The following is a 288,358-nucleotide window of genomic DNA, read 5'->3' on the forward strand; positions in this document are numbered from 1 at the left end:
CCAACACAGAGCACGTTATGTCCTACTCCTTGGCTGTCCGTCTTCCTACTCCTTCAACCTTTCAACCCTGGCACAATTTACAGTTCAAAGCCAACTGCATTTGCAGCACTGACAGCAAACGCATAAAGAATTAACTATATTCCTGATGCTCTGGGTGGGGGAGAGAAGGAGATTTCCCTGCAGATTTCCGGCTCCTCCTTCCAGGTGCCTTCTGAGATGTTTTCAGAAGCAGATCGTCGATCGGTTATTCGTCTTGTGCAGCATGCCACCACGGTCTGCGGAGCTGGCAGTGCACGTGAATACAGCGTGGGAGACATCCATTGATCAGCTTTTCTAAGCCAGCAAAAAGCAGAGCCACTCAGCATGTGAGAGTCAACTGCTTTCACACATGAAGACGAGAAATTAAAAAAGCCTTACGTAGAAAATTCAGAATTTGGAGTGCGTGAGACTGAAGGACCTTTCCCCTATGCCTGAGCAGCGACATACTGAGCAGAGGAAAGCAGCAACCGCAGGATGTGAATGGAGCGGCTAGGGAAGGCGACAGAGCAGAGATTAAAAAGTCTTTTGGTGCCCACTGAGATTACTCCGGGACCAAGACAAAACAAGGCTGATACACTGAACTGGAGTTTCCCTTGCAATGCCTTGAGCACCCAGACGTACTTTAGCACCAATGCAAAGAACATCAGATTAACTCTCCCTCCCCAAGGAATCTAACAAAATTATAGGCCCGGCACTCCTGATTTAGTTATACCCAGTACTCTTAAATTTCAGCTAAATTAAGCCATTTCAACATTGTATTATTAGTTGTGGATAGGAGACAGCTTTAGAAAACCTGTGGAAACTGTGTCCTTAGGTGGGTCATCAGTTTCAAGAGGAATGCCCGCAAACACAAAAATTAACATCTATACCCCTGTTCCTAATGAATAAATCTTTAGGATATTTGTGTTTAATGTAACTAAAAGCCTGACTAAAACCTCTTCAAATCCGGTGGTTGTATTTTCCCTGGAAGTTCCAATCATACAATTTCAGCACGCCTCTCAGGACATCAGAGGGCAAAGTGAATGTTAAGACTGATGCATCAAAAAGCAAAATCTTTACGTGTTATGGAAAGCTTAAACCCTCCGAACAGGATCACTCCTGCCAGAGAATCAGAATCAATAACAGCAGCCATTGTCAGCGCTCCACAAATAAAGCTTGTAAACGGCATGTTTTCAAATTGTAAGAGTGACAAAAAACTGGTGTGAGCAGTAGACTGAGCCTGGGATTCACAATTCATACAGGCTAAAATCTCAGCAGTTACTACAAGTTGGTTGTCTGATCCCCTTCCCTTGAGTTGGTCATGCAACTTGCAATAGCCACTGCTCCAGAGGAACTTATAACTCCCTTTAAAAAAAAAAACCACCACAAAAACAACTTGAAAATTTCTTTCTTTTTTTAAAACAGATTCTGAAGTACCTATGACAAAAGAAGTATTTTTAGTGATTTTTTTTTTTCCTGGGTCTTATTACAGCGGTGTAAAAAGACCACCAGTCTCTATGAGACTGAGGCTGTTGCTGCAGAACATAAATTATAGGAAGCTACTACGTGACAGCTCAGGAAATGATCAGTGTTAAGCAATTTTATGTATACACAAAAGGGACTGTGCAACGGTCAGCCTTGCACAGGTGGAGTTGTACAGGTAAAATTCTCACCCTTCTTGTAGATTAAACTTTTACCAGCTTACTCGAGATCTTCTTAAGGTTACAGCATAATTGATATAAAAAACTGCTTCCCTAGTAGGTAAGTTTAAAATCTGGAGAGTCACGAGAAAGAACATGGGAGTGTAAAAGCTGTCATTTACTGCCGAAGGAAAGCTCCCAGAGCTGACAGACTTGGGTGTCTCTGTTGGGAATGAGGCTGAGGATGCAAGTTCCTCCCAGACGATGTGGGTGAAAAGCTTTTCACATCAGCCCCTCCTTGCAGCAGGAAGGACGTTGTCTATTGCTGTGTAATCGTGAATATTTTATTGTTTGAACATTGGACAGTTTAACTGCTATAAAACCCAGTATGTCATGGACACTGCACATGCCTGGAGCTGTCTTTTGTGGTTTTTCTAAAAGAAACTGTTGACTCTGACAAGGCATTTTAAAGATACTCCGTGTTCCAGTGCAGGCACAGGAACTCCTGCCAAGTACTTGTTCACCCCTAGGAGCAGAAAGCCATACCTTCTGCTCATACAGCTCCCATGCTGAGGAATTCAAAAGCATTTAGCAAATATTATCTGCCTAGAAGTTAGTACACGATGTGCAAAAGTACAGCCACATTTAGATAAAATATAGCAGACACAGCTCGTTGCAGCAGTTGCAAAAGGTGCCTGCTGGGCTTGAGCCACAGAGAAATCGCACGGACAGATGCAGACCTCACGTCCTTTTGTGCGACGGGTCCTTGTTCTGGCGCAAATAGGAGGCATGACCTTTGACCTGCTAGCAAAGCCGAGGTTCACGAAGGAGCTCTGGGTTATGGACTCCGTTCCAGGCTGAGACTCCTCAAAGCTCAGGTGCTGGGCTCAGGTGGAAGTCCTAGGGGCAGGCAGGAGTTTTTCGCGTCCTCTGTTTCTGCTGGGACATGCTTTCATCAAGGCACACTCCGGAGCCCAGGGTCCCCTCTTGAGCTCAAGTGCCAGCACCGTTTCTTCCACAGAACTGCACAGGACATGCTTTTATTTTTTCGTGACAGACAGACTTTTACCAGGTCTGACCAAACATCCATCTGGTCCAGTACCCTCTGACAGTATCTGATAGCCAGTATTCCCTTTTCCCCTCTCCTGGACAAGACGGACATGGGATAATTCCTCTGCTCTGCTCTCCCACTTCTGACACCGCTTCAAAGCTTTCTGTTTGAGGAATTCCCACTGGGGTGCTATCACCCCATCTTTGTGTTAATAGCTCTCCATGGACTTTTCTCACCAGAGTTTGCCTAATAGTTTTCAAGCCCCATCAACAGCACTGAGATACCTAGCATGATGTTTAATGCACTTCGAAGGGAAGGTGGCTCCCTCAGTTGAGTTTCCCTCGTGCCGGAGGGGACTCAGACCTACAGCTCTGTCGGGAGAGTTACCCCAGGCTGCGAATCTCCCCGTCTATTGGATGGGCAGGTTTCTCTAACTACCTCATAAAGCAAGGCATCTTTATCCCCAGGCATATTTTTAATAGCCTCTGGGCAGATTCAGAGCGAAGATTAACAGCACAGAGTAACAGCAGCTGTTCAAAGCAGAAAGCAATTAGCTGGCCTAATGAGCAAGCACCACAAGCAAGACTGATCAGAATGGCACAGCGATGTACATTTCCATCAGCGTAAAACGGGACTCGGTGTGCCTTTCTCAAACCAGTCACGTGAGCGACAAGTCTGCGCATTTCCTACCGGCGGGGGTTCCGACCCGTTAGCAAGCATAAGGAGCTCAGGTTCAGGGTCAGAGCATGCACCGCTGCCTGCGGGGGTGAGCGGGCTCTTCAATCAGCGCCCTGTGGCCAGCCGAATCTTCAGCTAAAATCCTGCAGCTCCCATTCACAAGACTTTAATGGGCGCATTGATGAACAGATATGGACCTGAGACAGGGGGATCCCTCCCCAGAAATTCAGCTTTATTTTATCATGTAAAAATGGCTTCTCTCCAAGTCCTTTCTTTAGACAAGCCTTCAGTGCACCGCACCCCTTCTCCAATCTGTCAAACGTACCCCAATGATATTACCACACTATTTAAAGGCAGATGAAAGCAGGTGGGGTAGCTGTCACAGCAATTGGCAGCGGCAACCCAGCTCTCCCAAGCCAAAGCACAATCGATTTGGCAAAGAAGATTAATTAAGATATGCTCCTCCAGGATCCCTGTGGCATTAACTCCTCCCGCAGTAGTTTTTCCTGCCCATTTTGCTGGCTGAGCAAGCCCTGAATCCTCTTGAGGGACTACCAAAGCGCTTTAAGAGAGGTGTGGTAGACTCGGCGCCTTCTCAGGTGCAGTGCTACTGAGGGGTCCCACAGGGTGTGCAGGGATGCTCCAGCCAGTGCTACAATCCCCAAGCAAGATGGCAAGTACATTTTTAAATGATTCCTGCGTGTAATAGCCTGTGTCGATCCGCACAGGTCCACGCCTAAATGCGAAACCTTCACACAGACTGGCAGGCAGCATCTTACGTGCAGATGCCAAAGCCGGGGTGTCACATACATCCTGAAAGTACCCCATTTGCTAGCATACGCTGGGCATTCGCATGCATAAGTTACCAATCCCATGAAATCCAGTTTATACTGCCATTTTTGCCTCTCCCCAAATATCAGACCCTTCTTGGTATCACTTCTAGAAACCGTTATAGAGCATGCAAACGCCATAAAGGACCAGCAAAGCCTTTGCAAGTGACTTTTCCCAAACCCTGGGAACAAGCTGAGCATCTTTATGGTGACAGTTCCAACCCAAAAATGAGTTAAAAACGTATTGCTGGTTCCTGCTCAGGATTGCAGGGTTTGGCAAGGTGTCATATGACTGCTGCTTGACATGGGCATTTGTGGAAGGAAACATTTTTAAAAAGAGCTTGAATAGCTCTTAATTAAATGGGTTTGTATCGTGGTGGGTGAGGGTATGCCCCATCCTGGCTGGCAGAGGGAAACAGGTAAAATCCAAAGCAGTAACTAACACCAAAACAGAGGGAGGGATGGGGGGCTCCGCACACCTCAGGACTTAAAACTACCTTCAACCTTTGGTCTTGTTCTCGACGCCGACAAAAAGCGCAAGAGGAGATTTCATTGAGATTGATAAAGAAGCTGTTTAGCAGTAAAAGCTGATCTACAGGCAGGGGACAAAAGGACAATGGCTCTGCCGAAACGCTACACGGGACTGAGCTGAAACCATCTCACCGAAAGGTTCTGTAAGGAGTAATTTCGAGTCAAGACTGGAAAAGATCAAATAGCAGCTGGAAAGCAAGAATATACTGGGGAGGAGGGGAGAAAGGAGCTACACTGTTTCAGCACAAACAGCTGAAAATACAGAGTAAAAAATACATGTGTTATTGGGCTGCTCTTTTGCCCTGTTAACTCTGTTTGCCTTGGTAAACAAACCAGACATTTACCTTTTTAACCTCCTCATCTTAGTACAATTTTGATGGCTTGCTGTAACTATGCTCTCTCTTCTAAGAGGTTTTACTGAAGGTACTGAGACACCATTGAAGCAAGTGGAATCAGACACCTCAGTGCCCCCAAAATACACACAAAAGGGTATATGACCCTTTGACCACAATGGAAATCTGCATCTGCACGAGCGGAGACACAATCACACAACCACGCTAGTTGAAATACACAGTTAAAGTTAAAGTTAAAGTGCTGTTAAAACTCCCACATATCCAAAGGTTCATCTCAGGGATATAAAACTTTAGAAAGCCCATTTGAACCTTTTGATATCACTTATTCCAGCTTGGTTTTCTTAGGCAGTTTCGGCATAGCCTGATTTCTGGTCTCAGACTAGATGCATCGTTCTGTTCAGGTACTTACACACTTTACTTTAGCCCTAGATCTTGAATTTCCTTTCTTTAAAGTTGGGATGATGCATGCTTTTTTTTTTCAGGAAGATGAAAGGATCAGTCTACAGCAGTGAGCTCACTTGTCCAGAGCTCTCCACAACTACAAGGTATTTGTTACTAATTTGAGTTTAGGTTTAGTCATAGGTCATAGGAATATCTTCAAATTTTGTGGAAATGTTTTTCGAGGTACAAACCCAGCCAAATTTCTGTTCCAGCACAAAAAAAAAAAAAAAAAAAAAAAGAAAAGCAGTAAGTAAAACTAGAGGTAATACATAGTGAGTAAGATTACTCGTTAAAAAGGTAACTATAGTAAATCATTACAGCAGGAAAACAAAACCATATGAATCAAGAAAGAATAGCTGTTTGTAACAAAAACAGATAATACTTTAAGTGCTTCAACTGATCATTTAAAAGAGGGCCTCAGCTTTCCAAAGCTTATGCGATTTCAATCATGGTCAGGAACATTTGCTTTTCTAACATGATTCCTCCCTTTCTCACCGTTTTGCACTTCAGATGCAATTCAGCACATGTTAATTACCCTGCGATAGCTAACATTACCTAGAAACATTTTCATATCTACTGTTAGGCAGTTGAGAACTGAGCCAGGAACAAACCATAGCTTCCCAGCCCTGCAGGAAGACTTGAACTACCTTTAAACGCCCAGTGTAACGTCTACTCATTGGTTTGTCTCTTCCTCAAGAGAATGGCACTGCAAAATGCTGTCCTTGCATATTCTGTACGCCTGCCTATTTCATAAATTCTACTTCTCTAGCTGCTTTAGAGTCCAGCAAGGAGACTGCTATAGCATCGGTATGCCAAGAAAAGAACCCAAAATAGAGAAGCCAGAAAATAAGGTTTTTCTCCACCTCCTCCTCACAGAGGTCTGGGCGGCAGCGTTTCTAGGAAGTATTGTTGGCAGGGTTCCCCTTTGAAGTTTACACCGTGCTCCCCGTCCCAAACCCAATGATGTTAAACAGGACAGGTAAACCAACTCTGATTTTCACAACCCTCGGTCACTGGAAGGGCATGCCAAGACAAACACAACCAAGGATGTGCAGACTACGAGGCTCCTTCTGTTTCCCACGTAGTCGTATTCCCAGAATCAAGACTAAGGCTCAGTTCTGCTCCCATTCATAACATTGAGCAGGAATATGCCCAGAAGCACACGCAGAAACGGATCTATTTTAATTTTGCCTTTTCCTTTGGCCACTGAACTGCTGCCCACTCTCCTGTCACTGAGAAGTTCTTGTGAGATCAGTGGACATTTTATCTGCTCAAACATTTACAGGCTGAGGATGAAACAAAGACCCGGAAAACAAATGTATCTTCAGTCAGCAATGAAAAAAAAAAAAAAAAAGAAAAGTGACCCACCAACGTTCAGGTGCACAGTACCTCTTAATTTTTCATTTCAGCAGACATTCATAGGTATGGTTCTTATTTTCAGTAATGCAGAGAGAGGGAGGATCGTGGGTTTTACCTCTGTAGTGTAAGAGGAGCCGCCACCATGAACAGTAACTTTGGCTCAGGGGAGAGACCTGCGAACAGGCAGCAGGAGACTCACAGCACAGGCAGGCTCACGCCTCTGAACCAAGCCTACTTCACACATCCCAAAGCATCTGATAGCCCTGTAATACCCTGAAAAAAACAACATTGTCACTAATTTTTATTCACATGAAACATGACGTTTAGATCTGATGAGGATTACTCGCCGGAGTAAATTTTTCATTTAAAATCATGCCTTACAGCTATCGCGGAAAGCTGTTTGCTATCCCCCAAACACATATTATCTGACGTTATATTGCTTTATCTAGATGAAATGGGCAGTCAATCAAATTCGCAAGCTGCAGTGCTAATCAATATGCTTGTTGAAGACTACGTCCAAATATTGTTTTTCGAGCTATTTGTGAATTTCAGGTATCTCATAAAGGATAACGTGATAAACTACTTCATTACTTCTGGTGTCTCGTTATCCCTTTTGTTTTATTCTGAAATAAAATATCAGAGCCAGCAGGTTTCCCATCTTATTTACAACAAATTAGTGATGAAGGGGAAAGGTTTTTCAGAATGGTGTAATTATATGGTCTCAAATATCATTCAATAACCAAGCCTCTCTCGCGCCAGCTTTAAAAAATGTCTTAGAAAATACCAGGTTTGGGTTTCTTTCTATTGCCCCAACAGATAGGGTCCCAAATGGCAGCACAATAAGCTTCCAGTTTGTACCTGCACTTGAAACAGCTTTTCTTCCAATTAGCTATCAGATGTTTGAATCAGCTAAATTAAATATGGGCTTTATCGTGAAGCATCCAGCTGTGCTGGCCAGGCCAAGGCTGGGAGTTCTGTCCTTCAGATTTTAGCCCTCATACGAGGTTATCTCGTTAATGGACAAAAGTCTTGATATTCCAAACATACAATTTTCATTGGTCGCACTACAGTGAAGACAGAACTTTAAGAAAAAAACACCAACAAAACAACCGAAAACCAGTCCCCTCTCCGTTCTTTCAGTTCAGTTCCAAGTCATACCCTGACATAACATCTGAGGTTAAACATCTTGAGGATTTCAAGGCATTTATTCCAGCGTTTCCAATTTAGGATCATTTTCTGCAGGTGCTCTCTATAATCTTTCTTGAGGTCCAGACTGACTAGCCTACAATAGCAGGGAATGATTCACCAGGCATCTACTCAGAGATTTATTTTTAGTTTTGGCAAGAGAAGTAATAAGCAGACATATACTTTGCAAGTTTATTTCAAAAGTTCACTCTGTTTACTAAAATTTTTTTTGCCCCAAACTTGCAAGCCTTAGTAGTATCTGGAATAATATTAAGAAAATTGCACTAAAATTGACTTAGTTGAGGTTGAACCTCATTGCTTACTTCCATTCATTTTGTTAGTATGTCGCTTCTTGCTGTTAAAAACTAACAGTAACTACTTTCTCAGCTGCCCTATTTCCTACCCTTACTTTCTGATGCATGCTCTTTATAAAAGAGAGGAGGAAAATATCTATATTAAGAACGCTGACACCCTTTTAATAATTCAAGGCACAGAAATGCACTATTGTTACAACTGAGCAAGTACTCTCCAACACAAAAGAAAGGTGAAACTTTCCCCACTTCAAGGGTTAAAAAAAAATAATTCAGACGCTCCGTGAAGTGCTGTCTTTTTCTGTATCAGCTTAATTCATTTACACACGTATAGATCACTTCAAGCTTTACCTGGATGCTCAGACCAGAAACAAGAGGACTGTTTCTGTGCTGCAAGTTGGTTATGGCCAAGGGGGCTTCTCACTCCTCGCTGTGGTACCCAGGTCAGCACTACCCGAAGGATATTGCTGCCTGGCCCTGGCACAGAGGGCGGGGAAAGTGAGACGAGGCAGGCAGCCTGTTTTCTCATGGATCTAGTTTTTCAGTGGCTGCTATCAAATTCATTGAAGCAAGGATTTAACTGAGCAGGAAGATAGAATTACGTCTCCTTCCCACAGCTCAAGGTCAGGATAAAGATGGAGGGTGGCTGCAAGTAATGGTGCGTGCATTTATTGACTTGGTAGTCTGACCGAATTTCCAAGCTGAAAGTAACATACACAAGGAGTAAGACATGACTAATATTTCATCACATATTAACCAGTATCGATATAGAGTCTTAACAGCAGCCATCTGAACAGCATACCAGACTTCTTCTCAAATAAAACCCAAATTGGTAGATACTTTGTGACTAGGTAAAGACCTGAGACATTTCCAAAGAGCAAACAGAGGCTCACCGTAGAAACGGGCGGCTTGGAGGTACAGAAGAGAAGAAACTGTATTTTGACAACAGTGTAAGTATTAAAAATACAGAAATGCATCTGCGTGAGATGTATAAAACACTAGTGTGCATACTTGGGCCTCTGGATAGTTCTGAGGCTCTGACCCTCACAGAGCTCATACTAAACCAGATGTGGGAGTAGGAAGCACAGCAGTGCAGCATCTGCCTACTTGTTCTTCCTTTTTAGACGCACACACAGAGAAAAGGTTCTTTGGACCCTAGAATACATAAATACAGGCGGATTTATTTTGCCTGTAATGAATACAAACATGTTGCCTTCCAAAGGTAGTATGACAACTCTGGCAGCAAAGCCACCCCTTTCTGCCTCTTTTCCCCCCTGCCCCGGGGTTAGCTGTAGCTGAAGCACGGTTCTTCTTCATCCGTTCCCAGGTTTTAAACTTTCTTCCTTCTCTCTCGTGCCCCTTTGTCTGAGGCTGCGTTTGCTTCAATGGCTTCTTCTCAACACGAGGCTTTCAGGTGTTCCTTGACTTAAAATGCTCCACATAAGAAAAGCATCTCTGAGCAGAAACTTTTAAAAGCTCCCCCCACAACTCCCCAGCTCTTTGCTTGCTCAGCGTGTAGTCAAGAACATGAAAAGGCAGTCCAGTACCTTTGTAGTTTTACTAAATGAAATTAAAAGAGGGTACCTCTGCACATGGGCTGGAAAAAAAGCTTTTACAGAGATAGAGTTGATGCTACGGTCCCTTTGTCCTCGGGTTTCAGAGTCTGAAGGAGTAAGCTGAGTGAAGGACCGGTACATACCTTAGCCAGTGAGTTTATCGCACAGGAGCTTTCAAACTTCATTATATATTACTACACACACTGAACCAAGGGGCACTTGCCCAGCACTTACTGTATTATTTCAGTGATTGTCAGTGAGTGGTTTTATCTATATTTCCACCTGGAACTCAGCTCTCAGCTCTTATTTCCTTTCAGTTCACTTTTTTATTTTTAATTGACCTTAAATCTTTAGTTACAACCAAACAAAATTATAACTGCATAATACTTGAATGCTGGGAAATAAATTTCAGTCCCTGCCACTACGTAATAGCTCATCTCACATTCAGAAAAAGCCTAAAATAATTTTAACAATATAAAGTATATTGCGAATGCATTTAATATAAATAAATCAGTTGTTGCTACATCACCTGCTATCAAGAAATGTGTAATTGCCGACTGCTTTTAGCCGAGTTTGCTCTGTAAGGCACATCATCAATACAAATCTGGCTTCTAGTTTACTTTGTCCAAAAATCCAGGAGCTGTTAAGAGGAGCAGAGAGCTGCCCAAGTTAAAGCACATTATGTCACTATCAAAAGAAATCCTGGGAATCTTCAACCTTGCTTCACAAACCTCAGACACCGTAAACAGCGAAGAACATTTCCAGTTGTGCCCAAGCCTATTTCCCCATTAGGAGTACAACCCTGCCCCTGCTCTCACAGGGCTGGTCTCCTCTCCCAAGACATATTTACATTTTATCACCCAGCTTCTTCACCCCGAGCTCCATTGTGCCAGCTATCACCCGTTATGCAAAAATCACACCTTCCCTGGGTAAACAGCGTGAACTGCTAGACAACAACCGGCCTCCCTCTGTAACAGCACTATGGGAGACCAGCCTCCGAAACACCTGCTTATCATCACGCAGTAAGAAGAGGGAGAAAACCAGCATGGTCCTGCCTTTTGCATATTTAAATGCGATGGGGCACGGGTGAATGCAAGTGCCTGCCCCTCGCGAGCCCTCTATTTTGACCCCTGCAGGGGAAGGGGGTCGCGTTGACGGCGTACCTGCACACGGCAGGGCAGAGCCGGAGGTCCTTGTCCCTGAAACTAGATAAGAGCACTTCGTTCCCCCTTTCCTTTGATAAGGCAGCTCATGAGACGAGAACGACGAAGCGCCTCCTCAGCGGGAGAGCTGCGAAGGGCTGGGTCCCGGGCCTGGGAAGTCAGCAAGGGCTGGCAAGGGCTGGAGACCCCAGCACCGGCCCTGGGATAGCACCTGTGAGTCCGCTCACCACAGCGCAGGCAGTGGGGTGTTTATTGGTGTTATTTCGTTAAGACAATCACATCGTCCCACCAGCCGGGGGTTCGGTCTTGGCGGCGTTCGTGTAAGACAGCACGCGATCCACTTGTCCGGTGGAGGTGCCGGGCTCCCCGCGGTGTCCCGCTGGGGCCGGGGAGGCCGGGCCCTGCCACACGCCTCCGTGTCGCCCGTGCAGGGGGCCCAGCGCAGCCCCCCCCAGCAGCGGGGCTGCCGCAGGCTCCGGCCGCCCGTCCCGTCGGGGCTCCGGCCGCCCGTCGCGTCGGGGCTCCTCACGGCGCTGCGGCCCCGGGGGCGAAGCCCTCCTGGGCTACTCGCCCCCCTGGGTGGCCTGGCCCGGGGCCCCGCCGCCGTCGAAGACCTCGGGGCTGTCGGCCAGCAGCGACGTGCGCACCTTCCGCCGCTCCTTGAAGCGGCCCGAGTGCGAGATGCGAAGGCTCCGGCGGTTGCCGCCGCCCGCCCCCGGGGCCTCGCCCGAGTGCGGCGGCTGCTCCTCCCGGCCGCCGGGGCTGGCGGGGGCGGCGGGGGCCTCGCCGGCGGCGGCGGGGGGCGGCGGGGCGGCCGCCGCTTCCTTGTGCTTCTTCTTGCCGGTTAGCGACTTCCACCAGGGCCCGGCCGGCCGCCCTTGACGCCGCGCGGGGCGGCGGTGGCCGCGGTGCTGTCCGCCATCTCGGGCGCCTGCGGGGGAGAAAGGCAGCGAGGGCGCTGGCAGCCGGGCACCCGCCCCCGCCGGGCGCAGCTGAGGGCGGCGGGGCCCGCTCTCCCCGGCAGCGCTCCGGGGGCAGGTCCGCCCTTGGCCGCGGGAGCCGCCGCGCCGCGCCGCGCCGGGCCGGGCCGGGCAGGTCTGGCGGCGGCGGCCGGCGGGAGGGCTCCGTGCCCCGCCGCCGGCCGAGCCCCGGTGAGGGCCCCGAAGCGCCGCCCCGCGCGGCCGGCACAGGTGACGGTAAATACAGCCCCGGCGCTGAGCCGCGGGACCCGACCCCTGCGCTCGCCGCTCGCCGCCCCCCGCCCCGCAAGCGGGCGCCGAGGCCCCGCACCGGGGGGGCCGCTGCCTCCCGCGGGACGGGGCCGGGACCCCGCGCACCTCCCCGGGCTCCCGCGATGGGGCGCCGCTCCCCCCCCCCCCCCCGCGCCGGCTGCCGGCGCAACAGGTACGGGCGGCGACACTGACCTGCGCCCGCCCGCTGCGGGAGCGCTCTGCTCGCCTCCCCCGCCGCGCCCCTACGGCCCCGCGGCCGAGGAGGAGGAGGGGAGAGGCCGCCGGGCGGCGGGAGCGGCGGCAGGTGGCGGCCGGCCCCGTGGGCGGAGCGGCGGCCCCGCGTCCCGGGCGGCTCCCGCTCACCTGCCCGGCTCCTGCGGCGCGGGGCGGGCGAGCGGCCGCGGGAGGAGGGGCTGCGCCGGGGCGCGGTGGGTTCCGTGGGCTGGAAGGGACGGGGCTGTCCCCCATCCTGTCTGTGACACAGGAGAGGCGGTGCTGGGGCTTGCCGTTGCCGTGCGGTGGTGGGTATGTGGCCCTACCGGTGGCTTTACCGGCCCTACCAGTGGCTTTACCGTTTTTTTTTATTCATCCAGAAAGGAGAAAAAAAGATTCGCTTGTACCGCGCTGTGTGTTCAAAACGGTGATCTGTTCTTCGGGCAGCAATGCCGTGCAACGCACGTTTGATCCCTAACGGCGCTCCCATCTGCTGCGCAGTCGGTTCCTCAAGGATGCCATGAGCGTTCGGAGGGGTTTGTGACAGCAGTGGTATTTCAGCCTCATCTTCTTTTACAGGTCAACTTCTGCTAACTTGCAGCTTCCCTGAATAGCCCATAAAGATAAGAGGTACAGCAGCTGGTGAATGCGGGTTACTGAGGGAGAGGAGCCCAGGGTGTGCACCTGTGTTATGCTGTAGATTGCTCTCTTCGAACCCAACAGCTTTTGGACAGGGAGGCGTGCGTGCACACCTGGAAGCACTCTGCACTGTCTGGCATACTTACTAATAGCAGCAGCAAAAAATCTGTCCTATGCAATAGAACATACCTTCCAGTGAGAAAAGATGGCCTTTACGCTCCCTCCTAACAAGTAAGCAACTAACGTTTTCTGAGATGTGTACCACCAGGGCGTCAGGCTCTGTTGGGCCAAGGACCACAACAGGCCATAAGGTCAAGTTTCCTCCAGTGAATATGATCTACGGCTTTGCTACTCATTTGTATCTACAGAGAAAGAGAACACCAGCTCCTCTCATCTTGTGTCCCAGGGAAGTGCCTGGGAAGAAGGAAGTTTATGAAGAAGTAAAGGTAATTACTACTTTGAAAAGTAAAATTACTACTTTGAAAAATAAAAAAAATATTACTGGTCGACATTTATAGCTTCCATTCTAGTTATAAGCTTATACAAAACATTTGCCACTTGCTTATTTTTTTGATTACCGTAGACCTGACCTCTTAGCTCACTTATTGCCAAATGTACGTCACCTCAGTGCATTTTTTTTCAGTTAAGCCTGTTTTGGAGAATCTCACAATCAAAGAGGTTTGGCCTTTCTGACACTGTACTGGAAGCAGGGTCTGCTGACCCGAGACCAGCAGGTTTGGGAAGCTTTGTAAGAGACGTGCGACTGGGAGGGTGCTGCCTGCATGCATGTGTGGTGGCGCGGGAGGACGGTAAAACCTGCTGTGCGTTTGAAAGTCACGGCTACGAATCAGTCGCAACACACTGTTCCACAAGACTGTCGGTAAAGTTAGCGTTTATATGGAAACAACTCTGACAGTGAAAATGTGTGTTCTGCATGTTTCTTACGCAACAGTCCTTGTTCCTTCGGTATGCGTACATTTACAGCGTTGATATAACAAGGGAAGTAAAGTAACCCATTGACTCTTGCAATGCATGCAAGTTAGATCCTATATTCATTTATTAAGACTGTTGCAGTTAAATTCTGTCCTGTCTTTGCAGGAGGAGAGGATAAAAATCAGTCCCAGCAAGGGTGAATGTGCAGGATTCTAGCAGATGCCCAGTACGCTGCAAAATAAAACCGCAGGACTTTTTCTCCTACATTGTAACATGCTCCTTTTGTGTAGGGTTGGACCATATTGACATCAGGTCTCTTCATAATTCTGCAGGCTCCCCAAAATTCAGAAACACGCTGGTATTCGGAAGATTTCGATTCCCAAAGAGTAACTTTAATGTCAGCTCTCAAACTAGTCGTACTTACAACACGTAAACTGTTCTTGCAGTGAAAAGAAAGAAAGAGAAAAAAAAAAGGCGTTTGTTGCACTTCTGGCTGTCCTTTTTCCAAACTTTGCAGACCCTACATGCGTTCAAGTTGAAACTGGGCTCTGGAAACCTTAGATTACCAAACCACACCCTCACCTAATGGTGTCGAGGGGATGCATCTCTACCCGCAGGAGAGGAGAGGCACCATCCACTGCAGGCATCCGCCTCCCCTACACCACAGACGACACAGTGCCCAGCTGCGCTCTTGGAACCTTTCGGTTTCCAAAACATAACAGCAACTTTAACCCCGATACTAAATGCAGTTGTAATTATACCGAGGGGACCCAAAGACGTCCTCAGAAGCATAAAGGGCACTAGTGAATATTGTTATCAGACCTTTTATTTATGCTGAAGGCCCAGATCATCCAGCAAATACACTGGACTTTCAAAACTTGGGGTTCTCAAATGCTAACCTTAAGGCGAAGGACACGTTTGAGCCTACTGTAGAAAAGAACATATGGCACTAGCACCTGTAAAGAGCAGAGCTCTTCTTAGGTCCATATTCCCAGCGGTATTCAACGGCACGTTTGATTCTTTCAATTCTTAAACTCTGACCCTGACCTGGAATACAACCTTAGAAAGAAAATTGCAACAGTGATACCCTCTGGCGCAAGTGGGCATTTTAGCATTCAGCATTAAAATCAGTTCTTGCAACTCCTAGATCTCAAAGCCTAAATGTCACCTTAATTAAAACTAAGAGACCCTTTGCGTACAGGAAAAGACCACATGAAGAATTGGCTCCTATCCGCATCAAGCTGTCTACCCAGAAGAAGCCAGCAGTAACTTCAGTTCTCCTGCCTTTAGATTTCTGAGCGCTAGCAGCACCTCAAACCTTAGCCTGTGCCGTAACCACAGGAAGGACTCCAACCGTTTTATAAAGGGGAGGAATATTTTCCCTGTGGACACCAGGCTGCTGCTTAAGGCTGTGGGACTGCAGCATCCACACCCAGGCTGTGTGTGTGCTGCCAAACAAAACGGAGCTGGGGAGGGAGTCTGAACCCTCTGCCTGGTGGGTTGGCCCCCCAGGTTGTTAGTGGTGAATCCCTGGCACGAGTTTGGCCTATGTCGGCGAATACCTGCTGGTCAGGGATACTTTTCGAGGCAGCAAGAGCGAAGGATTATTCCTCTTAGGCAGAACGGATAAAAGTACACCAGTTTGTCCCCCTCCATAGTCCTCCAGCTTTATTGCAACGTGTTTTGCACCCTCAAACGCTTCGGTACACAACCACTCCTCGTGTAACAGTCTAGGACATGCACTGCACTATCTCAGCCTTGGAATATGAAAACACCATTTTGATGGGCTGCAACACTGCCTTTGCACTGTTACAGGTGCGAAATGACAGTTTTTGATTCAGTGCCTCTAGAGAAAAAAAAGGTCCTCTTCCTATCGCAGAACAGAAGATGACAGATATTTGTGACTGTTGACACCAGTACCCTTCCTAGCTCTATACAGGCCTTGCAAGAAAATCGGTTCATCCAGTCTCCATACTCCCAACCAGAGAACCTACACACTGAATAGCAGGATGGAGTTGATGATACTGATACCGCCACACTGCAGTTTTTGCAACTTCAGGAATAACTCGGTTCTTTAGGCTTTAGATTTCCAAAGTCTGTCTCGTAAGTCCTACCTTAATTATAACTGTAAGGCTCACGTCTTCAACAACAAAAAGCCCACCGTAAGTACCTGCCCCTTACTGACAGCAGCCTGTTCCTAATACGGAGGGCTGTGCCGCATGCAGTAACAATACCGGTTCGTCAATATTTGGGTTCTTAGCCTAACCCTGTTACCTTGTTACGAATACCTGTGGACTCTGGTCCTCTCACCTTCTTGGGCAGCAGAATGTGGGAACTAATATGGATCTTCATGCATGTTGGTCATATCCATACCTGCCCTATAGTGGAACAGAAAATAATGTATCGTCAAATACTGCCAGCAGCAATTTATGTTCTTCAAGACCTGAAGTTCCAAACCCTACTCTTCGCTCTAACCTTCATCTCAGCAGTAGCAAATGGCTCATACTTAAAAGAAAAGAGAGAACAATTTGACCCCCACCTTGTCAGGCCCTGCAACGAGGGCAGCTTCCAGTGGTGAGCTTGGTTCCTGCCACCCCCAACTCTACTGTAAGCTGAACCCTGACAGTTTCTCTGCTTATAACCGGCTGCTCCTGTATATTGTAGCCTATAAAGCTCTGGCTTCAACTGACACAAGCTTTCCTCCTAACGGCAGTCCTTGCAGCATGCTGCAATAATCCAGGTCCTTCAGGCTCTGAACTCCCAGTCCTGGCTCTAGCTGTAGCACCAGCACGGTTATATCCAGAATGCCGTGCCTTCAGAGAAAGGGAATGTAAAGTATGGCCCCCAGTAAGATCCACCGATGTCCTAAATGTGCAAGCCCTAGAGCATTCAGCAATAATTGTAGTCCCCTAGGGTTCAGATTTCTGAATCTTAACCACGATCTTTAATCAAGGAATTAATCTCTACAGCTGAAGAACGTAAAATGTATTGACGCTCTCACTCTTATCTCCAGGAGCCCTATAGTCCCTTCATTCCCTTTAGATAGCTGTAGGGGATATGGCAATATAATTCTGCTTTGAAGATCCAGTTAGATGGCATTCTTCTCCTCGCGTTAAGCCTTTGCGAATTACCTTCCTACTCAGAGCTTTCATCAGTTCCCGGTTATTGGCAGGGGGGTCTGTTGGCACCCAAATCTTCTTCCTTCTTTTCTGCAGACCTTGACTCTACTTGTCAATACAGAAACAAGAAGGTGGCTGGATGGGCTCTCGTGGCTTGTGCCCTTTGAGCGAGGTCTGGGGAAAGTGCCACATCGAGGGAAAATGTAACCTCCAGCTGCTGCCACTCTGGGGAGCTTGAACAGCTGGAGAAGCGCCCACCCACTTGTGGACCCTTCCTCCAGCCCCAGCCCCAGCCCCTTTTCTACCCTCTCTGGCTTCTTCTCAGGCAGCAGGGCAGCACCTACCCAGCTGTTCGCAGGACCAGGGGAGCTGGCTGCTTTTCCGCTCTCTGCTGTGTGTGGGAGTGTGATGCCGGCAGCAGCTGGAGGTAGAGCACAAGAGGCTGTTGGCTGCTTCCATCTCCAGGTGGGAGGGAGGGGGGGAGAGCAGCAGCCTGGCTGGGTTAGGAGAGCGCACTTGATAGAGTGAAAAAACCCTAAAACTCTGCTGCAGACAGAAACTGCATAGAAAACAGAAACATTAACAAACAATAATATCGTTATTAACGATAACAGAAAGAAGGAAGGGCGGGAGCTTAGCACTCAGTACTTCCAGAAGGGACCATACAATGTAGATGAGCTCAACAAGAATGTAAATAAGGAGCCTTCTGACAAGGACGTGCTAACTGCTCAAAGAGAACAAACTAGGGTAAAGTAATTGTGGTAGTAACAGATCAGCGACTTTCCTACTGAAATGGCCCCCACCCCAAAGAAGGTGGATCCCCTGTCCAGGGAGCGTCCTGGTAGAAATTAAAACCAGCCCAGTGGGCAGCTACCAGCTTGACGTGTTTAGAGTGGACAATAAGGAAGGACTAATCGTTAAAAACTTACGTTAAAACATAGCAGATGTTTTAAGATAACAGAAACTAAATAACAAAGACTGCTAATGTATGCAAAAATAAACAAGAACTTCAGGTAACTGCCCAAGAAGATGAAAAGTACATCTTGAAGAGGCACCGGAGGGAGCAGATTCGGAATGTTCGGAAACCTGATGTATATGCATGACTCTGTATAATAAATATCGGACTGCTTCTTGAAACGGTGTGTAAGTTAGGAGGAGCGATCCCCCTTGCACCCGGCGCTGCAATAAACATACCTGTTTTGTAACTCTCCTCGAGTTGTAGAGTTCGATTCTGCATGTCACTCTCCCTCTGCACCTGCGAGTCCAGGCAGGGCCCTGTGCAAACAGTTCCATCATCTCACAGCGTGTCATTTGTACAGGGCTGCACTGTGCAGTGTTTGAACTTACCATGAAAGACTCAGCTGCTCCGTGGGCTCTGCAGACTGCTGTCAGTACCTACCTTCGCTTTCACCTCCTTGCAATGTGACTTTAAGCCTTCCTTCAGCCCAGCTGTTTATCACCCCAGGCACTCTGGGCACCTCTCTGAGGTCTAAGACCAGGATTGTGCCCAATACTACACCCACCGTCCCTCCTCCCTCCTAAAGTTGACAGTAACGCACAGCTCAGCTCTTTCAAGCACCTTGTTTCAGAAGGGATCCCGAACCAGATCCATTCTTGTCCAGGCTCTTAGGCCAAGCGCCCCTGCAGCCCTGTCTCCTTCATTAAGCTCAAATGCTGTGTGAGCTTTGAGACTGTTAACGTATAGGAAAGTGTAGTCTTACCTCTTGCTTAGAAATCAAACAGACGTGGTACCAATTCACCCAGGTTTGTGCTCTGTTAGACCTGTTCTGTAGCTTAAACTGACATCAGCTCACAGAGCGGCGGGTTGAGAGCAGAGCTCTGACTCCTTTGTAACTTTGTTTTAAAAAAAGTTTTCCCAAGGATGCAATATCTGCACTTGCGCTCTTTGTTTCTCTGTCTTTTTTTTTTTTCCCCCCAAATTCTTCTCCTTCCTCTGTAACTTCTACATCCTTTCTTGGATTCCAATAGTATTTGACAGCAGGAGAGATATCATTTAAGTTTCACAACAACTGGTCTCTGGGTAGAGGAGCCCCAGATTGGTGTTCTAGTTGAGGAAACCCTTCGACGGTTCCCCGTTTGGTCCTGCTGGCCAGCTGTCTTTCCAGTACGCACGTCCCTGGGAGGCCGACACAGCACATGCTGCCTCGCCAACCGCGTGGTGTTTGCGGGAAATGATGCCTTCGCTCAGTTGCCCCGGCAAGCTCGGGATATTTAAATCTGACAGCAAAGACAGAGTTATAAAGAAGAGATTGCAGCTGTTCCACAGCCCTTCGGAAAGTTACTGCCTTACCAACCGTTAACTTAATGTAATGTTTTACTAATCGTGGCTATGGCACATCTGCTTTATGGGAGGCGAGTTGTCTCAGCTCCAAGGACCGGCTTTGAGAGGGTGCAGAGTCGGACCCGTCACACCAGAAGACGGGGCTAGCTGGATGGCGGATGGGAGTCACGGTGGGTGCCCGCAGCACCCCACCAAAGGCCTTCTCCAGGGGTGGGAGCGGAACGTGGTTCCTGCTGCACAGCTGCAGACGGGCTGCAATGCAGGCAGCCACCGGTGTCCCCCAGGCAGGCAGAGCTGTGTTCTGCCAGACATGAAATGACCTGGCAGGGAAGTTCCATCAGTTCAAACCCAGCCTCCTGTGGCACCTTTCAGATGACTTCCTATTCTCTAGCAGTGCCTCATGTGAGGTAAGTCATCAAACTCTGGCTGAACGCTTTGAAGCAAAGGGAGGGATTTGGTGTCATCCAGTCAGACCTATTTTTTTCCTGCGTACTGGAGTATAGGCTTCCATTAAAGACAAATGTGCTTTTTCTTCTGTTCTAGCAGTCAGAGGAAAGGCTGACTTGACTTTCAAGGGAAGTTTCCTTGAATGGTGAACCTGGAACAAAGATCATGGGGTCTCAGAGGTGCTGCTTAGCCCCAGATGCAGTGGCGATGGCCACATAAGTCTGACCTGAGAGACAAGCGTGCGCAGCACAAGGTGGCACTAATGTATGGAGGGGGCAGGGTCCTGCTACCTCTGTGCTCAGTATGCCCCTGAGGATGCTGGACATCAGTTAATCAGCTAAGACGAACGTGAACAGTTGATTAAATATTTGTGTTTTAAACTGCAGAATCATACTTTTCCTTCGGTCCAACAGATTAGAAAGTTCTGCTCTCCAAAGATACTACATTTGGATCTTTGGAGATATTAATTAGGGTATTTCTAAATGCACTGCTTTGTACTATCATCAAATCCTTCGGATGGGACATGTGTTGAAGACCCCAGACGGCGAGGCATGTCCAAGCTACCAGTATGCTTATGGTAGAGTGAAAGGGAGAAGCAGAAGCAGAAAGGTTTGATTGTCTTCCTAAAAAAATAATAATAAAAAAAATGGTACTGAAATACTGTTCCTGCCTTTAAAAAAACCAACCAACTTATTACTGAACTGACCAGAAAAAATAAAATAAATCATTGTTAGTCAAATGTCTGTGTTCAAAGGAATGGAAGAGTGCTCTGATGGCATCGATTCTTGGATATTGATTGGACTGATACTGTGATTTGTTGCTTGCTTGAAGTTTTACACAGAGGTGGTTCAGAGTGGTCGCAGAAAATAAATGTGTGCATAGGCTTGGCTGTGGTAGTACAAGCATCCCAGTGCCAGTCTGAAACTGCTGACATTCAGTAAAACTGTTCTAAGTTTTCCAAGTAGGAAAGTTTCCAGCAATGTCAGGATGGTAATTAGCGATTGATTTTCATTTGGCAGCTTGCCACGTGGTCAGTGACAGACACCAGAACTCTTTAACACATTTAATGGGATTTTTTCTTCCATTTACACTATCATAAATTACAAAGCATATTTCACTTCACAAAATAAAACAATTTCCAGATCATTTTTGTGACAGTATTAAGTAGTACGTAACCTACAACAAATAGTCCTGTACAAGGCAGGAGGATCTATGGAAGTATTGGGAACTCAGACTATTTAGCATTTGCTCTGCAATCTGGGTTAATCTATCTAGCCCTTAGTCATTTCTCTAGAAGATGACAAATTTACAGTCATACCTCCCTTCATTATCATAGTTACACATATTTTTCAATTTGAATAGAAACATGTGCTCCCTGAAATAATTCAGGAAACCACATCACTGAGTTACCAAGCATATGATACAAACGATCAAGTTGAGGGATTATTAGAATTTTTTTTGTATTGAAAATTGAGTTTGGTAGTAAAGTATGTTGATTTTCTATGCTTGCAGAAACATCTCATGCTGAGAAACAGTTTTTAACATTAGGAATAAGTTTCAGTTAGACTATGAACTCTGTAGGTCAATGTTTGTGAGGGGAGAAAAATATTAAAAATTTGTAATAATTAAATTTACCAACTCCCACATTTCCTACACATTCTTTTTTTTTTTTTTTTAACAAACCATCAGGAAACACATTCAAGATAAATACCTACATTTTTAGCAGATTTACTGTACATTTATAAATACAGAAACATGACAAAACATAACTTGATTTTTACAGAAAAACCAAATCCTTCATCATTAACCCAAAAAAGTGCTGACTTTTCAACAAGGCCAGAAAATATCCAGTGTCCCAGCATCACTTAACTTACATATTACTGTAATCCAAGAAAAATCTGGCATGTGAAACTGATACTACCTCCAGGACTTCTGAAAAATTCTCAATACCATATTTTACATGGGAGTAAAAAACAAACAAACTGAGAGAAAATACTATATGTTTGGGGAAATAGGAAATGGGTAAAAGTGTACAATCTTAGGATGCTAGTGCTTAAATGCAAGGAAACTAAGGAAAGCTGGAATACACACAAGAAAATAATTCTCCTTTAGAACGCTTGCCATGAAAGAGGTATGTCAGGATAATGCTGCATTAGTGGTAATTGTTTTCAATATATCATAGCAAAAATGCAGGAAAGAATTACGTGGAAAATAATCAATGCCCTGCACTGATTTATATTTTGCTAAAATAAAATGCCATTCTTTCAGCTAGGTAAAGTAAAAATATCTTTACAATATAGGTTCTGTTTCACAATTGACATATATAATTATGTCTCATGGAGAGGGAAATGTATAGGTGTATACAGGTAACACTGATTAAGTACCTTTTTGCTTCTCTAGCCATATTAAAATACGTTTTGTGTTTCTTAATAAGTTAACAATAAAATTGTTTGCAACAATTTGTTCTCAAAACAAATATACATCTGAGCAAGGCAAAAGATACAAGGTAAGAGGATTTTTTCTGACCTTCTCATTCCCTTCTACAAAGAGGCATATGTCTATGAGACACAGGCTTTCCCTAAACGTTTTGGCATCCATCTGCAACTTTGCAGAAATTGAAGTGCAGTCAAGGAACTTTTCTTTATGTTTAAAAAAAATTAAAGAAATGTTGGTTTTCCTTCAAACTAATTATTTTAAAACAAATGGCTTTGAAGAGATGCCCCTCTGTCTAAAAGAGAACATCTTCATTTTCTATTAAAATCTGCACAATTAATTTCTGGTACCGCATGTCATTCAGTGTAGCAAGGGTACTGTCCTCTGGAGGTCTCATTAAAGTAGGCCCAAACACTATTCCCAGGTTTTCAGCATTCATAAAATTCTCCTTTTCATGCAAGGTAACCCTAAAGTAGAAGAAAAAAGAAAAAAATTAAAAAAAAAGTAAAGAAAAAAAGTAAGTAGTTGTTTACTTCCCAGAAGAAATGAATATATGCATCCTAATCTTTAGTCCTGCTTCACATTAAGCATTGATAATGACATTTTTCAGTAACAATTTTTACTTTCGTTCAGTGCAGCTATGGTGAGGCTGTGATTTCCAGCGCCTTTAAACACTCCCCATGCGACTCTTAAGTGTTTTTCTTCATGTGGCTTTCCATTAGGGTAGAAGAATTAGCGGCAATTGCTTTTTTTTAGAAAAGCATAATCATGATTTAAACGATGATGTATGGAGCAGTCCCCCACGCTACAGTAACTGCAGTTCTCTGGCACATGGGGCTCGGTGTGCATCACACCTGAGGTGTGGGTGAGGGTCCTGAATACGAACCTAGATTTTCCTTTGTTTACCAAGGACTGCCATGGTGCCAGACATGCTTTCAGGCTGGGGGAACCCATCCCTTCATACTTTTCGTGCCCTACTTGTTCTACTTCAGGAGGAGGCTGAATCCTGGGGCAGCCTGGGGAGGTGGCTGTTTAAAGCCAGGCTGCTACAAATGCCGTCTATCCTTGACAAGAGAACAGAGGCACTTCTAGGAAGGAACCTCGGCTGTTTTGTTCCCTGCCACGGGTCATATAATGTAAATGCAAGAATAGGTAGATTATGTACGGCTGGAGCAAACAAAGAACATCAAGGATGGACCAAGCTGCAAGAGAAGTCAGCCCTGACTGGAAAATCATTCAGGCCTGTTGGAAAGTGCAAGGTGTGCTCAAGGTTTTCCTCCAGGTAGCAGAACTGGAGCACTTCAGTGTTATCCCAGCAAGCCTTTGGCATTTCAGTTTGGTCCTGGGTGCTCTTGCACTGCGGTGTAGAGACAGCCGTGGTCCCTTGTTCAGTCATGATCCCTCATGGACCAGACACTTGCTGTTTCGAAGTACAGCAAGGGGGAAGTTTCACATCTCCTCCACACCACTGCTTTGACAGAGTGGAGCACATCTGGCTTTGAAACCAGCTCTCCTGGCAACAGGTGAGACCAGCCCGGCCATGGCAATTCTCTGCTGGGTAGCAGTGGATTCACTCATGCCATTGAGGGGGCACAAAGAGGCTGCAACCAGCAGTAGCCTGGTCTCCTGTTATTTGCAAGGTCCTTACGTGACTACATTTTGCTTCTACTACTGGCTCTCTGCAGAGTGTCATGGTCACAGAAAAAACAGTTCCTCTGCTTTCAGGAGAGAAGTTCGTTAGTGCCCCTACTCACAGCTACATCCTCATCTTCTAGCACAGATACATCAGCTGTGCTTTGCAAGGAGAAAAGACAAGCCAAGGCTGCCTGGCCCAAGCTACCTCTACGCAAGTGTGAGTGTAACACTGCTTTTCCATCTGGGGATGTATGCAGCGCAGCTACGCAATGCCACATACACCTTACTAGCACCTCTGTGCAAGAGTGTGGGGCTTGCTCCATGGTCTGGGGTGAACACAGAGAAGATTCACAGCTTCACTGTAACGGCAGCATGGATGGAGTTGTATGTATTTCACCACAGGGAGGACTGTTTGTGGTATTGTGTTTCCTCCAGTTTTGAGCAAAAAGGAAGATAACTCAAGAAAATACTTCATTAGCTGACGAACACACTCATTCTTCATTGCTGACATTGTTCTCTGCTGGATTTTCCTATGATTTTTAACAACAACTCAGTGCAGTTTCTTTTCTGGTGAGAAATGGCACTCACTGGTGTAAACGCTGTGATCCTGCAGTCTTTACACAGCCTCCTCGACAGCAGTGCATGTTTCCTCTGTGCAGGAAGAGCCCTGTGGGGCTGGAGTTGGGATTCTGTGTTTAATCTACAGAACAGCATAGTTTGAACTTAAAGGATCCTTCCCTCTTTCACATTCAGATCTCTCCAACAGATTCTCCATAGGAGCTGACATGCACTCGGCTTCTGTGCAGACACTGAAAAGTCACGATTTGGGAAAGGGGAGGAAATTCATTGCGTGACTTGGGACAGAAAGCTTAATCAGCTGTTTGGACTATTTTTGTCTCATCAGTAGTTCAGCTCAACAGCTGAACCAAAGCCTGTACAAAGGAAGGCAGGCAAGTCAATACTTGTCTATTAAAAATTCGCTGCCAGGACGTGAAAGTACTGATTCTGTATGCTAGTCGCTTGTCTGCAGCCTCCACTGGCCTTCTTAAAAGCCAACACGGTTCATCCTGAGTTGTCCATGCATATGTGCTGACAAGGGTGGATATTTGCACCTCTCATTTCTGCAGTCTGCAGAAGCTCCTGCATACCCAGATAATGTCTCAGCAAAAGGAAAAAACCTGCTCCCTTGTAATGCCCTGAGCCGGATTCAAAATGAGGAGAAGTCTCTGCATAATGAGAACCTGATTGAGCATGAAATGCACTTCAAACAAGCTCTCTGATGCAATTTTATGTGAGCTGAGGTCTTTTTTCTTTTTAGGTTTGCGTTAATAGTGCAGAAAGTGCAGATCAAACCCAGAAAATACTCCAAATTTGCACCTGTATTGCAAGTAGTAGGACAACCAAGAAAAGATCAAGGATTTACTGTATAAAAGTGAGCAGTTTTATTCCTCCCTTATCCCCTCTTCTATTGTTTCCAAGTAGCACCATAAACTTTAACCAGAGACAAGGGACATCTTGGGCAATATATCCTTAAATGAAGGTCTGCTTTGGGATGATGGTTCCAGTCTTCACTCAGCTTCAGTTTTTAAAAGCAAAGAAGACTTCCCGAGGCATGTATATACTCGAAGTAGCAAAGTGGAGTTAGCATGGTTTTGAAAAAGTTTTGCTTCATGTTAGTGAACGTGAGGCATCCTCTTTGGAGCACTTCATAAATCTCATAGGTACCTAGCTGAAAACTTGGGAAGTACTGTCCCAAGTCACTTTAAAAAATGAAATTTAGGCACTTTTGAAAATGTTGTATGCCTTATGAAGCCTTATGTATGCCTAAAGAAGCTTTGGAAAGCAAATGAGGCAAAGTGTGTTTCAAACCAAAACAGAGATAACTGGTAAGGCCCTGTATGGCTTTTACTAGTTGTATAAAAATAGGCCCTGCTTGATTCTTGGCTTAACTGTTACGTGAGCAAACAAGTCATAAGAGACAGCTCTTTCCTTTTAGGGTTATGGTTCAAGATGACAAATCAGGAGGTAAGGGGAGGCAGAAGCGCAGCATGATCAAGATGTGCATGACTTACGGCCGCACATCTAGCACATCTCTGAAGTACCTACCATTCCAGTATTTTTCAGATACTGTCTGCGTCAGAGAAAGCGTGAAAAATCTCAATTAATTCTTCAAAGGTTTGCAATGATCTGCCAGCAAAGGCAGCTATGCTATATCTGTTATATGCAGTTATACAAACATAGCTTGTCTGCTTATTTGTGACATTATTGTTTTAGTGGCAGTACCCTAATGGAAGCTTTATTGGTACTTTCTGTAGTATCTCTTTTTCAAAGCAGAAGATTGTTAAGCTCTTCAAGAATTATCCTGCATGCCAATTAACTCACTTTTTGAGATGAATCATTAGGTATCTAAGTGTCTCGTAGTGAGCAGCAGGGAGTAACATCAACACTTCATGTATTGCTTCTAGTCGTTCATCAGGATTGGAGATTTCTGTAAAAACACCGAACAGGATTAATGTTAATAGGGCTTTCCATTTGTAAACAGCAATAATTCAGGAAGCTAACTTAATATTATGGAGTCATTTACAAGCCATTGACTGTGCTTGTAGGGATAAATATTAAACTCATAAACATGGAGCTTAGCAGCAACTTCTGCATCCTCAGAAAAAAAGAAAAGAAAAAAAAAAGCTTCACAAAGAAATCAGCAGCAAAGAGCACCCAATAGCTGTCTCCGTGGTCTGTAGCTCTACCTACAGGCCTGCACAGGTACAGTATCTGAGCTTTGTTAAACGCTTTGTAACACTCTGCCAAGAACCAACTCCTTAAAATGTTATGTAAGATTACTTCCACTAGCCTTCAAAACTAGATGGGAGCGTGGATATATGCTTTTAGAGACTATGCTTGAATATGTAAGTTTAGCTAGAAGTGGCATGGAATTACATAAAGATTTCAGAACGTGTTTAAATATGTAGGTATCAGTGATTGGAGAGCATCAGTGCTCATCGAAGACTGTTTGGCAATCTGTCAAAATCTGAGCAGGATTTACATGTATTTTACATGAGAAGTATAGATTCCTAAGCTGTGAACTGAGTCAGAGTTGTATTTGCTGCATGACTTTTCATACAAATGGCACCAGGAGCCCAAAACTTTAGAAGATTAAGAATCTCTCCATCCTGCTTTTAAGACATTGGTATATTGACATGATAGGAACTACTTCCTCTGGGCATGTTCTTTACAGGACAAGTAATGAGCAAGAATAATTTCTCTGCCAAGGAGGAATAAGAGAGTGCAGGAGAGAGGTATGTGTGGTTGCATGGGGAGTGCAAGAGGGAGTGAGCCAAAGGGGAAGGGAAGGCAGCAGATTCACACAGACCACTCCTCTTGCTGCTTATCAATATACTGGGTGCCATTCCAAAAATACTAAGGATATTTTTTTAAAGAAGAAAGCATGCTACTTCTTAGATACCTCAGGTCTTTGACATGTTTGTTAATAATTTGATTTTGATGCACTTCATCTGGTGAGTTTTCATTAGGGACTATCGCTACATGGGAGGCTGTGCCCTGGAGAGCAGAATTTGAGGCAAATCTCATCTCTCTCTGCCAACATTAGGGCAATGAACGCTGCCGTCCTCCTCCCTCCCTGACAGCGTGCACCCACAACCTGCCAGCTTTGGGCAGGGGGTAACTGCACGTGCCTCCCATCTGGGCACGGGTTAGATACTGCAGGACTTAATGAACAGTGGATGCACCTGGATTTTGGGGCAGATGTGCTTTGTGGGGTGTCTCATTGCTCTGATCCCTCACTGACTGAAGGAGGGGATGAGCTTGTCTGCAGTGCAGACTCGTCCTTGTTGCCAGAGGAGGCCAGGATATGGGAGATGGGGAAAATGGGACGCACCCTCAAGGCTCACATTTCCACTCAACCCTGACTCCTCACTGATCCCCCAGTCTTGCATGCACCTGGCAGCCAGTGCTGCGGCCGTGACACCAGCACGGGGATCTTCCCAGTGCCTGATGCAGGCCTTGCAATGCCATTGGACATTCCGCCTCTTAGCACAGAATTTGGGTTGTTTACAAGAAAAGAGCTACCAATTCCATTCAAAGCCCCATCCCAGGGCATGCCGTAGCTTTGTTGACTGACACTGAAACCACACTTTCTGAAACTGGTCAGTTATTTTGATATCCTACCTTTACTTTTATTTTTTTTAACCTGTGTGATGTCCCATCTGATTAACAATCAGGCAAAAGTTTCATGGGACAGGACATGGCAGAGAAGTAACGAACAGAACAATGCCCTTGCTTCCAATTTGTTGTCTGTCTTTTCCTTTTCTTTAACATGGACAGTTTTATGGATGGGAAATGTAATTAAAGATCAGTACAAATTACTATGCAATACTTACTGGCTGCTTCTATGAACTTGGAATAGGTGTCGTAGGTGATCACAGGAATTGGTAAGTCTCTGAAGTATAGCTTCAGTGCTCCAGCAATGATGTTTATGTCTGGATAAATACTGGCAGAAATATCAGCCTTATCACCATCTAGAAGAAGAGGAAGAAATCTTTTTGAAACCAGCCTAATTTTGACTGAAGCAAGGCTAGGCTTCTAATTCAGATTTATTGTGTCCAACCTGACAAGAAAAAACAACCTGAAAGCATTTGGAAGGCTTAAATGAGAACACATTGCTACCAACTTTACAGTGTATGAATAAGAAATAGTAGTTTCTTTACCTTTTAGTAAACAATTTATTTGCTTGCATCCTTTGGTGGGGCTGGTGATTACGTCAACAATATCTGCAGTGTACCATCTCACACATAATGTTTTGACATTGGATGAAAAATCATGTTAATAATATATTTATTGAATTTGGCTCATTTCTTCACTGAAAATAAGCTATTAATTACTTGTTCTGATGTTGTATTTTGTATCTGCAGATCAATGTGTAGGAGTATGAATGATTCTTTTTATTTTCATTTGGGGAAACAGAGGCACAGAGAAATAACATAAATTTCCAATGAACCTTGGAGCAGTAGGAAAAATCAGAGTAAACATCCAAATCTTGTAAGTTCTGCACCAATTTATCTATACTGATTAGCTAGTAACAAAGCTGCCTTATTTTCTGGATGTCCTCTAATGTCTTATTATTTGACTGACTTATTTATAGCAAAGATTTGAATTTAAATAGACATGCTATGGCATTTAGCTATACAATTTATTCCGAAATGTGGATCGCAATTTGTTAAATGAATATGGATACTTATAATGGATGAACAGCTAAATAGATTAATTATGCAACTGAAATGACATACATTTTGTTTGCCACATACTACAACGCAGTTAGTCAGAACTCCATTACAGAGCACTTTTAATCACATGAGCAAGTGTTGCTGCTAAGCCCTTGACTAATGCGTGGCTTGCAATGAGTGAAATTACAAGAACTAGCAGAGAGGCTGGATCACTATTATTCTTCAAGTTCAAATGACTATCTCTCTTCTGTACTACCCAGTGCCCTCATACTCACATTTTTCTCCAGACCGACAAATTCTGCTTCTCCAGTCTTCCAGTAGAAAGATGGGGTAGGACAATGGTCAAGCAAGGGCTGAGGCTGCCTGGATTTAACCCCCAGCTTCACCTCAGGCTTCTTTGAGATCAGTTACACCCTGTAGTCCTTACTCACCACCTTTCAAGTGAGGATAACGGTCACAATGCTTCTTTTGCAGGAGGTGGTGAAGATTGAGACCATATGGTGAGTGGGGTGATGTGAGGTTATGGTTGCTTGAACAACAGAGAGCGGTTTGCTTGTATCTGCCAGGAGGTGCAAGCGCAAGCTTGGGCTGTTACCACCGAGGCGCTGACAGGCTGTAAAGCCATTGCCTTCCTTGTCTTGCAGTAACTAGTGCTTGTAGAGATGCCCTGATACAGACAGATGAGTGGGTGTGCTTGATACATGGCATCTAAGATGGTGATAAAGGCTTTCACAGCAGACTAAAAGAGTTTATATTGATTGTAGACATTTTATACAAACCTTTGGCATTAATCTTGAAGGGATACGTCCTGTCCAATGTATGCACATAATTCTCATTAAGACTAATAGCACTACATGTTCTCATCAAGAGGAGATTATATGCTTAAGTGTTTAAAACAAGCAGCCTTTCTTGATGCAGCTGAGCAGTCTGAATACATCCATCAGCATTTAATTTAATACAGCATCAATAAGCCCTAGGAGGATGTTTACACTGCCCCAATCTTTTGTTTAATCCACACATTCCAGGCACGGTAGCATTAGTCTTGTAAAGCTTTGTGTGGAGAGCTCTATTTAATTGATGGACACCGAGCACTCAAAATGCCTCACTGAAAACAGCTACCTCCAAGGAGCCAGCAGCTGCATCAGAACAGATACAGCAAAGCAGAAGGCTGCATCTATTAGCCAGGTCACCAGTACACTAAATGGAAGTGTTATTTATTTAGTGCTTTTAAAAAGCAGCCCAGCAAGCTTCCGTGAAGAGCCACTTCAGCTACAGGTACTTCAAACTACAATGTACTTCAAACGTACCTCTTTATTTACATATTCTCTTACTGTAGGAAAAATACATTAGTTCCCAAGTCAAAGATTTTTCCTCTTCACTTCAGAGACAAATCACACCCATTGCAATGCAAAATGCAGTGAAGATTTTTTTTAAAGTGAGCATAACAATACATCTGTTACAGTATACCTACACATTTCTGCAGTGAGTATGTAGGGGGAGGTAGATTTTTGTTTTTCTTTGGTAGATTTTGGATTTTTTTTTTTTTTGCTTTCAGTTTCAGCAACTGAAGGCCCTTGGCAGGCTGCACTTGTTTCTTATCCTCACCGAATTCCTGGATTTGTATTTTTATTTAAACACACTTAAAATTCAGAGCACTAAGAAAGAAAAGTTAATTAATTGCCGGTAAAGTCATGACACAAATTTCACAGAGGATCCTCTGCAGTAGCATACTGTATGAACTATGCCTATTTTGTATGGTATCTTCTACATTACCACAATCATTTTTTTCACTCTTCAATACAGTAACTTTCCTCAGACTGTAATTAGTATTCTCAGTACCACTGCAGTGGCTATATGTTAATACAATCTTTTTTTAAAAAAAAATTTGGATTACAAACATATAGTTAGTTTCAGCTTTACAAACCTAATCCTACTCAAACCCCATCATTTCTCTTTCCTTGTTACTTTGACTCTCAACATATTTTGTTGCATTATGTTGTAGTTTGAATATCTCGAGACAAAGAAAATCTTTATTCTGTTCTTTAAAGGTTTCAGCTGACTTTGGGTGCCATAGAAATATCTCAATAGTTTATTAGAGAATGAAATGGAGTAAGTATTACATTCTTAAAGCCTCAGCTATGCCCTCTGAACACTGAATTACTTTTCTACTTAAGTTCATTTTTTCTTAATGCTTTGTTTTTATTGCACAACCTTTGCCATACTAACATGCTGCTTTGTTTTTTTTTCTTGGATCTGGCATTTGACAGGTTTTCTCCTACACTGGTGAAAGAGTGAATATGAGTCAGGATGCCTCTAAGTACTCATGTAATATTTAACAGCATAATATTTTTAGCAAGTGTATTGTACCAGCCAGTCATACAAACAAGTGGGGGGACAGAATGCACTGGTGACAATGGCAGCTTTGTGAATAAAGCGCACAATGAGGGTCTTCTGGATGCCACAACGCCACAGCTCAACAAAGCTGACAGAGAGCAACTGTCATTCTACAGCACCAACATTCACCAGATTAAATAAATCCACATTATTCCCCTCCTTCTCATTACAAAAATCACTAAAATGGAACATTGTTAGTGCCTCAGAGAGCCTAATGCTAATTTACAGTAGGAGTATTTACACTTCTTTGGCTTTGGAAGGGAGTCTTAGTTTAAATCAAACGAGGACCAACTTCTCCCTGTTCTAAACGCATCCATCACAGCTTCACTTGGCCCAAATAATATTATGTGGGATGCCATTCTCTTCCCAAGATGTTGACTTTCAAACCTGCCTTTGATTTTCTATTCTTGCTATAATTCTTTGTAAGCAACAAGTGAGTGTCCATTTGGCGAAGCAGAATTAGTCAGTGGGGGGGCTGGCTTCTCTTCATCGCACCCTTTCAGCTGCGCATGGAATCGGCAGAAGAGGTACCCTACAGCGCAGTCAGCCCCTGCTCCCCATCCCTGTATCATACTGTATTCCGGCTCCTGTGGCTTCGAAGAGCTTGGGAAACCAGAAAGCTTGATGGCATTACTTGAAGGATGTGTCCTGTGCATTAAAACAGGAGGACTCCTTGCTTGTTTATTTTCAAACTTATTTATTAAAAGCTGTATTTCCAGAGGTGCAAAAGCATACTGGCATTCTAGCCAAGTACCTGGGGACTGGCTCAGAAATGATGGGCAGGGAGGGACCTCTGTAATGCCAGAGCGCAGTGCTCTGCTACTGCAGGCACCATGCCATGTAACCCTTCTTGTAAACCCCTCAACTTCCATTGTGAAACTAGTTAAGGTTTTTATCCCTGCTCTTACTAGAAGGTTGTTTCAGAGCCTTGCTTTCATATGGTTAAAAAATTGCTCATTGAATTGTCAAACTAAATTTATTCCTGGCCAATATACATCCTCTAGTATTGTGCCAAGACTATCCATTAGATTAAAGAGTTCTCTCCTCTGGTTCATACCCGTACTTTCAGCTTCAACTTTAACAGCTAACTATTCCAAGCTCTTTTAAAACACATTTACCTTCTGCTATGCAGTGTGTTCCAGAGATGTCAGAGATGTCTGTGATATGGCCTGTTGTATGGCTGTTTCTGCTGCAACACCTATCTATTAACCAGAACTGATCAGGAATTTTCCATTTTATATTTAAGACACAAATTTTCCTTTTTTTTTTTTTTTAATATAATTTTGCAAAAAAAAAGTTAATTTCCTGTAGTGAATGTTGAAACAACAGTTCTGTAAAACTCCCACAAACTTCACTTTCTGGGCAGAAAATGAAATTTGAACAAAAGCCTTCCAGGTGTTACTGGAGGTGAGACCTGCCATCTGGCTCTCAGCTCCCTTCTTTCCCAGCTCTGTCACCTGGGACAGAGATTTGGGATTTTCCACGTCCTTGGAATATGGAGGAATATCCACTCCCTGCTGCTCTGGCTTCTAGGGCTAAGCAGGGGTAACTGGGCATCAGAAAAGTGATGTTCCTACCTGTGGGGTTGGGATGCAAAAGAGAAGGTGGGGTCCCTGTCTCTGTAAACAGATCTGACAGGGAAGCAAAGCCTGAGCTGTCAGGTTGGGGGCACCTTGCCAATTCAACATTTTGCCAGCTGACAACCACCTTCTAGTGGCACAGCCCACAAGTCAGAACAAAAAATCTATTTTGGTTTTCTTTAAATTGCTTCCTGCAAAACCCCCCCAACTCTCTTCTGCTTTTCTATCTCAGTTCAGGGAGAATACATTTTCAAAACTGGAAAGTTTTTGAAGTTTTCAGCTTCTGGTCTCAGCAATACTGGAGTCATGCAATTCTCATAACACGGTTTTGTTCACTGTTCCACTGCTTTTAGCATTATTCATGGCAACGCTTTTCCTTTCTTAGCCTTTTCCCTCCTGAGATTGTTAAAAGGAAATGAAGACGCAGCTTTTTATCAATTTATGCCCAATGGTTTTCCCACAGCCTTTGTATGCAAACTTGGTTCTTGGCTTTCTCTGCTTCCATATTTATCCATGCTTTTTTTTTCCTTTGGAAATCTGATATTGCTAGTGACCCTGCTCTTCCTGTTTCTAGGTGCTGCCTTCTTTGCCAGTAAATCACACTTTGTTCCTTGCTGTGGGTCTAATTCTAGTGTGTACTGCCACGAGATTATGCCATGAGTATAGGCAATAACAAAAGATACCCTGTTTGTAAACCTTAAGTGGCTCCAATGGTTCGAAGCATTTGCAAGGGAACTACAGCTGCAGCAGCGTTCAGGTCAGGCTCAGACACAAATTTTGATCTGCTTTCTTCAGACTCTTTCCTCTTCAACCTGTGGCTCTCTTTCTGGGTTTCATTTAGGTTGGTACACTTAGAGGAGAACTAACACACAGAACAAAAGGGTTTGCCAGGTCAGATCCACCTGCAGGGAGCAGAGTGGGACTTGGGGAGACTGGTGACCCTTTCAGTAGCACTGCTTCATGTGGCGCACCTGCAAATGTACCTTCCCATGATAGCAGTCTGTGCATCTCTTTCACCCAAATCACGGCTCACCTATGTGTGTCCATGCATATGTTCACAACTGCAGCATCCAACACATTTTAAAATATATTATTATTTTTTAAAGGGTGTTTTGGTATAGCATGAAAACAGTCACTTTGGAAATTCCTAGCAGGAATCGTCTGCAGGACAAACTATCTCCGAACAAAAAAGTATTCAGGCACAGTAAGCATTAAGATGTGCCACCCACAGACCTTGCTGGCCCTGCCCAGGCTCCTCTGGAGCCCTGGGACCTCCTGCCATGGGCCCCCAGGGCCCCCAGTTCCTGCCTGAGCAACATAGTAGCTGTCTGCAGCTGCATCACGGCCATGCACCCTTCTGGCCAGCACCCTGATCCACCGGTGGACTTCTGGCTTGATCTGGACCTGCCTTGTCCCTGTGGGCTTGTGATCACTGGGCTATGTCTGTCCCTATCCCCTAACATGGCAGAGGTAATACCTGAAAAAATTAAGTAGGAAGGAAAACACTGTTTATGGGAAAGGAGAAAAATATTTATGTAACTCCTTAAATGTTCCTGAAAATGTGTTTTCTGTTGATGAAGGCCCTACTCTGCACACACTTACATACGTACCTAAAATTAGTCCTGTGTGCAAAGACTATGTGCAGAACCAGAACCAACATAATAAGCTAAATGAATTCAAAAGGGCTACTAGGATGGTAATCAGGCAGTGTTTTAATTAAAAGTTTTTCAATATGCTGTACAACCAGTCTCCTCAATGCTCCTCTCATCTGTGTGCAAATGCAATCATGTGCACAGTAGTGCAGTGCTTTCTACAAGGCTACAGGCAGAATGACTTCCCAGTTGGAGGTCTGGTGCTTAAACTCATAAATAGACTATCGTATTGTAAAGCACTGAGTTTACTAAGGATAGGACTAAGAACTTTCCCCTGGTACTATCCAGGCTCATACTTGAACTGGGAGTCTAGGCTCTGCCACTAGATTGAGCAATCATCCAGTCCCGCAAGCACTTAGCCTTCTGTCTATCATTACCTACTGTTTAATTATTCCTTCCAACTATGAAATATAGTTTCTTCTTGTGAAAATAACTACAGATTAATTTAAGAACTCAGAAAAGACAGGTTGCTTTCTGTACTTCTGCTTATATGCCAGTTTTATTACCATGGTAACTATATAAACCCCAAAAGAACTGAGAAGTCCTAGAACTGAAAAATTAGATTAAAATCGTACAAGAAAGAAAAATGGTGTACCTCGATCAAAGGCCATTTTCACATCTTCAATGTGCTCAGTGAAGCCTGAGACTCTATAGAGGCCCTCGGACTTTAAACCTGAAACAAAAAGTTCTCAGTTAACTTTGCTTCAGTAACTCAACAAATATTCAGGCTTAAAAACAATAAAGCAACAACAACAGATCTAGTAAATGAAGAAAAATATTAATTGTAATGTGAAACTCTGGAGCACTTAAGGCAGGCTCAAGATAATTTAAAATTGGTTTTTAAAGGATTAGAGAATTTTAGAATTTATACTTTATTTTGTTAGGGACATAGTTGATTGTGTTAGAGGAAAACACTGCAAACTGCTAATGGTGGGGCATGTGATATTACCATGATTTATTCATTTTATGTGGGAGATTTTCCATTTGGCTATGATTAATAAAGCTTTAGAGGTCTCCTTTCCTTCTACCAGTTGCTTAATGATAAATAGCAATGCAAGTAAGAAACTGCCTTTCCCTGACAACATTTGTTCCCGGTTTTGCAGTCAGCTTTTACTTATACACAGCTGATAGATGTGATGGATACTCCTCTTCTTCACATCAGTACACGCCTTCTACAGTTCTTAAACCACAAGAGATCTGCTCACTTGCACAACTCTCCCCCCATTGCTCCACACCAACATGAAATGCAGGGCAGCCCAGCAGAGCAGGCAGAGCTAGCCAAGCAGTTACATACATGTTATTTATTTTAATCCCAGAATTATTTACTGTAATCCCAGAACTCCTTATTATGACTATGCACAGTGCTAACTGACTTATAAGATCCTGTACACTTTGTCTTCTTAAGAACAAAATCAGTATCTCACATAGTACTATGGCAGTTAAAGAAAGAAATTTAAAGATGTTGAAAAAACAGAACAGGCAGCAGTTTTTATCTTAATCAATAAATGTACAAGTAAGTGATTAGATCTCAAATGCAATGTAGCTTCCTGCTATATCATCAGGGTAAAGCTCTTCTGTCTTAGTCCAAACTATTCTTTCTATTTGTCCCTGCAATGATGATATAATCCTGGTGGAGCTTCATGGAGCAGTGCAGGGGATTTACTTGTAAATCTTTCATTCATTTCAGTAGATGACGTGTGGCTTTGAAACCCCTATGGCTAGTATCACTGTGTTGCCATGCAGATGACTGGGATGCCATGAATTCAACATTATGAGACTCCTGTGCTGAAGCTATAACTAACAGGGAAATTTGGCTTATTTGGCAGCATGACATACACTTTTGCTACCCAAAGCAAAAATACACGATCATTACTGTGTTGTGTTGGAGTGGATATGGTATTTCTTCAATCTGGCATGCATCTGCGTACCAAAAATGTGTCACAAGCTGGAGTGTTGGCTGTGACATGCTGCCCGAGCTACGGTATTCATCAGTCAGTAGCTGAGCACCATGCAAAACCTTGCGCAGTTTGTGACGTATCACAAAACACAGCCTGTGACCTCACTTGTCTGAGTCACTTCCAGTCACATATGTCCTTTTGCCCATAATGCCCAGAAAGGTTATTAATAAGGGGCTTGATTTAAACTGATTACTCTGAAATTGGAAGTGTCCCTAGGTATGTGAAAAGAAAATAATGAAAAAAGACACATAAACATGAACTTAAAGTTCACTTGAAAGTTCACCCCTTTCAGAAGTGTAACATAATACATGTTTTGACATGTTTTCAGAAAGCATTTCAGGAAATTGCATTATGAAATGCCATGATTTAATTTTACTAGCTAATGCAGAGCAATGTATCACCTACGCTAAAAACCCCCTTCTCTCATCCTGTCTTCAGCATGCATGAGCATACCACCCTGTCCTAGCTTAGCATGTAATTCAAGTCATCGTCATTTAATTTTTCCTGCTGCTTTCCTAAGCACACAAACCTCTTGCTTCGATCTCTCGAATGCATGAATCCACAACCATCGGTCTCTGGGTATTGTGGGCTTTCACTAGCGTGGTGAGATCGCAGCAGTAGACTCGCTTTATCCTCTTGAGGTCTGGTTGGCAGTCGTTGGGCACGTATTTGGAGCATTGCTTATGTACGTTCAACCCACAGTCTGTAAACAAGGTTAGCCAGGTTAATTAATTAATACTAATGCCAACAGGTCTTGTCTAACAATTTATTTCCTTGGGCCACATCAAGCATGTGGCAGAACCTCCCCGTCAGTCACCAAAGCTAGAATAAATAAGCTGGAGATCAGAAAGATGAGCATGGAAATCTGTAAAAATCTTATGGTGGGCAAAGTGGACTCCAGCAAAGCTGTTGAAAAGCTTTAAAAGCTCTGGATGTCCCTTGCACCCCTCTGAGCTGGAGGTGACCACTGGTGCAGACCACTTGGTCAGTTCACTGCTGAACACATAGCTCTGGGTGTTGCATTTGAACACATGGGACTTAGCTTCTGGGTGTTTTAGTTCTGCCTTTTATACAATTAACACAGTAATGACTGTTTTCTGTTGACCAGCTTGTGGCTTAGCACTGCTTATGGGTGAAGGACCTAGGATTCACCTGAGCACTCAAACTGGGACAGTGCTTTGAGCTAGCATGCCTCCCTTCTGCATTCCAGCCGTGTCGCATCTTGGCTCGCTTTGCCACACCAGCAGCCTCCCCATCCCTGTCTGACCACTTCACTGGTGACTAAAGTGTCCCCTGTGTTTAGTCTGTGGGTTGGTTTAGGCATTTAAATGCTGGGAAAGGCATGATGTAAAAAGTTACTCATTTTACAAGTGGTTCTTACTCCAAAGTCAAATCCTACTCTTGGTTGCACGGGTGGGTTTCTGTTAACTTAAACATCACTGCTTGATCTCCACAAATTGAATTTTTCTAATAGATTCAAATATTCAGCCAAATTAATTTATAAGCCTCAGTAAAGCAAACACCACCGTTGTGAGTTACATTATCTCACATAACTTTGATTCTTGTTTTAATGCCTTCCCAGTCATGCCCATCACTGACGGTACCCTTTGGGATAACATAACACATCTAATATCATCACTAGCAAGTTACTTACTGCTTTTTCATGTTGATTCACTGCCTAAGCTATTAAAAATGTAAACATGACTCTATTACTTGCAGCACATCTCAGTATTATTCTCTATAAAATATTAATCAAGCCAAATCATATAATCAGTACAAACACACCTACATATTTAGCGGAATTGGGTGGGTTTCTGTGTGTTTCTTCATACAGTTATTACTGCATAATACATTATTGTTCTGTGAAATCTAAACAAATGTGAGCAGCTGCAGTTAGGATCCTCCCTGTATTGTCTTCAGTGCTGTTCTACAAGCATGTGAAGTTAAATCCAAGTGCATCTGTCTACTTAGAGTTAAATGTTGGTAATTTAATGAGGGAGAGTATTATCTTTCATACTAAATAAATAAGCCTTTTCCTAAGTTTAATATTTTATATATGTGAACAAATACAGCGCTATGCATTAGCAAGGTCAGTTTTTGCACCCTTGAGTTTCAGATCAAATAGTCTGAAAAGCAAACTACTATTCATGTTCCTCTTTTTTAATGTCCTTCTCATATTCTTTGTGTTACCATTATTCATCTACAGGCAGATAAGATGCAGCAGTAATTGAGACTGCACTTATTAAAACTGTACATTTGTGAAAGGTACTTTGATCCTTCAAACTGTGGTCTAAATTTTAATAACCACCACCTCCTCTGCCCATGAAAAGTAGATGTCAGGGCTGGACATGTTCGGTGCCAGTCTGAGGTCAGGAATGCCTGGAGGTCAGCGCAGGGAGAGGTAAGACAGAAGCATATTCAGGTGAGACACTGATGGGATTGAAGGTCCGTAGCAAGGAGTTATGAAACCCCATTTACAATGCAGCAAATACTATTTCACTTGCTGAATACAAAACCTCACGATGTGATGATTATTGCATTTTCCCAAGATGATTATTTTTAACAAAAGAACAAACAAAATAATTAAAGCGCTATTAAAATGCTAATATAGTTACAAAGGCACCAGAAAACTAATCTTTCTAGGAAAATTAAGGTGGTATTTTTTGCTTTCCTTCGAGATGGGCTACTTTAGGCTTAAAGCAATGCATGGTATTTTATAAGAAACAGGTGACAGTCTTTTGGCAGACAAGGGCAATTCTCAGTAATTGGTGGCAAAAAAGATGAGTTATGAAGCCTAGCTGTTGGCTGGCTCTGCCATTTCCAAAGCTTGTTTCTTAAGACATAAAACCATCCAGGGATAACTTAACCACAAAGATTAATTCTTAATGTATACAGCAATGCACACCAAGGTACTACGGAAAGTATGGCACCCTCAGTGACCAAGAGCCGGTAGCTTAATTTCTAAACCAGCTAATGGGGAAAATGACAATGCCCTAACTTGCATGGGAGGATTTCTTGCCTTGTTCTGTAAAGTAATCCCTACCCCAGCTCCTGCAGGGACTGCAGGCTGGGAGTGGGAGAGATGTCAGAGCATTTCAAAAGAATGACAGAAAATGTGGAAGGGCTACCTGAACACCTCACTCCCTGAGCGATGAGACCCCACATGAAGTTGGCGCAGTATTCACACCAGTGCGGACCTCGAAACGTATGGACCTGTAATACAAATGGGGGGAAAAAAAAAAAGAAATGGGGTCATTGGAGGCAGATGGTCTGACAGATGGAACAACTGAAATGGATAAACAACAGAAGACTCAGTAGGAGTAAATCTTTAGCACACAGTGCCCACATCTTTCCAAAGTCTAGATGAAATAAACCATGGGAACAGAAATTTGCTTTGATCTTGAAGTTTATCTTTCAATAGGCTTAACATAACAGAAGGCTGAGCTGTGTATGACACTGAAAACAAATAATTTTTGCTAACTGACATTTTAGCTGTAGCAGAGGGGAGGAAACCAAGTTCACTAGTCAAAGGAAAAAAATATAAAACTAATAATCCAAAGAACTGTAGTCAGTGCTTTTATTTGACGAGTTCAAACAAAACAGGAATGTTTCTGAGATTCAAATGCTCTTCTTCAACAGATCACTTGAAAGTAGGGGAAATGCAGTGACTGAAAAGTCCCTTTGAATGCACCATGTTTTGGTTCCCTGTAACTGTGTGTGGCCACAGATCTGATGCAAGACCCATGTTTTAAGAGCACCACTCAGGTTTGAACACACTATAACTATGGTGTTACATGTGCATTTCTATGCGATGACACTGAACAAAACTCAAGGTGACTGCTGTAAATTTGTATCAGGGATGACTGATTTGTGCAGCCGTTCCAGGCAGCGGTTGGGTAATGATCTGATTTTGCACGCTGGAATCCATTAGTGATAAAAGCAAATGATACCCTTCCTTACTCCAGGAAGTAAACTGAACTCACATAGGGAAAAGATGTCAGTAGGCTTTTTTTCAGTAGACCAAACTTCATTTTGCTACAATCCACCCATGAGTAAATAAGGAGGAATAAAATGACCTGCATGCTAACAGAGCTCATGGTCCCCAGCCAGGTTTTGCACACCACCACTGCTTCCTCTGCTGCTCTTCCAAAGGTTACAGCAGCAGGCCTTTTTAAGGTGTATGTTCTGGTAAAGTAAGCATTTCATTTTCATTGAAAAGATGAATAAATAATGAGGTCTGGGCCTGTATGAATGGACATGGTATGAACTAGTTCTGGCCAGAGACTTAATTGAACTTAACAAAACATAAATCATGCACACTCTGGCTGCTAATGCTTCCTTTTCCTTCTCTCTGCTCATTTACCCGTTGGGCAGATGGCTGAAAGGCCACTTCCAACCCCAGGATGTAGAAAGCTGCTCTTTTCATATAGTAAAAAAAATGGTCATTGCCCTTTTCAGATAAACTTTGTGAAGTTTAAAGCCGAGCATGTGGGTTGCTAATGCTTTCACCCCATTTGTCTGCAGGATCACACCTACACAAGCCTGTACTCGAGTCCATTCCCCAGGAAGATGAAATATTGTGATTTTAATACAGACCTCTCTTTCTGATTTAGCAATAAAAATGTGAGCCTGACCACAAATGACTCCTGACCAACTACTCATAGCCAATACTTGCATAAATAAGCTTAAAGCAATAGTAATTCCTCCTCCTTTTTTATAGTAAAAGGTCAAAACTGGAATGTCTGACTAGTCATATTTATCTTTCAAAATGGTATTTTATCTCTCAGAAAAATGTGTATCTCTGGGAAACAACACTTTGCAATAGAGTTTGAGATAGACAGATTGAAAGATCTTATTTTGCAGGGTGGGTAGCATGAATTTCAGACATGGCTTTTAGTGGGGGCAAATGGCTGTATCTAACATCAGCTGGTGACCAGAGTTCCAGGCTTATGCTCTCTGTGACCTTCAGTAGATACAAAACTACAGCTACAACTAATTATGCCTGCATCTTTACCATTTTTAGACTGATAACCACATAATTAGTAGGTTTTCGCCTGTGTTTAATTGTGGGTGAAAATCATCTGCTGTGGGAAGGTAGCTAATGTGTCTTCTGCTTTGCAGCAGTTTACAAAACTAACCTTGTGGGAAGTGGCTGCAAAAGGTTATTCAGGATTTTTTTAAATGGTGGAATTTCATATTTAAAGCCCATTGCAGTTGCTAGGATATTTGTGGCCTACTTGTTCACTTTACATAAAGCTTATTGCAGTGGATCTTGCTGTGGCCTATTTAGAAAATGATAGCTAATTATTCCTTGATGTCTCCTGTCATTTAATGGGAAAGTCATCAACTCTGACCAAGGACGCCACCTGAGAAGTGCTGACTGTGCACCCGTCCCTTGTCCCCTTCAGCTTGGTGGCCCTCAAAGGTTAACTCTCTTCACTCATTCACTTCCATTTTTCACAGATCTGCATTTTAGCCCAAATGGCAAGTTCCCAGCTGAAATGCACTGTGGAAAGCTAGTCTTGGTGGTTTCTGGTGAAGTGGAAACAGGGAAATACTCGCTATCTCTAACTGGAAAAGGGAGATCTTCCAAAGTTTCTAGATGAAGGTGCAAAACATCTGTTAAGATGCAGTTTTGAACTAAGTCACTTATGGCCTGCCATTAATTTTAAAGAAGTAATGAAGGAAATCTGTTCTTATGAGCACAATGCCCGAATGCAGCCCGAAGCTTGCACATAACACTTTTGAATGGTAATTGGGAGTTTTGCCTCCAAGGTCTTAGGGTTTTGAGATGGGTTTTTAGGTTTTGGCCCATCCTTTGTAACTGCATCATTACAAATGGACTGGACTTAGATTTTATGGAAACGTGATCAAAATCTATTTATTACTGGTCCCTGCCCCATCCTGCAGTCTCAGGTGTTCTCTCTGTGTACACACAGCATAGGCTCAGGCTGCTTGGGCTACAGTTGACACATAATTCCGACTTTAAAAAAGAACTTACAGGAAAATATTTCCTCATATAAGCCAAACCCATGACATTTCAGACTATACACGGCACTTCTCTTGTTTTAGTGTTTCTTCTTCTTTTCACAATGTCTAACCCCTAGCATCTTAGCTTCTTCACTTCTTTTCTTTCCAGATCTTTCAATGAAAAGTTAATTCTTACAATCGTCCTCTCTTCTCTGCTGTACTGTCTCACCCAATACTGCACTGAGTGTCTCTTCTTATTGCCTTTCTGTGCTCTCACCTTTGCCTTTTGGCCTTCTGGAACCCTTGTTTTTAAACAGCAGAACTCCCTCCATGGGTGCTATCTCATTCAGGTTTAGTCTGTGTCTGAGCCGTTTTCACAGAGAGAGAAACTGAGACCGAAGTGAAGCAGTGCCCACACAGTGGCAAAACAATAAAATCCCTTAAGCAATATTGCAGAAACAAACTAAAAAATTGAATTGAAACGCATGTTTTTTTATTTGCATTATATAGTGCTGTTTCTGTGACAATTTTGTTATTTATGTGATTGGGTTTGAAGACTTTTCTATTTGCCTCCAAAGAAAACAAGTTTTTTTCAGACTTTCACCTGAATACATGTAAATTTGTACTCTCCTGCTGAACCTGAGCCGTTTGCAGGGAAGAAAAGCTGACTCTGCTGTTATTTTTATTTAAATACACATAATCTTCATGATGCCTGTTAAAAAATGCCTCCTGCAACCCCTTTGTCTCCCAGAAGCAGTGTTTATCTGCAGTGATTAACACAAAGAGAAATTTATCCCAGAGACTTTCTCCCAGTAGATCTCCTGACCTGTCCATAATCAGCTGCCTTTACTCCCCTAGCCTGCCTGCAAATGGGATTTGCCCGTGCTATAGCAGCAAACAGGCACAATAGTGTGGAAAATGCATATTATTCAACTGTATTCGCTCACTTAAAGCAGCGCAGAGGCCCTCTCATGAATTCCCAGCCTAGAACAAAATGCACGGAGCATCCCTAAACTCCATGCTGCTGCCCTCGGGCTTGAGGTTGACCTCACCGCTAGCTGGGACCCCACTGAAGCTGGCAGGTAAAGCACATCCCAGAGAGCCTGCTGGATCCTAACTGTAACAAGATGCAAGACTTTACAATCCTGTTAGGCTGACGCCCACATAGTTACAGAAATACCTCTGTCTTTCTAAACAGGGCTTCAGAGATTTATTCTCTTTCCTGAATTGTGGTATGTCTGCACTGGCTTATGCAAAGTTGTCCCACCAGATGCCAGCTCCAAACCTAAATCCATGTGACTGCGTTGTGTGCTCAGGATGCACCCAGCTTAACAAATCAGTCTGGATACTAAATCTTTTTTTGTTCATTTGCCTTCAGTGCCCTGAAATTCGGAACTGAGGCTAAATCAGAAAGCACAGATGCAGAGAAGGACATAACCTGGTGCCCTCATGCTCCAAACTCCAATGGTCCCTTTTAACTTTTATGTTAGCTTGGAAAGGATGGAGGGAGAGCCATCCTTGCCCTGAATCTGTGCCTTGAGTCTATTTTTGCCTTTAGTTCATTCTCTCTTCCAGTGGGTAAGATCTTCAGTGTAAGATCTACAAAAATCTCAGCAGCTTCGTGAAATATGTGTCCTTCATTTTTAAGATTCTTCATGGCTAAAGGACAAGAGCTAAAGAGTGCCTGTTTGTTCATGAAGAATTGCCTGTGACAAGATTATGAGGGACACTGTGACCTGTAACCTTTGTCCCTATGAACTCAGACGAATGATATAATACCCATCAATCTTCACCTAAAAAATGGGGAAGACAACTTTCTGAATGTCTGCAAAATAGTGTTTTCCATCAGATAAATCCCATATCATCATAGCCTGAGTGCTGTCAAAAGCCATTAAGAATTTTGCCCCAAGACCCATAAAGCCATTCTTTCTTTTAAATAACTTCTTACCCCTTTAATGTAGTGAATATGGAATATATTAAAGTTATAGACTTGAATTTAGCCATCTTTCAAATCTAAATATTCTACTCTAAGCATTCTATCCATGGTTTTTTACAACAACTAGACATGTTCTAATATATTCCTTTGGAAAATTAACTGTATTTGCATAGTGAACATACTTCTTTGTTAAGTAAATTTAACACTTCTGACTGGCCTTTCTGGACATTTTTTTTAAAATGTTTCTTCCCTAAGTATTTATTGCCTTTATTAGGATAAAACAATAATTTTTTGCTGTCATGTGTTTGAATACATATATATTTTAATCATGTGATTTTCCAGTTAAACTATGACTCTTTTGAAACAGAAAAGAACAGAGACTGTACAACAGCTAGATTGTGCAAACGCAAAGTTAACTGGGCACATGTCCAATTATAAATCAAAGCCAAAACAAGGGGAATTTTGAGGAGGAAAGAATGCACGGGTCAAAGTGGAAAAAAGTCTCAGTCATGAGAAAATATTTTCTAGTTAAACTAAAATAGTTTTCATATTAAAATGATAATGAGGGCAAAACCCAGAAAGAATGAAAGCTGTTTTAATCAAGCAAAAACCCACAAGAGTATTTTCCCTATTTCCTTCAGTGCCGATCAGTGAGATAAATATTGACTTTTCTGTAGACTGGGTCAAGGAGGGGGAATAAGAAAAGAGGTGCTATTATTTGCCTTGCTCACTAATATTAAATTATTGATTTACGAACTACAGTAGAGGTACTGCAGAGGAGAGCAATGTTTGCATGGCAGAATATGTAGAAAAATAAGAAATGAAGCTTTTTTGCTAAACCAGGAAATCAGTGAAATAATTTTAATCAGTGCTTCTCCTTTTTTGACAGGCCTGAGTTACAGAACACTCTCCTTCTGCTAACGAGCTGAACTATTCTGACAGTGACCCAGATCAGCATCCTCAAGGAGCATTAAGTAAACTGAGGTTTCAAAGCTGAGATGCATTCCTTTCTTGTCTTGTTACTGCCTCTTCTTCTCTCTGTATCCATTCCGATAAGCATCAAACCGCAATTTGACAGCATTAGATACAGTAACTGGCTGGCATACTCCAAAACCAGCACAGTCCTTTTGGCAAAACATTTTAGTACAAGCTGCCTGGAAGGTCCCTTTCCAAAGCTCCAAAGCTGAGTCACTTCCCTGCTGCAGCATGCCAGACACAGCACTTGGAGAAAAAATCCCTAAAAATCTGATTTTATATATGTAAGGCAGCAAAAAGATGATCCATTTAAACATCCCTGTGTTTGTCCAGCTATTTGGTTTAGTATGACAAGCAAACCTAAGCTTAGATCCTATAGTTCAGTGGGGCTCTGAGAGCATTTCCTTAGCATATGGTGGTGGAACAAAAGCTAGGGGACAATACCACCACTGTGGTCTGCTTTATTGTTAGGGAGTATTCAAGCTCCCTCAACTTCATCTGAAACAGAAATGGACCAAAATTTTTGCTGGTAAAATGCTACTGGCTTCTTTTGAAAAGAGGCCTTTTTTTCATTTAAAAACGGATACACTTTAGACAATCAACATGAAGTACTTTGAATAAAAAAGAAAAATTAATCTGTGCCAAAAGAGCTAAAATGCTAGTCAAGTAGTGTAGTGAGTAGCAAAACTGTTATTTGGATTAAGTGCCTATATAAAACCACATTAAGAATGCAGTCAAGGGAACTTAAAGTAGAAAAATACTTTTTTCAACACTTTTCTCGAAGTATCGGTGGGTGTGTGAAAACCCCAGCACATCAAAAAATAAAATGTGAGGCATCTAAACAGAACTTTTTAGCTGAAAATAATAGGAAGATGTGCTTACCTTAAAATTGTGTGCTTTTTCATAGTTGAAGTGGTTGTCATTTTGAGTTAAGGCTGCTCTTCTGACCAAGGAGGTGATCTGTGAATAGGCAAAGAGTTTCAGAGGTTGCCACAAAAGTGCCCCCTTGACTCCCACCTTCACCCCCAGGGCCACGGCCAGGAGCTCTTGGCGCTTCCTTCCTCGCTTCGACTTGTGAACAACAGCACAGTTTTTGTCATTTTCCAGCCACAGATCCTCCGAGAACATAGCGCTGGGATCCCAAATCTTTTCCCTGTCTTCCTCGGCACCCGGGAGCCTGACTGCAGTCAGTACAGTACAGTTTGTCCAACTGCTTCTGATGTTAGACAGCAGATTTGAAGCAGCTGCAGCCCATTCTGCTGAGACCTCTGGCATGTGACTTGAATGGGCCGTCTTGTGGGACGGAAGGAGCTTCTGCATCTGAATAAGTAACGGCCTGTGCCGTGTGATTTCTTAAGGCAGATGTGTGTCTTGAACAATAGCCCGAATTCATGCACTGAGCAACCCCCCCCACCACCCCCACCCTCCCTGAGCGGTGGTCTCCAGCTAGGTGCTGCCGAAATGCCGGCCGGCCGGCGAGGGAACAGTGTTACAGCTTCATGCCCAAAGGCATTTCCAGGAACAGATTGCTTCAACTCCGCAGTGTGTTAAAAATGAACAAACAAACAAAAAGCCCCAGGAAAGCCCACACAACTGAATCTGATGCTGCATCCAATTATACTCAGACTCAGAGACTTATCAGCCAGCAGCCTGCATGCCAGCAGATTAAGCCCTTAAACCCATGATGATTGTTTAATCTTACAGGGCTAAATATCTCCCCACTGACCACCCCCTACTCCCACCCCCCACCCCACCCCACCCCCTACCCTGATATCCTGTACAAGGGGAAAAATCCAGCCGCACTCCAAGCATTAATAGCACTTTTATGCCATCTATTAAACTAGAGCATTTTGTCAGTGTGCACGTGGTAGCATGGAACTAGCTCACTGTCGGGGGAAGTCGAAAGCCCAGCTAGGATGATGCAGGCTAGGAAGCCCCCCGAGCCCTGTGCCGCGCTCGAGTGAAGGCAGCAGGGGAGCTTCACACAGATGTAGGATGCCCATGCGCACAGCCCTGATTGCAGAACACGGTCTGCATGGTAGCATCAGCAGTCGTCTCTGCTCCGCTTACATGCCTCTATAGATTTAGGGGGAGGGGGGGAAGGGGCAGAAATTGATTTCTAAATAGAGCCCAGGGACAGGATGGATCTGCACCCTGACCAGTCTGTGCTACAGCTTGCAGTGCTACTTTGAGGACCTTGATTCACTTCTTCACAGGCCGGTAGTTCCCTGTCCCAGGCCACAGAAGATGTGTGACACTGAGCATCCCCTGGGAAGCACATTCAGCGCCCCCTTCCCACTGGCTTCCCTCCCTCCAGCTCCCCATTCCTGCTTCCTTAGTGAGTATGCCCATTCTCCACCCATAAGAAGAGGACAGGAGTTACCTGCTGAGCATGGCACTGTGAGATTTAATTCTCTAAGGTGTGGCTAATGCAACAGAGCAAACTGGGGGGCCATCAGCAATACTAGCAAAACTGCCTCTTTGAACTAGAGACACTAGAGACCACATCAGCCTTTTATAGTCTGCCTCTCTTCAACTTACCCAGAAAATTGGTGAAATTAAAGTATTTAATTCACTTATGCTAACTTGTGAAGTTGAACTTGCCTCTGTTTTTTTCAGTCTGCTTTTACGTCAGGCTGAAAAGTCAAAAAGGTTCATCTAATTCACTTGCTAAAACCCCCACCATATAGACTGCCTGCTCTTAGTAATAGCGATGCTCTCCTGATTTGAAAGCCCATGGGGACAGATGGTCAGCCATCAGTAACATCAGGCCATGCAATTTCAGATAGTGCCCTACTTAGGGTTTTCAAGAAGCTGTGCAACCTTCAAAATCAGCTTCTCAGTTATAAAATGATGCACTTACTTCTATGTATAGCATACCTAAATTTTTTCTTTTCCAGGTAACTCACAGCATCTCTTTATCCATGCTCCCACACTCAAAGCTTCTGCTCCCTGGTAGGGAAGACTTCCACACAACCCCATTGCTCCTCGAGCAGTTGCTGCCTGCCTGGCCTTTCCCCAGGGCTTGGCACTGTTACCTGACCGCTGTGACAACTGGCTGTAATGTATGTATGAACATTGCTCTGCCTGGAGGAAATCCCTGCTGCTTTTCCATATGTCCTCCCACTACTGAGTCCCAATTTCTGCTAGCTCAGGACCTTTATCTGCTTTCCAGCAGATAAAGACAAACTACAGTTCCCCAGCTCGCTCTTAATGTATTTCAAGAGATGAGGAGTACATGCCACTTCTGACCCCAGCAGTGGCAATGGCTTCAGTTTGGGGCCATCAGGAAGGAAACTCTGGAGCAGCTTGAAGTTCTTACCACACTCCAGTTTCTTTCCTCAGTACCATTTTAAATGTATTTACATTTATCTGGAACAAAACCACCAAACTAGGTCTAAGTCATTAGACACCTCTGAAGCTACAGCATCTAAATCCCCCTATATACATAAGCTACTTTCTCTTTGACTTCCAGCCTAACAGATCCAAAGTCAGAGAGAGGTCAGTTTCCTAATAATGCTCTAATATTTGTATTTGTCACTAGACTGATAAAAATCCCATTATATAACCAATATTTTTTTACATAACATGGCAGATTTGATACTCAAGCTACAGGCTTATGATGATACATCTTGGAATTTCTATTTATTAAGCTATTTTTGGAATATCAGAGTGTCATCCTGGGATCAGACATACAGTACTGTATTTGATGGAAACTCTGAGTGTTTGCACAGAAGCACTGAGCTTAATAGACTTGGAGGAGGACAACTCAGCCAGACCAGTTCATATGACTAAGACAGATCAGTACTTACTGTTTATCATATATGAAATTTTATTTATCCCCTAGGTTGCTTTTTTCTGCCTTGCTTGGGCCCTGTTTAGACAGTTGTTTAATGGGATCCCTTGCAAACACAGGATGTGTACAGAAGGCAACAGTGAGTGCATCCTTAAGAATCTTAATCATACAAAGCCCTACCAGGTTTGGTGTCTAAACGGTGCTGTAAAACAGATGAGCTGGACCACGTATATAACCCTTTCTCTCTCTAAATATAATGCAAACAGCAGCCGTAATAAATTCTCAGCAGCAACTAGTTCCAACACACTGATACCATAGGTCAATCCCAGTGCTCTTCTCTTTTACTTAATACAAAATTTACTGCATGTGGTATCAACACATTCAAAGAGCGTCTCTTGATCAAGTTAGCAAGTTAGCCTGCAGCTAAGGAGGAGAACGCTGGTGGTTAAAAGTATTATTGCTAGTTGTCACCAAACATCTAAGCTAGTGAAGGCTGAAAGACAAATACAGGTTGTCTGCATTTTCAGACCAAAGGATTTCTGCATAACATGTGATTCTAGTTCACTAGTCTTTCTGTAAAACACATGTGCTGTATATCAAACTGGGCATTCACAGCAAAATAAATGTAACTGAACAGGATAACAAATTTAAAAGTAGGGGGGGAAGAGAGGGTGACTCAGCTGTTGCACAATTTCCAGCATGCCTTTGCAAAGTGCGCTGAACCACACCATTGTCTCTCCCCTCAAAGACTGGCGTCTTGTTTGCTAACAAAGGCCTCAGGGCTAGGAAAGAACAAATTGTAGTATGAAAAGCTTTTGGTTTTGTACATGTGGCATGATTTCTGCTGTAGTCGTGTGGGCAGTGTTGAGTACTCACTGGATGCAAGCAGCAGGGGAACTTCACAGCGTGCCGCCCAGCTCCCCCATGCCAGCTCCAGTGTGGCAGGAGGGGACACTGCAGGAGTGATGGCTCTTGCCCTCCTGCCACCACCGTGCCCACCCCTGGCTGGCAGGGAGAGGGTACTGAGTGGCAGGCCTTTGGCTCCCGCTTTACCTGCTGACGGGCACTGCTACAGCAAGTGGAGGAGCCGCATGGGCACGTCTCCTTGGACGACACCACAAGTGAAAGGGAGATTGCTCCGTGATGAGGAATTGTGACAAATCCATGAGTGATCTTTAACTAAATATACTGAACTCTGCACATAGATACAGTCATAGGTCAAAGAGAGTCCTGTTTCCTCGCAGGCACGGCATACTCGGTAACATCAGACAGATTATGTTTATTCAATTGCAAACACGCCGTGGAGATGACACATGGTGCCGGAATCTTGCATCTATTGGTTTTTTTCTGGTTTTCTCCCACAGCGCTCTTCCCACGATGTGCTCAGGAGACAATGCCAAAGAAGCCAGCTCTTAGCAAAACACAGGGCATGGAGGGGAAGTGGTGGCAGAGGCTAGTCAGCCAACGGTCTGCCATACCACAGTGCTGCCAGCCTGTGCCTCCCACTGCCATGCCACCAGCAGCTGCCATTAAAAGGCTTCAGTGCTGCTGAAACAGTGGGAGGAAACAAGCTCCAAGCAGAAAACGTAGAACATGAAACAGAGCATGATGCCTGCAGAGTGGCACTTGCCAACCCAATCTTGCAAACCCCACTTTCCTAAGAAACTCTCCCTCTGGCAGGAAGTTTCTTTGACATCAATTAGGTGAACGGACACTGCAGAGGTGAGCTTGGCCAGAAAACTCCACAACAAAAAGCTTGGTGTTAGAAGGAAAGGAGTCAGACCACACAGAAACCGAGCTGCTGCTGCTCTCTGGTTTGCTTTTTGGGGGAACCCAATCTACTTGCTCCCGAAGAATCAAAAATAAACAAAAATACTTGTAGACCTCCTCTGATTAACAGCACTCCAGCTGCAATCGCTGAGAGTCTCCCCCAAACACAGGTCTGTCTGGACTTCTCAAGGGCGCTGCCTTGCCCTCTGAAAAACCAACGTATTCATAATAAAAAGTCTCTCATTTCCAGCACAAAACTTCCTTTCAGGTGAGCTGGAGCCCAGTAACCTGGACATTGTCATTAAAAAAAAAAAAAAAAAAGCAATGAGGTTTTTTTAAAGGATTCAGATATACCTATAGTTTTGCTTTTTACTCCTTAAGAGTTTCAGCTTTCTTGTTTTTAATAACCATCAGTTCCTCTGCAAATCATGAGCCTGAGGAGCTGTTAACAATAGGCATAAGTGTTTATGGCAGGAGATTACCTACACTGGGCTCCTATTCTGGAGAGCGTGGGTGCACTTCCATCACTGCCAACCACACCTCTCTTCTAAGGATAACCCATTTCAGGGCAAAAGGAACCACTCATTTAGGACTCCTCCTGCAATAAAGGCTCTGAAGTTAAAGTTTTTAAAATTTTAATCTTCAGAACTCTCCTAAGTTAGTGTGATTGCCTGTTTATTAGCATCGCAGTGACCCGTTGTCATTTTAGATGCACTGACACAGTATTTGGTCCCCTCCCCCACAGATAAAAGACATAATTTACCAACAGCAAATGGAAATACAATCCCCCTTAAACTTCAGATCCCCTTTCTAAATCCTTCTCAAAGAGATTTTTCTGTATGCATCATGATTATTTTTCTCAAAACAATGTAGTGAACCAAACAATACAACAGCCAAAGGTGAAATGCTGTAGAATCAGGAAGTCACAAGAGAGACTATTATGAAAATAATAGTTGTTGTAAGCCTCTTATAGAGTATTAATATAATAAACTAGTGTCTATTTTGGAACAACAACTGGAGGTTACATTAAGTGGTATGCAATTACATAGCCATCTCCAATTAAAAAATAAAAAAACCTTTTATACTGTCAGGCAATTGTATCAATGCATTAGGCTATCTATTTCACATCAACCATTCTATTTAATATGTCTGAAATAGTATTTTGATTTCTTATTTTTGTAAACCATAATAAATATGCATTGTGTTACAAATACCATGCCAGTATCAAGGAAGAAAGAGTCCAGAAATAAGGAAAGAATCTAGGTATAGTATGAACTAATTCAGCGATTCCCTCAAATAACCCTGTAGAGATTAACACGGTACCAGCAGGTCTAGCCTACTTACTGCCTCAACTTCCTTTCCTCCCACTCTCTCCTTTATCCTTCCCAATCCATCTCCATACTTGTCAAGGTTATTAATGATGTTTTCCTGGCCAAGTTTGTGATCCTCTCCTCTGTGCCTAATACTCATGACCCAAACGTTAGCAGAGGGATGAAAGAGTGGGGACATGAGGGCTAAGTGGGGCAGATGAGAGCAGAGCCAGACACTGCTGCCATTTCTGCTGCCATGAAGGAAGAAGAGCACCAGGTCCCCTGTGGTGGGGCGGTCAGGAGCCACTTCATCTTCAAGATAGGGCTTTCTTAGGGAAACTGCACTGAATTTATTTATGAATTACTTCTTTTTCTCTGTGTGGATGCAACACGTGATTAACTGAATTTGACTGTTTGACTGACTACAGTGTGTGTGAATGAATATTGTTATCACAGCTATCAATTAAGGCACATCTATGACAACAACTGATCTGTAGGCAAACAAAAATTCAGACATAATATTAATCCTGATATCTGTAAAAAATTTGCAATGATCCCATTATTCTGTCAATTATATTGTTTGTGTTGACAACAAAACTAACAGACTATTTTTCCAACAAATGGACATTTAAGGATAGAATGAATGGTTGGACGGATGGACAGACAGACGGACAGCAGGTGTCTAACCTAAAACAGTAAACTGATGTCTCTTTGTAGCCAAAGGAGAAAACCAGAAAACTTCCAGACAGTGATTCATCCTTTTCTAAGACAGATCAAGTTTAAAATGGGTGAGATTGAATTGCCTTCTTGCAGTTCATTTATGGATCATATAAGGAAGTTAGATGATTCAGGTAGAAACAGATTGCTTACTTTAAGATATTAAAAATTAGTTAAGATTACTATCTCCCTGAACTCTTTTCTATTTCTATTTTTCTACTATCTATTCGATTTTAGAATAAATGAAGTAAGGAATCAGCCTCAACCATACCTATCAGTAATCATTTAATAATAAGTGTACTTTGTTTTGGTTGTCAATACTTCCCATACTTTAGACCTGGCTAAGACTCATGCTCTGGAAACACGGAATACCCAGTTTACTGTATCATTTGTTATACAGCTGCATGTAACCTTTATAGGTTTCTCTGGGCTCACTGGATGAACTTTTTCAAGAAGTATAACTATGGAGGAATTAGTCTGTAATTAATACAAATTTCTGATGCTAACTATATAGGTTGCCAGTATGTTGACATTTCACCCACAGAGGAAATAGCCTAGCAACATAATGAACTTAATATGATATACAATGGCCTCTCCAAATTAAGAGGGAAGTGACTCATGCTGTCTGTAATATATGGGACTATTAGTCAAGAGACAGAGATTTTAAAAAATATCCTAAATATTAAAGTTTTTATCCAGACCCCCAGCAGATGCCACCTCAGCACCACGAGAGCTATACAAGTACATGACCTGTTCATCTTTCTACATTTTCACTATGAAGCTCTTGCTTTCTGAAGAAACAGCACTTTGTTTAGGAAGGCCAGCTTGCCATTGATTAAAACCATCATTGCCTTGCAAGGAGACTGCAGAGCTTGAACTAGAGCCAAACCTGCTGAGCCACCACAACGAAGTGGAGAAGTTAACATGCTTACTTCCCCAGCTGGGGAAAGAGAAGAAGGCAAGAATGTCCCTTCTGAGAAAGGAGAAGCCTGGGGTTGAGGCGCAGGGTCCTTGAAAGGATGGGAAAGGGGCTAGAGGCACCTAGAGTGCAGCAGTCCTGCCCTTGGGGCCTTTCGCCTTGCTAGTGTGGGGTTGGCATTAACCATAACTGCTTGTGCATTGAAGGAGCTGGTTGATTGCCATGCTCAATCACAGGGTTAAACTGAGGACCATGTTTAGTGAGACTGCATTAAGTCTGTTTAATCAAATGAATGAGCTTGATAATAAATCCCAGTGTTACACAGCTACTATGTTGTATAGCTGGTGGGCATAAGGCCTGGATGTTTGACGTATGCCTCATTACACACCCAAATGCATACATAGCACTGTACCCAAACACTTCCTCACTTTGGGGATAATTCTTATTTCTCTGTCTCAGATGCTACTACACCCTACAGCCATGTGTTATCTCAAAGCAGCACAGTAACTGGCCGTCTGCTCTCAACACAGTAAAACTTAACACAACAAAAATAAATGCAATACAAAAAAATAAACCACAGAAAGTTCTTCTGTTTCTCACTTTTGAGTTCTGATACTATATGCTGGTGGGAGTAAAAGTTTCTCAGAGTGAGACCAACTCAGCATTGCAACATATGCTCTAGGCTGAATCTTAGGGACCACAGTCAGAGATTCTGTTCATATAGAGAAGCAAAAATCCACCCCTCCTGGGATTATGACAAAACGTGGAGGAAAACAGGCTTCAGGAAAGTTTCCCAGAAACCACAGAGTCAGACAGCAACGGCATTTGTGTTTGGAGCCACTAACCTCTCAGCCGAGCCAGCTGATCTCTGGAGGGGCTGTAAAGCAACACCAGAGAGCTGCCAGAATGTAAAGTATGCTGTGGCAGTCTCGGGAACCAACAGCAGCGCCCTAAGTTTTGCCCCAGCTCAAGCCAGTTTAAAACAAGAGACTTTAATGTGGGTTAAAGAAGTAATTTCTGGAAGTGGAAGAGAACAAATAATTTGTGAACCAGTGACTCCTGAACCAGTAGTCATCTTGCCTAAAAGGTAATTTATAAAATTGTTCCTGGACAGTAACAGTTCAGGAGTGGATTCTCAATGGTGTAATGCTCTGTTCATTTAGCATGGAGATGGGGAGATAAGCAATTTGCAAGAAGGACTGTGCCAATATCAGTATCAAGCAGCAAACAGGATTTTTCTCTAGTTTTGGCAGTTTCTGGGTGTTGAGAACGAACTCTTTGAAGTTTCAGTCTCAAACTTACAAACAGCATGACTGAGTTACACTGCTGCTCAGCAGTCACAACATCTTCAGGTAAACTACACAATACAAGGACCTAGAAATGCAATCATGTGTTTTCCATCATTAGTAATATCTCTGTCCCCTTTTACTGCAGCATCTTGTGACTTCTTCCTGTAAAAACATATAAACTAGGTAGACAATCTAAGGTGAAAGGAGTTATTCATACCATTTAGGACAGGAAGTACCAATTAGCAAATAAGAATACAACAAGTTTTCAAGTTGAAAGAATACTTTTTAACAAGCCTAAGCCATTGCACTTCACCAAAAAAAAGGAGAAATGCAAGTTTTAGAAAGATGCTGTACTTTATGACTGTGAATTTCTATTTCAGAATCCCTAAAGAATTGCATGGGAAAAAAAAAAAGAAAAGAGGGCAATAAGGAACCATTTTCCATGTGCGTAAGTGGAGCTGTGGCATGGCAGGGATCACTGGTTTTGGTACTGGGCCAGCCATGGCTGTCTTACAGCTCGTCTGGGCTCAGCTGTACATCCATGAATAGCTCTGTGTCCCAGGATGTGTTCCCCTATGTTTACAGTGTTTACAGCTTACCCATTTGTGAAATATGTGCTTCTGTCCCATTAAGCTTCAAGGAATGTCACCCTGTTCATGAAAGACAGGGTCAAATCCTGGACTGTCATCCCAAAAGAAGTGGTAAGGCTGTGTGACCCCTGGTATACCTCTGACTAATGGCTTCAAAATGCATGTTTGCTTAGAAACAGAGCAGGAATTCATGCAGACAAAAGTGATGTGGGGTTAAAAAGACAGGAGGTTCTGTGATCACTTACCTATTTCATTATAAGCATGAACTTTACCCCATGTATTATGTTCCCCCTTAGCATATAAGAAGGTTTCCTATAGCTTAAACCTCTATCAGCTTCTCCTGTGTGGACCCAGCACACAAGAAAGAATAGTTGGGACAGGACTAGCATGACTTGCTGAAAGGTAGAAAGCCACCCGAAGGAATGGGCTATTTAACCCTGTGCAGTAGGTCCCCTCCTCCAGCTCCTTCCAGCTCACCCTGCAGAAAAAGCAGCTCAAAGCATAACCAACTTCTCCTGGATAAGGCTTCTGAGCAGCACTCGGCCCTCATTCAGCTTCCTTTTTCCCACAAAGCAGCAAGGGAACTACTGTGTGCTGCAGAATGCACATGAAAAGCATGGTTCAGTGCGCTTTTATAAGGACATGTTATAGGATACGCAAACCACTTGAGATCACAATCTTTGAACTTGTATAAAGTACCAGAATGTATCCAAGTTCGTTTATTTTCCCTTTGAAAGAATTGTTTTATGCTGTATTTGCTTGGCCTGCTGCTTGAAGCTGATTTTGTTACTCTACTACTCCATGGGTAAGTACCACCGCAGCTGTCCTTGAAAACACATATACATTCCCATGGCCACTAGAGAAAACCTCAAAGACTGACCCCACTTCTCTGCTACTGAATGAACACATAAAGGCTGTATGATCCTAGTTGTATTTTTCTGTACAGGTGTCATTTGACCCTGTTATCTTTATAATTCGCTGCAACCTGCAGCCCACTGCCCTCTGGTATGAAGCAATGGCTTTTGTTCCTGATGGCACACCATGCACAGCTGCTTCCGTCATTGTTTGGAGGGGGACAGATGGCTGCTCTCAGCACAAAAAGGAGATTAAAAAGGAACTGAGGGAATGACATCACTACTCAGCCTGGGATTTAATTCATGGGACCCACGGGGCTACTACCAGCATAAACTCAAACTGCAGTTGACTCTGCCCACAGAAAGGAAAATGTTTGTACTTTGCAGAATGAAAGAAATTTCTTTCAAAATATATAGTTGCCACCACTCTAATATTTATATTCTTTAACAGCAGTTTAGCTGATCTGAATAGATACTGTCCTGTCAGCAGCAGCACTTTTAAAGTACGCTAAAATCAAGACTGATGCTGTACCCTACCTCTATCCATGCCTGTTCAACTGCAGTACCTTGGTTTACAGCTTATTTATTTCATTTCACTTGTGGTGAGGAATGGCTGGGGATACACACAACAGAACAAGTTAGTTTCACCATCAGGACCAATTCAGCTAAGACATTTTGTAGGTAAAAGATTTCATCCATACCTTACAGCCCCACTTAAGTCAATGGAACTAAATATCACAAAACTTCGGTTCTGGAAATAGTTAGCTCTGTAGTCGCTTTTCTGCCTTGAATTCAGCTCCAAATCTATGAAATCACTCTGAATTCTCCCCTTTCTGATCACGACACACCAAAGGATGACAGTCACTGCAGCACTCCGGGATGAACTCTGGGAAAGTATGAATAACTTCAACTGACTCTGTATACAGCGATCCTGTCCAGCTAAAGTATTTTCTGCAGTCTACCTAGCTGGCTTTTATCTGAATTTATATATTATCTTAAGCACATTACCTGATTACTGTTTGGGACAGGGGAATGTGGCCTCTGTGTATATGTGGTACTTGGTGCCATCTGCACCAACGTTCTTCTGCAGAGCAGAGGTTTTTGCTTTGTGGCAGATGTCTCATTGAAAACACTGCTCAAAGAGGCCACGTAGCTGCTACCACCCTCTTTATGTTACTGACAGGCACTAGATGCACACGAATGCTGCCACATGAAGATGAAGCCGTTCCACAAATAGTAAAAAGAATAAAAAGCTCCTTCAAGCTGGGTTTTTTTTTCTTCCCCGAAAGGAAAAACAAGGAAGCAATTTCATCTTTCCTTAGGTGACTGGGAATAGCAGACATGCACTCCTCCATGCAGCCTCATCTGAGGCTGGGACCCACCACCCGACAGTGCCCCACTGCAGCTCCTGCCCCAGCCCCAGTGGCTGAACCAGGCTAAGACCCAAGAATGGTTTTACTCCTAAGTGCAGATCAGTGTCTGTGGGAGATGTCACTGTATATTTGTGGTTTTGCCCAAAAACCTCAGTCTCCTTCTCCTTGCATATAACCACACAGAGTGAGGTTCAGATTATCCCCTTGGACACAGCTGTACACACCAGCTCTATCTGGGAGACTTCTGGAGCAAGCTTGTGGCTTTCAGTGGGTTTGCACAGCTGCGGCCAGTGCATAGCAGCGCAGAAAATCAAGATGCTGATGAAACAAGAGACATAACAGCTCCTACCAAACGCACTCTGAGTTTTACTGTCTCAGCAGCACCAGCATATACTGGAAGAGCTTGAACTGACAACGTGCAGCACATCTTCCACTGCTACTAATTCAGACCTGAAGGCATTCAGCACACCACAGAGTTAGACCAGGGGTTATGATAAAAAAAGAGGGAGGATTCACTTGCTTCACAAAGTACCATTACTTTATACTTTGCTAATGTGAAGAGTAGAACAACATATAAGTCAGTATGTTTGAACTTGGGAGGTGGGATTTTTCAGGGAAATCTTTTTCTGTTGCAGTACACGTGACTTATCGGGCTAGGAACTTTGCAGAGGGAAGTTCTGACCAAGACCCAGATTCCATCTTTTAAAAAAAGCATTTAAGTTTGAAGCATTTTAAAAAAGCAATTTTCTGTTTCCAGTTTGAAACACTTTGTTAAAAACAGTTAATAAAACATGAAAAATAGTTGGAACAGTTTCAGTCAATCTAACTCAAATCTTTTTCTGCCTTTTATCTTGCTTCCTCAGTGCTCATTTATGAAAAGTTGAGTGTTTTACTTTTATCACAATTGAGAACAAAGTAAAAACAAAAGTGCAGTATTACTATTATAGCTCTCCACTACAGTGCTTTGATAAAATGTCAGTTTCAAAGGTGATCCTCTACCGACAACTGCCGAGCAAAGTTGTATTCCCCTGTACAAGCTCAATACAGAGACACAGGGGCTTTGCACTCATTTTCTTTCTGTTAATCAGTTGTTTCCCAGGGCTTTTTTAATCTGCAGTGACAGCCTCACCCCACCGAGAATGCCTTTTCTGCTACTAAAACAAGAAGCACATCTCTAAATGCTTTATAATTTCAAGCAGCAAAGAATCTTATTCTCCTGGTTGAAGAAAGAAGTAACAAAAGACTCATGTCTTAGCAGGCTGATGTGGATCAGGACCCTCTTCTGCTCTCATTTTTGCTCTCTCGGGGCTTCAACTGAAACGCAGACTTAATCTAGCCAGCATGGGAAGAAGGAGCCATGCCCCAGCCCTGCCCTTGCAAAGGCTTATCAACGAGAAGCACCCCTGAAGGAATGTCTTAGACAGACTCTCAGCTGTTGGTAAAGTATCGCACTTCAGCCCCAGTGGAGGGGACACACTTAATATAGAAGGTATTAATGAAGGATTTACTCAGCCATGAGCAGACAATGCAGCATTTTAAACCTCATGTTTACACAAACTAGTCGAAGACTTGCCAGAGCACAAGGCAACAACTAAAATCAGACTTCACTGCACTGAAAGAAAACCATAGCTCCACACATGTCTTTTTGGGTGGTATGTTTTCACACCACACTAATTGCTTCCATTTATCTTAAATCAATTTCCAAATTAGGCAAAACTTGTTTTCATTGCAACATTAAAAATAACAGCCTGTAGATTCTACATTTTGAAAAATAGGCTGAGCACTGGATTGTCCGTTCAGACAAAATAAGTTGATTTATCACTTAAATGCATTGTCACTTCATTTTAAAACCATCTAATTTGCTTTTAGAAGTTTAACAAGTTGGTTTACTATTCCTGTAATACAAGGAGATTTCATTAAATGACCTGCCATCTTCTATCAGCATCATTGTGATTGCATGCTGTCCTTGTTTTATTTAATTTATAGCAATTTTTTGCAACTTGCCAACATGGGGTTTTAGTAATTTAACAGAAGTACAAGATTAGCATAGAAAGCGAGCCAGTTGCTTCCATTTCCCCTGTGCTCCACATTTCGTTTGCAGCCCAGTTTCACAGCCTTCACTGCTCCATAGTACTTGCAGGGCACCAGACCTGGAGACTTTCCTGAGGTGTAGGAAGAGGTCTTCCCAGCTGGGGGCTTTTTGCTCTCTTACTAATCTTCTTCATTAACTTCAGCAGTGGCAAAACATTGCAAAGAGAAAGGTTATCCCCACAGGCAACAGTTCACAAATCACCTCAAGCTTTATAGGTCAAAACCTCAACATCCTAAATTTGTTTGCAAACTAACAGGCAAAACATGCCTTGCAACACATGTACCACTTGCTCTCCAATGCATGAGCCACTGAAGAGGCTGTTACTCTAACACTGATTCCTAGTTTGTTTTTTAGGAACGAGCAGCTGGTAGCAGCAGTGGGACAGATTGTGGCGGCAACGAATGTTTTCAAAGGAAACCACTGCAATCCCCAGGTAGGTGCAGGTTAAAAACCAAGGTGCCCTTACTAGATACTACTGCCTATAAATGGCAAAGAGCAGCAGAGGCTGTAGCAATATCCCCAGCTGCAGAGTCCAGTAACAAGCACCAGGCAAACACCGGGATTAAGGAGCAGCTGTAATCCCCAACAGACTTTCAGGTTGCTTCAGCACATCAACCAGATTCAGCTTCAGGTTACCCACAGCTTGACTGTGCCGCTGACTTCCACATTGTTGCCTCTCTCTGTGCAACGCAAATCAGCTGGGTGTTGGCGAGATAAAGCTCTACACCTCTGTATCACAGCTGCACAGACTCTGCAGGGCAGAGGTGAGGGGGAACATCTGTCCCGGGGAGCCCCTGGGACAAAGAGCCAACCCCTGGAAATGAACAAGTGGTTGCTCTCAGCTAACAACAAAGCCACTAAAAAAGCAATTCTAGCTGTTCCCCCAGCTGTTTACACTGACAGTCTGATCAATGATGGTCTCAGCAGTGTGAAAAACATACATGTTTACTAATAAGTGGAAGAGTTAGGAACCGTCCAGCAACCAACTCTCTACACCCAGCCATTAAGGGCCAGGTAGCAGGGTTTTGGCACATTGTGTGCAAAAGAAAGAGATGGGGGGGAGGCATCGCTTCTTAAAAATCACAGCAGTGCTAAGCACCAAATGAGATCAGAAGGGCCTTGGAGATCAGTTGGGGATAAGGAGATTAGTTCCTTGCTTTCGCACAGACCAATGTCATGGGAAGCTTAGGCTACAGGTGATTCCGGCAGATTTTTCCCTATCAGAAAAACGTCAGCTAGGCAATCAGAAAGTCATCGTGAGCAGCCAGAGCAAAATGTCTAAAATGCCCCTCCTCCAAAAGTACAACATCAAAGACAACTGCAGTACTTTTATTTCTGATTTCTGAATGATAAGAAGTCCCACCTCAAGGGAAGAAGAATTTAGCGAATCTTCAGCCCAGACTCTACTGTAGTTTGGCACCAGCTCTAAACAGGGGTCTCTGCCATCTCATAGTGACAGACTTTTACCCTGTGTATTTTTCACCTTCTGCTTCCTGCCCTTGTGTAATTGCCTGTTTCACATTAGAAGTGGGCCATCCATCCTGCTGAACACATTTAGGCCACTTTTTTTAATGCAGTTTTACATAGGCTATCCATACAATCAATATTCCCATCATTTCCTGCTCACATTCAGCTAAGATGACTCTGCTCCCATAACCGCATGGAGCATCAAATGAGAAAAATACTTACTGAGCTAATTCTGTTGGTAAAGTTTCATTTTTATTCTCTAAGCATCTGGAATCATTGACACACATTAACTCATTGCCTAGAGATACTTTGTTTTGTTTTGTTAGAAAAAATGAATTTTTTTTCATTTTTCATATGGTTAACTATATGGTAACTCATGTAGTGAACTGAACGATCAGACACTCTAGATTTACAGAATTGCTTTGCTGTATGCTTTAGCAATTCTGCAGTTCACAGTGATTTATATTTACAGAAGCCCTTTAGGATTCAAGGGCTTTTTAAATGGTAGGATCACAGAGTATGAATAATTTTCCTTTGTTTGGTAAATCTGTACAGTCTCACTATTTATTGTTAACAAGAAATGTCATCATATTTATCATCAGCAAATCTTCTAAAGTCTGCAAAGCATCAACTAGCTGCTCATTACTGGTTTAATCTGTTAGTATGTGCTAAACAACCCGTAATGGAGCGCATTGACTTTGACACCTAGTTCCCCTCTGTTCATACCTGGGTAAGACTCCAATTGACTGAACAGACTCTTTATTTTTCAGTAGTGTTTATTATTTGCATTGCAATAGTGCACAGGAACTTAAGCCTTCGACCAGGTCAAGGCAACAGTGATGCTGTACAAACATGGAATACGAGACCATTCCCTGCCCTGAAGAGCTTACAGTCTAGAAAGCTGCCCCACCTTCACAACAAGGCCTTTTTTTCACACAAGAAGAAAATATGAAATGGAACATAACCACAACAGAAAAAGACATTAAATTTTAAGCCTGTGAAGAAGAATTTGCAAATATCGGAGCAAGGACCAGAATATTTTAAAAGTGCACTATATAGAATACCCCAAGTAGTAAAGCTTTTGTTTCTCCTTCACTTAAGTGCTGAATTATTGATCAACATGCAAACGAAGAGGAGGAGGGAAGTAGAAATCCCATTTTAATGTGCAGGTTTTTCTCCTCGCTGTCCCTGTTTTGCCCAGAATAACCAGATCTCTTATTTCTTCAGAGAACACATCATCACAAGTTCAAAAAAGAAATGTGTACAACTACAACAAAAGTCAGTCAATTTATTCAATGTTTATAATAATCTAAAGCTCTCCTTGAATATTATCATGGGATGTAGATTATTTTACAACCCAATACTCTATTTTGTAATTCCTAACAAACCCCAATCTGCCTGAGGATCAACCCTTGCCATTGCAAAAGACTGCGGTGCACAACACATACACAACTAAAATATTTTTAGAACATCTACTGGAAAATCACAAGTATTTTAGTTCAAAATGAGCCTCTCTTAGACTTGCCATTAAAATACATCTTTAAAATAACTTCCTAAGTTTATAAATAGATGGCAACTAAAACATTTAGGAGCCAAGAAATACCAAAGCTAAGAACTATCTGAAGAATTCCAGTACTGCCTTTCTGGGCACAACACAAATCTACCTACTTACAGACAACATATTTTGTCTAATTTTTTTTTTGTGTGTGTATATATATAAAAATATGTATACACATGTATGTATTTATTCATAGAGCCTGTCATTCCATGGACATAATAGGTGGTGTGGATTAATATGATGATTTATCAAAGAGTGTGAGTGGACTAGACTTGGCTGAAAAGCAAGTTCTATGTAAAGTTTCTTGTCTTTCTTCCAAATTTTGAATCCCAGGGAAAATGGTGGGGCTTTGGTGGAAGGAGTTTTCTGGCAAAAAAGATACAGTTTCAGGTCTGCTGTGTCTGGGAAAGATCTGCCAGCCAGACTGCGGCTTGGGTTCTCAGCTTAATGGCAGACAGCCTAAGGCCCGGAGATCATTAATTTTCAACGTAATTAGCCAATCTATCAGGCAGATTACACCAAGGCTGAGAACACCTCAAGAAATCCAAGGAAGTAGTGAGGTGTGAGTGCTGAGGATGGAGGTGTGATGTGTGAATACATATGGCCACTTGGACTCAGTAAAATATTTTTTTCTTTTGAATGAAACATTTCAGGCTCAAACATACATTTTCTGAAAAATAAAAAAGAAAAAAAGTAGGTGTTGCTGGAAAACTTCCAAATACCTCTAACCTGGACTCCTGCTGAAGGAGATAGACTGTGCTTACTGGAAGAACCGGGACTAATTTAATGAGTAGTGGGTCTACTTTTTCAACAATGAAGATAAAAATAAATATTGAGCAGCTGCCTTCATTGTGCAGCAGCCACAGGCTTTAATCCATTTGATAGGTCATAAATCTGCACAGAAACCAAAGAACAGTGGGAATATTTTATATTTATGACTCTATTATACTCATGTAATATAAAATTACACTTTGTCTTTAGTACATCTGCATATGTATATATATTTTGATATGCTATGCATATACAATATATATGCATATAATATGTATATCAATATAGAAGCATCTCTATATCTAAATTTAATTAGTTGGCCATATTTGAAAAATGTATTAGAGGCAAAGGAAAGACTTGTGATATCAACTGGAGCAATGCACAGTAAACACCATCCTCATGAACCCAACTTCTGTCACTAAACCAGAGATTATTGTGCTAAATTGTGTACAGGTAAAATAAAATTATCAGGAAGTTTCATCAGAAATATGCAAATATTTAGACTTTTGGTATCACAATTTTAGATACTACGGTCTCACACAACTGTATTTTGTAGTAGTGGATATACAGGAAAAAATGTACAGCAAGTTACAAAGATCAAACACATTTTCATATGGATCTAAGTTGATAGCTAAATCGAAAGAAAGCTTATATTCTAAACAGAATGTGCCACCTGTTCTTCCTGCAAACTTTTCAAATGTTATTGTTGAAAAAAAGATTGTGCTAGGAAGTATATTATTAAAATAGCTTTCTATCTTGAGCAGCTGTGTACATTTACTGTCAGCAAGTGAGCTTGGTAAGTAAGAACCTGAGCTGTCTACTGAAGCAAGATAAATCATCTTTCCCTAAAATCATATCAGCAATTAGCAGAAATTATTAAAGCTAGTATCCTTTCTCAGCCATCAGGGATGAATAGTGCCTCACATAATTTAAAATGCCAATGAAGATGTGAATATTTTTTTTTTCATGTACACTTTGCAAGTGACTTCCTCGCCTTACCACCTTCAGGATGAAGGAACTTCCACACCATTTGTTTAGGATCAAACCTGGAGCACACGTCAGAGGCTCTGCATGATACAAGATGTAGCTGCCAGCCTCCTGGGAGGGGACAGGACGCTCAGAGCACCCAGCATCTGTACTGAGCTCCCTGTGCTTCACTTCACCCCAGTGGTTCTCCATCAGCGCCGGGAACTTTGCTTTTCCCAGTTTCTTCTAAGATACAAATTTGGCCGGCTACAGAAACATCTACTTGGCTGAGTTTCTGAGACGGCTAGATTTTGGAAGGTGAACAGGAAGAAAAAGAACCAGGCAAGATTGATCTGAGAATGTAATCTTTTTTATCTCACCCTGCCCCCCCCCCCCCCCCCCCCCCAAATATCATTCAAGCTAGCTGCAGGTCATGCTTAGATTCTGCTGTGGATCACCTACCGCGTTTTTAGTTTTTGTAAAACAAGAGCTGTCACAGCCAGGCATGCAAGATAAATTGTTACAAGTAAAGAGAGAAATAAATACAGCCCAAAGAGATTCATTTTACACTACTTCAGGCAAAGCCCAATTGATCACAAGTTTCTAGAAAAAATAACTTGCTTTCTTATTTGTCTGTAAAGTGCCTAGTACACATCGGTGCTATTATAGAAAACAGATATTGATAAGAAGAGAAAGTATTAATAGTAATCCTTATGATATCTGTGGGATGAGCAGATACTTCTGGGTGATGGAAAGCAAGTAACAACTGAGAGCATGATCTAGGGAGAAAGCCTCCAAAGCATTTTCTGATTAATTTTTCCTTTCTTTTTATTACAATATTGTGGCTAAAAATTTTGCTTATAACAACCACAAAGCTGGAAGACTCACTGGCTTACCCTTAGTGGTAAGAAATGCTCTATTCAGCCCCATTATGCTCTCAAAAAAATCAAACACTCCCTGTGTCATTTGTTTTACTTGTTTCTTCCCGTGACTGTATGGAACAAATGGGTGCCTATTTTTCCATCACACTGACTTGCTCTCAGTGAACAGCTGATTACTCACTGTCAGGCATGTAAATCTTTGAAGTGCAAAGCAAAGCAAAGAATGTCCCTATTTACTTCTAAAGTGAAATCCCAGCATCCGGCAGAACTTTAAAACTGATTTTTCTAGGGCAATACTTCTTTCATCCTGACAACACTAAGTATTAGAGAAGAGAGCTCTGTCTTATTTCAAGCGGAGCTCTGACCCTCGAAGTCTTACGGTGCTGGCTGTGTTTACATGAGCGCAGACTGTTTTTCTCCAAGCTAGTTCACATCATGCATGTTCCTCTCAAACTCTTCTGAATCCTGAATGTTAATGTACCTCCCTTGTCCCTTGGATCACTAGGGAATTGGGAAGCTGTGCAGTCTGGATGCAGCATGACAATTTTCATCTAAAGGCTGGTATTAGTCCCATTTCATTGACAAGAGGCTGACTCATTACATTAATCTTTTCTCCTTTTTGGCACCTAATTGGTGTTGCAGGTTGCATTTTTTTAAATAATATTTAATAGGGTATATTATTTTCTATAATTCAGATAACAGATCGCATTAAGTTTCACCTGCATTGACTCAATACTTCTGCAGAATCTAATCTTTGCACTCAGTAGCAGAAGTAGCCTCATTAGCCTCTGGACATGTTTGAGCTACTTGCCAACACAAAATGAGGGCTCTGGGCAGGGATGTAATCCAGCCCACTGTGCAACCAGTTTCATCACTGCAATAGACTTTTTTTTTTTCTCCTTTTCGTCACATGCCTTTCACTTCCATAAATAGCAAGGCAAAGCTGCTCGCCCACAGCCGCCCACTCACCCACAGCCATGACTTAACAGTCATCAAGAAGTGGGAACAGTAGAAACTGTAATCAGCTATAGCTATGGCATTCAGGGGAAGGCAAAATTTGGAAATTCTTCTTGGTTTTAAACCACTTGAATCCAGCCTGGGGACAACGGCATGTTTTACTACATAACCGTACTGCATTAGCTGAGCAAAGTTTCTCCAGTGCACCAAGACAGGAGCCCCACAGGAGAGAAATGAAATCCTCTTAACTAAACCCACTACCATCATGTAAATGTATAGCTGGGGTGACATGTATAGCCCCAGTGACCCTCTGTTTGGTATTACCTAACTGGGTTGCACCAGTGACCCTCTGTTTGGTATTACCTAACTTCCAAATGCTTTACTCTGCGCCTTCAAAGCTCATTTAATGCTGACTCTTTTCCCTAACTTTTTTGGACTCCTGCAGCAATGTGAACCCCTTTCCCAAGCTAAAAAATAATGCACTGGGAAACCCCAATGACCCCAACATAGTTAATTGCCCAGACTGGATCAAAGCTTAAAAACCCAAAGACAGACATCCTGTAGTATGAGCCAGCACAGCCACTGTCAGCAAGGAGTAGGAGTGTGGATGGGTCAGTCATGGGAAGAGTATGAAACATCAATGAACTTTCACAATTTCTTGCTGACAGCAGGGCAATAATGAGACTTCAGACCCAGAATTTTTAAGCTCTGTAAGGGAGAGGGTCGTGGGGTACAAACACCACCCTGTCAGGCACCAGCCTGAGCCTGACCTCTCCTACCCCAAGCTCCTTCAGGCTGTCTCCATTAAAGTAATTTGTTGGAACTGACCCTCCTCCACAAGGAGCTGGCATTTTTCCACAATGTTGTGTAGAAAAATTCCCAATGAACTGAATTAGCTGGAATCTTCTATGTGCTGTCAAAACCTTGTACTTCCCCTCAGCCTCATCTGAGCAGTTTTCTGCACAGAGAGGAAAAGCCAGCTTGACATGTGATGTGGAAACCTCCCAGACAAACGGCTGAGGCTGAGCAGAAGACATTTTTGGGGGCTTTCTTCAAATGGAGAAAATCAGGCATTTATCCCTCTGCACAAGACAGTAACTCACTGGGAACCATCTCATTAAAGAAGTGAAGGAAACTCAAACTCTCTTGGAATCAGAGCAGTCAGAAAAGTAAGAGAACATCATTTAGAAGATGCCTAAGTGGAGATTTAAACCAAATCAAACTAGAGACCACTTGATACACATTTTTGTGAGATTAATTTTTTGTATTGCTGAGTGAATGTAACTTTGAACACGATCAGGAGAAATGGGTATTGCAAACCAGTTCAAAACAGATTGTCCTGAATGATACAGTCTCTACTCAGGTACAAAGACAAGACCCACTCCGGAGGCCCTTCTTGCCATTGCAGTGAAGACACAGTGCGTGCCCCTCAGTCAGGGCCCTAGCTGCTTCACAGAAGGCCGATGCCCTTTGCCCACCACTCAGAGCGCCCATTTTGAGGGATGGAGGTATATATAAACGGGCAGTTTCTCAGGGATGTCTGCTAGGAGAGGACAAGGGAAGAGAGTCCCTCTATTTTATCCTCTGTAAGTAAAGGTAAGGGCACTTTGCCACTTAAAGATGCTATTCCCAGGTGCTAAAAGACAGCAGCAATTGCTCTCCTCCCTCAGTCCACCTGATAAGGGAGGAGAAGGCTGGGAGCCACAGGTTACTCGAGCATGAAGGACAGTTACAGTGAAACCTCTTTTTTCTCCACCCCATACAAGAACACCAGCCACTTTCTGGAGAGGCAAGAGTTGCCCCACAGTTTCAAATGAGCTGGTCTCAGATGCTGCCAGTGAGGTGCTCAGCTCACCCACAGCCGCATCTTCTTCCAGCAGCCATCAAGTAGTGGAAACTGCTACAGTTGTGGCATTCAGGGATAGGCAAAATTTGGTGGTGTTTTTTTTTTTTCTTTTTTAAGCCACCTGAAGCCAATCTGTGGGATATATTAAGTTGGCAAGTTGCAAGGTACCTGGCTAGCTTTCAGTAAAACACCCAGAAGCAGTCTGTATGGCACTGGTGGAAACCAGTGGAGCCTCTCCAGCCAGGTATTTTGCAGAAGAGGCTCGTTTACAAACAGAGGTGGGGGGAGAGGAAGAAGAGGTGGATCTTATCACTACATTTACACTTACAGGGAGGTAAAAAACATATCTGGAAACCATACCTATGGAGCTTAAAAGAAATTATTAAGAAGAAAAATTAGCCTGGTTGCCTATAGAAACATGATTGCAGTGTATGTTAATCTGTCTCAGTACTTGCCCTCACTATCTTTTGAACCAGCTGACTAATTCTAGCTGAAGTTGTCTGAATTTCGTAAAATTTGGTAGCTAGACCGAGGCAAGAGATGTGATCTGAGCACCTGTGCTCTTTCTCTCCTGGCTGATCTGGCAGCAGTGCCTTCTGCCTCCTTTGCAGGTAGTGAAAAGGAAATGTCGAGGGGAGAAGAGAGTAGGAGGAGGAATGGGAGTGAGGGAGGGATGTGTGAAAGGTCTGGAGGGATGTTTGGGCTTACTGAAGTGGGTGTAAGGTGTGCAGAAAGATAGAACACAAAGGAATAGGATACCAGGCATCACCAATTCCAGTGCTCACAGAAAAAAAATCCCCTGTATAACTGGCTCCAAGTGTTTTGTGTCAACCAGAAATACCTAGAATTGCAAAGATTTATTCTTTTATGTATTCATAGATTTTAGCACTTAAAATTTCAAGGCATTGCATATCTTTGCTATGGGACTCCCTTTAACCCCCTTGTTGGTGGTCCTTCTTGCATCTTCCATGCTGCGGCAGAACGTGACTGTTTTCCTTTGCTGTGCTGGTGCTCCATAGGTAGAAACCAGGGTATCTGTGTTGGGGTTTCTGAAGCATAAAGTGGGAAAAAGCCAAAAGAAAGACTTTTTCTTGTCCTGGGAAGGCAAGAGGGGAAATAATGAGGAAAAATAAAGGTGGCATAGGGGTTGAGAACTTAAAAGAAAAAAGATGATTAAAGGAAAAAAACACAGGGTGAGGGAGTTATATTCCAGTGCATCAGATTGGAGATGTCTGTTGGTTTCTCAATTGACATTTTTGCTGAGAAGATCCCTTTTTTTAAATTCTTCAAGAGTGTTAAGGCAAAATCCCTACTCCGGGGTGCTTTTGAGAGACAATAATTTTATTTAGCAACTGAATTTGCAATCTTTGCTGCACTTTCTCACAGCCAACTGGGGCAAAAGTTGTCTTCAATGTCATTTTCTCCAAGATTTCTCAGAGCAACACCTGAGAACTTTACAGGCAGAATCCTAGTGCAGGACCTTGCCTCTAAGACCTGAAATGTTGGGGCTCAACATCTTTGGTTACTGCCACTGAATGGGGATGGCTGAGGAGAAACTCGAAGCAGCCTGGGTTTCCAGTCATGCCAATCTTTTCAGCTCCCAGAGAACAGGTGCTTTTATTTTTCACAGAGAAGCTCTGAACTGCCTTTTTCCTGTCCGGATCCCTGCTGTCACCAGTCCTCTTCCTCTCCTTCCCATGCTCCTCTTCCAAAAAAGCCACACAAAGAAGAGCGTGGAGGCAGTCAGGCATCATGAGCTTCAGCTTCAGTGAAGCAGACTAAATAACGTACAGCAATGGGTGAACAGCCTTTCATATGCCTTCCCTGGGCATCCTTCTCTCCAGATTCTCAGGGCAGTCCCCATTTCTACTTTGACATCTGAAAAAAGGTAGCAAGGGCTGAGCAACCTTGTAGAGACTGCCTGTTCTGATGTTGGTCTGATTAATCCTGCTATGGCCAACACAGTGTGATGTCCATAGTTCCCCTGGCTAATAAGGGAAAAGCTGAGATTGCAACATACCTAATGTAAACTATTAAAATACTCCCCAATGAGGACTTTGCACAACCAGCCTGGATGACCTCTCTGGGGAAGTTAAAAAAGGACACAGAATAATGTCCATAAATTAAAAAAGTCCTTAAAATTTTTCCTTAAAAATTACTGTAAGAAGAAAAAAGAAAAAAAATTATATCTAACACGACCATGAAAATAATGCTTCCAATTCTGCAATGCCTGTTTTTGGCAGGATATTACAACAGCCTCAAAGCTCAGCCAAGCTGTTGGAGAATTAGGTCCAACAGTTTCTTAATCCCAGACTTCTTTTGCTTCATGTAATTTTCACATTCACCTATTAGTGATGTCCAATACTCACATAATAGTTATGTAATACATTTGGGGCCAAAAAAATGAGTTTTATTTCTTCATAACCTTGTTCCTTTAAATGTTGGTAAGCACAGCATTTACTACCATTCACAGATATTTTAAAATGGCTGTTCCTGAAAATTAACACTGTAGCTTAGTATTACGTATTAGCTGGATCCAGCCCTTTATTATATATTATGGATATATCTGTATGATATGGTTATTTTATTTTGAATTTAGTGGACTTCTTTCCATTCGTTGTCGTGCCTTCAATGTCACTTAAGGCTAAAGATGGATTACAAGGCATTTTCTATAAATACCTCAATAATTCACAACTTTGCTTGTTGATAGTTTGTTTAGAAATGTGTCTACATTGTTTAAATCAAAAGACAAGTCAAAAGAAGATCTCCTAATGGACAGTTCTTGATTTCATATTTTGATGTTTACTTCTTCCCTCATTGCTTCTCTGGAAGCGATGTCACTTGTCTGAAGAAATTATTAAATCTCTGGTCCTTAGTAGCAGCAATAGGAAGCCACATTTCTTCTCATGTTCTTCTCTTTGCAACAGAATCTGGATAAACCTCTGGTCCCATTCTTGCCAAAACTATTTGTTATTTCATCCTGTGTCATAAGGTTCCATGGTTCAAAAGAGGGATGGAGGCTGACCTTCTGCTCTTCAGGGTGGTAGCCAAATGGTGGGAAATATCCAACAGGAAGAGGTATAAATAGGGGCTGGTGTTACACCGTCTCCCTCTTCCTTCTCTGGGGTTAGGATAGACACCACAACACAGCTATGATTTTTATGAAGTTTGGTCACCCCATGGACAATCAAAGGATGGGAATGTAGGACAGAGCTTGTATTGCCTCTTCCCAAGGTCCAGGCATTTGAATTTCTTCTTCTAACTATCACCAATGGCCTGTTTCTGGAGTTTCTCCTCTGCTGAAGAGTGGCAATGGCAGTAACTTGATGTCTGTTACCCTGGGACAAACCGCTGGTGACTATTTCTAGCCACTAATATGTGGGGCTTTCTAAGCATCTGGTGGCTGCATATTCCTGCTGTTCACCAGCCCAGGAGCGTAGACAGGGTAGTTACAAATCACTGCCTCCCCTGTCCCTCTTGCCTGGTGGAAGAGGCTGAAGTGTAGCCAGAGGTGACTGCAGTACTGGAAGACAACATTAAATTTTATTGCTGCTCCCTTTTGAACAGAGCAGCAGAACCTCTCCTGAAGTGACAGCACAGCACCTGCATTTTTAGAAAGTTAGTGAAACAGGTTTAAAATGGAGAAAAAAATTGATTACTGAAGTGGGACAAATACTTTCTTATACAGATCATACAGTCAGATTCAGCAATACTTCCTTGTTTTGCAGTGCCTGCTTCAGAAGATGTGGAATCTAACCACGTTAATGTTTTTAATTTTTTTAGAGGCCGTATTTTTGAAACTCTCTCCTCAGCTTCTGGCTTGGACAGTCCCCTTTGCCAGAACAAGTTCCCTGGACTCCTTTATTACACCACCAAAAGTTCTCAAGCTTGATTTGGAGAGAAAAAGTAAAGCCCTGTAGAAGCAAATAATTTGACTGAATGGAAGGGCCGAAAGCTAAGCAAGGTAGAGCCTGAAGCACCATTACTGGAGATACACCCATGAAGCGTTAGCAAAGTCACAGATGAGAAAGCTGAAGTGTTTAAACTAGGAAAAGGACAACCTACTAAGTCCCTCCTAAGCACACACTGTGAAGTCTTACTCAGAGTTGTAAAGCTGAAGTAGTGGGACCTCTTGAACCAAAGGATAAGCTAAGAGCCAAAAGTGGCTACGTTCAAACCTGGGCTTTGCCCCTATCTCATTGTCCACAGTCAATTTACTTGATGGCTCACTGCATGCCTGTTGTTCCTGTGTTTACATGCAAATCATATTCTTATCTACTCATCTGAGTGACTATTTGTAGAAGTTAGGGGAATTGGAAAATTCAGGCTTTGAAGCCTAAATTTGATGAAATATCTAGCACTATAGTTTCTGTATTTGTTTTAATATTAGCAACATAGATGGATTAGAAAATCTGCAATTTTTAGATGCTGTCTCAACTATCAAGACATCTATAAAAGTCTGATTAAGGCAAAATGTTTTGTCTTTGATATTGTGCCACAGAGGCATGTTCAAGGAAAAAGGCTGATGATTGAGAACAGTAAGCAATTTTTAAAATGCTTTTAATGCCATTTCTGCTATTGTTTATGTCTCTCATGAGTCTGTAGTTTCTTCACAATAGCTGTCTTCTTTGCATTTGCTACTGAGCTCAATAAAGAGATGTTAATTAAAGGAAAATCTGCTGGAGGTTGTACTTCTTTGTTTGGGATTTATCCCAGGTCCTAGCTGCAACACCTCATGGCCTTGACTACAATAACACACTAGGCCTAGTCTTGTCTTGTCATGGACACATGCTCAGGTACAACCCTGACCTTCAGTGACAGTTCCACTAACACAAGTGTGCCTCCTTAACATCCTCCTACCAGACCCCCTCTTTTCTGAGGGCAGTTACATGTACAAAATACATTATGATCAGTATTACTATTCCAAATAAACCATCATGAGAACGTATTTACAAAACAACCCTTATTACCACAGCCACCCCACTCGACATGTCATTCTCAAATGAGGCAGATCTGCATTTCTGTCCTAAACTCACTGTTTGTGCATCTTTGCCTTTCTATCTGTGAATCAGAGGAAGAAAGTGTGTGTAAAGCCATCTGTGCGATGGCAGCAGAGATAAGGACTTGGTGGAAGCCAGGAGAAGGGATTTTCACCAACTGCTGAGATACAAACATTAATTCAGCTGGGTATAGCGTTTAACCCTACAGTGCTGAAGGGCAGATAGAGAAGAATTTCATTATTTTGGCTAGCAAATGCTGAATGCAACAACACAACAGGTTTTCAGAGCACCAGGCAACATGACCACTGATGGACCAACTGCTCTGTATAAAAATGATGAGGCAGACAACTAGCTCAACAACATGGATTCAAGTTCAACAGAATATGTGCTGCTAATGGAAGGAAACCTGAGAAGGACAAAGAGCAATGACATGCTTTCTAGGAGCAAAAAAGGCATCCTCTGATGCTCTGTGTGACAACTATTTTCATTAGGTTCAGTGAAAGCAAGCCAAAAAAAAAAAAAAAGGCATCCTGCTGAAAATAAAACAGACTGTTTGAGGCTCATTATTGTGCATTTTGCTTGCACCTATGTGTGGGCTAAGAATTCTTTCAACTAGGTTTCTTGCTTTTTAAATATATCACAAACACACGCACAGACAAATCATAAGGCATAGACCTGTCAGGCAGCAGACTAATGTCAGCACTTCAGCCTCCTGGCTGTCAGGTCTGATTCCAAATAACCTTTTGTCCTCTTGTTCCAGCTACTAAATTACAGATCAAGTGAAAAATGTAATTATACCCCAAAAGGCCATGGATAGCATCTTAAAATGCATTGAACAGAACAACAATAATAAAAAGATAAACTAGGATTACCCGTGGTGCACAGCTAATCCAAAGTGCTCCACAGTCCCACATGGGTTATTAGAGAAGTATGTCCTATTTGCTGATTTCTGTTTTGCAGGGACAAGCACACATACACACTAGCCCCTCCCCATTTTTAGTACAATTTTGATATTTGAAGGCTTGTGAAAAATACATCTCCCCTTTTGCAATAAATACTCTGTTATGCTGTTACTGAATTCTATTGTAATTGGGTTTTTTTTCTGAAGATGATGTAGAACTTGAGCACAAGATTTATTTTCTATGCACAAATTTAGCTGCTAAATTTTTACAGAATGAAAAAATATCAAAACACTACAGGAATATATTCTCTTCTCAGCTCTGCGTATGCTACGTTGGATTGGAAGTGCTATCAAATACTGAATTAACTTGGTTTTTCATCTGATTATTGGAATATTAAACATTCAAGGACTTTTCCTGCATTCTTGCACACATCTATAAAAATATAACTACTCAAATACTAAATTATTCTTAGCAACACCTGGCAAGGTAAAAAGAGGTGGTGGTGTTAGTGCAAACCTCTACAACTGTTAGCCCAATTGACATACAATCAGAAAGGCTGCTGATGGATGAAATTTTTAATCTCCTCCTTCTTATTAATGTCATGATTCTTATCTTTATTCAAGAATTTGAGCTCATGTTTTGAAAGGAAAATAGACAGGCAATAAAATGGGAAAGCAATAACATTTCAGCCACTGTCCCTTTATTTGCAGTCTTCTACCTCAAATATAATTTGCAGAAGAATCAAATTCACCATCACCATCTGTTTGTACCAAAGACAGTTCTTCTGAGTTAGAGAAGATAGAGTATTTATTACTCCATAGATAGCTCAGGCACTACCTGATACAGCACTCCCTTCCAAGTCCAATCTTGAATTGTGCTGCAAGTGAGATGTTCTGCCTGTGTAGCAGAAACTCTAGATACTAAATTGAACTAATGGGACTGATTTATTCCCATTACAAAATTCTACTTAGAAGACAATGAGTGGGTAGATGTCTGAACTCCACCTGTGTTCTAACGTGCTGTGCTTTCATCTCCCCATTACTGTCACGCAGTAAGATGCATGCACCAAGATCTCCAGGTAACCTGGTCAGAACACTAGCCCATGCACTCTGTGAACTGCACTTGAGCTGATGTACTGAAAAAGCCGCTTGAAATGGCTGTACGAGCTGTCTGTGCTGTACTTGTTCAGTAGGCTGGTTCACCACAGTCCCAAGGCACTGGACTCTGTGGATGTATATCACAATATACTGGTCCACATTTCTAGTTCTGGGCAGCTCTAATGGGACACCTGTGTGCCTTGACCCATGCCTGTGCAGGCTCACTCTCATTTCAACTGGGGCAGTACCACACCTTTGTTGTAAAGCATACACTGTGACATGTAAAGGAGGAAAATGCTACATGTACCCTAACTACTGACTTTTTTTTTTTTTCATTTGCAACATAAAATTTAGTGAGAAATAGAACAAAGGAAATTACAGAAGGTTTTGTATTTTCTCATGAAATTCAATGTCTATAGCTGGACGATACAGAGCTTGTACACAGCTCACATGTGGAGAAGGAAAATTAAGGTACTGAACTGAGAGCTTATTAAAAAACCACACGTGGAAATATTCCTTACAAAGCATCATGTGGAAGTTATATGAATCCTGCATTGCACGCAGTGTCTCATAAGAAGCAAGTTATATCAAATGATGGCTTGACTTTATTCAATTGGGATTCTGCCAGCCCACAAAGAAACCACAAACCAACCTTTTCCCTTAATTCCTAGTACTTTGGGGTCTACAAGAAACAAAATTATGTGAACAATGTCCTTGAAAATACACTCTCTTTAGTCCAATCTCTGCCAGTATACTTCATTTTCAGCTATTCTGGAAGTGCCTTAAGCTTTGTCTGCAAATTCACTTGGCCTGACATTCGGCAATGCATTATAGACCAGATGGATTTAGGAAACTGCACTGATTAAATTAATCAAATCAAAGGGAAGGGAAGAGTGAAATAAAAGGAAATTCTTTTTCCCTCTACTTCCTAAAATATATAAATAAGTAGAATTAATTTATTTGAATGAGTTGCCCAGGTGTCTCGCTATGTACTTGTATTATAAAACACAGTTTTGTGAATGCAGCCCACCAGCAGTTGGGGATCCAGCCACTCTGTGCAGGGCAGCAGGTCTCAGTTCACTGTCTGAATTACATGCTGGTCTACTAGTATTTTCCTCAGAGCCGGGAAAATAACAGATATAAAAAACCTTATGGACTATGGGCATGAAAAGATACTACTGAAAATGAAAAGAGGCATAAATTCATCTCTGTGGTCCAAACCCAATCAGGTTCTCCTGATGCCAGAGCACAGCTGCTTTGGATGCATTTTTGATGTCCTAAGGCAAGCTGTAAATTGTTCTGCTTTTGCCCCACCACATCCACTGGCATCAGACAATAGCTACAGCCTGCTTCTTGTGGTTGAGGAGAGGACAGAAAAGGCAAGGGGAACGGAACTTTCTTTTCCCCTTGGAGAGCACAGGCATGTCTGGGGCGCCGTCAGTGTCAGGCAAGCAAAAGATTTATCCCTAGAATCCTGTTCTCATAAAAAGGTCTATTCTCCATACTCCTCGGCACTGGCATAATGAGCACACCCCAGTTCAGACCTACACATTTAGCTCCCTTTTTATACAGCCTGCTTTGTTTGTAAGAGCTCACACCAAACAGCTACAACCAGTTCTGTTGACTCAGGAGGTCCATACATGAGTTACAGCAAAGTAGACTGATGGACGACAGGATTTGCCACAGAAATCCAGCTGGTGGTGGATTTTCAATACATCAGCAACCTACAATTCCCTTCCAAGGAGAGCTGCAACAACCTGTGCAGCCAGCACTATTGATATCTCCCGCACTAAAGAAGTTTCTCTTCATGGTATCTGCAGTTAGTCCGAAGTAGTTATTTGTCTTCTTAAAATATCCACAGGAACAACTCAGAAGTTTTAGAGCAGCCATGCTAATCATGGTATTCTTTTGGTAAAGGATAAATGCTATGCCCTGGTGATGGCTGTGGCACTGGGTTTTCTTAAGGATGAATTGTGTGAAAAGGCATTTCTGTAACATGTATTTATTCTTTCACTGATGGAGAAGCAGCAGCATACAGAAAACTGCAGCCTGGCTAACTTAACAGGTGTCACACAGACACAGAATAAAGGCCTATTTTTTGCCTTTGAGGATTTTGCCCTCTCCATGGGATGCTATTACCTTAAAATACCAGCTCTGAAATCAAAAGCTGTGCTCTGCATTCACATAAGGAGAAATGTTAGGTTTCCTTAATTTGACTTTTAAAATGCATTATATGTTACTACATTCAGCCTTTCAGACAAGTAAAACAAGTAAACCACACTATGTCTTTGCATATTAACCCTTCTCGCTACTTACACAAACCCTGTGAGACTGGACCCTTCTGTAGGACCATTGCCACGTACACCTATTCTTTGCTGCACTGCTTTTAATAATCTGTGTATTAACACAGAAATGACTTTGAACCTAAAGACTAACTTACATTTAAGTAAGCAATGATGTCTTTGCATCAAGTTTTTTTAAGAACAGGATTAATGCTTCTTGTTAAAAAAAGGCATCTGGTGGTCACGTTCCCATGAAACTACACTCACTGCACAAGCACAAATGGGTGTCAGCAGTGGAAGATAACCCTAATGCAATCCCTGGGAACTCTTAAGTAAATGTGCCACCTAGTGTTTCATTGGGACAACTTCATTCGTAAATCATCATCGATGCCTGCCAAGTTGTTCCCTGGAAGTCTAGGAGGTATATAGAGTCTGGCAGAGATCCTTGGATATGCCTTCTCCACCTTTGCCCCCTGCCTCCCCACCAAAAAACCACCACCCTACAACATTCTCATTGAAGCAGTACTTTCCCCCTCAGGGACTGTTTTGCTCCTGATGGACTCTGCCAAACGGCTAAGCTACATTCCCAGTCCATCTTCCTTGTTTGAGGAGCCCACACCTCAGACTGTGAGCAATGCAGAAGGCACCACAAACTGACCCGGGAGGGTCACCCCTTCTGACGAGATCTCAAACAAGCCTGATGGACTTCAGAAAAGCTGCCTCGTACCACCAGCCAAATAGCACCTGGATCAGCACACAGGCAGAGAGTGAAGGAAGCAGGGCTTTCCACATTTCTCTGCTTACAGGTACTGGGCACAATCCTTCTGAGAAGTAGCAGCACTATTCACAGAATCACAGAATAGTCAGGGTTGGAAGGCACCTCTGGAGATCATCTAGTCCAAACCCCTCCTAAAGCAGTTTCACCTAGAGCAGGTTGCACAGAATTGCGTCCAGTCAGGTTTTGAATGTCTCCAGAGAAGGAGACATTCCTGGCTTACAGCTTGCCAAAAGGGGACGACAAGTTACCACAGCAATAGATGTTGTTTTGATTGATGGATGAACCAGCAGAAAATCAGGGAAAAGGCTTTCAAAGTGTAACATCTCCAGTCTTGACAAGCAATGAAGACAATTTCTCCTGAGGCTATGGCAATGTTCCCCTTCTTCATCACTAGCCCCTGCTTGACAGTGGCACACCTGGCTTAAATGAAAACAATCTCCTTGCTCTCGACAGAAGAGATACTCCAGCTAAGTGGCTTGGCCCCTTTTCATGTGCTTAAAACATGCCCAATTGCCGCCTTATATTTTCTAATTGAGATTCTCTTGATGTTTCTGTCATGGACACTCATCACGTTTCCAGGGATTAATGTCTGGACTCAAAGATCTTAAAGGTCTTTTCCAACCTAAATGATTCTACGATTCTGTGAGTCACATCACAGCACAAACCATCCTGAGTTTTAGCTAATGTCTTGTTTGCACTTTTTCCAGATCAATAAAATTCTTAAATGAAACTCCTGTCCCTGCAGTACTTCATCAGCCACCCTTCCCCAGCTTATTAAGTTGCTGCCTATCTTTATTCTTTGCTTGAAATTCCGCTACCTATTTTTGGTCCATGTGACCACATTCACGCGCCAACCAATTTGAATTAATGTCAAGAGTATGATTTCATGAGACATTGTACTACTTTGCTAAAAATCCAATTATTCTGCATCTGCTGCACTCTTTTCATTCAGTACCTTTGTAAATCTATCAAAAAGGCAATCAAGTCTAACTGGCAGTATTCATTCTTTATAACCCATGCTGACAACTGTGAGCAATCCCACTGTTCTCCAGGGCTGAGAATACATTACAAGAAAGAGCCCATTGTTACTTTTCACACTATAGCATCCAGCGTCCTTTTTTCCAAACATGAGCAGTTTTAAAAACTACTACTTCCTGACCTTTGTAGTCAAGACTCAGTCAAGAATGCTGTCAACAGCATGTGCTTCGCTGTGGCCATGACTAGCTGTCATCCCGCCCTGGCTGCTGCCTTTTCCTGTCTGGCAGCTCCAGTGAGCCCAGGGGCTGAGACCGGCTGATAGCTGCTAACCCAGCCCAGGGGTGACTGGGGAGATCCCCGCACCTGGATTCCCAGTATCCCAGCTGCGGGATGAGGGTGCAGGCTGCTAGGCTGGCTCTCTGTCTCAAGAGCCCAGCTCAAACAGGACATTTGCTTGGGCTCTGCACCTGACTTCACTCGAGTGCCGGCATGCCTCAGGGGTGAGATCTACTGCACCCTGTATGGAAGAAAACACTCAGTGGCTCTGACATGTACATTTTATGCTCAGAAAGGATAATACCTAGAGTGTGATGGGACAAATGCCAGTCAGTGTGTAGGGACATAGGAAGCCAGGCAGGAAGACATTCCTTGGCAGGTCTGCAGAGGACACAGAAGAGGAATAATTTAGTGTACCTTGGCTAGCATTAAGCATTTCGTGGTAGCCTTAGACATTAGGATTGTGGCTGTAGTTAATTCCTCACTAGTGAAGTGGTGATTCTGAATTGAAGGTTGAACGTACCCTCTTTCCATGGGGAGGAATCAAATAACTGCTCCTTAGCTACATTAGTAAGATGTCTTCATCTAGACGAGATGAATCAGAGCCTAAATATTTTTTCAGGCACAGAAAACCATGGGGAAGTAGGACTAGAAGGTACTTTAGGAGGTTTTTCTCCTGCCTGCCTCAGGTATCAGTGCTACCTGCGCCTTTTCTCCCTGATGTATTCTAATATGTTTCTGTGCCTTATGATGAAGGAGATTTCGTCACCCCCTTGGGCAATCCATCCCAGTGTTTCATTGTTCTTTTTTTTCCCTCTCTTAATACTAACCTGCAATGTTCATCACTGTATTTCAGGCCTATCATTTCTTGTCATGTCCAACATAAACACTGAAGATGGGTTATTTTTTCCTTATAATTACCCAAGCAATTATATGACCTAAACAAGCACATCACTAGAAAACTTTATTTTCTAGACAAAATATTCTAAATAAAAAAGGATGAATATTAGTCACTGTTTAAACACTTTCCTTTTGACACTAATTCCAAGTCCTTCGCTAACAGAAATTAGTATTTCTCTTAAGACTTTGAACACTTGTCTTCCAAGATCAAAACATGGCAGTTTAGAGGTGACTGTAAAAGTTTAGTGCCTATTCTAACACAGCGTCTCCAGATTTATGCAAGATAATGAAGTATAGATTTTTACTTAAAAAATGGCTTTTCATTTTCCAGGGACTAGACAAATGAAATGTTTATGCTCTTATGGCTCCATTCCAACCTCTATGGAAGTTTGTTTATACTAATTTAGTACCATCAAACTAGACAAAGAATATAAAAGCCAAAACAAAAAACCTCAACATAAGGCTTTTACTTTTATTACATGAAACTAAACATGTTTTTTCTGCAACAAACATTTAGCTTTATTAGCATTATTAATATGCTCATAACAGGAAAATACCCAAGAGAAAAATACTAATTTATGTTTTCAGCAGAGCCTAGCTGCAGAGACAGTACTGTACTTGAAGAGCCAAGTAGCGTTTGCCTTAGGACTACTATAAGCACTTTAAGTGTATCTAATCACTTTTAGTACTAATCTGACATTCTCATTTGAGAAAATTTCAGTCTACAGTTGTGCTATTCAGATACAAAGTTTTTGCATTGCTTCCATTTAGCTACCTTTTTAAAGTGCTGGATTGGGAAACGCTGTGGTGGTAACAGATTTCATATTCACCTTTGCAACATAGACTTAGCAGTGCCCTGAAATGTTCCATGGCCCAGAGAAATCTTTGAGAGTCTTCCCATTAATTTTAGTAGCATTTGGATCAGATCATATCCATCACATCACGCCATCTGTGTAAATCAGTGTTGTCTCCAACTTACAAGCTCTCTTTAGGCATAATCATATCACTTATTCTGCTTAAGGCAAAAGTCATGAATCCTAAGCTGACGGTAATAACATAAACCAGGAACCTGGAGAGATGTAAACAGCTCAGGGAAGCAGTGTAAGCAAATACTTTGCAATGGAATCTCTCTTTCTCTGGATTACCTCAGTTTTCATTACTGCTGAAATGAATCCAGATTATTCCTCTCAAAAATCCTTGCCTGATCTGGAAAATATTAGGTATTAGGAATACCACAGTGTCCCCTTTCCTGTGCATAAACATGGACAGCCAGAGGGAAGGAACTGAAAAAGCTAACTTTCCATGATTTTACTTTGGTAGTTTTCTTATTTTTATTTCTTATATATTGCCTATTTCATATTTATGATGCTTTAAACAAAAAAAGACACATAAGGAGACACAGCTGGCAAATCCAGAAGAATGCCAACACTGAAAGGCAAAAGAAAATAATCAGCCAGCTATATTTTAGTAATATAGTATCTATCACTCAAAATATAAAACTGCTCACTAAATTACATATACTGATAGATCTACTGTATTCATATAAACTCCTCCTCATTATGGTATAATACCAAAGACTATTCTGGATAAAATCACTGCTGAATTGCTAACAGTTATTTAAAGGAGACAGTCGGGTATGTAGTTAAGTACTCATGTCAGGGCACATTACAATTAAGTACATACATGTGATAACCTGTGTGTAGAATGCTACTCTTGCAGGAAAAGTGTGAGTGACTGATGAAAGGAATTAATTACTCCCAGAATCATTTTTATGTGTAAGTTTGTTGCTTCTAACAGCAAAAATGCCACACACCTTTTATCACTGCATGTATTACTGAAATCTGCAGATAAAGGCCACCTTTGCGTATAGGCTTTATGTTGCTGCTTATCAGTGTTGTGTCTGTGCATCTTCCAGGCAAAATCAGTACTGACAAGGAGAAGTCCCTTATGAATTATGTGGCTATGCACATAGGAGCGAGACTGTAACCCCTAATAAAAGAAGGTAGTGCGTTGTTAATGTCCCTGTAGAAATGAGCATTTTAATTTGTTCTGACCAAGCATGCTGCAAAAACCAGGTAGTTGAAGGCAATGTAAAACACACCATGTCAAATTACCGGTGCGGTTCCAGCCCCGGAGTCTGCAGGAACAGATGTTTCTGCTAACTACCTTAACCCCATGATCTGCTGCTGGGACAGTGCAGTACCCTGCAACCCTCATGTGGAAGGAAATGCTCAACATCTGGGTAGACATCCCAGCAGAGAATTATAAACACTAGCTACAACCTGTACTAGGATCATTAGAAGTTTAGAGGAGCTGCAGAATGGGAAGAATAGTGAATAAATGAAAGACTGAAAAGAGTCCTTTATCATTGGGTAACAGCAGTACCTGTAGAAAATTCGATGAAGAGACAAAAATGAAGTGGTAAGATGAGGCTAAAATGCCTTCAGAAAGGGATGTGGTATGAATAACAATGTAGAAGTGTAAATACTTACAAAAATTGAACCAAACCAGGGGTTCTCTTAAAATCCTCTGTCTCTTGTGCAGTTTTGATGTAAGGAAAACTTCAGTGCCCTTAAAAAATTTAGTTCCATAACCAGATTACATCTACAATTAGAGGATTTTAGAAAACAGTCTTTCCTGGAAGTCCTGCATTTTCTGCTGTGGGAAACTGTGTGTGAGCAGGACGACTAATGAGGATAGTAATAGCAACTACTACTTCTAGCAAAGTTATTCTTCCTTTTCTGTCACCTTTGCCTCAATAGGAATAGCTTTCTTATCTGTCTATTATTTGGTGTGTGTGTGTGTGTGTTCTGCCAAGGAAATCTACAACTTTCCAGACTCCATAATATGCTTATCATTTCAGCTCTTTAGTTCTAGCTGCAGTATTAACTGTGGGCTCTGTCATTTGCACTTCAATGCCCGGTAATGAGTTCCAGCAAAACAGATAGAGAGGTTACCATGTCAAGCAGCAACACAATTTTCTGCACTGTACTGCTGTCAAGTGAAGACTCCACATACAGCTCACTCCTGGTTTAGCTCAAACTGCTACATTATTCTTTACAGACCATTATTGTTAAATGTCTCTTGCTGCTGCTGGCATGTACTTGCAACCAAAGAGCAGAACATACACTGCAGCCTAGGCTCCAAGCAAACTCGTATTTCATGTACAACCGGTATGTTTGAACTGATTGAGCCAGATCCTACTTGGAGAGAAGTTGATGGGACCTTTGCCAGGATCCAAGTAAGTGGAGACCTGGCACTGACAAAACCTTCCTTAATCTTTACTGCATTTACCAACTATTTGTCCTCTGTCAGATAAGGTAAGATCATTTTTGCAAATACTTTACGCTCAACAGCTGCCAAAGGTTCTTCCTTAACTCCAGCTGGTTACATGGTTGCTCCATGCTAACATGAATACTTGAGAAGCTATAAAGCAACCTAAACCAAGGAACTGCTTCTGCGTAAGACCAGCATATCAAAGAAACAAGGTGTGGGACAGCCTTTGCCTGGCACAGGGCACTGTGTCACACATCCAGGTCCCACTCAAGACATGAGGGGGCTGCAGTAGTGCACATACAGGGCAGGTCACAGCAGTGGGAATGAAAGTGCAAGAGCAGGACACTGGGATGGTTTCTCATCAGCAACCATGTCAGCTTTTATCTGATCAGAGAATTCATGAAACTCCAGCTTGAATTTACTTCCAACATTTCAATTCTTTGAATATATTTTCCCAAATTACATTTGCTGGGGTAGGGTTAGAAAGGAAGATTTTTCTTCTTCTTGCCTGGGACACAGACTGCTGATGCAGTAAGGGCAGCAGCTGCAGGATAATGTGATATGTAATAGCAATAAACATTTCAGAACGGCGTATTTTACTGACAGACTACTGCAATTTTTTCTCTCCTACATGTGGCAATTGTTTGCTTACAGGAAGTTACACTTCTCCTACATTCACCAGCAGCATGAACTACTGGTAATTAATTACAGTACGTACCAGTACTAGGTACTTATCTGCCCTACATCTTCTAGTATATGTTCATTTGCCCCAAGTACAGCATTCCATAAGCAGAGCAAACATTAGGCAGGTGATCACAACTTGTCCAAGCTTAAATTACAACCCTAAGCAGACAACATACAATCTTAAAATGTTCTTAGCACAAAAAACTATTTTTCGATTCAAAATTCTTTTTAAGCTGGATCCCGTTAAAATGACAATTGTCTACACTGCTAAGAAAGTATTTGCAGTATGCTGTTCTATACCACTTGATTCCTTAAAAATCATTGCGGCTCCTTTCAGATTAGAGATCTGTTAAACTATGTGGACTAAAATTTGGAATTTGTGTCAACAAATCTAGCACCTCTTTAAAGTTAGGCTGAAATAACTTTTGGATGAAACATTGGCATTAACCATCTTAAAGCATAAATATTTTCTTAGGCCTGTTACAAAAAATGTTGGATAAAAAAGCATGAACAACAACAGCTTAATCCAGCCCATGTATCACACCCCTTTTCTGGAATGGGCATGACTCCATTAATTACAGCCTCGCAGAAATTATCACTATGGGAACAGACAGGTACCCCAGGCAGTACCAAGACATTTCGTCTTAGTGCTGGCTCCTCCCGTCAGACCGTGCCTTGGTGGTCCCCTTCCACTGACCTACCCCTAGGGGAGTGACTGAGACATTGAATAATCTCTGCTGTCAACGTAGGAGGTGACAGAATGAGCAGACTCCCCGGATGCTGTTAACAAACCCGCTAAGGAGACGAATGCCTTCAGCTGCACTTTCACACTCTGGAATTGGTTTCAGTATAAAACAAAATCTCCCTTGTAAAAAGCCTAATCTGTAAGAGGAGTACTGATGCTTAACCTTGAGCACTGAATTCTCGCCTTCCTCTTGAGAAATAATGGAAGTTTCTGTCCTGCACGTATGGCTTTCCTCCCATCACCTCTGAAATATTCAAAACACTCCAGGCAGCGCTTTCAAATAAACCATCTCAGTTATCAAAAAATGACATTTTACCTCTTCAATTGGTCAGAGAAAACGCACCTTACAAAAAACTCAATGGTTTTTCACACATGCAGCAATGAATTTACTTTGCAGAAAAATGTCATACTGAATATTCAATCACTTATTTCTAGGGGTCTGAAATTTATTGGAGTAATTGAAGTGGGTGAAGGTATTTTGAATTGTGGGCAAACCTGGCCTTTGTCTAAAATGCTGTACAACACATGTCAGCCTCAAGCAAAATATCTGATAAAACTCCCACTGAACTACCACTTCTCCATATTAATTTAATATTTTACAGGTCTTCTAAAGTTTATATAAAAACAAACGTTAAATTTCCCTTATCCTCCTTTGTCTCTATATGCTACTACTGACAAACGCTTGCTATTTTACCAGTTTATTCCAAAGCCCAGTCCATACTTTATCTGAGGTTACTGTGAGGAACAAATGGGAATGATGACCACTGAGTCTTTGCCTGCTATCCAGAACTCTCATGAGCTTCCCCCAGGAACATACACATCAAAAGCAACCATGATAGGCTTCACCATACAGACTTCTGTGAATTTCTTTCAATTGCTAATAATATAGTTGAAGTAATCTTTTTTCTCGTGGATTTGCATGAGATGATGGAAAACTACTGGTATCAGTAGAGAAGCCCATTGGGAGTCCTAATCATCAATAGTGAGGCTTTAGCTGCTACAGAAGGTCTTCAGCCTGGGAGCAGACCACCTATTTAGCCCCACTCTTCTTGTAGCTGTGATTGCTGCTACCCCTCCTGGCAAGAAAAATATGTTAGAAGCAGCTGCTATCCTTCCTTCTGCTGCTTCCCCTCAGTGGGAGGAAGGCAGAGAGGGTTGCCAACAGTGTAGTGGCTTAGCTAAAGCCAGCTACTTTTACACAACAGCTCAACCATGCAGCCCAGTCTTGCAGGCTGTTACTGCCTGCATGTACAGAAATCTAGATGAGGGCCACTCCTGGTAGGGTGAGGACCCATGGTACTGTCTTTTGCATCATGAACCACCTTGGAGGTAAATAATACTCTATAAACACTTCAATTTCATTCAGCTGCAATATAAAAGACACCCTAATCAATCACTAATGAAGTTCAGAGGTGTTTTTTCACTGTTGACAGCAAGTTATATCAAGTCCAAACATCTTCAAGCACAGTTATCTGGAATTAAGGATGCAGCTCTCCACTCACTTTAATCCATTATCACCATTTTTTGAGCTGTCATCAGAAAAAAGTCTTGCCCTCTCCTTTGTGCTGCACTTCTACTCATATGAGGTGGCTCAGGCAGCACATCTGGCTGAAAATCCACTCCCTCCTTCCCAAATACAAACCAGCCGTAGTTCCCTACTAGCTAGCCAGCACGCTGAACACTAAACTCATCAGTCACTCTGCAGAATTACACTTACAAATGTCAGTAAGTCAATTCAGCGCTAACACTGGACTCAAAAAAATCAGTTTTGTTTGACAGTTCTTACTGCCTTACCACCCGGGAAATGAAAATATCCACATGTCACTGCTAAAAAGACTGTTTCTCATATGTGAAAGAATTTCTAATTTTACATCTTCAGATGGCTGCTAACTGCACGAAAATCTCCATTTATCATCATGTAAATAAGGCCTAGTCCATACAATGCTATGGGATATAGACACATGAGAGAAGGAGATCAAGGAAAGCCCACTTCAAATGAGAAGAGCGAGAAGAAACGCAAACACACAATATCCCAATTTCAGACCCACGAGAAGAAAGGAAAGAAACCACATAATATCCCAATTTGAGACCCATCCACCAAAGACTTGGCAGAAAAGAGGAGCTTTGCACTGAATGGCAAGCTAACAAACTTGAGCTGTGGTAAAGGGTCAGCGGGAACCAGTTTCATAATCCTACTGTGGAATATGCTTGAGTATACATGGATAAAGAAACATAATTTGTGAACCATTTTAGATGCAGTTCCTAAGTTAGACAGTATATATACATATATTTACTCAGTGAAAACATTTGCATTTGGTACTTACTAGAAAGCTTTCACCATAAGCTCCAGTCAAACATTAGTTTGGAGCCAAGATCACATTAACAGGATATAAACTTTTCAGTGGGGTAGTAATACTTAACGAAGTATAGAAAAACAGAAACAGGTCTTTAGGCAAAACACTTTTTTCTCTCAGATTTGATAGGAAGACTAGTATTAATTGCCAGAATTTTAAACTGAATCCTTACCTTTTCAACTGGGGTATTTTCTTCACTTGTTACACTTGCTTTTCTTGATTCATTTTTTGTTCTGCTCAGCCTCCTGGACACTTTTTCTCTAAGCAAAGTGGCATATCCAATATGTTCATAGATGGGGTTTGTTGTCATTTTGGAAATATACTCAGAAGCCTTTGTTTCTATATACAAGGTTATCAAGCCATCTGTAACCAGATCATGGATTGATTCGAATCTTTTCTCCCCAACGAAGTGCTTCCCATCATAGAACAACCTGTAGTTTAAGGTCTGATTACCAAATCTGCAAATAACAGAAAAACAGGAGGGAGACAAGAAAGACAGAGAAGGAAGAGTGAGAAAATTCATACTGGCAAAACACTCAGGAGGTCATTCCACTGACAAGTCTTTATGTCTGGATTACATATGGAATACGCACACAGCTGCAACCAGATCTCTGTGAAGAGACCAATTCAAGTTCAACCCCAAACTTGACTGCATCACATGAACTGGGCTACAGAACTGAGGTCAAGTCTCCACAACAGGCTACAAAACCCAGACATACATGGTTTAAATCTAAATCCTATAGGGACTGTAGCAATCAGAAAGGTATGTTTACATTGACAAGACCTTATAGCGGGATGCATAATTGTGTTAAGGGCTCTTCCATCCCAAAACATTTTTGAGGTGCAGAAAGTGGATGCTTAACTACCATGGACATATTTACAGTCAATGAAGAGAGGCAGGCATCTCTAGCAAGTAATTCCAGTCCTAACCGCCTGAATCACCCTCTGGTAGGAAGCCAGGGAGACTGAGCTCCTAATTCAGGGGTTCAAGTAAAAATCCAAAGTTCTGTGGGATAACTCTGGCCCTGTTTATGGCAGGTGTAATCTATGGGTTGTTTTTGTTAAAGTGTTTTAAAAAGCAAAGTGCTGTAGAAGCACATTCGGTTTATAACACTGAGGTTGGAATCACATTCTTGATTAATGAATTCAAAGATATGACATTAGGTTAAATGGTCCTTATATTGCATCAAATGTGCATGTCTCTGCATGCTTTGCTGGGCATTCAAATAAAACTGTTTAAGTCTCCTACTTTTTTCCCTACATTTTTTCATATGAATTCCCAATTTATAATCAAATTTTGATTCTACAAATAATTATCCAGATGGATTTAGAAATCACGCTGTTGTGTCAAAACAACAGGCACTTTGCCATTAATTCCCATCCTGTAGCAGCTCTTTTTATTCTTTTTTTTTTAAATGTCTCTCTAAAACCCTAAAAAATTATGTTTGTTCTTTTTCAGCTGACAAAAGTTGCTTTTAATTTACACCACTTTTTAGTTGGCATGACTCACCGGCTTTTCCTGCTCCACCATCTGCACATCAATATGAATTCTGAGGATGATTTCAGCGCCGTATCACAGCTACTTGGGCTAACTCCTTAAAGGATTTTTTCTTTCTAGCTTAGCAGCAGAAGACTACAAATACAGACTTTTCTTTTGTGTGTATCTTACAGAAGTAATAATGCTATAAAAATTCCAAAATACCACCAATGAGTTTGTTTTGTCCTCTTGCCACTAACATACAACAGCTTTAAGACTGTTGCATGGGCAGGTTCTGAATGGCACAGCTGAGCCAGGAGGGGCCGTATTTTCAGGGAAAGGCAACTGTGAGGGGAAGTGAGGTTGCAGCTTGGGCTCTCCCTGAATTTTTCATTCAGTTGAATAGCAGGCTCTTAGTTCTTTGAGCAGCATCATCCCATGCTGCACACTGTACTTCTACAGCAATCTTGAATTCCAGTTAGGGAAGAAAACCAAAGACCAGCATGCTGCCTTTGACAGCTGGTCAGCCACTGGACTTCATGATTTTCTACCAGGTTTATCCAGGGTTAATATTGCCAATGGTTGCTGAAGTTTGTGTACAACACATCACTGAGCTCAGAGGACAACCTGGCTGTGCCCTCTGCTAGGACGCTCTCCTGTTCTGTACTCATTCACATCTCTTAAAAAATTTCCAAGGAGAAGCTCCATCTTTACAATGCTCAACTCTAGGTAGCAAAAATACTGAAAATGGGCGCAGTCTGCTCCTGAAAAGGGAAATTCCTAGCCAAGTGCTGAAGTACTGATTGAATTGCTGTAATGCTGTGATAGTCAAACTGCTGACGAGAGGGTGTAAAATCATTCTGACACCATGAAGTATATTAAGTAACAGTGGGCATAGTCTTCAAAGGGACAGATATAACCCCCTCCATTAAACACATTTACATTTGAACTATGAGCCTCTGTTTAAAACAGCATTACCTCAGAGCAAGAGTATAGCAGCCGGGTTGCCGCTGGCTTTCTCTAAGAATGTATGCGCCTTCTACACCAGCAAGTATTTCATCTGCTTGCTCCCGAGAAATGATCCCGTGAAACCTAAGGGAAGACATTTCAGTGACTTACAGAACAATCTGACCAGAAACACCTGCTCCTCCACCCCAGAAACCATTTGAAAACTTCTGCAGTGCACAGGATCATGGTCTAAGCCATCAGGACAGCATCCAAGCATCTGAAAGTGGCAAGGCAGTCATCCAGCCCAGGCAAGTCCAGAGTAGAGACAAAACAAAAGTTACATAGTATATGCAGTTTCAGTCAATGTAACACTCAACTGCACCCAAAGATTATTTTCTGTAACTGCCCCATCTTCCCACAACTTTCCTCCTTTACCAGTCAGTGCCCCTCTTCCTTGTTTCCTTTCTAGAGGCTTTCCAACAGAATTTAAAACTAGGCACAAAGGCATTATTTTTTTTAAAATGGAGATGACTTAAAATTAAAATGAGAGATAATTCTTATTATGTTTGCTTTATTTTTATATTAACATTGCTTCCTCAGATTTGTAAGGGAAACTGAGATACAAATTGGCATCAATTATTCAAAATTCTTTTCTGCATATATTAAAGTAGAAGATGCAGAGTAGCCTCCAGAAAAATAGTTTGCTTCCTTTCAATGAGTTCCTCATTCAGTGTTGGAAAAAAGTGGTATTTCTCTTGATTCTTTTGTCATTGCTATTTTAAGAAAGAAAGAGGCTCTAGGATGCACAATTAACCTTACAATAATCAATATTTAGTGGTGATCTTTCCATAGGTACAAATGCGGTTTTTCAGCAGTTTGAGTCTTAACTCCTATGTACATTTTCCTAGCTGATAGGTCTCCAGTGGTCTTCTCAGAGGTTTTGGAAGTTTCTATTTTTGCTGCTGTCTGAAAAAAGGCACTAAAATGTACTGGCCTTCAGCATTTTCTCTTTTCTGACAATACATATGAAGTGGCACATTTCTAACACCGCCTCTGGCTTGGCAGTGAAAGAGGAGAAAAACACATTGGATGTAAATGCAATTGTCGTTGAGTTCTCTTTACGTTGTCTTTCACAACTAACGCATGTTGGAAATACTAGGTTTAGGTGATCTTTCCAGAATGACTTTTTATTCAAAATGATATAAATTAATTCATACTTCCTGTCTGTACTGGACACACACACACTCTCATTCACTGCCACATCCAAATTGAAACAAGCATCTCCTAGATGACATAATATAAGCATATCTTCATCAGTAAAAAACTCATGGCAATTCATAACTCTAGTTAAAAATAATGAGCATAAGCTATTCGCTACCAGAAGCTCATTATAAAATACAGCAGCCTTTAGGTTAGATATTAGGACAAAAGCTCTCCTGGTGATCAATTTAAGAAATCCCTGGGACAGGATACTTGGGGCATCTGTGAAATTAATTTTTAACTATGGGTTGTAAGCACTGGCTAATCCAAGCTTTCTCATGGATATTTTTGGTACATTTTTATAAGGGCATAAACCCAGCTTGTACATGGTACAAGAGCCCCTGAACTCAGACGCATGTCTCTGATAGAAGCCAACAAGAAATGCTTACAGAAGGAGTACAGGAAGCAGTGACATATTTCTTTCACTTCATATCCCTGTCCATCCATCCATCCATCACCGGTTTAGCCAAAAGTTATGTCCAACCAGTTGTGACCTTTCCCTTCTTGAAACTGAGAATCTTACTTGTAAACCCTTTAATATCTTCATGCTTTTGGCCTCTGCAGCACCATGTGGCAATGAACTTGAGAGGGACACTGTGCATGTCCCTCTCCTGGACACCTGCTGAGGAAGACCTGTTGATTTTCCTCTTATGACAGAAGCTGCATCCCTTTGGCCCACTGTTGTTGCACTTTGCTGTACCTTTCATTTCTTCTATAACCTTCCTAAAAAGGAGGGAGGAGGGAAGGGGTAGGAGACGGACCAGAATACGTGCACTCTTTAAAATGCAGCCACATCACAAATACAGTAGTATAATTATGGGGTTTTTTTCTGTTTCTTTCCCTAGAAATTTCTGACTCTTTTTCCAAGCACTACTGAACACTGAGTCAATTGCTTTTATAGGACTGTCTCAGTGGTTCTGAAATCTTCTTTCTGAATGATAATAACTAATGTGATCCTGCCTGGGCAGGTTCACCGAGGTGACTTCTTACAGTTCCTGCTAGCCCTGCTGCTCCACAAACCCAGAATATGTCAACAGCCAGGCTGGTTCCTCCATGAGAGTTCGCAGTAATGGTTTTACAAATCCTGCTGTAGTTAGTGCGATGGGTTACTTGGCTAGTTACAGTCTTCAGCTCTGCTGTACTTTAGTGGCTAGATCTGAATTTCTTGTTGTCAAAGACAGTATTTAAAAAATGAAACTTCAGTAATTACGGGCAAAGTTACTGGCTCTTGAGGGTTTGTTTTGGTAGAAAAGGATGATTAAACACAGATGATGTGTCTGGGATGGAAGAAAAAATAGAACATGGAACCTAAGCAATTTAGCTAGTGATAAGGGCTTAGGGCCTCAGCAGATTACCTTAGTAAAGGCCAAATGCCAGATCTGGGTGGTTGCTGCAGTGGCTATGCCCTTCACCTGCCCAGATCTCCATGGCAATGCAGGATCCAGCCCCTTTCAAGTTATTTATCGGCAAGAAGACTGCTGAGCACAAAGGAATTGTAACCTAGAGGTCTGTTATTTTCCTCACAACAAAAATACACCTCTTCTTTTGGTATCTCAAACCTTGTTACTTTAGCAGGGAGAACGGCATTTACACATGCAGTAGTATACACGCATACTTCCACAACCATGTGGTGGTGAAAGCATAGTAACACACAAAATGGCAGTGAGAAAGGCAAGCGGCTTCTCTCCTCCCCAGACCACTGCAGAACCACCGGGAGGTTTAAGCGACAACCAAAATAAAAGGAAGAAATACTCCAGACAATATTTTTTTCCCTAACTGTCCTGAGAAAAGCCAACTGAATATGCAGGCTCACATAGCAACACTTCTGAGCAGCAGGACTGGACTGTAACATGGCTAAATGATTAGTTTTTCAATATATTTAGCTCCCAGTTGAAGTGAAAGGTAAATTAAAGTTTATTAACTTCCATTGTGTCTTTTTTTTTGTTTTGTTTTTGTTCTAGAACAACAACTTTTGGATACACTCAACAGATACTTAAAAGAGGAAAACACTTACTCTCTTCCATAATACTTTGGTCTGTTCTCCACCTAAAGTTTTAAAGAAAGGGAAAAAAATATTAAAAATGTACCCAATTTTAAACAAACTGCACAAAAATAAATTATGCTTGATCATTAATGCAGACTATGGCACCATCTAAGTGATGAAATTCTGCACATTCAGAAGTGTGACTGGAACATGACTACACAGAACAGAAAAATGAAAACAGAAGAGGTGGTTTTATTGATGGATTTCTGGGAAGAACAACATGGTGAAAAAACAGAACTACACATAATTGTATAAAATCTGATCAAATGGGTAAGAGAGTAGTTTACTGCTGTTTTGCCGATCTAGTATTTATAATATAAAGTAAGATTATTTCTGTTACGCACCTTTTAGCTTCTTAAAAAACATTTTTTTGCCTGTATGCAGCAACTGACTGAAAAGAAAAAGTTTAATATTCTCGGGATAAACAAGGTTTCTGGGTTTAAAGCTAGGCTTGAAGTCTCAAGCGCTCGCGGGCCTGATCACCGAGAGCTGCTGGCAGGACTCGCAGGTATTTTCAGGAGCTTTGCACCAAGTTTTAGGAATGCCGTGTGCTTATCCACGAGCTCCGGGTACGCCAGACGCTTCGCCTGGTTCCTCAGACCCCAGCCCTTTGCCGAGCTCCCCCAGGGGCGCTCCCCGGCCCGGGAGCCCCTTCCCTCAGGCGCTGCCGGAGCAGGCCCGGGCGCGGCGGAGGCGGGAGCCCGCAGGCCGGCAGGGGGCACGGCTGCCCCAGCCTTGGCGCCCGGCCTGCTGTCGCCCCGGCCAGCTCCGCTACTACCTCGGTCCTGAGCATCGCCAATTAACTTTCAGATTTTTCAGACGTATTCCTATGTCCGCATTCCCTTAAGGGTCTTTCTGAAGAGACGCTCTCTCTCCAGCTACGGCATTTATGAATCTGAGCGGGCTGCAACTTCAGCCAGCGCTGTCACGCCTAAGCATGACCAAACGTAACGCCAGCCGTACGTAAGGCCTCCCGATTATTAAAAGTTATCTGAGCACATACTTGAGTAAAGCTGCCCAGATCAATGGAATTACTGCTTCATAAGTACACCCCCCCCCCCCCCACACACACACAGAAAAATGGTGCTTTCAACACCAATCCATCCCTTAGTATAAACCCAATGAATGTTCACCATTTAACCTGCCTGGAAACAAGCACCCTTGCTTTGATTGTGTCTCACTGCCTCGTACAAAATCTAAATTGATGAAGGTCTTTTACTTCTCTGTAGCCAATGTATAAATGTCACGGTTTTGACTGAATAATCTGCATGCCACGCGCTAACCGAAGGGGCTGACGTCCCGCCCTGCAGCCACCCAGGCTGCGGAGCTGCGCAAGATGCACCGAAATCTGCACGAGATAATGAGAATCGTCAACGGCAGACCTATGGGACTTCAGGTCCTTACTGTGCTTCTTCCCAGCTTGGTATTTCTCTTCTAGCACGGCACTAACAATAGCGGTATCACACCCTTGAAACTCCTGCCTCGGAATAATACCTTGCTACAAACATTTTTGAGCTCCGAGGGGCAGGAGAAGAGCAAAAAGCAAAAGGAAAAGTGAAGAGAGGGCAAAATCAAAGGAATCGCTGAGTGCCGGTGCTGTGTTTCTGTGTATCTGAAAAATCAAGACAATGCCGTATTACCTCAGAAAGGAGGCTGGTCATATGTTCATCTTTAGCAGTGCTACATTATTTATTATTTTGGAACTGTGACTGTGCTGCCTTCCTGCCATTCTTATAGATCTTAATGACCTTCAAAGCATATATTTAACTGGGAACTTAATTAAAAAATGGGTATCAGAAGCTGGGTTAGGTAAGACCACCACATGCAATCTTCTCTTTCATGGTAACAAAGGCCACTCAGTACACTGAAAATAGTGACAAGGAACAAACATAAACTTTCATTCCCACAGAAAGCCCAATAAAACCTTTATATCACAGAAGGTAAAGCATGACTTTCGTCTAGGATTCAGAATCCGCTTCTGTTTAAAAACATGGATTTGCCTTGATCGTACGTGTACAGAGAATAAAACCCCAACACTTTCAATCTACCTCAGAAAGATAAAACAGTACTACAACTCACCCTCAAAATTACCTGTAAGCACAAGTTCCCCCCCAAATATAAATATATATATCTATAAGAGAGCAGTCTGGAAATAACCCCTTGAGCAAATAGAGGCACATTTTGTATCCTTCTCAGAACACCACTTATACGTAAATACAAATGTAGCTGTGAAATTCTCATTTAACTAGCAATTGACTGAACTGGACACTGTGATTAACACTTTTCCTGCTATTCATGAGCTACAAAATCTGCTCTTCTGAGAACCTACACAAAGCCCATCAAATCCTATATTATTCCTCCTCTTCCATAAAACAGAAACCTTCACTCCATCATTTTTTAGCATCCATCCATGTGTCTAAAATAGCCACAACTTCAGCACTTGGCTTTAGGCAAGAAAGATACTGTAGTATCTCAAATGAATCTCCAGATCTACCAGACCATTCAGATGCCCCAGAATCTAAAAATCCTCCTGTGTGCTCACCGCAACCCATAATAATAATTTCTCTCCCAACCAACCTGACCACTAGGAACAAACACAAAGAAACAAAGTTAAAGCAAGACAAAAGATCAAAATAACATCAGGGTCTCTAGATCAAAACCAGAATGTCAGACTGAACCTGGAAATAAACCAAAAGCCTGCACAGTTGATGGAGCAGAGGCTTAAAAATATCAAAGGGGCCAGTAGGTCTGTTTTGTGCCAACTGCAGACACTGTACAAACTTCAAGGGAAATTCTATATATCCCAGAAGGCAAAGGTGACTGAAAGTCAGTTGGGATTAGCTTTTCCTCTCCTGCTGTAAATGGGTTTGCACACACAAAGTCAGGCAGATCCACCTAAGAGAATTCTTAGTGGTGGGAAGAACAGAAAATCCACAGGTAGAAAAGTGACTGTTCCCTGATGGTAGGGGCCCAGAATAACCAACCTTATTCTGAGGACATACACACTTTAGGTTTCTTGCATAGACAATGGCTATGAAGAACCCTTTCGTCACTTTCCATATAGCCCGTACAGTTCCTTGTTCAAAAAAGGCCACCTTTTCCAAGTGACCTGTTGGTTTTATCCATCACTCTGGCCCATCTCCCTAGACACTGAGCAAGGGGAGAGACCAGAGGGTTTGAATCATTTAGGACTCTCATGCTAATAGACAAAAACAAAGTACAAAACTGAGGAAAATTACGTAAGGCAAATAATAGGTCTTCACACTAGTGAAAATATATTTTGCCTTAAAGAGCTCCACAGCTTGCTTTTATTAGTCCCATACAGAGGATAAATTAAATGGGCTCTCTCTCGCTCCCCTAAAAGTAAGTGGCAGCTTTCAATTCAAATGTGAGATGGTAATTTTCTGGCTTAGAAAAAGGTATTAATGCCAATCTCAACCCAAAAATGTTGTTGCAGAGCAGGCATTTCTGATCATCGTTCCAGAAACCACGGGGAAAACGCTGAAAATTACTACTGAAATTCATAGTTGTACAAATTGTGAATCAGCAGTGAATGCCAAAATTGTTTAAAACTAACGTGAAGTTGATCAGGAAATAAGATGGATGGTGAAACAGCCTAAATCACTACTAATCCAGTACTCTTACAAAGCCAGCAACATTCAGTGGCATCTATTCTTGAAGCATATTCAAAGAGAAATGAAACCCAGTACAGCTCTCCTGGCACTCTCCAAAGGCCTTGGGAAGCACATATTTTTGAGAGTCTGCATACTCCAGCCTTGACTTCCAGCCTGCCAAACCTGATTGCCTGTCCCCACCCCAAAAAAAAACCCTGACTCGTACACTTTGTCTAGTTTTACAAGTTTGGTACCTCCCCGCCACCCCCCACCCCCCCCTTCCCCCAATGTTACAGCATATTCTTCAAGATATGGAGTTAGCTGCACTGGGGTTTGAAGTCAACACTGAGAAGGAAATGTGTCTTCTTAAAAAAAATACCATTAGCTATCTAAAATAATCTAAGCTAATTCAATATATTATGTTTACATAATTTTGAAAGTTACTGAATTTTAATACCCTGGGATTTGTGGCTCCTCTTTTGGCCAGGATGGTTTAGGCCTGGCATGACATATTCCTGCTAATGTACAGATTATTGTATTAAGATCTTACACCACTCTGCAAGATAACTCATCACAAAACTACTGGGAATCATGCAGGCAGGAGGTGAGCATCCCCTAATGTGATAGATTTTCATTGCAAGCATTGATACCCAAACCACACTGCACTGAAGATTTGAAGATACCCTGAAGAATTCTTTCTGCACAAGTACTACCACAAAAATAAGATAAACCTAATTTCAGAAAAAGCAAATTTCTCTTCAGCTTCATTGCACAAGACATATTTCCTTACCCAGTGGCCAAAGCTGAAATCTAGAAATGTTGGAATGAAAATTTAGAAATCCATCTAGGACAGCAATCTGCCTGTAATTCGGAAGGGCCAACATGGCATAACATTGTCTATCTACCTATTTCATCCACTCCCTTAACACATCCATGAAGAGAGTATAAAAAGGAAGGGAAACAATAAGGTGGGTAGCTGCACCTGGCTTTCTGTTCTTCTCTCCAGTACACAGAAGGAGCAGAGAAACAAGATCCAAGAGTTAATAATGTTAGTATGATCACTCAGAGCAGGCAGTGAGGCATTTTCCCAAAGGAAGTTTAATCTGATATATTTTCTGTTTGGAACAATCCTAATTATTTTTCAGTAATTCTAGTTGACTAGATATAAATACGTTTCTCAGCTCAGTTTGACATGAAGAGAAATAAAAGAGTTGTAAGAGAAGCTTTCAAGACAAGCCCAGTAAACCCAGAAAAGTTTATTGCCTGCATTGTTCAGCTTTTGGCAGAATTGTCATAAGCCAACCGCAAACTTTAGCCTTACAATCAAGAACCAAAAAGTATTAAGGAAGATTGTAAGCCTCCATTAAATGGAATGAAGTAAAAAACTATGTTGCATTTCATTACTCCTATAACATAATTTTGCCTTCAAATTCTTCTTAAAGAAATTTCTACGTAGATGAATTAGCGTGTCTAACTTTCACTCCGAATAGGACAAATTATTTCACGTGAATGACTCTTAAGCAATTTAAATTGGGAGAACATTCTTTTTGAAGGGAAGTATTAATCTAACTGTTTTACTACCTTTTTACCACTTCTTTACTATTACCTTATCAGGCTCTCTGGCATCAACATTTTAAAAGAGAAGCAACTCTTGGTTTTGCAGAAAGTATCATATCATAAAGCCTGTTGCTAATTTTGTTAGTAGGAGTAGCAGCAGTGTAAAATCTGTACTCCCTGGCCAAGGACAGGCCAATTATAGACACGCTATGTACATACATGACAAAATGATAGTTTTCTCCCCTAGGATTTTCAGTCAATGGCATTCAGCATGACTGACGGGACAGGCTTCATATGACAGAGCCCATCCAGCACATGTAACTCCATGAATACATTCATGTACTTTGACTGTGTGATGAGGGAGGCACAAAGACGTACCTCAAAAAGCAACTAGCAGTGCACAAGCCCCCGGAACATATTCCACCCGTGTTTCAGAGGCTCTCCAGAGAGAAAGGTGACATGAACAGTTTTGTAAGCCTGCATCTCCTTTTGTCATTCAGTCACAGAGCCATGCCAACGCCATCGTTAGGGCCACTTGACGGACATACATTCAGCCACGTGACAGCAAGGGACTACAGTGGCTCCAAGAAAGTAGCTGGGAGCAAGATGTCAAAATCATTCAAAATACCAGAGGGACGATGACTAGACAGGTCTCTGCAGAAAAGGATCCTGGCATCGTTACAGATCATAAAATGAACATGAATCACTGATGCTGTCTCTTGCAAAAACTGCCAAAACCAGAATGTCATACTGGGGTATAAAAATAAGAGTGTGGCCAACCTTAAGAGTAATCCTTAGAGTAATCCTCTCCTTGCAATGTCCACTCAGAAAGCCTCTAGCTGGAATACCGAGAGCGGGTTTGGCCACCACATCTCAAGAAAGACTGAAGCAAGTAACTGGAGCAAGCGGGTATCTAGCAGCTGTGAAAGACATGAAAAGAGACTGGCCTAAAGAAAAGGAGACAGAGAGCGGCTGTAGCAAACAGGTAGGAAAAAGGCTGATTTCAAAAGGGAAGAAAAGAATTTGTTCTCTGTGTGCTTACTAGACATGACAGGGAGTAATAGGCTCAAATGGCAAAAAAGAAGATAGATCTTAGGAAGGTGTTACAAATAATGAAACACTAAATAAATAAGCAGAGGTGGTCATGAAATCTTCAGCCTTGAAAGGCTTTAAGAAAAGGATATGCAAACATCTCTTCTTGATGCAGGGATGACAACCTTCTCCAGCACCAAGATAACACAATCCAGGCTGTTCTTCATCTCCACCTGGACTGCTCTCAGGAGACAGGGATTAGCCAGGAGCAGACTGATTGACTTCTATAAATCGCATACAAAACTGCAATAATACCATGACTCTGCCCACTTCTGTGAGGCTCTCGGGAGTGAAGGCAGCAGGGAGAAGGCAGTAGACTGTGTTGTGTTCTAGAGGAGAAAGCCAAACCTTCAAGTGATAAACTGGTCACCACTTACCTAAATAACAAAAGTCAGTTTAAATCTATCAGCATAGCAAAGCACCAAATTGTGTTTGATGTATTTCTAAAAAAATGTTCTGCGGTAAAATTTACAGTGCTGGGGAAAAGGTAGGAGTGGAGTTCTTCACTCCCAAGAATAACATAAAAGGAAAGACAGAAGTGAAGGACACAAAGAATGTTTTTATGAACTGCTGCTCAGAGCTGCACAGCTCTGCTCTGACGATGTGCTGTAACCTAGGGAGAAGGTAAGATGCAGAACGACTCTTTTGCAGAAGGATAACGCATCGCCAACACAGGAAGCTCAGCAGCTCTGGCTGGTACTGTGGCACTTAACTGCAGGCCGACTTCCACTTAAACAAGGTTATTTCTGTAATTTTTAAAAGACAATGAATTCAAAAAGAATTGAGTTTGCTTGTTTGTTTACTTGCTTGTACCAAACTTTTAAAAGAGCTGCTTTATGTCATCCTTTATGAGGGTATTTTTAACTCAGGTTTGTTTCCTATCTATGACCTTGAGCAAACTGTCCAGCAGCCAATAATCAATATGCCAGACAAAACACTATAAACTCCAGAAGGTAACAAAAATCTCCCCCAACACAGACATCTGTTATTGCTACTAAACCAGAATATATTTCTGTATATATTCAGCTCCAATGGAAAAGAGCAAGACTGAACAAGTAAAAAAAAAAAAGCAAATATTTTCTCACCTAGTAAAGAAAATAATGTACTCCTGAACATGGGATAAAATAAACTGAAATAAATCTTAATCAAGAAGGCTGCTGCTGCTAAACAGTTGGGGAGAGAGGGTCAGGTTCAAACAACTTCAACAGCAAAAGCAGGAGTCACCTATTCTGTTATGCAGCTTCCATTCACACAGTAAGGACATCATTAAATCTAAGAAGGAATATCGATGTTACCTTGAATGCAAGATGAAAATTTTGAATACAGCATTTAAACGGCACTCTTTTTTTTTTCCCCAAGAATCATGTGTTGAGTCATTTAAATGGGAAGAAAAATATCTCCAGCAGAAGCAGACAAATGCAGTAAGCAATACCAATGCCCTAAACGCTGCTTGCAGTTCTGTAACCTGTGAGAAGCGCTGAAACATTCCTATTACACATGCCACAGCAGTCCACAGTACATCTGTACAAACCTGCTGGTGTTATGTCACCTACCATAATGCATCCCCAAAAGCCATGCTTCCCAACCAGCTCACTGCTACTATCTGACATAAACTTGTAGCCTTTCAGCAAGATGTCTGCTGAATGCACTTGTAAAGTGCCAAACAAATGTTTATAACCAGTCTGCTGGTTATAAACTCAAGCATGGGCTGTAAGTGTAGAAGGAAAATCAGGAAACAACCCATGAGACCTGAGCATGGATGGGGTAGGAGGAAAATGAGGAGGAGGGGACCTTAGACAAGCCCCTGCACAGCATCGTGGGGTGTGAGATGCACTGCCACTTCATTACTGGGAGAACACCTCTGCACGGGCACAGGGGAAGGATGAAAGCAAAAATGCAAAGAGGAATAATAATACTAATCCAGTTTATCTCCTGCTGCTGATTTCTGCTCTGTACTTGGGAACTGCAGATGTTTCTTTTAAGCCAGGCTATCTGCAAAGTCTGAACAGCAGTAAGTGGGCTTATATAGTGCTAGCTATTTTCCTGGGTCTGGAAAAAATATGAGATCCTATTAGCTTCTTCACAAAATACTAGTAGGAGAATATTTATTTTCCAAATTATGAACAATATCTTAACTTACAGATGCTTTCATTTCAACATAAACCATCTCTATCACATATACAGATACACTCTTAACTGATTTATACAGGGCAGTTAAAACATGTCAGTACATATTAGTTAGTCATAATGGTATTTCAAAAAGATGCAAATCTTTCAGAAACAAAAGATAAACAGAAACCTACACTGCAAATCTGAATTTTCATTCTGAACCCTGAAATTAAAGAGTCCTTGTTTGAAAACCATAAAAACACTACCATGTTCACACCTACTTCTCTTCAGTGTTTCAAAAAGATGTGTGTAACTGGCCGATTTGATCATTCTGTGTGTGCAGCTATATACATACATGTACATGAAGTACAGGAAGCAAGATAGATGTGTAAAGTTTCTGTATTTATTCATATTAGGAAATACAAGTTCATCAGCTGCTCCATACTCTGTGTTTCTCATCTTGAATCTTGAAAAAAGACACCAGACATCTCACGTAGGCTTATTGATAAATTTTATCTAGGTCGAGATAAGAAACAGACTTTCATTTATTTTGGTTTGAAAACTACCTACATCAAACATCATGTCAAAATAAAAAGAACTAGATGAAAAGACTGATATGTAACAGGATAAAAGGAAATAAAAAATTAGAATAGCAAAATCACAGACACACACACACCACCCACTTCCAAGGAAGAATGGAGAGGAGGGTAAAACTTCCCAAAGAAGCTTTCAAGCAAAGCCAGAGGGATAATTACTAAGCTAATTGGTCCATAAAGGCAGCTACATACAGTTTGTGCTCATTAGTTAGAAGTTGCCATCTTGTCTTCCAAAAAGAGGGGTTTAACTTTTCCATGTTGCAGTGATCAATAAATGCCCTAACTGGTTCATGCTGTATTCCTCTGACAAAGATGAACATCAGTCTAATTTGCAAATCATAACCTAGAATATTAGTAAATCAAACATGATGAACTTCAAGTGGAACAGACAAATGTCTTCCAGCTTTGTTTAGCTGTAACAACTTCAAGGCAATATTTAGTATCGTGCTTGCAGAATAATTAGAAAGCTTTCTCCTCTGTTCAGTAGGCAATGGACTGTAAAAATGAGAACGATTTGGCTTTGTCTGAGTGCTCCACCACCCTGCTGCTGCAGGGGGGTGAGACTTCATGGACTCCAGAAGAGATGAGATTTCCTGTCAGTCCTTAAAATGCCTTGGAAAAAAAAAACCAACATTGGCAACTTTCTCTGATGCGATGAATTCAAGCAAATTTTGAGCAAGCAATATTCCAGCCTCCCTCCTTTCTTTCATCCCCTGCTGCAAATCATTGACATTCTGTGGGAAAAAGTTCACTATGGAGATACCACAGGAAAATGACACTGTGTGTAAACCCACATTTTAAATCCAATAAGGAAAACCTGCTTGTGGCCTTTTTAGAGGGATGCTGGAAACAGTACCTTCCAACTTTCCATGGGTCCTCTGCACCAATTTAACCAAGGAACCTCCCTGACCTTCACTTGTTTTCAGCCTCCTCCAGTGTAGCCAGGCTCTTCTATGTTCACTACGGATTTCAGCTGAAGAACTTTCCTCCTTTTGTCAATGTCTACTCAGAATTGCTCTTCAGATTCGTTTGCAGCCCATAGACTACTGCTGTGTCCTCCTTGTTTCTTTATGTTTCTATCATGAAGATAGGATTACAAAACCACAATTGAAACAGCAGCAATATTATAGGAATTTGAAGATATAGGCTGCATTAAGTCTTATCTGTACAAACATTTTCATTAATGAAATAGGTTTCAGATCAATTCTGCTTGTTTTCACTTAATTGCTGGCTAATGGGGTCTCTTGGTGTGTCACTGTGTGTGTGCTGAGGTTTCTTTCTAAGAAAAAGATTATAATATTCTAAATTGTTAGATAAGCTCTCAGGACTGACAGTAAGAGACACCTTCTCATGGTATTGTCTGACTTTTTGCAGTAGAGTGATTTGAACAAGTGCCATGAAAATTCCCATTTACTCCCATTATTTACCATCAATTTTATGGCCAATTTCAATGCCTTGTTACAGCTCTCTAGTACTTTACCATAGTATAGACACTGTTTTTAGAAAGACGAGGGCAAGGGGAAAGAGGAAATATTCAGCTTGTAAAGGTCACTAAGTGAGCAGAATAAGGGAATTCATGGAAGACTACTGCAATGATTAAACACTTATCTTTTACTTTGCAAACATCTTGCTAAGGGTTAATTTTAACAACCTTGCTCAAGCTTACCTAATCACAAGCCTTTTGTTACGTACAAATGTGAAACACTTTTGTACCTGAAAGAAGGACTGATGAAAGTAACCAGCATTTTTAAAGCACTTTTCAATACTGCTGTTTTTTGAAGGATACTCTGCTAACTGCATTGTTCTTAGCTTGAATCCCATGCTTCAGAAGACACTTTGACGATAACTGCGTAAAGAATAATTTGCAGTGGTTCAGTTTTGGAGATGTGCAATGATCCCGTATATTCTTTGCTAGCAATGTACAAGACGGCAATATCATTATAAACCTGCTAGTGATCGTTTCAACAATTATGCTCTATGAAATGTTACTATCTATACACTTGTTTTGATAAATCTGGGTAATGGATACCCAGGGGGTCAAAACACAAAACACTTCCTGACCCTCTGGATGGTTAAGAGTGAAAGACTCTCAGTGGTACAGTCTGAATACGCCATCATTATTTTAGTCTCTTACAATCACTTAAGCAAAAAGGAAAAGGGATATTATTTTTTTCAGAGAAAACTCTCCCCTTTGTAATCATATTTGCTTTTAATCAAGAAACTATAATTTTGATGCTTTAAAGGCAGAGACAATATTTTTTGCTGCTTCTGACACAACCTATTTGGAATTCAGAATGACGAGGAAGGCAATTAACTGACATTTTTCTACATAATAATATAAGTTAGGGCTCTAAGGCTTTGCCTACACTAGGGAAATTTAGATGAGTAGATTCTCACTGTTGCTGACACTGGCTTGGCCAAGGCACTGTTAGGAATATGTGAGGTCTAATGCAAGACAAACTCACCAGCCCTAAAAATTGCTGCCAGCAATTAAGGCTTTCTTGGAACAGAACGTGAATAGCATTCACAGGTATGAATATCTCTACACAAGTAACCAAAAACCTCATGGGTAACGCTCACTCCCTCCTTGAAGGAAATTTATAACAAGCCTATTGTTTAACCAAAAATATTCCCAAATAATGTCACTATTCTTCCTTATTCTTTTACTTTGTTAAAGTCTCCATTTCTTTAAAAGATATTTTAACTTTTAATAAGCTATTCCTGAAATATTTCTTAAAATTAAGAATTCTTTAAAATATTACTTTCAAATAAAACCAGGAAGTTGAATGCTTGAATTCTTTTCCGAGAATGTCATATTTTATCAGCATTTCTGTAGTATAAACCCTAAAAGATGCTTATAATATGGCTTCCTCACAACATGAATCTGATTCTTTGGTCCCTATCATCACACTTGCACAATATTTAAAAGCTACTCCTCCACGTGAATGACACTTTTAAACGAAACTTTTTCTATTTAAAAAATAAATCATTAAAACAGTGCTGGAAGGAATATGGTTACAAATGAGGATATTGGCAGAAATCCAATGTTATTGGAAAGGTAGGATATTCACACTAGTCTCGCTGCCTGTGGTGATTAATTAAAAGCCGTTAGATACCTGAAGCCCTAACAGTTCATTCAGTATGATTCCCATTGCAGGAACAACCTGCTTTTGCTGACAAGATATTTAGGCAGGCAAAAAAACCAAAAACCCCACCGAAAATCAGGATAGCAAAGCTCAAAGACACAAAGATATAAATGTTCATGTTTTATTTACAGTTCCGGCTTTTAGTCTGGTGGTTTGCATATCAGGAGAGGTGATTTCTGTCTCCACAGTATAGTTAATCAAGAAATCCACACAAATCACATGGCAGAACTGCAGAGACCTGAGGCTAAACCCCTTGTGACTATGGAGTAACAAAGAGGTAATGAAAGAGCAAATGAATACAGAGAATGTGGAATATGGCAATAGAAAAGCAGGAGGAATAATGAAAATGCCAAGTAGTGAGAGCAAAAAAAGGTCTCCAACTCTTCACAAGTTTGTTGGTGTTACAGATTTTGTTTGCAGCAGATGCTTCAATTTCCTTGTGCGGGATTTGGCAATTATGAATGAAAGACATCTTCCCATAAGCATGAAAGATTTAAAATTATTTGCAATTTTTACATTTGTCTGAAGCAGTTTGCATCCTAAATTATACAAGAGAACACCCTCAGCAAAGTCCAGTTCCTATGATATGTACATGAAGCAATAAATCTTTTCCCCATCAGTCACACATCATGCTGACACCTGCTCTCCAGATGTTGGATGAGCATCACATTGCATACTAAATAACTACTGCACTGCCAATTAATGTATTTTCACATACATAACACAAAATTAGATTTTGAGATATTTCTCTATAACAGAAATTTAGGATTAATAAGACACCATCTTTAGTGAGGCAAGCCTATACACTCATCAGATTACACTGAACTAAAACTAGAATCAAGAACAACCCCAAAACACCCACTTTACCGTACGTGTGCTGTAAAAGCTGATAAGTGGCATAGGAACACAGCGATGAATTTTCTCTCTTAAACAGACTGTGATGCTTTATAAAACCAGTATGTAGTTCTGCTCCATATAAAACTGATAATACAAACCACAAGGAACAATCCGGGTATCAGGACACTCCACCCGTCCCCACCTCCCCAGCTATATTTAAAAATGAAGCACATCATCGGTGTTGTAATGTTTTTTGGCTTCTGGGTCAGAGATTCTGTTCTAGCAAGCAGACTGTGAACACATACAGCTGAGCTACACAAAGACTCAAAATCCAAGTAACAAGAAACCAACCAAAGATCACATTTGTGGGAATTTACACTGCTTTATATACCTACCTCCAAATAAAGTCTCTTATTTTCAGCTGTTTAACTAAATTAAAAAAAAAATAATATCAAAACAGGACTCTCTTCAGTCCATGAAATGAACCACTAAAAATAGTTCATTAGTCAGAACCAAACCCAGATTACGTGAATCAGATGCTTTATTAATTTGGTTAATATAATAAGATCTTAGCTTCCTTTTGCAAATCTTTGGAAGCGACCTGAATAGGCACTAAATATCTATAGTCTTTAAACATCAGGCAAAGGGAGCAAAGGATAACTTCATAAGTCTAAGGAAATACATTTAATACAGCACATTGGTAAAGAGTTGATAGCTGCATATTTATTCCACTCGCTTGTGTAGATAATCTCTTCTTTCAAGAACAAGAATACAATTGCTACTCCACTTTACAGCACATTTTAGCTCAATTCAAATTTTCACTCATGGAGGCAAGCTAAAAAATGCTTTAATTTGAGTTAGCACAATAAATTTTGGATTAAACTTATTCAAACTAAGTCACTTGTATCCCCATAAAGATGAGTACAAATTGTAGACAACGGTTCCTAAGCATTCAGTGCTTATTAATCAGATTTTCTGAAGACAAGTTCTTCCTCAAAGTAGTTCCAGTATGAAATAGATAAATAAAATATTAGGGAAACTACTAACTTACACAAAGCGAGAAACTCCTCTAAGGCCGCACTGGAAGTAAATAAATTGTTTACCTTAACTATAGCCTAATTGATTGTTAATTGATACTCATTTAGTAAAAACTTTAATGTCCTCTCCTTCAGAGAATACCAGCCACAGAGACCTACCTGTCATTTGTTTTGCTTGAGAATTTCAGAGAGGAAGGTCTTGTTAAAACCCTTCGACACATGTGCACTGAAGTCCCACAGGGCTAGTGCGTGCTCCTTCTCCCCGAGCCTTGCCTCTGACAGGGAGAAAGGATGACACAAGGGTTCACCCTCTCCGGTGTTTTGCTTGCCCTTCTTAGCATCCTGCGTATCTGTCTTGGGATCGTTCTGAACTGACAGGGCTTGAAGACTTCCAGTCCCTGCTCTCCCTGCCCTGAAACAACTGGGAGATGGCACTTGAGAGAAAAATGCAATGGCTTTTTAGTTAAGGAGCTGGGTGGACTCAGCAAGACTGGATTCAACTCCTGGCTTCGCAACGGATCTTCTACACGACCCGGGGCAACTCCCTGTGCCTTGGTACAAAACCTCCTGCCCCACACAAAATAGTTTTGAGATAGTATCTGATAATATTTGAGAGATGCTGCGCTAGGGCTCTACCTCAATGGGTACACTGTGTGGGAAGCAGGTCAGAGATCAGGATGATGTTTGAGAGTTTAGCTATACAGAATGCCAATGAACTGCAGTTTCTATCTTCTTTCACATCAACTTTTATACCTCATGCAATTGCTTCGTGCGTTCAGTATTTTTATTACTAGCATTACATGCCTATTTGCACAAAATTTGTCCCTGAGAATTAGAAGAATAGAGAAGATAAAACTATCACAGTTTTATTGATTGAGCAGAGACATCTACATATGTTTTCCATTACTGTTATGCCATGCAGGTTGAGGAAATGACATATTTGACTAAGTAGAAATGGAGAAATACAGAAAAAGAAAACACGGAGACAAGATGACTCAGCCAAACCTGCAGCCCTATAGATTTCTAAATATTCTATAATCTTTGAAGTTTCTGTGACAGAACCAAGCTCTCCGGCTATCACTTCACTATATTCACTTGCACATGATCCTTGGCAGAATGCATTCGGCAAACTGGAGCTACATGTATCATGTTGAAACATTTCACACAGAGGTTAATATGCAGATGCAGGAACCAAAACCACCTTCATTTTGACAAGGAAACACAATACTTCAGGTAGCATACAGAAAAGCACACTAGGCAACAATTAATGAGCATTTGTCTAATGAAGTGGCTTCTAGTGGTAGAATGAGGCCTCCGTGACTAATTAGAAAATATTAATCTGCTTTAATCAACATTAAGAAAAATGAATATATAAAATAATGGCTTAGAAAAATTAAATACTACCTGCAGACAGTACAGAAAATGTTTTGGTAATCATATGCTGCCGACAATTCATCTGATTTAACAAGGTAGAGAGAAAGAAGAACTGACCTCCCGAGGACAGATAATTCTCTTGGGACGTGGTGCCTCTTGTTGCAATTGATATACTGTCAAACACAAAAGTGTACAGATGATTAGAAGACGGCAACATACACAAACTTTTATTCAGATGAGTCTTTTTAGCCAGAGGCTGCTGAGAAAAATGCAAATGTAAAGGATGGCAAATGGAGGTATTCCAGCATAACTAAGTCACTTACATGAAAATCGGTTGTCGACCTGCAAACTACCTAAGTGATCACTGCTGTAACTTTTAGAAGTATTATCTCCTTTTGTACTTGTTATTACATTTCTATACCAGGGAAGACTAGCTAGAAAGATTTATTAGGTGTATCTCAGGGTAACATCTCACTTTTGCATATACCATGTTGTAACAACTCAAGAACAGATTGCTTACCAGTCCAAGCAGTGGTTTTTTGGATAGGCCAAGAAAGAGTTCAGCACATTTGAAAGGGTTTACCACAGTTTTGTAATTTATTTCAAGATTTGCTGGCAATTACTGATGAGCAAGTAAACATTCCTTTCAGAGCAATTACACCCTATTCAAATGGCCCTGGATCAATTTTGAAAATCTTCTGAGGGCTGGAGGAAAGAGACCTGAGGCTAGGGGTACTCGCTGAACCCTGGCCCCCAGCCTCTTCACTGCATGTATTTAATGAGATCCTCTCCTTCCTTTTCCCTCCAGAGCTGTGAGAAGACGCTGACATACAATGACAGTAATCAATTCCAGTGCAGACAGACTGTCTCTCTGTAACTCCAGTAAAAATCCCACAGGTTTGGATTGCCTCCCTTGAGAAAGGCCTTCTGTATGCTGACCTTCTTCTACTTAGATAGATCATGTCGTGTCTATGAATTTTTTTAAAAGACCTAGTTTCTAGAACACAGCTTTTCATAATGCTTGTGAAGCTTTGAATTATGCCCAGAAAGGTGGTAGATTATGGGAGGAACATCAGTGCCTGTAGGTTTGATAAACACAGAATCCCTGTTGCAGAAAGTGAAGTGATAGGTATTACTCTTCAGCAACTTCTCCCACCTTCTGCACCTTCTCATTAAATGGGCCTAGGAGCGACAAAATCTGAGAAGTGGGGAAGTCCTTGGCTTGCGCCCAAGCTTGTCACTCTGGGGATGTGAAACCTTCAGGGGCTTTTGTTCTCTGCTAATGTCAAAATGGAAAAAAACATAACCTCTCCGTTTCCCAACCCAACCTTCACCCCCGGTTCCTCAGAGGGGCACAGAAAGAGGCTTTATGATTTCTTATGTTCCCTATCAATTTTAATGCAAATGGATGTGATCCTGAATTTGTGCTAAGGCTTTGGATTTAACCTGCATCGTTCGGTGCTGCGAGATCTCCCACTACATTTGCACAAGATTCATGGTAACTTGTGGTCTTCCTTACCACTTGCAATTGTGTGACTACGGTACAAAGCCTTACTCTGCTGTGATCAAATGACTTGTGAGAATTGCCAAGCACAGCATGAAAATTTTGCTTCAAAAATCACAGGTCTTTTTTTAAAACTCAGATTATTCTGGAGCCCAATATCATGATTTTAGGGTCCATTTCTGAATGTCTGAAATCTGCAAAACCACTGATTCAGCAAGTTGCTGATGCTTAATACTAAACATATTCATAACATTTCCAGTAGAGAGAAGGATTCAAAATATTGCAACAGCATGATTGCTTCCGATTTAAAGTAAAAGATCTATTTCCCCAATTTATTAATTTCAATTTTAATTGAAAAATCATACTTCATCAAAATCCTAGTTTTCAATCATCAGACCTGTTAAGTATTAACTGACACAGCAAATTAAGCTAGTGGAGCTGTTTCTAAGATATCCTGGGTAGCTGTGGTGCAAAACAAGTTGGTCTGGAGAACACATAGGAAGCCCATCTTGTGATGTGCTGCATTTGTAAGAAATGAGAAAAGCAAAGAGCTCTCTGAAATGACCAAAAGGATCTCTGAGGCTGATCACGCTGGAGAAGCAAGGGTGGGGAGAAGAGTCGGCATTTCACAAAACAAAGGAAGGAATGACTAATAGGAGAGGGCAGATGTATGCAAGACTTGAAAGCAAACACAAAAAACTGGATGCTGATAGGATGCAGTGGGATGAATCAGCGCAGGGATTCATGATGAATGCAAGGAAGACAAATCATCTTAACAACTGTATTTTGAATAGACTGGAAAAGGTTGCTGTCATTCCCAGAGAGGCATGGGTAATTAATCTGCACAGTAATCTGAACTGAGCAAGATACCTGATTTAGAAATACACCAGAGGAAAATGTAGTAAGATTATTACTATACAAATAAATAATAATAATAATAATAATAATAAGCATATAATTTATTATTATAGGCTGCCTTAAATAAGCAGGATGAGAAAATGGCCCCGAGTAGCAAGCGTGATTGAGATCGTGAATGGTGGTAATCACAGAAAACACCATGAATGGGAAACGGTTTCCTGGGAAAGATAAAGAATTCAGATTTGACCATATTAGCTTTCAGTTGAAAGACATTAAACTGACAGGAAGCCAACCCAGTGGAACTACGGGAGAGAGATGTAGAGCCATGAGATGGAGGGAGAGAAGACAGATTGGGAACAGAAAGCAAGCACTGAGAACCACCAGTGGCACTGTGGTAAGGGACACGAAGCAGTTCAATGGGAGGGTGACAACAGAGAAGAGACAGGAACACAGCTGCCAAGGCCACCCAGAAAAGACACACAGCAAGGCAAGGGTGGTGGAGGTAAAACAACAGTGAAGGCGCAGCTACGTCAAAAACTAGGCAAAGGCAGTATCTCCCAGATTAAGGTATTAAGGAGCAAAGGAGGTGTAACCCTACCAAAAACTGTATTCTTCTCTAGAAGCTTCTCTCCTGTTTCTGCTTCAAATGACTGCTGTATGAAAGCCTGCTAATGGGCTATGAATACTAGTGCAGTATCATGGCTAAGGTGACTTGAGAAAAACGTGCCCTACAGCTAAGTTCCAATGAGCTTAGACACCTCCTTAAGTGACCTCATTTTCCGAAGTGCTGAACATCTTGCAGCTCTGCCCGACTTCATTATATACATTTTTCCAAAGTGCTGGGCACTCACACTCTGGCTGACATTGGTGAGACCCCAGCAGAGTCCAGGGGATGGTCAGAAGTTCAGAACGCATATGCCCCTCACTTGCTCAAATGACAAGCCTTGCACTTCTGCCCTCATTTCCCGCCCCCCCACCTGAAAATCTTAAAATAGGAACCAATGTATAAGGCTATGGTTAACTGAAATAATAGAAAACCACACTTATTTAATACAGTAGTAAGCAGTGACTGACATCTGACCCAAGCTTTTCCAGCATTTGGAACTGACAGGCAGGTTAGAGACAAACTCATTGTCACCATAAAAAAGATGATACTTCAACATAATGATGCATTTTTATTTTAGCCCTGAGAAAATTAACCTTATACAAAGTCAACAGCATGCAAAAAGAAAATGTATTATTACTGCTTATAGAACAGCATCAGACTGGAAGCAGCTTTTTGTTCAGTATCAGATGCAAATGAAATGCACAGTCATAATCCATAAATACCAGACCTAAATGCAACACTGCAATAAAAAATGCAGTAGGTTTTAATTGGTCCTTGAACATCTTCATCGGTTTCGTAATTCAGACAGCTTGCCAGCATTCCTATAAAGTTAACAGAACTTCAATTTAGTATTGAATTTCTAGGAGAACGTTTCTTTGAGATGTAAAGTAACTAGTTAGAATATATCTCTCTCTTTTGTCCTGCTAGAGGATGAGTCTTATCCCATGGGATGAATAAGGGAAATTCAACAATATGTTTTAGAAAGAACTGTCTAATTGCAAAATCTGATCTGCCTAAGAAACAAAGGGATGACATGCAAAAATCAACACTTACTCCTTTTCTGCCAGGGAAGAGGGACTATCATCAATCTCTTCATACTTCTTTCATCCTGCAGTGTGTCAGGAACTCAAGCTTTCTCCTTTAACTCACCTATGACTAGTGTTCAGTGGTGCTCAGTGGAGAGGAAAAATTCCTATCATCGCTTTGATAAGGCAGCAAAGAAACATACTGACTTCTCTGTCAGAATTTTTCATGGAGTTCCTTAGTTTCACCTCCTCGGCTTCATCTTAGGCATTTATCCACATGCCGAGCCTCAACAATATGAGCTGTCCTACTTCTGCAGGATTACTCACATGCTTAATTAGGAACCTAAGTGCCTGGCTGAAATAAAGCCTTAATTTCTAACAAAACTGAGTCTCAGACACTGTGCTTATTATTTGATGAATGGCAGAAGGCAGGGAAACTTTGTGAGGAGCTGCAGCATGGCATCAGCTGATGCTCTGCTCCTTGCCACATTGCTTCACACAGCGTACTGATTTTAAATAATACAAATAAACACTGAAATGGCACTGACATCACGCTTGCTTAGCACATGCCAAACCCAACAGTAGTAAAAGGAGGAAAAGTGTGTTTTAAATCTTTTTAAACCTCAAGCATCTATGTGCTATAGCTGGAAGTAAAAAATTACTACGCTGTTTCAGCAGTCAAAGAAATTGCCTGGTCTTCACGTGAAGCAGTTAAGAACATTGGTTCTGCCCTAAGAAGGCAGTGCAACACTAGAGCAGGTTACCCACAAAGGTGGCAAAAGCTCCATCCCTGAGGGTTTTCAGGACTCGGCTAGATAAAGTCATGGCTGTTCTGCTCCAGAGCCAGCAACAGTCACGCTTCCAGTGGGAAGCTGGATCAGCTTACCCCAGAAGGCCCTGCCAACCCACACATCTGTGATTCTTATCTTTGTTTCTTTTCTACCTCAGTGATGGTAAAAAGGCAAAAGGCCATTTTGTGTAACATCCTAACATACAGCAGACTACAAAAAGAAATCTGTTCTTGGATATTTATTTGTTGATCTGTTACTCAGGTACAAATGCAATCAAATCCACTGTCTAGATACTGCTGGCTGCTAGTAACTTTCCAGATTTTTTCCCCAAGTCCCTTCCTTGTAATACGAAATTGTTCTTTTCTGTGTCCCAGAGCTACTGGAAAAAGTCTGAAAAACCTTGTAATCCGTGAAACTGATGCATCTAACAATCCTTCAGGAGCAAGTGAGGATCTTCTGCATTAGAAGTGTCTACCTTTTCCAAATACAGCTGAAACAAGCTTGTGCATTATGCCAGAGTATGGCTTGGATTCTGAAAGCTGCTCTACTTTGATCAGCATTTGCCCATGGAAATGTGCAATACTGTTCGATTTGAATACTTTGCCTGCATAAACAGGAAAATCTGCCTTTGTTGAGAAGCTAGACAGATTGAAGCCTTGACCATGATGTCAATAAAAGGCAACACAGTGCACCTAAATTTATCCAGGACTTAAATGGAAATCATAACTATGCAAATTCTCTTAATAGTATGTTAGCAAACTTTAAAAGTTACTAGCTAAAATACACTGAAAATAATTGTTAAATAGACAGTAAACACAAGCTGCTAAAAATGAAATTTATACGCCAAGTTAAAACTGTGATGAGATGGGACAGCAGATTGCATCATAGACTAATGCTATCATTGGACGTAACCTCTGTAATTAATTTACCAGATTGAGATTTTTCTAACAGAGTAAAGAAGCATACATTACCTAATACTGCAATGAAAAAACGTATGGCTGTGGCTAAGCAGTCTCAGCAGTAAATCTCTGTAATCTTAAACCATTTTCTGCATTTTGGAGCTGTGTAACTTTTTCCAAGGTCGTTCATGCATGGGGTTCAGATGCTGAGACCATGACTTTGTCATTACCATAATACTGGCATCCTACATATATCTGAGTAAAATTATATATTCATATTCTATTGGTTCGTTCTGTTTTGTTGGGTTTTTTTGTTTTGGTGTTTTTTGTGTTTTTTGTTTTTTTTTTTTAATTTAAAAAAAAGTTTCCTTGGACTATGTGTAAGCTATCAGGCAAAAGCAACCAAACTTTTTTACTGTTTGCTGTACCAGGGGGGCAACTAAAAGAAGGTAAATAAAGGCCATGTCCTTATTCTCTTACTTTTTAATGAAAACTTCCTGCAAAAAAGGAAACATCTGTCATTTCAAATCCTGGTCTCATCAGAGTCAATGGGAGCTTTTCCATTGATTTTGAGTTAGCCAGGTTCCTCTTCTAAAAAACATCCACTGAAGTGTCTGCATCTTTCCAAGTACCCAGCAAAGTGGTACCACTGGAAATGTCCAACTCAAATCAATACTCTTGCTGACTGTTAAGGAGGTTGTTATACATTAAAAATATTGCAACAAAAAAAATAAGTCTCTAGAAAACAGTGTTCCGAGAAGCAAGTTTTGTAATTTAACGGCATGCTCAAATTTTGGTTAAAAAAATCCCAGTCCATTCTGAGGCAGAATGTCATTCTCAGGTAACACAGAGATAACGTCTTTGAAGTCAGCAAGGTAGTTTAATGTGCATAAAACTGAAGTCAACAAGTTTATTCCAGTCTTTAAAATTATACATGTACATGCACGCAACTATGTGATCCTTGTGTTTTTGTAGTTCCAATTTGGTAATGGCACTGTACTGAACTTGAATTTGCCACAATTAAAGAGATTACTTTTGCTTAGGATTGTTCTGTATCTGAAAACATTAAAAAAAAAAAACCATCCCTCTGCACCCAAAGCTACAGTTCCATTAATGTTCCAGTAAGGGTTTAAAAATAAAAAAGATCAAACTTAAAGTCCACCTTAAATAAGGGTTTTAAAAGCCAGTATTTTGTCTTAGATCTGTGCTACTTTATTAGAAAATACATTTGGAACAAATAAAAAAGAGCATAAAATATGCACTTCTGCACTGCACTCTATGTAAATGATTTTTCTAAAAGAAGACAGGAAGGTTCAAAGAACTGATAATGGTGTCTCCGACTTCTAAGCCACCACTTCAAAAATCAGCTTCTATTGCTAGGGATCAAAAATACTATTATCTTAAAGTGATTTGGTGACCCATATAAAAAGATAAATATACTCAAGCCTGACCTTTAGTAAACACATGAAGCATTAACCTCCACCTCTGGAATCCTTCCTGAAAATCTCAGCAGAGAAACCATGAAAACCAGGATTTACACACTTGTAAGGCAACCTGGAGAGTCTGGCACCCATAACCCTGCTGCGCTTGCTCCATGGAGACCCAGAAAAATTCAGGTTTCGCTGCTGTCCCATACAGTAATTTCTACCTAGTACATTTATGTCTTTTTTCTAAACAAAGAAAGGAAAACACCTAACAGTGACATCTTGGTAAGGTACTAAGATTATTTAAATTTCTTGTATACTCACAGTATGATTTCCATATTGGAGGCTGGTATTCTTCAGCATCTAAAATAGAAGTAAAAAGGAGAAAATAATCAGTCAATTGGCCACTGGGTTAAACTGTCAGCACACATTTTTCTGCTAAGGGACCTCAGTTTGTCAGCAAAATTCACATTTCTTTCCCAAGAGAGATGCTAGCTCATTTACAGTACAGTGAGAGAGTACATCCCTACGTGAGAGAAGAATATACACTTCAACCATGTTGGATCCAATGTGCTGCTTCCATGTTATGCAAGTGCGACAGGAATTAATTTCTTAACAATTTGCATATAGTTTCCTGACTCACCAGAATTTTTAAAATAATTAACTAGACTGGTAACTACATTATTTATTTACTTTACTTGGCATAATAAACCGACAAATCACTACTGGTTTTCAATCAGGCTTCTAACCCCACTATTGAGATCGCAGAATGAGCATCAATGAATGACATGCGCTTTAGCTAAAAAGACGCACAGCTCAGGCTGGACACCGATGCACAGATCCAACAGTTCCAACAATGAGATTCAATTACATTTCTTGAGCCCACTAGAATACAGAATTGGCGTATTTTCCAGAAACTGCGGCAGCAAAAATAATATTAAAGGTTAAAAAAAGGAAAGACTGCAAAACCTGCAATTGGAAACAGGCAATTACTGCCCCTGTTGACTGAAGGGGCACAAAAAGAGTTAGTATCTTCTGTTAGTGCAAGAGTTATACAATGCTGCTGGGCAAATTTTTGGCAGAAGGAGCAGAGCTTCTGGGTTTAAACCCCTAAGTTTGTAGAGCCTGAGCTAACTTTCCCCAGCCTGGTGTTGAAGAGCCCAGCAAGCAAAGGCATCTCCAGGCTGGGACGCAGACAGGCACAACTGGAGGGCACAGCGCGGGTACGGTCCCACGCCACGGGGAGGTTTCCAGCTCTCTGCAAGAAAGGCTGTTGCGTCAGCCTCCAGAAAACCCAGCAGAGGCCAAGCTTGAGCAGTAGGAGTTAAATAAATCACCATACACCAGCCACAAAGGGTGGGATACGAGTACTAGTTTGGCTCTAAACTGCCGTGTTGCCAAACACTTTTGAAGAGTCATTTATGGGGGTATGTCATTAACCTCCTAATACTGTGCAAGTTAATTAAGGCATTTGGTATTTACTAAACTTCTACTTAAGTTATGCTAATGCAATTCAATTATAGTTGCATAGCTCATGCTCCTTGTCTATTTATATACACACAACCACTTTAAATATATCCCTGCAAAAGTTTGTTTACAAGGAATGCTAATCATTAACTACCATCTGCCACTTTTATCTCTATTGTTTTAAAAAAGGATAAATCTAGCAATGATCATAGTTACTGCCTCAAATAATGCCCTGTCACAATTCACAGACACATTGATAGGGAAACCCGTTCAATTCCAGTTTCAACTGTATCAACTTCACAACTTTTGCAAATTCAAAATGTTTCCAGACTGACAGAGTTATACCATGTGGTGGCAACCCAAGAGTAATTAGCTTGCAAGTTCATTATACAGAAGGATTATTTTAAATTATATGACGCTATTCATGAGACCAGAGAAATTTATTCATGCCACAGCCAACTAATTTTTTTCTCCTGTCACATTATAATGGTAATATATGACTCTTTTTTCCCCCTATACATCTGTTGCTCCACATAGTTTACCATAACACCATAATACTGTGAATTAAATTCTTCTATCGTACTTCTAAGCTACTGCAAAAAAATTTCTGAATTTGTTTGTTCACTTAGTATATTCTTCCAATAGGAGAAACATTGAGACAGTGATATAGATCCGATTATTTATACTTCTGGCTTCAGAAAAGGAAATAATAGTGGGAGAAACTATGAAAAACCAACAAGTATCGGTTGTTGCTTTAGTATGCTAAAGTAATTAGAACAAGCACAGTAAACTGAAGAGTGAAAGCTGATCTACAAGTAGCCATAAAGTGCTTCATTAGCTTGAGACAGACTGATGGTGTGGAAACGCTGCAGCCTAGGTGGAGAACAATCATCCAGGAGATAGTCATAAAACCAAACTCCTAATGATTACGTTAGATTTGTTACGGTTATGAATCTGTCAGCCCAGGAAAGAGCGGACAGAACCATTCCTCAATAGCTAAAATAATTCTTAAGGGCAGCACGCTCGGAGGAAAACCACGGGTCACCGGCTCCACATTCACCCTTACGAGGCACTGCAACACCCTCCGTGATGCCTTCAGCTGAGAACACACCCCTAAACCACAGGGAACAAAAATCCATATAGGCGATCGCATTAATACCGTTTATTGTCAAGCTACCATGCATGACAACTGATGGCACCCATTTGTAGAGAAACAAAGAACAATGAGTTGAAATACAACCTGGAGATGGAGGTCATGCTTAAGGACCAGCGAGATGTTTTATGGAGCCCAGGTACAGTCCTCTTGCTCCTTTTGTGGAAGGAGACCACTGGGCCATGTACAGCCAAAGATGCCATTCAACACAGCTGTGGGCGTGAAAATCAGCCTCAGGCCAGCAATTACCACATTTGAGTCACCAGAGAAATACACTGACTCTCCTCCTTGTGTAATACAGTCTTAGGACTCCCATCCTGAATGACTAGATCAGACTAAACTTCAGCCCTTTGTAAGTCAGAAGTTAAACAAGACAAATCCTGCCTGAGCAGACTGGATTACTATTTGCCCTTTTTTTCAGGTTTCTGTTCTGCTTCTTTTTTTATTAGTCTTCTTTTATTATAAGGTAGCTCTACTCGTTAAATGGTGCTCTGCTCTCCATCATAAACATATGATGTTATGTTTAACATAAAACATAAACCAGCAGATTCACAGAAGTTGCCAAAAAGTTTTGGTGGTCAGGTCAGTTACTACTTGACACCTCAACTCCCACAGCTTCTGCCTTCAGTTCTACATGCGGTAATGGTCTCAGCAAGGACTCCAGACCCCAGTTTTGAGTCACTTAGCAAAAATCAATCAATCAGTCAGACTCGGCACAAATGGCAATGCCCTGCATTGATCTCTCATTACATTATATTCCGAATATGAACTTTGATGATAGTGCCTATCACAACTGTGATTGGCAGCATGGGAGAGAGGGTTCACTGAGGTACCGTTTGGTGGCAAGATGGGTCTCTCCTATTGCTGTTTTCTTGAAGGGTCCACACTTTCAACAGTGACTTTCTGTCTGAAACAAGAAACTGAGCCAGTGAAGGTTGAAAGCAGTTGTCACAGGAGAAACTCAGAGCACAAGATAGATGCGTATCAGTTCTGAAAAACTCAACAAAATGCCCCAGCCCACAGCTGGCTATGAAGCGTACACCTTTCTGAGCCTAGAGAGACTCACTGTAAAAGAATTGCAGAAAGTCCAGTTTAGGTCTTTTTTCTTATTTTGATTCTTACCAATACTGTATCAGAAATGACCTTAGCAAAACCAGAAAACCTAAGGAGTACTTGCTGGAAAGGCTAGAACTGGCAAAAAAAGCATGAGAGACTTCCACAAATAATATTACAGGCAATACTGTGAACTTAAAGCTTTGAAACATACCAGTTGAGAAGGTTAGTATTTATTAGACCTAAACAAGTAACTAGAAATTAGTTGTATGCTGAATGGAAAGGCAAAAGGAATGATGCATGCTGACTCCTGGGGAATATTACAGCTCCCAGAAGGTTTCCCCCTGCACGCATAATTGACATGAAAGGATACTGGGGAAAATTGCCAAATCAGCAACGATACTTTGGAATTGGAAACTGGGAGTAAGGAAGAGCAGGCTAATTCTTCGCTTTACTCTCCACAGAGTAGAGAGGATGAAAACCATCTCAGGAATAAAATATTTTCATAAAGCTGATGGAGCACTGTAAAGCTGAATAAGCTTAAAAAGACTACAGTAAAGGGAGTACTGAAAAGTTGGTAAAGCTTTAAGCAGCCAAAGAAAAAGTAAACCCACATAAGGTGGGGTTTTTTTTAATGAAACATGAAGACAGAGGACAGTATTTCTTTAAATAATGGGTGGTAAATGGTTAACACATTACTCAGAGTCATGCTTAAGCAATTTCTGAGCAACGGGCTTACATTAATTATATAGTAGATAAAGTTATCCATGGACTTCAAACCTTGTTCTTCATTGCGCCTGGCCCTGTACCAAAGGTGACACATTTCTGGATGTGGTTGTGAAAGACACTGGAATGACTGAATTGCTTTTTAGTACTTTCTTGTACTTTGTGAAGATGATGACGTAATGCCAGCGCCTGTGGCTTTGTGCTACCAGCACTGGGACTGACCTAGCTAAAGCAGGTCTTAATAAGATAGCGACTAAGCTAAAACTGATTCTTCTGACTACCAAGACTGGTACTGCAATAGAAGGAGGAAACTCCTGATTTACAGGAAAGATCACAAATTACGTCACTTGAATCCAGTATTTCTGACTTTAAGTGGCATTTCTAATTATAAGGGGAACATTAACAAATATCCGTACTGTAGCTAGATGCCATGTCCCGTTCTAGGTATTCTAAAAAGTTTTAACGATCCCTATGGTAGTAAAGAGTTATGCAGACTAGTAGCAGGACAGCTACTAAAGGGGGACTGAAATTCTTTGTTATTTTCTTCATAGTCACTATGAAAGAGATTTTTTTTTTCCTTTGTCCATACTAAAGGATAATAAAAAATATTCTGCAGTTCACCTCAGAAGAACTGCTTCAGCCTGGATATTCTGCCACCATTGTCTGAAGTTCAGACTTCCTTTCCAGTAACAGCTAATTTTAAAACTATGACCTGCATGTGCAAGACACTTGTATGTGAAGAAGAGCCAATTTGGAATCTGCTTACTAGCAGCGTGCAGATAAATGATTCACTGGATGAACGTCTAGTTACTAATTCTTTCATCTTCTATTATTATTTTCAGACCAAGAGTAATAACTTTTAGTATTTGGATGCCTTTTGTATATTTCATTTAAAAAAGATTATTTTACAGTTTTACCATACACACTTTTCACATTTATAGCTTTGTTTCCAAAACATTGTTAGCGTATATTATTAAATACATTTTTATTAATCTTAAGCATGTAATTATATATATAACAGTGACACATAACTGTTGAGTAAAAGGCTATGTGAAAGATAAACAGTGTTTGTACTCTTTAGGCACTTACATTTTTCTTCATGCAGCCAGAATAACATTACACAATGTACTACAATGGGGATGGACACCACAGAATCGTGGAATAGTTGAGGTTGGAGGGCACCTCTGGAGGTCATCTGGTCCAAACTCCCTACTCAAGCAGGACCACCTACAGCCAGCTGCCCAGGACCATGTCCAGATGGCTTTTGAACATCTACCTCCAAGGATGGAGACTCCATAATGTCCCTGGGCAACCTGTGCCAGTGCTCAGTCACCCTCACAGTGAAAAAGTCTCCTGAAGTTCAGACCGAGCCTCCTGTGTTTCATTTTTGTGCCCGTTGCCATTGGTCACGTCACTGGGCGCCACTGAAGAGAGCCTGGCTCCATCCTCATTGCACCCTCCCTTCAGGCGTTGACACACATCGGTGAGATCCCCCTGAGCCTTCTCTTCTCCAGGCTGAACAGTCCCAGCTCGCAGCCCTGCCTCACAGGAGAGACGCTCCAATCCCTGCACCATCTCAGTGGACCTTTGCTGGACTCCCTCCGGCACGTCCATGTGGAGCCCAGCACTGGACACAGCACCCCAGGTGTGGCCTCGCCAGTGCTGAGCAGTGGGGAAGGATCACCTCCCTCAGCCTGCCGGCAGTACTCCTAACACAGGCCAGGATACCATCAGCCTTCTTCGAGGGAAGGGTACATTGCTGGCTCATTTTCAACTTGGTGTCCACCAGGACCTCCAGGTCTTCTAGACCGGCAGTCCCCAGCATATATTCGTGGATGGAGATTAAAGTGACAGAGCAATAAGCTGAGTTCTTTGATAAGGCCAGTTCTTTTTCAACAGGTAAACCATCACTGCATTATTTGATTTCCACTCTATGCTTAAAACGTATGAATTACAGAAGCTCATTTTCATCTTACCTGATGGCTAATCATGTGGACGGTGAAGGGCTATTTTCATTTATTTTGCATATATGTATATAGGTATGCAGAACTACCTCACATTGCAGTCATTTTGCAAACTATTTTAAATAGGCACTTTTTCCTGTTTGACTGTAATTTGGCATATACTTTTGGGCATTATGATTACTTGTATTACATACAGTAACTGTCCTTGCAGACATGTCTGACTACACTTTGAGAAAGAACATTCTTATTTTTCAAGTTGCAAAAAAATCATACTGTCAAATGAGCACCTCTCTAAACCCTGAAAAGTCACTGTTTCTTTGAAGAGCAAAATTAATTCTCTTGCAGTTAATAATTAGCGAGGTAGCTGTTGAAACATTTCAGTGTGTCAAAAGCTCTGTTTAGTGTTTCATTCAGAACGCACAGTTGCTCATATTTGCCAGCTTTATCGCTGAACTTTATTGTCATCGGTACATGGACAGCTAAAATATGGAATGTGACTCCAGCTTTTGTTTTAATGAGGCACTTCAACTTTCAGCATGGGGCACAGAAACAGAAATGATCAAATTGTTTATTTGCAACATAGTTTATAATTGGTGTATTAATTCAGATGATGAGTGCTTCCCACTGTGCTATTGTCTTTTTTTTTTTAAAAAAAATCAGCAATACTGTATAATTTAAAATGTCAAAAAATGCTCACAAAAGGGGTGGAGTTGTCTCTTGCATAGCAATTAGACTGAAACAGTAAGCTTTTAATAATCACAATATAAACTGACAGCTATTTTGGATCTTTTGCTTTTGCCTACCATCAACTTGCTATTAGAAGCCACTGCTGTAAAAGTAGTTCATTTTGTCCGTTCTATGAATCAAGAGCCTTTCCAAATTGTGCTATCTCCTGCTTTTGCTTCAGATTTCAAAACGGTATCTCTCCACTAATAGACAGGTGGCCAGTCCATGGATAATTTTGTTTAATGCACACACCTGTTTTACTAAAATGCAGATGAAAGATTGTGCAAATAAGTCAATTTAATAATCTACAGGAGTCATCAAGTATCAAAAAAAATACAGCTGTGAAATAAGTTAATTATTAGGGCCCAAGAGATCACAGGAGATGCAAATTATTTGAATCCACAGCTAAACTTGTAGACCAAAGCTTAAGGAGCTGTGTTTGACAGTTGGTGAGTGGTATTCAACCAGCTATGACCACCCAATTGGAGCAATATCCTATTTAATTAAAAAAATCTGCCTTTCTATTCTGCACAGATTTAAAGACAATTAAAAGCCTTGAAAACACCATTCAAAATTTGGAAGTGAAGAGAAAGAAAAGGGAAGGCTCTCAATAGCCATAGGAGATGTGTAAAAGGGAAGGGTATTTGTATAATTCTAGTTCTAGAAGTCTCTTTAAGAGACTAGTCATTCTTAGGGCTACTGCGTGGGGGCCCAGAAATAGAATTAAACAGGCTTTTCCAGAGAGCAAATCCAGGAACGTGACAGGGGTCTAAGTAAGCTGATGCAAATATTCCCAATGCTTTAAACATTTCCTAGGAAATCTGTAAGATTTAAGAGTGTAGAGGGGTATTCTCACTGCCTAATGTTAGGCAGGTAGCTCCTTTTTAATGCCGAATCACACTGAACCTATTTGACCTTGGATGGCACTTAAGATCCTCCATGATTCAGGTGCTTTCAAACATTTTGTTTACAGAGCAACAATGAAGAATTTCCTCATGCAAGTCATTAAAGGTTTGTGTCTAAAAACTAGAAAGGTGGACAATGAAAAAAATCACAAAATATCTCCTTCATGCTTGATTGCCAAAAATCTGATTAAGTTAATAGCTGCCATTAAATTTAATCTGGTCACTAAAAATTATGCCCCAATGCTTGTTACCGTTCTCTATTTTAACACTAATGACAGTGTAATTAAAATGTAACATGGTTACTTTTACATTTTCATGCTTTTAATATATACACCAGAGGTAACAAGACATTAAAATGGTACAAACAGGGCTCTGCGTGACTGAGACATTGACATTTCTTTAGTAGGAATAAACACATGACATAAGTTAAATCACATCACATTAGGAGACCAGCTATCTTACACAGATACACTTTAGCTTCTAACTAATGACCAGTTAGTTCCTGGCTAACAATCAAGACCAGATAATCAGTTGGCATATATGAGAATAGCTCCGCTGAAGTAATTTTATCACTGTGCAAAAAGTGGCAATGCATTTCCAGTAATTTACTTATTGCATCCTAAAACCCCATCCCCCAACCCTCCAGCCAATGATCCTTGGACTCAGCAAAGCAGTCCCCGCATTGTATGAAAAAGCACGTGACTGAAATAACGGTAATAATGCCAAAAAATGGCATTAAAAGGGTCACCGTGAAGTATTTCAATTAGAGCATTTATGTTGAAGTAGTTTCAGCACATTCCCTGTTCCAGAAATGCACTCATACATTGACATGATGCCCATTTATCTGGCTTGTCAAAGGAGCCAGCACATTCCCTGAAAACTTATTAACCTTTAGCAAAATCCAAATCATTGCTTTTGGTAACTCTGTTATTTTTGACATGGGTCATTTTATCATCTCTCTAAGCAAGGGTGCAAGTGTTTGCTTTTGACTCTTCAAGGGTATGAGGTAGTCCTAGTCCTCCTGCAGGTGACTGTGGAGGCTGTCCAACAGCTTCTCTGGATAGAGAAACAGAATTATTTTTAAAGGGTACAACTGCAGCCTCCGAACCAAGTGAAACCCGGTAATTCACCTCACTCGGCAAAGCCATGTGATTCAGAGAATTTACATCGGTAACTTACAAAAATCACAAAATCCGTTGTACTTGGCACAGGGGCTGCTCATGTACTAGGGACCGCAATGAACTCTGCGGCCTAAACACAATTTCAAGCCTTGCACATCAGAGATAAGAACGACCCTGCCATCCAGAGCACCACAATGACCTGCAGAAGAATAAAGGTTTAGCAAATAATTAGACCTTTTTTTTGGCTTTCTTTGCAGGTCCTGTAGCATTGCTGCAATATTTGCTTCTATACATTGAAAATATGAAAAACAGGGAACACACCACCCACCTGCAAAGCTTTTTAATCATTCCCACAGCTCTCTGATAAAATTTGAAATAATCAGGCCTTGCAGGATAAGAGGCAATCCTGTACCTGTGTACTTCCCCTGCTACAAAACCATGACATTTTTCTTTTAACTCCATTCTTTGGCGAACAGTTTTATGTGTGTCAATTACATTCAAGGCCAACTGGATTATTCTTTTATGTGAAGTTCGGTTTCCGGATCTTCAGTGAAGTTTGCTTTCTGTAGCTTCAATTTATCTCTTTTCAAAAAATAGTTTTGATTAACTAGTGTCAGCTATTACATAAGCACCCACCTTCTCTTCAGATACACTACGCAAATGGACGAACACTTCACAAGTCTTTTATATTTCCACCCACCATGTAACGGCTCCCCCAGTACTGTTGTTCCTGCAGTTATTAATTTGGATCTTCTTAAAATTCGGCTCCACAAGAATGTGCTTATGCTGACAAGATTCTTAAGTCTTAGAAAGGTCTATGTAAGTACGCTTTCCTCCCTGCAATTTTAGCAATAGAAGAGTTACTACCAGTATTTAAAATGCTAGAAAACCATAATGAAAACTATTTCCCCTCAGAAGAATATGGTTTATGTATTGTTTCCTTACTCAGGAGGAATTTTAATTGCCTTGTGGAAGTCTGTAATTCTTCTGAGAGCTTTTTACTACAGCCTGGCACTTTTACAGTTGATAACGAGTTCTTACTGTATCACGTATTTGCAAAATACTTTGTACGAAACACTACAAAATTTAAAATACACTTAGGTCTTCCACAAGTTTCATCGAACTAGCCAACAGGGCTGTGCAAAATATCTCAAAGCCTGGGAACAGGTGACAATTTTGCTTTGCAGCTTGCAACATTGACTGCATTTTCCCTAGAGAAACACTGTTTAATGGCATGTCATATCAGGCAAACCCCATGTCTCTCTAACATTTTCATCGTCAAATCAAAAAAAAAAAAAAAAATCCAAACTGGTGCTCATAGGATAGACATACAAATGTCTCCAGTGGCACTGAGTGGAGGGACAGAATTTAGCCCCCCATAAAGTACAAAGGAGAAGGCAACTACAGCCTGGCTAATATCCCGATTTCCTACCTTGCAAACTTCAAAGATGCATATGACACAAGAATACTGTATTTAAGTGTCTTAGAACACATGAAGCTTCTTTCTATGTGATAAATAAATAAAATGAAAGCAGTAATTCCCACGTAAAAATGGATTTTGCTTCTGTATAATCAGAGATAGGGTGGTTATTTTTATATAAATAAATTGCAAAGGAAGGAGAAAGCACGATTTTTCTCAGTAACTTTTCCGGAATTATTTTTCACCCTTGTAGCAATCACAAAGTAAATTTGTTTCTTACCCCATTACGCCCCACTTATCTTGCAGATACACTCAGAAGACAGTCAAGCCAGTACTTAAAAGCTCATCCATCACATCTTTGATCATAACATCAGTACAGTAAGAAAAAAAAAAAAATCCTCTTCCTTGGAGTTATTTTTAAAGATACACACAGGTGCCACAATTTTGAACAAACCCTCTAACTCATCCCACTAAAACACTTAGTGTATGGTCAATTAATTATGAATAAGGCTATGGTTTTGGCACAATATTTAGTATATTTCATGGCAGAGGCACAGGGAAAAGAAGCAGTATTCAACAAAAGCTTAGCAAATATGTTTGCTATAAGCTTCCAGCAGTTAAATAGTAACCAATATTTAATACATTATCAATAAGCATGTACACTTTCTACTATGATTTATATGCTGAATGATAAAAGTTTAGATGTCAGATACTCTCTTTTTTTTTTTTTTTCTGTGGGCCAAAATCAGCAGTTGGTCTTCGTGACCCAGCACTGTCTCCCCTTTAAAGAGCAAATGAGTCAGAATTCTTTAAGTGGTGTGACATAATCACGGCCTTTACGATGAGCCCCAGCTAAAGGCACTGCAGAATTACAGGAGCCATTTCATCCCTGTGTCTAAGCTCACAGGGCACGTATGGAGCTACCAGTATGCTGGCAGATCAGTAGCTATGGGCACAAAATAAGATGCTTTCCATCAATTGCTTCCTAATAACGAAACTAAGGAGAGCTGCGTTCCTTTGGTAACGTAGAGGTCTTCATCTAAAATACAAGGTTCATGTTCAAGTATTTTTTGATTCGCAAAGAACGAGCATGTCTACACGCTGAGGCTCAAAACTGACCAATGTCACTTCAGAGCACAGAGAGGGGAGAACAAAACAAATTCAAGCCTTTATTTTGGAAAGCTCTGGCAAATCTCCAAAGCAGTATGATGAATTTTTTTTTTAAGTTAAAGGGAAGGGTTGGTGCTGAGCACCAGTTGGTGCAAGTCTTAGTAGCAACCACCGCTCTGCAGTTCTGCTTTCCTCTTGGGAGGCAGGAAAGCTGGGTAAAAAGATGAGCTCATGCTCTCATCTCTGGCACGACAAGAGCTAGGACGGATATTTCATCTTGTAAAGACACCAATCCATGTGAAACGTGGGTGGTTTTTTTAAGATTTTCCTGCTTTTCCTATGTGTTTGTTGCATCATACAAAAAAGCCTGTCAGAGTTTGTCAGATCATCCTAGTAGCTAAACGTCCCCAAATACAGATTTTCTTGAGAATCCAGAGGTTGCTGGTTGTCTGTGGGTTTGTTGGCAACACCAAAGGTTCCTAACTAATGACTGAGACAGTGTGCTGTCCCTACAAGCCACTCCAAATGAAGCTGTGTTTTTGCCAAGTTTTTGCTTCATATCATCATTATTTGATGCTCACAGAGACAGTGAGCAACTGTGTCAGCTTTGTGCACCAGGAACTACAAAAACATTCAACAATTATAAAATATACATTTATTTTAAACTTTTACTTCATGTGTTACTTTCAAGGATAGTTAAAGGTAAACCAGGCTGAAAGAGTAAATAAGCCTGCTTATGACAGCAGAAAATAGACCTGAATATTAAGAAGAAACATATCTCAAAAGGGAAGCACAGTGAGACTTAAATCCAATTTGTAAGATAAAATCTAACCAGACCACTTACTATTGCCATCTGATAGCACTCAATATTGCTTGAAATTCATTAATACGCTAGGTAACCTAAGTACAGTGCGTGTATACAAAATTAATTCTATTAATTTCTACATTAGAAAAATCTACCGAAAGAGGAGGAGAATAATTATAAAGCAGTCTTACCCATCTGTGGAAAAGGCATAGCAAAACCAATCTAAACCTCAGAAGAATAATTATCCCATGAGACACTCACCTCCTGGGAGTGCCCATTATTGTGTTACGAGAACATAAAACTGACAGCTATTCAGAAAGACCTTCAGAGCAATTTTGGTTTAGCTCTACTGCTTATCTTACCTTGTCATCTTTTTAGAATACCTACAAGCTCCCAGCTAACTTACCAATATTATATTTTATTTTTACAAGCAAGCCGTAAATGCTTCTTTTACAGCATATACTTTGCCTAACAGACCAAATGTTGGAAAAAACGTTACGCATCTTAAGTAAAAGGCTATTCACATTTAAACGGTTTTATAGAGTAATAATACTTCATTTAGATCTGCCTACTAACTGATGATTGCTTAGTCAGATTAGGTGGAACTCCAAATGAGACAGAAGCAAAGCATTTCATTATCATTAAATATTCCCATTATGGCAGCATTTGGAACCCAAAATCAGTTATGTCCAACTGCTAACAAGTACAGTTTAAAAATAAAACACAGCAGTTGCTGACCTAAAAGTGCTCTTGATTATAGTGTGCGGCAAGCATCCAACAGATAAAAGGAAAAGGGATGGAAAAGCAAAAGGGTAACAGGAGGGCTATCCATATCAGTCATAAGTACCAGTCACAGCATCCTCCCGTAACTATTAAGAGAATAGTTTTATCCGAACGCAACGCAAAGATAGCTAGAAAACAGAAGATGGTGTTAAAACCACACAAAATTTAAGAAGCACAGAGAATCACATATATACACTAGGGATAACTTCAGCTGATTTATTATTACATTAGGAAGCTTTGCTTATAAATGTTAAGAAAAATGGTGGGGATTTAGTTCCTTCTGAGAGCATGAGAAAAAACCAACCTCAATACATTTATGCTACATTTTTATTGAAGTGACACATCACATAAATAATAAAATTATTCTGGATCAAGGTTTTGTAATAACTTATTTCTGCTGAAGAGTGAATTATTCAAGAGCAAACTGCAGCTCACCCTCAGCATATCCTTCCCTGCTTAAGCTGCACCAGAAAAACAGCACCTGACTTCATCGTATTTTCAAAGACATGCCTATACCCTATTGCACAGCAGTTTGATTTTCATTTTATCTGATGTCAGTCAATTTACTTACACCGCTGCTGTGCAAAGTCTGGTCCACAGTCCCCAAATGGCAAACATCTTCAATAGAGAAATGCTTCTTTTCTGAAACTAATTTATTGTCTAGAAGAACCACATTTCCTCCCAGCTTCTCACTCATTAGGGTCCAAAACTCAGTCCCTGCTGGAGTGAGGAGGCCAGATCTGAAAGCAGTCATGTATATCTGATGAGGTTGACGAGACACACGATTGGTGCCATTAGACAGTGAAATTCAGGAGGACGCCGAGTTCTGCCGCAGACAATTTACAATGACATAACCCTTGGCTAAAGGGAGCCCTGAAATGTGAGCTTCCATTTAACAACCCAGCGGTCGTGGGCAAAACCACAACTGAAACATCAACATGAGGTGGTGCTTCATGATCATTAGCTGCAAATCACACCACCCCAAGAAATGCATTGCAGGCACTTTTGATACAGCAGGAGAGCCTTGTACAAATGCTAATCTCAAAACACTCACTTGAAAATGCTCCAGTGGTTTTATAACAGTGGAAGAGATGACTGATTAGGTGCCAAAATGGTTTGATGCCAGCACTGAAGAAAGCCTTTGCAGCTCTTAGGATTTCTCCTAAAACAGATTCAACTTTAACTTGTAATGTCCTTCAAAGTACAGGTATCTTTTTGCATCAGTTCCAGCCAGGATTTCAGAGCTGTGCCATGACTGCTCCAGCTGCTGTACAGAAGTGTTTGTCTAGCAGGCATACTACTTATTGCACGTCCTAGACCGGTGCACTACATTCCATCACCACTTATTCTGTATCTAAACAACTATCTTCATTGTTTTCTGAATAATGGGTGACAAATACTTGCATGGTTTACTTTAAAAGTGCTGCAAAATATGTATTAGCATTAAATTTATCAAAAAGTGAATACAAGTGGGAATAAAATAGCATAATCAGGACTAAAGAAACATCTCCTAGGAGGCAAAAAATGAATGTAGCCTTCAGCTGAGAGAGACCCCCATGACAGTCCAACTCAATAAAAAAATTTATATCAGAGCGCCAAAATTTGATTTATAAAACTTACAATTGCTCCATTGATTTCAGTAGGGTGGGAGTGATTTATTTCAGGCAAAGAGATGTCCAGAATTATATATAAGCATCGTGAGCTCAGAAATGCCAGCGGCCATGGTGTTAACAGTAGATGGTTCTCATGCTCTTCTCTCAGTAAGCTCAGTAGCAGCGACTACAATATACTCAACTTCACTTCATTAATTATAATTATTTTGTAATTATAATTGTTTTGTAATTATAATTATTTTATTCATGCACTATGAGCCAGAGCCAGCCATTCTCTGATTTATTCCTTACAGTCCAGAACTCTTGCCACTGAAGGGGCACTTGAGTTTTGCAGCCGTGTCCAGATCTACAGAAAGATTGTCCTACAACAGAATTCACATGAACTGCTATAGTAGTAAAGACTAAAATGACCTACAGAACTACTAAAGTATATTCCTCAAACCATCCAGTGGATGAACATAGATTCTGCTAGCTAAATATCTAACCTGATGAAAAAAAGCCCTATTAAAAAACCTCCTTAAAAGCTAAGCTAAAAAACTACCAAAATCCCAGCCCAGAAGCAGTATTAAACACTTTTTAATTCAAATCCAGATTAAGTTCAATTCCTTCATCCATAAATACTGTGAAGATAACCTTGAATCTTTACCTATAACAAAAATAAAGCACAGCAGCCCTGACCAAACACCAGCAGTATGCAATCATATTTAAAAATGGATACGTTCCAGTGGCTATATCCTAACGTGGCTGAAGAAGTTCACCGAAGCTCAACTTTTTTCTGAATATGCTCATATACATTTACCAGCATATATAGATGTAGATTTCTCTACCTTATACACTCATTAGGATTCAGTCTTTATTTTCACAAGTGTGATCTGTCTACTCCATCTCACACACTCACTACAACTGCTTCAATCACTTCAGGTTCCAGTCGGTTTCTCATAAAAGAGTATATGGAATAATTGGCAAATTTTCTTCCCTCCAAGCCCTGACTTCCAAAATAAGTCAGTGATTTTTTTATTCAGAGTTTCACAGGTCCAGCGAGACAAAAGACAAACCAGTGACCCAGCTCAGGGACTTATTGGGAGGGAGCACCCTGACATCTGGAAATGACAAAGGATGGGGTTTGCAATTAAAGGACAGCACTTTTTAAATTGAGGTTAAATTTCTAACGCTTCTAAATGCTCCTTGTATTACTCTCCATTCCCATAAGTGAGAGCAAACCACAGTCTGTCTCCCAGCCCCTCTGAGCTTTCCTGTGGGGATGGAGCCACCTCGCCCCAAGCCTTATGCAGCAGCAGAACCCCGGTTTGAATCTGAATTTTAGACATCATTGCAAATACTTCTGCTGCCTCAAATAACTGAGCACGTTTCAAAACCAAGTGGCTGTCTACACTGGCACAATGCAGGGGCAAGGTACAGAGGGAGACAGAAGTAAACAAATCCAATCTTCAGTGCAAAGTTCAGTGGAGTAAATATTTCTAGTCCAGCAGGAGCAGCCCCGCAGCGCTGCAGTGCTGCAGCTGGAGCATCTTTTCTCAACAGCACAGAAAGCTGTCTTAGCTGTTGAGAACGTTGTTGGAGAGGGACACAGGGATGAAAACTGCTGTTGCATTATGAGTCGAAATGAGTCTCAGGAGCTTTTCATCACCATTTCCAGGCTAAGATTGCCGTAGCAAGCAGTGGGAGATGAATTCCCTGCCTCCACTCTGATTTCAGCTGCAAGGAGCCGTAGGGTGTGGATGTGGAAGGACATCAAGAAGGAGCTCGAGCGGCTGTGCTTGCACCGGGTGGCATGTCCCAGAAAGCTCCACAGCTGCCCAAAGCACAGCAGGAGGCTGAGCAGGAGAGAAGGAAAGGGGGTAAGGGAACAGCCTGCCTCGACCCCCTGCTGCCGCCGTGGCCCCTGTGAGAAGAGCCACCCGGCAGAGATCTGCTGGATCACACCTGCGCCTGCCAGCTGCCCTTCAACCCAGCGCTTTAATGTGGTTTCTGCTCTCTCGCGCTACTCGTTCCGGACAAAAAGAGCAGGTCAGGTCAGACAAAACTGCTGCTGAATGTTTGTCTTGGCGGCTATTTATTTCTTTATATATTTTTAGTAGCGCGGACAGGGCCTCAGCGGGCACCTCTGCCTCTCGGGCTCATCCCGAAGTGCTTCTGCAGGCTGGGCTAGTCATCTACTAGCCCATCTCACCACCTGCTTCTGAGGGCCTTCAGTTCTGACCACTAAGGTGAGTATTTTCAGCCAGCAGCTTCACTACATCAAACAGTTATTATCACTCTGAGCACTCTTTTCATTAGCCAAACATTTCTCTACACTCTTTTAAGCTGAAACCACCACTTCTACTTAATAGAATAGCAATTAACTTGAAATACTTGGCTTTTTACTGCAATGCATCACTCTTTCACAGTCTGATATGCTAATAAAAACTGTATGCTAACATAATGTATAAAATATCATCTCTGACTTTAAACTAAACCAAAATTTATTGGCTCCAACAGTGCAATACTGATGTACCCAATGAATATTAATGTATTAACTTAGGTAGCAGAGTCCTATGCCATCAGGGAAATAAATCAGAGTGGAGGAGACCATACAGTGCACTGGAGAAAGTCTCAGCTTTTCTGTTTTAGTAGAATTTTAATTCTACCCAAATTGAATGTGGCTCCAGACTGAAAAGTAAAGTTGAAATGATAAGGTATTTTATGCTACATGGCAGCTCTCATATACTATAAAATATTCCTTCAGCCCCCTAGTAAACAAATTAATTGGCAATCTTGCAAACAAAAATCTCAAGTTCTTTTACTTCTTCTAAGGCATCATTAGCAATTATAGGATGCTGGCAGGACAAATTATGCTCTCAGTTATACCTCTACAACCCACCTCTCTCTCCTGCTTATGCTCTTAATCCTTACCCAGCTCCACTGAAAATGCAAATCTTTACAATTATGACTGTAGGGATAATGGTACAACATCACTGCAGTAAAAATGCCCATTTACCTCAATGGTGCTTAAACTCTTAAGTCTTGCACTGGCATGGATAAACATAAATTAACCTCAATGTTTAAATGTTTAAGCTATTATTGAGCAACCACCACCCAAAACCAAGCCAGCAAACAGCACTCCTAGACTCCAGAGAGCTACACCCATCCATTTCATCTGAAAAAGGAAGCTGATGCAATGCAAGATGACATGAGAAAGTGATGATTGATTTCGTTCCTCATGAATAACAAAGTACTCCCTAACTCCATGAAGAAGCAGGTAAGTGCAGGAAGTAACTGAAGTTACTTTTGAAACAAAAGTTACAGCAAACAACAAAAAAAAGAAAACTCGAAGTATGGTGGGACCAGAGAGAATTATCCAGAAAAAACCACACCACATCTCAAATAGCTGTACAGTTTAGGTTCTCTTCTGATTTCCAAGTTGTGTGCTTTTTTTTCCTGTTCAATGGGAAAAGGACATGCCTACCTTACCCACTTTTAAAGTTAGTTGTTAATATCCAATTCCGCTCTATAGTTATTCAGTTTACTGATTTGGAATTTCATCTTCCAAACAAACTGTTACTGCAAATCTTTTGAGAAGTATCTCTTGTGACCTTTGAGATGTTTTCTTAGAAGAAACATAATTTTGAATTACAATTGTGCAGCAGACCTTGCACACCGATGTCTCACTGAGTAAACTGAATTAAGGTCAAAATCAACTGCTCCTTTGTTACTCTCTGGTACTAGAAACTAACCTAGGAATAAGACATTTTGGCTTGAATAAGAAATACAATTAATGAAGTAGCGGACATTTGTGCTGCCATTAATGCATTACAAAACAAACAGATGTGCTGAAAGTTTGGCTTGAAAAAGCTTTCACAGCATATTTATTATCCATCCTACCGATAAATTCTAGTTACTAATACAGTGTACTTTTCACATTCACGAACCAAGTATGTATAAGAGAAACTTAAAAGTATCAAAATATAAAAGTCATAATAACAAAAATGTTACACGACCAAGGGAAGACCAAATGCCCATCTCACCCAATGCACCATTTCCAACAACGGGCAACAACACTGGCTCAGGGGAAGAGTTTGAGAGCGGGACAACCAAGCTGAAGGAGGCTCCTTCCCACATGACACCGTCAGAGCTACATCATACCCACTCACTCTGGAATGCTTTGGACATAAACAATCCCACAGCAGACATCAGTACCCACACAGAATAACCACGGGAAAAGTTTTATGTATGCATTGCTTTTTCTTAACTTCAAATACAGAATGTGGCCAGCTGCCATTATTTGGTCTATGGAGTAAAAAAACCACAAACTGTAGACAGGTTCACTTCCGATATTTCAATTTTATGACTGCTGAACTGCATTGAATTTTAAAAGCGGCAACACTGCAGTATAACTGTAAAAGTATTATGCTGAATTAGAACAATTCTTCTGAACAACACGGCCATTTACACCAGCATCCTAATATAATACATATTTATAATAGAGTGCCTGGTGAGATAAATGAGTCATACTGTAAATAGCCATCAGGGATATGGAAAGTAATAGTTTCTCATGACCTGCTACATGTGTACAAAAGCAGGTGACTGAAATGATGTAAATATTAAGATGGTATCTTTAGCAGGCACTCCTCTACCCTGGAGGGAGAGCGACAGGAACACTGTTGTGCACCTCCATTCCCTGTGCTTTAACGAACACCCAAGCTGCAGTGCACACCTCTCAAGAAGCAGTTCTGCTGGTTAAAAAGGCAACAGAGAAGGAGTATAAACACACTGCTCGGTCACTGGGGGTTAACATCAGGAAGGTCAAAGGCCAAACAAGAAGGGCTTCTGCAAGCAATGCCGGCAACAAAAGCAAGTTCAGGGAAAATGCAGGTTCAGAGAGGAACAGGGTAGACAACCCACCAACAGGCAATATTGAAAAGCTTGCTTCCAGACCTCTGCATTTATCTCTACGGTTTGGGAAAGGGATGAGCAGCTGACAGCATGGATGTAACTGGTAAGGGACTCATGAGCAAAATAGATTCATTTATTCAAATACCTGGGGCTGGATGGGATTCAGCCAAGGGTGCCAAAATAGTTGGCTGATGTGATTGTGTGGCCATGATGCATGAAAAAATGTACACGATCAGGGTAGGTCCCCAGCAACCAGAAAAATGTTGATGTTATGCTTACTTTAAGAAAGGCGAGAAGGAGGACCAAGAGAACAACAGGCTGGTCCCTGGACAGGGCAGGACACGCATTCCTTGGAGTCCGCTTCCAGCCACATGAAGGACGAGGCGGCAGTCAAAACCAGTCAACACAGGCTGACTGCTTTCTGTAACAAAATGATCTGCTATGTGGATGAGGAGAGAGAGGTGGATGCAATATACCTCGCCTTCTCAATTTTTTTGACGCTCTGACCCTCCTGTACTCCTTTGGGAGTTGAGGAAGTACGGGCTAGAGGAACAGACTGCGGGGTCAGTTGAGAACTGGTTGGTTGGACTGCCAGTCCTGAAGGGTGAGAATCAATGGCCTTACAACTGCTTGGCAGCTGGTAACGAGCACAATACCCCGACATCAATAGTGGGCTGATATTGTTCAATATCTTCAGCAATTACTTCAGTGATAAAGCAGACCCCTCGGCAACTTTGTGGACAACGGTAAACTACCATTTAGCTTAACCTCACCCTGAGAGATTCAGTTCAGAAGAGCCTTGATAAACTGAGGATTGGGACAACAGAAACTTCATCATGTTCTACAAGAAGGGCCAGGTGCAGTCTCTGAGGCAGACCAACACCATACATCACCCAAGGGTGGGAACTGACTGGCCGTATAGCAGCATTGCTGGCATGACCTGGGGGTCACGGTGCCCTCCAAACTGAATACGAGCCAACGGTGTGCTTCCCTCACGAGTAACACAAACACCATACAGAAGGCACGTTACCCCCAACGAGAGGTTAAGGGAGCGGGGCTTTGTTCATGGGGCAAAGGGGAGGCCAAGAGGCAGTCTAATAGTAGGCTACCATTGCTTAAAGAGCAGCTGGAGTGACAGACCCAAACTCTCCTCAGTAGCAGCAGACGATGCAACACCTGGCAAACATCACAAACTACAGCTTGGATGGTTCAGAGTGGACAAGTACGATTAAACTAAATTCAGCAGCAGTGGAACAGGCTGCACAGAGAGATGGTGCAGTGCCTGTTCTTGGAGGTCTTCAAGGCTAAGCTGGACAAAGCCATGGTTCACCAGATACAGTGCTGGAAATGATTTTGATTCAAGACCTCCAAAGGCCCCTTCCAACCAACTTGTCTACGATTCAATGAAAAGATGATTGCCCACCTCCCTCGCACAGCCCTTTTGCCAGCTGTCTTAGCTCCCAGAAGTGCAGCAGGTAGGGTTAAACAAAGCCGTGGTTTTTAGGCTGCACAAATTAACCAAGCTTGTTTTGGGTGGAACAAGGTCAGGAAACATCTTAACCAAGGATATCTGTGGGAAGATCTGAGAAAAGTTACTTCCAGCAAGGCAGAGACGATAAGCAATTGAGGATGGGCTGGAAAAAACAGCTGCAACATGTTTCAGTGTTGGCAATAGCTGCTATGTAAGTAGCTGCACGCTTCTTGGCTTCTGCCAGGATTGCTCCCTGAGCACAGCAAGAACTCTCTACCTTCCTCACCTCCCAGCAGTGGCTCTACAAACAGCTGCAAGAAATTTCATGTCTTGTCCTCTTTTTTTTTTTCTTTTTTTTCCCCCTGATTTCCAACCAACCAGGCAGGTCCAGCTCACTGACACATACTGCATTTCTCAAACAGGGAAACTCACCAGGAGTTCAAAATTCATCATGCTACATCCAAGCAGAAATGCCAGCCCTGCTGGACAGTCAACATCTCAGCCAAAAGTCTCCCATAAAAGCAGTTTAGAAGCTGATTAACAAGATTTAAACAGCTAATTAGTCAAGACGCAATGCACATAGGTACACAGAGTGCAGGGCTAATAAACTGGTGTCATGATGGTGAATGAAGAGGTAAGAACAGCCTAAACTTCAGCTAATGGCTTCTGATGGTGTGGCACTGGCAGAGGTAATCCAGTGGCTGAAAGCCTGTCGAGAGCCACAAAGAGTAAGTCAGAGATACCACAGGATGCAGGGCTTGGTATATTCTTTCCAAAGGAGATAAGATCAGCATTATCTTCTTCTGCCTGAATCTGCCAAAGAAATGATTGGGTCAGGCTGGCATGTCATTTATGCTTACTTAGAACAGATTGATCTGATCCAGTCTCTACCACCCTTAAGACATACCTGTGCATTGGGACATTCGGACACAAACTCACCAATTACTGGCAAGCTGCTGAGACAAACTGGTTTGGTCCCTCCATCAGGCCTGATTGCCCAAAGACACCTGGACAGAGGGGCATAATGAAACGTTTCCAAGGATTTGTCTCAGCCATGTAGAAGTTGTGCATCTAGTCTCAGCTAGTCATTTAGGCTACTTTAATTATCAGTCTAGAGAGATGCTTCCAGGTGTGTTTGATTCCTGTGTAAGATGGATGGAATAAAACTCTCTTCCACGCCCCCCCCCAAGACAGCTACATCCCTCCACTCCTACCATAGGGAAGAAGAAATTTCAGAACGGTATGACAACCGGTCCATCACAGGGGAGGTTTTGAGAGGGTTTTTATCTCTACCTCGACAGCACTGAATCTGCTATGTGACTGTGCGCTGGAAGAAAAGATAAAAACGAAATACTAGATAAAAATATTGCTTAACTAAATTTTTCAGACTTTTGGAAGGGCAATTATTCTGAAGTCAAGAATTTTTCATCCAAAGATATGAAGAGGTCTCTGTGCACAAAGGAGACGCACAACACACATATGTATATGCATGACTTTATCAATATAGCTCAGAGCAAGGTTGCACTTTCATTTGTCTAAAACTGAAATCCTATTGCCCACATGAATTAAGAGAATGCTGATAGAGAAAATATCTCACGGAATCAATTTCAATCCCTGCATGAATACACACACAAACTGATTTCAGGGGAGTGCAAAATTTGCCCCTGAAGAGTTTTAATTTATGTGAAATCACCACAGGATAGTTAATTTCCAGTCCAGAATATAAAATTTTGCTACATATTTTGCTGTTGCTACATAGTCAAAGCTCCTGTTAACAGTAGGACCTCTAAAAATATGCCAAAGGAATTTAACGTATCTAACATAAAGAAAACATCCAACAGCCTCCTGCAACTCAGCCCCACTATCTGTGTTTTATAAATTAGATGTTGGCTGTGCTGTAGCTCTGCTCAAAAATTATCTGTATCCATACTTTTTATTTCAAGTAAGAATTCTTTTGACCATTTTTAAAACAAAGGTAGGAAATGGGAACAGAATTGTAAGTAAATTATTTCTTTTGACAGAGAGACAGGAAATCACTGTTTTAGTTTCTAAATCCTGAGTTTAAGAAGTTCCCTTCAAGAGGAACATTTGCTCATTTTTTAGCGGGCACATGCTTCAACAAAGAAAGTTGAGAAGGGTGACACTAAACCGACAATTAGCAACACTGATTTTGATATCAGAACATGTTTTTTCCTCAGATGAACTGAACAGTGACAATAATGAAGTTTTATTCCTTCCTCTCATGTGACACCCATTTACTGAAGATGTTCTCCTCCGTCCCAGGTCTGCAGGAGGTCAGGCTACCCTCACAAAGATCTCTCTGGAGAACAGAACTGCCACACAACCCATTAGATCCCATAAAAACATCAGCAAAACACTGACCTTTCCCCAGGCTGGATACTTGGGGCTGGACTTGTGGCACAGCTTTTATTTTATTTTCCAAGAGAAAAGCTTCAGTGAAATAAATTTCACTGGACTGTAGCTTATTCCACTCTGCCAGGGAGGAAAACAAAAGGAAATGCCTAACTCTCCTGAAAAGCATTCAGCGCTCAAAGCCACGCTAATGACAGGGAAGGAAACAGAAGATTACTCTCATTCCTGACCCAAACTTAGCTTTAAATGGTTAGGATGGCACAAATAAGAACAATGACGTGCCACTTCACTCGGTGCTTAACACAGTACAACATCTGGAGCACGAAAGAAACAGAGAAAATAAAATACTAGAGCACCGTACCTGATCTTGAATCAAATCCCACGTATTACTGACAGCTCTCTCCTTTCAGACCCATCTAGTGTTTCTTGCTACATCTTTTCTATTAAATAGAACAGCCTTTTAGTCCTTTTGTAGAGATCAGTGTGCAAGGCACAGAGGTCAAGACGCAGAGTCTATGTCATTAAAAGACCGGCAAGGTACAGGGCCCAGAACGTGTAAGACCGTGAATTCCCCCCACGGCCGATCATTTTCAGATCTGAGTGCGGTTAAAATTAAGGGTACTTAGCACTTACCCGAACTGAAGCTGCATACAAAAATACAGCATTGCTTTTAATTACAGCATTCAGATCCTTCTGGGGAGGGTCCTAATGACAAGGTATTTTGTATGCCAAGCTATGTCCCCCTCCCAGCAGGCATCAGCTTTACTCCCTCAATTGACCTTTCCTTGCAACTCCTTTTCAAGAAAGGAAAAGGCATTACAGCTGAGCAAAAAAACCCAACCCTACCAGTAACAAAATGTTAAGTTATATTTTAAAAATCACTCTGACCTGGCACTGCTACCAAAGAGGCTTCCTCACTCCTAAAAACAGTAAATTTTATCATTTTACACCTCAAAGTCCAATAAGCTTTCCCAAAATCCTCCTTCAGAAGAAAATGAACTCAAACAGCAACATTTAAAAAAGTTCTTACAGTCATTCTAACAATCATCAGTTTTAATTCTGTAATCACCTAATCCTAAAATACCTTTTGAAATGTTGTCTAACGCATTTGAAAAACCCATCTCCCTCCTGCTTTCCCTTCTCCAATCCTGAGATACACCTAAAGCCATAAACTTTCAGGAAAATGGCATCATCCACTTTGCTCTGCATCCACAAACCCACTGCCACTCATTCAATTTAAGAAAAGTAACTATTGTGAATTGTAAATACAACAGTATTTCACCCTTCCTCTCTTGGGTCTTCAGCACTGTTTGCCTACTAGTCTTTTAACTTATCATGTATGTACCAATTAGTAATGCTGCTATAAAATTAAAGTATTGTGAGATGATGAGAGGTTTAAAAGACAAATGGAAATGGTTACGCTGAAATAAGTTTGCGACTAATTCTCACCATGACCTTATCCAACGAAGTATTTCAGGCTTCTTGTGGATTAATCGCTATATTAGTGTCTTCAGCCGAAGTGATCCAGGCATTTTATTAAGTTTCACAGGACACCATGCCTGAGACTATAATGTCCTATATACCACACCCTTATTTTTACTAACATTTTATGAAAATGCACCTTTCTGAAAAGCAGTTAGTGTTGACTTGGAGGAATCCAAGGACAGTGGCTGCACCATCTCCCTCACTCATTCACCCTTTCTCATGTCAAATCGAGCACCTTATTTCTACTTCAACTTTATCTGGTTTCTGTTTCTGATTAATTTTCCACTAAATTAAATTTTAAAAAGCCTTTAGCACTCCCTATCTCCTCTCTGTGGAGGAATTTGCACGCTGTAATCAAGCTCTCCCTCAAACTCCTTTTTGATAAAATGAGCCCAATGTGTTTTTTACCTTCACTGTATCAAACACATTCAGTACTCTGGTCCCGCATCATTCTGATGTCCGTCTCATTTGCTGTCAACCTTATACAACTTTTCCAGTCTCTTTTTTGAAGGAGATGAGGGGGACTGGCACAGTACACTGGTACCACCTCCACCAGTGACATGCCCACTGTAAGTCATCGATCTGCTCCTGGTGGGTACTGCACTACGTACGTGTTCTCAGAGTTCACGAGCTCATTTTGTCACAGCCTCTCTCGAGTTGCATTTATCACTATCACCCCTCAACAAAATACCAGTCACTGCTTGCTGGAGCACTGTAACCCCATTCTGACAGTCAATCAGAGATCACCCTTTAAAGCAGAAACTGCTTCAGTGTTTTTTTGGACTGGCTCAGCTTGTTCAAATGAGCACGCTGATCCATACGGCTGCCTTGTCTTCCTCATTATGTACATCCACTATAGACACCAGCAGCAATTTTGTGCACTTGAAGATTATTGATCAAAGCTTCATTCCTCTGCAACTCAAACAGCCATAAACCCAGTTCAGTCTTCATTCTTCACAAGTACTTTGTGGTAAATGTCATATTACTTTTCAAACCTATTCAGATCACCGCGCTATAATCTGTTTCATATTGAAATTACATTGAAAAAAATCTGCAGCAAATCAGCAAAGCAGCAAAACTAGGGCCAATGTCCTGTTTCATGCCAGCTCTTTTCATTGCTCAGGCTATTTGAAAAGCCACAAAAAAACAGCAGAGCTCATCGACACTCACCAAGTGACTCAACTGTCATGGAATATAAAGCAAATCCAGGGAGAGAGAGAAATGCAATGGTGGTGCACTGAAACAACAGCAAATACAGCCAGTGCCATACCTTTCATTATAGATTTACTGTGAAGTGCTAGTACAGCTAAAAGTGGGAAGACTGTCCAGATTGATCTTAGTACTCTGTCACCTTGCAAATAAGCATTTTGCAAATTCTTCTGGTCACAAAACCATAAGAGTGCACCACTCATATTGTCCAACACATGCATATTAAATGAACTTTCCTAATCATGTAGCAAAGGGAACAAGTTACCAAAGAAGTGGTAAAACCTGAACACCCATCGATAAATATATAATTGATAGAAAGGATAACTTTTCACTTTCCTCCTAAGTTGGTGAGAGTTAATCAGGAGTTAGTCGAGGGCCGCTCTGCATCTTAAGGACTAGAGATTGTTAAAAGCCACTGAAAACGCACAGTCCAATAGATACAAAACATGGTTCCAAGCTGCAAAATTTCAGTCCAAATTCAGATTTTGAACATCTTAATTTCCCCCCCCCCCCAACTAAATAGTGTCTTAAAGTTACCCTTACATTTTATCAGCTGCATTCTCAAGAATGAAGGTAAAATTTGTGGCTTACCGATGCAAGAAAAACCACAGCAGGGATTTAAGAGTTTGGTTTGTTCAATTTAAGAGCACTGCATACTGCCTTCAGCCTAGCTGGCAGGTAGGGGAGCATGAGGGGGAGAGGAAATGTTGCTGGGGGGGAGAACACAGGAGGTTGTTTTGAGGCAAGGGAGCACTGAAGACCATGGGGACTCAGCTGCAGATATTGGGGTGAAGCACATGGAGAGGAGGTGAAGTCATGTAGCAGAGTGGGTATGTTACGAACCCATAGGAAACCAGGGTTCATTGCAGTTCTGCTCATGGAACAACTTGTTCTTGATCATGATGATTGCCTAATGAGGAAGTATTACATTCATCCTCTCTGGTGCCAGGCTGCACTGGCATAACTGTACATTTAGCCAAAGACTTCATTCATTGTCCTTTTATACCTGCAATTGTGAATCATGTCTGCCTTTGCATATTCATGCCTAAGCCTGCAATTAACCTCCCAGCCATGTTACTCATGGTTAGAAATTGCCAGGTTCCTGATGTATTATTTATTTATTTTTGTTTGGGCAATGAAGATACGGTAAGCAGATATAAATTTAAATGGTATTCTATATACTGTCTAGCCTACACCTCATTATTAACAGTAAGCGACTCTTATCACAGTCAGATACAAAGTCAACATCCTATGACAGAACAGCCTCTCTGAATCAGACAGTGAGACATTTAAGAACAAATTAGAACTTGGAACCGAATAAAAGGAAAAGCAACATGCAAATCTTTCACCCAAAATCTTCTGTTATAAAGAATGAGTGTTTGCTTAGCAAAATACATACAAATACTTGTGTTCGGGTATCAAGTATTGAAAATGAGGTCTTCTCCAAATTCTGTCCTGCTGTCAGCATCAGCACAATGCTGACTGTTCACACTTCTCAAGCACTAGGGCTTAGCACCATACATTTGAGGTTAGCTAGGACTTCAGCTGTTTTCAAAAGATATTTTGAGTCCTAACTTTTCAGCTTTAGAAACTTCCAACCAGGTGTTAACAGAGTACCAAGCTGCTAACCTAAAGTTAGGATACAGTAATCATCACTTATTGATGAAGTCAGTGCTTTATGTCAACTTTTCATCTCCTTTTCGTCAAAGGAAGATCTCCATATACACTCAGTGCTTAGCACTGAAGTTCTTCGTTGCATGCTGATGACCCTAAAAGTTCAACGGCTTTGTTACTCAAAACACCCATGCAACAGAATCACTGCAGGCTTGCCAACTGCCTCACCTTGGATGCCCACACTATCAAAGTATGCTCAATTACATTCTCCAGAATGTTTTCAATCTTCTATTTCAGGCATTTTGAATTTCTGGGGACACTCTCCACCACTCAAGTTTCTTGAAAAGAGGTGATTTGAAAGTTACAGGTACGGTAACAACATCCCCTTACACTATCAATGAACATTTTGCCTACAACCATAACAACATTCTCATAAATGTGATTACTACACAGAGTTGAAAGAACTTGAATGACTGTGTTATATGCAGACTAACGTTATGATGTTACAGACTGAAAACAAAGAGCAGCTTCAAACAACCACACTGCCGCAGGAAAAAAAAGCAGAGGGAGGCTCCTCTTGTACCTACGAAGCTTTGAAGCTAGCAGCATTAGAGGCAGGTCTAGACTAGCATTAAGCCCATAAAGTAAACAAAAAACATGTAGGTAAAATTTGGGACTATCAGTCTTTACAGTGTCTCTTAAAACAATTATTTCATTGTTGATATGCTCCATTGCTTTCAGAATCAAGCCTCCTATTAAAAATCTTCATGTGCAGCATAAACAAAAACCATAGGAAGCATGATAAAAATGCAATTGATAGCTCTGGGTCAGTTACTTCACACCACCTTACACTTCTGATCTCTCAAAGTCATATAGTCAAGTCTTGCTTCCTTATAATCGACATTAGACAACAAATTATAGACTTAAATGTAAATTATAATTGCACAGGGACATGAAACTAGAAGTCAATCTGTTTTAGAAAGTGTTCTGACTGCACTGCAAGTAGGGTGAGAAACAAAAGCCTGATTTCTGCAGTAACACCGTATGAAGGGGTAAACCAGAATTTGTGTGACCCAGTTTTGACAAATTACTATAATACAGATTACCCAGATTTTAAATTTTAAACCAAGAATGAAACAATTTTTTCCACTTCTCAGGTCCAATAAAGAAAATCACTTAATAGCAGCTGGGGATTTGTCATGGTCTGGGCACCTTGTGCAAGAGACCCGTGATAGTTATACTGTTTTGGCTTCACATTCCCCAAAACAGTGAGCAAGTCCATCAGTAAATCTTCCCTCAACAAAGGATGAGTCTGTGCCAGACTGTTCTGAGTTGGGTTATTGAATCTGGAATGTTTGATCAAGCTGGGAGTGGTGCTGAGGCATCTGCACAGCGATGGGCAACCACTGATTTCCTTCTGCCAAATTTATAGCAGTATACAACAAAGTACCTTTCTAGCAACACGTAGAGTAGGATATATGTGATTAATTCTGAATTCTTACTAAAAAAGTTCTAAACTGTCATTTTAAGGTTGCATCAGCAGCCCCTCCCTGCTGAAAATTTTGTTAATTTTCAAGTTGATTATACCAACCTCGTTCCTTAAGGCACCTGTCTGAACTTACGGAATAAATACATGTAACACAAAAATCACTTTCCACAGCATGCAAATTATGTTATTGTATAAAACATTCAGACCTTATTTCACTAAAAGAAAGATAGAGTCTTTAACACAGCCAGTTCTAACAGGTCCTAAAAGACAATTAATCTTCAGAAAGGACCTTTTATTTTGAAATGTGAAACTCCTCGTCTCTTAAACTCTCTCTTCTCTATACCTTTTGGCATCTTCCAGTGTCACCCACCACTCTACCAATTAAGTTAAAAAAGCTGGAGGCACTTTCTGTTCCTTTCCCTTGTCCAAGCAGTGTTCATGAAGCTCTACTTCTTCACAATGTCTCTAGGATCATCTCCTTTCCAAAACAAGATAAAAATTGTTCTTTACATCCCATCAGCTTCCATATGAATTGCTGACCTATTCGACAACTGTAGGTCTACCTAGATCGTATGTGGGAAGGTTGCTTCAGCATGAAGATTTCTGGAGAGCCCTGGGGTCTCCACAATGCTGTAACAACCTCTTCCTGGGCAATTATAACAACTTATCTTGGCCTTTTGTCCTCTAACAGCATTTAAACTTGCTATCGCATAAATGTTCTCAGAAATCACTGTATTTTATTTATACACGAAGTTACCTAATTACATCAAGCTCAACTAACATTTTTCCCAAGACTACATTTGCCAAAAAATGGTAAGGCCAAAACCCAAATACCACCCTTGTGGACTAGACAGCTTGCCTAAACCAGCAGATCTTCAACCTCATTCTAATTCTGAGGGTGCCAATGATGACTGCAGCTTTCCACACACCTTCTGCCTTTTCTGTCAGTGGAGATCCAACTCAGTATTTTATGTACTTTGTTTGCAATGGTATCTGTGAATGGTTCTGACGTGCATTACCTGCACTCCTAAATCTCCTCCTGCCATCCACAGTCCCTCCTGGAGTCCAGACAGCACAGGAGCCACGTCTAAATAGCATCTTAACACAGAAAAGTCATGTATTCCATGGGGGAATAATACACAGCTTGCACATGAGCAGAAATCTCAACGTATTCTTTGGTTTCGGTTGCATTCTTGACAAACATGAACCATCTGGTAAATAATCTTTTTCCTCAGCAGAAGAATTAGGACTGACTGAAGCCACACTGTGCAGGTCACACCCAGGTGGTTTTGCTGAGCAGAGAGCAAATGGAAGCAAGAAATTGCATAAAAAGGGTAATATTTAAAAATGGCGTTTTAACATCCTGCAGTCTGACGATCACTTCTGCCAACAAAAGTATTCTGTACTACACAGGATGTAGACTAAGAATGAATAACGCTTTCTGAAGAGGTAAACGGTGGTTTGTTCAGTGATTATCTCATGAGGTTCCCAATTCTCTCTCAAATATTTTGGGCAGTATGGCAATAAAACATCAGGCTGTAAGACATGGCAAGTCAAAAGCTTTACCAGTCCCAGAGAAGAGACATGTATGTTAAAATATTTTTAAACAACGCTAAAATACCATGCTTTCCAAGTTCTGTTTTTCTGCGAGGCATTGATTCATTAGCTGTTTGAAAAACAGGATGCAAACGAAGTTTAAGGGGAGTGAAAGCACGTGGGGCTGCACACGATCATTTCCTGACGGGCTTCACCAGCTACTGCTGTGACCACCGCTAAGCAAGAGTCAGAAGTAGGAAATGCTAAGTGTTCCACTACACAGTATTCGAAGCAGATTTTAATAATAATAATGCAAATTATTGGCTAAAGCCGATGTGTTTGCCTTGGATTCCAGTATTTTATAAATTGCCCTGAATATTGTTAAAAATATATGCTTTTCTACTACCCAAGATTTCTAGTTTTATACGATTTCTATACTTCTTGACATCTTTCTAAAATAGCAAATCTGGAACATTTGACTCTTCCGGAGCTAATAATTAATTCTGATAATTAAATTTCAATAAACTGAGTAAGTTTCTGAAAATTCTTTTCATTATGGAGGATTTTCTCTTTAGAATTTATTTACATTGTACAATTACTACTATATATACTATTACTACTATTATACATTCTGCTACTAAACTAGTAGGAAACATACATGGGGTACACATCTTAATCCATGCTTTCAAATTTGTTTTGAAAGCTTTCTCTTTTCAGCAAGAAAGAAGGAACAAACATTCCAGCAAATGCCAAGGTATTCCATGTAGCTTTTTCCTCTTGGATATGGTGCTATTTTCTTTCTTTTTTGTTTTTGGTGGGTTTTTTTTTTGTTAGTTGTGTCTGTGTTATAAGAAACTTTCTAGCATAAATCAAAACACCAGTATTTTGTCATCAACAGCCTTACAAAACAAGATGCCTAATGTAGTAAAGCCGTAGTGCCCCTCACTGCATTCAGATGCTACCTTCAAAATCTGTTGCTAAACTCTACCAGGGGTGTATGGGTCAATACCCTAAAGAACTCTGAAGCGGTCAGCATCCAAGCACCTACTCTGACTCAACCTGGTACCACTCTCATAGTGCTACTTCAAACCCAGTCCGCAGATTTTGGATGTATGCAGTCTAACGCTGCAACAGCTGCTCGTGTGAACAATACCATTAGTGGGTTCGCCTATTACAAACATTGTTTTTCCAGAATAACTTCTCTCATCTTCCGGATAGTAAGCAATGAACTCTATCCCACATTACAGAGTATTCACCATCATTCATTAACTTTCATTATTTATGAAAGCAAGGCCACTCTGCAACTACCTCTTGCAGAATGTTCCCTAAATTCAGAATTAGGCACTAGGAAACACATAAAACTTTCAGCTAAAGCGCCTGTAGATTTTAAAGGAAAGCTAAAAAGTAGAAAGCCCCTCAAAACCCAGAGAAAGACAGCATGGGCTAGCGATGCTTTGAAAGTACATACCAGCTTCCTAACACCAAAATGCTAGGTTTCTTCTTTAATATAATTTACTCCTTTCTGCTGCCGCTCCAGTGTTCGAAATGTTTGTTCCTGCCCTGCCATTTTTCCCTTTTCTATACTCCCTGTATTGGGTTCCTCATCTAAAACTAGTTAAATTAATTCAGAAATTATTTTTTTTTAATTTCCCTAATATTCAAACTCTGTATGTTCATGTTTCACTTTTCCATAACCCTAGGTCTGTACCAGCCTTTCCCTTTAAATTCCCCTTACAGCTGGTGAACATAGTGACTCAATGCTGCTGCTGGAAAGAAGCTATGAGAAATTAAGGAGCAAAATTACCTAAGTTTGAGCATTCCTAAAAATGCTGTGCTTGTTAAGATCTAAGTAATGCAAAGGTAAAAGTCCCTTATTTACATAAACAGCAGGAAGAATGTATGAACATTAACATGCAAACCACCTTGAACTGCAATAGCTTACAGTATCATTTACCAACCGAAATTACAATCAGAAGAATGAAAAAGATTTGGGACGTGAAGACAGATGTCAAAAAATAGTGGAAAGTGGGCCATCGTCCTGTAACTTTTCTGCATGCTCAATATTTCTTCTGCTCACTTAATTACATTCCAAACTCCAAATTTTGGCTAACACATTTGCATATGCTTTGTACTTCAAAGGCTGACTTACTTATTAGCATAGCCTAGTTCCTGTTACTTGTATAAATAACGATGAACAGGAATCACATTGATCTAGCTGCACTAGATTTCCATTCTCTGTATTGGGAATTCTCCTGATTCAAGCTCCCATGGAAATTTTTAGCCAGTCTGGTATAATCAGTTTTTGATTATATACTTCTATGGGGGGGGAAACAGTTTTTCATTAATAGAAGAAATGAATTTTGTACGGGAAGTCAGAAATGTTTGTGGGCCCAGCTGGAGTAAATTGTTGACGTCAAATCAAACTGATACAAAGTGCTAAATACTTTTATTTAAATAGATTAGGAATTTAATTTAAATAGATTAGGAAACAGAATATGATTTCATTTTCAAATACTTCAGAAAAGACTTCATAGATGTAGAATTTTACCTATAAAGAGTTCAATTTTGACAGAGTTCATATTACACGTTTGAGAAGCATTAGAAAGTTTACTTCATTTAGCGAGATTTTTTTTTTTTTTTTGCAAGTATAATCAATCTGTTAATGTATAATCTATGGTACACACGTCAGGTAAAGTGCATATACAGGCTCGCTCGGTTCTCAGTCAGGGCAATACGCAGGGCCCAAAGCTAAACTGCAGGTGAGTATTATGACAGCTGAGAAGCTGCTGAAACAGACCTGTTAAAATGTCCTTTAACAAAACTCAGCAAGGATTTTATCAGGATTTTTCCTCCTCCATCTACCCAGTCCACAGTCACTCCTTCCTCTTCCTTGGTAAGGAATCTTTCTTCTGAGAAATTGTGGGGTTTTTTTCCCGAAAAAGCACGTACTACATGCATCTCTGCTTCCTGCCATTGACCATGGTAGCTCTTTCAAGGGGAGATTTATCATTCTCTTGCAGTACGATCAGAACACCTCATGCTGGCAAGCATGACAGAAAAGGAGCTACACACCAGTTTCTCCTGGGTGGGGGGGCAGGGGTGGAGCATGGGGACGGACAGGATGAAATGAATTTTCTGGGGTTTCAGATTTTTCCCTATGACACGCATTTACATGCATTTCTGGAGTCCTTTGAGAACCTCTCTGGAACTGTCACCCAGCCAAGGCTCGCTCAGAGTCATCCTTCAATAGCAGCTCATTGACAGTGCCCTTCGTTAACAGGAGAGCACTAAGGATGGTGGACAATGTGCCAGGGCCCGTGCCATCTACAAGGGCCCAGGACTTCCTCAGCATCCTCGTTTCCCCAGCTTATTCCAACCAGCTGTGGCCCCAGAAAGTCCATTCAGGTGAGGTTGATCCACCCGACAAATCAGGACATGTTCTCCTCGGTAATACACCCAACAAAGTCTGGGCAAAGCTGCGTCTTTTAAAAAGCGTGCTTTCAACTTTCTTCTAGCCAGAAAACAGCGTACAATTATTCATTAATTTTCATACCATAGAACCTAGTTTGTATAAACCATAGATCCCAAGTCAAAACAAGAACTAAGAGGAAGTTTCAGTTTCTTCACAGCTTCTACTGAGCATGCAGTCACCGCCAGCATCGTTATGGAAATGAATAACGCATCCTTTTGGAAACGCGCTGACAAGCATCCCTTTGAACTGAACTCCAAACTCAAGATGACTAATGGCAATATGCCAAACATGTTTGTGTGCTAAGCCAGTAAACGAGCCTGTCATCCTTGCATTTTCTTCTGTGCCATAGTCCCCTGTGCCCTGGCTTAAAAGTGATTTATTGCTAATCAACTGAGAAGACATAGCAAGGAGGAAAAAGGAATAAACTTCAAGCCTTCAGAAATTAGCATACACGTTGCTTGAATGACGCTACCTTTTCTGCTAATCCTGCTATAGGTTTCAACAGCGAAAAAGCCTTGTCTGACATATGCTCGTTATTAACAAAAAGACAAACCTCTTTGCTTTCTGAAGTGCAATGCAACTGCTTATCATTCCTTAGCATTTCTGAGCCCTGGTTTAATTTGCTAAGTCTTTTGTCCTTAAATGAATTTATGTATGTCAAATATTGCCTTCAGCATATGTATGTTCTTGGTGCTCTAAGAAAAGAAATTATCTATATATGAGGAAAACTATACTTGAAAGACCACAAATGACTAAAGACTCAAATATAAGAACCAGCACAAGTACTCATGGGTACAATTTCTTTTCTTTCTTTTTTTCTTTTTTCTTTTTTTTTTTGGCTTTTGTGATACATCAATTGCATTAAATGAGATTTCTTCCAGATTTTTTCTTTTTCTCTAGGAGAGCAAAGCTGCTTTTAGAAAACAAAGGTGTGCAGTTCTTCAGCTAACATTACTTATTCTGGAAACGAACAAAAATATACCTAGGGGATGGGTTGTTTGTTCCTTGGCTGGTTTGCTGCTAACAGCAACATATGCAAACAGGCCACAAACTGAAATCACTCTTAAGATACATGAATTCTTGTCATATTAATATTTCCTACATTATAATTTAGTCATCGCTGCCTGTTAGTCAACTTCTAATTTATTAAGTACATGTTTACGAAAAGATTAATCCCATGAAAATTCCCTTCAAAAAGTTAATCTGTCAAAATGAGTAACTTGGAAGTAGCGGATATAGCTATCACATACTCATCAGAAATATCAGAGGGAAGATTGCCTTCAGCTGCATTTTGAAAGAGAAATGCACTATAGATTTTACTATTACAACACCAAATGCTCAGATTTCTTTTAATGGAGTTAAGTGGAATAAATTTCTCAAAAAATAGTTTTATAGATGCTGAACCAAGCATTCCAGAAACACTGCGTTTTCCAAAAAGTTAGTCTTAGCTTTTCCCCCCTGAAATAAACAATCCACAAATCAGAAAGTTGTTTTTTTTTAAAATATGTCATATATAATAAACCGAACATCGTATTTGCAAACAGAGTTTTTAGTTCACAAGGCTACTTCTTCAACCCCTTTGTCTTGGGAAGCCCCATTTATATACCTGAATTAACAAAAGTGAATTTGGATTTTTAAATTCCTCCTGCAGTTCCAACACTCATTTAATTCAAAAAGTCATCACCACATTTATGTCCCTCAGTAATTCAGTAAAGAGGGGGTATTGGGTACAGAACTCACAGATTTCGCAGGTCAGTTAAAATGTTGTATTTGCAAAGGCTTTGATAGCCTTCACTGAAATATATGTGAAAAATAGTAGTATTTAAATTGTTCATTTGTATCGATGTTGAAATGACACTGGGCACAAGAGAAATTTTTTGAGGTCAGACGCCGCTGTCAGTACCCAGCCTGGACAGAAGGTTGGATGCTGCCTGTTCCAGGTAGCTGGCTCCTCCATCACCAGTGCTGCACACCAAAATCCTGGCAATCCTTCCAGTCCCTGCTTCCCTTCGTCACAGAGGTTTTCGCTAAATATACACACAGACATTTATCCACCCTTCAAACACTTCCTCTTCAGATCTTCCTCTTCACTGTGCACAAGGAAATGTTTCAAGTCACATCCTGCCCCTGCGTGAACTTCACTCGCCTTTAGCACTTCAAGCCCCTTCCAACCTAAAAAGAGACTACAGGAGCAACTTTGCTGTCTGTAATTAGCAGTTTGCCTAAGATTTAAGCCATAACCTAGCTTATTTCCTAAAACCAAATGTAAAATTAGAATAAGACAGGCTCAGTCTAAAACTACACTCCACCCACATAACCCTGTACTACAAGTGTGAGTAGTGAGTACTGCGCTTGCTTGATCTGTTTAGGTCTGCCAGCTTTTCAGGTTAAATGCATTTCTGCCACAAGTGTGTTCCTACCAACCCTTCCGAAGACTTCCTTTACGTAATATCTGTGAAGCACGACTTCAGCAGCCCCGCTTGCTCCTGATCTATGGATTTATCCTGCTGCAGATGAGGTTTTTAATCTCAAAGCTCCTGCTCCTTGCTCTCTTCTGGGCTTCTTCCATGGGAGACTGACACCACTGCATAGTCAGTACCTCCCTATGAATCTTTCCTTGGAGGTTCTCTCTATGCCTAGCAGATGCCTGTTGTTTCTCTGAATGACAACAAATCACCTTCTTCATGCAGGCCTGGACCTTCTTATGCTGGATAAATCTCACGATTGTCACCTGTCATGAAGACCAGCTTAAAGCAAGACCAGCCAGGCTTTAACACTATGAACAAAGCATCAGGTCTGAGTGTGTGTTCACAAGCCCAGGTGGGATCCTGACACTCAGAAATAGGGTCTCAGGGAACGTCATAATTCCAGAAAAGCACTGTAACTTGCAGCTGGAAGTGGTGCCTCAAGGCTGGAATGCAGGAAAGAGTCCAAAGCAGGTAAGTTTGGGAACTGCTGATGTAAAAGATGTATCAGCTGGAACAGGCACGAATAAAAGAAGGTCACAAAAACCGTAAATCCCGCCTTGGCATTTTTCAAAGATACTCCTCTACAGTTCTGTTTCTAAAAGTGACACATCAGACATCAAAGAGACTTGCTTGCATTACAGAATACCTTGCATCATAATAAAATAACCTCAGCACAATCAGAACATTTCTTTGTGAAGAAATGACCCAGATACAGGAAAGAAATTTGAACACAAGCTTTCTCTCCTATGCCACTTAGTTTGTAAGAGGAAGAGCAAATGCTGACGATGCTTATACATCTCATAGACAAGTTCATAGACAAATGCAAAGACGTACAAATTTCACTTCCCCCACAAACATTCAACAATTGAAATGGCATAAATGCCATAACTTTTTATTCTCTTTACTTTCAATCCTTGAATGTTAGGGTACATGAAAGATTTGGCAGATATGGCTACGTACACAAAAGTCTAGTCCCCTTGAGTCCCAGCTCTTTGGCAAGACTGGATGAATGGAAATGAGACCTGGCACTCCATGGCAGGTCTCTCTCTATAAAAGTGGACAGAACTTGGGCACCTCTTGAACATACCTTGTCCAGGTGAAACTCAGCTGGGCCCAGCAGTGGTCCCGTGCCACTCCCCATAGGTGAGGGACTGAAGTGTTTCCATTCCACATCCTGCTGCACTGTCCCAGCCCCCAGTAACCTCAGAGCGTGGGACTGGCATAGACTGTGAGTTGAAGTGCTTGATAAAAGGTCGCTTTTCAATCACCCACCGCTCAACAGCATCCTTCAGGGCCTCCTGGCAGCAGGTAGGCAGCCTTGTGGAAAGTCCATTCCATGCCAAATGAATCTACATTCTGCAACAACCTTGAAGGATTTGCATCTTCTTAAGGGTAAGCTATGCTAAACTGTTCTGAAGGCATTTGGCCTTACTACTTTTAAATCGTGGGAAAACTTAGCCATCTATTGTGGTTCTAAGAAACATGAAATTGCTTTTTAACATTAGAATAATTGCTTGCCAGATAACAGGACATATCTCATTGCGGAATGTGGAGTTTGGATCCTTTTTTCTTATGTTTCCGTTCAGTCCTCAAGCTCAGACCTGTTAAAGGCGTAGATGCTTTTGGGATTGGTGGTCTTCCCCTAGACCATTTCTACTGAAGATTCAGTCAGTGCCTCTGAGCCAGAGACCTCAGCAGAAAAGAACCTGGCTGGGATTCAGCTATGGTTGATTTCTGGAGTGGAAAAGAAAGCATTTTAGAAACATGCAAATACTTAATCATACAAAATGCATGTATTTTGTAGTAGTGCCAAGAAGCAGATTTAATCCTGAAACCCTTAAGATGCCAGAGCTCAATGATGCTGAATACTATGGTCCCAATTAGTAAAAATACTTATGCACAAGCTTTGTATTAAGTATCAGTGTAATCCACTGAAGTTTATGACAAGCATGTCACCTCAAACAAGCAAAACTTGTGTTGAATACAATAGGAGTTCTGTCTGTGTAAAGTGGCGAGGAAAGGCTGCCTCAAACAAAAATCCCGTGTGTGAGGGTAATACTGGGGCTGAATGGCTAATCTCTCTTATTCACATAAACCTCGCTTCCCTGTTCAGAAAATTCTGTCCACTTTCTAAGGTGTTTTTAGTCTGGTGGATATAATAAAGTTAATACTCCATCCTTAAAATTTCAGAAGATGAGATGTAGAGCATTTAATTCTATTACAGTTTTATCAAAAGAAGCTCCTTTCATTCAGTTAAGGATCAGAAAGGAAGCACTTTAATCCAATGACTCTTCTAATTTTAGTAATGGAGACCTAATTTAATTTTAGACATGTAGATAAAAGGATGCTAAAAAATGAGACATATCAATGAAGGTGCTGTTACAAGTACTGTAAACAACCGTCTGTCTGCTCTTCCCTGTCTTAAAGCCCCGTGTGAAAATGTCTTCACTGAAACTCATTTCTTCAAGGGCAAGCAAATAATGTAAAAATACAATAAAGCTCATAGAGACATACCAATGGCCCACACACATGCTCATAATTTCAAAGACTGTCAGGAGCAATTACCTCATTTATACTAAATCTTTTAAAGTGACTACTTTGAAAACAAAACAAGAGGAAAACCATAGTGCTGTCTATGGGATGAAATCTAGTGCCCATTTTCCTTTTCTACATGTACTACTTGGAAGAGACCACCTCCACCTGCACTGCTGTCCCAAGTTAACAGAATTTTTGATGCAGATGGGCTTCTCACCCCCATACGCCCCCCCCCCCCCAAAAAAAAAAAATCTTGCCAGCAGCTTGGAAGACACTGTTAGACACAGAATGGTGGCACAAGAGCCAACTGTGATGGTGGCCCAGCATCCCAGCTCTTACGCTTGCTGTTCATCATACCACGCCTACTTGAGGTACCAAAGCCCGTACTAGTGCTGTGACACTGCTGAAGCTACAAGCACACGCAAATGAAGTTGCAAAACTGTTTGGATCTAATGGCCAGGGTAAACAGAGGGACTGTGGTTTGAAAAAGGTGTTCCCATCCCTCCAAATGCTCCTGGGCTTGCTGCCCTGTGCAACAGTGTGTGGGCATGGTGAGAGGCAAAGGGGGGCATAGGACCAAGCTGCTAGTAATACATCACTCTGGTTGCTACACCACTTGTATTCATCAAACATGTAAATGCGCTAAGAATGTACTAATTACTGCTTTCCCAAGATAATTTTTCCTGTTAATACCTTCAGTTTTCACAGTGGTTACTAGTAGCTGCAGCTGCCAAAACAGTAGCAGCAGCAACAGGCATCAGTAGCTTACCTGTGAATTTTTAGGCTACCTACACCTGTATTCTCCGTTTATTTGAAAACTTGTACTGTTTCACTGTCAAATGCTACCTCTTTGGTACGTACAAAATACTGTAACAAATGGCTTACATAAAGATTACGCTGACCAATCACCCTCAGCACCCAGCCAATTTCTAAGTATGGTCAACCCAGTAACTTGTCAACAGGAATTCTCTTCTTATGATTAAAATCAAGAAACCATTTTTCATCACAGCAGATAACACAGAATTAGGTCTATTTTCTAGCACAGCCTAGATCAAAGATAAAGCCTAAAGCAAGAAAATTTGTCTCCCAAATAAAACAACATCCTACTAAACACAAGTAGTTAGTTGAGAATGTTCATGTACTTCAGATATATTCATATATATTACTTCAGAGCTCTCATATAATGTAACAAATTTGCTCTTATAAGTCACACAGCAGTATACAATCCAAGTCTGTATAATGCGTACTGCAGAGCTGACCCAGGCGTGAATCAAAATTGTTGTTTCAAAAGTGTTTAGATTCTTTTGACAATCAGTAAGAGGGAAACAAACAACTGATGAGACAATTCATTGTTCAAACGTCAGATTTTAATTTTGATACCCTGATGTAAAAATCACCTACTTCCAGTATTTTTCAAATTTGCAGAAAAGAAAAATGGACTTTGAGATTCCCCTTAACTGCTGCTATTGAATGATTTTACGCCATTTTGCAAGCCTCTGTTTACTCAGGCTCAGTCTCTACAGTCAATGGTGACTAATAAGGGAGGACTAATGAGCTTAATTCCTTCTTTCTTCTATGCATTTAAACAAACAAAAGCCCATGCTTTCTTCCTTCTTTTCCACAGCAGAAAAGGAAGGGAGCACTGGCAGCCCAGGGCCAGGGTAAGGACAGATGAGAGACTGGCAGATGGAAACCTAATCCCTAGCAACCCTCTCCCAACCCAGCCCCCTTCCCCTCCCCTCCCCAGTTCCCCATCCCTCTCCTATTAAGACCTGCTGAAGCTGACTTGCCTGCCTCCAACATCTCCTCACCTCCCATCCACAAAGGTCAGGCAAGTCTGGGACCCCGACAAGGGTTCCTCACCAGAGGGACCGCCGAGCGGCACACCGCCACCTCAACGAGAAGGGGGAGAGGAGAAAAGGCATCCTGGCAAGAGGGATAAAGTGAAAAAAGAGCAGGAAACGGAGGCGAGGATAGATGCTTCGCAATTTCCGAGCAGACCAGGAGACTAGGGATGAGATTTCTGGCAGAACAGGGGAGTGAAAGTGCACTTAACAGTAAAGTTGGTCAGACCACTTGGAGACTGGGAACTACTTGGTGTAGAGTTAGAAAAGAAATGTTTTCAACTGGTGATAAAAGGCTAAATGGCAGCAAAATGATCTCCAGCTCTACCAATCAAAACTTCTATTTCAAAACGCAGACCAGTATCTATTATGCTTTAATACCTTTTCATAATACTGTAAGAAAGCTGTCAGGATCCTGAAACATACAGCCTTGGGGAGGATGGGGAATAATTTCTGAAACTTCACACCATGCACACATCTCTTCAAATGGCCCTGATTTACATAGACATTTGTTAATGCACATAAGGAATAATAGGAGGGAATAGCCAGAAAGCAAGTCCACTCCCCCTCTGTGGGCCATGGCTTCACTCTGCTTGTGTCTGTCAATAGAGCAGGCCTCATTTTCATCTAAAATTGGTGTCGTGCTGCAAAACGTAGTCATTCACTTTGAGAACTGCAATTATTGCTGTGCTCACATGCAGCAAAGCACCATCTGGCCTGTTCACAATGCAGGCACAATGCAGGAAGAGTGAGAGCTGATGTAAAGGGTTTTCCAGTAATATCGAATTCCTCCATAAAAAGAAGTACCCTTGGATTTCAATAATTACTCACAGCATCAAGCACTCATAGATTTAAATGAATACTCAAAATTTTTTAATTAACCCTACTATCATCTTCCATTACATATCAGTCAATATTTCAGGGACCTGAAGAATCATTGAATACTACAGTTTGTATCTATCCGGATGTATTTCCAAAATTTCTGGAGGAATACATGACTGGAATTCCCCTAGGCATACTTAGATTACAAACTTATATTCCTATTTTTCAGTCAGAGCAACCTATGGATTATTCAAACACATGAGGAAATATTACCAACCTATCCGATCCTTCCAGTAAAAAGCTACGCCGCTAGTAAGTGCTTACCATTTTGACAACTATTAGCATTTAAATATACATGACCTAATGCTCAAGCCAGTATTTCAGCTATGCCTCCACGAACAGTGATAATAACATATAAAATGAATAGCCCACTACAGTCACATAATGCATTACTGAATTAAGCTGGCCATACAGATGGCGGTTCCTCCTCTGTCCTTCCCTCTCCTCCACTTTGGAAATCTGGGAGATCAATAGCGATGTGATAACACGTGCAAAGGTACGCCGAGAAGCACTAGTTTGGATACAGACTTTGGCAAGTTTTACACTAGGGTTTCGGTATGGATCAAGCAACTGCTTTGGCAGCAAGAGCAACCCAAGGTGCGAGCAAAGGTGGCAACTCCAAAAAACAGCTGCCACCACGTTAGCAGAAATCTCACAAAATTATTGGTTCCAAAGACATTGTCACCTCTTGCACTGAAATCTGGTAAAAATCAATGCTCTTGGCAAAGCCCGATGCCTTCCCAAGCAGAACCAGGACAGACATATTCTGCGGATTTTGGATTTGTCCCAGATCAAAATGCAGGAGTACTTGGGAATGAAGTTTCAGTTTGGGGCCAAAGCTGATTCTAACGCTTAGCAGGAAGCAAGTGGCAATTCACTTACCAAGCTGCCACATTTTAACACTTTGTGATAAAGAATTACACTTGCAAATTTCAACATAACTTTGCTCTACATGCAGAAAACAAGGGCTACCGACCGCACAAAGAGCGCTTCATCTAAGAAAACCTGCGTTCAAACTCAGATTCAGCTCACTTACCTGCACCATTTGATGCTGTTACATCACTGAACACAGCTCTTGAAGAAATGTGTACTTTTACTGAGTGATGAATCCTCACATCAAATACCAGAGAACACCGATGAGACCCCAGCTGTTAAAAAGCCAGAGCTTGAGGCTCAAGGGGAGAGGAGAGAGAGGGACCCCAGGAGTTCTGGCTGTGCCAGTCTTTCTTTGTCCATAGAGAAAACCCAGTTAATGACTATTAAATCACAATACATGCCACAAGATCTCATTTGATAGAGGAAAGAAGCCAGCATTAAACTGAGAACAAGTACAACAAGGAACAGACTGGGGAAATTAATAGGAAATCTAAAAAGATAGCATATTATTTGTTTCCAGAAGTACATCATAAGATGCTGGATACAGCAAGCATGTCCACCATTGTGTAGATGATGTCTTTGTTATGAAAGTAATTTAAGGTTTTGTGTAGAATACAATATACAACCAAAGCAGATAAATGAATTTCACATCACCTAAAAGAATTGTCTGCAACTGGCAGTAAAGTAAAAATTAAGCTTGTACAGATTATTTCCAAATACTTCGGCAAATATTTACACATATTAGAATACATCTTTAAGTTTGTGAAGAGACACTGAAGGCTAGTACGGTAATTTTAAAACCATTTTAAAAAATTAATAAAAGTACTTCTGGAACAATGTCAATACACCTACTAAATGTCAGAGCCTAACGGTGACAGGGTAGAATTGCTCACATTTTGCAGCAAGAAGGCAGCCGGTGCATGCAGTCTGAAGGATGATTTACAAGCATGCCCTGTTACAACCCTAAAAGGAGGAGAGGAAATCTCATGGCCAGAAATAGAGCCACCATAAATTAACTAAGGGGGAAAATGCTAGAGAAGCACACGATAAATGAAAGGGTTAGTAAAGAGATAGGCAAGTAAAAACAAGGCCAAGTAACAGAGTATCAAATTAACAAGCAGGGATACCATACAAAAATGCTCTGTAAAAGATGGTGTCAGGCATGAACTGACTGCTGAGATGAAGGAAACCCCAAACTACTGTCCCAGCGCTAACTGACTCTCTGTGAAGGAAGGACCAAGTTATTTCATCTTGTTATCTTGGTCTGCAAATTAAAGGCAATGATACCTATCCACCTTTTGGACAGGGCAATGGAGAATCAATCCGTGCCCTGACAGTGCTTCAAACACTGCGTGTGAAATCCCAGCTCTGCTCGAGCCAGTGGGACTTTTAATGCTGACTTCAACAGCACTGGGATTCTATCTACAATTTGCTATTAAAAATGTTGGCTGTTACTATTTGAAAGGACTTTGAAACCTTTATACTTAGTCTCAGTTACTTCCCAAATCAAATTTGCTCAGCCCGTAAGTCAGGAAACAAGCAGGGATATGGAAATCCCTCTGCCTTCCTCCTGCCTTGCCTATCGCTGCTGTGAGCAAAGAATCAGGATTTGACCTGAACCGACAGTTTCGCTTTCTATGGTAACAGAGAAGCACCTGGTTCATTTTTATGCAGCAAAGATGGATCTTAATGTTAGCAGTAATAGAAAACGGAAAAGAATTATCTATGAAAAATGCACATAGAACTTGAAGACTTTCAGACAAAAAAGTTGGCATTGCCATATTGCAGCTTTTCCTAGAATAGCTATTTTTCAGTATCTACCACAGAGAATTCACTTAAAGACACATAAAAGAGAGGGAAACACACGCACTCATAACACAAAAACCCAGACCAAGATTACCAAGAAATATTTCATGCTATCATTATCCCTTTTATCAGACATCTCAAAATGCAAAAGACACTGTCAATATTAACATTATGAATCCAAAACCAAACATTCAGAAAAGCTGAAATTACAGACAAAATGCAAAGCAGTTTCCTGTATTAAACAATGCCACAAAATAACATTCTGCTGGCACGATTACCAGGAGATTGCTTCATGCCAACATCACGGCTTCTCCATATGTCAGTTAAGAAGACAGAAGTTGTTAGTGAAAACTTCCAGAGTGCTTTACAGAAACTGGGGTGGGGGTGGGGAGGTGAGTAAAGAAGGAAAAATCTCAACTAATATATGCCAAATTCTTTTCAGAATAAGTAATGCCTCTCTGGAATATATTCCATAGAATCGTTAAGGTTGGAGAAGACCCTTAAGATCATCAAGTCCAACCATAAACCTAACACTGCCAAGCCCACCAGCAAACCATGTCCCTAACACCACATCTACACATCTTTTAAATACCTCCAGGGATGGTGACTCAACCGCTTCCCTGGGCAGCCCGTTCCAATGCCTTTTGGTGAAGAAATTTTTTCCCAATATCCAATCTAAACCTCCTGTGGTGCAACCTGAGGCCATTTCTTCTTGTCCTGTTTACCTGGGAAAGAGAGATGGACATCTCTCCTCCCAGCTCGCAACCCTTGAAAGGATTGATCTTGCTACTGTCTGATCGCACTTCGCTCCTAACAGCTCCAGTGCTGAAGTGTCGAGTGGCTCACCCAACTTTTGCAGAAAAATCTGGCTCTTGACGGAAGTTCTCCCTTGAGACTGATTGTAATTCTTACTATCAATTTGAGCCTGTTTGTCAGATAGGCTCCTCTTAACGTTTGCAAGCAGGAAAAACTAAGGTACAGAACTACTTCAGCCTTGCAACAATCACTGCACTGGAGTGCAAACAAATTTTATAGTAAAATGCAGCTGTCAGCCCTTGGTATGTTTGTTAGCTTGGAGACTGAACGGTGTTTTTATTGAATGCAGATCTTACAATGGCCAAAGGCAAAATATCTCCTCATGCTTTAAGGGTATTTGCAAAGTATTAAGAGTTCAGAAACGTATGTGAAACCATTAACTGGGAGATTCGGTGCCTGTATTTATCATTCAATTATATGTTACAACCAAGAAGTAAAAGCGCAGCCTTGCTGCAGAGGAAGAAGATGTCAGCCCATGCATTAGCATCAGCCACCAGGTTCTAGTTTCACATCTCCATCAAATGGTTATGCAGTCGCTTCCCACCACAATATCAAGACACTATCTGCTCTATTTTAATTTTTAAAAATCTATGTTCTGCTGTTTCAAGACACTGCAGCTAAAAGCATGTCTAGACAGAAAAATGTGGCAGATTCTCTCTCTGCCATTTAAGTCAATGCATTCTCAGGTCTTAAAATGTAGCTACCGTGTGATAGATTGATAATAATCACAGCTGCTCACAAAACATCTGGCGTGAGAAGTGCCAAGTCAAAAGACAGTCTGTGCCTTCGGTTTGAAGGCAACAGTGATGTCGTGCTTTGCATTTGCCCTGACCTCATGTCCCAGCACAGCGTGCGAAGTCCACGTTGTCTGTAGTGGCAATTTTTAGAGAAAGCCATAAACCAGCACAGTGGATGGTTCATTTCATGACTCGTTTTACACCAGAGGCAGCAATGACTTCAGTACCGGTGCCAAGTTCCCCTTGGGCTGCTTGCAGCCTGCTCACCCACAAACTCCTTCGCAGCAGCAGATGCCTCCTAACTTCCCCTGTCGACCTGTTGACCTTTTTGCTCTGTGCTGCAAGGCTGTTGCAGCAGTTAACCCCCAAATTCTGCTTCTAGTGTATTCGAGGCAGCAAAGTGCCTTGATTTCCTGACGGACTAAATGCCTTCCATGGACAAAAGGCATCGGCATCATCAAACAAACCAGCTGGTAGTGTCTGACCTGGCCCAAAACCTGACACTCTCTTGGAAATGAATGGACAGCTTTAACAAACTATTGCTTTACTAAATAGGTATAATGTAAAGATACTTTAAATTATAGATACTTCAATTTAGATCTATCTAAAATATAGATACTTTATTACTGCTAGGGTAAAGTCTCAAGATGAAAGGGAAAAATTCTGACTTGAAGTCACAGGAGGCTGAGGGCTCTCAGTGTTTTAATTAATCATAAAGTTTATTAATACAGATATTGTTTCACCCAAGACACACTTCAAAATCTAACAATCTTCCCCTTTTATTTTGAATGTACGTAACTGATCAGACAGAAAGAGATCATCATGTTCAGTCACTCATACAGACACAACAAACCAGCTTTCACACCTCTGGAAAGTTGAGTTTCAACTTAGTATCAGTTCCAAAATGACAGTCCCTGCTTTTCTCCCAGGCAAACCAGACTTACCGTAACTTGTCACCCAGCTACCACTCAGTTTAACAGAGAGTGAAAGACCTTAAAGACATGAAGCTCCTGTAGGCTTAACAAAATTTCACACCTGGACAGACTACTCAGTGAAAGACAGGGAGAACTCAAAAGCTTTAACACCCCTGATTGTGTTAGAGGGAAGAACCCCACCAGGAACATCATTCTGCAGACAGACAGACACACACCCCTTCTGCTCGCCTGGTGGGTAAGCACACACTTCCTAACCAGTAAGTGCATGTAAAATTTGATTAACAGAAGGACAGGGCGGGTTTTGGCCAGTCAAGCCCCAAAATATAGGGAGTACTGCAAGAGGGAGCTTATAGATTTGGGAGGAGGTGGAAGAAAGCAGGGAGGGCTGCAGGGAGTGGGAGAGAGGGGAAAAGTATGAGCACATGTGAGGGGAAGGCAGACAGGGACAGCGCCTGGAGCATTACAGCTGGGGTCTCATGTAGGATGTAACTGTGACCTGGTGTCCTGGACGTGGGTAGTTTAGAGGACTCGGGATAAAGATGGCTAAGATGCTCGTCTGTTCACAGAACTCCTTATTTTAGTCCCCATCCCCCAAGCTGTGCACCAGAAATCCCCCAGAAACTGCTGCTAGGACTAAAAGATTTCAATCCAAATCAAAGCCTATGCCTGTGCTATCCCAGACAGCAAATACAGACCATAAGAACAGCTGGATGAAACACTAAATTGAAACACTTAATGTGAAAAAAAATCATCACAGTCTTTAACCTCATGATCATGCATATCACACAACATTTAGCCGACCAATTGAGACATGCTGTCACTTCATTTTGATGATGCAATCAGCTCTACACAGTTGATCCATGTACTATGTGAGGACCTGCTGATAAAAGTGATGTTCTGCAAAGGCAGAAATGTCTATCCATATGGAGCTCATTGCAAGAACGAGCCTCCCTTTACACTCCTGGTTGGATTTCTCACTTATCCTCATTATCCATTATCGAGCATTTGCAGGGATCTAATATTCTGAACAACAGAGCCAATTCCACTTTTACTGCCCTCCAAAGCATTTCCACTTGTCAAACAAAGATGTTCCAGAGATTTAAGTATAAGGGGCATTTACTCCCTGTTGAAAAGATTAAAAGTTTTATGTTTTTCAAACTATTTTTCAAACAAGTTTAAATTAACATCTGTATCATCTCTGAAATTCCCTAAACAGCTATTCAACGTATAATGAGTTGCTTCCCAAGATTCAACGGGATCAAAGCATTTCATGTTAATAAAAGATATTTTCCCTATTTTGTTATCATGTCACCAAAAATCATCATGCATCTGAAAATTTAAACTTACCAAGTTACTGACAGATAAAAAAAAACCACATTTGTAGAATGTGTGTATCAGTCTCAGTTGTAAAATACTTAATATCTGAAAGAAGTTATTTATTTGGCATTTGAAAGCTGCAGTTTAAAACTTCTCATGTAACATACACCCCCTTGTAGATGTCAGGGCATGTTAGATCTAAGTGTAGAGCAGAGTTTCGGTAAAAAAAAAAAAAAAGAAAAAGGCAACACAATCAGAAAACTTTGAATCCAAAGATTAATAATTAACCAGTTGCTAGTAGCTGCTTTATTGAATTGGAAAGACAAACTGTCAGCTGCACCAAAATTCACAATATTTTTATAACCCAGGTAGTATGAAACATTGAACCTGAAAATCAGCACTCTTTCTCCAGGCAGGCAGAAAAGTTTTCTTGGCACTAGCCCCAGTTAATACAATAGGTCACAGAACATCGCTGTTTCCAGTCCACTGTTTTAACAGGAACAAGGAAAAAAAAAAAAAAGGAAGAAAAAACCCTGCTTCCTTAGAAGAAAAATAATCAAGACATTTCATGTAGACAGCAAAACAGGAATCTAAAATATTCATTTATAACTACACTTCTCCCCCCCTTCCCTTTTTTTAATCCTTTGCCATTACAGGGGTGTTGCTATCTCTGTTCAATAAGCACATTTCACCTAAATAGTTTTCTTGAGTTCCAGCTCACGCACCTAATAAAACACCCAGTGTTTTTCAGAGATGCACCAATATGGTAAGCACAAAACATATGTTATATTTTATTTTTTGAAAAGTAACATTTCATTGTATGGTTGACAATTACATTTTAATACTGATATTGACAGCAGCCCATGAAAATGTGCACCTAGACTCTCAACTTTGGGTTTTTATGGCTTCTCATCACTTGGTGTCACTCCTCATCTCCCCAGCACCATTTTTGCTTTGTTTATAATACAGAATATTGTGGTTTTTTCTCAGAAAGCTCCCAGTATGGTCAGCTGTCCTAAAATTAAAAAAAAATGCAGAGATGCTCTATCAGAACCTAAGAATGGCTCAGAAACTAAGGAACTAGCAAAATCCACGTACAATGGATACAATTAATACTGCTTTCGACATGAAAGGAATGATACAGGTACTAAAAGGTTTTACAGCTATGAAGGGGGAGGGGGGGTGTGGGAGGATGGAGGAACTGAAGAAAAAGGCATGGGTACTTTGGAAAGCCTCTGAACAGCAATGCTGTAAGAAGTGATCAACATGCCATATACCTCAAGAGAAAGAAAAATCAGGTTTTGGGTGATGTATACTGGGATAAGGACAGGGGAATCTTGTTAAGCAAATGGTAGAACGAGATTTCTGCTTTTCACCGTCAGCCCTCAGCCCCGTTTCTCAAACGGCACCGGCTGCCAGCTCACAGAAGGACCAGACGAGTGCCAGAGCCGTGCCGCGGCAGCAGTGAGAGCAGAGACAGCGAGCAGGCAGCAGCTTGGGACACCCCCTCTCTCCAGTGGCCACAAGCCGTTCAGCCTGTTCAAGCTGCCTCCTGGATCTTCACCTTGCAAGTCTGCTCTAAGTCAGGCTTAATAAACCCTCCCTCCATTTTCCTGCACATCTCTAGCCCTGGAGATTACCCCGGGCAGAGCGAAAACAGTGAGTAAGGGTGCAGGGCTTGCTGTGGCGGAGGGGACCTGCTCAAAGCAGGGCTGGTGCGCTCAGGAGGAACATATTCCCCAGGCAGATGCCTCAGGAAAGGGAGAGGTGAGAGCACATCAGCCCAGTCGGACAAAGCCCCCTGGGGTGCTCCCTCTGCTGCTTCTGGAATAGACCTCCCTAGCCATTAAGGGGGACAGATCTCAGTATAACCTCTTCCTTACTCAATTAGCATAGAGCCACTCACCTTCGAATCATATTAAACTATAAATAAACAACCTAAAACCAGGCCAGGACTTCGGCACACCTCCTGTACCTGTTCATGTCATGGGCAAACTGAAATCAAGTGTGACCAACCAAGAAGAGGTGCTTCTCGGAGAGGGGTACTTCCAGGCTCTTCAGCCTCTGCATCTTACTCATGCAGCTCTTGCAAGGTCTAAAAATAAATTTGCTTTCAGATAAAGCTCAATGTCATAGATTTCTAACACACGGAGGAAGGTTCAGAAAGACAGCACGGAAAAATATTATATCATCATAAAGAGAGCTCACGTTTGAAGTTTAAAGAAGAAAGTTCACAGAACACATGCTTCTTGCCCGGAACAGGTCAGATCAAGATGAATGGCTGGGTAATGTGACACCTTGTGAGTACACGTACCTTGACTTTACTATTAAATCCAAATAAACTGCATCATTTTGGTTTAAAGAAAGAACACCTGCTCACTATTTCATCTTTTCTGGAATTATTTTACCTTCTTCTATTACAACATGTAAAAATTACTAATCCTGCTCAGTTTTTCTTCCCTTTGAGCAGCAGAGTGTCAGTGATGTCTTATGATGCAAGCCAGTTACCCTTACATCTTCTGAATCTCCAAAAAGCTTGTCCATTAAAAACAATACCACAGCCAGGTGAGAGGGCTTTACTAAGCTTGTTTAGACCACATCAGTCCACACTTATTAAGGCCCTTCATTAACACTTACCGACTCCTCAGCTGGATCTATCAGAGTCAGCTGTGACAAAGACGTGCAATTTTCCAGGAGCGCTCCAGATTCCTCCAGGAATAAAGTTTGCCTAACTACGGCTCCAAATAACGTGCCTACTTGCACGAGTTGTCTTGCTAAACCATCACAACCCAAATTCCAAACCGCAGTAGCTCAAAACTCAGCCCCCACTTCCCAGAGTCCTTGGGTGCAAAGAGCAGCCGCAGGTGCTAGAGACCGCGGCACTACACCTGAAGGGACAGCTTCTGCTAGTTTAGAGCCTGATGAAAAGAAACAAAAAACAGCTTTGACTGCCTAGATGCTACACTTGGAATTATTCTTCCTGTCAAGAGTGATTATCTGCTCCCCATCTACAATGAGTAACACACGTGCTCACACGTTCACACATAGTTTTTACAGTTTGGGTATTTTTAACGGGTTTGTAACTCTAGGTAGTGTTGATACACATACTAGGAAATTTTGACAGGACTGATAAAACCTTTGAAATCTGATTTTTCAGTCACCCTGGAGGATACATTAAATCTTGCTGAAAGGAAGCTAGCTAAACGGGGAAGCTAAGAGAGCTAAACCTTCCCAGGCAGTATGGTAAACAGAGATACCACACTGGAGGCTGACAGCAAATATACGCCACACAGCAAAAAAATTATTTGAGAAAGTGGAAAAGGAAGCCAGCGTAGTTCAGCAGCAGGGTATGAGAGGTCATCAGAAACAAGAAAACATCCTTCTGAAAGCTGGAGTTGCGTATAAATGAAGGAAGTAGAAAGACTCACAAACTATTGCAGGTTAAATAAATATATTAAAAAAAAACCCAAACCAAAGCAAACTCAAACCACAATAAAGCAAGCCAAAAGACAGGCTGAGAAATTACTAGCAGAAGACACAAGAATTAACAACAACCCCTTTTCCATGCCCAAATGCAAAGCTTGCTAGTCTGGCCAATAGATGATCAAGGATTAAAGCAGCACTTAGGCAGAAAATAAATTGGGTATTTTGAGCTCTGCATATGAAGAACCCAGAGCCTGGAGAAACCACCATATCAAAACATTTCTTTATGAAGGACTGGTTGGATTATCCATTTCAAATGGAAGTTTTGGTGGAAGAGGCTACAGAACTAACATCTGAACGATAACAATTCGTACAGATCAGATGATGTTTATGAAAGTGTTCTTAAGGAATTCACAGATGAAACAGCAGTACGACTGTTTTTTAAAACTGCCTCAGTATCAGAGGACTGCAGAATGGCTAACATCATGGCAATTTTAAAAAGTACCCCGAGGGAAAACCACATTTCAAGTAGCCTGACATCTGCACTGACCAAATTGGTAGAAACTACTGAAAAGAACAACACTAGCAGACACGTGACAATGTTGTATCAGGCAAGTCAACACAGCCCTCGTAAAAGCTTGAAAATACTATGAATGAAAAACAAATATCAAGGAACAGACAATAAAATGAGAACACACTAATTTCAGTGCAATAAATACAAGATGCATCCATCCCTTGATGACTGTTTTTATTTCTGGTCTGTTTTTATAAGATTACATGAAAACTGGAAAAGAGTAATAGAAGACAATGTGGATGACCGAAGATATGTAGGTTACCCCATGCAAGGGTTGGCCAAGTACCCTGTGACTCTTCAGGCGGAAAAGAGTTGACTGCGGCACTACGACAAAGGGCTCTGTGCCACTTAAGATTTCACAGGTATAAAAAAATCAATTTTCACTGTTTCTTCCAATAAAAGAGATAGGATGTATGAAATGCAACTAGCTCATGACAAGTTCAAATCCAAGTAAAAAGGGTATCTTTTTGCACAACACATTCAAACTGTGGAGCTCTTAAACAAAGGATGTTCCAAGTTTACATGGGTCCACAGAACAACTAACCAAATCCATAAAATAAAATATAAAAAAATATATATCTATTAAACTTAAGAGTCCAGCTCTTTGTCTCAGGAAGTTCCCAAGACACAGATTTCAGGCTGCTAACAGAATATTTTAATATCTTAAACTCTCTCCTCAGCATTTTGTGGTGGTTGCAGCAGGAGGAAGACACAGGGCTGTAGCTGAGCCTGCAGCCACCACCGTACAGCTCTTCCCACACAAACACACTCTGGCCGCTGTTCTGGTCGCCGTGCTTCAGCCAGCTGCCCAGCATGGGCAAGTATCTTGTGCATTGACCGAGAACAGGGAAAATATAATGGCCACAAAGTCATCTTACAGGAACATCATTTGTCCCCCTTGATATTTTTGCAGCTCACCTACCTTCCGCTACATTTATTCTACTGCTTCCAAAGGCAGGGAAAGCGATGACCAGCATGAGCGAGGCGTTCTGTGAAAGCAATGCTAAGGATTGGAGGTAGTCTCATCATACTTGTACCATTGTAAGGCTGATTTTTATCCTCTTACTGTCTGAAGAAAATCACCCTTGGCAATATAAACCCAACAGTAACACTACAGATCCAGCCATTTAGTAGCACACCTGTTCTGATGCCCATTTGCACTGATGGGAACTTTCCACTGCTCTCCCAGGTTAACTAGTCCTAGAACTTCTTATAGAAAACTGACAGCCAGACTCTGGTGGTGCAACCCAGCTGAGTTTTCCCAAGGTTTGTTTCCCCAGGATCACAGATTATAAAGACTAGGCAGACGGGTGGAAGTCTTGCTGTTTTGGGAGGAGCAGCAGGAATGAGATGAAGACGGACCGGCCTAAAATTTGGCTTGCTTTCAAGTAATAACCTCACTATAAGCTCTTTTTTTTTTTTTTGCCAGTATTTCAGAGGTCTGGCCCAGGCCTGAAGGCGAGTTTCTCATTCTTTCTTAGAGCTCCCTCAAATGAGAGCTGGCATCTCCCATTACATGGGCTGCAGGCTCCAATAAATCACAGGATACAGTAAACTGAGCTGATAACCAAGTCTTACCCATAAGATTGTATTTCTTTAAGTTTGTCACAACCTGGCAGGTAATCAGAAAGAAAATGCCCTTGCTCATGTGCTTATGGGAGCCTTAGATACACAAAAAATCCTGAAGTCGTTCCTGCTTGACATCACACAGTCAGACTCAGTATCTGCAAGCAAGATAAACATATTCATGGTGGGGAAAAAAAAATAATCTGTTAAAATAAAATATGCAAATGCTTTCAGGCTTGCGTGCCGTTGATACTTTGGAAAGGTTTTGTGCGCCCACGATGTTTCTCCTTTCAAGGGTGGTTGGGGGCACGTCCAAATCGTTACCTCAGCAGCTGCTATTCCAAATGGTGCTCAACAGCCCCAGAAATGAACAGCACCAACTTCTTTAAGTACGTAGCAGTGAATAAATCTGTTCTGAAATGTATACTAGGGAACAGTCTGATCATCAAGGATGGGGAAAGTCTGTATCAGACTACGTAACTGTCAGAACATAAATCCAGGATAATACCGTTTGTATCACTGGCAGTACTCGCAGTTACTTAACTGGTTTAAGTCTACCTAACCCCAAGCCTAAGTGTAGCCAAGCTTTACATTAGGAGGCAGAGAGCACATATGAGAAAGCAAGGAAAACCAAAAATAAATCTATGCAAATTTTACTGGGACAATACATGTCCTAAATTGATTTTATAAAAAGAATGAAAAATGTGCACGACGAATTTGTGACATATTATTACATAAAAACAAAAATAAGGTAAACTACACCGGGGGAGAAAAAAAGTCCCATGTGTGTCCACGGGTCAAAGCTCCAACTGAGGTCCAGGGGGAGAATTTAATTCATTCTCTAACAACTTGAGAATGTTTCCTGAAAGATTTTCTATTTTTACTCCATGTGAATTTTAATTTCAGTCCCTGGTAGTAGCTGAGTGGTTTCATTTTTCTGCCCAATTTCTTCCCAGTTATGAAACAGGTGCTGTGCAGATTAGTTTAACATTTACCGAATGATGAAAAAAAAAATTTTTTTAAACACCTGCTATTGTTAAGCTCTTTATTACACAGTACAGTATACACAGTACTTTTGATTAACATACTTCTTACAAACCCTGGACAGTGATGGAGTTTCTTTCTGTAAAATACATCCCTTTCAGACAAATTTGTGTACACTTATGTTTTCTAGACACTCTGGATGCTTTCAATCAATACACTACTGCCAGGAGTCAGTATGCAGTTTTCTAAAGCTGCTTAAGAGGTGAAGCTGAAAGCCTTTTCCTGTAAAGTGAAAGTAAATTACACTACTCAATAACATTTATAATCATTTTATATTGAGTTTTTTCTTCTTTAATTTTTGAAAAGTCTGTTTTGATAAGCTTATTATGCATATTGATAAGACGGATCAATTATGTTTAAAAAATCAACCGGAATCAGACTTCGCCTCATTTTCACCATTTAGGCTACAGTACTTGCCAATAACTGTGAATAATATAAATTCTAAATTACACTCTTTGGTGAATATATTTATTACTGTCATATCTGAGCAAGAGGAAGCAATTGCAATACCAAGTGATGACACATACTCATCAAACCAAAAGAGATCAAAGGATCTGAAACAAACACAAGACAGAAAAGCTTTTCATGAGCCAAAGCCCTCTGCAGCAATTCTCTGAAGGCAACATGCCTCCTCCTCCGTAGTTAATAGAATTAAAGAAGAAACAGCTCGGGGGGGGGGGGGGGGGGGGCAAATTCCTGCTATTTTCTTAAACATACGCACAGATTCTGACACATGTAATTAATAATAGCGTGCAAATTCTTCACCATTTTGACTGCAGTTTACACCCACTATCCTCATGCTTCTAGCATTCCTCAAGTTACAAGATCTTTGGACCCCCCACTGTCATTTATTCTATATTTGTACAGCTACCAACCTCCCTGTGGCCTTTTCACGCAATCTCTATATAAATGTATGTCAGCACAAACGAACAACAGTAATTATAATATCCTGCTCAACAACATACAGCAAAATAGACCTCCAATCCTGCCAGTCCTGACGGCACCTCTTACGTGCATGATGTGAATGATTCTAACTAATAATGACCTCTTCCATTTAGCAAAGTTCTACCCTGAAATGAATCATCTTTATCTTCACGCTTTTTTAGTCTTTTATAGTTTAACCATCATGTGACCAGCTCCTGTGCTAAACAACACAAAACTAAATAAAAGAAGAAAAAAACCCTTGAATATGGCAGGTTTGGGTTTAAGTTTCTGATGTCAAGAATACGTATGTCTCTGAAAAAAGGGAGCAACAAGCTTTCAAGAATACATTGAGCATAAAGGAAGAAAAAAGCAGCTTAGTGTTACTCAACAAATTAGTATAATGCTATATTTCTACACCTTTCAAGTCAATGATCTACATTACTACAACTTAAAAGAATAGTGTTCAGGAATAGCTGTTCCCAAATAACTATTCCATAATATTTCCATGTCTGAACATTTTTTTTCCCATTATGGCTCTTAAGACCTTCTTTTGAAATAATCTTTATGTGCAAACAAGCCCATCTACAACTTGCACACATCTGCCAATTTTTTTTAGTTCTAGAAGAAATCACATATTACGTGTTGATTTCTTAAGTTGACAATGCTTAAAGCTTTACTGTTACATCAATCATTAAAAATAATACACTTTACTCTTTGGTTTTGCACTTAACTGTTCCTTTTTCCAGGTCTATTTTTAAAATCAATGGTATAAAGGCAACCTAATGGATCTGGGAGGAGAACTTCTTGGTTTCTCTTTCTTGGAGCTTACTGAATGAACTAATTTATCACTTCTGAAAGGAAATAAAACAACTGTTTAGAAACGTGCAATAGGACTACCCAGCAATGCTGCCCAACAAACAGCACGTCCAGAAAACCTCTTCATTTTATGTTCACGATATTTGCAGGAGAAATCATTCAAACCGCAATATGGAAAGTCACCACAGTGGTCACTCCAGGCACTGCATTGATGGAAATGCAGCTCTCAGAGCTCCATCAAAACCCACCCCCCCCTATCTTAGAAATCAGACTGTATCACGTGTTTAGCTAAAATGCTACCACAGGATAGGATTCTTCTTCACTTTGACAGTCAACTGTTGAATCAATCAGGGGGGAAAATGTTATTACCTTTTCATGGCCAGCGACTGATGCTTTCAGTATGCCCTAGAGCTCCCCTGTTTGTGCCCTTACAGAAAAGCCTGAACCAAACATTCAACATTCTGTGTCAGACCTAACGCTTCCCTCTCCCACATGCTTAGATGTACCCATCCACTTCCAAAATGACCAGAGGTTCTACACGACAAACCTATAAAATTCACTCCTCTTTTAAATAACACTGTCTGATACAGCAACCCACTTGGTAAAGAGAGTTCAGGATCTTGTACTCTCCTCTCTACACAATCTAAATAAAAACATCTCTTTTTCTTGTCTACATAATTTTGTAAATTCTCATCAGTCAGACATCTGCTTACTTCCATCCTCCAATTCGTCCGTTTTATTTCTCAATGGCTTAACGATTTATTGCTGGTTTGAGCATCTTAACAGAAGAGGAGAAAAAAGCACACCTGTCAATTACTATTTCCATAGCTTTCATTTGTCTCCCAGCCTCAAGTGCTCACTCAGGAGCACTGAAGTTTCATCCATGACAGCCCATTCTATTTAAGTCATTATTTACTGTTAGTCTCTAAACTTAAGCAAAATTTCCAATGTATACCAATGTTAGACGCACATGAGCATAAGGAAGCTTACAACTGAAATTTGTCTTCTCCATTTTTTAAGACATCAAAACGTTTGATATTCTTTCAGTAAGTTCATCAACACAAAACAATCATAACTACTAACTACAATCTAACTAATGCCTCAGATCGTAAAATGAAACGAATACAGAGCTATCACAGCATGATGCTAGAAGCTGTCCATCATCTTGGTTTGCCTGGCAGGAGATCAGAAGTTATGAAGAGTATGCGCTCCCAAGAAGCGGGTATTTACACAAATTTTGTATAATTTAAGTCTTGTACATAACCCTTGGAAATTCATCACCAGTGATTTGACGTGTTCTACATACACATGATGCAAATGCACTGAATATTAAATATGTTATGTACCAGTACTTGGAGGAGGGGAGGGGTTACTACGTAGCCTGTAATAATTTGCCCCATCATAACAGCAGATGCTGCTTTAATGGAAACTGCATAAAAACCCCTCAGATAAGCAACTACCCAGTCCTGTAGGCTGCTGATTTACTACCTCAATGCAATGAGAACAGAAGGTACCAAGCAGCTTGAAGGTTCAAGACTTAATACTTTGCGTTCATAAAGGGTTTTTCATTTAAAAAAGAAAATCTTCTACAAATAATTAATTCAGCCTTATGACACTTCTGTGCACTACACAAATCTGATTGCAACATGCCAGTTTTTTGCAAACCTCTAAATCTTGGAACTTAGAGGAACCTTATATGAAAAACTCTGCTCCAGCTCTTAAAAGTTCATTAATTGCTGGGCTTAATATTGGAATAAAAAAGAATTAAATGTGATCCAGCTGTAGTCGGATTATAAACCCAGCTGGGTCATATATTCATAAAGCAATGAAGAAAAAAGCTTTTCAATCAAAGGAAGAAAAATTATATACTGTTCTAACCAGCACGCTATTAATAAGATTTTCCTATCAGGTCTCCTTGCAACATAGGCGTGGGCTGTGGTTTCATTTTTAACCTGCAACACAGAATTTCAAACTCATCCCAAATTTTTCCTCTTTTAGGAGCTCTTGGCTGTAGAAAGCAGGACTTAGATGCCACAGCATGCTGACTCAGCTGTAACTCGCCCAGCTATATGCATAACAGCAGCACTGACAGGTCAGATCAGTAGATTATCTCCCACAGTGACTATCAGGGGATACTTAAGGAAGTTTAAAAGGATACAGCAGGCATATAGTGTATGTATTTCACCGGTTTCCCAGCCTACACACAGCTCAGGGACTTTCGACAGAGGTGATACCATTGTGTTTAACAGCAGTGGATGGATCTTCCTCCTCTTACCTAAACATGCGAACAGGCCATGCCAGCCACTAGCATCTCGAATTTTCCATGCCAAAAAAGCCCACGGTTTATGTATGCCTCTGTGCTAGGAAGTACCTGACCCTGAACCAGGATAGGATACGGTTCGCTATTAAGCTACACATGCTCACATACAATATAACTGCTTAAAAATGGGAGATAAAAGTGCTGGCACTGTCTGCGGGGCCACAGCTCTTATAATATGCAGAAATAGTGCAGTGCTACATGCACACAAAGGTAGGATTCAGCCACACACAAAACCCCATACAACTGCCTTTAACAGCAACCACACAGATGCCTTGGGAAAGCTGAAAATGGAGTATCTGTCTGGGTCTTACGATCCCCTCATTCTCCTCTTTCCTGTGGGGCACTCTCATCTAGTTTATTGAGGAATTAAGGTGGAATCAGTGCAGCTTTGTGCAGCAGAACAGTGTTACAACAGATATTCCGTGCCTTTTGACAGCAAACTTAATGCTGAAAGAGCTGTGGGACTTCTTTTGCTTTGGAACACGGCACAGGCCCTCTGGCGCTGGACGTTGCTGGAGCAGAACCACCACCTTCTCCCAGGAACTTCTGCCTGCCTTTGCAGTGGCCGTGCCCAGTACACCTGCACCTGACGCATGCTTGCCATTTTCCTCTCTTGCCATAATACAAGCCCAAATATTTCACCAATTGATCTCTCAAGGAAAGGCAAATTTTTAGCCATGAAACATCTGTTCAACAACTGAACCTCATTTACAAACTGAGGTCTCCATCTCTTCTAACATTCAGTTTTCTTCTTTGATGAAATAAAAAGCGTAACATCGCAAAGGCACCTCGTAACATGCCGGGTTTTGTAAAAGTTACAAGCAGTGTTTAAACAGCCAACAAGAAGGTGAGATGGAAGGAGAGGAATTGCTACGTGACAAGCTTGTAAGAAGAAATTGAGAAATGTGACTTGACATACACACTGCAGCACGTGACAAGTGATTTACTGATGATAAAAAAGGGCCCACCTAGTACCTTCTACGCTGTCATACTGGAGACACCTTGTCTCAGGGGAGCCGGACTGCCTGATGAAGATATCCTCAGAACAGATGTCTTATTTACTGAACTAATTCTTTCATGATGATCTTGATCAATAGCATCAGAAGCAGGGCGCACGCCACTTGCACATTCTTCTGAATCTTAAAAACCTTTTAACCTCTCCTTACCTGACCAAACACAGCAGCCTGTGCTGTCAAGTTTCAGCATATTCATCTGCAAACTTTAAAGCACATGAATGTTACAAGGACACTATTGCAACATCAGTTGCCTTCTTCCAGGATACACTCACCCTCCAGTCTTGGGATTTGGATTACTGCTGAGTAAAACAGGGTGATGAAACTATTATTGCTGAATTGTGCATGATTCATAGTTGGTAATAACCACCTCCAAATGTAAAATTTGAATGTACATTCTCATAATCAAAGGTTAGAAAAAGACAGCAAGAATGGGTTATTATTCATAGCAGTTAAAACTATACATTTACACTAGCTACTGTATATAATTCTTAGATGAACTGTGACTACACCTGTAAAGAATGCTATATATACAAAATTACAGATTTACAGCTTCTTCTATACATCCTGCTGCATTTCCCTTCAACAAAAGCTTTTTCATGCAATTTTAATGTGCCATTCCTTAACACAGTTCTCCAAATATTTAATCTCCTAAGTACCTCCTCCTTTTGTAGAAGAGAAGAGCAAGTGAGAACAGACTGGCTCCCCAGCATGGGAACACCTTCTGCCAGCACTCAATGTTGCAAGTGAAGCGAAACCAGCCACTGCTGCCCTTTAGCCAGGTATACCAAGCAGCTTAAAAACCCCCACATTGCTTTGTCTAAACCACCAGGTTTTAAGACTTACCTATGCACTGTAATAGCCAAATTATTACCATCTGAAACATGCAAACCATTATGGGCACAGGCATAGAAGAGGACTGTGTGCAGTACTCACTAATGTGACATATTCCTGCCTGCGATCACTCAGCATTTGGCATATCTAAGCCTCCTTATAACCATCAAACAGAAGGCAAGAATTCGTCAGTTGAACTGGTATCCAAAAAGGTCATCATCATGACAGCATGAAAGACTGCTCGTCTGATCCTCCACATATGTCTCTGAGACAAGCAGATCCGTAAAAAGAGTAAGACTTTTGCTTTACAGAGTACCCATATAAGCTAAATTGTGAAGCAGACATGCATTGTACCAGTTTCCAGGCTATTTTATTATCAGTAATCACAGCCTACACATTCAGTAACAAACTGTTGAACAAACCACTACATTAGAATGGGGTACTTTGGCATTTTTCCCTTTTGAATTTTTATTATTTTTAATAAGAACGGTGAGTTCTTATAATCATCAAATACAAAAGACTTCAGCTTTAATTCAGAGCAAGAACACCCTGGCCAGCAGAAGCCTGGCATGAGGAACAGAAATAAAAAGAACTCTTATTGCCCTTTTAAAAATCAAAAGTAGCACCTTATCAGCATAATGACAGCATTATTTAAATAGCTTTCATGTGCCATTTTCACAACACTATTTCTATTAAATCATTAAGAATAAACATCTATTTTCATTTACTAATCTTTTTCCCAATTAGAATCTCTCTGGATCTGTGTACAATAGTAATTTCATTTCTTCTCACTTGCTTGCATCTTAATTAAAATCAGCCTATGTTGACTTTCATTTTTACAATATATCTGCCTATTTCACATCATAGCACGTTCATGACCCCCAGAGAGTCATGAGCCTTTAATATTTTATTTTGACCTTGTTAAGTTCCTGGAACCATCAAAGATTTTTCTTCTTCCCTCAGTAAGCGCTTTTTATCCTTCTTGAAATTCAGTGTGTGTGAAAACACATAGTTGAGAACTACACTGCCCTTAAACAACCTATCTCTGTTCATTTATTTAAAACAACCAATTTGTTGCCTTTCAATTTATTACAAGAATTAGTTTATGAACCATAAACTTCATTATTAATTGAGGATCACTGCTTAAATGAGTCTTAAAGACCTCTCCCCCGAGCTTCAGAACAAAAAAGTGTTTCAAATTTTCTTTTAAAAAAAATCATCAATAACTGGTGATTTTACAAGAATTTATAGTGGTCGTTCTTCTACATAGGTATCCAAGTTTACAAAAACAGGGGGTTTGGGGGGAGAAGCAGTATCTTCTACTAGAGCAGCAGGCATAGCTGAAAAGCAAAAATACCCTGACAAGACACACAAGCCCTTCTCCAGCCCTGTAGCAGAATGCTTGCCTATGTGTTTCACCTCCATCACCTGGTCTAATAACAGGTATTACTTGAAATGTGCACACCCCGTGAAGAAGCATCAATTCAGACGGGAAGCAGAAAGGTGCAGGGCTATCCCTTCAGCCTAACGCCTGCAAATTTATCTTCGGACCTCACAGAAAACGCAAAACACTGAGTACGCTGGCACATGCATGTGTAAGTTTGCCTTGGGTCTTCATCCAAATGCTCCCAGTGCTACCACTCTCAAAGCTCAGACTCTGGCACAGGTTTTGGCACAGTTCGACTCCTGATGGTGGAGAAAGCCAGATTACATGCTATCGCTTAGCAGACTTGTGTTTGCATTTATGTTCAGCGTGGACCCTTACCTGATCGATAGCTCAAGCTATCTAAGCAATCAACCCGTTAAAGGGAGCCTGTCTGGCAGAAGACTTTTCAAGCAGAGCTCAAAGCCTTAAAGGCAGCTGGGATTTACAGCCACTGCAAACCAGCTTGGATGGCCCAACTCAGCAGAGCCTGACACGTCCGACGCCGAGGAATACTGCTGCATGGAGCCTAGCTGGGAAGGAGGCTGGATTTTTTGCTCAGCAGAGAAGCAGAGCAGGCACAGCCACAAAGGTCTCTTTGCTCAAGCTTGTATTTACGTTCCAGAAAGCAGAGCCTCAAGTTCACCAGTTGTATACAATCAGTAATTGGCTACTGGGTGGAAGAAACTGGTGGCTGCTGGTGACAGTGGGAGAGATTAATTGTTTGCCAGGAAAAAGCTGAAAAGTTACAACAACAACAAAATTTTAAGAAAAGGAAGATCAGAAGGAGTGAGAATAAGGGTCAATACAAAGATGAGGAGGCAAGGGAATATGTCTATTTTAAGGAGAAAGCATCATGAAGGAAAGCATAGAAATATGTATAGTCCTCTTTAGAGGATAGGAGAGAAAGAAAAGATGCTGCTTGTGGTTGAATCAGCACTTCATCTAGGGAGAACAGAATTCAGGGACTTGCAAGGAATACAGCTAATAGATCACCTGGGTATCTGTTATAGAAGAGATTACAGGGAAGTAAAGTGGCATTCCCAGTGGAAGTAATTATAATTTCAGCATTCCTTATGCTGTGCAGATTTACCCAAGGCCCAAAGAAGAATACCTAATTTACCTGCTTATCATACCCACCTTCCTCCCTTAGCAGGGTATACCTCTTTCTCCCCCAGCCACCTTGAAACACAACAGTTGGTTGTCAGAGCAAGTTCTTCCACCAAAAGCAGAGAGCGATATATGGAGGAATACAACACAAATACCCATGGCTCTCCTGTAGATTTTGTTGCCGGTGAGTGCTAGCCTAGTGAAAAAAAAAATAATCCTTCATAGGCTCCTCTCAGGTGGGGCCCATGACAAGTACCTAATATTATTGAACCTATAATTAGCAGCCTCACAGTGGCTGTTGAGACAAGTACACAGACACGAGCTCTGAAGAAGGGACAGGCTCCCTAGCTGTGAAAGGAAACGAGCAACAGGGTCCTACGTATGAACACTTGCTTTACCAAAGGTCTTTTCCAACCTAAACAATTCTATGATTAGTTGATAGCTGAAGTCATAGCTCTCCACGCATGTTAGCTCCCCATCTGTACAACAGCTACAGCCAACCACCCTGCCTTGTCACTGCACAGGTAGTGCTTATAAAGAACCGCTCCAGGACAGAACCAAATTCTGGTCTTTAATGAAGACACAAGTTCAAGACAATAAATCCCACTTCCACATTTGCAGAAACGTAAGTGGGCAAGCAGAATACCTATGCCACAAAATTCTTGGCCAGCTTCCTCACATTAAATATATTTGAAACGTTAAGGTTCTTTCTCACTGACATGAATTGGTGGGAATTGAAACAGTTACATCACCAACGGTCACTTGCAATAGCAGATTCTCAGGCTTCAGTGGTCACCATTCACCAGCAGACTTTTTCCCCTCCTTGTGACTACTTTGTTCCTACAGCACATCTGTGCTCACCTGTAAAGAGTAGAGATGGACACCATCGAAGGAAGGAGAACTACCTACCTGTATTTCAAGGCAGGTAAGAGAAGAAACCATCCCTTTAAAAAAGCAAATGAAAATTCCCATCTGCTGCTCAAACTCTAATTTCCACTAATATCACTCAGTCAATAAACCTTTTTACTCCTTGTAAGACAAATTCTAGCTAACCCTTGCCTTCCCATGCAGGCAACAGAAGCTAACCGAACTCTTGGTGTGAACAGAATGAACCCTGAGATGCTCTGCAGCACAACGTGTTCAGATGGGCCAGAATGTGGCTATCAACCAGTTCAACTTCTACTTAATGCATGTGCAGGTTACCTATTACTCCCAAAGTTCTTAAAACAAACAAATCACCTATAATTTCTCCAGTGTCATGTCCTAGTGCTCAAATCCAACCACATATTTGGATGTTACAGACACTAATTTAATGACAGAAGTGAGGCAGATCTGCTGCTGCTTCCTCAAAACAAAGGCAAACCCTAACAGTGGTTTCAAACTTTAATTATTTATATGGTCTCAAGATGAACTGTTTTATTTCTTCTCAGAATGTTTATATATGAGCATATCTTTTTTCAAAAACCTAAAAATAAAAGACATGTTTTGCTGAAGCTAAAACTTCATTTGCAAATACAGTAACTGTTCCTAGATTATTTCAAGATCTGAAAGGATTATGTGAGCAGTGCTTTAATTTGGCTTCCAAAGTTCCCTATGAGATGAACAAACACTACACTGCTCTTAAAGATTGGAAAAAGATGCAGCAACACATTACACAGCTTGATCAAGACCAAGCATCAGGTCAATGGTAGAGCCGAGTCCTGCAGCGTGGTATTCTGCTGTCAACCACAAACTTTGCTTCCTTTTTTCATTAGTAAAGTGTATTGTGATAATATAACTTTCCTTCTTCTGTGGAACAGAAGTAATTATGCTGTTTGGAAGTCTCCACATTGTAAGTTAAACAAACATATAAATTCTACCAAATTGAATTTAAAAGCAAGACTGTTTGGTTAGATTATGTAAACAATATGCTCTAAGGCTTGCTGAGTTCTGAGAACCAAAACCACAGACAGCCAAAATACAGCTGCACACAGTCTGATACGGTGTGTCTGCTAATATTGGAAACTTTATCATGCTGCAGCAAATTTAACTTCTGGTCATTACGTGCATAGAAGAAATACAGACTGAATGCACTGGAAAAAAAACAAAACCCACTCCAAGGTTGTAAGTTATAAAGCCAACGGCACACAGTTGTTTTATGAAGCACTAATATGTGTTAGTTGTACTACCGTGGCATCTAAAAGCCCCAAGCATGGGTCAAGGCTCAGCTGTGCTCAGCCTTGCAAAAATAGGAAACAAAAGATAAGCCATAAACTGCTGGAGGCTGTAACTAAGGGTTTCATACAAACCAGGGTACTGTCAAGTGCCAAAACGCCTGACTTACATACATCTGAAGCCCAAAGCCCAGCTCCTCAGCTAGATGCTGAGCTTGGTGCTAGATTCACCTGCTGAGCAGGAGGCCACCTGGAGTTAGCTTGGACCAAGGATGCGCCTGAACCCCCCCCTCTTCCCCGCAGTTCTAACTAACAAGCTATTGAGTTGGGCTGACTCCTCCTTGTTTTCATTCCGGTCTTGTGACTCTTGCATTGCAAACGTGAACACAAGGAAGAATCTCTCACACCTGCCTCTTTCAGGTGCCTCCTCGTTAAGGCAATCAGGGCTTGCAACGTTTGTGGGTTTTATTAAGAGGTGGATTAAGTATTTCTTTTTAGGACCCAGTTCCTTCTTTGGATCTGGCTCTCAGTGTCACATGCTGGAACAGTGACAGAGTAAGTTGTGTAAGTCACATACACCATCTTTAAAAAAATCATAGCTGCTCACTGCCTTTTACATGTATTTATATTTTTCTACAGTTGTATTGACAGTCAAAGGAGCTCGTCTGCTTTCCACAGCATATATTGCTACATTTAACAGGCACTCTTACAAATTCTCAATCTGGCACCTCAAATAAAACACTGAATCACAAGTCCCTGGAACCCCGAAGTTGTTCATCCTTCTGTTAACTCCTTCAGCCCACTAAACCGCCAGGATATTGCTCTCTGCCAATTTCTCATGATTTAAATACTAAAACACCTGCTCGGGAGCTGAGCAGCAGGCGGTGGTACTGTCACATCGCTGCTGTCGCTGCCAGGCTGCCTCGCTCCGGAACGCGCCGCAACTTTTCCGCCAGGCGCGGGGCCGGCGCCCCCCGCCCGGGCTCCTCACACCGCGCCGCGGCCCCCGCGGCGGTTTTCCACCGACAGCGTTTTTCTCTCCGGATCGGGAGCGTACTCGTTCCCTTACCGCAGAAGTCCTCGCAGCGCCCCGCGTACCGCCGCGCCCGCCGAGGAAGGGGCCCGCCGGGCAGCCCCGGCCGCGGGGCACCCCGCAGCGCGCCGCGCCCAGGGGCGGTGCGGGGCCGGCCCTGCCCCGCGGGGACCGCGGCAGGGTCGCCGGTCAGCAGGGCTCTCTGAGTACCCCCGGCCCCCCAAAGCCCGAGGCGGGGGCTCCCGGTAACGTGCCGGCCCGCGGGCGCGCCCTTCCCGCGCCGGGAGGGATGCGGCTGCCCCGGCCAGGGAGCCGGGCGCGGGGCTCCCCTCGCCCCCGTCCCACACAAAGGCGCGGTGGGGGTTCGAGGCGAGCCCCGTCGCGCCTCCCCCGTCCCGGCTCCCCGCCTCGGCGCCGCCGGAGGGACACCCGGCCCCGGGCAGGGGCACCGCCGCCCCCCGGGGGCTCGCCCGTGCGGGGCTGGGCGGCCGCGGCGGCGGCTGCCGGCGGGGCCGGGGGCGCTCGGGGCGGGCGGGACGGCGCGGCGCTCTGCGGACAGGTAGCTCCTTGCTAAAATGGAGGGAGGGAAGCAATGCGGCGCTCGCCGGAGAAACTTACCAGAGGAAATCGACGAGCCGGACAAACTGGAGTTACTGGATGCGGCCATGGTCCCTGCTGCGAGCCCCTTAGCTGCGAGCCCCGCGTCGGCCCCCGCTGCTGTCCGGCCGCCGCTGCCGCCAGCCCATCGCAAAGTGCCGGGGCCGCTCCGCGCCGAGCCGCCGCCGCAGCCCGCGCTCAGCTCCCCGCGCCGCCGGGAGCGGGTGGCGGCGGCGCCCCGCCGAGCTGCTGCTGGCTGCGCTGCGGGGCTGGGCGAAGCCGCTCGGCAGGTCAGGGAAAAGGCCCCGCGGCGCTTCCAGTGCCTCCCTCCGCCTGGGGAGCAGGGCTTTCCTTGTGACGGGGTCGGGAGAGCCGCCCTGGCAGCGCCTTCCCTCGCCGCCTCCTCCCTTCCCTTCCCGTCCCTTCCCTTCCCCGCCTCCTCGCGGGCAGCGCTGACAGCCCGCCGGGGAGACCCGCCGCCGCCGCCGCAGCTCCCGTCACGCACACAAAGGAAGCGGCGGCGCTGGGCCGGGCTGCCGGCCCCGGCTGAGCGGGCAGGGTGGGTCCCAGGCGGGCGAGCCCCGGCGGCGCGGCAGCCCCGCCGAGCGGCGGCCAAGCCCCTTTCCGGCCGCCGCCGCCTGGCACGGGGCTGGCGGCGAGCGCGGCTCCTGCCATGTGCCGGCGCCCGTCCCGCCGGGCCCGCCGGGGCGGCAGCGCCTGTTGAGCGCCGGGGCCCGGCGCCCCCCTCGGCGGTGCCGCAGTGTGGGCCCCGCGCTGCCGCGGAGCTGCGCCCCCCGGGCCGCCGGAGACCCCCGCGGGAGCGGGGCTTCGCACCTAGGGGGCTGGCTTCGCCGCCCTTTGTCCGCCTCCCTCCCCCGCGGGCTGCTCTGCGTTCCCGCGGCTGCCCGCTCCCGCCTGGCAGCTCCCACGCTCACTTTTCCTCCCTTTCATTATCCCCCCCACCCCTCCCCCGGCATCCGTTTTCTTAGAAAACGCCGGGCCAGCACCGGGCGCCCCCAGCCAGGTGCACAGCCCAGGCCGCATGCGGGGCGCCGGCCCGGCCACGGTTGAGGGCCTGACCCCCCGTCCCCCGCAGCGCTCCCGGGCCCGGCGGCTCCGGGGGGACACGGGGGCACCCACCGCGCCTGTGCTGGGCCAGCCTGGGCCGCTGCCCCCTGTCCTCATGGGCCAGTGGGAAAGGGGAAGAGCCAGCAAAGCATCACTTGGAGGCCTCCTCCTGCTGACCACCCTCCGCGGTGCCTGACCGCCAACCAAAGCTTCCACCTCATTTTACAAAGCCAGGGCGAGAAGGCAGCGGGCAGGCGGGTAGCTGCCACACGGCTGCCAAAAGCTGAGTGCCGTGCCAAAGCCTTGCTGGCACGGGAGCTGTACGCAGCCTACAAACCCGCTTGCCGTGATGATGACTTACGAAGGCGTTCCATGATTCCAAACACCGGTCTGGAACACGAAGTTACTTTGAGATGTGCGAGGAAACGCATTAAAGTTTGGTGGGTTTTGTTTTTTTTTTTTTTTTGGCAAACTAAGCCTTACCCCCCCAGCTACACAGCCCCTCAAACGAGCATGCAGCCCGCCCACCCTCTCCCTAACCCGCACCCGGCCGCTACCCTTTCCCCCAGGGCCAAAACCCAGCCGGGCTTCCCCGCACCCTGCCGCCGATTCCCGTTTTTTTCCTTGGGAAAACCGGTACCCAGACCCCCTCTAGCGGCAGAGATGCCAGCAGCAGCGAACCCCGCAGCCCCGCGCACCCCCGGGGCTCCCGCAGGCGCCTCCAGGGATCCCAGCTGGATTTTCCAGGGTGTATTTTGTGGTGGCGGCTTGGCTCCGTGTGAGGAGGAGCGAGCTTTAACCCAAGCTTTAGCGCTAAGTCTCGTTCATTTGTAATAGCCACGTGAGGGACATCAACGCAGGACAGGCGTCTCACCCTCTTTTTTTTTTATTTTTTGGCCTTTGGCCAAATATTTTGTGTCACACGTTGGGAAGATTGAATGCTAAGGACAAAATGAGAAAGGCAGAAAGTTCTTTTACTGTCTGGATTAGGTCCTAAAACCAGGCTGATAGCGGTATCAGGGTGTAGGAAAATGCTGTATAGTAGTATGGTAAACATCAAGACTGCACTACTACTTGTCTACTCGCTAGTACTTGCCTTCTTGTAGTCTGTTACCTGCTCATTTCCCCCTCCACAATGTAGCGCTCTCTCGCCCTCAGGGCTCTCCAGCAGTTGCTGGAAACCTGTCTCAGGCAATCGGTGAGATGTGGTGGTAGTAACCACACTGGCAGAATCGGCAGGGAAAGAGGTAAATAACCTAAAAGAAAGAAAACCCCCTCACTCCACTGAGACTTTGCAGACAGAAAAGAATTTTCACAATTCGTTTTAAATTATCTTTCCAGCCATAAATCTGGATAAAACAAGAGAGGAATTTCTTCAAAGGATCATTACTCCATGTATTCCAATAATTGCAAATGGAGTATTTTCTGTCAAAAGCCACTGAGTCTGGACATGTCTGGTCATGAACGCGTGCGCCTTTGAAGGACAGGCAACTGTTGATAATCTTTGTGATAATAGCAGGTATGAGGTTGTGTAATCTCAGTTTCCACAACATTGAAAGGTAAATTAATAAAGTGAAGTGAAATGTACCGTAGATTAAAAGAAACTCTTTCACATTTCAAGGCAGGATAGCCTTTTTCTTGTTGGTAGTAAAGAACATAAAAGCCATGAAATCAGAGGGAAAATTACTAGATCAAAGAGGCAGTAAATTTAGAAGAAGCAGAAGGAGCCTTGTTATGTGTAAAAAGTGCAAAGTGAAAACAATGCAATCAAATCTCAATTCTATTTTATGGAAACTGTGAACAGATTCCATCTTAATTTGTGCAGAGCCCAGATTTATCCATTACTAACAGTGGAAATACTCAGATAACAAGGATAAACTTTAAATTGCAAACTAGTTGCTCTCTCTTCTGTAGACGACTACTGGGCTTTCCACAGGTCTGGGCTTCATATAAGCCTGATAAAAAACTTTCACTTTACACTCCCTGTGGAACTAAATATAGTGCCTGCTTGCATATCTGCACTTCTATGAGAAGTCACAGCTTCCAAAAGTTTTGAGGAACTCAGAAAAATCCCATTTCCCTACGTACAAACTTAGAAATCCCGCATGGATGGATGCTGCCATTGACGTTAACCGTGACTGGCAAAGGAAAAATACCAAACTGTATGTTTTGTATTACACATGAGAAAGATCTGAAAGCTTTTCTGGTTTTCATTCCTGGGGAAGATTCCTTGCTTCTAGGTTGGTTCAATGCAGTTTTTACTGACAGAGTTTCAGTGTTTGTTTTTTAGGGCAGGGTTTTTTTTTGCTCCCCCACCCCCTTTTTTTTTTTATATAGGGAGTTTGTCAAAGAACAAAGATTCAACAAAACAGTCCTCAGTCTATACCTAAATTCCATAGGAGTGACTTCCGGCCTCATGCTAAAGCCCACCTAGCAACACAATATTTGAAATAACATTAAACTCACTGTGGAAGAGGCTGTTGTATTTCAGAAGCTAATAGATGTAGGAAGGCCAAAGTAATAGCTGGAAGATTAAAGGAACCCAAAAGCATGGCTGCTTCCCCCCCCCCCCCCCGAGAAATCTGGTATTAAAATATCTGAAAGGTTTCTCCAAACTTTTGGTGTATTAGGTTATTTCTGTACCCTAATTGTCCACTCTCATACATCTGCCTTGTAGGTTTCCTATTCAAGCTAGAGCTTACACACATTTTGTTCTCCAATAACCAAAAATGAGTAAATGGAATTACAGCAAATAATAAGACTTACAGTCCAAGACCTGTTGAGCCCAAAGGAAACCAAATGAAATTACATTTGGAAGCAACTCTCTCTCACCGTGTAATTCTGAACCTGTAGATATGTAGGTACATGCACCGTTTCATTGTCACATAAACTCTGGTGGAATGATGTATTTTGGCAAAATTATAGGTACAAACCAGATGAGGGTGTGCATGTGGAGAGCCATCAGTGCAAACCATAGTGACTTTGACGGCTGAGGACATGTCGACGCTGCTTTTGTGCTATGGAGTGGCCTTGGTTCCCCAGCCAACTGGTATGTCCTGGTTTGCATCTTTATTGCACAACAAAGGCTCTGGGAACAGACAGCCCACCTGCCTACTGCACCATCATTGGTATCATAGCTGACTTCTAATGGCTTTCTGAAGGCAAGGCAAATCCTAGCTGATTGTCATGATTTAACCCTAGCTGGTAATTAAGTACCACGCAGCCGCTCGCTCACTCCCCCCTCATCCAGAGGGATGGGGGGAAGAGTTGGAAAGGAATGTAAAACTAGAGGGTTGAGGTAAGAACAATGTAATAATTGAAACAGAATAAAAATGAAAGAACAATAATAACGATAACAATAACCGTTATAATGAAAAGGGGAAGGGAAAGAATAAAATCCAGAGGGAAAGGAAGAGAGAAACGTGTGGTGTACGATACAGCTGCTCACCGCCCAAAGCCCAGCCAGTCCCCAAGCAGTGACCTGCCCACCCCAGCTGACCCCCAGGTATATATACAGACCTGACATCCCACGGTGTGGAATACTGCTTTGGCTAGTGCGGGCCAGCTGCCCTGGCTGTGTCCCCTCCCAATTCCTTGTGCCCCTCCAGCCTTTATGCTAGCAAGGCCTGAGGAGCTGAAAAGTCTCACATCAAAGCCAAAACACAGCAATGTACCAGCTCCTAAGAAGATAATTAACTCCATCCCAGCTGAAACCAGGACACTGATAAATAGTTTTTTATGTTCCCATGCAATAAAAGCAAACAGAAAGTCACCCTTCCTGCAGACAACAGGATGAAAACCTATGAATAACAAGTAAAGGTGAGCAAGCTGCACTGCTTCAAGAAGCCAGATTTTTCCCTTTTCACCAAATTGCTTATTGCGTATTTAAGTATCCGCGCATACTTAACATCCTGGTTTGTCCTCATTCAACTTTAGACATAGTAGGTACTTTCACTGTCGATGCAAAGACCTCTCCTTGGAACTTCTCGTTGCACTGACTTGGCAGGATGCTTTCTGCTGTAGGAGATCTGAAATACAAATGTAGACAAAAAAAAAAAAGGTAGGTCAGTAGATAAGGCCTGTAGCAACATGAATCTCCGCATCAGCTAGGCTTACTCAGTCTGAAAGAAAATCATCTAAGGCAGGCAATCATTTATATTGCTATCTTCCACCTGTAGAAGCCTCCATTATACAGGAGTCATTTCACAAGAGCCCCCTGAAAAGAATCTGGCCTGATACCAGTGCTCCTGGTGTCTCCTCAGCTGTAAGCCCTCCACAGCCAAGCTTCATGTTGACTCCTAGCAGCTGAGCCTCCGTAGATGGCTGCAGCACAATCTTTAAGGCCCTTCTGGTTTTGCAGTCGCAGCATCTCGGATTATGTTTATGGAATCTGGCATAATCTGCTGTATCTGGCTGCTGGGCTCTTACAGCAGTGGGTTACTGTGCACCATAAACCTTCCTATGGCGGAGAGGTCAGGAGTCTGAAACCTAGTTAGCAAATTTATTTCAGGATGAAAACTGGCAGCTAGTATTTCAGGGTGAGCGTAGATAGCTTGGAAAAAAATTGGGGGGTTAATTAATAATGCAGATTAGAGGGAAGTGAAGTCGCTTGGCCCACTGCTTTGCTTATGTAATAGGTACAGAAATATAAATGTTCTGCACAGGACAGCAAAATGTATGACACAAAAATTTAGTGTTGTCAAAGACCTAAAATACTAATCCTTCCTTTGATGTTTATATTGCTTAGCTGGAAAGGGAGATAAATGCATTATTCATTCTTTGATGTTATAAAAGAGAAAGGCCTTTATAAGCAATATATAATCCATATTTATATACTCTCCACAGTACTTGGAAATTTTACTTAATATCAACGCAAGCCATAATAACAAAAATAAGCCAAAATATCAATAAATAGCAGATGCACACTGAATTTGGGTATTAATAGATTATGTGAGTCATAATGGTTGCAACAGCAGGTGGTGGTGTAGTTCAAGACTCTCTGTGATTTCTTACTTTTCTCTTCATAATCCAAAGAAGAAGGTTTGAGACCCCTAATACCTGGTACAATTTCTAGCTCTGCACCTTTAATTGGTGAACAGACTAGAGGCATCGACTGAATTTTATTAGCTCTGCAAAAAACACAGCAAATAGGCTGGTCGCCACTTGTGAGTGCTAAACCTGCTGCTATGACTAATTTATGAACGTTCATCCTATTTGTCCTTTCATCTTTCTTCCTGTCTCATACATCCTATTTTAATTAAATCTCAGATTGAGAGTTCACTGGGGCAGACAATTTCCTTGTTATGTTGTTTTCAAAGTTTTTTAAACAGTGGAGCTGTAATCTGTAACTAGAAGCTGATAAAGATTTTGAAATTACTAATCAACTATGTAACTGTCATTAGCCCTCATTTTAAAAAAAGAAACTGTACAGAAACATTTTTGGTGAAATTGAAACTTTAGTGTGTGTTTTTCCTTTATTAATCATAAGCAGCAACTTCCAAATCCTTTGCCTTAGAGAACGGAATTTAAAAGTCCAAACTACTCGCAGTGTAGTTTTCCTTTACATTGTGATCAAGCTCTTACTTTGGAACATGACATTTCATTTAAATTTTTTCAGGGATGGAACCCAAGACTACTAAATATTTAAGCAGATATTGAATTTTTTACTGAACTATAATCACTCATAATTTTGGATAGTGAAGCCTTTTGTTGGTCCAGGCAACAAGTACTAGACAGTCCAACATACAGGGAAAGAGGGATTTTCTCCGTGTAATGTACTGCCTTGCCCTGAACAGAATGGATCACATTTTAGTGTGAAGGTCATGTTTGTATAAAAGCTACTCTCAACCTCTCTTCTATAATTACTGGAAACAATAATGCTGCCCCATAATTTGATGTAGATGAGGTGGTAGAAAAATACAGAAACAATTTGGAAGAACTTAACAACAACCAGTCTCCTTTTTTGAGTATTCTGATTCTCATGTTACTATATAGTAACAAACTCAATATGAAATATGGGCCTACTGGAATTAAACTGAGATTTTCTTATAGATTTTTTTTTAATAGAAAAATACATTTTCTTATACAAATATTTTCTTATATTGTTGCAGGTAGATCATACAATGCATAGCTTCTATTAACCTTTGGCCTTTTATCTAGATTGACATTTAAATAAATTCTTTTCCTCATAATTCAACATCTCCTCTTTCTTGAACCTACAGTAAATTCACAGGTTCCCAATTACCATGACAATGCAGTGATATCAAAGCCTCTGCTTTACTCTTTCATTAAGATGGAAGAAGGAGTGAGGCTCAGAGCAGAGCTGCTTTAACTCCTCTGTCATTTTTTTCCTTGTATATGAACTGTATACGAACCTACAAAGATTTAATTAATGAATTTATTTGCAGTTCCAGCATCCTCACTACATTTCTTGGTACTGACAAATTTTGGCTAATGGATTTGTTAAACAACTGTTTAATGCAAAAACGTATTCAAATACTCAAAATTCACAAATAGTGGTGGAGCTGCATGATTTGTTTTCTAAGTCATGTGTTATGAGCCTTTAGAAACAAAACCGGCAGTTGTCCAAAATAAATTTTGTTTCAGCTAGAGAACTGAAAATTGTGTTCGTCAGACTCTTGCAAAAAAAAACCTTTGCTCATTTATTTCTCAAAAGTAAGTTAGACCAAATACCTATTTAGAAGTTATTTACTTCAGATGTTCATGAATTATCTCAGTATTTCCCCTGTTATATATACCAGGGGGATATGCAATACCAGATTCTCTTAATTAGCTATAAATATTTTAAATAATACAGGGGCAGCTACTAGAGAAGAATTCCCATCTTAATGTAGCTTTTATTTATAAATGTGTTCTGCCCCTGTATAAAATTCTGTCTAAATCTAATTTTGTGTAATTTACTGATATAGGCTGGAGTAGCCTCATGCTTGGCTGTTTTATTCTTAAATATGTTCAGATATGGATGCTCTGTATTTCATGTGTAAACAGAAATTTTACAGGATATAATGGTTTTGCAGTTACCTTCTTTTTTCTTCATTTATAGACTGAGAGGTCAAATGTAGAGATTTTGGATGTTTCGTTGGACCAACATACCGTTCAGCTATGTAATGCGATTTCCTAAGGGCCTACTGATATTAAGCATCCTAGATTCCAGATGAAGGAATTTCTCTTCTCTATGGTTTTACCTAAGAGATAAAATCAGTATGTGGCTCCACATTTCTCCCTTAATGCTTGGACTGAAACCTTGCTTCTGCTGAAGGCAGTAGTAGTTTTTCTCACTGACTTCAAGGAGGCCAGTGTTTCACCCTTCATTTCCCTGCTGGGTGCTGCTTTTCCCTTTAAGCTACCATGTATCATAAAAAGTGATGTGCTTTGGAAACTATAATGCACCACAGGAAGGATTGTAATGCCACAAGGCAATGTCAATATATATTTTTAGGGAGTAGTGGGAGGAGGAAATAAACCAGGAGAGACAAAGGTTCCTACTCACAAAGCTCAGAGTTTTTGTTGTGTTTATAAATGAAAATAGATTCTTTCAAGTGTTAAAACCCCCGTACACCTGCTTATACCATTCCACCAAGGGCAGCCATCGGGTAAGCCCAGGCTTGCCAACAAATCTATTCCTACCATTCCTCCATCTCCAGGAAGGTTAGAAATGGCGTTCTGAGCTCTAACGTGTTTGTGAGAAAGCAGTATCAAAGTTCTGCAGATCTTAGGTATGATCTGCATGATCCTGTGGAATCCTAGGCTTCAGCAAGTTCAACTTGATTCTAAGATACGTCACAATGGATTACCTTGGTTATTTAGTTCACTTTTTCCAAGCATGTGTCTTCTGTCTGAGATCCTTTGCTGTAGTTTTAAGCATCCAGTCCAAAATATATAAGGGATGATATTATGGCATTCTACCAAAAAGTTAAAAATAAAACTGCCTGCATCCTGCAACTAACACTTGTTCAAATTCCCGGGAGAAAAAGATAAGCTTTGTCTCCCATCCAGAACTAGATAAAGTTATCTTGTATGCAGACTGCCGAGTACAGATTGATAGAGACACTGAGCACTAGGGGCAGGAACATTTTGGGCTGTTGGTCCCTTTTCATTTCCTAAGTCATGTCCCTTTTAAATATGTGACAGCCCTGACCTTGAAGGGAAGGCCAGGTCTTGGTCCCAGCACTGTTAAACCCAAATCTCAATCAAATTCACTATCATCAAATCCTCCCCCTCTGAAACTCCCAGTAATACTTTGATGAAATCTGTATTTCTAAACCTGTTATTTGTGATCTTGGGGGACATATTTGGCCTGCAAATATAAAAGCACAACTGAAGGAACATTTTACTGAAAAGGTAGTAAAGAATATGCCTATGCCATAAAGAACTTGCTATAAATATGTCTATCTATCTATCTATCTATCTATCTATCTATCTATCTATCTATCTATCTATACGTGGTCTGTACCATAAGTAGAACTTTGCTAAGTAACTACCTAAGACTGACAATGGGCAAAGCTGACAAAGTAAATAAAGGAGAAGTGAACCCTCCAGTTTAAAATCAAGATCAGAGGCAAACAACTATACCAGAAGGGGGACAAATGTCTCCTCATAGTCAAGCCAGGAGCTTATTTGCAATACTTGTCACAGCTCTTCCCTAGTTTGTTTCTGGTTGGGTTGGTTTGTTGGGTTTTTTTTTAAGGGAAAAAGAATGCTTGATTAGGCTAATTCTTTGGCTTGTTCCATTTGGTGCATAATTAACTGCATATTGAATAGTCATTTTGCATGTTATATAAAATCAGCTTAAGTGGACAGGAAAACATTCAGAGTACAAATGAGCTTTCACCAGTGACTGAAGATCCTATTGTCTATGACTCAAAAGGAAAGTAAACAGAGGTGCCCATGCCCAACCTGCCTTTCATTCCACAGATATAAAAAGAAAACAAAATCTCAGAAGGGCTGATATTATTATTATGCTGACATTTTGAAACATGAAAAAACATTGAGTGAAATGCAAATTCTAGGGAATTTTGTCAGAGGCGAGTGCCTCAAATGATGTGATTCCAAAATTGCACATTCAATTACAGATAAAATCAAATGAAAGGTATGTAAAAGAGCCATAAATACCTATCTGTGTGCAAATAACATTAACGCATCATGAGCTTAGCTGGACAGAATGGGGGCTGTAAAGTGTCTTGAGGACAACGTGGTTCAAGATTGCAAGTTCTTGGCTACAGAGCACATACAGTGCAGGATTTCAAGTCCTGGGCAGTTCCCCAGGGAATGTTATGAAAAGAAAGTTGGATGTCATTCAGTTAAACTCCTGCTGTGAACACCAAGAAAGGGATGACCTTTTCAGGCTCTGCAGAGGTCCCATTTAGCAATGGTGGGTTTGCCCAAGAGCATTAGGAACACTGTGGTCTCAGTAAGTCCAGAACATGAGGGGAAAGTGCTCTACCACAGAAACAGCAAAGAATTTGTATGTTTTCAGAAGGTGATGCCACAGAAGAATGAAGAATTAGGTGGAATGACTTGCGAATGACCAACTTCTTGTGTCAAAGTTCATCATGAAAAGAAAATGGAAATGATTTGTACAAATGTGGGAATGCCACCGGGCGGCTGAGGAAACCCGCCGATGACTGACCAAGATTAACCCTCCACACCAGCCAAAGTTAGCAGAATTAAGGCAAAATGTGGCACAGGGCAAATAAAGTTGTTGACCAACCTTTATTGGTCCCTGTCAGCTACCTCTGACAGCATGTTAAACACTCAATTAAAAAAACACATGAATTAAACAATGATTATCTTCTTTTACCTCACTAGTTGGGAAGAGCAGTCAGTGGGAAGAGCAGCAGAATTTTAGACAGCCCTGTGCCATGAATTAGCCTGGTTGGAAAGAGGCAATGACTGAGAAGCATGTGCTTGTGTGAATCAGTAAGACACCACCCATATACACATCTTGGGGGGGGGGCGGTGTGTGTGTGTGGGGGTGTACCACTGCTTACACACGTACAACCTTGGAAAAGCCAGAAACATTTCATGACTGGCTGGATGTGAAGCCCTTTTTCTCTCTCCGCTGGCATAGAAAAAGAAATAATTTCTGTGGTCATTAGAAAGCTGCAGATAATTTTCTTAAAACATTTTGACACATCTGGGGGCCTATTTTCCTCTCCATAGGCTGCTTAACTCTTATTAATATCAATGGGGGTTATGCACACATGTGGAGAATAAATTAGATTCTTCATTGTTTCCTTCTGATAAAATTAAATGTTCTTTCCACATGTTAAAATTAGCTCACATACTGTTGTTCTCATGGTGTTGGAAATGGAGAACATTAGTCGCTAAATTAATCTTCAAGTATTTTGCCTCTTAATAAAAGACATTATCCTACTTTTAGAGTCAAAAACTAGTTCTCAAAAGGTTCAATCAGAACTTGAGTGGAGCATCAGTTTTGGTATGGTTTTGTGACTATTATTTCATCCTTAGGTTGGACGGAAAACCTTTTCTCCCAGTATGGTGCTTTATACAGACCAGATCTGCAAGTAGCAGTTGCTTCATACTAATAAATGGCTAAACTCTTATCCAGTTGAAATTTTATCAATCAATTCTTATTTCCGTTTCTCTTTTTTGCAAGCATTGGAAGACAAATGTTTGTGTCACAGCCTGTATCGGGACTGTCTTAACTCATTTTCCTCTGATGCCTGTAAATGAAAAATACTAAATGAATTCTCACTGACACGAATTTGAGTTGCAATTTAATACCATCATTATTGTGCATGATTTGGTATACGTAAGATGCTGGGATGGATTTTATACTCTTTGAAGTGTTTTTTGTAGGGCAAATGCTTACATTTATAGCAGACCTATTAATATTTATCCTTGACATTGTATCCAAGAAATAGCCACAGAGATTATTCCTTAGACCCTTTGACATTTTTAGAATATGGAATGCTGAACATTAACATTCAAATCAGTCGTAAACACCATTCCCTGAGGGATGATGACATCAAACAAATTGGAGCATCTTCTTAGAAACTGCATCCCCTATGGATTGCTCAGTAGCAGAGAAAGATAAAGCGTCATAACTTCCTAGGACAGAACTGGAAATGTAGCAGCAAATGGAAGAGGAATAGTGTGTCGGTAACGTCTGCCTGACTGTCCCAGAAGTGGTGTAAGATGGGTCAATGCTTACAACGCGAGGGACTGGGGGATTCTGTAGTATTAGAAACGTCTTGTCGTAGATACAGTCTTGGAAAATAATTTGACAGAACTCTATTGAATAAAACCTGTGTGAAGTCAGCTTTAAGGTACAGTTAAGAAAAATGAAGAAGCTAAAATAACTTGTACCAATGCCATAGATGAGTCAAGAAACAGGAGTCAGTGAAGTTACTTGACCCAGGAATCAACCCAGTATTTTCAGATAAAAACTGGTAATAAAATTACCAAAGAAGAATTGTATAATAAGAAATAGTTTTATCAGAACCCAAAATCAGCATCATTTTTTCAGTATTACTTCTTTTAGTGTTTAGTAACACGAACAGTAGTGTTTCACTGTAATTCATAAACCACTTAGACTTTGATTTTTTTCTTCGAACTATAGTTAGCTGTCCTAAGCTACAGGAATTTGGGCTTTTTTCTAAACTCAATATGCTTCAGAATGTCTTTATGACCTTGAAACAAGACACAATCTTTTTGATGTCTAGTTGTACTTGCTTTTCAGATTTTCTTTCAGTTTTTCTTTCTAATTGCAATAATATATCTCAAAATATGTTGGAAACTCAAAACTATAGCTCCCTGGGTCAAAGAGCTGTCAGGCCTGCAGACAAGGCGCTTCCTTTTTTCCACTTTAATTCTGGCCACACCATCACTGGAGTCCCGGCTCCCTGCACTTTTTTCATACGATTGGAAGGGACAGAACAAATTAATGAATCTTAAGCTTCCCTTAAAAGAAAATGTTCCTAGCATTTTTAGCATTCAAAATAAAATAGAAGCCAAACAAAGTTTCCTAACCAAAGTTACGTTGGAATTAGCTTTTCAAATAAATCCCAGAACGCAAATCTATTACAAGCTTAAGGGGAGAGTATTTTCCCTCAGTCTCTGCTGACGAAAAATACCCTGCAAATGAGTTTACCATAAAGATACATTGGAACAAGTCTGGAAGCCAACACACCAGTTAAGCTGGTGCTGGCATGGAGCCTCTCCGTTAATGTCAGTGTCTTGAGATACTTTTCAGAAAAGGATCCTGGCACTTGGTAGAAAGTGGGCAGTTTTAAAATAAACGTGTTGATAAGCCCTTTCCTGTTAAAGAGGCCTGTCCAGAATGACTTCTGCAGTGAAGTGGATACAAGTTCAGGGTGGAGAGTGAGAGCTTTGCACAGGAGTCAAAGCCTGGCCTGTGCTCTAGAGATAAACAACTGCATTGGCATCTTGTAAGCACTTGATTTAGTCATTACTTAGCTATTTTCTCTGGAACTCCCACTATCATATTGGATATGTTTCGTGAGCTGGTAACAGATACCACACGTGTAGTTCCAGCCCCTGCAAGCAGCACTCTGTGTACTTTTGTGTTCTTTTAAATGCAGATTTCTTTCAAACAGATTGAAATGTAAGAACAAATATCATCAGTTGTCCTCGAGGGGTGAACTGTTTGGTTATAGTGACCTTAGTTCAAAAATAGTCAGGAGATTTTACTGCGGTAATATACAATAATTTCATTACTTAAAGCTTCCAGATTTATGCCGAGGACACAAAGCTGTGCAATTGTGTTTATGAATGATTTTTTGGCTACCGTGACTTCCTCATTCAAGATCAATTGGCCACATGGGTTGATAGCGGCCACTAAGAGTGAAGTATTTCAGTCTTTTCTTGCTGTCAGATAAAATGGAAGAGCAAATGATGCTGAAGTATTGCACCAAAAGATTACTTGGTCATGGCTAATAAAATTCAAGTCTTGATTCACTACCGTTGATACGCATGTGAGTAATACAGAATTATTCTGGTTAAAGCTGTTCAAAGGAGAGGCCTACATGCCAAATATATTATGCAGGAGAGAATTAACTTTTTTAATTTTTTCTTGAATTGAGGTTAATCTGTATTCACTTTCTGTCTGACAGGTATGCTTAGATTTACAACTTTGTTCTCCTAAAACCCAGTTAATTACTTTAAGGGCAGTTGGAGCATGTTCATAAATGATACTGACTTTCTGATTATTGAGCATACATTGAAGCATAAGGTTTCAACAATCTGAATGTGTGAGTTAGTTACCAGCAATACTATAAACTTCTCTAGCTTATACCATAAGAAAGAAACAAAACACCTTCTAAATCAAATACTCTCAATATTAGAGGAAAGTTTTCAAATCAAGTACCATTGCAGTGCCTTGAACTTCTTGATGCTTTTAGTATTCATTAAAATGTTTAAAATGCATTTTCAATAAAATAAAATATGACTTCTTTCTCTGTGTTTGGATATGGTATAATGCACGCTTATGAATTATTTCTGCAGATGGATTTTAATACACATTATCTTGTCTACTTTATGTTATGGCTAAATTATCCCCGTTCTGCAAACTCAAACCAGAGCTTCTCTAAGCTGTAGTGCAGCTGTACACAGCCCCTGTCACTGCTGCCTTTTAATCACATGTCTTAACCACAAGATCGTTCCTTAATTATAGTAGTACTTTTGCAAGGACAAACATGTATGATATAATTTCATACTCTGCTTTTTCCCAAAGGAAATAAATTGGTTTCGAATGCATTATCAAACTCCGTGGTTGTGGATTTAAGTATATAGAAATCTAGTTTCTGTAAGCTGAATTATTTGTATTATTTAGGACTGTGAATGGAAATGTGTGGAACAGCATTTATGTCAGAGCTGTGATCTGATGACAGTGCAGCATACCCAACCATTTTTCACTGTGCCACATGGACTCTCAACAGAACTTTAATTTTAAAAGTCAGTAGTCTGTCATTCATGTGGAAAACTAAGGACTTCTCTGTGAGATTATTTGTAGGTGAAAGATAGCGAAAACCTGAAGTTCCTTAAACCAGCTTCTTGCAAGACCTCTGCTCTTAGTTATTCCCTGAGGAACAACTTTGACATAAATAAGAAGTGTCTGGCTTGCCCTTATCTCGAGATATGCTGTAAAGTTATAACAGTTTTGGATGCCAAATTCCTCACCTTTGCAGAAGTGCTCATGAGACATGTCACTCAGGGTTGTCTTTCCGTCCTCTCTATATAGCCACATAAAAACAACAGTGAAAATAACTGTCTTTAAGTGTAAAGTTTTAGGAACACAAAGGCTTGCGCGGTCACTTATGGACATACTATGTCCAGTGCCTATTACCTACTGTCTTAACAGTATTTGGGTTTGTACTCATCCAAAAGACCTATGCTGGAGGATTTATTTTTTTTTTTCTAAACTGTAGCTTGCTGCCCACCAAAACTTTAGAGCATTTACATGTCATTTAATAGCAATAGGAAAGACCGAAGCATTTTTTCTGAAAGTCACGTAACTGATCCTTCTATGATACCCATCGGGCACCTGCGCTCTGAGATATGGAAACCTGAATGTCGATGTTTTAGTCATCTTGGTGCACCTTATCGAAAAGCTTGGCTGCTTTTGCTGAAATGAGGTGGAATTCCTGATGCCTTTAAAGTGATACTGCCAAAACCAAAAACTGCCTTAACTGGAAGGGATGACAAAACACAATGAAGGATTTTGGATGCACCTTCCTTTACACTTGAACCTGTTTGACCTTACACGCAACTCTAGGCTGCAACAGTGGAAGGGAACGGGGAGACGAGTATGCATCAGTTAGGGGACAGAGACTTCTGCCTCATGCAAAACCTTAAATGAGGTTAACAGGGGAGGACAGAAATATTCATTGCCCAAAAAGAGGTTGAAGACTGTGTCATGCCCAGCCATGCTAGCTGATGTATTCCTCTGTGAGCATCTCAGAGCTGACAAGGGGAAAGCACCTCTTGCAGGAGCAGCAGAATTTTGTTTAGCAGTTGTGTTTAAAATTGAAGGAAGTGTCTTGTTCCAGTGACCTGGAGTCACTCAGAGTATAAAATCTGCGTGCTTTCTTTTTGTGCCAAGGTAGGAGAACCAACAATTATGAAAGGAAGTTATGTTCCCTTACACCTTTCCTGCCTGTTTTCTGAAAGCAGATCTTCCACCCTGCTGGCTGCAGCCTGCCAGCAGTTATTTGTGTTGGTTTCCCCTAAGCCGTGTTAGAGCTGGTTTTGGTGTCTTCTCCACGCTGTTACTCCGTTCACACCATCTCCTGTGAGTGGCTCCTGCTGTGTTGTGGAAACAGTGATTGAACCACGCCGGCACATCGCGGTGTGCTGTGGTAGCACTCCCAAGAGCCTGGATGGCACCTCCCACAGATGGTCTGCTCGGGGTTATTTTCCTCGTATTTGCACTTCTCAGCCGCCAAAAGAGAAAGAAATGTGGTCCCTGAGAGTGCAAGCGTTGTGTCTGGTCTCCTCTGACGTGGTGGTGTTTGCTGCCAAACCCTGCTCCAGGGATGTGGTGCTGCGACCTCACGGTCGGGTGTAAAGCCGTAAACTGTGTAAATCTCGGCCATGCCTGTTGTTGTCTCTCCCTTCTCCAGAGGAATTAATGTGCTTACCAGATGGTTAAAGCACAAGCAACACACAAACATCATGCTGTCAAAATATCTAGCTGACATATGAGACACACATTTCACCCGGGTCAGAAAGCTCATCTTTAGGCAGACCGCTGAACCGACGGCTCCTATTTTGATGTGAATTCCACTTGCCGCCCTAACTTTGCACCAGGGACATAACTTTATAAAAATTTAACATTTTCAGCAGAAACATCTCACTGCATCCTTTCTTCCTAAGTCAAAGGGCTGCGGCAGCATCAAATGGATTAAAAGGAAGGAGCTCTGTAACTTGTGTCAATCCAGCCAAGTACTGCACCTGGTTTCTGCTTTGGTACACTCATTCACTCCTTAGTGTGCTCCCATGTTTTCAGCGAGTCCTTCCACAGGTATGGATGTGAAAGTCCCCCCTGTGACCCTCCCAGCCACCCCAGCCTCCAAAAAGCAAAGGCTGTGAAACAAAACCATCCCAGGCTTTTCAGAATGCTGCACCCAGGACAACGCAGAGCAATGACTGAAACATGGTTAGGTGACTGTATTGCCACACACAAGATGAAATCAAGAATATTCAGGAAGTGACTCACTGGTATTTTGTATTGGAAGTGGCCCTGGGTTGCTCTGGTTGTGTAGTCACTAATCTGTGTTTTCAAGACTGAGCCTTCCTGCTGTTTCTGTCTTCAAATCCACTGAAAAACTCCCAGTGACAGGCAGCCTGTTTGCTGAAGGTCAACTGGTTTCGTGCGAGTGGAACTAATGTGCTTCTCACCCTGCTGCAAAAGCACTAAAAATCAGCATTATGTTCTGATCCATCTCCTTGACTTGCAGAAAACTACAAGTATCACAGCTGTGCTGGGCAAGGGGCATTTAAACAGCCTCCTGCTCACCAGTTTTTCATCGGGTATCACCAGGCTGAACAGGGGAGGAATTTAAAAAACAAAAGGACAAAAATAAGTTCTGGACCCACACACGTGAGCTCTAAAAGTTAGCCCTTGGGAAGCACACACAGGAAGAACGACAGAGGGTTGGCAGCTGTCCTGGCAGAGTGATTAACACCCTACCTGAAATCAGAATGATAAATGAATTTTAGCCTTGCTGCCATAAGAACGCCATGCTGCCGATTTGGTCTTTCTGAGAGACAAATCAAAGTGGAAAGCAATTTTGGCTTTCCGCATCCTGCCACGCAGCCGAGCAGTACAGCCCACTGCTCTCCGTGCTTGCTGGAGCTGCCGGGAAGCACAGCATTGCCAGACCTGCTGCTCCTGCCCCACACACCCCGCTGCAATGGGATCAGGGAGGGAGGGCTGTACGGCTGCCTCTGGCATGTGACGAGAGCAACAGTCCTCAGAGCAGCTTTGCAGGCTTTACAAGCAAGTAGGAAGACCATTACTACAACACTGTTGTCCTTCATTTATTAGATTAAGACTGCTTAATAGACTGCACTAGCAGCAGAGTAGCAAGTAGCTGCTCTGATTTGAAGAATCTGGCTTACAGTACTATGTATTTGGCTCTGTCATATTCAGTGTGATTTTACATGGATTATCTGGAAGAAAAAATAGTCTTTTTACTGAACACTTGAACTTTCTTCAGCATCTGAGAAGACAGTAATTTACTAGGAATTACAGCAGCTATTTCTGCAAAAACAGTGTCGCTTCAACCTTCCCTCCCCATATAACATTATTAGCTTTCTATGATGATGCAGAAGTTAAAAAAAAAACCAAACCCCAGTCATTTATGATTTTGTTATGAGATCATAATAACTGATATTAACTGGTGGCATTCATCCATATCACCTGCATGCAACTGCTCCAGGAAAGAGGCAACAGTATGGGCTAATGATTCTGCAGTGCAGGTGTAGGCTAATGATGTCTTACTGATCACATTAACCAGAGTGGTGTATCTTTGGACTGTGGTCAAGAGGAACCCAGCAAGTTACTTTTGCTGTCAAATTACTTTAGTATCTGTTAATTGGGCAATGTGCATTAAATTTCAAAAGCAGGCTTCCATGGAGACAGCGGGTCAGCAAAATCAGCCTAAGCACTGTAAGAAGCTTGATCATAAAGCAGATGTTTCTTTAAGCTTTCGTGTGTGACTGAAACTCCCGGAATTTGATTCCCAGCCTTACTTTCTTGCCACTGTGCTGCAAGGAGTCCCAGCACATGGGTTTGCTCTTTAAAGTCTTCTTCCCGTGGTCTGTGCGGTGCAATTAGCATTAAGCCAATGGTAAAGGACATGGCCCACATGCATGAAATGTCTTTGCAGAGCAGCCTGTGCAGTGGTCACGTCAGGAAATCAGCATGTGCTTGCAAGTTAAATTGTAATGACTTGTGCTTGGTGAATGGAGCGCTCCACACTCATTTCTGCCTTATAAAGAAGTCAAGGAGTGAGCAATACTTACTGAACAGTTAGTATCATCTTCAAATGAATCACTTCCACTACTCCCAACGCAGGAGAAAACTGCAGTTTTTTCTCAGATTTCAGTGATGTTGCAATTCAGCTGCTTTTTGTTGCAACTTTTTTCTGTAAGACTAAAAATGGAAAGGCAGATGAAGGGAACAGGGTAAACTCTTCCTCTTCTTATGGTTGCAAAGTATCTGTAGGGGTAACCACCAACTTACTTCTGCTAACTTTACAGTCCAACTGAAGTTGCAACAGGTTATGAAACACAGAACAGCTCTGCTCCAACATAACTGCTGAACCCAAATGAGTCCACTGATTAACCAAGGCCTCTGTCTAACCTGTCTAAGCCTATAGCATAATCTATAAAGAACAACATGAGAGAAACAGCTTTGCTTGTAATACAGTTCAGCTTTTGTATGACTAAGGTTCCATCTACAATGTTTTGTCAATTTGTGAAGACTTGCAGTAAACAGAGTTTACAACAAAACAGCTGTAGATGAGTGAAAAAGGTCTTCTGTTTCTTTGTTTTTCTTGGGATGTCTCTTTCCTCCATGGAGTTAAGAAAGGAAACCTTGACTTCTGTTTTCTTACTCAAACACTCACTTGCAAACTTTTTTAGAGCACAGAGCATTCAGTGCTGCCTGTTTTAGCCCTTTCACATGGGCAGGAAACTCAGAATAGATCTCTCCTGGGGAACAAGTGATACTGGTTTCAGCCTATGAAAGTGAGAGAACAATAAAATCTGGCACTATCTTCTGCTGGCTTAGAATTTTAGCTAATGAGTCATTTAAACAGCACCAGCAACTGTGTGACTCCAACCCTTTCTTTAGATTCTTTCTCTTGATTCGGTTCCAGAAGGGTTGAGGCTGAATGGACTATCCTGTGCCCAAAACCACCAAGTGTCCTTGTTCACCAAGTAGTTCATTCAGATTTTCATTTCAGCAAAACCAAATACCTTTTCCTTCGCTTTTTCCCCAGGACTCAGACAATCTCCAGAAGACTATCATTTATTCACAGAGCCACATTAATACTATTTTCAGGCTGTTGCCACCTTCCTTCCATCCTCTCCAGCCTCATACAGTTTACTCGGCCCTTTGAATTAGCACACATGTGTCTGTTTTCTCTTAGTCACAGAAGCTGGTCTTTATTCCAGCCCTCCTGTAGCATATTTTCTGTTCTCTGTTATAAATGCAATTAAAGCCTTTAATGGACGTGTTAGGGTGTGGGTGCAAAGTGATGTTGTTTAGCTGCTTTATTTTGCAGTGGTTTAGCTCAGACAAACAGCTGTACCTCGCCACAGATCCTGTCTTCAAATGAACGGCAGGCTTTATTTTTTATTGCCAGCTTTGTGTGTGTGGTGTTAGGGAACTACATCCATCTGCAGACTACCTTTTCCTGAACGCTGAGCTGTGAAAATGTCGGACCTTCTACAGGACCTGGTATCCTATTGCTGTATTGTACTATTTAAATCCTTGTAAAAAATATAAATGAACTTAGGAAAAATCCTTCCTTTCTTTCCTCTGCAAAATCTACTGTCCGAAGGCCTCAAGGAAGGCTTGCTATCTGTTCTTTGTTGGAATAACATCTGAAGCCAGATCTGAAGCCAGGCTCCACAAAATATGTGTTTTCTCTCATTTGCTGGATGTTCTTGAACAGTCAGAGAAACTGTTTCAGGTTTAGACGAAACTGTGTTTAGATTTCTGGGTTTTCCCCTTTACTCTGATAATGTCAAAATGATGGAGCTTATTTTGCTGTACTAGGTGAATATTTCTCTGAAAGCAACACACATTTCAAAAATGTTTTGGCGTTACCAAGTCCATGGGGCTTTTCCTGGGAGATTTTTTGTAGCTAATAGGTTCCTTCAGTATTCTTCCCACAGTCATGAGGTCCTGAGCAGGGACTTGTAGGACATTACATACACAGAAGAAAGAGAAATCTGACCTGAATAGCTCAAATCAAAAAATCATTTAGGTTGTGATGGACCTTTAAGTTCAAGTCCAGCCATTAACGTAACACTGCCAGGCTCACCCCTAAACCACATCCCTACATGCCACATCTACACGTCTTCTGAGTACCTCCAGGGATGGTGAGTCAACCACTTTCCTGGACAGCCTGTTCCAGTGCTTGAAAGCCCTTTTGGAGAAGAAATTTTTCCTTATATCCAATCTAGGCCTTCCCCGGTGCAACTTGAGGCTGTTTCCTCTTGTCCTATCACTTGTCACTTTGGAGAAGAGAGGGACGCCCACCTCGCTACAACCTCCTTTCAGGTGGCTGTAGAGAGCGATAAGGTCCCCCCTGAGCCTCCTTTTCTCCAGGCTAAACACCCCCAGTTCCCTCAGCTGCTCCTCATGCGCCTTGTGCTCCAGACCCGTCACCAGCTTCGCTGCCCTTCCCTGGACACGCTCCCACCTCAGGGTCTGTCTTGCAGTGAGGGGCCCAAACCTGCACACACTGTTCAAGGGGCGGCCTCACCAGTGTGAGTACAGGAGGACAATCACTGCCCTAGTCCTGCTGGCCACAGTCTTTCAGATCCAAGCCAGGATGCCGTTGGCCTTCTTGGCCACCTGGGCACACTGCTGGCTCATGTTCAGCCGGCTGTCAGGTTCTTCTCTGCCAGGCAGCTTTCCAGCCACTCTTAACCTTCCTAACCTTTGTTGCTTTTTTTTTTTTTTTTCCCCTTCTTGTTAGGAAACAATTGTGACATCCACACATAAAACCTTTCAGAAGTTCTGTTTTTAAAATTTAGATTTAGCTTGTAATATCATGGAAAAGCAGCCTATAGATCTGTATGGGAGCTGAGCAATCCCAAAGTGCAAGAAGTTCAGGGCATAAATGCAAACTCTGTTCCTGGGGCCTTTCTGAAGCTCCAATGTACTGTTTATGATCTTGCCTTTTGGAAATGTGTTTATGAAAGCTTTCCACTTCTCCTTCAGTGATGCCAGGAGGGCACATTATCTGCTTCCTGCCGTAAATCATCAGAAACTTTCTTTTCCTCTGCTGTGTTACTGTGAAAGTGAGAACAACTTAAAGAAGTGAAAGCAATTTGTTCTGCAGGAGATATTAGATAAAGGGTGCCTAGAGGATTCTTCATACCATGTTAAGATGGGGATAAAATGGAACGACATGATAGACCATTAAGCAAAGCAAAGTAAGCACAGCAGCAAATTCCTTTCTTGTCTCAGATCTGCGATACATATTCCTACCTTGGATGATTGAATGACGGTGTCTAAAGCAACAGCTCTGCTGGCTTTGCTGAGCTGGCGTGGGACCTTAGAAGTCAGCAGCAGTCTGTGTTCAAAGAGATCAAGGATTGCAAGCCATAAAGATGCAATCCAGGGCAGCTGCTCTTGCTTACCGCTTCTTTTGAAAACAGCAGCACAGTGAAAACAACTTTATAGACTCCTTGCCTAGCCTTCACTAGGGATCTGGAGGCCCCTGTCACTGCCAATTTGTGAAGCTGCAAGAATTAAGAATCAAAGCAAGAGATTAAATGAGACTGCAATGATGTAGCCTCATGTACTGCTCATATGGCAAAAGCAGAGTTCATTATCTGTGCTGGTGCTTGAAATATTACTGAATGCACTGTTAAGCAATTGATTTTTAAAGGATTTCTTGGAAACTTGAGACCTCTGCTCTGAAAACTTTCTGAAAATCTGGAAAACAAAACCATGAGAGTTACAATTTGCATGAACCAAAGAGGTTTTCTTTTTCACCCTCTTTCATAACATGCTAAAAAGTGCTTATATTTTCCAAATTACTACTAAATGTCTAGCAAAACCCAGGATTCTATAAAACTAGTTCAAGTGAAATGCCTCATGCTGGCATTCATGGCATGCTGGCCTCATGCTGGAAATTACCTTTCCCCTTCACCGCCCCCCATTTTACACATTCTGTGTTAAGGGAATACCACTTCTACTCCCCTTCTGGACCTCGAATCACATGTGCTCAGTTGAAGCTGGGCTGGATAAGGAGGATAACTGTAGTGGTCCAGTGATGTGCTTGAGGGGCAGGACCCTTCCTGGATCACACTTTCTCCAGGGAAGGTTTCGGCTGGACCCCAAGGGCTCACTGTGCAACTCTTGTGGTGCACACTGGGCTGGGCATCCCACAGACTGGAGCAAGAACCAAAACCTTCATGGCACTTGCCCTAAATTAAGATGCTGGTGGTGTGGATTTCCCCCTGTTCTCCATTTCTTTACAGTCTGTAAAGAAAGAATCAGTTTCTTTAAGTGTGGATGCCCAAATGGTAATAAGTTCTTGGGGAACAGGATGCACAATGTTGGTCTATCCCCTTCTCCTCCTTCCGTTCTTCACGGATAAGAAATTTCTGTCCATCAGTTTATGCCTTGTAATGACACCCACTAAACTGGATGGCCCGTGTCTGCCTGGTGGCACCCCGTACAGCTGGACAGCTGCCCACTGCTGTCCGTTGAGACCAGGGCTTTTCCTCACCCAGCCCCTTTTTTTTTTTTTGTGGTTTGAAGAGGTCTGAATCAGCACTGTCACCTCAGTTAACAGAAGAAATCAGAACAAGTCTTCAGGTGAAAAATGTTGTTTACAAAGAAGTGCTTTGAATTGTAAATAAACTGAATTTTCAGCGTTCGAGTAAAACAGATGATGCCTTGAAAGCTTTATCGCAATAATGTTAACTATCTGTGTTTAACTGAAACCGACTTTCTCACAAACATTTTGAACATAGACTCCACTCCTTTGAAACACTTATTTTAATTTCCTCTCTCTCTTTGGGAAGGAAATTAAGTTTGGCTGGTCCCCTCCAAGGAATAAATGTGGAAAGTTATTCCAGTTTCCCTAAATGGAGCAAGACTTGAAACAGCAATCTCTTCTGAGTTCTCCCTGCCAAGGCAGAGTTATGGGAGAGGCTGGCAGAGATAAACCCTATGAAACAAAACAACCCACCCCCAAGCCTCAGTGTGGCAGTTCTTTCACTGTTCACAATAGCAAAATGACATTTCAGAAGAAAAGCACCATGCCTTAGACACTAGCTATCAGGCAAGCGCACAGAATAGCTCGCAGTTAACATCTGTGTAACGGAGCCCAGATAACAGCAGTGAGTCCTCTGGAGAGGCTCGCTTGCACCTCGTGTCCTTTCTGTCCTACCCATCATATTCTCACTGGCCACATGTTGGCTCCTCACTGTCACAGGTTGATTTAAGAGGTCCAGAATGATCCCAGATCAGCTTGTGTGCATCCATCAAACTTCGACCTGTCTCAGAGGATTTTTTTCCCCCCTAAAAAACAGATGACAGCAGGAACAAAAAGGTTATGAGAACCTTATATTCCTTTGTACTAATTTCCCACTGCTAATTATCTATTCTCAGTACTATTCTCTTCCCGGCAACTCATCTCACAAACATCCTTTAGAAATTTCTGTCTTCTGTTTCTTCTTTAATCTACCCCCTTAATAATCTTTAGCTGGGTATTATCCCCCTAAATTTGCCTCATGCCTTCCAGGTTTTATGTATCTTTTCTCCAAGAAATGATAGGTGATTAATTCTGGTTTTTGAAGAAAGAGTCATTTTATCTTTCTAAAGCAGGTTTTTGCAGCACACTCTATCCTTTTACATCCTGCTAGGGTAGTGGGGTGATTCATTTAATGATGTGTGATTACAGTTTTTCCCTCCTCCTGAGTACTGAAGTAGAATATTTCATCTCAGAAAGCCAGCCTTTTCCAAACTGCTAGCAAAATAGAACCCTTATGAGAAATGTATAATGTGTGCAGTCTCTAAGGTTAAAAAGGAAAATAATGAAAAATAACTAGCTAGTGCAGTTTTATCACATTTGTCCCCAAGGATCCTGATACTCTGCACCAAGTTGGAGAGCTGACCCCAGCAACAACTGATTCTCAGGCAGGTACTAGGAAGTCTTGGAGGGCATTTAGTAAGGAGAAGTCATCACAACGAGAAACCCTCAGCTTCTTGAAGGTGACTGACGCCGCCTTAGCCCTGCCATGGACCAATTTCAGAAGTTTGCTCATCAATCATGAATCACTATCACATGATAGTGATTCTTTAGGTTAAAAGCTAAAAAAAAAAAAGCTAGTGATTCTTTAGGTTAACCTAAAGATAGTGATATCTTTAGGTTAGAAAACAGCAAAACTGCCTGTCCCCACGGGGATGGAGCAGATTCCTCTGAGTCTTACGTACCCCAGGCACCTCCAGTTTTACCCCCATATTGGGCACCACACATCTCTGTGCTGTGTTGCTCCGTCAGCCTTCGTTATTCTGCCTAATGAGGTCAGCAAGAAGGAAACTAGAACTGTTTTGCGTTTTGCTCGTGCATGTTGGAACAGGAAGGACTGTGTATCAGTAAGTTCACGAGGTGGGCTAAAATGAAAGCAGCTTTATTTCGTAATAAACTAGGTATTTTGATACTACCTACACGGTTTTTTTTTTCCTAAGAGGATTTAGGCTTCCTATCCAGCATGGCCTGCAGAGGGCATCAAAAGAGTTCAATGGACACTGAACATGGCTTTCTGCCTGTAACCTTTTATCAAGAGTGACCCTTAAACGAAGTAATTTACCATTAAATTAAAAAAAAAAAAAAAGCCTAAGAATGCTCTTTATTAAAAGAAAGGATGGCATTTTGCTGCATCTTGTTGCTTCTTCTGACTGCTTGGTAAAGAAAGAGTGGATTTTAAAGCACATCCATCCTCCAAAGTCTTGCTGTCAGAAAAGACTTTGAGAGGAGGCCATGGGAGAGGGAACTTCTAAATGCTTTAGTCGACATTGACAATAGGATTTAAAAGGTTTGCAAAGTTTCTGGGGGGAAAAAAAAAAAGCAGATTATGTTAGAAACTCCTGTGTTTTCTTTATATTGAAATAGGCTGCCTTTGAGTATTAAAAAGCATTATTATCTGGGCAGAATCCTAGTTGAAGAGTATTGTTGCATTTATAAAGGAGAAAACAGCAGTGTAGGTAGCACCCACCTTTCTTTGCTGCACGGTGAGTGGAAGTGTAGTGTATTTGACTAGGAATAATTGAAGAAAAGTTAGCCTACACCACCTTCTACTGCATCTTTGCTGTTAGTACTGCCCAATGCTCCCTATAATTTCAAGCCTTGCTGTTCTATATTGGGATTTCCTGACTGGACTTTTTCTTCTGATTGTATAGTGGCCCTGAATCCCGATTGTCCTGATAGATAGGCTATGGATGCAAATCTTAAATATTCATAATGCTTTTAAATATTTTCTCTGTGCTTTTCTGCAGCCTGTTAAACTTTACTAGCTCTGCAGTACCTTTTTCTTTTTTTTTTTTTTTTTTTTGCCTACCTCCAACGTAAATCGCAGTTACATTTTGCCTTCAAATAGATGTCCCTGCAATATGCTTCTGCTTGCCTTCCAGGGCGCTGCTTGCCTATTTGTAGTTTAATGCAGGTTGTTTCCTAGTACATATTTTCAGGAAAGGATGACGTCATTGATGATTTACGCTTACTTAGAATATACTGTAGCATTTTCTTTGCAATGAAGTCTCTAATGCCTGTTTCTCAGTTACTTTTAGACTTCAAAAAAAATGTTTTCATCGACATTGTTTCCTCTTTGTGTTTGTTTGTGGGGGTTTTTTTGCTGCACACGGGTAATCATAATGTTTCATATCCCTTATTGAGGTCTTTTGAAAATTAACGTTTATGTTCTGATACAGCTGATACCAGGTGTGTTTTGGAACCGGTACCATTGTACAGGAGACTAACTAAAGATGAAAGAAATTCAGACATCTTATTTTGTCTGATTGTTCTTCTAGCAAAATAGATAATGGCTTGTTCGGTCTCTGATATCCTTGTAATGATGAAGTGCCATGAAAGTAAACACTTGCTAATCTGAGTGAGATGTATGATCAAAATACCCCAAAAATGACTGAGCTAGTGTTACACAGGCAGCCTTAATCTGAAGGGCTTTTGAGCCCTTCACTGGACAAAAACATTCTTTTAAAAGGCAGCTATATTTTCTTCCAGTGAGGCATAGGTTCTTCTGACACTTCCTTCCAGCCCCAAGTCTGACCTGCACTATCTTTCTCCTCCCAGCTGTTTCTGGCAGCTGCATATATGTTTTTGCACCTACGAGAGTACACATCTATTTATAATCACCTAGCCATGAGCACCTCTGGCTAAACGAGCAACTTCACTTTAACCTACATTTTCTTTCTTACTAGGGGAATGATTAAAAAGAAAAAAAGTCCACCCTGAGCTATGCAAGTCTGCAGCTTCTGGAAGATTCTTTGTTCCTGGAGCATGGTAAGCATAATGGCTGAGGAACAGACAGGAATGCACAGCTGACCCAGAGCAGTTTGGGTTATTCTTTCTGCTTTCTAAAAAAGGGTCAATAAAATGAAATACGGATTCCCTTCTTCTTGGGCCTGTGCAGAATGCCAGATTAGAAAAAACACAAGTGTATCTTGACTCCATAAAATTTAGTGGCCCTAAGTATAATTTATATTTTTTTGTTTCAAGAAGCAAATGATGTTATTTTTCTAGATGATAAAAGGAAGAGTGAACAAAACCCTACAAGTAGGGTTAGTGATGAAGAGCTAGGAGCAGGCTTTTCTTTTTCTTGTATCCTAGATGTTCTTTTATAGTTGGATTGGGACTAGATTTAGTTCTGCTAATGCAACAGGATGTGTAGCAAATGAAGATGAAGTGGGAAGGGTTTTGTACAGGTAAATGCTGTTTCCTTCATTATATTATTTCTCTTTTTTAAACACTTGCCCTCTAGACTTCCAGAAGCTGGTACTGCTAACTTATCCTGGGGAACTTCTAAAATCTTTTCCATACAAATTTACTCCTTTATATTTTAAAGAAATTTATGGAAAAAGGAGCTATGAAGAAGTTACTGCTTTTACTGATAATTGCTGGTGTTAAGAAATCTCTCTGGGGCACCAAATTGTCTGTAATACCTGTAATATAAATTATTACCTGAAATAAAATCAGAAATAGAAAACTTAAAGGAAAAATAATGGTTAAATAATGATTCAAAATGGTAAAAATAAAATCACTTGCTTCATAATTCATCCACATAATACCTGGTTCCCACAAACAAGACTTGGAACAGGTTATCTCTAGAAAAAAAACAACAAAACACTTTGATTTTTCCTAAGATTTGTCTGGTTTATGTCTTTAAGCTCTTCTCCTACCATCTTTGTGTAAATGCTTTCTTGTTTTCTTAAAAAAGGTTTTCTCCACTAGCTCACTTGCAAGCATCTGCCTTGATCTTTTCGTTTAAATAAACACACTGTGTGAAAAGTCCACTTGTGGACTTGAAGCCTGGATCTTTACAGGCCTGTTTGAATGGCTTTTCAGAACAAGACTATGATTTCAGAGTGTTAATGGTTTCTTCAGAACGGATTGCCTGTTGCCAACCAGTAAGATCTTCTTTGATTTTTTTTTTTTTTCATTCCTAGTTGAAGCAGGTAGTCACCTGCTGTTTTGAGGTTTTTACTGGTGTTTTGAGGAACAAAATCTTCTAGTGGATGGATTGAATTTCCTGTGTTAGATCTATTTACTTTCCTCTAGATCTGTTGTCTCCTTGCATCTCTGAGCAGCGAGACGTGATCTTAGGGGAGGCTGAAGGCTGAAGGAAAGGGGTCAGAAGCGTTGGGCTGCACCGGGATGGAGTCTGGAGCCCACAGCCCCACCATATGTTCAGGTAGGTTTGCATTGCGGCTGGTTTACTCACTTAATTAACAGATGTCTTCATTTTAATGTGTCTTTTCTTATGAGTCCTGAAGATTATTTTAGCTATTAGTTTCCACCCTTGGATTTTGTTTCAGATTCCGGCTGACCTTCTGTGTGGCTATTCGCTGCGGGCACGTCACTCCTCTCCTCTTGCATGACATATGAAGAGAAGCTAATTCAAAGCGTTCATTGTTTATGGCTGGGGTTTTTTAGTTCTTTTAGCTTCAGGGGTTTAAGAGCTGGAGAACAGCTAATCAAAGGCTAGTGCAGAAAACTGATTTCAGCTGTCTCTTTATAGGTTTCACATTTTTTTTCAGGCATCTTCCACCCCACCCCCCCCAACCTCCAATACAGTCACCTTCCCTAGAAGCGAGTGGAAAGCAAAGGCAAGTTTAAGATTTCCAAAAGGGATGTCTAGCTACAGGAGATGAAGGGCTTGGTGGGCCATTTTTAGCTTTATGCCCTCCATTCTTTCACTGAAATAATCAGTTGTTGCTGATGGTTGCCTCCAGGACTAAAAAAACATTTCTCACTCATAACCCCAGGACTGTTTACCGCCTACTTGTAACCAGGGAGCTACACGCAGCACTTCAGAGAGAAAACAGCCTCCTTTACGGCCAGGGCTTAAGCCAAAGCCAGCTATGCTTCCCTCTCTTTGTCTTCCTGAAAGGAGAGATCTGTTTCCTTCAACAATACTGTTTATAGCTTCACCAGATGAAAACTGTCATATCCCATTTCCACTGAGACTGAGTGATATCTATTGGCTAGCTACAGAATTAAGAAAACAGAACTTTGTTCAACTTTAATGCTTGCAGAGACACCATGCAAATTTCCTTCAAATGAGCCAGGAAATTCTAAATATCATCTCGTTGCAAAAAAAATTGCTGTCTCCAAAGGTCAATTTACAAATGTTGTGACCTGTGATGTCCTTTAGTATTGGCTGCATTTCCCAGAAACTATGTGAATTCTGGACGAGATGACTGCTCAGGCTGGAGTAATATATTCAACACCAAGTAAAGAGACAGTTGTATCTTTTCAAGTGCCGTGAACCTAGCAAAATGAGTTTTCTAATGGTAAGACTACCAATCCAAACAATCATGTCCTGCAAAGCCTATATGGAACCCTGCTGTGTATTTCAAGTAAATGTACTTTAAGATATGTCACTTGAATTGGGTGAACTTTTCCTGTATAAGCCTGATTTGTTTTTATTTATAGTCCAGTACATTTACCCAGTTTTTCCAGTGATTTCTGTGCTACCAGAAAAATTATTTCTATGTTACTGGAGAAATGACTGGATATCACTGCACCCAGTCCCTGAAAACTATCTTACTTTATAATTACTCGGGAGCTTGAGAAATAAATCTTCATTGCCTTACACTTGGTGACAGAGACCAGTGAGCAGAATGATGCAAGGGAAGATTCAGGATCTTCCCATAGTAAAGAGGGGTAGGAACAATTTTCTGTTGTAAATCCTGTGTTCCTTCTCTTAGGTGAATATGAAGCATTTGAAATGCAGTAGAATTCTCTGCATCAGAGTCTGCTTCTTAAGGTTTCTATTGGCGTATTTCAGTTTTGTGGCCAGATTAGCAGAAGTTCATCTGAAAAAAGGGTGGATATAAATTCTCTATATGCCTAACAGGGATAAAAGTCACATATATCTTTCTTATTTATACACATTCCTCCCCAGTTCCTTCAGAAAATTACTTCAGAGAAGCAGTCTATCAGTGGATGCTACCATTACTTTTAAAGGACATGAGATAAATTATGAACCAACTTCTCCAAACTTATTATAGATAAATTTTTGATAGAGTTTTGCTTTGCTGTTTCATTACTCACTGGATTTATACTTTAAGATTAGAGACCTGCCTTGAATAGATTTTTTTTTTTTTCATTTTAGCTCCTTCATGAGGTGCATTATTACAGTAAGATCATGAAACTGTTGCTAGAGCTTTTACAGCATTAACAGATTTCAGGGTTCCCATTTTGGTAGAATAGGCAACAGCTCCTGCTGTTAGACAAGCTTGGATCCTGAAACTTGGGTTTTTAAAGCTAAGCTCCCAACCATATTTAGAAATTAGTAAATTGCTCTGTAACCAAGTCCTGGAGTTCATCTGGAAACTTGCTAGAAGGTGCTGCTAGTCAGTGTCTTTGGAAATAATTTTTTCTGCCAGTTGAAAGGTTTTTATTTTCCATCACTCACTCCATTCTTTGAGACTTCTGCTGGCCTTCCTTTCTCTTATTAGAGAAGCTCTATGACGTGGCTATATGCAAGGGTGATCTAGAGGTGTACAAGTGTTTTATCTAACTGTTTGACCTTAAAAATGCTGACAGAAATCTAGGTGAAAAGCTGAATGCTAGCTTCTTCGTGGCATTCACCCCATGAACCACTGTACTTTGCACCCCGAGCATCACCTTGGCTCACACTGCAGGGCTGGCTGGAAGCTGATGTTTCCAGCTGAAGCTCCTTAAGGAGACACAGCTGACCACGGTCTGCTATCACCACCGCCTCCACCGACCCCTTCTTCATTTGTCAGGGCTGCTACTTTGTCTCCTTTATTAACTTGCACTCTGACGTTTTCCTGCACTAAATTGGCCTTATCCTTGATTCAAGGCATTGAAGAAACCTGAAAAGAAGCCGAATCCTTTCTGAAAACTGTTCTATTCTTTATTTATTAATTTAAAGACAACTTTGGAATTAAGTAGAATCAGGAATCAGCCTGAACAAGGGTCTCTGGCAGATGGATACATTCCTCTGAATCCAACTGCACCTCAGAAGTTTTCTTGATTTGATTTTAAGTAAGTCCTGTAACAAATGAATTACAAGCTGTTGCAAACAAACTTACAAAATGTTGTGTTATTTCCATGGAATACTACCTGTATCTCAGATGTGGAGGCAGGGTGGGGGGAAGGCAAGCTTACTTTTTCCAGGTTGGTGTTACATGAGCAAGCTGCTCTCATAGAGGCAGTTTTTGGTGCCAGTTTTGCATGGGTAAATAGAGTAGCTAGATTCTTATGACTTTATTTCAGCTTTCTTGTCTAGTACAGGCAAATACTGGGTCCTTGCTGAAAAAAACCCCAAACAATCAACACAGCTTTTCATGAAAGATACCTGTAATATATCTGGCTATCTATAAAGAAACACAAATAATGGAAAAATTGTGCCCTGGAGAAATTAAGCTCCTAGAAGCCCTATTTTTTTTCTTCTTTTTCTCCCTGTCATCTAAAGGAAACCTCCACTTAGGCTAAAAACATACAAGACTTTAATCTATGCAAAAGGTGTAAATTAAAAAGAATTATTAGATTTCCTTTGCTGACACTTCATTACATATTATCACTAAACATAATGGAGCTGCATTTTATTTTTATGGTAACTTAATAAGAGAAAGTAGACCTACCGCATTTCAATTAGATTTGCCTAAAAAGGCAGGCAAAGAAGAGAGAGTAATAAGTATAGGAAATAATTGAATAAAAGATAACGGCAAATAATTTTCCTTGGTAAAAAAACCTGGTACAGAGACAAAACTGAATTTCCTGGTATCCCAAGTAAAAGCTGAAGTGAACCACAGCTGGGTGGATTAAAAGCTCCCTACTTGTCTGGTCAAACCTACGCTGGCTTATTACAGCAAATGGGTTCCACAGGCTGCATGCTGGAGGGCATGTGGTCAGTCCTGTGTGCTTCTCACTGAGAGGACAATGCTTAAATATTAAAAATCCGTTGAAAATAACAGTAAAAAAAAAATGCTTTAGGGAATTCCATAGTAGAAAACACTATTTTACTGAACTAATTACAGTCTCATATGCAGTGCTCTACAGGCGCACAGAATTATAAGTTCATGTTGTGTATTTGAAGTATAGGGTTTGTCAGGGTAAAGTTCAAATAAGTGTGTGGAGATGAGGAAGAAGAGTCAATGTTATCTTTCACTACTACTGTCAGAAAAACCAAGATAATATGCAGTCTCTTTGCTTCTCCACAGTACGCTGTTATCATTATCGTAAGCTTTTTTTTTTTGGTGGAGACAAGTATCTTTGCACGTGTGACGATATTAGCGAGCTGCAGAAAATTCAGCCACCAGTAATTGCGTAGCTCTGGGAAATGTTCGTGAATTAACCAGCCGAGGGAGCACAAGCCATCGTTTTTTCAGTAATGGCACAATGGATTTTAGGGGACTTCTAGAAGGAACAGTATGGTAGTTATTACGTCTGCTTCACTTAACTTTCCAGTGAAATGTCTGAGGGACTTCTTTTTCATGTGGGATATTTTGGGTCAGGATTGATTTGACAGCGGTGATTTTTAAAGGCTAGGGCTGATCTGCTCCTTTATTTAACATTCTTGTCTAGAATATATTTTTTTTTTAAATTTAAACTTCTTCCCAGTGAGCACTGTTTGATTTTAAAGGTCTGAGGTGAAATCCTGGACCACCTGAAGTTAACGGCAAAGTATAATTTATGGGATTAGAGCCAAGTGTTCATCCCCAGTCTAAATACAGAGCTGTATCACCACGTGCACGTAAGAACAGTTGTATCCTATCAGACCTACAGCCTGCTCAGCCCGTGATCCTACCTGCAGCAGCCAAGCCATAGCAACACCTGCAAAAGAAAATAACAGCAAGACAAACAATCTGGGCCCCAGAGGATTCTTGAAGTAGCTGGAGTATTTAACACTGATTTGACAAAATAATTAAGCAGCTAAGTCAATGGAAGAGTGTTGGTCCATCTTGCTGTGTGCCCTAGCCAAGTTTTGCTTTACTGTAGGACAGAAGCAAGCCGAGGTCTTCTCCTCAGCTTTAAATGCTGGGCATCCACACAAGGACGTGCTGTGCTGTAACTGGAGCAGCGCAGGTTCCTACACAGCAAACCCTTTGAACTGGCTTTGCAGACCATGATTATGTAGATAGGCAGTGCTGAGGAAGGTGGCGACCGTAACCGCTAACATATGTGAAACTCAGGTTGAAGGATGCTGTTTTCATTATAGTTTTGTTGTCTGCAGCTCCTCGGCCTCTGAAGTGTTGAATTCCAGTTTGATTTCTTCATTAGGAAAGCCGCTGCTGCGGTAGTAATGAACAACAGGAAAAGCAGGAAAAAACCTGACAATGGTTTGTTTTGTTCAAAAACGTTACTGTGGGTTAGACAATGTCTAACACTAACGCCTGGGACAGGTTCCTTTCATTACGCTTTGCATTTCTGGAAAATAGGTCAGCCGAATTTCACAGAAATCGGTTCATTCATACAGCATAGGCCAGAAAAGACATATAAACTATCAATGCTCCTTCTTTTCAAAAAGAAGTAAAATGCTGACTCTTCTCTTTGTAGAGAAGCTAAGGTATGCTGCCATCCTGCTTATCTACCGCCACAGCCCATCATTTTACATCGACACAGGGTAGAATTGGTCTCCCGTTTCCTGAAACAGAAACCTGGTCTCATGTTCTTGTAAAGCACTGCCTACCTCCAGACCAAAATGTGATGCCTTCATATTTTTTTGTTCATAGGAAATATTATAGGATACCTGGGTTTTTATGATATCGGACTTATATGGCTTTCTTCAGGTTTATGAGAGCAAATAATCCCCAGTTCACTGTTCTTTGCCATTCCCTTAAGAAAATCATGCTTGAACTTATTTTTCTGTTGTGCTTCAGGAAATTTCTTCTCTTCTTGCCTTAGGCAACAGTGGAGTTATGGTAATGAAAATATGCACGTAATATTAAAGGGGAAAATCTTTGTCCAAAAGGAAATTGTAAGGAATGCTTTAAGGGTAGATTAATTCCATTTTAACTACGAAAACTTTACTCCACAGTCTCTGCTTGTGAGAACTCCTTTTGATAAGAAAAATGCTTTCTTTAGGTCTTATATAATTAGTCAGGAAAATGAGATGGGTGGATTTTGAGGTGACAGTGGAATCTGAGGATTAAATTTTGAAATTTGACCAGGAGTGTTTGGAAGACAAAGAAATGACTGAGCAGCAGGGATGTCTGCAGTTGCCAGCATAGGTAGGCTGCATTTTTCTGCCAGAATGAGAGTTTTCACCACTGCCCCCACTTTTCTAGTATCGAGAACAATGAAACAGTTTGAGATCAGATCTTTGCTTGCAAGGGAAGTCAAAGGCATATTTTGCTGATGCTCTAAGGATTTTCTAAACTTGATGATGGGTTTAGCATGACTTAGGACCTGTGTGCTCACATGAGCAGAGACAGAGGCAAGGGAAGAGAACGTCTACGTACCACATACTTTTTGAAGTATTTCCCTTTTTCAGTCTCAAACAGAACCATGGTGTTCCTGCCAGATTCAGCTTGTGCCAGCTGCTTCTCATTCAGCATTTGATTTCCTGAAGATGCTGTGCTGCAGTCACTAGGTGAAATAGGGAATTTATAATAGAGACAAGTAAGTCTCACTCCATTATTTGGTGGCTCATTGGTTCTGATGATAACTGAGCTTAACAGCAAAACTTTCCTATCAGACAGCCCAAAGGGTAAGTTAGGGGGGAAACAATGGACCCCTCCCATTCTCTACCCATGTAAGAGTGAAATGAGATACTTGGAAGGCATGAACACCGTACACTCATAGGACTCTGGTCCAGGAACTCTGCTGGCCCATTGGCCTTGGGTCTTAAGCAAATAGGGGTAATCAGTCTCCTAAATGACAGCAATGTAGGACACCACATTGGAAGGTGAAACAGGCCAGTCGTCTAGAAAGTGTTGCTGGCTTGAACACACACCTGCACACATTAGAAACTTCTCATGGGCTTAAACCCTTCTCAGTGTGCCGAAAAGAGCTACCCAGTCCAGTCCAGTGCTGCCCCATCCTTTCCCCTGGTTCATGCATCTCCTGACTGGGTGGATATGTGAATGAGCTTGAGTAATTCCCCACGAGAGTGGTAGGCACCCTTGTTGGGGAGAAGGAGATGATAGGCGTAAGCCTCTCGGGGAACTGCAGTGTACAGCCTGTCACCCCCAAAATGCCCTTGCAGCACGGCGACATCCGTGCCAGCACAGAAGGAAGCCAAGTCCCTACTGAGGTTCCATGTCAGCATGGTCCTGCTGGTGACTGCACCCTTCTTCCCCTCCATCCAAGGCTGCTCTCTGCAGGCAGACTGTCAGGGCTGGGAGCAGCAAAATGGTACCATGGCTAATGTGCTGCTGGGACCTGTTCCAGTGAAGCATGGGTGCGTTAACACCATCAGAGCTAGCTCAGGGCTACCTTTAACAAGATAACTACTATGTATGACTAGAAGGTTTTTAATTGTCTACTGAGCCTTCCCTAGGGAGAGGAATAACTTGCCAGATTCTTACATTTGCAGGCTACAGATGCCAAAGCCACTTCTCATTCTCTCAGTTCATAGAATGAGAGTATTTTCTTTCTTCCTTCCCCGAGGTAAAGACGAATTGGAAGGCAAGGTTTTTTCCATGTCACTTCCCTGATTTGCCTTACTTTGTGGTCGAGCAGACACCAGAGCTGGCTCAAAGGAAATGGTGGAGGAGGAGAGCAAGACCAGTTTGTGAACAGTTTGCACACAGAGTGGCTCAGCTGTGTCGTAAAACTACACCTTGGGCTCACTGGGAGGGCAGTTCATGATGAATAGGGCAGTTCACTGGCCTTAGAGATACTGTTCCAGGTGCTCGGCACCTGTTGTTCTGCTCAGACATTGGCCTTTTTCTTCACAGCTGTAACCATTATAGACACAGGTTAAATAGACCTAATATTGTGTGCAGGAACAAGGAGCTCGAAAACAAAGCTGGTATGTCATGCCTCCGAGTGCCTGGATAATGACATAAAATCATTCAGCAAAAAATACTTTTAAAGGATCAGATTTCTATGTGGTTAGACTGCTTGATTTACATTGTAAGTAATGAGATTTTGTTATTCAAATCCTCCAGATGATTTGACAGTTTTGCCCACAGAATCTTGAATCCCTTTGGTTATGATATTAAGTATAATTTTTGCTCATTAGGAATTGATTAGGTGAATGCTGCAAAGAAATAGAAAATGAAAAGGCCATAAATCTATGGCCACCATATGAAAGCTGAATTTAAAAATATTGCTAGGCAGTCAAACAGAGAAATCCTCCAGCCCTAACACACGACAGACTCTGTAATCTCATTTTAAGTCTCATTGAATCAATCACCCTAGTGCTTCCTCCAAACTTAGGATGGAGGATCTGTACCTATATCAGGTGCTATATTCACACCTATAACCCTAGCTCCCAGGTTATGATCAACGTCAACGGAATTGCTTATAGAAGTCAGCGGTATGAGCTTTTCTTTGTTTCTCTGTTTTCTTTGCTACTAAGTAGACTTGTTGTCCTACTTTGATAAAAACCATTGTGCAAATGAGTTTCTAATAGCTTTAAAACTCTAGTAGCTGTCAAAAAAATTCAGATGTCACCAAACTGATTATCCATTTTGTTGTCTAATATAAAATGTGTTCTAACATGTTCATTGTTTTGGTAGAGTTACTAAAAGCAAACAAAAATTCTCTCTGAGAAGTAAAATATCCTTTCCTCAGGAATCAGCTTCGGCTTTTGCATGCCCAGCTGAAAAACGATGGCTGCAGAGTCCCCTCCATGAGGGGGTCCCGTGAGGGGCAAGAGGCGGAGGGGCACATCCAGCAGCTGGCTGAGCAGCCCTGCAAATATATCCAGCAGAAGAAATGGAGAGATGCCACCGAAGTTCATGCTGAAGGACCTTGCGTTGGCTTTCTGCAATTAAAACCAGCTGAGCAGCTGGGGGTCAGAAAGGGGCAGGGGGGAGGTCAGGAGCCGTCTGGCAAAGGTGTCCCTCCCAGCTGCACTGAGGGGGGAGAGGCAACCGAAGGGAAAGGAAGAGCTGGCCACAGCGTTTGCTTTGGTCTAATTTCAAACAGAGCGCCTTCAGATTCTGTTTATACAATCCTGTCTTTCATGAGCTGTTTTAATTTCTTTAACTAAGGGTCTGCGAGCCCTGAAGGTTTGACTTATCCCATGGAAATGAGAAGCAATGCCATCTAGAGAGCTGATGCAGACTCGACCACACGCTTTATAAGTTTCATGCTCAGAAGCAGCAGCTCTGTTTTAAGGCACAGCTGGGCAGGGGCTGCAAGGAAGTGTTGTACTTCGTGGTGGGTGCAAGCTGCCAAGAGGGTTATGGCACAGACATTTTCCAAGCACGAAGTAATACACTCCCAACAATTTACAGGAAGTTCTACTTTAATAATCCTATCATTGGTACGTCTAATGTGTAACTTTGCTTTTTGATAACTATTTGTGCATCATATGTGTGAGTATTGCCCACCCCTTGTAGCTGAGCTACTACACGTTTAATACAGAGGAATATGTCCCTCATTAACATTTGCAAAAAAAAGCAAGAAACTAAGACAACCATTATACTTTTTTTTAAAAAAAGGTGAAGTGCTATTAGAAATCTTCCATGAGGTCTGGCAGCACTCTACTCATTTTGGAGAGGAACGCTTAGCTAGTATGATAAGGCTGGAGCCTGAAGCATATCCAGCATGGTGAAAAGTTTTGATCGGTGTGCATGCTGAGAGCTGGACACCTGCCTCTGAGTCCTTGGAAACATCACGTTTGATCTGGGCCAAAACGCGGAGGTTCTGCTCGGAGAGAGGCTTGGGAAAACCAGCCGTGTGCTACCAAAAGTACCTTCTGCTGCCCCAGCAGCGTGGTGCTGCCGGCTCAGCAGCCGGGGCAAGGCATCCACCCACTGCACAGCCAGCCCTGCAGCAGCCTGTCCGTAACACTGGGACAGCTGTCTCAGGGGCAAAGAGGTGTTGGTACAACTCTGCTGCTCGGTTAGGAGGTGAAGAAAATAGCCCAGCAAAATTGCATCTGCCAGCTTTTACTGCCATGTCTTGCTGGGCTTTGGAGGGCTTGTTTGTACAAGGCACTCATCTTGCTGATATGGCTACATCTGTGCAAATACTCTGCTGCTGTAATGTCCCCGTGTTTCAAAACCTGTAAAATCTCTCGGTTAGGCAAGATGTAGATTCACCTGACCTAAATTCCCTCTTAGTCCCGGTGCTGGATGTTTCAAATTACCTCTATGCCTTTAAAGCCTTGCAATGAGGCCATAGGGCCCCACGTGCTAGTGTCCCCGCTGCAGAGTAGCAAAGCTGCATGTTTCATCTCACAAGGATGCTATGAAGACAAATTCTTTAAAGGCAATGTAATGTTCAGACACCGTAGGAACGAGGTCTGTTAAATACCTGTATATCTACATCCACATTTAGGCAACTTATCACTTCTTCAAAAGTGATGTCTGCCACTTATTCACCTCCAATAATGAGATATTTATACAGCTGAAGATAAAAGTTTGGCTCCTTTTTGAGGGCTAAACTTTGGGATATCCTACTCTGAAAGTGTAACAGGGAATGCTCTCTGAAGGCCTACAGTTTCATTTGTTTGTATCTTTACTTACTAGAAGCCAATTTCAAACTTTCCTAATGAAAGATTTTATCTTTCCCAACAAATCTTGCTTTTCTTTTCTTCAGACTAGCACTGTTGGGAAGTTGCCATATAGTCACTCAGAATATTCCAGAGCCTGGATTGAATTTGCATCAGTAAATTTAAGGCCAACAAAAGCAAAGCAATGTGGCAAAACTCACACAAAGGCCTGCTTATGTAGAGCCTGATATTGTTCTCAACATCTCTGAAAGAAAATGTTGTCATCTACTTCAGTGCTCCATCACTGGGTAGTGTTTGAATCCAAACAAAGAAAAAAAATATAATCTGAAACCAGGAGTTAAGATGCCCCAGGAATGCCAAAGCCTGTATTTATTCTCAAGTCCAACTTCTCACCAAAACAGGGTAGATAAGGATCTTAGGGTAAAATCCTTAAAGGTGGTAGAGATTCAGAGAACAGTTTTTTTTGATAGGACTAGAAAGACCTGGTCCTATTGGGTTCTGAATAACATAAGGAGTCTGAGATGTTAGTATAGACTAGACTAGACTAGAATGGAATAGTAGTTCAGTTGGAAGAGACCTACAATGATCATCAAGTCCAACTGCCTGACCACTTCAGGAAGGCTGGCCGAAGTTAAAGCACGATATTAAGGGTATTGTCTAAATGCCTCTTAAGTACTGACAGGCATGGGGCATCAACCATGCCACTAGGAAGCTGGTTCCAGAATTTGACCAGCTTCTCCGTAAAGAAATGCTTCCTCATGTGTAGTCTAAACCTTCTCTGATGCATCTTTGAACCATTCCCATGTGTCCTATCACTGGATCCCAGGGAGAAGGGATCAGCACCTCCCTCTCCACTTCCCCTCCTCAGGAAGCTGTAGGAGCCATGAGGTCACCCCTCGTAGGACATTCCTCCCAGCCCTTTCACCAGCTTGGTTGCCCTCCTCTGGACACATTCGAGGACCTTCACATCCTTCTTAAACTGTGGGGCCCAGAACCGCACACAAGACCCCAGGTGAGGCCGCACCAGCGCTGAATACAGCAGGATAGTCACCTCTCTGGACCGGCTGGTTCTGCGGTGTTTGATGCCCCCCAGGGCGCGGGTTGCCCCCCTGGCTGCCAGGGCACGCTGCTGGCTCACACTGAGCCTGCTGCAACCAGCACCCACCCATCCCGCTCTGCAGGGCTGCTCTTGATTTCACTTAATGTCAAAACACATGAAAAATCAACATTTTGAATAACAGGGTGTCAGGTAGAAAGAAAACAAATGTTTGAAGGTGGCTTTCATAACCTTGCAGTGAAATAATTATTGGACTATGAAGCCGATTTACACTATCATCTGTTCCATTAATCTTTGTCTCAGTAAAAGTGACGTAATGTGTGAACCCTTAAATGTAAGAATTTTTGCCTCTGATTTAGTATTTTCAGGAGATTCTTTCGCATATTACACCAGTGTGAGTAATAAAAGCTATCACAGTGTGTTAGAAAAGGGGTATTTATTCAGGCCACAAGTTCAGTGGCTATGAAGGTATCATTAATCCATTTTTTCTGAGCCTACTGTTGCTGGCTGCCACCCTAAGTGAACTAACGTGACAGAAATGTCATAGAGTAATACAAGATGCTCCAGAGCAATTCTAAACCCAACTCAGGATTTTCTTCTATGATCACAAGCTTTGGTGTTTAGAAATGGAAAGCCTGCTGTGGAAGCCAAGGTGAAAAACTGCACAATCTTTGAAGAGATTTAATGTACCTGATAAGACCTCTGTTAAACCAGTGGAATAAATTGCACTGTCACTCAGCTTAAATTTCAGATAATCACAAAGACTAAATTTAAACAAGGTGAAAGACTTCACAGAAATACATGCCAGGCCATTCTACAAGGCACGTTAATGCTTAAGGATAGCTTCGTTCTTATGGTAGAACCTTGGGGCAAATGTTAATTCAGCACTTATCGGTTGCTGTTAAAGAAAAAAAATTGCATTACAGTTACTTTGAAAGAGAAGTTTTGCGATAATTAGCCAACACCCAATGTAGTTGAACTTTTCTTATAGTACAAGGCATGGATACCATAGGGACTTGGAAAATAATAGCCAAAAGTACTATATAAACCTATTTTTCAACTTGTAAAGTACTTGAAAAAGCTACAGTTTTGCTCTCTACTTGCACTGTGCCTGCCATAATGAGATGCGTCTTCTAGTTAGTATTTTTAACTGCAGTGATAACATAGGTAAGGATACTCCACTTTCAGCCCTGCAGGGACTTATTATTCATATGCATGTATAAGCCTTCTCTTAGCCATCTTTTTAGGGGTGGAAACAAAGTAGACATCCCTTTGAAAAACATTGGGCCTCGAGTCTTTTGAATTAAAATCCAAACTGGAAAGCTGCTCTGAGAACACCTTGAACTGGGCATCAATTCAAGGGTTATTGAATGGAGGCTAAAAAAAGTAATGAAGTCCTAAAGATCTAAATATTTCAAATTGAATTGTACTCAGAAACTAAACAGAATCTAGTGTTAAGAGGAGAAAAATGAAAGTGAAAATCCGCTATTCGTGGTAGAGCAGACTATTTCGGTTCAGACTGAGTTTTCTCCGTGGTTGAGTGCAGACCTCAGTCCCCTATAGAAAATGAAAGACAAAAAGGAGCTTTTAATAACTAAGAGTAAATGCAAGTAGTTACAAATATTAACAGACCTGTCCTACACTGTACAAATAGTCCTAAATTAGCTTCCATGGAGAGCAGATAACCTTTGACTCCTCTCTATATTAGAGCTAGGCTGTAAATTCAAAACTGCTTAAATTAAGAAGTAATACAATTCCTCCCAGGTGTGAGGGAGGACTTTGTGCAACAATATGAAAGCCTTCTCTTCTCTCGCTGTGGGTTCAGTATAACAAACGTAAACAGTCATTTAATATTAATACCTGCAATAAGATTCAAATTTAAACTTGAACAGAAAATGACCTGCAAAACAAATTCAAGCCAAGGAAAATTTTGATTATAGGGTTTGTGTTTTAAATGCAGACATCCATCTTGGTTTACAATGATTGTTTCTCTAGATACTATCAGGTTGGCTATATAATAATACAAACTATAATAATAATAATAATACAAATTGTGCAAACTCCTTCCCTCTCGAAGAATCTTACAGACTATATCAATTTATATGATTTCTTTTATTGTCAGGCAAGCTCTTGGTGTAATTCAAACAAATGAGCTTGCTACGGCCAACCAGTTGTTGTACAAGCAAAAAAAATAAAACAGTTTGATGTAAATATATGCTTTACTCTTTATACCAGCACTAGGAAATAGCCTAAATGCAGCTAGTATAAAATTTAGTTTATCCTTGCCATTTGCTCATGCATTCACTGTATGTTGATCCAAGCGTAGGAGCAGCTCCACTGATTTCAAAGCAGCTACTCATACACATAACATTGGGCTTACGCACTCATTTAGGTTAAAGCTTAGACTATAAGACACCTTTAATAAGGACATTTTGAAACATTAATGAGCTTCTCAATAGGTCTTGTATTCAAGCCCAATCAGGTTTTAGACTAGAGCTTTGTCTGTAGCTGGAGAGGAATGCCTTTCCATGCAGATCAGAAACAGAACAGCTTAATTGCATGGCTGTGGTCTCACCTCTCCTCCACTTCAGTTTTTGTCCAGGCACTTCCCCTTATGGTAGGGGTTATTTGAGGATTGCAGTGGACTCACTCACAAATGCTGTGAGCGAGCTTAAACGATAAGTGTTATGGTCTGATTGCGGTGCCTGAAGTCAAACTGTTGAAAATTGCTGCTCAGGTTTTTTGGCATTTGGATATGAAATTAGAAGCTGAAATGATGTATCTGATTACACTCCCATAACTGGTCTAATCCCTTCCAGAGCCAGAATCTTTCTGAATTCTCACAATAATGAGCCAAAATACTTGATAAGAATATGTCATAACTGGATGTTTGGGCCCCATGTAAATACTCCATTAAGAAAATTCTTTGCCTGACACTGATACTATAGGTGTCATTCGTTGATTACTGGTGTATTTAAGTCTGTGAGGATATGTTTATACTCTCTATGGAATTATCTAAAAAGGGGAAAACAAATTCTTAAAAGAGTCTTAGTTGTACATGCTGCATCTGGGAGGATGTCAGATATTTGACATGACTGATAGCAGCTTTTTATATAAATGACTGAAGATATAAACACACCTCAAACACTGGATGTTTTGCTACAAAGAGATATCTGAAAGACTAAAATTTTAATTTAAAGCTCGAGTGGTTCATCTGTTTTGTATAAAATACATTTTTGCATCCCATCATACAGTCCAGAAGCAAAACCTTGTTTCTGACCTTGTGAGCGCAGAGTTCAAATGACCAGGAATACGCTAAAATACTGCTGGGAGTGGGTTTGCTCCAATTAGCTTCAATTCATTGCCTGGCAGGCATAAAATGTAAATTTAAGTAGCTACTCACTCCCTTTCTCACAGAGGGGGAGCGAAAACAGGCTACATGTGACACCTTTGCTTCCCTGCAGAATTGCAGCTTTGGTATTTGGAGCATGACTGGCTTGCAAACAACATCTTCTACCTTCTCTTCTGTTAGAAAATGTATCATCCTCCAGACCACAGGAAGTGCCTGTGTTACTTCGCTGTTGTTTTTCCCTCTTCTGAAACAAATATGATGAAGTGCATCAAATGATTGAGGACTTGGAGGTGCTAAAGGGAGATTTGAAAACTCAGTAGAGGTTTTTCTGTATTTATGTGCTAATTTTCATAATAGGCCATTGAACCTCTGCATTGTGATGTTGGAAATAGATGCTGATTGTGGTGTTTGGGGTACTTTTTATCCTGTTAACAGCAACTTTCCCAGCCAGTTTCCCTTACAACAGGAGCCTGAAGACTGGAGCAATTTTGCAAACTTTTCATTGCTCCCAGAACTGAATAAATTCACCCATGTGAGAAACCACACTTTCCACAACGGGACTGTAGTTGCATAGTTTTAAACTGAAAATATGATGAAGACAATAAAGCCTTGTTAGCTGTGTTAATGCATACAAGAGCTTTTAACCACCTAGTCTCTGGTCTTGTTTCTGTGCAGAAATAAATTTCCCCGCTGCTTACACGCCGCCTGTATCCCATCTCCTGGCCATCCACAAATCATTTATCCAGACACTGGGAAGTTTCTATCAAAGGTTACTGGTGTTTCATGAGGGATAGATCAAAGATACGGTTGTTTTTGCTTGATCTGGTAACCTGCTCTCTTTGTAATTAGGAAACAAAATAAACTACTTGGTAATGTATTAATTTTTTTAGATTTTTTCCTGAAATAAATAAAACCCTCCAAATCAGTAGATGGAAGTTGCAGCCCTGAGGTTTTTGAGCGAAATATCTGGAAAATGAGTTTATAGTTCTTAGGAGGAAAGGAGGGAATAAAAAATCTCCACCAAACAGCTGAACTCTGACCAGACTCAGTTGTAGTCAAGCGACCACTAATGCACCTAAAAATACAGCTGGGTTTATAATACAGCTCACTGTAACTCACTGTGTGGGATATGTGAAGGAATGTCCTGTAATAACTGCTGTGATGGGTCTTGGGGCCCACTGCTCTTTTATCAGGGCATAAGCAGTTGTGGATGAAGTACATGTCCAGCGCTTTTTTTTATTTGGTGCTTGAAATTACATCAGAAAATGCCCCCAGCATTCTCTGCCAGAAATGCTGCTTGTCCCACTGCTCTCCTTGCAAATGATGATGGTTTTCTTTGGAGAATCTAACATAAATAAAGTAGCTTTGGTTTTAGGTGAAAGCTTAAACGTTGCCCCCTCCTTCCAATCCCCCCCAAAAGCTGCAATGATGTCCTTGTCCCAGTGAAATGAGGGCAGGGAGGAGGCAGTGGTGCAGCCCAGGGTGCAAGGGGTAGCTTTGCTGAATTTAGCTCCCTAAACCATCAGTGCTGGTGCGGAGGGTGCAGCAGGATGCACGTTGCATTAGGGTGATGTGAACACACAATTTGACTGTGCTCTGGGAATGCAGGACCAACTCCATCCCCTCAATTCATGCACCTGAGGGGCCTGTCCTGAGAAAACAGTTGTTCTCTGCTCCTCATTTGGTGACGAGGAGGACCAGGCTCACCCCAGAAGGTGATTGGCATCTAGAATGAGTGTGTCCCTAACACACACCTCACCAGCAATCATCTGCAGTTGTGCATCTGGGTCAAGACAGGTTATTAATCATCCCGAAAGGGAGACTGTAGTTCTTGAATATATTGGTCATTGTTCCTGTTTTTGTAAGTTGCAGGACTAAACCCATATATAAAGCCAGTAGTATCTATGTAATTATAAGGCTAAGCAGCCACTCTTTCAAAACTAAAGTGGCTAACACGGTTTTTCCAGCACACTTGTATTGCAGAGTATTCTTCCAGCAGCTGCTCCAGCTGACCGTCTCGCTGCAAAGCTATTACACTTTGCCATTGGCAGTGTGGCTACCCTGAAGAGTTTTCTGGATTCCCTTAATTGAACAGAAGAAACTAATTTAAATTTTAAAAAATATAATTAGTTTGACTTCCTCTACCAGGAATTCTGTAATTGATACTATGAATAAATTATGGAATGCAATTGTGAGGGTTCTTAATTACGAAGCTTCTTAGCTGCGCAGCTTCTGTGCTGATGAGTGATAGATGTTTTGTCCTCCAAAATGGAGCATAAGCCTTGTCATAGAATATATCTTGCATGCTGCAAGCTGGAAGTGAGGGACTGAACTGAGCGCACAAATCCTGGCTGAATACTTGCTGAGGCAGGTATCGCTCAGCTTATCTGTGCAGAATGCAAATGTAAGGCGAAGCGATGGGTCCAGGCTCATCCAAAAGTCAGAAGGGATTTTAACTTAGTGATTACAATTAGCTTAAGCTCTGTGCAATATGCTTTATTTTTCCATGTGTCTGAATTAATTTTCAGATGTTGCCATGCTTTCCAGCTGCTGAGTGTGAGTTTCTTTCTCTCCAAGCAAATTATTTACTAAGAAATAATTCAACGACTTCTCTCTGTTCATAGATGAGTCACTTCCTCATCTACGAACCAAATTTCTCTTTCAAGCATTTCATTAAGCACAAAAGACATTGCATACTTGCTCCAAACTTAAGGGAAAACTTTAGAATATGGCTGGATTTAATAGTTGTTTGGGGTAAAAATTAAGCAAGAAGAAATAAATCTCTTTAATGAAATGTAATCCTATTTACTAAAAACATCTTTGGTCTGAATAACAATACAGACCTTTAAACATCTCATTTAGTTAAAAATCAGTGAAATCTCATGCATTAGCTGCCTCTAGGGAATGTATAATGGCTGTGTTTTCCCATTTCTCACTGGGACGAAGCTACCCTTTCACAGGTTCACTTCCCATGAAGCAGACTTTATTTCTTAATCCCATGTAAAATTACCTCTTTATGTACTTCCTGGACTCAATAGCTAGCATTGACACAATTGAATTAAAGAGGCCAGAGGATATTCAATATCCCTGCAGCAAAGCATCCTGGCTCATCTTGTATCCCTGCATCTATTATCTCTTCCTCTCTAAAACTGAGCGGCTGCTCCCCAACTACCCATCGAGGCAGTGCCAAGAAGGCGATGCTGATCAGGCAGTTCCTCCGGCAGGGCTGGTCCCAGTGCCAGAGTCTGCTGCTCAGCACAGGCAGAAGTCCCACCTGGGATGGAGCTGTACGGATGAACATAAGGGTGCTGCTGGAAATCATGCTTTGCCCTTGATTCATAACAGGGATGTAGCTACTGAATGTGAGGTTGGGAAGAAAGGAGTGAATGAGGAAAGGAAAGAAGGGAGGGAGGGAGGGAGGGAGGAACAAAGAAAATATCTGTTTTCCAGCTTCAGTCACATCTCATTGTTGGTTGTAATTAATGTTGTTCACTCTTCTGAATACCCTGGAGTCGGTGATTTTAGCCCCTACTGCAGTTTTTGTTTGCTACAACTGTCAGCAGTTTCCACCTGCCTGGCAAAATTGACCACCGAGCCTCCTGCAGCTTCTGAAGCTTGTTGCCTTCACCATCTTCCAGACCTGTGTGGCCCAGTGCTCGCCCCTTTCACCCACCTGGCCAGGCGACCTGGCCAGAGATCTCCGATAGCCGCAGTGGCTGGGTGCTCACTGCTTTGTCTTGCTCTGAAGCACCAAAGAGCAGCCAGACCTAGAAAACCCATCCCACCACTTTGCAGGAGCAAATGTTTTCTCATATCTTGCATATGCATGGTGCATATCTTCAACCAACCAAACATGTTTTCTTTAATTTTTTAAATGTAGGTTGTATCTATACATTCTTCCATTTTAAAAACACAAGGAAGTCCTTTTATTTGAAAATGGTTTTAAACTGCAGCTGAGATTGTGTATAAATCCGTCATTTAAGGTAATTATCACATTATGCATTACATCCTCAGGAAATCCAGACTAAGATTAAACTTCAAGAGAAGTGAAACAGAGACAGGAATACAGAGCTGAACAACTTTTGCATTGCCTTGGAGCCCATAGGTGAAAAGTGCCTTCAATTCAATACCCTCGTTGGGATTCAAGCCCTATGTTGCCCTGATTGTAGCAGAGCATTCACCGTGTGGCAGCAGAACACGTGGAATTAATATAAAAGCTGCTTTTGGGGCAAGCAGCAACAAGTTGGTTTTTCAAAATTAGATGGGAGAGGTCTTGTTGGTGGAGCATTATCAACCCATGTAACTCCTTACTAGATAAGAATGCAATTGCATTAATGAGCTAAAGAGTTTCTGGGAAACCATCTTTTGGATATAAATCTTATTATAAGAGGACTACTGGAATTACTGGAAGAAACGGAAGGGAACAGAGGAAAGGTGATGGTTTCCAAATGGTCACTTTACCCTTTATCATGCACTGCTCACACTGGAACAGGGAATGGTTAATTTCCACTAGTTTATCTATTTGATAAATTACAGTTGTAAGGGAGCTGCTGCATTAGGGGGACTGTTGCCTGGAAAGCCTTGCAAAACAGATGACTAAATCGGACTTGGTCCTCTGGAGGGATCAAAACTGGTGAACTCCTTGCTGCTTTATCCTCTCAAATCATGTTAGATTCCAGCGAGTTTCAGAATGGGTTTTAACTAATTCGTATTGTTTCACTGAAGATAAAGAGCGCAAAATCTTGTGAAAACATTTTCACTGCTTGGGCATAGGACAGGGATTTTTTCCCTTGGGATATTTCTCTGTGCTGTGATTTGGAGGTTAGGCTGTATTTTTCCTCTGTTACTTGGACGTATGATTGTATCAAGCTGCCTTTAAAGCAGAAAGAATTTGGTACCTTTCTCTCTGGCAGCTGTTGAAAAATTTCATTGCATTATTTACAGATTTTTATCGAGCTTTTCTAGAAGATGTTTTATACTGCCACTTTCAAGGAAATGTAATACCAACAGGTTTAGGCAGTGATTAAAATATGGCACATGAGCAAACTGGCCATCTTTCAAGGCTCTCCCACAACTTTGGCTGAATTGTTCGTACTGAAATCAGAAAAAGACCTCAGGAATGAATTCACATGCATTTAGTCTTCTTGCATGAAGTGTTTGCTGCTGTTATTTTAATTGAAAAGAAAGGTGAATGGTACACTGTATTCTTCAAATCCCTGTGACTGGCTGAGAAAGATGTTTCATAAACCGACATTAACACAGCAAGCTGTTGTTATCCACACAGCCATGACTGTGCTGTGCCACCGGTATATGAGAGTGGTACAAAATCCAGGTACTATCACAAACGAGCGGTGGTTTGCTGGCCTGTGGCCCACCAGTGTGAATTGTGTGACTCTTCTGCTTATCTCCAAAGCCTGGTGGTCCATCACTTTTCACTCTTGTGTTACTTGGCAAGTGATAAGTGTACATGTTGTGGCAGTTATTTGGGAAAGGTTGGATAAAATTGTTATTGGCACTTCATTCTATGGTCTTTGTGTTCCAGATTGAATTATTCAGTTGAGATATTAGATGACTGTTGAAAGCTTTTGTCATAGTTGAATATTATCCACCAATCTCTGAAAGCTGTTTTGCTTTCTGAGAAGTGTATAAGCAAGTGGTCTGTAAAGATTAGCAAGCAAATAAAGAAAAGAAAAGCCTATCAGCAGTCCATTAACTCCAATTTTTGTGAGGATGCAGCTTCCTCATGAAATTGCATTAGGAGCAGGCAGATGGACATGCCAGGGTCAAAGGCAGTGGCAACCAGATGCCTCAGACCTTTTGTTGCTTCCTTTTCCCACTCTTCTCCTTCAGAGCACAACACACAGTGTTGCTGGAAAGGGGATTCACCTTACAAAGCCTGTCCTGGGTTGGAGTACTCCAAAGGTCATGGCTCTGCCTTTCCCCCAGAGATACTTCACATCATTGTGCAGCATGACCCCCAAGACTGCAACTAAATCAGTGTCCTTCTCCACTGCTGCTATTTGCTTTTGCCCATTTTCAGCTAAAAAGACAGTGAGAGGCATGGCCTGAAGAATAAAGTTGGCACAAGGGACCCTGCTTCCCTTCTCATCGTTAGGATAAAACAGAAGGAAGTTGATTACAGGAGAATTAGACAGCAAAGCATTTAAAGTATTTCAATGCAAAAATCTGTCTTGCATAATTGTGTTCCTCCTTGCCTAATTAATTAAATAGTGGAGCGTGTTGCAGTTTTGAATAGTTGTGGATGTTGGTGAAAGTGCAAATGAAGCATTGGTAATATTTATCCAGGGCTAGGCTGTGCTTTTCAGCACAAAAGGTATCTGGTAATTAATTCCTCAGGATGGTAACTGAGTTGCAATTGTGTTTGACTCCTTTCACAGCTAGATAAGGCCATGGTTCTCACACAACCTCATTACACGTTAGTCTTCTTGTCGTAAACTTGGCTTAATGTACTCCTGCTCCCTTGTCACATCAGCTGTGCCTTCTCTGCTGGGCAAGTGTGACTACCTGTCAGCCAGGCTGGGCACCAGGTTGGGGAACAGTGTATGAAAAAAACAGCAGAGTAAAAAACTGTCTATTTTGCTGTCAGCCCGAGAAAAAAAATCATCATCCTGTGTATCAAGTCACTGAGGAAGCAAAAAGTGGCAGGCGGTAGAGAAAGGCAGAGGGCTATCACAGCCTGGTAATAATGTTGAGAATTTCCATGTCATCACACATTTCACAGCCCCAGAATTTCTGAACTACATATCAGAACAAGTATTATCTCCTTGGGGCTTTTGGTAAGTGTACAGTTGGTATATTGCTAGCTTTACACACCCGTCACAACGCACACGTAACAGCAGAGATAGCACACAGGGCGTTTGGGGAATGCCGTGTTTAATCTGTTCTCTTCGTCACTTCCTCCCCTTGCCACGCACTTTCAAAAGCTGGTTTTGGTTTTGCAGCCCCAAGCAGCACCACGCATCCCGTATACATGGTTTGTGAACATTCTCCATGGATGTGACCATGCTGTCAGGCCTTCTGCCAAATCACGGGTGTTCAGTGCCTCCATGACCTGTGCAGAAATCCTGAACTGTGCTTGACACGAGTGGGAGCTCACTGCTCAGCCCAGCCCCTTGCTGCTTGTACAAGCAGGCAGTGGCGGGGGTCTAGTGAGGTGCTGGATGCCTCCAAGGACATGTTGCAGGAGAACAGGATTTTTTTTTATTATTCTCATTGACCCAGATACTTAAATTCTGATGAAACCTCAGCTTAGGCAGAATCTAGGTATTTTGGAGTTTTCCGGCTGTTTGTTCATTGCATTATCTCTCAGTCTTGTTCACTATAAATTCTGTTAAAATGGAAGGACAGAGCAGGGGATGGTGGCTGAAAAGAATGGGGTAAAATTCAGGCCCTGTTCCATGGGGTGCTGATCTGTCACCGCAGATGTGTGCTCTGTGCTAAGGAAACAAGGACAAAAAAATTGTAAGTGATCACACAGGTATGGCACATGTTACAGTTTATCTATCCTAGAAAGATTAAGATTTAAAAAAGACTATTCCGTTTATTGGGTTTTCAAAGCATTAGCGATATGTTAGTGTCTCCCATAGGGAATCTGTGGACTTCATCATCAAATAACTTTTTATCAGTAACATTCCCTATGTTCGGACTGCAAGAATTTGACTTCGCAAAAGGCATGGACAGACAGTCAGAAGCAATTAATGGTTGCAAGTCACTTTATTCTCAGAACCATGCTTTGTCTAGCAGACTTTTTGCTTGATGTTGTGAATGTTACAAACAGAGTTTTTCTAATGTTGGGTTTTGCTTGCTTTCTGAGATTGCATTTCTGGTCCTCTTTTATGAGGTGTTTTATTATAGGCTTTCTTTGTGCATCCTCTCCATCACCCAAACTGTATTTGATGTGGCTGCGGATACTGGATGCCCTTGATATCCTATCCGACTGTGGCTACTTCAGAGGATCCTCTTGTCATCAGACAAACTCTTCTAGCCACATAAACTAGATTATAAGGAGCAGAAAAAAAATGTTTAGACTAGCATGGAAAATGATGGTTGCTCTGATCAGAGTGAGAAATTGCCCTGAAACTATAGGAATTTCCTGTTGTTAAAATATTGTGTAGGTCCTAAAAACTTTGCAGGCCGTTGTTTCTTCTCTGGGCAACTAGAAAGGTCAATGTGCCTTGGGGTAGGACGTAGGATTGCAGTGTTTAAGAGTTCATCTAGTCAGGAAATTATGGCTGTAAAGTTACATAGCCCTGTCACTTATCATTACACAGCTCATTAAATCTCAGCTAATTGCAGCTTCACCCTAGAATCCAGGTCCTAATGTTTCTGTGCCTAATTAGCACACTGAAATCCTAAAACCCAACTGATTTTCCTTATTTTAGTCACTTCTTGTACAGAAAACAATGGAATGCAGAGGTTACACTTGTTCGGAAAAGTAAAAGTTGCACGCTGCTTATTCAATCCTTTAGTTCAGTTGTTCAAGAGGTAAATGCTTATTCACAGAAGTGGCTGGAAATGCAGAAGAACTCACATTTTTCTAGTGCAAGACACTCCAGTTTGGTCATGAAAGTTGTTTCTTTTTCATTTGTTCATTGTATTTCTCTTGCTTCTTCTGTTCTTTCCCATGAATAACTCTCTGAAGAATTATCTATAAATTATCTATCACATTTTTGTCATCATATGATTTGCTGGATAGAGTCATGTCTCTTTGACAACCAAAGAAATATTTCATAATCAAAATCACAAGAAAAAATATTTGAGTGGTTATTTGCTATAAATAACACCCCCTTACATTTCATTAGAACATTCAAAGTATCTTTTCACGTCCAAAAAGTTCTGCTGCCAACGTCCAACTTAAAAAGCATGCTGGAATACATCGTATCTTGTACTTGAAATAAAAATAGTATTTAACTCTCAGATGTTTTTAATAAAACTGGGTATTTTCTGTTATGAAAAAATAAAGCAAAAGTCATAACTTAGGATTATTCGTAATTTCACATGAGTTTACCTCAGGAGTGATCCACAAGACAGAGTTGTGATAAAGTAGTTTTTTCTCCAGAATGGGCTTTTGAAGATGGACACAACATGCACCAAACTTAGTATTACCCTCCTTTGAACTACTGAGTTTTATTTTGCAGTTAAAGAAATTGATTGCTTTCAATCATGCATATATGATGAGGCAGTATAGCTTTTTTCTTATTCTTGCCAAACTGCCTTGACAGAAGTCCTTTTTTCTTAAAAAAAAAAAAAAAAAAGCTTGCAAGTAGTATATACATTTGGTATGCCAGTTTAAGAATTTTTGTAGCAGTGGGAAGAATTCCATCATAATTTGAACTTAGGTACCAGATATACATTTCAAATTCTTGCCTCTTTGCATGAAACTTTGCTTTTTTTAATATTTTCATCATCATTATTCCACTTTGATATGCAAGATTCTAAGTGTCTTTTGAAATGAACAACATTGGTAAATAAATTTAATTTGTAGTTAAACCTCCTGTTTGAGATATGTTCTCACTGTGTGATTTTCTACATGGAGCTAAAATTGTGAGTAAGCATGCTAACACATTAGCTATTGCTGCTGGTTTTACTAGCTCTTGCTATACTTGTTAACCAAGATTGATTCTGTTAATTATATTGCACCTACCTATGGGCTGTCTTTTCAAACACTCTATATTTTTGAAAGTGATAAAGATCAATCCTAAAGGGAGAAAACTCATAAAGTTAAATAAATAAATAAATATATTATCAGGTAATCTAAAAATCTACCAAACACAAGAAGATTTCTCCAGGCTGTAATACAACATGCATTTAATTTTTACAGAGCTACCCTTTTATGTGTAGAAAATGGTAATGCCGTTCTACAAGATGCTTGCCCCTGAATCTTCTGATGCTAAGTACTGATGGCTGGATAATAATTATTACTTGTTCCAAGAGGATCTCAGCACAGTTGATCCTATTCAGAAATTCTGGAACTCTGATACCGTCTCATGAGACATAAATTTTCCATACCAGAGCACGTTTATAAATCTTAACAAATAAGGTTTCGCAGAAGTTGAGTCATGTATGGGAAGTCTTCATTTTATAGATGAAAAAACCCAAGAGCCTGGGAGGTTAGCATTGGTGTCATTACAGAGAAAGATGTTAAGGAATTAGTGCTGAAGCTCACATGGTGACCAAGCAGATTCATCTTATGCCACTCTAGATGTCACGTTCTCACTCTTTATGGACCCAGAACAAAAGATGGTCTTGTAAAGCATGATCCCAGATCTCCTGCTTGCTGATGTGAGCAGCGCTTGTGTGACTGCTGTTTTTAACCGCTAGCCATTTCCCATTCGAGAGCCCTATATGAAATATCGCTATCTAGCCATCACCAGAACAAATGAGTCTTGTAGGTTACATCTGGAATAAATGAGGCAGTGTTCCAAGCTCCCCAGGAAAGCCTGCAAGGCCTTCACATGGCTGTTTGGTCAATCGCCGTCTCGGAGTCTTTTCCCCTTCCTCTGCTGATTGATGCCGAGGCACTCTGCCCCCGCATACCTCTGCACAAAAATACAAATGTTCGGCCCTGATGCTACAGTTCATCACGGATCAGTTAGTAATGTGCATTCATTTATCAAGTGCTGGAGGCCAAAAATCTTCCCTCAGACCTCTGTCTTTTTTCGTTGTTGGCTAGTATGAAGGGGACAGGACAGCTGAACGCTCCGGGTGGGATATCCTTCATACGGCCTGTTTGATATACTGAAGCAGGCCCAGGCTATTACTCTTCTCAAAGCTGATACTGCTTGATCGTGCCGAAATCTGTTTGCGGCTGACTCTGCAGCTGTTAGACGATGTGGGCAATTTGAAGGTGGTGGATCTGCCACTGACAGGCTTGTTTAACTCCCAAAGTCCCACTAGCCAGGGCGGCAGACCGAGGACAAGCTGGGGTTCCTCTGCTCTCTCAGGCGTCATGCGCTGCGCTGTGAAGCCCTCTGCAGATGGAAGCGGCAGTACTCCAAAGTTTCACAGCGCAGTTTCACAATTTCAGAAGTTCTCAACATGCTGGTTCCCCAGGGCCCTGGGCGAAGCCTGTGCCAGGCTCCCAGGGCTGCACGTGCTGCTCACAACCTCCAGAATTATAACAGAGCTGACAGCTCTGGAGCACAGTAACATTTACTTAAACAACGGACTTTCTTTACTGAAAGTTTCCTGGACGTGAATCATGCAGGAATATTTGTCATCATTATTTCTAAATAAACTTGAAAATGTTAAGGTTATTTCACGGTTACCTTGATCGTTAATTTCCAAAGGACAAAATCCATGATGTGCAACTGCCTGTGACCATACATTTCATTCTGAACTCGTCCTGCTGTTCAGGAGAGTTATTGCATTGTCTCTGACTCACTGGAAAACAATTAGCGGAAGCGTCTCTTTTCCTAATTAGGTCAGGCACTATGGTGTCTCATTTCAAATTTTGGATCTAATTCTGCACTTACTTTAGCAATTAGGAACACGCTGGTAAAAAAACTGTAGAACTTCACTTTGAAAAGGCCGAAATAAATGCATACAGTGTTGTGGGCTTGTGCATTTATTTTTGTTTTTGAAAACTGTGGAGAAGTAAGACTCAAAATAATATCAATACATTGATCATTTATTTTCCGTGTAGGACCTTCCCTCCACAAAAGACTTAAACATATAAGCCTTTCCTGCCTTTTTGAAGGCAGATGATCACTCGGAAGGAAAGATTTTGAACAGAAAGTTTCAAACACCCGATACTGTTTTAAAACGTCCACAAAGATATTTTTTCATCTGTGAAAGAAACAGCAGAACTAAGAAACCTAGATTCCGATGGTGTTTCTTCCTATGACCCTTCACCATCATAGCCTCAGCTCCTGTCCGTGACTCCTTGCTGCAATACCGTTGTTACCCCTGCGTCTCTGAAATCCTCCCACAGTACCGTGGTCTCTCTGCCTCCTGAATGACCACAGAATGCAGCCTTGCTTTGCTCAGACGATTAATTTAAGTTGCTTTCTCCTCTGCTTAGACACAGCTTTTCCTGAACATTGGGTTGAAGTCAGCCAATGGGTTCAAAAGTGGTTGGGTGAGGCAGGGAGAGCCCGAAACCAGACTGGAAACAGGACTGCTGCACACCTCCGTGACTTGCATACTCTGGCTATGATTTGGAATTACTTGTCAAACTAACATGACCATGACCTATATATCAATGCCTTCCTCTAAACAAAAGCAGAAAATCAGCTCCTTTGATTTGACCTCTTTTTTTTTTTTTTTTTTTTTTTTTTTTTTTTTATCCTGAATGGAGAGAGAAGAAAGCCCCCTGCTTATTTTAGCCCTTCCCGTTTTCCCGCGCTGGCCCGTCTGTGCTCGTTTAGGTAAGGCGCCGTGCGGACCAGTGTCGGGGTCGGGGTGGGGGGGACATTTGACAAATCAGAAATTTGGTCTGCTCTTTTCTGCTGGCTTACTGTGTCATCTCGAGGCAGTCGTTTAGTGCCTTGACCTCTGTTTTCCTTTCTTGTCTGGACTGTGGCTTCTTTGCGGGGTGGGGGGGGGGGGGGTGGGGGCTGCAGCTCTGCAGAGGGGTGAGCCTGCGGGTGAGATGCTGGGGCTGCTGGAGGAGGAGGAGGAGGAGGAGGAGGGACAATGGGGTGAAGGTGTTGCCTTCTGGCAACAGCAGACTCGTAGACCAGCTCAGCTGCTCACCAGACCACACTGTTGAGAGTGTTTAAGAGTTTAACTGTTGATTTTAACTTTGGAGTGAATGTAGACTCACTCACAGTCCAGGCAGTGATGGAGGAAGGCTGTTCTGCAGAGCTCCTTTTAAAAATTCCCTTTAGCTGCCGTGTGCAAATTTTCAGATACTAAATTTTCTGTGGGGAAAGTGAGAACTCAATTTAATTGAGAGAACTGGCTCCATGTGACCTAAATTACTATGACAGGTTTCAACTTTAAATGTAAAACAATCTCCAAATTTCTCTCATGAACTTCACCAGAGAAAACTTTTCCAGATGAATTGCATCTTAACAACGAGATTTTGACATTGCTTGCAAAATGATAGTGAGCTTTAGCACAGAAGAAATAGGCATTTTTTAGCAATGACTGTTAGGAAAACCAGAGATGGAAGATTAAAAAAATACAAAGATGATTCCAGATCTGGGACATTGTCTATTCTCAACATCCTGTTTCTAGTCAAGTGCTCTGAGAAGGGTCAGAGGGAGTGATGGGAACAGAGAACTATGGCAACTCTGGGTATTTTGAAGATTAATTTCCAAAAGTCGAAGGTTATGGTTTATCTCTGTGTTACTAAGAGACATGGCTATAAGGCTTCAACAGAACTTTTGGTGACCTTGAGGTTGCAGCTATGGTTTATCTTCTCTTGCTATTAATGTTTTAGTTTCTTTTCAGAATATCAGAAATAACTTTCCATTGAGATTAGTAATTTTTTTTAAATAATGTTTGCATTTATTTGTGACTGCTGAATGCATGCCTGGCTTTTTTGATCTGTCTGACATGGCTCAATAGCCTTGATGCACTCCCAATCTGTTACTTGTCCGAGAGTTTAACTGCAAAGAAGTTGTATTTTAAGCTGAAACTATTCTTGACGGAGCACATCTTTACAATGTCTCTAGTACAAGAGAAAAATGTGATTCAAACTTGCCATTTTCCTGCTGCACAACTCTGTTATGAATTTCAATGATAAACTTTAAGTTCAAATCATCAAACACTTGAGTTATGCTACCTGTCCCTCCACTTTTAAGGGTCTTAGGCTGAAAAAGCACAAATTGATGGCAGTGATGTATCTGAGTATTTTTATCGAAAGTATGCATAATCTTAAACAGGTGAATCTAAATTTGGGCTTGAAACAGTTCCTAGGAATGTGTCTTCTTAGGGGGGGGCATTTTGCATAAATCAGAGAATGTACTATGACATCCTTTGTCTGTCAAATAGGGTACCATAGGTGTGTGTATGCACATGCACACACACATATTGTAGCTCAGTACAGCTTTTGGAGTCGGGTGTCTGATAAGGCTACTCAAAATCTTGAAATTTTACCTCTACTAAACCCTCAGAAATATTGTGCAATACCATGGTTGGTTGAAAACTGAAAAAAGAAAACTTGGGACCTTATCTAACTTCTACTTCCTTAAAGCAACATACCTCAGCAAACCCAGTTGTGTAGCATGCAATCTAGTAATAAAGACAAGATGACAGGTATATGGCTTTTGCAGAGGACCTATAAAAGTCTTCTTACACCTCTGTTAACCTTAGAGGGAGCCTGGATGAGCAGTACAGATTAGATAGCAAACTTTTGATTGCTTTTAGGCCTCTGGGTACACTAGTTGAGTTTACAAATCCGAATACGTAGAGTTACAGATCATCCCCATCAGTGTGTGTAGGTGCTTTCCTGCTGCACTCTTGCAGCCATTTCTAGGGCAGTGCTGTCTGAAGCATTCAGCTTGGTGCAGAAAAGAACCAAATTTCACATTCACAGGGACCAGAGCCTCTGAAAATGCTGAGTATGCTACCTGGGTCATTTGTACCCAGAATGCTTTTTCTGGAAGTTCTTGAAATTGTGAGTATTCCATAACGTCCATACCCTTCTTCTTCAGGCACACACAGGATCTTACAAATGTGGTTGCTTTAGAAGCTGAATAAAGCTGTTCATGCAGTGCTGGTCGGTGCAATGCAAGCAAATGCTGACTCTGGAGGAACTGTCTTTCCTTTGAGAACAAGTTTTATGGGAAAGGAAAAACTTCCTCCAGACTTTTCTTTTTTCTTAGTCTTTTCACCTAGTATAGGTTAAAGTTGTGCTTTAAACAAAAATTGCAGGTAAATTACTGTATTTGGTAATGTCTTCCTTGTGACATGTTCATGGAGTTTGACTCCCGGTTTAGTAAATGTTCTTTTAATATGTATTTATACTCAACAATACGAGTGAGTGAAAAGTACAGTAAAGGGAACCAAGTCTTTGCCTTGGTATTTGTCTGTTCACAGTCCACTAAAACTCTAGCTATAAATCCCTAACAGCGGTTTGCTGTTTCTGCTGCTTTAAATTAGCCTTAATGAGGTAAATCAAGCCATTGGTATCTAATTGGGCTTTAATGAACAGAATTCCTCAAGAAGAGATTTATGGAGAATTTACCTGACACAAACAATTGCACCAGGGAAACTCCTTCTCCCCTCTCCCCTCCTCCCCTGCAGCAAGGAAAAAACACAGGAGACATGAAACAGCACAAAGCTGAAACTATGGTGGTGCTGTAGCTGAAAGCATTCCCAAATCAGCCAGGAATCTCCGGCAGTAGAAGGAAGAAATACGCGCTCTTTCTTGGAGATGTTTCGCTGCCATCCCAAGTACTGGCTTGCTTTGGTCAGTGAACAGAAGAGCGACCAAAGTGCAGATGCACTGGGGTCAGCTGGGGTCAACCTGCTGGAAGAGCTCAGGCTGCTGCCCTAGAGCTTCTCCACACGGGAAACCACAAAACATTAGGGATTATGGTCATGGGGTCCTTAGGCAAAGCCCACAGGTTTGCCATAAAATACTATCCTCTCCAAACAGGCCAAGATACAATGAAAATAGTTTAAAAATGCAAAAGATTTCGAGATGGAAGAGTAAAACTTTCTCTGCATCAAGCAGAGAGCCCGAAACAACCTCCAGCTGTTACTGTAAGGCTGTAGCTAATGGTGTTCAGGAGGATGGACCTGTTCTCACGCTTGGGCCCACCACCTGCTTCCCCCGGCCATGGCTTGGTGTGGACGGATGTCTCCTGCTTTCCTCTCGCTGCCTGCACTTCGCTTCTAAAGCACACTTAGCCTGTAGAAACACTATGTCAATGGGTTTGAATTTTAAATTCTTTGTTTATGCTCCAGGTAGGGCTTTATCTCCTTCAGTATACAGATAACTTTGTTGACAGATTTTACCCTCTAAACACCCCTGGCTGCACTGTAGGTAAAACTATCCATGCAAATGCAAATCCAAATGGATATAACACGTATTTGCATGTGTGCTGTTAGCTAGTGATATGAAATGTTAAGCTAATAGATTCTTTAATCAGAGCTTCAAATACAGGCACTGTATTTCCTGTCACTTAAAAGTAAATGATGAATTTGTCCTGGCAAAGCTGTTCCTCTGTTGCTCTTCTAAGTGGTGAGCTGTGTATTAGCCTAATACAGGTTCTATGGGACACCATAGCCTGCTGTGGATCCCCAAGGATATCTGATGTGCCGTCAAGCATTCACAAATCGTGAGCCAGGCTTCAAATGTAATTGCATTGCCATAGGATCAGGAGGCTTTCTAAATAACAAAGAAAAAAAGCCAGCATGTAATTTGTGGCTCTCTTAACTTGCTTCCATGGCTTTGAGCTCATTGTTTGCAGCGAACTTCACTTTGCAAATGCAGGGGCTAGAAAGTGTCTGTGTGAGAGAGGGAGGGAGGGAGATGGGAGTTTGTCATCACAGGAGTCCTGGGCTCTGTAATTTCAGAAAAAAATAGTATCATCACATTGGACCCTGCAGCAGCTTCAAGGCAAAATGGGGATTTCCTGGTGCTGCGGCAAAGGGTAACTCCTCCTACAGCTGAACAATTTTGAAAAGCATGCGAAGAACCATGAGTACTTCTGCCAAAAGGAAGAAGATCAGACCTCCAGCAGCCTTTTTTCTTTTTTTTTATTCTCTGGCTCAGTGGCTCCAGGCCATAGAGCAAGTTTCTACTGTGAAAGTCTGGAATAAATCTAAATAACTTTTGCTTCAGATAGCAAAACTCCCTGAACTGCTTAATATTAAATAGCTGGCATCAGACAGAGTGCAATTTGAACATGTCTTGAATCAAACTTTATTACTATTAAGCGTGAAAGGCAGAATATCTTTAATGTAAGCATTACTACTTAAAAGCTGCCTTGCTGCCAAGCTGCCTTAGACCTGCCTTTCATATCATTGGCTTTCTTTGTGTCTCAGCTTTCTCATACAGCCTCAAGCTGACATCCCCACCAGCAACTGTGTGCCTGCGATGGCTGGTGATACAGGAAGGATCATAAGGCTGGCTCGGAGCCCAGCAGTAATACTGAATCTGCCATAACTCAGCTGCCGTGAATATGTCCCCTTAAATTCCTCATGTGAAAATTAATGGTGTTTGCATGGCTCAGTACCTGCATATCTAATACACATTTATGTACCAGGGGCCAAAATACTGTTATCGTATTAATAATTACCACTGGGCGATCTTAATGCCTGAGGAGGAGAAAAGAGAGAGAGAGGCAGAAATTATATCAACTGAAAATAAAGGAATTTCTGGTAAACTGATAATACATTTAATAAGTCTCCGACTCTTCTGAATAAAATAGCATTAATGAGAAAATGTTTTATATGCACTGGCACGGCCTAGCTCATCTTCCCGTATTGTATTCTGTTAATAATCTGCTTAACACATACAAGACCTGCTGAGTTTTCTTGCATGTTAGAGGTCTTGTTCTTTTCAGTAAGAATCATTAAAGTAGCAATTCATTCTTCTGTATTAAATAAGTTCCCATTGCAACAATTACTGATGGAGAAAATGATGGAGAAGGGCTGTGATTTCTAGCTGAATTGTGATGTAGTCCCATATTTGCATTACATTGGAATACATCTTATTGCATTTTCTATGTAGATAAAAGCTACCTACACTGTAATAAAAACATTTAGCAGTTACAAACAATAGAAGAAATTAATGCTAACAATGAATGTAATCTGAGTGCTTGTTAACATTTCAGAAAGAATACTTTACAGAAGAATTTCACAGTTAAAATGCATAATCTTGGGTACATAGCAACTTTCTGTGTTCTCACACTTAATGTGGTGTACAACACAGGTATCATGGTGTCTAGGCTGGTAAATATAGCAAGTGCAGAAAATTCTCTAAAAGTTATGAGAAATCCAGATCTCTCAACACCACTTACTTATATAAACATTGCAAGTATTCATCCATCTGGTTGGGATGAGCCCTTTCAAAAAAACGTTTGTGCCTGTCTTGGGATTTTTAGTAGCTCATATAGGAAAGATCTTCATATTCTACACACAAAAAGATCTTTATCTTGGTTGAAATCCTGCAAAATTGCTGCTGGCTCCTGACTGATAAAAAAATGTAAATGCTACTTCAGCCTGGAATTCAGAAAGGAATACTACCCAATGTGTTGGGGTTTTAACTATTGATAACATGTTTCCTCTAAAGTGATGTGTGTGCTTTCAGCATACTGGTACATTTTTTTCTTTACTCCTGCTCCCTGGCCAACAGAAAGCAAAAAGTATCAGCCTCCTTCCCTCTAACCTGATGGAGTCCACCCATGATGGAGTCCAAAAACATCTGATTTGCACATTTACCACAGCGTCTTCCATGAATTTATGGTTCCTCACACTGCCACTGTGAACTTATACCAGGAAATGCTCAGACACACAGTCCAAGGGTTAAGTGCATTTTTTACTATATCAACCGCTTTCATAAATGGTGGCTTTGAGGAAACATTAAATCTTACCGTGTGCATAAATATTTTAACAAAGTTTTCACTCTGCTTTATTTATATGCTGCAACAGTTACATAGCATGTTTTGAATGATAGTTCTTCAAACCATTTCTTTTTGGACTGTAAGAGTACTTACGAAAAGACAGGGTACCTTTTTTACTCACTTAAATGTGTGAAAGGCATCAAGGGATGATTTTTCAGACCCTGTTAATATTTTGTTGCTTCTACAGATGCAATTAATTACAAAAATCTTTTCAAACACTGAAATTCTAGTTCAATTACAGCTATGAAAATGTATGGTGAGACTGCCTTAATGTTTTTGTTTAATTAACAGCTGCATTAAACAATCCCTGATATCCTAACTGCTGTCATATGCAATCTTTCGCGTTGACATTTAGAGGAGTGTTGATGGAAGCTGGTGTCTCTGCACTTCGCCTACAGGCACTGGAAAGAAAAGGGTTCCTTCAGAGGTATGATTTAGAGTGTCTGAAATTAAGCTCCTGCTCTGAATCACACTCCCCAAACTCCCTACTGTTGACACAAGTCCCCATTGAAGTGAACCTTTGTGAATTCCTCCTTTGTCATTGAAATATGAAATGCCTGTACACTGTACAGAAAAATGCAGAGTCAGATAAAATTCTGCCACTGAAGCTTCTCAAAAAGCGATGCTTTCTACTTTATTCAGTCTCTGGAGGTTGTTAGAAGTCTATGAAGAATGTTGGAGTCAAACATGCCTTGATTTTCAGGTACTTCTGATGACAATTTGCGTCTATCACAGTCTCTATCAATGAGCTAGTGATCATCAGCTGATAAATTTGATTCTCAAGAAAGAGCACAACTGGGAACTGATGGCTTGCAGAAGACTTGGTGAAGAAGGAGAAAGGCAAAGTGTATGGGCAAGGATGTCCTGAAGTATTTTTCACCTTTGAAATTTTAGGCTGCTTCAAATGGTTATAAACCATTTGAAAACCAAAGTAATCAAGAAGAAACTGGTGATGTTCCCCAGCCCAATAATGTTCAACATCTTCATTAATGACCTGGCTGATGGGGCAGACTGCACGCTCAGCTGGTTTGCTGATGATACAAAACTGGAAGCAGTGCAAACTGGAAAGAGCTGTAGAGAAGAAAGCCCTTAGAATTCAAGCTGCTGCAGGTACCACTAAATGAGAACTAGGACAGGTGACCAACATCAGCCCAATTTTGCATGTTGGTTTTGTGCTCTTTGGTAGCTGTGTTTTGGGATCAAGAATTTAACCCACTGCTGCCCTGAGGTCTTCTTTAAGGTGGGTATCTGGTAAGCATCTTCTCAACAACTCTGGGAAACTTCCCCAGGGAACAAAATGCATTCAGTGAAGCCACCTGGCTGTAGAAGCCCTCTGCCTGAAAATGAAGGCAAACCAGGATGGTTAGTATTGGGCCTGTGTTTGCCAAGAGCAGCACCTTTTTTGCTTCGGAACAAGTATTGTGCAGTCCCAGGATACAGGCAGAGAAATTATTGCTGAGAGTCACTGACCAACACAGCCCTGGAAGAGGGCAGAAGACAATCCAGTGCTGTGGAGACAACCCCACTGTGTCCTGTCCCTTCGTTCGGCAAGAAACTTGGAGCCTCAAGACATTTTCTCACTAGGGCTGTTCTCCTGCTCAAAATTAAAGCAAGAGCTCGGTCCCCAGTTGAAAAAAGTATTTAATAAGGAGATCCACATTAGTTTCTTTAAATTCTTCACTGCACCTCCAGACAAATTATTACAGAATTAACAATGGAAAGAGAGGTATCAAAATAATCCAGGTTCTTTACTAGTTTAAAGTGCCTTCATCACTTCAAAAAGTGATACTTTTCTTCTTAAATATGATCTCTTTGTGGCCCTTGTTAAATTTAGTGTTAACTGAATTACAGTTCTAACCGTAAGTAATTTCTTTACCACAGTTCTGGTAACTTTTGTGGGTAGCTGGACAAGACCAGAAGAGGTGCTTAGACACGGGATGCTGGGGACAAGTGCTAATAGCTCACAGTGCTGGATTTTGCCATACTTTGCTTCAAAAACTGGAAACTTGCCATTTCATGAGAATACTCTAATTTTGGAATATAGCTATGAAAGCTGAGAGTCTGAGGCCTCTTATAGTCATACTAAGAAGCTGGCAAAATACTCCACTAAATGTCTTTAAATATGAAAGACAAGCTCTTGAAGGGGGCTGGCAACAGATGGAGATTCGTATCACAATTGATATCTTCTTTGAGCTCTTTAGTGACCTCTTCTAAAAACATCAAACTGTATACAGGGGTGGGATAGGGATGAGGTCTTGAGGCCTACTCAAGCCTCTGTCAGAGTGGAAGAAAACACACCTGTTTTCTTAAATAGCAGCTCAAAGTTGTTCTTTCTCTTCTCAATATTGCTCTAGTAATCTGTCTTGCTACAATATGCTTTAAATTGTCTGTAGCTGCTTCTTGGTTATAAAGAGGAAATTAAAACGTGTTAAAAAAGAAACTGGATTTGACTCTATTCCACTTACACACAAAATGGTTAAGAAGAAAAGAGCCAGAGCACACACTGATCTTACAACTAAAGCCAAGAATAATTTTGTCTGCGACCTTCAGGATCCAATTCAGAGAGGCATAAAACTGGTGCCCCCGGAGAGCACAGACATCTTACGGATTGGTAAGTGATTAGAGTTGAATTTAGTCTGTATCTACATTTTTTGTGGTGTAAATTGAAGTAATCTCTTCTGAGAATAGGTCTGCAACTTCTGTGCTGCCCTGCTCCTGCGGGCTTCCCATGTGTCTCCACTCCCCCTTTTGCCCCCTCTGCCCTCCCCCCACACAGTCGTCTTCTGTTCAATTTGCCACCTAGAGACAGTGCAGCTCTCAGCTGAAGGCCATTCAGCTCCTTGCCCCTGCAAAGTCATAGAAATGGCTTCTGGATGTTTTGTTTGGCAACAGACCCTCTCCAACAGGAAAGATCTGTTAAGCAGCTCATTGCACAGAGCACGCTGGGCAGCTGCCGTGCCCCACGCTGTCTATCCTTGGCAGGGGCTGCTCCTGCCCTAGGAGAGCATCACACCGCGGTGCACGGGAACGTGCGTGTTCTGCTGTGGTTCAAGCACCTCCATCCTCACTGTGCTGAACCGCCCCAAGGCAGCCTGCAAGTTTGCTCTGGATCTCTGTTACAGCTGTCCCCAAGGGTCTCCGCAGTCACATCTACGATTCTTTGAAGAGCCATGGATTTACTGTGGGTCAGCAGCTGGAGGATTAGTTGAACTATTTAGCCCGCCCAAATGTCCCCTATTGCTGCGTACTTTAGAGTGAAACATAACTAAGCCTTCCCGGAGTTTAATCTGCTGCAGAGAGTGTAAACCGTATATTATAAAGTTGGTTTTGTAGTTTTTCTTTTTTTTTTCTGTTTTGTGTCTGGAGATATACAGCAGGTAGAACAAAAATGCTAGGCATAAGAAGCTCCCTTTTGAAATCAAGGTCTTAGGAAACCCTCAGGATTTCTCATGTATTTTCTGTCTGGCTATGCATCCTCCCACATTTCTGCCTGGTTTTGTGACAATTGATGCTCTTGGAATACTTAGCAGCTGGAAGGTGCATCCAATTTAAACCAGAATAAGCCAATTGCAGGTACACTAAAAGACAAGCAAAATAAAGCTTATTGAAAGCCTTATCAGAAACTACTGTCACATTACAGGGTGCAATTAATTAATTCCATAAAATAAAGCACATAATCATAAATAAATACCCTCTAGCTGACTCTATTTCCATTAGGTTTTTCCAGTGAAAAGCTTGTCCAGACAGATATGATAGGATTTTCCCTGGTTCCTGTAACAAAATCAAGGGTAGAATATCTGGGTATTAAGCGTCTAAGCCTAGTGATTTATCCAGTAGACCACACTGGCTCTACACATATGTTGAGAAGAGATTCTAACATTTCATAACATGCAGAAAGGGGAAAAAAGAGACTTCCATGTGTTTGCGATAAGTAAGAAGTGTTTAATTCTGTATCCAGGCCTTTGCATTTTTATATAGGTGACTTAAAAATTTTGGCAGACATCCTGTCTTCTCACTACTCAAAAATCAAATACGATTGTTGAGCTGTAACAAAAAAGCATTCTCCATGAAACTTGCATCTGTAGAGACTTTACAAATGGTAGGCGCGTGGTAATGGAAAAATGGGCTGTAATTTCTGTGGACTTTCATTTTAGCATTAGTTACATAAAACAGAAGCATACACTTGTGTTGACCAAAATGAGAACTTTCTGCCAAACTCTTTGGCTCTTAACTTTAAAACAAACTGCAATATGATAGATGCTTACTGTCTATACTCAGTGTGTTAAAGAAAAGGGAGAGAATGTTTTTTTTTTTTAAAAAAAGCCATAAAATTAAGAGCAAAGAAACATGAGTCCAAGTATCTGGGTACCATTAAGTTTTGATCTTCAGTGCAGTACAAGCTCATTATTTGCACGACCCAAAGCTAGTTGAATTACCAACTTTAAGCTGAATTGAGAGAAGTCAAGTTCAACGCTGTTAAGTGTAGGTACACTTTTGGAGTTTGCCAAATTGGCTGATTCATTTTACAACGTATTTTACCTGGTGCAATCTTCTTGTATAGATGAGGCCAAGGAAAGCAGAACATTAAGATTTAAGGACATGCTACAACTGCATGTCTTAAGTCACTAGTAGTGACCATAATATGAATCTTAGTTCATACATCAACTGGCATTATAGGAACTGGGTAAAACTAAAGGTTGGGCCTGGCCCAAAGTCCTGCCTCTGACACTGGCCAAAAGCAGATTCCAGGGAAGACTACGGGACGGCTGTCCCAGCCTGCAGCCATTGATCGTTCGGGGACTGTCTGAATCAAACACTATTTCTATGCAATCCCTGCAGTCTCCTTTTGACTCCCTCTCAGTTTCCAGTATTCACTGTACTGCGAGACAAGGAGATTCATGGCCTGCCTGTCTGTTAGATGGAGAACCTCCTCCTTTCCTTTTTCAACTTTGCCTCATATTAGCTTTACTAGGTGCTCTGTAGTGCTTGCATTGAAGACAGTGAACACCTGATTGCCATCCACCCTGTTCATGCCTCTCATGATTTACTAGATGTGTATCTTATTCCAACTGTCCTCTTTCAGGGTTGAGGAGACCTGGCTCGCTTAGCCATTCCTTATGCGGACACTGTTCTGTTCCTCTCATTGCTCTTCCTGCCCTTCCCTGCAGTTTTCCCGGTTCTGCTTTAAGCCTGATGAGGGAGCAGAGGCTAGAAAGATAAAATCCTGCAATCTTGAACCTTCGTGGGATTATATCACGAGATGGAAAACAGTTGCAAATTTGTCACATGCCGATACATTGGTAAAATAAGAAAAAACCTGCACAGAATGATTACATATTGCAAAGATGGGCACACTGGCACATCAAAGCATTTGAGGTAAAGTCACATTAAAACGTATTTTAGTAATAGGCTGCTAAACTTTTATGTTGAAAATGGGATTTTAATTAATCTTCCAAGTGCTAGTTTATTAAACCAAACTAGAACAGGTCCAGATATATTGGCCTGGCAGCAAACCAAAACCAAAAATTCCCCAAACAAATCCAAATACCTTTGACTAGAGAGTTTAGTTTAATTTCATTGAAGCAAATGTGATATTCATCAAACCTTAACATTTGCAATATAATTTTTAAAGCCTAAATGTTACTGTATGTAATGACCTCAGAGGAGGTAGTGCAGAACTTTAACCAAAGCAATTGAATAAATAAAAGCAAGTGCTTAGTAAGTTTCTAAGCAAGATCTTTTAAAGATAAAATATACAGATAGAAAACCAATGAATCTTAATAAAATATTTCTGCTTTTCCCCATTGCATTACATCATATTAGTCAATCTGCAAACTGCTGAAGAAATTTCAGATAATTATTGCTGAAGCAGCTCTTTTTCAGGAAGAAAACCTTGATTTTATTGTGGTCATTGTTAAATGAAAAATGCAGATGCCTGCTCTGCAAAGCATGGAACTGGATTCACATTTGCTGCTTAGGCACAGCTCTCTGAAAAGAAAACTTGGTAGACAGTTTGGGTGTAGCACACAGGCAGCACAGGCCCTCTGAGTATTTGGTACTAGTTCTTGATAGATGCATTTGTGTGCAAACCCGACAGATAGATGGGTACACATTTTGTCATCCTTAGGTTCTCCATTTTTTCCCCAAATATAATCCTCAGCATATGTTCGTTTTGCAGTTCCACTACCAAAAAACTCAATCACGTGTACCACAGATTGAGTTCAGAGAAGCTTAAGAACACTAGGATTTTGTTTGGGTAGTCAAATACAATAGAAATTAACCCATCTTCTGCATTCTCAAGATAGCAGTGATTTTTAAATAGGAAACAATTCCAGGAATCAGTAAGTGGCAGAACAGTAGCTTATCATTGCCAACATATTACCTTTTAAAATTAGATTTTAAAAGTATCTTTGCTGGTTGTCCATTCTGTCAAAATCTGTGTTTTATTTTTTATTGTGACCCTGCTTATTTTCACAGCCTTTGTAATCCTAATGTGTTAAATAAACACTTCTTGTCCAGCCACTGAAAAAACTAACATGCCAAATGATTTGTAGCTTTCCACCTGAACTGTTGCTCGTGAAATTGGTATTATGTGCCTGCGGGCCCACACATGGTAAATGAGTCTTGTCTTGGATCGCCTACTCTGCTTCCAGGACTTCTACAGCAGCAGCTGAGGCTTCCAGGAGTAGCCTGAGTAACACAAATGCTTGCATGGTTAATACTTTGAAGTGCAACTTAGTAACTTAACTTTTACCTTTATAGAGTGAAAATATAATACATTTTTTCCTGTCCATTTCTTGCTCTTTCTTTCACCCTGTGAAGCAGATGTGAACACCTCACGTCAGCTACTTACACAGATGACATTTAATCAATGAGGTTACTCACATGTACCAAGAAAAAGAGCACAGTCCTTCTTTTGCAGTTTCTGGTTGAGGTAAGTGTGCAAGCAGACATGTAGCAAATGTTGAAAATATCCTGAAAAGAGACAGGACTAATTATCTTCCCAACATACTGTCATACTATGTGGAAGTGAGCTGCTGTAAGTCATTTAGATTGGACTGTACATTAAGTCCAAGGACCTGCCTTGGAATCCAAATAAATACCCATGCCTGTAGATCTGTAATACAAGAAAACTGCAGTCTTAACTAGGCTATATAAAATACTGGATCATTTAATCATAAAATAGTATTTTATGATTAAATGATCCAGTTCTGAATGGTATTCACATGAAAACGTAGGATTGAGCCCCGTCTAGATCATCTTCACAGAGCAAGCAAGCAACCTCCCCTCTCGCCTCCCCCGCCATGAGTTTTATTGCATTTATTTAAAGAAGCTGATGGTTTTAACTTGTTTCAAACATGTTCTTGGTGACCTCAGTTTTATTTTAAAGCTCCAAATTCCACCAGTTAGCTGCTGAATCACCAGGGACTCCTCTGTCCTGGAAGAAGATTGTGAGTGGTGCAGCTGACACAACGGCCACACACAACACAAGGGCAGCCACAATGAACAACTTATTTAAGACCATCCAAAACATGGCATGCACTGTCATTAGTATGTGCAAAACGAAGAACTGCTACATTCATTTCAGCCAGTGAAGGTCAAACTGGACAGGCACAAGCCACTGGTGTATGGAAAACAGCTGAGAAGACACTTTGACTTGTGCTGGTGGAGAAAAAAGGGGCTTTTAATAGCACAATTTTCTTTTTCATAGAAATAAGTAGCAGTAAATAAAAAGGGTCTTTCTATTGCCTAGTGCTCACAACTGACACAAAATAAGATACTGCCTTTGCAAGCACTGATTACGAGTCAGTGGTGGTGTCTCTGGGGTGTGCTTTGGAGAGAGGAGTTAATCTGTCTTGCATGCTCATCCTTAGGGAGAGCAGGACCCTCTTGCATTGCATTAGCTCTTGCAAAATGTAAAGGAGCAAAGGACAATAAATGGTCCTTTTCTGGTGCCTATGCAGGGAGCCAAAAAAGGAAACACAGTTGTTTGGCTGATAAAAAATTGGCCTTGTTATTTTAAATTCTAAACAATTTGTTTAGACTTTACAATGATGTTTGACTGGTCAGGATGATGTTTTGTCTTTCCTGTTGGGTACTTGAGTTGGTTCATGCTGAATGCTCACTGTCTTTATTACTGTGAAATCCTTGTAGAAGGTTCAGGATATATTCTTAAGAGAAAAGCAATTGCTGTAGTTATATTTAAAGTTTAAATTGAAGAAAACTTGAACATGTCTCTGGAATGTTTCATACAGCTTTATCTAAAAATACCAAGTTTTCATAGTTTCAGTAAGCAAATAATGTTTAAGATCTGCACAAAATCTGGTTGCAAAAACCTTCAACATATGAACTACATGATGTCAATATTTATTAATCTGGTGCTCCAGTCTGGCTTTCTATAGCTACTGGGAACCGCAGATGAGCCCGTAAGCCAAGACACCCATTCTACTCATTCAGAGCTATTCCAAACCCAGTCTGAGGCTCCTGGATCTCCACCCACCCCACAGTTCTCGGTCATCTCTCACTCCGCATCCAGCCTCTCCGCTTCCTGCAGTCGCCAGCCATCTGGTGAGGAGTGAAGCTGTCTCTTACGCAAGTTTGCTCTCTAGTTTCCCTACGCAAGGCAGGTTGCCCTTTGAGTTTTGGAGCAGAGCTCCCTGCTTCCACAGCACATCCCAGCCAGGGAACAATAATTCCACATCAGGAATCCAGCTGCTCTCTCCCAAATGATATTGCACCGTATTACCACAAAGCCACAGGGCTGTTCAAAATACCCACTATCAGCCAACTCCGCTCCCCTGCCAGAGATCAGAAAACAAGAACACATTCAGCCTCCTCTGCTCGGTGCTTCCAGCAGTTCACCCGCCCATTTATGCTGGGGTCTGTCCACATCTGTTTCACAGCACTCCTCTCACTGGCTTAATTGTACACACTCACTGATATCCTACACAAACCACAAGGAACCTCTTGTATAAAGCTAGCTAATGAAGAAAGGAGAAAAGAGAGACAAAGAAGTACCAGCACTTCAATAAAAATAAATACAAAATCATCTTTCTTTCTGCGTCACAGAAATGCATGGCATATAAAATCTGTCTTTGTGGATTTTGCTAATTACATACACAAGTTTAACTCTTTTATTTTTTTTATTTAGTTGTTTTTACTTATAAGTTCTGCAGTCTTCACTTTAAACCTCTGACTTGCCCTTAGCAATGTCTTTTTCTTTGAGAAAAGGAAGGATGTCAGAGAGAGCTGGTTTTGGTCCTACCCAGGACAAACATGCTGCTCCTTTGATAATCCATTCATTTCTAATAAAATATTTTAGGGAGACTGGCTGCTTCCACTGATGGTTTTAGACTTATTCTAAACAACAGGCTCACCCATTCAATAATTAGGTTAAACTTTAGAAGTCATCGCTTGTGAAACGTTGACTTTGTTGCTCATCTAAGATGTGGAACAATGCTCCTCTGTGTTGGAGAAGTCCAGCGGGAAGAAACACTTTCCCTCCAGCTCTTTCATGTGCAGTGCTGCAGAAGTGTCCTGGGAATCTCCAAAGCCTTCCTGACAGCAAGCCACCAGAGACAGTTGTTAGGATTCAGTCCATAGCCAAGCACAGTAAGTAACAATAGTATTTATGTCTATAAAGATCTTGGCTTCTCTGCAGGAGGTATTTTGTGGACAGCTGACCACTCTTCACAAGAGCAGCGTTGACTACAAGTATTGGAAAGGTTCAGTCAGGAGATAACAATTGTCAGAGGAACTGGGGGAAAAGCAAAGGATAGAGAAATGGATATGAAAAAGATCGCTGGAGGCACTTATTTCAGCTACTGGAAAAAGCAGGTGACAGCAAAAAAAAAAAAAAAAGCCTCAGTTTCCTTTCAAATTGCAATATTTATATAAGAGCAAAAAGTGGCTTAGAGTAAACAGAAGGTAAATACAATCCAGAAAGATACATTGCCCTGCACAGCATGTCACCAGCCCATGGGATCCACCATGGCATCAGGTCAGTAGGCTGCTGTAGCTTCCTTCATGGAGAGGCTGATGATACTAAACCCGCTGTCTGTACTTGCACGTGGTAAACCTCACCCATGGTGAAAGCAACGATTTCTGTCTGCAGTTCCCTCTGCCTGACATACGTGTGGTTTGCTGCATGCAAGGGAGCATGCAATCTCTCCTGCAAGTCTTCATACAACTAGAACTACAGATCACACTATTTAATCAGGATTGTTTAAAATGGAACAGTACATAACAAAAGTACAACCACTGAGACACACCACAGTGATGTCATTTAGCCAACTGGACGTTCGGTGGCCTTCTTTAAATTCCTCACTATCCCCAATCACAGAACCACAGAATTATTTAGGTTGGAAAAGACCTTTAAGATCACCAAGTCCAGCTGTTAACCTAACACTGCCAGGTCTACCCCTAAACCACATCCCTAAGTGCCACATTTACATGTCTTCGAAATACCTCCAGGGATGGTGAGTCAACCACTTCCCTGGGCAGCCCGTTCCAGTGCTTGACAGCCCTTTCAGGGAAGAAATTTTTCCTTATATCCAATCTAGACCTTCCCTGGTGCAACTTGAGTCTGTTTCCTCTTGTCCTATCACTTGTTACTTGGGAGAAGAGAGGGACGCCCACCTCGCTACAACCTTTCAGGTAGCTGTAGAGAGGGATAAGGTCTCCCCTGAGCCTCCTTTTCTCCAGATTAAAAACAACCCCAGTTCCTTCAGCTGCTCGTAAGACTTGTGCTCTAGAGCCATCACCAACTTCGCTCTGGACACGCTCCAGCACCTCAGTGTCCCTCTTGTAGTGAGGGGCCCAAACCTGAACACGTTATTCGAGGTGCACCCTCACCAGTGTGAGTACACGGAGATGGTCCCTGCCCTGGTCCTGCTGTTCACACTGTTTCTGATACCATCACGCAGTGTAGCTTCATCCTACAGCCAGTGCCCTTCTTACCAGTGACACAAAGGTCAAAGAGGCAGCTTAGGTCACAGCCAATGTACGCGGGGACACCGCATCCCACCACTACCCTCGTTTCTCCCAAGGGTGCCATTGCAGCCGAAGCACGCGGGTGCTGGTGGGGGACCCTCTCCCGGCAGTCCTTTCCAGCAGGGCCTGGAGCAGTCACCCCTCCGACTGAGCCCGCTGTTGTCTCATGCAAGTTCCCGCATTAGGGCAGAAGTCTGGAAATCCACAGCACAGTTAGCAGCTTCTGGTCATGGTGGTGAAGGGATTAGGGAAGAGAGGGCTGGCTGGAAGGATACGGCGCTGGCCGCTCAGGGGATTTAAACCCATTCCCCCAGCCAAAGGAAAATGAGTGTGGTGGCTGTGGTTTTCTTTCCGTTAACATTATCTTACAGCTTATGTCCTAAAAAAATTGGCATAGCTGGCAAACCCTGGGAGCAGGGCCCGAAACCAATTTAGCATGAAGCCTGAACTTTCTTTCACCCTTCGAAGTCCAGGTTTTCCTACCGAGCGTCAAAGTAAAGGGACATAGTAATGCAGTTTCTCCTCCTGCATTTTTTTCTTGTTTCATGTGAATGCCAGAAATCCTGGAACCTGGAGATTTTAAAATAAATTTAGTAATCTTCCCCTGGGAATAATTGTGCATTTTAAACACATCTCCAGAAAAGAGAATCTCATACCTTAGAAAGTCAGACACAGAAATTTTCTTCTCAGAATTTAAACAGGTAAAATGAGTTGGATAGAAGTAACTTTTTTTTTTTTTTAAAGGTGAACTTTATGAGTTGAAAGTAATACTCTGGATTAGAGTCTTTTGTGCCAAAATACAACATAAATGATACAGGGGTTTACATATATGCTGTTGGACAAAAACAGCAGGGAGGTTAAAAAAGGCTGTCATTCTGTAATGTCTGTAATGTAAATCAGATTTTCTCTAATTTTCCTTTAGTGGGCTTCACTTTTCTTTAAACAATCAAAATTAGCTAACAGACCTCCTTGCTCATGTTTATATGTAGTTGGAAGAATCATTCAGAAGTCATTTGATACTGGATGTGTCTAGCTGTGCTGGCGCTGTATGCAGTCAAATATGTACTGAGTTAACTGTACTCATTTTTTGATATGATTAATCCTTTCAAACCATAGCAGAGTAAATGGCATTAAGAATAATTAATTTGCAAATGTCTACTTGGAGAAGTGTAGGTTTTTCTAAAAAAAAGTATCTTAACAATGTGAGGAGAAATTTTCAAAAGCCACTAATATCCTATTCTCAAAAGCAAGTTGGATGCATAGCATAAGCCACTCATTAAAAAAAAAAAAAAGATATAATTTCAGTCTTTCTATCCTTTAAAGGCATTTGAAACCATTTTCCTAATTGCCACTTCAAAATCCTCTACTAGCCAATCAAAGAAATTCAGAAACTTCAACCCATACTCTTTTTGTGCTGTATGGTGTTTGGCAGGGAAGAAGAATTTACTCTGTACTTCGGTAGGCTCCAAAAGACATATTCAGTACTACACATTAAAAAGCAGCTCAGCGGGGAGAATTACCTATTGAATCAGAAGGATTCTGCCCCTGATTAACATGGAAGGAGTGTCACTGCCTGATGTGAGGAGGCACGGAATTGCTTACTAACACCTCCCAGATGCAGCGAAAGATTTGTGACTAATTTTCCTGAGCAAAGAGGTTGTAGGAGAGGACTGGATTTCAGCCCAGGGTGGATGAGAGAATTTGGGTTACTAAAGATGGGGCCGTCAAGGTGCTACAGCCAGCTGACTGCACTTAACTGCAGCATTCGTAAGAGGTTTTAGGTTGAAAAATAAACTTCAGAGGGTGGAACACTGGAATTTGGGCTGATAAAAACTGGTGAGCTGCAATGCCTCCAGCTGGATAGTGGCAACGTAATTTGGTGGGTGGACATCTGTCGCTTGCAGATTCCCTTACCGCAGTCCTGGGTCGGCTGGGGATACTGGCTTGCAAGCCCAAGTTGCTGCAGATCCTGGAAAAGCTGTCAAGCTCTGCTTGGAGCAGTTATAAACAGTGACACTAATCCACTGTCCTCTGAATATGACAGAGTTTTAGTAAGATTTTAGGGTTAATGAAAGGACCAGGTTGCCTGATTAACTTGATTTCTTGCTTAGTCTGCAAAAAGTATAGCTGTAAGTACTTCTGGACTTGATAGGAGTTGTTGCTTTTATCTTCGGATTGGGGTCAGCACTGCTTTCAAATGTGAACCAAAGGCCTAAGAGTATCCATCAGCTAACTTCAAGAGTTTTAGAAATCCCTTAACCAGGCCCCAGCTGAGAGGTCTGAGAGAAACAGCAGTCTCTTCGGTGAGCTTCAGCCCGGAAGGTTAATACAAGGGCTAGCTGTTGCAAGTAGCAACAAATCCTTTGCATGTCACTTGTAACCAGGAACACTTCTCTACACTTACATCTTCACGTGGCAGGAGTCTCCCATGGAGTCCGGTCACTGAGCTGCCCTCAGATGGAATGGGCCAGAAAGGACAAGGTCACAGCTCGGACCGGCGGGGTGCTCAGGTTTGTTACAGGGCTGAGGGTCAGGAAAGGGCCTTTTGTTACCCTTAAGGCCGGTGTTTGCATCCGACCATCAAACCCACAAATCTGACCTCACCGCCCATTAGACCAAGAAGCTGCAGAGCCTCTCCTGCTCATTCCAGCCCAAACCCTAACGTTAACACTAATCCTGAAATTAAAGCTACACCTATGTTAGCAACCCTTAGAACTAAGCGCATAGCTCAGTGGCTGCTGCTGCTGAAGACATTAAAAGACTCATTGATAACACCGAGATCTGGGCAGCAACACCGCCTTAGTGATTCCTATCACCTGATCCCTCACCTTGCCCCTCACGAGCCCTTTCTGTACGTCAGCTCCTTACACATCACCAGCAACCCTTGCCACTTGCCGCACCAGAAGCTAGGCATGGCTTTCTACCTCCCATTTAAAACATGTTCAGAATACTCTGTAATGTTCCCTTTCAAATCCCACAGTAGCGTGGACTCGACCACCAAGTCAGTTTGACTTCTAGCCCTTCATATTCTACCCCTGAAACTAAACCTGCCCAGCTGAAATGAAAACTACTATCTACAGGATGCCAGCCAGCACCAGGTCCAGCTCTAGCTCAAACAGCTCTTTTCAAACCCAAGATGAATGCCAAGACCAGAACCTTCCCTAGCCTGACATGGTAACCTAACCTGAAGTCTAACCTTTGTCCTTACTCCGATGCATCAAAGACTATCAGTTGCAATTTGTCATTTTTCAGTCCTAACATTACTGGGTGTAACATACCACAACTGTAATAAAACTGGGTGTGTTTTCAAATTACTGGCTCTGAGTCACTACTTAGCATCAAATTATCAAGCTATAAAAAATCTATAATCTTAAAGTCCATAATTAACTTCAAAAAGCTACCTTTTGATGCTAAAGAATTAGTGTTAATCCACCCCCCACCATCTCACAGGTACTTGTTGAAGATGGAGCACATGCATTAGGCTGGCCAGCCTTAAAGGACATGGGATGTGATGGACAGGCTTGGACTGGAAGAAGACAGTGCAATGAAGATTAAAAAGACAGTACTATTCAGCTGTCCTTCCAAGTATTTCAGAGATATGACTAAACTTTAGAGAGAACACTGTCATGTGGAAATATCATTAACACGAGAATGACAGTAATTAAGTGGATGGAGGCATCCTTTTTTCTTTCTTTATTGTCTGATGAAAATTATACTTTGATAAAATGCCAGGGAGAACAATGTCTGCATCTCACTTTCTGAAATTGCCTAGACTTATGATAAAAATGCTTAAATCTGGAAAAAGTTAATCTGTTGAAAGATACAAAATGGTTTACACAACCTACTTAACATTACATACACACATATCAGCCCTAATTCCTGCAGTTGTATGGTATCAAGCATAGATAAATTATGAAGGCAATGTAGTTAGTTCTAGAGTTAGGACTTTGGGTCAGTCTGAGTCTGCAAGCTGAAGTCTGCAATAAACTTGCTTGTTATGATTCACTATTCAATATATTAATATAAACACTTTAAAAAACTTCTTCTGTCCACATAGCAGCAAGTTTTCAGGCTATGTATCTTGACCCAAATCTATGTATCTTGAGTTAGAGAGGCTGGCAAATTTCCTGAATGAATTCACAAACTCCCCAAGATCCTCATAGGTTGAAATAATTTATGTGATGAGGGGAGAGGCAGTGTATCTCACCAGAAATTGTTTTATTTGGTCTGTCATTGTGCAATGAGGTTCGTTCTACACTGCCTCCCAGATTCTTTGCATTTCTCAAGTGCAAAGCAGCCTGGAATATTCAACTGAAATGTTTCCTAGGTTGACTAGAACTCGCAGCTGAGAGAGCTAGTGCAGCTCATTCCCATTCAGCTACTCCTCAGAATATTTGACAGTTTTGAAAGACTGATTTAGAATTCTCTTGTTACAAAATCAAATTTTCATAGATCAGTGATACTTGTATAAAAAGGTAAATCTCTTCAATTTTAAGCCTTCTTTTACCCAAAGTGTCCAGGCTGCTGACAAGTCAGTCTGATACACTATAGCCATGAAAAAAAAAGACCTTTTATTATTTAAATATAATGTTAATACTGAAAAAGCAGAGGGAAGAACAGGAATTACACGTGAAGGTTAAAAGATACTGGAAATCTCACTGTCTTTTTCTGTGTTCTTCATATTCTGGAATTATGGCACCATGCTCTAGTCAACAGCAGCCGAGTGCCAGGACAGTATGTGTGTTCTTTCCCTATCAGTATAACAGAATCAGTTTAATAAAAGTAGAGGATCAAAAACCTTCAGATGAGACAAAAAAGAACCAAGAAACACTCACTGTCAGCTAAGTCACACAGATCCATTTCATAGAATATATAAGCAACCAAAAAGGAGAGAAAAAATATTTGCATTAATCCAACAGCCGTCAGTTTAGAAAGTCAATTAAGAAAGCTTAATGAATTGGTTTATTACTGTTTATTGTGCAAGTAATAATACTAAAACTGATTTATAAAATTAAATTGAAACAACTGTATAAATGTTAAGTAGCTTTAAGAGTAAATTAATTTGCAGTAAAATAAATAAAGGTAATTATCTTAATTCAATATTATCTTAATATTACCTTAATTTACCAAACAACCCAAATTCCTATAAGGGGACACTGTAGATACCAATGTCTGCAGCTGTCAGTGAAATACTGGCAATCAACTCATTGCTTAGCTTGTTGGAGACTACACCAGAAAAATTCAAGTGTCACAGGCCACTCCATGACGAATATTTTTTTTTTCTTTTCACTAAAAATGGCTGCAGAGAAGATAATCTAAATCAAGGCTGAATCTTTGAGATAGAAGATTGATAAAACATATTGCAACAATAACTCCTTGGACGTGATATGAGCTAACAGTTCCAGTGAGTCCATGCAAAGCATCTCCGCAGGATGTGAAATACAGCCTGTGGTTTCAAGCAACTGAACTAAATGCGAGTTTGTCCTAAACATGAATTTTCTCCAACTCCGTGTTCTCAGTGGCATGTATTTTTCTCTCTGGAAACAACTTCAAGATTGTGCTCATCCCACCTCAGCAGAAATACATGGAAGAGAATGAACACTCGTGTTGAATGAAGAAATAAATAATAAGACTCTAATAACCAGCTATTCATGATTATTAATACATTAGGACCATGAAAGTGAATACCTAAAGACACGCTTCTGCTTCAGAAAAAGATTAGCAGACTGAAGGGCCAATTACTTTGTCCTAGAATATAACTTAGTTCGCATAACTGGTAACAAATACTGAATTAGGTGCCTTTACCTTGCAAGTATTCACAGAAACAAGATTGCTGAAAATTCCAACCTACATCAGTCCTTCCAGCTGTCTAGATCAATGTCACAGTTTACAACACTAAACAGCCCCTCCTGCAGCAATACGACCCAAGTTCATCTCTAAAGTCACCTAGAACATTCTTCAAAATTTTATATTTAACTTTCTGGTCTCTGTATCAGATGGAACATCAGGCAACTTCTTTCTCACATTCTATCGATGGATTGTCAAATTAGTCCATTGACTAAAGGAAAACACAGAGAAATACAGGCAAGATTCAATCGACAAAACACTTGACTAAGCTTCTAAATCCACAGTCCATTTCTTACGTTAGTTCAATAATGCATTTCCATATACCCATTTATATTTTTCTTCTAAACAGTTTACACTGTTATTGTGGAATAGCATGGACTCCACACTCCCTTTATGTACAGGAAACAAAAGCTGATTCCGAACAAACCTGACAAAGCAACATGTGTGGCCAAGACCAGAGCTGAAGCAAAGGCTTCTTTGGATAGAATACGCATTAACAGAACATCATTTGCAGATGTTCTTTATCCAGTTGGATTCCCTGGCTTTTCACTATCTCTGCTCACACGAGCCATGGCCAAAACAAACAAGTTGTCCTTTCCTCAGCAAAGTGCATTTGATGGTGCCGCACAGATGAAAGGCCTCCAAAGCAATGGTTCTCAGCATTCCAGCTGATTAGCTCTTCTAATTGACTCTGTCTCCTCCCATTCCAGGATCTTCTCACAGTAAATCTCATCAGGAAAAGTTGCATAAAATGCAGCATCAAGGAAGTACCAAGGAGATTATGTGAAAGTAACATTGCTTTTCAAGCCACATTCCTAGCATAGAAGACCAAGAGTTTATTTCCTCTTGGCAGATGTAGAAAGTAAACAATCTTTCTTGGTCATTTTGATCGTCTGTTCTTATGTGGTTTGTATCCTGTCTCATCATTAGCAAGTATTAGGATGGAAAGCACGAGAAGAAATAAACAAGTTGGGCTGTGCTGGTGCTCCTCAAAGTATTAAAACCTCTGGAGGACAGCCTGTTTCACCTTGCTCACATGCGCACTTAAACACATCACCTGAATTACGATCAGAAAGACAAGTCCCGTCAGGGATCTTTTGCCTGTAGCATGTATATGAAATATATATATATATATATATACTTCTAAAGACCATGCAGAAACTATTGATCACAGATTGCGTTACCACGGGATCCCAAGACATTTGCAATGCTTCATCTTTCTTCTTACGGATGTTTGTAACTCTTGGCCTTTTTTACAGGCTTTTTCAGAGTGTGTGGTGCTAAGAGGTACAGATGGTCTCTAGATCCTTTGAGATTAAATGCCTACTGCACAGTTACCTACAATTACTAAGACCTGGAGTTGCTGACCAATGAAATTACCTCTGCTCCTCCATCCTTACGAAGGGACGGTGCAAGCTGTAGACTCTTCCTTAGAGCACTGCAGCTAGAAGAAAAAGTGAACACTTTAGACAAGTTGCAGAGTCTCCGGTATTTAGAGTGAAATTACCTGAGATTATTACAAGGGAGCCCAAGCGTAAAATAATGTTTAATATAGCTCTGGAACCATGATCCACAACAGCTGCCTACTAGATGAAAGCTTCTTTAGATATCTGAGGTTTCTTTTCAATGAGATCTAAAGCCTTCCACTTCAGAATGTGTTCAGTTAAAGCAAACATACTTGTTTCATACAGTAGAAGAAGAGGAAATTACTATTAACCAACTGTGAAAAGGCTAAGCCAGTTTATTTGATTCTCTAAAGTCCTTCATGCAAAATAAATGCATGTTCTCAATAAAAATTTGCAGCCATAAAAGCTCGATTTCAAATAAGAACTGTAACGAAATACAGTAAGTATTTATATATGAAATATCTTCAGCAATAAATCACACATTTTTGAACTTGAGGAAAGCAAGATACACTTTAGATGCAATGTTACACAATTCATACAGGTGGTTCCTGTGAAACCTGGAACAAACTTACTTATAGGAATCTCCACAGAGCAATTTTGTCTGAGATGAAATTTCCATGTTTCTTCCTTTTTAAACCATTCCATTTAAACACTCTGTGTTTCCCAATACAATTCACCTGTGAATGTAGCTGTCAATTACAGCAAATCTATTAAAACTACTGTTTATTTTGGATGGCAGTTATTTCACAGACCTACGCCTTTGTTACATACATTACTAACAAGGCATAATGATTGCATATGACCTCAATACAAGGAGTTAAGAGTTTGCATTTTTAATTTCCTGTAGCACTGTTGTATTTTTCACTCAGTTATTTGGAAAGCTGACACACATAAATATTGAATGACTTGGCACAAAAAGTGAATCAAATTCAGTAATATCTAACTTTCAGAAAGACTGAACAGACTCGTGGGGTTTTTTGAAAATTACTTCTATGTAGGGCATTTGAAATATGTTTTCAGTTCTGTTTAAATAAGAAAAATGCAACTACTAGTCTATAAAATCCCTTCCCCACTTCATTTATCTCTTTCTAATTTTCCTGATTTTTCAGCATGTGGACAAGCAGCAAGGATTAAGGAAGGGCTGAAAAAAGTCTTCATGAAGCCGAAAAGGATATTTAGAAATCCAAGTGTCAGACCAAAGCCACAGAACTGTTGGCCATAATTACGCATTCAGTCCATGCAGCTTGGTAACTGTGAAGTGAGTACTTGACACCAAAAAAAAGGGGGGAAAAAAAAAAAAAAAAAGATAAATCCTCTCTCTACTTGAGTTTCCAGACTTGGCAGTTGGCATGACAACTGTAAGCAAGTAGTCAAGTCAGGCACCAGCTGACAGCGAGAATGCAAAAGAAACCAACAGAAACATATAAAAACCAGGAATACAGAGAAGTGCTAGGAAAAGAAATTACAAACTGTGGACATCACAGAGCTTTAGAGGTGTGGGCACTAGCACAAACAGTGAGTAACTAGGTCCCTGCATAGCAGCAGGCAGAGTATCGTATAGCTGAGGTGGTGACTAGCTGTTTCTCCAGCGAATAAAAAGATTGTGCTACTCTAGGCAAAACTCCAGCTCTGTTGTGTGCCAACAGAAATAGCTGATCAGGCTGAACGAAAGCAGTTTCATAGTGAGCTGCAAGTAGCAATACATAAAGAGCTTATTAATCTTCCTGTACCACTGAAGCAAGCTCAATTTCCAGAAAATAGATATTTATATCTAAATCAAAAGAATTAAGAAGGGTGTCAAAAATCGAAATGTCTGATATTTTTACGGATAATTCTAAATTACATTAAAAAAAAAAGAGAAACAAGAAAAAATAAAAAAAAGAAAAAGAACGAAAAAAGAAAAAAGAAAAAGAGGTAGGTTAGTGAATTAGAGGAGCTATTCATGGATATGGTAGGATAGTTTGTTATTGTTATCCCAGTATTTTGACACAGTAAATTCTCTTCTGTCTCCAACTGCCAGTACAGTTGGAGAGCAGAGCACCAACTCCACAACACTGTACACATGAGCTTGGATTGGCCTCAGAGACCATTCCCTTATATACTGGCATCACCGTCACACATGAGGACAGCTAAGGACAGATTAGCTCACAGCAGGTGTCTTCAGTCCCGTATTTCCTTATCTAAGTATAGTTTTTAAAATATCATCATTTCCATAACATATCTCAATTGAAACTACAACCTAAAGTTGTTTGTGCACAATTACAATCTTATTCCTTGCATTTTTTTTCTTTCGGAAATTTGGTCATTATTGTCATGTTTGTCAATTGACTGCATATTATGATGCATATTAATATGCAATTAAAGTCTGCATATTTTTAGTCCAATTGTAAAAATACATCTGTTTTCAACACAAACGTTATCAGCGGGCTTAATGTGTATTTTATTCTCCAGCCTACCAAGGGGTTTTTTGGTTTGTTTGTTTTGGTTTTTTTCCTTCCAGGAGCACGCCTTTAGAAATAGAAGCAGGACCACAGACTCTCACTTTTGTTAAGCCAGAGAGGGTGGACTGACCCCACTGCCCCTGGCATTTCCTACTTGAGATCCCTCAAGCTGGAGGAAGAGTCCCACCAGTACTCCAAGCTTCCTTCCAGTCGTTCCATTTTGTGTTTATTCTGCTGGTGGACTTGACAACTCTGAAATGGGAAAAAAATGAATTCTCATTGAGATGGAGAGGTTTGAAAGCTTCTCACAGGGTAAGACAAGAAAAGGTTACAGCTTTTATGGCCAAGTGGCATCCAATGGGAAATCTTCCATTCCTTCTGCTTCGGCTATTTATTTCCTGACCTATTAATACAATTATTCTTTTGAGAACTGATGTTTGAGTTTGCTAATTTTAAATTGCAGATTTCTAAATCTATTGTATTGACAAGTTATTATGCCATAACATAAAATTGCATTGTTTGTTACTAGCAGGAAAAGAGAAGGATCATCTCCCAAAGGTATAACATTTCTTCAACACACAAATTATATTTCATGTGATATTTCGAGTATGAAAATCACAAGCAGCAGTCCACAGAGGAAGGTTTTGCTTATTTCAAGTAAAGCTGTCTCAAGGAGGAAAGCTGGAGAGGACAACCCGAAACGCAAAGCTGTTCTTAATATAAATAACGTTGGAGAAGAGGAGAGGAAGTTCTCTCCTGACAATTTCGAAGTAAGGGAGTAATCAGGGAAGGGTTTTTTACCTCACAAAGGTTCAACACTGCTTAATCTTTTAACAGAAACTTTAATAATGTGCTTAAACAAATCTATCGCTATATACTGTGCATATATATAATGTATGTTATCACTATAATTCATGCTGAATGTTAAACCCCTTGCATCACGGTTATTATACAGGGTAAAGTCCTCAGTAAGTCTCAACACATGACCAGCTTCAGACACCCTTTAGTTCTACAGCATGAACAAAATGGATGTTGCAACAGAAAAGTTGCAACTATCCTTTCTGCACCTTTCTTATTATATTTCAACTTTTGAACATGGTAATTACCACTGGAAAAAAAAAGTCTTATTTTGTTCAACACATTTAGTTTTTATGGCAATTTGGCCTCACACATAACTTAATCTCTCCAAGTTATAGAAGATTTTAAAATGTTTACAGGAGGGACTGAGTAAAAAGGTAGCATGCTGATTGACCAGCACTTTAACTGGTATAAGGAAAAGTCAGTTACGGTATAACGAATAATGCCAACTGAAGAACTGGCCCAAAATACAGCGTATATTTGGCTTAACACAGGAGTCACTGAGGCAGAGAAATCCATACAAGTCAAATATTCTGTGCTTACTGCACTTTCCCTTAAGAAAAGTACATGTATGCTACACCACAGACACAAGTGTATTGTTTCATCAGAGACTCCAGCTAAATGAATATTTTTTTAAAGACCAGTCTTCATACTTTCAGGCTGGATAGCACTGGTTTGTGTTAAGCAAGTATCCTGGTGGCATTAGTGTTTACTTTCTTTTCTCACATGGACTGAACAAGCAACAGTAGGTCAGCTATAACTAGTCATTACAATCCAAAATTATTTATTAAAGAATAAGGACAATCAAATTAGTAATTTACAGTAATAAACAAGAGATCAGAATGACTGGATTCCTCACTAAGTAACCTGAAAATACTACAAAAAATATAAATCAACAAGATTCTTCTCCGTGTCGATCTTCCTGTTCCCATCCTCCACCTCTGAAACCAACTTTCTGAACCTACATTGATTAAGAATGAGATATCTGTAACATGATACATATGCACTGATCCTATAGATTGCTGTTAACAGGCAGTCCATCACAAATGTGGCTTCTATTAAGTTTTATTACTTTCAGGATTTTAATTTTGGTACAGACTTATTTTCCTAATTTTGTGCAAAAACACTACCCATTACGTCAAACAAATGGAGGTAGGGAGGTGGAAAAAAAGTAAAAGTGAGTTAAAACAACACTGACAGAACAATAATGATGCAGCTATCTAAATATCCAGCATTAAACCACAATAGTTCTTTTCTGACACTTAATTTTACAGTGACTAATTGAACAATACTAGGCACCAGCCCTCCCACGGTATTCTATTCATATTATACAAGGCCAGAGATATAAAAACTATATTGCACATGACTGTAGAAATTCATATTCTAAATCCAGTGTGCTACATGAGAAATACGTAAAGAGTTCCTAATCAAAGAAAACACTCAGTTTAGAACATAACTCAGCATCCACCGTCCAAGTAACTTCAGACTTCCTAGAAGTTTGTGACTTTTCAAACAGGACCATCAGTTATCAGGGTGATATCTGGGAGCAAGTAAGGATTGTTCTTCACAATCTGATATGGAAAAGAAAAATAGTTAATATTTAAATATTTTCATTTATAATGTATGAAGAAAAATACAGTACCACCATAGTCTGCAGGAGTATTACAGTACTTCAAATGTTACGAACTTAAGTTAAAAATACATAAAAATCACATTAAAATATACTAAAATTTTAAAAGTTAAACACTGGGCTATTAAGAAATTCCAGAATTTAGGTTGCCATCAAACCTTGTCGGCATTTATATATTAACACACATTCTGATGTTAAGTACTACATCATTCTTTATGAATGAGCAGGGTCTTGGCCTAGTAGCATGGAAACATGAAGACTTGAGGAGGTTGTTATCAGCAGGACATGAGAGTGAAATTGTACAGGAGACAAGAACTGGAAAGGTTAAAGAGAAAAAGCATTTCTTTAGTCCCAATACTAACATGCTGCCATGAGAAGTAGATTCTATCTTTGTCTCTACTAAAGATCAGCCCACAACCCCCACAACTTTGGAGTCCTTTATTTCATGGCTGTGTAATTTGAAACATCTGGGAAGTCAGATTTTCAAAAGAAGTGACCTCTAAATTAAAGGTGCAAGTTTAGTTAGCAGAAGCTGTATACCAAATATTTAAATGCTATGTGAATTTTAATGACTATGAAACAGATGATGAGTGTCTCAAATTAGACACCAAAAAATTATTGAGCTCTGTTCCTCAGTTGACCACCCCAAAAATAAAAGTAATACTTCCATGTCTCACTAGCATGTTTTTAAGATAAGATTTCTTATAGTGGTGAAAACAACAGACATGCACATTACACCAGCCTGTATATCCTCTCCTATCAAAATTGCTGCTAACACTCATCATCCTTGCTGCTCTCTCTGCCTGCGTTCTTGCCTTCACCATATCCTTTTTGGGATTACCAATCAGTTTTTCCTCAGATCATTTAATTCTCAAGTTAATTTTTAATTCTGACCCTACCCTCCAACAGCTGCTGCTCCCCCTCTGTGAAGCATTGCCAGCAAATCAAATGAGCATATTTTATTCCATCAAATGAGCATATTCTATTCCATCATCCAGATTTTTAATGTCAGATAATAATGCACAGCAGACATAGGATAAATCCTTGCAGAGCCAAAGCTGATAAACCCGACTAGTTTTAGAGTAATTACCAACACAGATCAAGTCTAAGTTTTCCAGCGACTTTTAGTCCCACTTTACATTATCATCTAGCCTACAGGTTCTTAGACCCTGAGAATATCAGAGTAACTTCTTACTCATGTTGTGTTCTTACGACTCTTTCCTCACCAGCTCTACACATTCAGCTACGTGCCGTAGCAAGTCTCTCTTTTGTCCACAATGCTGGACGGTATCATATGCTCTTCTCTGGAGCTAACTGGAACATACTCAGCTAAAGTAATCTACGTAATCTGTAACCCAGTCCTATAAAGTATAACGGAATACCACCCATAAATCAGCCATTTTAAACAAGTCTCAGCTACAGCATGAGCAACAGCTTTCATCCCCTATCACATTTCATCATGTGGTATTAAGTACAGTGTAATCAAAATTCAAATATTTATAAAACTAGAAGAATGTAAGGGCTACACTGCTTTTCCTTCTACTTCATTTTTCTAGATCCTCTCGTTTTAATTAGTAAATGTTTTGAAAAACTCTACAAACACTTTATCAAGGTACTTTTATACAAATGAAGTGGCTGCACAGACAATGCCCAATACAAGATGAAAAATATGTATTTCTCTGCTTCAAAGGCTCACTGTCTTCAATGTTAAGAAAGTATGTCTGCCCCCGTAAATACACATCTATCCACAGGTCAATTTATATAGAAATACTCAGTGCTTACTGCCCGTTTTCACTTAAAACTATGACTTTTAGTACCACACATGGCCATATATAGCAAAAATGTGGTATTAAGAAGCAGTGACAAAATTTTCCAGATTTTTCAATTAAACCTAGAGGTGCCACTGTTGACATATGACACAAATGTTCAAGGTAGTGACGAGGATTGAATTAAATGGCCTCAAGTGATTTCAAACTGAGCATATTTTTAAGCATACGAAACTCTCTTCAGGCATTGAAGAGACTTTATCTGGAGTTGGGTGTAGACTTCTATCACTCATATCCAAGGAAGAGTAATTAAAACAGAGATGAGAGACACTGGCATCTACAGGGGAATCAAAATTCTATCTGTCTATGGCAGCTTAAACCAGCTTGGATTGTTTATCACAGCAAAACAGCCTGAAGGAATAGGACTGGAGTCTCTGAAATATCAGAACACTGAATGCCAAAAGATAATTAGAATTTTTTTACATTAAAGGATAATTTAGAGCCCCAAGAAAAAATGCATACTAAACAGGAAAAGTTATGTCAGCAATTGGAAGGTTGCCTACTACAGCTAGAATATTCTCAAAGATGTTTACAGTAGCAGCAAAAAGGAACAAAAAACGCTGAGATAACTTCTCAAAAAGATGTGAACAGACTCACATGACAGACTTTGATAGCACATGACTAAACCTGATGATCCATTCAGTCTTTCTAGTCAAGACATAGTCATGTGTTTAAATGGTTTCTTAAAAACCATCTAGGACTTGAGGCCAGATCTGTGCGTGAAAGCACATGAGCGTACGGCTCTATTAACAACAAAGGTATGCTGAGTCATTCCAGTTCAGGGTCTAGAACACAGTTTTCATTTATTTTAGACTCATATATATCTATCATGAAACAGGAGTTCAAAGCACATGTTGATGAAGTGTGTTGATGACAATTTTTTGATACAGGTGACTGACAAGCGAAGTAGGTGGCCTGCTGGACCTGCTTCCATGAACAATCAGTAACCAGCCAAGGCTGTAAAAGTTTAGGGGAACCCTAGTTGCAATGACCATAACATTGTGGAGTTTAAAATCCTGAGTCAAGTGAGCAAGATAAATTATAAAAATTACAGTCCTGGCCTTCAAGAAAGCAGATATTGCCTTGTTCAGGGATCTGCTTGGTAGGACCCATGGGATACTGCCATGAAGGACAACAAGGCCCAGAAGGGCTGGCTAATTTTCAAAGACAACCTTATCCGAGCACAAAAAGGGTCCTTTCTGACGCTCAGGAAAACAAGCAAGTATGGCAGAAGACTGCAGAAGCTGGACACAGAAACAGACTACTTAGAGAAAGGGAGATATTGCCCAAGCATGCAGGGATGCAAACACGAGAGCCAAAGCTTGGCTGAAGCCCAAACTTGTTAGAGATGTAAAAAGGAAAAATGAGGACGCCTTCAACACCAGCAGCAAAAAGAAGCTAAAGAAGAGGTGAGACCATTGCTTAACAGGGTAGAAGACCTAGTGAGAAAGGAAGTGGAAGAGTCTGAGGTACTAAATGGCTTTGTGCTTCTGTTTTTATTAGTAAGGGTTTTTTCCTTAGGTGTCCCAGCTACTTCAGCTTAGTAGCAGAGTCTGTGGGAGTGAAGCATTACCCGTAACAAAGATGAGGAACCACTAAAGATAATTGAACATATACAAGTCCATGGGCCCAGACTGGCTGCATCTGGGTTGGCTGATTTCATTGCAAGGCTGCTCTCTACTATCTTCCGAAGATCATGGTAATTGTGGGAGGTCCCCAATGACTGGGAAAAGGCCATCTTCAAGGAGAGCAATGAGGACCCAGACCAGTACAGCCCACTCAGCCTTGCCTCTGGTCCCAGGAGCGTTATGGAATGAGTCCTCTAGAATGTAATTTCTGAGCACATAAGGACAATTTTGTGTCCTGCCGTTTTAGCTGTTGGCTTTTGGCTGCCACAATACAAGAACAGCATCGACATATTGAAGCAAGTCCAGTGGTGGGCCACAGATGATGATGATGAGCCTGAAGCACGTCAATGTATGAGGAGTAACTGAAAGAAAAGCATTTGTTTAGCTGTAAGGCAGCGTTGCTGTCTTCAGCTAACTAATAAGAGGCACTGTGATACCTCCGTCCTCAGAGAATTGACAGAGCCCTGAGCAACCAGATCCACTTGGGAGGCTGGACTAAACGTCACTGAGTGATCCCTTCTAACCTGACATAGGTCAGTTGCATCAGTGAGTGTTTTCTATTTTTCTGCGTATCTACCTGAACACATTTTACCAATTAGTAGTAGAAGTCCTGGTCCAAGTGGTATTTTGTTTTAGGATCTCTCTGCTACACTTTCCAAATTATGGGATGATAGGAATAGCAAAGAGCATCTATCACACTAAAAACATGGCAAAAGGGTATTACCCATTATGAAAGAGATTGCCATAAGTACACATATCCTTTTAAGGAGAAAGAGAAGAGAATGTTTGCAGGAACACTTGCCTGATTTGTTACCCCGTTATGGAAAAACTGGTCTAATAATACTGCAAAGTTTCAATATATAAACAGATAATCATGCCAAAGAATTGCAGACACTGCAACAGCTAATTGGCCCTGCATAAGCTACATAAGCATTTGTTTTATATAAATTACACCGCTCTTACCCTGACACAAGTAGGGTTCTCACCTTTCTTGCCATCACATATGCTGGACTACACAAAAAGCAAGTACTTCCCTTAAAGACTTTCTCCCTCAGGAAATAAGCATTAGATAAAGCAAAATATAACAGCTAAATAATTGGTTAGACTTTGCAAGTATGGTTCACCCAATCTAACTGATGAAAGCTAATTTGTAAGTGATCCATACTAGCAGAGATCACTATGCAGAAGAATGCAGATACGTAACTCTCCATTTATTGTTATGAAATACTAATATTATAGCAACAACATCCATTACCTGATTTGCAGTTAATTGTGTAGATTGAGCTAGCTGATTTTCACTTGCAGACGGATCATGTGAATATATTGTTACCTGTGGGTACAGCTACAATGTTTCACACAGTCTACAGAGTTGGAAAGGCAAAAAACAGACTTGAAATTGCTTAGGCAGTAAACTAACACGCATGAAGGAATCAACTGCTATCATCGTGAAGTCCTGGAACAGCCTGCCCAGAGGAATTCTAAGAGGCAAACCCTACACTTTGTGAAATTCAGTGGGTTTGGATTGTTTGACAGAACATGCACACAATGGCAAAACTTAGCATGTCTAGACTAGCATCATATGTCAAAACCCACAAATACTTTACTCAGATGTTTGATTCTGGAAAGATTTAAAGATATGTGTAATCAGCAGAGCCTTGTAGGCCACAGACCTCTGTGGATGATGGGACCAGATATCTATTAAACATCTGGTAGCTTTCATTCCGTGGAGCAGAACAGGCATGTAATATTAACTGCTGGCCCGGGAGTCATGCTTTGTTTCTGAAGAACTGGATGTGGCAAGCAATATTTCATCACACATGAGCACAAAACATCGTATCAGGAAAAAGTTTTATTTATAATGTTAATTACTACAGTAAGTGCAACCAACATAAATTACACAACATAGGTGAACTGTTTGTGCAATGTAAAAGGGGAAAAAAATACTAGCATGTTTGGCACTAGAATTCTTGTATTTTCCCTACACTATGGTATTTGCATTACTGGCACTGACATGCAGAATAGCACCAAAACTGGTGACCACTTAAAAAATGCTTTAACCCATGAGCTGCAGGAGCTACTAACAAAGACATAGATGGTGTATGAACGGTTTTGTTAATAATTTGCAGTGTTTTGAAGTATTTTTATTTCTTTAAAAAGCAAAGATGCCTACAAACGTATAAATTCAGGGTGACATTTTATCAGATAGAAAAAAGCTAATCAACTAATATCTTTCTGGGTTTCTTTATGCTTACTTGGGGAGAACTTAGCATAACCTATGCAGTAATGATGTGTACCACAGCTTCCAATGACAGAATAGTCCAATGTAAGTTAAAGAACTCCAAATTACGTTTTTGTATCTTAACCAACTAAACACGCTGATATACCAATTTACAGAAGCTTTTTGTCTTGTTTTAAATAGGAAGTCTGACACTAAAGTTGACACCAGCTGGCTCAGTCAGAAATAAAGTTTAAAGCTAAGATTTCTTTAAACATTTTGTACAAATTCAGATGAAAACAGTTGTGATGTGCAGTGGGCAGAAGAATTATACAGACCAATGAAAAATGCCTCTTTCGAGATAAAGCTCTGGTTCCACATAACTAGTTACCATTCCTGGTAACTATACAAAGCTATGAGATACCAGGCCTTAAATGAACCAGTTCAGCAGCAGTTCTCTTAAACTGGAATAAAGAAAAAGTAATTTAATTTAATGGAAATTTCTTATGCAGATATTGCCACAGTCCCAGTAAACGCTGGGATAGGCTACACTAGCATGCTGCTTCTTCCACTCTATTTTACATTCTGCCTACAAGTATCAGTCCACCACTTTCAACCACCAGTCCTCTGACCAGGGCCTACATAACATCACTTGAAAAAACAACAACAAAAAAGAACATCATAGAGGTATTTGGGTTTAGGTATAACAAACATATGGATACTATTTAGTCATGAAACAATACTTATTTAAGGTCAGTTCTCTCACAATCATCATAGGAATAGATACATATCAGCCAAAAGATGGCATTCCGGGTCCTTGGCCCTTAGAAGTCCTCATACTTCAAATCTTAACCATGAAGGTGTATTTTAAGATAATCGTTAAGTCTTTTAAGAATAGGCTACTTTTTAATTTCCACCACCCCCACCTCCCCCAGTTTTCATAGATGGATTTATGCTTTTTCAGCTTGGGGTGAAAAAGACCACTGTTTCTCAATCACACATTAAAAATCTTACTGTGTGCTTGGATAAGGAGACAAGAACTACTGCAGCTGCAAAGTTCCTATTCCAAAGTAGGAAAACAAATGTGGCACCTTTTATCTAAACAGATGTGTTCCTAATGTATCTTGAATAATAACTTCCTAGTTGAATTTAAAAAAAAAACAAACAAAAAACAACTCAGCAAAAAGGCCCATTGTATTTGTTTATTTTGTTCCTGGGATAACATATTTCCAGTGTGAGAACAAGTGTGTGATGAATTCTCTTCATAAGAATAACTAGTAAAATATTTTTATTAAATTCCTGTCACTTAAAATTCTCCAAACCCAGTGAAAATAATGTTGGCTAAATGTCAGAAAGCATAAATCAAAAGCAATACATAAGACACAATTTGACTTAAACCTTTAGTATTTGCAATGACACATGACTAGGAAAAGATCTATGGTGCTTCTACAGGAAAGACAGTTCATAAATTGCCCTTATAAGCTCGAGCATATTTCAGAAGAAAAACCCAAAGGAACAGAAAATAGGCATACCATTATACAGAATGTTTTCCTAAAATTTCACTATTTAACGTACACCAGTGAAGCAAATTTGCTGGGGGAAAAAGCCACTAGTTAATTAGGCTTTGCTCAGAATTAAAGAAAACTTTGAGAGCCAGGATGTCTTCTCTCGCACTGTAGTGGCTTTGAGAATAGGGAAGGAAAGATGCAGTCTTAAATGCCTCTACTTTGTCCTGAATATTAGACATGATGTGATAAGATACCGAAAAGAAGAAGCTGGTGAGTGAAAACATAGTAAGGAAGAGACTGAGCTAAAAGGTCTGGATTCTTAACCCATGGACATTAGAATCATGAACAAATGCTGGATTGGCTTCTTTCATAACCTGGGAAAAGAAGAAAAAAAAGCTAGCAAAAAGTTCCTCCTGTGAAACTTACTCAGATTTATTTCAGGAAAAAAACCACCTAATTAATCAAGCATGTACTGCTCAAAATAAAGCAGGTAAAAATAATCAAAACAAACTTTCCACTCCACTCAAGCAGACCAACTTCTGTCCACCCTCAAAAAACAATGCAGCAGCAATTTAGGACACAATTTTAAATAAAGTTAATCTAAGAGCATGCTTGTGTGATGACAAGATACTGCACATCTGCAGAAGCCAGCAAGTTCTGGAATCTGATAACTCTGATTACCACCATTTTTGCTTCAAAATCTTTAATGCAGTATACTACGCCTTCCCCTATAAGCAGATTTTTAGGTATAAATACCAAAGCTTTCAGTTACTCTTCTAGTTTACCAAGACTGCCTGTGCAAAACTGTCATTTCTCACCAAAAAAAAATCTTACAACCCCCCCTGAAAACAGCTTACCTTGCCATAACCATATTCTACCACATTATTGGTCACACTTTTTCCCAATAAGCAAGTTATAGTTCAGAGCTGCTCAAAAACATTTGCAGACTTCTTCCAGATTATCTAAAATGTCACTCTCCTACTCCAAATATGACTTCCCACACCAGCACAATGCAGTTACCACTGCAAAAGGATTATTTTTCATAAGGCCTAGCCCCAGCTAACTACAAGAGCCAGGAATTAAGATGCTCATAGCAATGCCCCTTTGACTGCGCCAAGCCTTATCCCTTCCCTTCAAGGTTTCTTCAGACTGCCATTGTGGTTTTGAGGCAAATCTGCTGATCACCTCCATGCACAACACTGTGCTTCATGCTCCTGAGCAGGCCTGGAGCACACTTCATATTCTCCAACCGCTAAAAAGTGGGACCGGATCAAAAGTTTGATCAAAGTAACACCTCTCCATGAAAGCAGACTGTAAGGACTCAGCACAAACTACCATACCATGCTCCGCTCATATTGACACTGCCACTAACCGCAAAACTTCCATGAAAGCTGTCTAAATTCTGCCTTTAGATGGGAGAAAGGAACATGGTTTGCACACTGCTTTAGTCCAGAAGCGTATGCAAAGTGTGGGCAGTTGGATACTGTCCAACCTCATGTACAACACAGTTTCCAATTTATTTATTAAATTTGCAACGTGGTATTTTGGGCATTATCTTCTTTCTCTCATCATCCTTAACAGCCTTATATACCCTTCGTATCTAGGCATTTCCTCCTGCCCTTAGAGGCTTATTTACCCCATTGGCGACATCTTACAAAGCCAAACAACGCCAACAGGGAAGGCAAGTCATTGAATGGATGGGTATGCAGTCTACTTTGTTTTCAGTACACTTTCCAGCACCTGCTTTTCACTCTGAATTTGTATGCTGTTGAAAGAGAAGAATCTTTAAAATGGGAATTATTTCTGAAGGGCATCCTAACCACCCTGACGAGGCATTTGTGGAGCTGGAGCTACGTTCAACTGCATCTTCGCTTGCAGTTTTGTCAGGAACCTAATAGGCAGGAGGTGGGGAGAAAGAATGAAAATTCATCCTTTGATGTACTTGTAGGTGGCTTAGTCCTCCGAATGCCGTTTGCTCAAAACAAAACAAAGTCCTTAATCCGTGGTAAACCGTACCTATTGCTTTTGGCAGGTTTCTAAATACAAGAAACACAAACAAAAAAAAAAAAAGAAAAGAAAAAGAAAAAAGGGGTGTTGGGGGGTGGGGCGGACGACAACCAGTTTACTTCTGTTCCCTTCCCCCTCCCCGATGCGCAGCTCTATCTGCAGCCCATGTGGCTGGGAGGCAGCCACAGCCGGTTCCAATTCCTACTTTCCCACTTAGCGCCCCTGCTCGCTGCCGGGGCTGAGCCGAGCCAGGACCGGTCGCGGCTCCCTCCCCCCGCCCCCCCTCTCCCCCGCTCCATCCGATCCTCCGGTCCCCCAGGGCACAGTGTGGGAAGTACGAATTTCCGCTGAGTTTTCTGGGCAAGTTTCGGAGCTCGTCTTTCTCCTGCTCCCCGCTCCGCCCCCCCTCCCCGCTCCGCCCGCCCCCCCCCCCCCCGCCCCTGGGACAGCCGGCGGAGCAGCGGGCAGCCGCGCCGTGCCGTGCCGTGCCGCGCCGCTCCGCCCGCACCCCGCCCGCCCCCCGCGGCAGCACCGGCCCCGCGACCGCCGAGCCGCAGCCTGCGGGCCGCGAGGGGCGGCGGAGCCCGGGCGGCGGCGGCCCGCAGCCCTCCCGGCCGCTCCGTGCCCCCCGGCCGGCTCGGGCGAGCCCATGGTGCCGGGCACCGCGACCTGCAGCCGCCGCCGCGCCCGCCCGCCCGGCGCGGAGCTCAGCCCGGCGCGGAGCAGAGGAGTGGCCGAATAGCAGCCGCGGCGGGGGGGATGCCGGAGAGAGACAAAGCCGGCGGGGGAAGCAGCCCACGGCTCGTCCCGGGATGGGGGCGCCGCGCCGGGTCCGCCTGATGTTGCTGACGCGGGTGCTCTGGGGCTCGGTCCCCCTCTTCCTCCTGCTGCTGCCTGCGGCCGAGCCCATCTGCCCCGAGCCATGCGACTGCCAGCAGCACCAGCACCTCCTCTGCACCAACCGGGGCCTGCGCTCGGTGCCCAAGGCGGCCGAGCCCCAGGATATCCTCACCTACAGCCTCGGGGGCAACTTCATCGCCAACATCTCCGCCTTCGACTTCCACCGCCTGGCAGGGCTCCAGCGCCTGGACCTGCAGTACAACCGGATCCGCTCGCTGCATCCCAAGGCGTTTGAGCGCCTGGGTCGGCTGGAGGAGCTCTACCTGGGCAACAACCTGCTGCTGGCGCTGGCCCCCGGCACCCTCAGCTCCCTGGCCAAGCTGCGCATCCTCTACGTGAATGCCAACGAGATCGGCCGCCTCAGCGCTGCCTCCTTCTCTGGCCTCAGCAGCCTCGTCAAGCTGCGGCTGGATGGCAACGAGCTGGGCTCACTGGGCGACTCCACTTTCTCAGGGCTACCGAACTTACTCTACCTGCACCTGGAGTCCAACCGCATCCGCTGGCTGAGCCGCGGTGCCTTCACCGGCCTGGCTAAGCTGCGCTTCCTCGACCTGTCAGGCAACCAGCAGAGCTCCCTGCGCCACCCAGACATCTTCGGGCCACTGCGCTCCCTCCACACGCTGCTGCTGGCCAGCAACAACCTGCAGCAGCTGACAGGGGGGCTTTTCCAGCACCTGCCTGGCTTGGCGAAGCTCTCGCTCAGTGGCAACCGACTGGCTCACCTGGCCTCAGATGCCTTCGCGGGGCTGGGTTCGCTGAAGGAGCTGCGCCTGGAGGGAAACCTGCTGAGCCACCTGCCCGCTGCCCTGCTGGAGCCGCTGAGCAGCCTGGAGGCGCTGGACCTGAGCCGCAACGCGCTGACCGCCCTGCACCCTGCCACCTTCGGCCGCCTCGGCCGCTTGCGGGAGCTCAGCCTGCGAGACAACGTGCTGGCCACTCTCCCAGGCGAGCTCTTCGCCTCCAGCCCGGCTCTCTACCGCCTGGAGCTGGAGGGGAACGCCTGGAGCTGCGACTGCCGCCTCCGCGGCCTCAAGCACTGGCTGGGGGCCTGGCACTCCCAGGGCCGCCTGCTCACCGTCTTCGTGCAGTGCCACCTGCCGCCCGCCCTGGCGGGCAAGTACCTCGACTACCTGCAGGACGCCCAGCTGCCGCCTCCGCAAGACGGCGGCCCCTGCCACGACGGTGCCGCTCCCGCCTCCGCGTCCCCGCCGCCGGCCGCCGAGGGGCTCGGCGGCAACAGCAGCGGCGCGGGGGTGCCCCGCGGGCCGCCGCCGTCCGCCTCCACCGCCCGCCTGCTGGGGGCGCCCGAGAGCGCGGCGGCGCCCAGGGCCGCGGCGGAGCCGGCCAGCCCCACGCCGCCGCCGCCGCCCGGCCGCCCGGCCGCCTCCGGACCGGCGCCGCCCAGCGCCCCGTGGCCCCGGCGGGCCGGGAAGCCCCGCGCTGCGCCGGCCGCCGGGGTCCCGCCGCTGGTGTCCGACCCGTGCGACTTCAACAAGCTGTTCCTCTGCAACCTGTCGGTGGAGGCGGTGGGCTCCAGCTCGGTAACGGTGCGCTGGGCCGTGCGGCCGCACCGCAGCCCCCGTCTGCTGGGGCCGGTGAGGTTCCGCCTCCTCTTCGACCGCTTCGGCGCCGCCGTCAAGTTCCAGCGCTTCGTCTACCTGCCGGAGCGCGGGGAGCCAGCTGCCACCCTGCGGGAGCTCCGCCCGGACACCCCCTACCTCGTCTGTGTCGAGGGCATCCTCGGCGGCCGCGCGTGCCCGGTAGCACCGCGGGACCACTGTGCCGGGCTGGTCACCCTGCCCGAGGGCGGCGTGGCGGCGGGCGGGCCCCGTGGCCCCGACCAGCAGCTCCTCACGCTGGTGCTGCTGGCGGTGAATGCGCTGCTGCTCTTGGCGGCATTGGCCGCCTGGGCCTCCCGCCTGCTGCGCAAGAAGGTGCTGGGGCGGCGGCGGCGGAAGGCGGCCCCCGTCCACGTCCGCCAGCTCTACTCCACCCGCCGGCCCCTCCGCTCCATGGGCACCGGCGTCTCCGCCGACTTCTCAGGCTTCCAGTCGCACCGGCCACCCCGCGGCGCCGCCTGCGCCCTCAGCGAGGCCGACCTCATCGAGTTCCCCTGCGAGCGCTTCATGGATAGCGGCGGCGGCCGCCACGGCGACGACCACCTGCTGCAGCGGTTCACCGACTGAGCCCGCCCAACTACGGCTCCCGGCGGGCACCGCGCAGAGGCGGGCGGTGGGCACTGCTGGGCAACGGGGCCCACCGGGAGCTGTGGTCGGCGCGGCGAGGGGAGGCGGCCGCTGGGCTGAGGGTACGGCCGGGCCCCGCCGGGCTGCCGCCTCCTCAGGGAAAGCTGCGTGCGGTCGCTGCCCTCAGCCACGCTTACTGCAGGCCGGGACTGATGCCGTGTGTGAGGTGGGCTTAGTCGGTCACCCCTGATGGAAGGTCGCCGTTCCTCAGAATCATCGCTAGCCCAAGCAAAAGCGGCGACTGGGCAGCTGCTCGGTGCCATGAGGGGAGAGAAGGGCGGGAGCCCGTGTGAGCAGCAGCAGGTGCCTTAGGCCAGCTCAGCGCCCTGAACTGAAGCGTGCCGCTTTACAGGTGGATTTCTCGGACTGCAGCTGGGCCGTTCCAAGGCACCGGCGCTTCCTAATTAAAAATTTGGACGGAGGGTCGTCTTCTAATGTAGTACAACCAGTGAGTTGTCTAGAGGGCTTGAAACACACATTTTGTGCTGAACAGTTTGAAGGCTGTGCCATCTTAACTCACCCTGAACGTGAGGCAGTTTTAACGTGCACGGGTGTGTTTTCGTACTTTTTTGTAAACGGGAAACAATAATGCAGCTGGTTAGTTTTGCAGGAATGTATTGCTGACACCACTAGGAAAAACTGAGTTCTGTAATATGTTTACAAATGAGCTATTTTAAAATTCTTTTTTTTCAATAAATACTGCTTGGTACTTGCACACAGTAATGTGTGTGGTAGTTGTCTGAGTCTGTGATGGTCAGTGGATCGCTGACCCTCACGTAATCCATTTCTAAATGGGTGGATGCAGAGATGAGCTGTTGATGGATAAATAATATTGGTGCCTTTCTTCAGAAACAGTAATAGGTGAGAATATTTCAGGAATGTGAAGCAGTCTTTATCCTAACGGGCAATTCCCTCTTAGCCTTAGCCTACTAAAATTAGAAGCTTTATGTACCTCACTGTGAAATAAAACATTTTTGTATATTAATCTAGATTCTGTGTTTTGTGTAGCTGAGTGAGTAATGCTGAAGTTAAACCCTTATGCAGTAGTATATGATGTTTGAGTTGGTTTTGTTTTGTTGTTGGTTGTTTTTCTTTAACTTGACTTTTGTCTTTGGTTTTAGAGCAATGCTAATCATTTTTTGATCAGTTGCTCTCTACTTTCTCAAACTTCTACTTTCCTAAATATTTACAGAATGTGGTTCTGTTACTATGAAATATGGTGGTTTAGTTTACATTAATAATTCTCTCTGTGTGGTCTAGAAATGAGCTACTTAAAAAGGTCCAAACTGGGGTTACGCTTTAAATGCAAATGTTTTAGATGGAGTTTGGTAAATTGTTGAGACCATTGATGCTACTTTTGCTCCTTTGAATTTAATGTGCAACCTCAGATGAACTCTTGTGGAACTGAATGGCTTCAAGGAAGTGTCAGTGAACTATGGAGACAATAGTCTCAATATCATGCATTCACTGCTGACCCGAGGTGTTCGTGACTACAAGTTGTTTATTACTCTAGTTGCAAGTAAGCAATGCGGTTTGTTGGGGGGTTTTTGTTTGTTTGTTTTCAGATGACAAGCATTTACAAAAGACACCATAGTAACTGGTACCTTCAGTTGGAGTTCAGTGAGAAAAGTCTTTATGTTCTGAGGGAATTTTGTTCAATCTTTACATTCAAGTCGGAGGAAAGGAGGGAGTGTAGAGATCATTTGCCTTAATCTTTGCCTTTTAAATGCTGGGGGGGGGGGGGGGGGGGGGCGGGGAAGTCTTGATTCTGTCAGTAGTAAAAAGTCCTTTTGGATTTATGTTGACAGGCAGTAGTTTTCATTAATATCAGGGGCCAAACTTGATTGTCTGAGTATAGATTAAAATTCATAACTCTTATAGACACAATGTTGAGTGGAATTAAAACTGAAGGAAACCAGGATCATGTTTTATTTTTTGTTAAGAATCTTAAATTTCTGTTCCTTTGGACACTTGGGTGCTTTTGGCCATTTATGACTGACTGTGGAATACACCACTGTTTGTGTTAGAAATGCAGTGGGGATTATTGAGTAAAGCTGTGTATCACACTAACATTAGCTCTTATCACTGGATATTCTTCCAATGGGAGATGCATAGATGCTGTACATGGTTATAATCAATTATGTCAATAAATCCATTTGCTGAAAAGAAAATTGGTGTCTTAGATTTTATCTCATAATGCATCGCTTCAATCATAGACTGGCTGTAAGTTCTTTGTGTTAACTAGCACTGCTGTTTCTTAGGCCTGCAGAGCGCGCCTCATCGTGCGTTCTCTCATGTCTTTTCACCACATGTTATGTTTTCTGTTTTGGTTGTTATATGTTTGGATGGTGCAAACAGTAAAATAATTAAAATGGTCAGCTCTGGAACAGGTAGACCACTGTCCCAAGATAGACTAATAAGGTGCCATTACATTAGTGGACTAATGATCCTTTATAAGCTAAATAAGAAATAATGATTGTTTGGGATGTCAATATTTGGTGCACGTTGGAAGTTACAGTTCTGAGGGTTTTTCAGTACCGTGAGGCTAATGATATTAAAATGTCATGTTGAGCACACACGTTTTCTAAGTAAGAATTCACTGCTGCTTTTTGAATTTATAAAAACATTTGAAGAATTGCTACAATGAAGTGGAAATAGGTCTTTGTCCCAGCCTAGGAGAGGTAGATACATAGATTTACACAACAACAACAACAAACATGGTTAACAGAATGAAGTTGGCAACTTCTTGAAATTCAGAAGTTCTGTAACTAGGAGTACTTAGGCTTTGCGTGCAGTTGTTACTTGCAGCTTTTTTGCAGGGGGGAGCTGTACTAGCAGGTGGTTCAGGAAAGAAATGTCAGCAACATTCAATGACCAAGCGATGTCAATATTACATGGCTCTATTTTTACCAGCAGTAAAATATTTATATATATTTGGGTCTTTTTTCAAGTAAGTTCCTTTCTAAAGAATGACTGTAAAAATAGCCTTTTCTAAATGGATGAACTGCCATCAATTTATGCTCAAAATGTTTGTCCTTCTAGCAGAAATAGAGTTTTACCGCCCTGTTCTCTCCTGGAATCTATGCAGCTTGGGGAAGTGTCACCTGAATGCTGTCCTGCTAAGTAATTACTGAGCATGTTATCTATCAAAGACTGCAAATCACCAAAAGATTGTCCCATTGAGGTAAAAGGACTACTGCTGAGGGAGGTCTGCAAAACGTAGTGGGGCTTCCCCGGTGGCAGCTCTGCTTGGGTCCGCAGCCCCTGCACACCTCCTGCTTCCCTCGCAATCCCTGACCCTTCACTGCAGGCAGCTGGATGGTGAACTGCAAAATTGATCCTCCTTGAAAATAAACCTTCCCTAGTACCTCCCCTCTCCCCTAATTTTCAGCCAGCTCAGTTTCTTTGATTCTGTTCAACTCACACAAGTATTGGAAGTGGAAAATGTGGGGGTGCGGTGCAGAGGCAGGAAAAAACAAAGATGAAAAGCTGCTTAAACAATCGTAAGTAGTCTTGATACCCAGTTTGTCCACAGTCTAATAAAATCTAGACTATTCACATTAGATGAAAATCATATGTAGAGGATATACCTTTACTGGAAAATCATTAATCGGCAAACCCGAAAATTATTAAAACTTCTCTACAAGATCCTAGAAACATTGACGTTGACAATGCAGGGCTAGAGAGAAATAATCTGAAGAGAACAGGGCTGTAATGGTGTCCATGAAGGTCTACATGCGCATGAAAAACCCTTGCTGAAAAGCACCGCTTGACTATTAGAGCCTGTTGGATTTATAAAAATATTGATTTCTTTATGCAGTACTATCTTTAGTTTTCGCAATGCACTGCAAATGCCAAATCATAAAATACCATCGTCGTTTGAACCATGTTATTACCCTGACAAGGGGGGACCTGGTAAATTACATGTCTCTTGTGCGTTTTCCTTTGTGCTCTTTCCTGGGAGAGATTTGGAAAATGAAGAATTGGAAGGGGCGGGGGGGGTGGGGGTGGGGGTGGGGGAAGAGTCTACTCCAGTTCCATCAGGATATTTATTTAACTGGTAAACTTACATTTAGATTGTAGTGGATGAGTCCACAAAAAAATCATTTATTTTCATGACAGTATATGTATTTGCAGAAAACTCCTTAAGTGAGCAAGATAAATACTACTTCATTTCAAAAAACCTGGCTGCTCACATTAATTCATGTTTCTTTGGCCACCAAGGGTGTGCATATGTTGTTCGAGGTCCACAAGTAAAGCTTTGGTTTAAAAAATTATTTGCAAAATCAAATCAGCCAAATTATGTGTACACAGTGTGATGTACTTGATTTTTCATCTGGGCAACTGTTTTGAGACAAGTTGCTATATAAACGTTGATCTATAATCTGCTATTTGTTAAACAGAAATGGGGAATAAATGTAAGGAAACCATGTGTATTCTGGATGCTGCATTTGTTCTTTTTGCTCCACGCTAAATATAGCATAGTTTTGGCAGTCTGTCCAAATACTGCTGTTGTGTTTTTTCTCCATAAAAAGTCGAGTTCTCTCAAGAGCATGCTTTAATTCCCATAGAAAATAAATTCCCATAGAAAAATAGTCAGTTGTCTTTAAGCAAAAATATTTATCTTCATATCATTGTACATCGATTTATTTACGTAGATGCTCCCTGGTATTTTTTTTTTTTTTAAATCTATATCTCATTTGTTTTTACATACAAGGCTGTAAGAATGCAGTATGAATACAGTGTGAGTAAATAGCTGGAAGAAAGCTGCCTAAAAACTAAAAGAGATGTTTACTAGCAAAGAAGAATCTGAGACTTTAAAGGTAATTTATGAGTATTTATGGTGTGACATGTGCCTCATTTGTTGCTGGATTTTTAAAGGTACATTTATTTTTAGTTTGATAATGTATGTTTAATAATTTTAAGTTATAGAAATAAACTATTTGTCCAGGGTTGGGGAGGTCCCCACATACATACATCTTAAAAGCTATTGAGTGCTACAAAGAAAATTGGGGTGGGTATTGTTAAAAGTATTAATTCTTACTAAAGTATTACCTGATTTTTCATCGCAAAGGTCATTTGAAGTTGCTGCCAGGCAGAACAGTCCTTAGCTAACACGTTAAATGGTGTCTCTTGATTTCAGATAGATACGTATGATACTATTCCTTACTTTACCTGTTTCTCTAATATTTCAACAAATATATTCTCAAATCATGTTAACTTTTTTACAAAATGTTTCAATTTTTTGTATAGTCAGTATTTCAAAATACTTTACTGCTCTTCGGAGATCCATTCATGTGAAACTTGTACCGAGAGAATCTGAACAAACATTAGAGCAATCTGTCAGTGAACAATCGTATGCCACTTTGTAATGCAAGTGCTCAGAGGTTGTGAAGTGAGGGTTGTATTTTTTATAATCTTGTGAGAATGAATGACCAACAAAACATTCTCACAGGGCCACAGCTGTGCCTTCTAGCTATGGCAAATGTATTACTATAATGTAACACCTTATGCATCAGTCTGGTCTAGTCTAGTTCATTTTATTTCGCCATGTGAGACTAGAAAAAAAGACTTAATTATGAGACCTGAATGTCAAGGAAATAGAGTGGATAAGCATTTTGTGAAATCCTTGGCCAAAATCCTGTTAGCCACAGTTTTCCTGATTCATTTAACTTCTCACGTGTGCGATTTGTTTCATTGTCATTAGTTTCATACATATTTGTTTAGTTGTAGTAAATATTTAGAAGTCATTTGAATGTTTGAAGTCCTGGATACATATAACAGATAAAAATTATACACAGGAAGTTAATGAGACAAATATTCTCATTATAAGACTGATTTATCTCGTAAGGGACAAATATTTCAGGGACGTTGTCTTTAAAATAAACCTGAACGACGGTTTTAAGTCAAGAAAGGAATTATTTTTCTTTGGAACATGAAGAAGGTAGGTAGCTTGTAAACAATGTTTTGACTCTTTTATTTAATTTCTTGCCAATAAGAGCAAAGATTAGCATTATGTTAACAAATTATATTGTGTGGGGATATGCATGGATCCTATCTGGATCCAGAAAAGTTCCTTGAAATGGTGCCTGGGCCGTCAGTTTTAAACTAAGGGATTCACTGTTACACTGCTGGAGTTCATCCTTACAGTGAGAAGGACAGAAGAGACCTTTTGATATGTCTGAATCCATGTTTTAGTACAATCTTTAATCCATCATTGTACCATTGACATCTCTATCATTGTACCATTGTACCACTTTTCCTCCTACCTTGCTTAATATTTAAACATTGGAGTTAAAATTCAGTTTAAATACTTAAGTTACTTAGCACTGTAGCAGCCCCTGACTACTGTAAAACAATTTGAAATAAGGGAGCATACTTGGTGATACCTATCAGATGAAAGGTTAGAAATAATTTTACTCTAGAGGAACACACAGGAAAAGCATGTTTACAGCAAAAAAAAAATAATATTTGTTTCGTTTATTTGAAGGATAACATGGTTTATTTGCCATCACTATGTAATGATCTAAATCTTGAACAAGCCTACTGCAAGACAAGGTTCGTATGTTAAATTTACAAGGCAATTTGGAGTTTTGACAGTACACGTAGCAGATGTTTTAGCGTGCCATTTTTTTGCTGCAACAGCTTGATCCTTCTTCTGTTCTCACTCTGTGCAAGTGAAAAGATTTCAAGGCTCTTCATGTAAGTACCCACTGGTAATAGATCTTTTGCAATGGAATTAATTGTAATGCAGAACTGTGCTCTAAGATTCAGTGTTCACCTTAAGAAAACCCTACCAAAACAGTTCTCAGATCTGATCAGCTTGGGGAGATGAGCCTGAGTGTTAACTGGCACGGAAATGTCTTTCTCAGCTGGCAATTACCGAAGAGG

The 288,358-nt window shown here is 41.6% G+C and overlaps 3 protein-coding genes across 5 annotated transcripts; 1 reads left to right on the forward strand and 2 right to left on the reverse strand.

The window, feature by feature from the left end:
* Positions 1–11,347: 11,347 nt before the first annotated feature.
* PRR15 (proline rich 15) lies at positions 11,348–12,173 on the reverse strand. Its single transcript, XM_037382418.1, is given in 2 exon segments — positions 11,348–11,987; positions 11,990–12,173. Coding segments are annotated over 2 exon segments (357 nt in total). The 5' UTR covers positions 12,039–12,173; the 3' UTR covers positions 11,348–11,679.
* An 8,876-nt stretch (positions 12,174–21,049) lies between these two features.
* Positions 21,050–184,382, reverse strand: CHN2 (chimerin 2). Of its 3 annotated transcripts, XM_037384163.1 has the most exons (13): positions 183,857–184,382; positions 116,726–116,764; positions 109,411–109,466; positions 93,902–93,933; positions 90,658–90,771; positions 88,375–88,660; positions 46,657–46,734; positions 40,022–40,106; positions 37,423–37,596; positions 35,531–35,608; positions 28,467–28,604; positions 26,452–26,557; positions 21,050–22,901 (listed from the first exon to the last, which is right to left on the reverse strand). In XM_037384163.1, the coding sequence occupies exons 1-13, from the start codon at positions 183,903–183,905 to the stop codon at positions 22,730–22,732; spliced, it is 1,407 nt and encodes a 468-aa protein (XP_037240060.1). In that variant the 5' UTR covers positions 183,906–184,382; the 3' UTR covers positions 21,050–22,729. The 3 variants fall into 3 exon arrangements, with proteins under 3 accessions (XP_037240060.1, XP_037240061.1, XP_037240059.1); XM_037384164.1 differs by lacking the exon at positions 109,411–109,466 and having other exon boundaries at positions 183,857–184,308; XM_037384162.1 differs by lacking the exons at positions 109,411–109,466; positions 183,857–184,382 and adding an exon at positions 130,206–130,342.
* Positions 184,383–278,878: 94,496 nt separating this feature from the next.
* Positions 278,879–283,638, forward strand: TRIL (TLR4 interactor with leucine rich repeats). Its single transcript, XM_037386653.1, has one exon. It carries the CDS (start codon positions 279,134–279,136, stop codon positions 281,405–281,407), a length of 2,274 nt encoding a protein of 757 aa, XP_037242550.1. The 5' UTR covers positions 278,879–279,133; the 3' UTR covers positions 281,408–283,638.
* The last annotated feature ends 4,720 nt before the right edge of the window (positions 283,639–288,358 follow it).

This window comes from Falco rusticolus, chromosome 4, assembly GCF_015220075.1.
Source record: "Falco rusticolus isolate bFalRus1 chromosome 4, bFalRus1.pri, whole genome shotgun sequence".
NCBI lineage: Eukaryota > Metazoa > Chordata > Aves > Falconiformes > Falconidae > Falco > Falco rusticolus.

Bases quoted from the DNA above. Each gene is read 5' to 3' on its own strand.
- CHN2 (XM_037384162.1), bottom strand. From the start codon at position 130,331: ATGAGTGAGAAGCTGGGAGGAAATGTGGTTCTTCTAGACAATAAATTA. The intron at 46,735-88,374 runs GTAAGGATTCAG...GCCTATTCACAG, and splicing joins AAAATACCCCAGTTGAAAAG to ATCACCTCCTTGGTCAGAAG. The intron at 26,558-28,466 runs GTAAGTATTGCA...GTGTTTTTACAG, and splicing joins CAAGTTCATAGAAGCAGCCA to AAATCTCCAATCCTGATGAA.
- TRIL (XM_037386653.1), top strand. From the start codon at position 279,134: ATGGGGGCGCCGCGCCGGGTCCGCCTGATGTTGCTGACGCGGGTGCTC.